General features: G+C 42.4%; 1 protein-coding gene, 2 long non-coding RNA genes, 2 other non-coding genes and 1 pseudogene across 8 annotated transcripts; 3 read left to right on the forward strand and 3 right to left on the reverse strand.

Moving 5' to 3' along the window:
- Positions 1-2,347: 2,347 nt before the first annotated feature.
- Positions 2,348-2,450, forward strand: LOC133051334 (U6 spliceosomal RNA). The gene has a single exon (XR_009691836.1). It is a non-coding gene; the product is annotated as a U6 spliceosomal RNA (small nuclear RNA).
- A 5,903-nt stretch (positions 2,451-8,353) lies between these two features.
- Positions 8,354-99,875, reverse strand: ITGA6 (integrin subunit alpha 6). 2 transcript variants are annotated; one of them, XM_061135642.1, is made up of 26 exons: positions 99,606-99,875; positions 60,554-60,678; positions 59,090-59,169; positions 57,162-57,417; positions 55,428-55,559; positions 52,087-52,297; positions 51,211-51,404; positions 50,287-50,375; positions 49,463-49,581; positions 36,776-36,874; positions 36,427-36,488; positions 31,239-31,399; positions 30,922-31,065; positions 28,406-28,521; positions 28,098-28,287; positions 27,919-28,002; positions 27,743-27,822; positions 27,511-27,588; positions 27,321-27,423; positions 25,759-25,932; positions 24,014-24,112; positions 23,805-23,915; positions 23,610-23,708; positions 15,246-15,371; positions 12,711-12,840; positions 10,384-10,521 (listed from the first exon to the last, which is right to left on the reverse strand). In XM_061135642.1, exons 1-25 carry the CDS (start codon positions 99,785-99,787, stop codon positions 12,733-12,735), a joined length of 3,222 nt encoding a protein of 1,073 aa, XP_060991625.1. In that variant the 5' UTR covers positions 99,788-99,875; the 3' UTR covers positions 10,384-10,521; positions 12,711-12,732. The 2 variants fall into 2 exon arrangements, with proteins under 2 accessions (XP_060991624.1, XP_060991625.1); XM_061135641.1 differs by lacking the exon at positions 12,711-12,840 and having other exon boundaries at positions 8,354-10,521; positions 99,606-99,874.
- Positions 99,876-100,598: 723 nt separating this feature from the next.
- LOC133051081 (uncharacterized) lies at positions 100,599-134,018 on the forward strand. Its single transcript, XR_009691772.1, has 5 exons — positions 100,599-100,706; positions 123,596-123,704; positions 126,895-127,082; positions 127,637-127,767; positions 133,407-134,018. It is a non-coding gene; the product is annotated as an uncharacterized LOC133051081 (long non-coding RNA).
- Positions 134,019-166,634: 32,616 nt separating this feature from the next.
- On the forward strand, positions 166,635-168,344 carry LOC133050891 (keratin, type II cytoskeletal 8-like; annotated as a pseudogene).
- Positions 168,345-195,226: 26,882 nt separating this feature from the next.
- On the reverse strand, positions 195,227-213,812 carry LOC133050934 (uncharacterized). Of its 3 annotated transcripts, XR_009691734.1 has the most exons (5): positions 213,642-213,783; positions 213,311-213,462; positions 202,006-206,121; positions 200,527-201,890; positions 195,227-195,582 (listed from the first exon to the last, which is right to left on the reverse strand). It is a non-coding gene; the product is annotated as an uncharacterized LOC133050934 (long non-coding RNA). The 3 variants fall into 3 exon arrangements; XR_009691733.1 differs by lacking the exon at positions 195,227-195,582 and having other exon boundaries at positions 200,397-201,890; positions 213,687-213,812; XR_009691735.1 differs by lacking the exon at positions 195,227-195,582 and having other exon boundaries at positions 200,397-201,890; positions 213,642-213,788.
- Positions 213,813-231,703: 17,891 nt separating this feature from the next.
- Positions 231,704-231,776, reverse strand: TRNAG-CCC (transfer RNA glycine (anticodon CCC)). Its single transcript has one exon. It is a non-coding gene; the product is annotated as a tRNA-Gly (tRNA).
- Between the last annotated feature and the right edge of the window lie 56,582 nt (positions 231,777-288,358).

Raw genomic sequence — 288,358 nt, forward strand, 5'->3', positions numbered from 1 at the left:
GCAGTTCTATTTCCAGCTTTTTAAGGAATCTCCACACTGTTCTCCATAGTGGCTGTACTAGTTTGCATTCCCACCAACAGTGTAAGAGAGTTCCCTTTTCTCTGCACCCTCTCCAGCATTTATTGTTTCTAGACATTTTGATAGCAGCCATTCTGACCAGCGTGAGATGGTACCTCATTGTGGTTTTGATTTGCATTTCTCTGATCATGAGTGATGTTGAGCATCTTTCCATGTGTTTGTTAGCCATCTGTATGTCTTCTTTGGAGAAATGTCTGTTTAGTTCTTTGCCCCATTTTTTGATTGGGTCATTTATTTTTCTGGAATTGAGCTGCATGAGCTGCTTGTATATTTTTGAGATTAATTCTTTGTCAGTTGCTTCGTTTGCTCTTATTTTCTCCCATTCTGAAGGCTGTCTTTTCACCTTGCTTATAGTTTCCTTTGTTGTGCAAAAGCTTTTAAGTTTAATTAGGTCCCATTTGTTTAGTTTTGCTTTTATTTCCATTACTCTAGGACATGGGTCACAGAGGATCCTGCTGTGATTTATGTCAGAGAGTGTTTTGCCTCTGTTTTCCTCTAGGAGTATTATAGTTTCTGGTCTTATATTTAGATCTTTAATCCACTTTGAGTTTATTTTTGTGTATGGTGTTAGAAAGTGTCCTAGTTTCATTCTTTTACAAGTGATTGACCAATTTTCCCAGCACCACTTGTTAAAGAGATTGTCTTTTCTCCATTGAATATTCTTGCCTCCTTTGTCAAAGACAAGGTGGCCATAGGTGCATGGATTTATCTCTGGGCTTTCTATTTTGTTCCATTGGTCTATGTTTCTGTCTTTGTGCCAGTACCATACTGTCTGGATGACTGTAGCTTTGTAGTATAGTCTGAAGTCAGGCAGGTTGATTCTTCCAGTTCCATTCTTCTTTCTCAAGATTGCTTTGGCTATTTGAGATTTTTTGTATTTCCATACAAATTGTGAAATTATTTGTTCTAGGTCTCCAAAAAATACCATTGGTAGCTTGATAGAGAGTGCATTGAATCTATAGATTGCTTTGCTTAGTATACTCATTTTCACTATATTGATTCTTCCGATCCATGAACATGGTATGTTTCTCCATCTATTTGTGTCATCTTTGATTTCTTTCATCAGTGTTTTTATAGTTTTCTATATATAGGTCTTTTGTTTCTTTAGGGAGATTTATTCCTATGTATTTTATTCTTTTCATCACAATGGTAAATGGGATTGTTTCCTTAATTTCTCTGTTTTCTCATTGTTAGTGTATAGGAATGCAAGGGATTTCTGTGTATTAATTTTATATCCTGCAACTTTACATATTCATTGATTGGCTCTAGTAATTTTCTGGTGATGTCTTTATGGTTTTCTGTGTAGAGGATCATGTCATCTGCAAACAGTGAGAGTTTTACTTCTTCCAGTCTGGATTCCTTTTATTTCTCTTCCTTCTCTGATTTCTGTGGCTAAAACTTCCAAAACTATGTTGAATAGTAGTGGTGAGAGTGGGCACCCTTGTCTTGTTCCTGACTTTAGGGAAAATGCTTTCAGTTTTTCACCATTGAGGATAATGTTTGCTGTGGGTTTATCATACATGGCTTTTATTATGTTGAGGTATGTTCCTTCTATGCCTCAAAGCAGGACTGTTGCCAACTCAAGTACAGAAAACCCAGTTCAAACTTCCTTAAGTAGAAGACCATTATTTTCTGAAGTCACTGAAAAACTTTTCAAGTGGTATACCCAAAACATCAGTGTGTCCTGCTCTCCTCTTCCTCTTTCTTCCTCGCCATGTTTCAGCTCTGCTTTTCTTGGTGTTGGGGCTTCTTGTGACACTTTATAAACTTCACAAAGCTGACTCCTTTCCTATTTCAGAAATGGACAAAGTAGCAGCAGGCTTTAGTTTCCAGTGGGGAAAATCTCTGTAATGAGCACCTCTCATTGCTTCAGAAAAACACCAGGGGATTGACCCTGATTTGCCAGGCAGGGGCCATGATTCCTGTCTGGGAAAATGGGAGTAGGTGTGGAGAGGTGGTACATACACACACCTAACATCAGGGACTGAATTAGAAGCAAGGATCCCCAAGGAAACAGCAGTTTCTTTCACCTAAAAAAGGGACGCTGGGAGGTAAAAACAACACATTATTTCCATGTTCTATAGACTGGTAGCATGTTTTCCTATTAATCACTACGATTTAATGAAGACAGTCCATGAAATATGACATTCTCTCACAGAATAATGATTCTTCACATTTTTATGTTTTTATTCCCTTCATTTCCTGATTAAGTCAGATAATGTACATACCCATTTCCACTCTCTTTTAGAGATTTAGAAAAAAGAAATAAGTGCTCACTTCGGCAGCACATATACTAAAATTGGAATGATAAAAGATTAGCATGGCACCTGGGCAAGAATGACATGCAAATTCATAAAGCGTTCCATATTTTTATGGAAGCAACCTAGGTGTTCATCAGCAGACGAATGGATAAGAAAGCTGTGGTACATATACACAGTGGAATGTTACTCAGTGGAATACATTTGAATCAGTTCTAATGAGGTGGATGAAACTGGAGCCTATTATACAGAGTGAAGTAAGTCAGAAAAACACCAATACAGTATATTAACGCATATATATGGAATTTGGAGAGATGGAAACAATGACCCTATATGCAAGACATCAAAAGAGACACAGATGTAAGTAACAGACTTTTGAACTCTGTGGGAGAAGGCAAGGGTAGGATGATTTGAGAGAATAGCATTGAAACATGTATATTACCATATGTGAAATAGATTGCCAGTCCAGATTCAATGCATGAGACAGGGCACTCAGGACCGGTGCACTGGGATGACCCTGAGGGATGGGATGGGGAGGAGGGAGGTAGGAGGGGGGTTCAGGATGGGGGACACATGTACACCCATGGCTGATTAATGTCAGTGTATGGCAAAAACCACTACAATATTGTAAAGTAATTAACCTCCAATTAAAATAAATAAATAAATTTAAAAAGAAAAAAGAAACAAGATTCACCCTAACATGACATATGTTTAATACCTTGGAGAATCAAGTTGATCTTGAAAGCAATAAAATATTCTAAATCCAGCATTAGCTAGAAGGCAGTTACAGCCCATGCCTTTTCTCTTTTAATTTCCTAGATCTTTTACCATTTTCTTTGGGTGAGTGGCCATATCAGCTGGGGTTCAGGGCATAAAGTAAAAACCACTCCAGGTATTACTGGCATGAAGGGATTTAATTCAGGAAATTACATGTATACAACACAGACTAAAGTAGGTTCTAGACAGGGCCTCTGGGGATAGTATCTAGAACAATGACTCATCTAGGGGTTTCTGGAAATTTAGGTGAAGGAAAATACTTGTGGCTACAATCCATAGTCAAAAACAGGAAACGAGGCCACCACCAGTTAACCCTTTCTAATACTCAGAAAGCTAGAAGACCCTCAACACTGAACCTTAGGTCTCCACAACCATGTTTGCTAGTAGAAACACTCACTGAGTCCACCTTGCAGATCTCAAATGAAGGCACATAATTCACAGAATCCAGTTCATGTGCAAAACCCCTAGCTGCAGGGCAATCTGGAAGAGAATTTCTAGCCTTCCAGCCCTTCTAATTAAAAGGTGGAATAGAAGTTGGCAAGCCAATCCACAGATATCTATCTCAGTGGGCGTAGGCATTATTCATCTGTTTTGCAGCAGGAGTGGCCAGGTTGTTTGCAGTGGCAACAGGCAAAGGGAAAATGAAGAATTGTTGCTGCTTAAGAAAGAAATTGTCAGATTGCAGAAGTTTAACTCTTAAAGAGTTTGGCTGACTTACTGCAGTCTTTTTGTTTTGTTACTGATTTAGAGAAGTCACTGTAACCAGACCAACATATTCTTGCTTCTGTGGGTCAGCTACTAGAACTGGCAGATTGTTCCCCAATCAGTTGTAAATGGGATTTTGCTTCTAGCAGGGCAGGTGTCTTAAAGGCATGACCCATAGAGTAGCCTAAAAGGAATGTTATCTATCCTGTCATCCTCACATATAACAAAGACTAAAATGTGCCCTGACTCTTCTTTATATGCAAGTTTGAGGATGTTAGGGATTGAAAGTTGTTAAAGGTAAGTAGACTGGTGTCTCCTTTCTAGAAGCCTAGGTTATAATCCTTCCATATACTGCTTTACAGATGCAGAAATTAAACCAGTAGGGGTAAACAAAGTGTCAGAGGAGTGACCTGAACCTTGAATGAAGATCGACTCCACAGACCCTTGCTACCCAATCTGTGGACTGCACCGTCTGGAGCTCATTAGAAAAGTTGACTCTCAGGCTCTTTTCCAAGCTCTCTGAAGCAGCACCTGCAGCTTAATGTCTGCAGGTGATTCTCAGGCATGTTAAAGTGTGAGGAGGATGGCTTTTAACCACTTTGTTGATTTAAGACTTATTAACAAAATGGCTATGGCTGTAAGCGCCCTAGAACTTGAGTTCCATCAGCAATTTGATGACACCTTGGAATCAAACAGGCCCCCAGTCTTTCTAGGGAAAGGTTCCCCTTTTATGGACTTGAGTCTTTCAGTCAATGCACTGTGACACGTGGAAAGAAGAAAAGGGAGTTATTCGGTTTTTTCTTGCACGGACAAATCTAGTCTAATATACATGATGTAACTCAAGCATGAATGGGCCTATGAGCACTTCCTCTTCTGCACAGCATTAGTAAAGGTATGTAAGCAACAAAACTACAACGTGCCTTCCCACTGCAGGAAACCAAAGAATCTATCGTGTGGGTAAAGAACTGAGGAATCATTCAAAAAAGAATCCTTTCTTTTTATACTCTTCCATTTCTGGAAAAAAAAAAAAAAAAATCAATGAGTCAGTACATAGCAGTTTCAAGATACCTACATATGGACTTTGTGTGCATGCTCTAAGGCCGCTTATGGTCATTGTATTAAGGGCTTGAAACAGTTTGATATAAGTCTTGTACAAAATGACCTATGTTGATGAGCAGTTTAAATGTAAGAGTTAGGCTCACAGTATTTTTTAGTGAAGGTTACTTGCACTTGCAGACTGTAGCTATAGCAGGTAAACCCAGGGGTATGAAAAACCTAGATGAGGAGACAGAAACAGTTAAACTATGTTTCTCCATCTGTGAAATGAGAAAGTAGAACTAGATTTCCATGTTTCCTTCCTATTTTAACATTTTATGGTTCTACATAACAAGTGTAATTATAAAAATTACATTTAGTGAACATTTTCTGATCCTCTCATTTATTCCTTTTAAGAACCCAAGAGATTGGTACTAATATCAATCTTACTTTACAAATAGAGAAACTGGGGCACAGACATGTCAGTCACTGGTGGGGGTTATATTCTAAGAGGGGAAACTGATTCACACCCTGGCAGTCTGACTGCAGCCTCACTCTTACACACCCTATGGCAATACGTATGGCAAATATGTCTCTAACTTCCAACCTCTTGTTACTGGTGCAGTGGAAACCTCACACACAGCAATAAGGCATTTCCACACAGAGGGCAGAGCCCTTGCCATAAATACTGAAGCTGTCCAGTGCTTTAGAAGCAGCTCTCAGCCTTAGCTACCCATTAAGAGTCACCAGGGAAGCCTCAAATAGCAGATGCCTGGATTCCACACTAAAGAGTTTCTGATGGAGTCAATCTGACATGAATTCTCGGCACTGGGTTTTTAAAAAAAAAAATGTTCTTTAGGAATTCATATAGGCAGCCCAGAGTGAGAATGGACTACTCCCAACTTTATAGGAATGGGGTTGGTTCTGGAGGCAAGTTCTGCCCACGTAGGACCAGGTACTGTCCTGATGTCTCAACCACTGATACCGTGACACAAGATTTTTAATTCTGCTAATTATGTAATGGAGAAGGAAATGGCAACCCACTCCAGCATTGCTGCCTGGAAAATCCCATGACAGAGGAGCCTGGTGGGCTACAGTCCACGGGGTTGCAGAGTCAGACATGACTGCCTGAGCACATTTATGTAAAGTAAACTACCTGTTTGTCAGGACCATCTGCTGTTTTGGATAAGCTTCCTGTAAAAGGGCAGAGCCAGTGTCTTATTTGTATGTGTGTCCCCAGAGCCTGGTAACATCCCTATAAATTTTATTTCCAATTGGGAAGGAAATAATGAAACCAGATCGAAGCATCTCCATATAACAAGATCTTGACAGGACATTCACTTAAATCTGCCGGTTACTGTTGAACTGAATACTTATCTGCTAGGCTTTGAGACAGGGAAAGCAGCATACTCTCTTCCCAGAGTTTGAGATTTCTTGGGGATGTTTGAGAAGGATAGTGTGTCAATAATGTGTGAGAAATTTAATCTGACCCCTGCTAATATGGATGTGTCTCTGCCCACTTTCATGACCCCAGCACAAGCAGCCTTTCAAAGAGATGCTCCAGGGTCAGGGCATTTAAGCTTTGCTGACTACCATGAAAGTCATACTTTTCCTTCACTCCAGTGTAGTCATCAACCATCGCCTGGTTAGCTTTTCCCTTTGTGGTCCACCTTGAACTGTGTTAGACCCATATTCTTGCCCTTACTTGTTTTATAGTTCACTCACCTGTCCAGAATTTAACCAGGAATCAATCCCTTTGTAACATTTCCCTCCTAAATGGGTCTATTGGTAACACCTCTGCAGACCTGACCTCAGCCACTGGCTCAGAGCATTCTCAGACTCAGACAGCTGGGCCAGAGAAAGCAAAACCTATCTTTAAGAGAAAGAAAAGTTACTTACCACTTGACCACAATCAGAACGAGTTGTGGAACAGATGCCCCCTGGCTTCACTGCAGTAGCCACTCTTTTGAAATCATCCTGAAGTTCATTTTCTCTCTGAGGCTCAATGCAAGAGCTTGGACCATGGAAGTCCAAAGGACGGACCACTCATCCTTGGAGCTCGAGGTACTGCCTTTAATCATTTACTTCAGCTTCAAGCTCATCAAATAACCCTTCCACGTTCCTGCTTTCTTAGCCCTGGGAATGTACTTATGTGGAAGCCAGTCAGCTACGACATTTCACCCTTTTCCTCCTTTAAAACGAAAGAGCCCATCAGTCCCAGCCTGTCCTCATTGTACCAGGGCTAAGTTTCTTACTAAGATGTTTTCATCCAGGGTAGAAGGCTGGAGCTAATCCTTACTTTCCTGGTCCAGACAATGTAAAGCATTTCCCACCAACATCTACCCCACATTCTAGAATATTCTCAACCACAGGGGCATGACATAAGCCATGACTCTGCATGATATGCTGCGAGGTTATAGCAAGTAATCTGCAACCAACAATTACGTATCAGTGTTCACAGATAGGTCCAAGGGTCCCCTGTATGAATACCGCTATCACACTCCAAGGCATCTCTCTTTTTTTGCAAGAAGAAAAGGAAACAGAGTCCCAGGAGTCCCATAAAGCACTACCATGACCTCTGCCAAGGGCATTTATGCCACAGCCCTAGCCAAACCAGTTACTGATGCTCCTAACCACTGACTACACATCATTGCAGTGACTTACACTGGGTATACCCATGGGACTGTGGTTAATAGTTCCAACCACTGGCCTGTCTAAAAAGTACCTATCACTCATTTCTTTAGGTGGTTAACATCACCTGTCTGGCCTTCAAAGAACTAACAAGGCTAAGACATAACGTGTAATACCAAGTACAATGGAAAACTATTCCCTAATACACTGGACATATAACACATTTTATATTGGAAAATTTATTCAGGCCAGGGCATGCTATATTGTCTGCACACTATATACATGCCTTCTGTTTATTAAATTGTGACAATCTGGCTAGAGAAGGTTCAAAAAGCTGCTTAAATTTAAATGAAATCCATTGATGAAGAAAATATTTTCTGACCTGTCAATTCTGCCTAGTCAGTGCTTGGTGATCAATATAAGGAGGCAGGTCACAGCTGGACTGCTGTCACAGCAAAAGTGTGTTCTAAGAAGAAAGCAACTTAGCCATAAGAACTTTTTTCTTTGTGCTGTGTGTCATTGCTAGCTGACACCCTATCCTTCACAGGCATAATAAGCCTTTGAAGCAGATGAATCAATGCTTACACACAACTCCCAATTTGCAGGTATCTTGAACAAACCACCTTTAAGATAATTTTCTTTTCAAAATATTCTCAACCAACAGTAAAGCCAAAAGAGGAAAAACAAATCACATTTACATTGCATTTTGTGGAGCATTGATAGCTTTGGCTGATCTGAGATTATTCTTAGTGTCCCATAAATAAAAACACCAAAACCTTTATAGTTCAGCTTGATGAAATAAAAAGAAAGGCAATTCAGGTTATTTATAATTCCACATGTACAATGCTGTGTTTCTAAGCCACAAACACTTTCATAAAAAAATTTTTATTTCACACTTTTATACAAATATCCACAGGTATTTTCTAATCATGAAATAATTTTACAATTCTAGTTAGTATAAAAATGTATCAAATGCAAACAGACCAGTGACTTGACTTGAGATGAGATTTTTAACAACTATAAACACCACTACATTCGTGTTTCTTTTGTTGGTGAACCACCCTTGCACCCCACCCCCCCTTTTAGGACATTCATTTTTATAACAAAGGTCTATAAACACTTTCAAAATATCAGCTTCTCAGCAACCTATAAGCCAGTGCACTGGGTTCCAAGTTATCTAAGCAAGAAACTGAGATTTTAAACATTGTTATGACCTGTTTTAGAGAAATTTCTGTAAACAAAATATCATCTGTAAAACTATTTTTGTTTTGAAAATTCCAAAGCACAACTAATATCTTAAGGGCATATGATTTCTGAAGAGAAAAAAAAAATGAAAATGCCAAAGTATCAATATCACATATAGCTGTATTTTGTTCTTTTAAAAGATTTTGATATGCTATTTACACTACAGCCAAACAAATTAGCACCTGTTTGTTGCTGTACCCCCTGTAACTTAACATTTTGAAGTATAGTAATTTTTTAAAATTTAGCTTTCCAGCTATTCAATCTGTATTGAATGTATATAATAATAACTTCCTCCTCCCTCCCCTTCATCTTTAAAAAACAATTTAAAGTTCTTTTCAGAGTAGTTAAAGTATTTTGGGGGATACAGACAGGGGAGGAAACAAAGCAAAAAACAGAACATTGACTCATTGATTAAATGATTCCAATAATATTTTAAAACGTCAAAGCCACGATGTTCAGACTTTTGGTATCAGGTATTCAGTAGTCTCACACTGGATCGGTTTGGGTCCACCATCGGCACTCACCGTTTCTTTCAAGTCCTGAATATACAGTATTTTCAGCAGTGACTAAACTGCGCTAAAGTCCAACAAACAATCCCATTATTTCCAAGAGTTCCTGATAGTTATAGCAGGAAAATCAGAAATATCACACAGGGCTCTAAACTAAAAAATATCTTCTGTCTTTAAGAATTAAACATCTCACAGTTAAATTCTGTTTCTTAAATGTTTTGGGTTTGGAGGGAGGGGATGAGTGCTGTCATGAAGGGAGTTAATAACTTAAACTTATCTGTAAAGTATAACAACTCTCTGCTATATTTATAAAGACTTACTATGTTCTTTAGGCAGTCAGTAATTGAGGTCCAACCAGTGACCTCTCATGTTCTGATTCTGATTGCTTAATCCAACCTGAAGGGCAAACTGGAGAATCTTTGGCCTGTTAGTCAATAACAAAATGGTTTGTAAAAAAGAAAAATAAATACCATATACAAATAAGTATAACTAGCATTCAAATCTGTTATGCCTGTGTGTTTTAGTGAAAGGGAAATGAAACCTGTGTGTATTTGGCGTGAGCAGGTATTCACACGTCTAGAAAATGGAAAAAGATGGCAGGATGGCAACATCACCTTCTATTGCACATTTAATTTATGGGAGCACTTTAGTTTGAACAAAGTTACCCTGATGGTATAGGGTTGTGATGCAGGACAGTCAACTGGCATCTTCTCCCGTCCTATGAGAAGAACGCTGGCAGAGGTGTGCCGAGGTTGGGACGGTCACTCTGTTGGCGCAGGGGTCATGGTGCCTTCTTCCAGCTACACCTTTGGAAGGATGTCATATAAGAGTAACCAGGCAGGCCCTTCCCCAGCACAAGTAAGTCAAAAACAAAAGCAACCCGGAACGTTAAATTAAGGCAGTTAAAGAAAAATCCATTCCAACAGCCTTCAATTTGGCTGTGCAAAACAGGAGCCTCGGGCTACGTAACAACATCCACAGTTAAAACTGTAGGCCCGTACTGTTGTGTAGTCTTTCTGAAATCAGTATTCAGATATTGAACAGGTTTTTCAATCCATCTGAGTGTCTGGGTTGGGGAAAAAATAAAGCAGTTTGGGTACTGTGAAGCTTTTCTGGCCTCCCTAGGAGTAGCTTTCATTTTCATTCCACTTTGTGATCCACTGTTTTTTTTCAGGGTTATCATTATATTTTTCATCTTGGATCTCTCGCTCTTCTTTCCGGATCCTTACAGCATGGTATCGGGGAACGCTATCATCGTACCTAGAGCGTTTAAAGAATCCACACTGGAGATGGGGGGAAAAGAAACAGACACAAATTAAGTAATTCCAAGAAAGGCAAGTCCACTGGATGGTAATATCTAAGCTTTCTGTTCAGCTGTGCCTAAATTTGGACTGGGACAAAGAATAAAAGACATGGTTTTCTTTTAAGAAGGAACTAATAGGTCAAAAAGAAATAGTAATAGTCGGTGAGGATAAACAGAAGAGAACAGCTGTAAAACTGGAAGAAAAGTCCCTTTTCCCATCTTGTCTGTCCATCTTATTATAGCAATGTAAGTTACCTCTAAGAGTTGAAGAGTTTATGAAATAGTGCTTCCATTTTTTTATAATCACCATACTATATGTAAAAGATCTAACTTTCAGATTACTAGAACATCATGTTAATTTCAAGAACAACTTTTTTTCAAGGCCATAAACCAAAGATTATTCCATGCCCCTCTTCCACTAACAAAATGGAAATCAGGTCACAAATATTTTACAAATTACTACTTTAAATGGGTGATTTAAGAATCTCCTCTCCTTCGAGGCTCCAGTACATCTTTCTTAATAGCTAAGATGTAATTTATACTGCCTGGATTTCCAAATGAAACTTCTAAACTAAGCTCTTTCATTAATAAATCAGGCAGTGACTGTGTCCTGCAATAAAATCATTCATGTACCACAAAGAATTTGAGGAAACTACCACTAGATTGAATTTCAGAGCATCCTCTAATTTCTTTTCTTTTTGGCAAAAATACAGCACTTACACTTAGATTATTAATGAGTATATATTTTATTAATCTTTAAAAACATATTCAATCTGATCCAAAGTAGGTTTTTATTGGGAACATACCTGGAAATTCTTAAGTCAGATTGAATTTTTTTAATGAATAAAATATATATGTATTTTTTAAAAAGATGTGTCTTTAATTTTTAAATGCAGATAAAAGATGGATGAGGAAGATACTTAGACTGGTTGATTAATGTGTTTACTATGTGACATCAATAGGCACAGAACCTTTGTTTTGAATGATGTTAAGCTATAAAAATGGCATGGGGCAAAATAAAATTATGTACAAATTTATCACTAAATCAGTGAGGGAAATGGGACAAGAATTTTTGTTCTAAGGCCTTTTCTATTTTCTGCAAAAAAGCCAAAACACCTATCTGTCACACAGTGTGACTATTGCCCCATTTAAACAAAGAAGAAATTGGGGTGATACATAAACTGCAATGGAAATGCTGGGATTCATCATGACAGGGCCATGGAAAGGGATTACAGGGGTAATTCTACCCTCTGGTGCCCAGAGAAATGGAAAAAGGAATTGCTGCCAATTCCTGTTTCCATGGAGTTACAAATAAGAGAAGCCAAACATGAACTTAAAGTCAGCTGAGACCCAGGGCTAAAAAAAATTTCTAGGAACATGGAACAAAATCAAACTCCATTACAACGTTTTGAATAAACTGTCCACAGCATTTTTATATTAAACTTTTGTAAACTGAAGGCCATGTTGGCAAAGAATCATCTTCTGAAGTTGACCACAATGTCTATCATGCCAGTAGTGAAGAGTTTGTTGTAATGGTCTTTGACTTGTAGTAGATATGCAGGGAAAGGAAGTTGCATGCTTAGCCAGCATAAAACAATTTCTGAGCAACAATAAAAGCATTCCAAGCCTTGCCCCATCATTTTATAGCACGAAAATCAAAAAGATGACAGTGAGAAAGCCTTCTCTTCAAGAGAAACACATGTTTTCAACATGCAACAGGTTAATTAGGCAGTCAACACAAGCTTCTATCTGTGGGAAATTCCAAAATGGACAAGAAATCTGGGATGATTTCTTATGCATCTTTGAAATTCCAAGTGGTATGCTACATACTAGATTAACAACACGTGGCAAACTGGTCTACAGTCGAGGTCTAACACCTCATATGTGTACGTAGATTGCAGTTTTCTTCATTGCTGTGGGTGATGTCTATTAACAACAACACAAAGTGACTCACCTGCAACGAAAGATTCTTTGTGCACTTTTTAAAAAAAAAACTAAGCTTTCAAGTGAAATAAATGAAATAAAATAAATTCAAGCAAGGTAAGCCAGTGTGGACATTTGGAAAACGTCTGTTAATGGGACACACACAGCAAGCTGTTGCTTTTAAAGTTAGCCACCACAACCATAGCAGGTTCCATAGCTAGCAATTAAAAAACATTGATCAATTACCAATTACAGAAGTAGATCAATACTACGCATCAGAAGTAAGCCTCTCTTTATCAGATGGCTGAGCATGGATCTCAGCCTTGTGATATGTGGCATCATAGTGATCTTTCTTATTTCTCTTGAAGAAACCACACTACAAGGAAGCAAGGTATTTAGTCAGTGTTACAGTGCTGTGTATAAAAGCTAAACAAAAGAAAAATCTCAGAGTTTAACCTGTTTCCTATTTACAGCTTGCTTACAAAGAGACCACTATGGATCAACCAAAAGGGAACAGACCCCATACCGTATGACACAGTGACATCAAGTGTGCTGTATACTCAGTTGTTAAGTCCTGGATGACTATAAAGACTGCATGGACTATAGCCCACCAGGTTCCTCAGTCCATGGAATTTTCCAGGCGAGAACATTGGACTGGATTGCCATTTCCTTCTCCAGGGACTCTTCCTGACCCAGGGATCTGCTTGGCAGGCAGATTCTTTACCATGGTGCCACCTGGGAAGCCAACTCTATTACCATAGGTCTCTGGTCAAATATTTATACGGATGACACTAGCAAATTGATTTTTCTATTTGTAACAAATCCTAAGGGCCAAAATCATTCTAAAAGGGAAAATATTTACATATCTGATCATAGTTTTGGGTAGTTTCTTCTTACAGGGCTTCCCAGGTAGCTCAGTGGTAAAGAATCTGCCTGCCAATGCAGGAGACACGGGTTCGATTACTGGGTCAGAAGATCCCCTGGAGGAGAAAAAAAAAAAAAATGGTAATCCACTCTAGCATTCTTGCCTGGGAAATCTCACAGACAGAGGAGCCTGATGGGCTATAGTCCATGGGGTTGCAAAAAGTTGGACACAACTGAGCACACAGTTTCTTCTTGCAGGGGATGTGGAGTCTAAAAATATGCAAAAGATTGACATCTGCAGTTTACTAATTCAAAGTGTAAAGAATAAATTCTCTAAGACTTCGCACAAATCCAAATAAAAGAGACACTGAATATTTTTCTGTCCTTTTCAGTGAATTTGATGGGATAAGTACCATCTACTTGAGGCCTTTGTGGGGTAAATCACAATATAAATTTGAACATACCATCATGAAATAACGATTGCTGTCACTTTCCCAAATTCTGAGCCACAATGTAACATTTACGTGGTAGTACTCTGTGCTCCTCAGATTAGGTCACTCTAAATGAGTATAGAGGTATAGGAAAAGACTGTCCTTGTAGGACCTCTTCTGGAGAGCAACAGAACTTCACATTCAGCTTTTGATATCAAAATAATTTCCAGAGCATCTCCTATATTGGCTGGCTGTGCTCAGACAAACCTACTATCTGAAGTAAACATCAGGTAGAGCTGGCTAACTTCCCATGGGAGGATGGGGCTTGGCATAATCAGATACCAAACTTCAATCACACAATTGGAGGACGCCCAAAAACTACCTCAAAATTATCTTGGCAAAAGGAAGTTACTTGGAAAAATAAAGCAAAAAGAGATGCCCAATATTTGAAGGTGAGAATATCTTGAGTCCTTGTGCATTATACTTGGGTCCAAAGAAAAGAAGGATAGTTTAATCCTAGAGACTAGTACTTGAGTTTCATCATCCTTTGCCTCTAGACCAGACATGTTTGGAAACCCCAAATTTCTGGCCTTTTAGAAAAGTAATACACTGCATATATAATGTCACAGTAATTAAAACATTAGTATTCCTAATGTTTTAGAATTGAGTAAAGGATAGAGACTATAAATATCCTCTCTTCACATCATGTCAAGTTGAGTTGCCAAATAAGTCATTACAAACTTTGTTTTGAGTTTTTTGGGATTGTTGACCAAAATCTGTGAATCTCCATTACTAACTGAGAATAACCCAAAATCTATAGGTGATAATTTTTGCCAAGAAAAGTATGTGACATCTCATACATTTTCTGTAATGTCGACTATTTACTGGTGGAAAGCAGAGGGAAGATACTACATTATATTTAAAGCACCAGACTCTAATGAAGTACATCATTAAACACAAATCTTCCTTATGCTTGATATAGGCTATGGTGACCATTTTGAGATTCATTAATTTCATGCTTTCCTATTTCCTAATCTAGCTGCAATTGTAATTAGCCCCCATGGCTGCCATGAACATTTCTTTTCAAAAGTTGAAATTAATAGGGATACAGATTCTGATTAGCATGATAACCAATTTGGCTTAGATTCAGAATTTGATCTTTAATAAAGAAACAGTCATAGTGGCAAAATTTTAAAAATTATTATCTGCCAAACATGCTATATTATATGTGAAAGCACTGAAATTTACACACTAAAGAAACTCCTTATAATATGTAAATACTATTCCTTTAAATATAAAATATTAGATAGGTATTCAGATATTCATTATATAATTCTCGAGTTTGCTGTATTTTTGGAAAAATTTCATAGAAAAAATGTTGGGAAAAAGAAACAATGCAAAATGTACTATCAGTGTTAATTTACTTAAAAAAAAAAACCTGAAATAAAGTTTATATCACAAAACTCAAGTGCCAGATATGACTTACCTTCCACAGTAAAAATACTAATAGACCAAGCATCAAAATCCCAGCAAGAATGGCCACTAGGATGATCCACCAAGGTACTCCTGAATGCTGAGCTACAGTCTTTGAGGGAAACACAGTCACACGAACCTATGGGGCGTAAAGGAAAGCAATACCATTACAAACTTGGGTGAGAATTAAACCCTGAGTTTGTATCACTAATTCTGCTTCCAGATATACTTGGTCAATGTAGCCTACAGATAGATGACATGTCTTCGGGTGTGAGTTCCTTTCCTTTAGTAATGGAATATTGCTTCAAGAGGCATTTCTTGGAGCTCTTTTCCCAGAATCTGGAAAATGCTGGATTATGTTTTGATGAAATAACTGCTTCTGTGCTATCTTTTATAAATTTTTATAATCAACAAAAGTAGAGAAAATTGTATAATGAACCATCATTTATTCACCAAGTTTCAACAATTACCCAGAGGGACACAACCAATCTTGTTATACCTACATTAATATAACCTGGTATCTTTGTGAGAACAATCACCCTCTCTTAATTAAGCATTCAACAATGCCAACAAAAGGGTCCATTTATGCACAATTAGCCTACATTCCTGACTCATATTTTAAAGATGTTATGAAATATAAAAGAGGGACAGAGCTCCATTACTGATACCATTCTAATTTTCCCTTAAGGTTGAAACCAAGCAGGACCCAGTGGGGCCCTCTCAGCAGACCAAAGCTTTATGGTTCAAACCTGAGAGTTACTTGGAACCACAGGATTGCGATGGTCATCTTTGAAAACAGAAGATTACCTCTTCCCCAGCACATAGCCCCTTCCTCTCTTCCCTAAGTAATCTCGGAACAAAACCTGAGGAGTTAGTTCTTGGGGACATGAGTTCACCTTCTCCCCAGGATTGCTAGCTTCCTCAATAAAGCTCTCTTTTCTTTTACCTAACACTTGTCTCTCAGTATTGGATTCTTGGGTTACGAGAAGCCAAACCTGAGTTCAGCAACAGGATTGCAAACTAAAGACCCTCGTAAAGAATAAAATTTCCTGAAATGACTCGGTGTCATTTACTATGACAATGTGTACAGACAAACGAGACTCTGGATTCATTCAGAGGCAGCTTACAGCTTTAAGCACCAGCTGATGAAAAGTTTAAGCTATAAACACTTGATAGATGGCAAATATCAATTGAATAGAAGTGTTTATTCAGAAATCTAAAAAGTTGCTTATGGTAATTTGCAACAACTTGGTTATGTGAGCTTAGAATTCAAGTGGATTTCTGTGATGCCAGAAAGTTTTTTCTCAGGAAACTAATCTTCAAAGCTTATAAAAGACCTGGTGAAAGCTACAGATATGATTTTGTAAACTATACTGATTAGTCATCTATCAGTTTGAAGTTTCTGCAATTTTAGAATTTAAAGACTATAAAGTGAAGGGTAAAGAAAACTTAAGAGGGAACAATTTAACTCCTAAGAAGTGTTTCTAGTTAAGTATTCTACATTAGTATTGAATTCTGGATGCTGCCTAAAATGCTTCCATGTCTACACTGTGATTCAGTACTACTATCCTAGAACACTTGGGGGAAAAAAAAAAAACCTCTTAAAGTATTTCTATCTAAACTAGAAAACAAGTTTTCAAACTCTTACAGAAGATACTTAAAAGCAAGAACTGCTTTTCTTTAAAGATCTTTAATAGGAACAGAATTCACATTAAGAGTTTTCTAAGCTCTAACCACATAAACACCTTTATCAGCTACTATGTTTCCTGTTATGGTCTCAATGAAGTTTCACTCAAGCTCTCAGCCCAGGGGAGAGCCTCCTGACTCACTTCCTCTTGCCTCCCTTTCCCCAACAGGTGTCCTAGCTTTAAGCTGAAACAACTCTTTCTTGAGATTACTGGTTGAAGCAGAGAGGTACCCATGAAGTAGGGAAGAGAGAATGGTGAGAGACCAGTAAGGAAATAATACAGTTGATGTGCGTGCTAAGTCAGACAATCCTAAACTAAAAAGATTACTTCAATTAGCCTATGCTTTATCTTGGCTTCCCAGGAGCACAGTGGTAAAGAATCCGCCTGCCAGTGCAGGAAACACAAGAGATGCGGGTTCAGTCCTTGGGTCCGGAAGATCCCCTGGTGAAGGGAACAGCTACCCACTCCGGTATTCTTGCCTGGAGAATTCCATGGACAGAGGAGCCTGGCGGGCTACAGTCCATGGGGTCGCATAAAGTTGGGCATGACTTGGCAGCATGCACACACATATGCTTTATCTCATTTAACTTTGCTTCCCTAGTATGTAGCATAGGCAAGCCACACAGTATCCCTGGGGCAAGGTGATGACTTGGAAGGGCCATGCTCATTTTTAACAATAAGCTCTGATGAAGCCTTTTGAAGTGGACAGCGCACACTGGTCCATAGACAGAGGAATCAGCCCTATCACCGCCATACCAGTCTTTCAAATGGATGATCCTAGAGGGAAACCACACCCCCAAATGGCTGCAATCTGACAGCCACAAGGGCTCAACAAGGTAGTTTTTTATTTTGTGGGGTTGGGGGTCGGGTGCAGTGTAGGCAGGAACTCAGCTGAGAGCTCTAAGCCCCGGGTCTGGCTACCATTCAAATCAGATCTTGGAGCTTTTTAGAAACTAAAACAAGTCACTGTGCCTCAGACTGAGGGCTAATGCTAGGCTCTGGGCCACACTTTTAAGGGTCAGATGTGCTCTGCAAATCCAGTGTGTGTGCAAGGCCACGCCACAGGAAGGCAAGAGAGGCCGGTCAGCAAGATTTTATTGTTTGTTTCCTTGAACTGTCAACTCTGTGTGGTGTGTGTGTGTGCACGTATGATAGTCATTCTCCAGCTGGGGCTGAGAATGGGGGAGGGGAGTGGAGCTGGCCTTAGAATCAGGTGGGGGCAGGCCAACTATGAGCTGAGATTCCCAGAGCTCTGGACACCTTGTCTCATCTCGTCACAGCAACTGTTACTGACAAACAATGACAGGTTCAGGCGAGTAGAAACTACTCCAACTTCAAAAACAAACAAAAAAATTGTTTTGGTTGCATTAAAATCTAGGCATTTCCACAGGGATGACCTGTGCATGTGAACCTCATCCATCATGTGTCCATAAGAGGAAAAGGGTTTAATTCTGCTGATGCATTAAATTCCATCACCAGTGAGCAGTGCTGAGACCACATGAGCTTGCCCCCAGCCAAAACTGTTTCCCTAAATCACTCTTTAATGTAATATCCTCCACTCTCATTGAACTTTAGTATAAGATATTCACTCAATGAAGGGATTTTCATATCTTTTATGAAACTATTAAGGAAACCATCCCCTTAATGAGTGTTCTTCATATTAGAAATTCATCTTATAGAAGAATCCACATCTCAAGTTCTTCTCTGAATTTAGAACCAAAAAATGAAAATCTCCTCCACCCTGAAGAATAACATGCCTACTTCCACTTATCACACTCTTTCTCATCTTTGGCAGGCAGGAAGTTTACCCACTCTCTTCCTATTCCTTAGGAATGAAGTTCAGTTCAGTTCATTCAGTCGTGTTCAACTCTTTACAACCCCATGAACCACAGTACGCCAGGCCTCCCTGTCCATCACCAACTCCCAGAGTCTACCCAAACCCATGTCCATTGAGTCAGTGATGCCACCCAACCATCTCATCCTCTGTCATCCCCTTCTCCTCCTGCCCTCAATCTTTCCTAGCATCAGGGTCTTTTCAAATGAGTCAGCTCTTTGCATCAGGTGGCCAAAGTATTGGAGTTGCAGCTTCAACATCAGTCCTTCCAATGAACACCCAGGACTGATCTCCTTTAGGATGGACTGGTTGATCTCCTTGCAGTCCAAGAGTCTTTTCCAACACCACAGTTCAAAAGCATCAATTCTTCGACACTCAGGTTTCTTTCTAGTCCAACGCTCACATCCATACATGACTACTGGAAAAACCATAGCCTTGACTAGACGGACCTTTGCTGACAAAGTAATGTCTCTGCTTTTTAATATGCTCTCTAGGTTGGTCATAACTTTCCTTCCAAGGAGTAAGGGTCTTTTAATTTCATGGCTGCAGTCACCAACTGCAGTGATTTTGGAGCCCAAAAAAATAAAGTCAGCCACTGTTCCCACTGTTTCCCCATCTACTTGCCATGAAGTGATGGGACCAGATGCCATATCTTAAGTTTTCTGAATGCTGAGCTTTAAGCCAACTTTTTCACTCTCCTCTTTCACTTTCATCAAGAGGCTCTTTAGTTATTCACTTTCTGCCATAAGGGTGGTGTCATCTGAGGTTATTGATATTTCTCCCGGCATTCTTGATTCCAGCTTGTGCTTCCTCCAGCCCAGTGTTTCTCATGATGTACTCTGCATATAAGTTAACTAAGCAGGGTGACAATAGACAGCCTTGACATACTCCTTTTCCTATTTGGAACCAGTCTGTTGTTCCATGTCCAGTTCTAACTGCTGCTTCCTGACCTGCATACAGGTTTCTCAAGAGGCAGGTCAGGTGGTCTGGTATTCCCATCTCTTTCAGAATTTTCCACAGTTTACTGTGACCCACACAGTCGAAGGCTTTGGCATAGTCAATAAAGCAGAAATAAATCTTTTTCTGGAACTCTTGCTTTTTCGATGATCCAGCAGATGTTGGCAATTTGATCTCTGGTTCCTCTGCCTTTTCTAAAACCAGCTTGAACATCTAGAAGTTCACGGTTCATATATTCCTGAAGCCCGGCTTGGAGAATTTTGAGCATTACTTTACTAGTGTGTGAGATGAGTGCAATTGTGCAGTAGCTTGAGCATTCTTCGGCACTGCCTTTCTTTGGGAAGGAATGAAGTAGGGATATGTAAGTACAACCAATAAGAAACTTCCTCCTTCCTTGGCTGAATTCAACAAATCTCTCCTGGTTCACTCTCTCCTGTGTTCATTCAGTCGGGTTTGACTCTTTGGGACCCCATGCACTATAGCCCACAGGCTCCTCTGTCCATGGAATTTTCCAGGCAAGAATACTGGAGTGGGTTGCTGTTTCTGACTCCAGGGGATCTTCCTGACCCAGGAGTTGAACCTGAAATCTTTTGTGTCTCCTACATTGGCAGGTGGATTCTTTACCACTGCACCATGTGGCAAGCTCCACTCACTGTCTCCTAGACCATGAAATTCTTAACAATTGACACTATCTTATTCAATTTTGCTTCTCTAGCACATTTGTGGGGAAGGCTTCTCTGGCATTTCTGCAGTGCGTCCGTGGCTAATTGGCTTGTTAACTGGATCAATTTAATTGATGCTAGAATTTTAGTAACCATCTTATCTGGTTCAGTTAGGTGACCAGCTCTCCCTGACTTTTGTTATAACAATATCTTAAATGTGTTTTATTAAGAAATGAACACAGGTGGGAAGGAGGTTCAAGAGGGACAGAACATACGTATACCTATGACTGATTCATATTAATGTTTGGCAGAAACCAACACAATTCCATAAAGCAATTATCCTTCATATAAAAAAATAAATATTTTAAAAAAGAATTGACACAAAACTCTTAAAAGACTGTTTGGGTTATAAGGAAACAAAGATTTTTTTATCTTTTTAAAGCCAGGATTAGAGTAAAAGCAATGGGAAAACATATCAACATTAACACCAAAGGACAAGGCTGAATTATTCAACCTCCTTTGCTTCATGTCCAAAGAAAAATAATCTAGACACTGGAAAAGACACAGAATCAAGATAAAAGTGAAATTAAAACCCTCAGCAAGTGAGGGAATAAAAAATGAGGGCATATTGACACTTGAATTAAACTTGAATCTTTAGAAACCCCCAAAACTACACTTTAAAATACTAGAGAAACATGTAGACATGACAGCTGAGCTATTGTATCTCAGAAATCAGTTAATAGAAAAGGTAACAGAAGACTATAGAGATTAAGAAGTCTCTGTTTTCAAAAGAAATGGGTTCTAGATATGAGACTAATCCATTTTCAAATCTACCAATTATTAAATAATCAAGTAGTATTATAGCAAAGATTCCAATTCCCATTAGTAGCCATGGGCTCTCAAAGCCCTGAGAACATGAAATGCCCAAGAGAACCTCGTTTGCATTTGTGACCCAGCCACTAGTCCAGACACCATGGCCTTCAGTTCCATCATCCTCAAGAAAACAAGAGCACTTGATGAGAAGTCACGAGCCCAGGGTCTGGTCTTACCTCCACCCCACATGCTGGTCCTGTGACCCTGAGGGACAGACAACCTTCCTTGGACTCAAGTTTTCTCATTTGAACTTGAGATTTGGGGACTTCATGGGGAGCAAATATTATAGAGTCAAAGAATAGGGGCCCAGAAGCCAGAATGGTATAGATTTCAATCCAGGACCCCAAATGACATCCCCTGTCTATGCCTGCTTCCTTTTTTGTAAAGTGGGTACAATGTCTACCTTGGCATTCTCCTGCAGTTTAAATGATAGTATATGGGTAAAGCATCTAGTAGATGGCAGACATTTAATTAATGCTTTATTAATATTGGTTTCTTCCCTCTAAAGTTTTCTTCTCTTTGAAGCTCAGTGATTCTCAGGATTGCTGATTAACAGCTATAGAAAGTTGTAGCAACTGCCTTTAGTCAGAGAGGGAGAGAAAGGATTCTCAGGAAGGGTGTGATTTGACGGTCTTTATGATGCCTTATTAGTAAAGGTAGAGGAAATTCCCTGGTGGTCCAGTAGTTAAGAATTTGCTTTCCAACGCATAGGATGTGGGTTCAATCCCTGATTGGGGAACTAAGATCCCACATGCCAAGGGGCAACTGAGCCCGCATGCCACAACAAGCCTGCACACAGGGAAGACTCAGTGCAGCCAAAAAACTAAATTTAATTTAAAAAATTTTTACAGATGTAGAAAGGTAGGAGTAACCTGTAAAGACAACATTAGGTCAAGATGAGGGTACATCCTGGGACAGTCCTGGTTTACACCACATGCCCCAGCATCCTGCCCAGTTTAGCACTTGCCCAGACAAACGTTTGTATTCTAGTTGAGATGATAAATTTTAATTAAGGGTTGCTATATTCAAGAAACCAAGGTCATCAGGGAGACACACTGGATTTCAGCTGGTCAAAGGATGGAAGCCTAGACATTTGCCTTAAGTACATCAGTAGATCAGCTTTACAACAGAAATTCTTCTCCATTCACTCTCTTGCAAAACACTCCCCCCTGTGACCTGCAGTCATTTACTTTGAGAGCCCAATACAAGTCCCTGTGGGGCCAGACTCCCCACCCCCAACTAGGAACCCCTTACTATACACAAGCTTCTGCTGCTAGTCCTGGTCAACAGTTTTCTTAATTACCTGGATGAGAACACCCAAGACATGCTTCTTGGTTTTAAAAAAGATAAAGCTTGCAAGGAAAGAAAGTTATCAGAGAGCAAATGATCAAGATTCAAAATTACGTTCTAGGCCCAAACAACAGACCAAAAGTAAGCCACACAAGATGTGAGGATGAACTCAAAGGTGTGCAAAAACTGCTCAAGGGTGCGATGTGGGAAATATAGTTTGACAGCACATTCAGATGAAAATACCTGGAAGTTTCAGCAGAACACAAACAGAAAAATAGTAGCTGCCAGAAAAGCAAACCATCTTCAGCAACCATTTAAAGGCCATATTTTAGGCTGAACTAACAGAAGCTGGGAGGCTGTTAAAGGGAAACTTAAGGTGAACTGGGCAGACCACACGTCAGCTCTCCTTCCTGGAGCTGGCCCAAGAAGAGACGAGATCTGGAACCTGCTCAGCTGCATCAGGCAGGACAGATAATTGAAGAGCTGGGTGGTCAGCTTTGAAGAGAGTAAGAGAGATACGTCCAAGAAAGTATGACAGTTTCCTTCAATTATTTCAAAGGCTGCTACATGGCCGAGAAGGAGGACTTATGTTGGGACTTGTTCCAGGGGGCATAATCAGGAACTGATTTTAGAAGATTTAAGTCTCAATCCCTATAATAAGAGATGGTTTCTAATAACCGCCACTGGCCATACACTCCCCCCACGAGCTCCCCGCTAGCGCAGTGAGGATACCATCAGTGGGAGTACACCAACATTGGCATTGCCATTGGCATGAGGGGCGGTACGAGATGTGGGATCTTTAAACTAAGGAGGTGCACCCCTCCTCTCCTTGAGCCAACAGCTCTCAAATCTGTCCCATCCACAGCAGAACGAGATGACCCGAGTCACTTCTTTCTTCCATGATTCTACTGAAATACAACTTGGGGTGGGTACCACCTTAAGACATGATTTGCTTTCTCTTTAAAGGGAGTATCAGTGCCTTGAGAGACATAAGTCCAGAACAGCATGTCCTCAGGCCATGGGCATGGGGTGGAGGAGAGAGATCAACTAAGTGAAGCCCATGGAATCCTAACCTGAGTGCCTGCGTTGGGCAGCTTGATATTCTCGGTGGCGGCAATGACATCAATGGAAGCCCGCACGAGAATGTCCAAGTAGTTCATCTTGGAGTATTCCTGTTTGGAGACAAAGTGAGTGAAAGCGTGAGTGAAAAGAGAAATGTTCTAGGAGGTGACAGACGGCTTCGGACACAGCCTGCGGTGGGGTCACACCTCTAGAAACGTGCTGTTCCACAACCTCGAGCGCAGAACCAGGGAGGCCTTGCTGTCCAGCCCTCGCAGCGGGCACTTGATATTCACACAGTTCACATTCACACTGCAGTTCTGGGGTGAAAAAGAAGAACAGGAGTTACAGCACAACGGTCTGGGGAAGGCCTTCCCGCCACCTCCTGGAAAACTCACAGCTCTTGAAAAATACTCACAAGGGTCTGATATTTTCTTTCAGAAAATAAAGAAAATTTTCTGCCATCATCTGTCTGTCTTTCGGCAATTTCTCGTTTCCTTCTTGAGTTGTGAGCCTCCTGAAAAAAATTACATCTGAAATACTTCCACCAAGTCTAATTTTTGGCATTACTGTACAAATTTCCAGAGTACACCCTCCCAGATTATGCCAAATTCACAACTGATAATCTTCACCTTTCTCCCAGCACCAAGGTGTGGAAACAATTTAAGTGTAAGATCCACAAAGTGTTAATTACCAACCTCACTTCAACTTTATTTTTCAAGGTAATTTTTTTCATTCCAACCTTAAAACTCAAGAGACAAAGGCTTTCTTTATTCCGCTGTCTCCTCACCAAACTGTGAGCATCCTGAGATCAGGGACCAATCTCATTCCTCTACCCCTAAGCACTCAGATCGGTACCTAACATAACTGTAAAAAGTCAGCACATCCTGAATGAGTGACACGGAATGAGGAAAACGGAAAGTAGAAAAGATTGAGCATGATTTATTCAAAGGAGAATACTGAAAACTAAGCCAAGGAAGATGCTTTAAAATTTCATTTTTCGGACTTCCCCAGTGGTACAATGGATAAAAATCCACCTTCCAATGCAGGGGACACAGGTTCAATCCCTGGTCCGGGAAGATGTCACATGCCTCAGAGCAACTAAAGCACATGTGCCACAACCACTGAGCCCACCCTCTAGAGCCTGCCAACTGCAACCAGTGAGCCCACGTGCTGCAACTATGGAAGCCCATGTGCCTATGCTCCACAATAAGAGAAGCCACTGCAAAGATAAGCCGGTGCACTGCAAGGAAGAGTAGCCCCCGCTCACCACAACTAGAAGAAGGCCCATGAGCAGCAACAAAGACCCAGCAAAACCAAAAATAAATAAATAAACTGCATTTTTCTTAAAGATTAGGAATAATGGACCATCTTGTTTCTCCAAGTTGATGAATATAAACCACCAACTATGAACACTGGTCATACCCAGTCACCTTAGGATTTAAAAGAAACAGATGTGCAATAACAAAGCAAGTCTTTATCAAACTGGAGCATAAATGATAGACCAGATAGTTACTTAAGTGTGGAGCAGTACAGAAAGAGGTTAACAGTGCAGACTTTGAAAACAAGCAGGGTTGTGCATGAATGCACTGCCCTCATAGCTACTGAGTGACTCTGAGAAAGTTAATCTCTCTGATTTTCAATGTCCTCATCTATGAAATGGTGGGTATGAGAAAAATACCTCATCAGACGATCAAGAGAATGAAATGAGAAAACGCAAATCAAATGCTTAGCATGGTGCTTGAGATATAACAAGCACTCAATAAATATTTTCTATTCTAAAAAGGATGAAAAGTCTTCAAGGTCACTTGCTAAGGTGCCAGTATGTTCTGTAATGCTTGATTCTACTGGGAACTGACATTGGCTGGCCCATCCCCAGGGCATGTCCTTATATGTCACACTGGGCCTTCAAACTTCAGAAAATGTCATTTGCTTCAACATGCACAAAATGACCGTGACTTATATGCCACAGTGGTGATTAGGATTTCTGCCTAGTCAGCAGAAATCCTCAGCCTGACTTGGTTACTCACAACAAAACAGAAACTCTGACACCAAAGGAAAAAAAATTCAACATGCCAGAATGTGTTTCCCAGGGCAAGCAATGATGTCCCCCTTCTCTAATATTAACATATATGGAGACATGAGAGAGATCAATTAACATACCGTCAGTTTCAGGAAGTTTATTTCACCTTGTGGCTCACAAGTTATTTTTTCCAATCCTTTTGATTCTACTTTCACCAAATAAAGCAACCATTTGCCGTTGCTAATTTCTTTTGGCCACTGGATATTCAAGGTTGCTGTGCCGAGGTTTTTAAGAGGTTTGCCCAAGTTAATTACCTGTTAGAAAATAATATGTATTATCTCAGTGTAATTCTCTCAACATAAAATTAGGTAAGCAGTTCCTATTGCCAAGAAAAAAAAAGCCAAAATATCTGGTATAATCCAACAATAAAAGCACAGGCTCCAAAAGTGGACTTTGGATAGGGCATTCAAAATAGAGATTTGTGTTTAAAGATTCTTGTCAATAAAAATAAGGGGGAAAAAAGATCAAAGAGAAATAATTGTTCCCTCAATTCAGGAACAACTTTTGTGTGCAACAGAATCTGCCAGGCTCTCAAAATGCCCAGGGAAAAGTCACGTGTGTTCTTGTGTCACTCTGTAACCACTCTGCCTGGCAGGTGCCAAAGCCAGTGTGGTGCCAGTGCAGCCATCGGCTGCTTCTGGGAAGCCCCACCTACTGCAAAACTGAAGCTGCCTCTGTCCTGACTACAGGGTGGGGGCTTGGGATAACAACTGAGAGACCCGAGTAGGGCCGTTCTGGCAACCATGAACCCATGAGTCCAAGCTGGGGACAGGGCAGGGAGCAACTCCGTGCAACAGACATCAAAAGAGTTTGTGTGAAAGACCACTCCAGAACCCACAGACCTCTTTGCAGCCACATCTGCATAGGTGTCATAATCACCACCACCCACTAGCTGTCTCAGTTGTATCTGTAAAGCTAACAGATTCTTTCAGAGGAGAATTCCACCTCTTCATCCTGCTAGAGTCAAGGGTGGACCCATTTTTGCTATTTCAGACTCTCACCTCAACAACGGTCACTGTGCTTTCAGGAATATGATTTGAGCCACACAGACCTGAACCTGCGTATAAGTTATGAGTCACCTCTGTACCATGCACTTATGTTCATTTGACTGGACTTAAGAGCCACTGTGACTACCTACTTTGGAATGGGTCAGAGCAATCATTAGTCTTCCTTATGGGTATACGTCAAACCCACATTCACCATCACAAAACTGCGCTTGGGAAAGGTCAGTGAACATTAACCATAAGCAATAAGAGAGATGACCTTATAACAGAGGATCATTCACACATTCTAAAGCCAAATACCATTTTGAGATTTTTGTTTTATAGACAGACTCTGGGGAGAAAAAAATCGAGTACTCCTTTGTCTCAACACCACATTTATTATTAATACATTAAAACTCCCTAAGAAGAAAAAGACCAAACTGAATTTGATTCTGAACAGAGTCCTATGTTAAATGAAGTTGTGGTTCTCCATTCTGAAAGACAACTTTTACACTAAGCCAGTATGCTGTTTAAAAACTGGCAAGCTCCCTTTATCACGCTTATTTATTGTTACTTATTAAAACTACATATTCAAGATCATATACAGCGTAGGTTAGCTTCTGATACACAGACTGGGAGGGCCAACTGCGACCACTTACCCTGAACTCGTACTCAATTAAACTTCCTACGTCCTCTTCAGATTTCATCGCTTGCTCACCAACTACTGTACCTCCAAAATACACCTGGGAAGGTTTAGCAACTCTGTTAAATTAAAAAACACCAGTTTTAGTGAGGATTGTAAATGGTTCTTTCAGACACTGATTTGTTATGCTAAACACAAACACTTACCCGGAGACCGATAAAAGCAGTTCAATAACCACTTTTGCTGTAGCTGTAATTGAAGCCAAATTATCTTGATTGCTTGTTCTGAAAAAATGAAAGGGAAACAATAGGGTTTTATTGTAACAGTCAGTTTTCTCATTAAATTACACTTCTTTTATGAGTTAGATAAAGGCCAATTCATTGACTGGCTGTGTTTTCATGAAATAATTCTGAATGGAAGGTTGAAATACTCTCTTACGTTTCCAACTTCAGATTAATATCCAGATCTGTGGTGTCAAAGGTGACCTCAGTTGTACTTAAAATCAAATAAAAAGTAACCTAAGAAACAGAAATGGCTGTTAACATAGGCTGAACATATTGACACTGCAATGGTATTTTAAAAATTAAAATACAGTATGTAAAGGCATCACCTACACTAGAATTTCTTTTAAAAGGATTCCCAAGCTCACAGTCTGCTTGCGAGCCATTCTGGTTGGCAACACAACTCAACTGCTTCTCCTGTAATAGAAAAACAGGCCAGATCACAAAACATTCACTTACCACACAATTTTTTTTTTTTTTTTTCCTCCAAACTGGTCTCTTAAAATACTTACAGGGAAAGCCCTCAGTTCTCTATACGCAGAATAAGTCAGAGTGTCTGGAAAAGTGGCAATGAGTTTAGCTTCGTGAGCGTCATCACCATCTTTGGTGGGATTCTTTGGGTTAGAAGGGCTGTTCGTCACTGTTATTTCTAAAGCAATGTCCTTCTGATCTTTTAGAACTAGTTCTGGTACACCTTTTTGACTATTACAGAAAAAAAAAAGGAAAACAACAAAGTTCTCAATAGATTTTCAATCACCCTTCACAAAAAGTCACTGCAAAGCCAGAGTCGTTTTTGCTAGTACTATAGCACAATTCTTACATTGGTAAATAAGAAAATTTGTCCTGATTTCCTTCTCGGGTACAAAATTTATACTCTAGCTTAAGGTTGCTGTTACATATGTTGTCGTCGCCACATCCCTCTTTTAAGAAGTGCACCTGTAGGAAAACAAAATTGTAATTTATACCATTTAGGACTCTAAATAAGTGACTGTTTCCATACAGTTCATTTCCCATTGTGACAGTTACCATAGCAGAATTCAAACTACAAACATACTTTGCATCGAACGCCCACTCTGTCCTTTAATGAAACTGTGTTTTCAGAACACTTTGACCAAGGCCCTGAGAGTTGTAGGGCAGTAAAGAATAAACCTGGCTCAGCTATGTGGCTTTGGGCCAGTCAGTTAATCTTTCATAGTCTAGGTTTCAACACAGGTGACGTGGGGATACCACCGCCCTGCTACATAGGGTTTACTGTGAGAGTTAACAACAGTAATGACAATACTACCCAACACAAGACTACGTATTTAAACTCACGCAATCCTCACAGGGGACTATGAGGCATATACTGTTCAGAGACCCACTGCACAGATGGGGAAACAGAGTTCAAGGTTAGGAAAGCAAAGGGCAGAGTATCTTGCACTATGCTAAGGGATGCTTGATAATCACACTAATCAATAATTAGAGAAATGGTCTTGTTTTTTATGTTTAATATGACTATGGAGCTTGTGTATATGGGAATACACAGAAGAAATATTAATGTACAATAAGTGACATTGACAATTACAACAAGGCTGTATATTGTGACCTTATTTAACTCATTTGACCTTATTTAACTTATTTGCTTATTTAACTTATATGCAGAATGCATCATGTGAAATGCTGGGCTGGATGAATTACAAGCTAGAATCAAGATTGTCAGGAGAAATATCAACAATCTCAGATATGCAAATAATACTGCTCTAATAATAGCAAGTTAAGAGGAACTAAAGAGCCTCTTGATGAGGGTGAAAGAGGACAGTGAAAAAGTTGGCTTGAAACTCAACTTTAAAAAATCTAAGATCATGGCATCTGGTCCCATTGCTTTATGGTAAATAGAAGGGGGAAAAGTGGAAGCACTGACAGATTTTATTTTCTTGGGTTCCAAAATCACTGTGGATGAAGACTGCAGCCATGAAATTAAAAGCCACTAGCTTCTTGGAAGAAAAGCTATGACAAACCTAGTCAGTGTATTAAAAAGCAGAGACATCACTCCACCAACAAAGGTACACATAATTAAAGCTATGGTTTTTCCAGTAGTCATGTACTGATGTGACAGTTGGATCATAAAGAAGGCTGAGCACTGAATAACTGATGCTTTCAAATTGTGGTGCTGGAGAAGACTCTTGAGAGTCCCTTGGACAGCAAGGAGATCAAATCCTAAAGGAAATCAACCCTGAATATTCACTGGAAGGACTGATACTGAAGCTGAAGCTCCAATACCTTGGCCACCTGATGCAAAGATGCGAAGAGCTGACTCATTAGAAAAAACCCTGATGCTGGGAAAGATTGAAGGCAACAGGAGAAGGGGGCAACAGAGGATGAGATGGCTAGATAGCATCACTAACTCAATGGACATGAATTTGAGCAAACTCTGAGAGACAGTGGCGGACACAGGAAACTGACGGGCTGCAGCCCATGGACATAACTTAGTGACTGAACAAGTGACATTGAAAGTGTACTGAAAAGTACATAAGGAACTATGCTTGATGACAATAAATACTGCAATGTGCAGGTGCAGGCATGAGCCCCTAGGCCTAACTCATTCATGAAAAGTTTCATCAGTGGGCCACCAGAACCAGTGCCTCAGAGTGGACACTCCACTACCAACTATATTGTGACAAGTACAAAACATTAAATCAAGATGTCACCAGTCCCCAGCCTAATCCTGCAGATGCAGGCATCCTAAACCCTAGCAAACAAACACCCACCACTACATAAGAGGTATACAGCAAGCCCCTCCATATAAATTTTACTTTCTAAGATTACATAGGCTACATTAGACACTAAATTTTGACTATTTCATTGCTCATATATTTCAGTTGTGTCTGACTCTTTGCAACCCCATGGACTATAGCCCATCAGGCTCCTCTGTCCATGGGGATTCTCCAGACAAGAATACCGCAGTGCGTTGCCATGCCCTTCTCCAGGGGATCTTCCCAACCCAGGGATCAAACCCAGGTCTCCCGCATTGCAGGCGGATTCTTTACCATCTCAGCCACCAGGGAAGCTCATGAAAATAATAGGTTTTGTCAATTATAGTCTCAATAAGTCTCAATGACCAAAAATTATTAAGAAAAACAACTCTCATCTCCAAACTGTATTCTGTAGGTTTCTATATCCATTGTTTACTTGGGAAGCAAATTTTCTCCAAACTATACATATATTAAAAAGCTTATTTAATATACAAAGGAATGGCCTTTAGGGCAAATCAATCACTAGTCTATTGCCTTCGGAGATGTTTGATTTAGCATAATAAAATAGTAAACAATTAGTAAAATGAAAATCAGAAACACTTACATCTGTATGAACAGACTTGGGTTCATTTGAATTCAGAATTGGGAGAACTTCCGGAAGCGAATTCACTCGCCTCCGAGTGCTCGGCTCCTGGATCTCCACTGAAGCAGTTATGGGAATGGGACGCAGTTTATCTCTGATGTTTTCCTGAAAAGAATGCAGAGACACAGTTAAAGCATGCTATAAACACTACTAGGGAACTCCAAAACAATGCTTTCCTTTGTCCTGGATAATGTGTTGCTAGTATTCATAGAAAATGTCAAATCTACACTTGTGACCAAGCACCTGCATGACAGAACTGATCTGTCTGCGGCCCTCACCTGGAGCCAGAGGGTTTCTTCCATGCATGCCTTCTGTTTCTGTCTGTTCAGAGTGAGCTCTTGCATATACTTGGGCTCAGAACCTTGGTTTCGAAACTGAACTCTTGACGACAGCCCAGATTTTCTCCTTTCCTTTTCAGCCTCCAGAGTGCCCACAATGGCTAGATGAAATCAACAAAACCACAGGAACTTAAAATGCACTCATACACAACACAGCTGTAAGTATACTGAGTTCGTTTTTGATATATTTTAATTCCTCTTAGACCATTTTTTCCCATTGCCATGGTTTTCCTTCATATTTCCTAGCAATGCACATTCTGACTTATGGTATTTCAAATCAAGCTGTCCTTTCCTGCCCATTACTGTGAACAATTTTTAAAGCTGCATTTCCTTTGGGCCACGTGGGGGAGCTCAAGAATAAGTCAAAACCTCAGAGACGCGTTAAGAATCAGTTTCACTGCATTTCAAGAACTCACAAGATGTGACAGACAACAGGAGGGCAGCCAACCCTGCTGAAGGACCTAAACTGACTCCCTCTTCAACAGTCTGGTGCTTAAATTCCAAAAAGGCCTCTAGATCAATAGCAGCTTCTCAACTGTGTGGTGTCAGGAATGCAGATCCTCAGGCCCAACCAGACTACTGAACCCAAGGCTGCATTTTAATAAGATTATCAGGTGGTTCTTACACACATTAAAGTACTCATAAAGAAAATTGTCTAAAAGAGGAAAAACATATTAGAGATGGAGATGTCTTGACAATAGGATGAGACTTTTCACTTTAAAAAGATGAAGAATTTAAAGGTAAAACATACTTCCTTTCCGTGGTCAGAGGGCCCCTCTGTCCATTAATAAAACTCCCAGAAGCAAGGTTTCCACTTCCAAAGCCCCAGAGGGCACATCCTATTTGTGATTACCTACACTGACAGAGCTCAGAGACAAGCTAGGATTTGGATGATCAAAATCTCATTTCTTAACTTCAGAATACATTCTTTGCCAATTTGCTGGATATAGCTGCTATGTTTTAGTACTTAAATGACTTACATTTATTAATCACTCACTAACCATTCTTGAACTACAAGGATATCAAACCAGTCAACATTAGAGGAAATCAACCCTGAATATCCACTGGAAGGACTGATGCCGAAGCTGAAGCTCCAATACTTTGGCCACCTGATGCCAAGAGCCAACTCACTGCAAAAAGACCCCGATGCTGGGAAAGACTGAGGGCAGTAGGAGACGGGGCAACAGATAATGAGATAGTTAAATGGCAACACTGAATCAATGGACATGAATTTGAGCAAACGCTGAGAGACAGTGGAGGACAGAGGATCCGGGCATGCTACAGTCCAGGGGGTCGGACTTGACTTGTTAACTGAACAACAACAACAAAACCATCAGAAGGGGCTTTCCAGGTGGCTCAGTGGTAAAGAATCCACCTGCAATGTAGGTGACATAGGTTCGATCCTTGTGTTGGGAAGATCCCCTGGAAATGGAAATGGCAATCCACTCTAGTATTCTTGCCTGGGAAATCCCATGGACAAAAGGACCCTGGCCTGGCGGGCTAAAGTCCATGGGGTCGCAAAAGAGAAGGTTATGACTTAGCAACTAAAAAACAAAACCATCAGAAGGGAAAGCAAACCAGTGTGTACAGGGTCAGAGAAGCCAGCCTCAGGGAAAAAAAGTCTGCTCCAGAAAATGAATCCATGTTCTAATAGTTACATTAGAGTTTAATACCCTCTACCTACAGATGAAGAACTAGAGACCCACAGAACAAGGTGACTGGCCCAGAGTCCTACAGCAAGAAACGGAGTCAGCTCCTTTTGTGTCACAAACACAAAAGGTGACTGCCTTTTAAAGCCTCTTAGACGTGCAGGGTCCCACTTCCCCTAGGCTGGACCTCCCAGCTCTTTTTCATTTTACCTCTCCTTCATTGCTGGGCTAACTCTACTCCTCCTTCAGATTTCGGTGTGGATGTTACTTCCTCCAGGAAGCTCTCCCGGCCCCTCCTGGGGGGTCCAACAGTGTTCTATTTCTCTCATCACTACACTTAAGTCTGCTGCACTGTGAATGCCTGATCACTTTCCCAGGAAAAGCCGCTCCAGAGACCACCTCCAGCTGTTCCCCATTGTATTCCCCAGCAACAGCACAACACCTGACATAAACAGGATTAGTAGAATAGATGAACAAATGCATCAACACACACCCAATGCACATTTGCATGCACACACATACACTGTCATCATCCTTACGCTGAAACAATGGCTGTTCCCATATGCAAAACCAAAATTTAGAAACAACAGTTTCAATAGTAATTTCTGTGTCCATCTGAAGAATTCTTAAATGTCATGGCTGCCAAATGGAATGCGCCTCCATTTTAGGCCCTCTGTGAGCCTTGACATCATCCATTTATCAGTGACCTGCTAACTTCACAATGAACCAGACGAAGGCTCACATGCTGAGTGCCCCTCATGGCAAAAGCAGGAGAGTGTGTGGGGGCATTAAAACCATTTATCTACCAAACCCTCTCCAACCTCTTCTGACCCTCCAGACAGTTCACATCATCTTAAAATCCTTGCCAGCCACCTTTGCTGACCTTTGCAGGGGCAAGCCAAGTAGAATAGTCATTAAGGCTCAATTATAAATATCTGTAAGTATGGAACACTATACCCGAGGACTGCCAAGTTAAAACAGCCTAGCCGAACAATAAGCTCACACACTTGGACACGGGGAACAGATTTTAGATATATTAACTCTTGCAGTTTTGTGCAAGTTCCGCTTTATTTGAGTTAGAATTTCCCAATACCGTGGAAGCAATGGCAATGAAAACAGGCTTTCTTTCAATTTCTTCAGAGGAAAAAAGTTCTTTCTATAGTGAAGTGAAAGTCGTTCAGTTGCATCCAACTCTTTGCAACCCCATGGACTAAACAGTCCATGGAATTCTCCAGGCCAGAATACTGGAGTGGGTAGCCTTTCCCTTCTCCAGGGGAATCTTCCAACCCAGGGATTGAACCCAGGTCTCCCGCATTGCGGATGGATTCTTCACCAGCTGAGCCGCAAGGGAAGCCCAATCTATAGTGGGCTATCCATAAACACTTGGTTAATATAGGAGTAGTTATATAAAATTAATATACATGGCATTAAAGACAGCGTTTAAGCTAGAAGGAAGTTTGTAATTTATTTTGTATAAATGATTGATCTGAGGGAAGACAAGAAATGTTTTGATGAGATTTCACATCTTTGGCAAACAGTGTGGTTTGAGAAGATAACCAATAGAATAAAAACATGTTTCCTTTCCCTCTCCCTTTCCTGGTCTCTCTAGGCTGCTTCCAGACACAATGGTAAAAGGCCCCACGAACCAAGCTGGCAAGTGTAAGGTACCACAGTTGGGTAAAAACAACACAAAATCTGAGAGGGTGAGAGATTGTAAGAAATCATAAAATATTTACTGAAAGCCACACAAAAAACAGTATTTTCTCTACTCAATAAAATACCGGCTACTTCAAGAGCAAAGTGAAAGGCCACAGCTCCCCTGGGGGTGGAAAGTCCTAATATATGCACGCCATACTGCAAGGTCTGCAGAGCTCATGGAGGGCCAATACGGCGGGAGGTGGCCCAGAAGAAAGGGCCTTAAAAAGTGAAGGAGACGAAGAAACCTCCCGAGGACAGCTTAAAATCTGGGAAGATGAAGGCCAAGTGGGTTTATGACAGCATGGATTGGGTGAAGGCAGACTTATTTATTTGTGAAGTTCTGAGATGTCATAAAGGGACATCTTTTTTTCGTAAAGAAAAGAAAATACTCAAGGTAACATGGAGAAGCCTTAAGAAAACTCATTCCATCTCAAAGAGGACTAAAAACTGAAAACCTTGAGAACCACCCTGTCCTTCCAGAAAGGTTTCCTTGGTGGCTCTGCTGCACTGGAACACCTAGCCGCTGGGACCACGGCTGACCCAGAAAGGAAATCACCCTCCCTCTGCACTTCCTCTTTGGGGAAAAGATGTCTTTAGATTCCTAGGCCCCCAACTTTACTCTGGCTTACTCCTGAAGAGGTACAGCTGCTACTAAAACACACCAGAGAAGGCCTCGGTGATCATCACTATTGTGAGAATATCATTAAAAATTTGTCAAACCCTGTGGCAAAACTCCTGTCATTCTTATTAAAAAAAGCAAAGTAGAATAAGACCTTATGAATGACAACCTGCTTCCACCACCCTGAAAAAGTGAAACTCAGGCGTGTCCAACTCTTTGCGACCCCATGGACTGTAGCCTGCCAGGCCCCTATGTCCATGGAATTCTCCAGGTAAGAATACTACAGTGGGTAGTGATTCCCTTCTCCAGGGGATCTTCCCAACCCAGGGAATCAAACCTGGGTCTCCTGCATTGCAGGCAGATTCTTTACTGTCTCAGTCACCAGGGAAGCCCTTTCACCAGCTTATCTCATCTGAACTCCGCCACAATCCTATGTAGTTAATTCCCATCAGAGGCATTTATTTTTAACTGATAGGAAAATAAAAATTCAAACATTATGGGATTAGCTCTGTGTTGAAGCACTGGATCCAGGAGCAGAGCCCAAGTCTCTGAGTTCAAGCCCAGTCTTCAGGTCCCCCTGGGCCCACCCTCAGGGACACGGCACGGGTGTTCTGGACCGCAGAGGCCTCTGGGAGGGGACCCAGCAGCGAAGAGACTGGAAACTGACAATTTATTCAAGTAGGACTTGGGCTCCCGCGGTCACTCTTCTACAACTACCACCCGCCACCTCACAACCACAAAACCAATTTTCCACACTGCTTTTCAAAGACAGACATGGAGGAAATGGTTGTGGCAGCAAATGAGTACTTATCCAAGGCATTCATTCTGCCCTAAACCATCTGCTCTGGAAAATTCAAATGGGGACCAAACGCATTTTTTTCCTCTTGGGCTTCACCCTTTTGATTAAAAAGAAGATGACAGACAGACTTAATTCTTTAGGTCAGAATTTATGGACCCATGTTGGCCATTACAGTTTTGTTCTTCTAGTTAATTTATTCAGAACTTTTCAACCTGGCAGACAGAAAAGATCTAATTTCAGTTGATTCACTTTGTTGTATAGCAGACAGTAACGCAACAGTGTAAAGCAATTATACTCTAATTAAAGAAAATTAAGCAAAATAAAGATGTTCAGATAAGCAAACAAAAAGTATTAGGTACTTACTTATTGAAGGATTGTAACCGGTGGGCTTAGCAGTGTATTCAAAACAGGCCTTAACCTTGAGGCTGTATAAAATCAAACACATGGTCATTAAGAAATGCCTTACTAAAAAAAAAAAAAAAAAAAAAGAAATGCCTTACTGCCCTGGAAAAAAATCTCAACACGTTTCTCTTCCTCATATCCCCCCAGTGATGACTGATAAGTAAAAATGTTATATATCCACTTGACAAGATTCCTCTTTCCTTTTCCCCATTTCTCTTAATCTTCCCTGTGGCTCCTCAGGGCAACTGGGTCATCATAAAGCAGAGATATCAAACAGTGGGGGAAGAGTGGACACGGTGCAGATGCTCACCATATCCCACTAGGCGCCCCACAGAGCGTTTTCTGACGGAGATCAATTCTGTTAGGTGTTACTGTGATGGTTTGCTGAATATTAATCACAGGCCGGGATCTGAAGACAAAGGAGAAGACAAGCTCAGCCTTTTGCTATGTGGATGTGAGATGAACTCACATACTACACAGGCATCCTCGGATGCTGCATCTTAAAAACCACAGGAAAAACTCTGTTTCCCAATGTTACTCCCGCTCCCCTGTTGCTAAAGAAAACAGCTGTTAACAGACATAATTTAAAACATGATGATGTGATATTTATAAAAATGTTTAAACATGACACATTCAAAATTATAAATTGTTTTATATTAATAATTTTAATGTTAATGGAGTTTTTAAACTGAAAGACCAATATGGGCAATATGTAAAAAGTTCCATAGTTTCCAGGTGAATATGTCTCATCCCCACCCAAACTCTCAAGGAGCTCTGCATGTCCTTCCAGATATATCAGTCTGGTTCAATTAAAAATACTATTTAAAATTAAATTTAAAACAAGCATTTCTTTTAAAGTGGGAGTTTTTCATGCTTATTGGTCTGCATGCTGCTCTTTGTCATTCACATTTCAGAGGTCTTCTCGTATCTCTACACACAAATCTAGTTATTTCTCACAGCTGGTGGTATTGCATCTACCAATGGAGCATCATTTATTCAACCAGTCCCTTAATCAGTGGACATTTAGAATTTTGTAAGGCTTTCAGCTGACAAACATCCTTACCTATACATCTATGTACATGTATGTGTCCTAAGTTCATACATCTGTTTATCTGTAGGATAAATTCTTAAGCAGAATTTTTGAGTCAAACAATATATGCATTTTTAATTCTGGGTAATCTTGCCCACCCTCCCCCAAAAAAAGCTCCAAAAAGGTTATACCAACATACATCTAACACCTGGGGTGCTCACTAGCAGGATTTCTACACATATGTGAATTTTAGTAATCTAGGCAAGACCTGAACTTAAAAGTCCCCATTTTACAGTATCTGAGCTTCCTATCCTCCCTCGGACTCTCCTATCTCCAACCTCAGGTGCTTGCCAGTACTGACCACAACTTTTCTACCCCCACAATATCTCTATGAGCAAAGCTGGAATCTTTTATCTTTTCCTATCTCTGCCTTAACCCAACCTCACGGACACACAAAAAATGGAATCCTACGCCTTCAGCCCTTCTCACCATGTAAAAACATCATCTTTCTCCCTTATATGTTCTTCCTACCCGCCACAGCCAAAGGGGTCACCAAGGGCCTATGGCTTGATCCCTGCACCACTGGCATAGAAATGCACGACTGTGGTAGTTGGGGCCAAAGGGCTGGGCAGACGGTACACTCTCGCCTCTGTCACTCCCCACATGAACTCAGAGTGGCTCCTATGGTTCCATTCCCACAGGGATTCAGTCACACCAACTTCGGTGGGTTTGTGGTAAACCCAGCCATCCTGGAGAACAGTGTTCCACAAGAAAGTGTATTCCAAATTCCAAAGAGCTAGTCTGAACCTCTGGGATCAATCTATCTGTAGGCCAGACAGAGAGTGAGTACCTTCATGGGGAAGGCAGGAGGCAATAAAAGGGCAAACGATGCTCACATTTTTTTCATTTCCCTTTATCTTAATTGTTTATCTTTCTATTGTTATTTCACATTGGAGACACTGCAGGTTTGGGTGCAGACCACAGCAATAAAGCAAAGATTGCAATAAAGGAGTCACTTGAATTTTTTGGTTTCCTAGCGCATAAAAGTTATGTTTACACTATAATGTAGTCTATTAAGTTGCAATGGAATTATGTCTAAAACACAATGTACCTGCCTTAATTAAAAAATACTTTATTGCTTAAAAAAATGCTAATCAGCATCTGGGCCTTCAGGAATTCATAGCAGTAATATCCAAGATCACCATAATTAAGTAATAATAAATGAAAAAGTTATAATAATAATAAATGAAAAACGTTACAAGAACTACCAAAATGTGACAGAGAGACATGAAGTAAACACATGTCGGGAAAATGACACCTTGCCACAAGCCTTCAATTTTTAAAAACAAAACAAAACAAAAAAATCCCACAGTATCTGTGAAGTACAGTAAAACAAAGTGCAATAAAATGAGGTATGCCTGTAGGTCTGTTTCTAAAGTTTTGAGAACATATTTAGAAGACAAAAAGTTCATAAATGTTTTAATACCAGTTGCTACAGATGCTAGAGTGTTTTACATATAATAATATTAAGGCTTTGGTGCTGTATACACTTCAAAATAAATATTTTAACACACACTTCTGCCTAAATGCTGTTTTTAAACACACAATATACACAATTTTCAGAGCATATTATATATGGAATCATAAAAATGCCTTTTAACACATAAAGCAAATTATTATTGCTCAGTTGTCTTGTGTTTAGTTGGCATTTACTCATTAAGTATCATAGTACTAGCATGATTTAGTGGAGACTGACATTGGGAAGATTTAGGTACCATGCCCTGCTCTCACAGGATCCAGGCTCAAAAGCACAAGCAAGTCCTGGGCTTCTGTTCTTCTTATTTGTAAAATAAGAAAGTTATCTTATTAGCCAAGGCTTTTGAAATTCATTTTCATACTATCGATGAGGAAAGAAGGAACATATATATAGGATTCACAGTCAACCTACTTATGGGGACAGGAAATTAAGGGTATTAAAATATCAATTACATACAGATACAAATATTTAACTGGCTAAAGACAAGTTATCTCCTGGGAAAGTCGTGGGAACCAAATTTTGTTACAGGAATTCAAGTCTTCTTGACACCAGAGGTATGTATCTCAAACTAGAACTTGAAGTTCAAATTGCTTTTGGATGGAAACTGCTAAAGTAATCGAATGTTATACTATACTCTTCTACCTTTAAGAAAATGTTGACTATTTTAAGGTTAATACCTAACACATGAACAGAGAGAAACAGGCATATAAAGGCAGTAACAGACATTCATTCAAACTTTTTTTTAAACTTCTTCCTTTGGCCTAATATTCCAGACACATTTTTCTTCACACTTTCACGTCTCCCACTTTTGCCATCTGTAAAGTCTCTTCTGGTTCTTAGCTTTCACATAAAATGCACATATATAAATGCACAGTATATTCTGTCTTTTTTTAAGTAGTATTCTCTTCAAAAGTATCCTGGTGTCATTTTATTATCACCAGGGGTTTTGGTTAGGATACCATTTTAGATATAGAGGCTACATCTGTGCTTGGCATCCTTCCAGAAGAATACAGAGCAATGACGGTACCAAGTGTACACATGACATACAGATTATTTTTCATTTAGGGTTTCGCTGTACCTCGCTGCCCATTTCTTTAACGGGATTCTTTAGATAAAAATGACTATAAAGCAAAATAGTTTTTTTAAAAAACAAACAAAACCCAAATGGTTCATTTTCACCAGTGATCAAAGAATTGCAAATTCAATCAAAAGATGAGATCAGAGGGAGGAGCCAAGATGGCGGAGGAGTAGGACGGGGAGACCACTTTCTCTCCTACAAATTCATCAAAAGAATAACTGAATGCAGAACAAACTTCACAAAACAACTTCTGATCGCTAGCTGAGGTCATCAGGCACCCAGAAAAGCAGCCCATTGTCTTCGAAAGGAGGTAGGACAAAATATAAAGATAAAAAGTGAGACAAAAGAGCTAAGGACGGAGATCCGTCCCGGGAAGGGAGTCTTAGGCGGCATTGCTTGGGGTAGGGTCTGGGCCCGAGTGCCCTGAGGACAATCGGAGGAAGCTTCTGTGAGCTGCCAACTTGAACTGTGGGAGACCAAAGGAGAGAGAGAAAATTAACCGGCCGGAACACACTGCCGGCCGTTCGCAGAACAAAGGGACCGAGAAAGTCCAGAGAAGAGCTCGCAGGCTACGGACCAGCCCAGCCCCGCCGGAGGCAGGGGGGAGGGGAAGGTCGCGGCGAGACACAGGGCACAGGCACCCAACCGGCGCGGGCGGGGACTGGGGCTGGGGACCCGGAGGGCGGAAGGCGCGCGCACCCGACTGGCGCCAGCGGAAACTGAGACTGGGTCCGCGGAAGGGAGTGGGCGCGCCACACCTGGGGAGAGTGCGCCCACCAAGCCCCTGGCTGCCTGGACCGCTCTGACGGGGAAGGCAGAGAGAGCAGGCGCAGCTTTTCGTTCCGCGCTTTTGTGGAACACCCGAGGGCTGGAACCTCGCACAGTGCGGGGCGCGCTCCATGTAGAACAGCCGGGAGCCTGAGCAGCGCAGACGGAGAAAGCAGCGTCAGCCCTTCCCGGCAGCGCCAGCCCCTCCCGGCAGCGCCAGCCCCTCCCCGCAGAGCTACGGAACTAGCTACCTAAATAAGAGTCCACCTCCGCCCGCCTGTCAGGGCGGAAATGAGGCTCTGAAGAGACCGGCAAACAGAAGCCAAATAAACAAAGGGAACCGCTTCAGAAGGGACTGGTGCAACAGATTAAAATCCCCGTAGAAAACACGGACTACACAGGAAGGGCCCTATAGATATCGAGAAGTGTAAGCTGGAACGAGGAACTATCTGAAACTGAGCCGAACCCACACTGACCGCAACAGCTCCAGAGAAATTCCTAGATGTATTTTTACTTTTTTTTCTTTTTTCCTAAGTAAGGAAGAAAAAAAAAAAAATTTTTTTTTTCTTTTATTTTTTCTTTTTTATTTTTTCTCTTTTATTTTCCTTTAAAATTCCCTATTACTCCCCCATTACTCCTTAACTTTCATTTTCATAGATTTTTATGATTTTTTTAATTAGGGAAAAAAAAATTTTTTTTCTTTTTTTTTTTTTTCTTTTTTTTTCTTTCCTTTTTCTCTTCTTTTTTCTATTTTTCTTTTTCTCTTATTTCTTTTAAAGTCCTCTAGTACTCCTCTACTACTCCTTAATTTTCATTTTCAATACACTATAACCTTACAAAAAAAAAAAGAAGAGAAGCCCTATTTTTAAACCGAAGATTATTCTCTCCCAATCTTGACTCTCTGTTTTCTACCTCAGAACACCTCTATTTCCTCCTTTCCCCTTCTCTTCCCAATCCAATTCTGTGAATCTTTGTAGGTGTCTGAGATACGGAGAACACTCTGGGAACAGACAGCTGCATAGATCTGTCTCTCTCCTCTTGAGTCCCCCTTTTTCTCCTCCTGCTCATCTCTATCTCCCTCCTCCCTTTTCTCCTCTTCATGTAACTCTGTGAACCTCTCTGGGTGTCCCTAACGGGGGAGAATCTTTTCGCCATTAACCTAGAAGTTTTATTATCAGTGCTGTATAGTTGGAGAAGTCCTGAGACTACAGGAAGAATAAAACTGAAATCCAGAGGCAGGAAACTTAAGCCCAAAACCTAAGAACACCAGAAAACTCCTGACTACATGGAACTTTAAGTAATAAGTGACCGTCCAAAAGCCTCCATACCTACACTGAAACCAACCACCACCCAAGAGCCAATAAGTTTTAGAGCACGAAATACCACGCAAATTCTCCAGCAACGCAGGAACATAGCCCTGAACATCAACATACAGGCTGCCCAAGGTCACACCTAACACATAGACCCATCTCAAAACTCATTACTGGGCACTCCATTGCTCTCCAAAGAGAAGAAATCAAGTTCCATGCACCAGAACACTGTCGCAAACTTCCCTAACCAGAAAACCTTGACAAGCCAATCGTCTAACCCCACCCACTGGGTAAATCCTCCACAATAAAAAGGAACCACAGACCTCCAGAATACAGAAAGCCCACTCCAGACACAGCAATCTAAACAAGATGAAAAGGCAAAGAAATAGCCAACAGGTAAAGGAACATGAAAAATGCCCACCAAGTCAAACAAAAGAGGAGGAGATAGGGAATCTACCTGAAAAAGAATTTAGAATAATGATAATAAAAATGATCCAAAATCTTGAAAACAAAATGGAGTTACAGATAAATAGCCTGGAGACAAAGATTGAAAAGATAACAAGAAATTTTTAATAAAGACCTAGAAGAAATAAAAAAGAGTCAATTAAAAATGAACAATGCAATGAATGAGATCAAAAACACTTTGGAGGGAACCAAGAGTAGAATAACGGAGGCAGAAGATAGGATAAGTGAGGTAGAAGATAAAATGGTGGAAATAAATGAAGCAGAGAGGAAAAAAGAAAAAAGGATCAAAAGAAATGAGGACAACCTCAGGGACCTCTGGGACAATGTGAAACGCCCCAACATTCGAATCATAGGAGTCCCAGAAGAAGAAGACAAAAAGAAAGGCCATGAGAAAATACTCGAGGAGATAATAGCTGAAAACTTCCCTAAAATGGGGAAGGAAATAGCCACCCAAGTCCAAGAAACCCAGAGAGTCCCCAACAGGATAAACCCAAGGCGAAACACTCCAAGACACATATTAATCAAATTAACAAAGATCAAACACAAAGAACAAATCTTAAAAGCAGCAAGGGAGAAACAACAAATAACACACAAAGGGATTCCCATAAGGATAACAGCTGATCTATCAATAGAAACCCTCCAGGCCAGAAGGGAATGGCAGGACGTACTGAAAGTAATGAAAGAGAATAACCTACAACCTAGATTACTGTATCCAGCAAGGATCTCATTCAGATATGAAGGAGAATTCAAAAACTTTACAGATAAGCAAAAGCTGAGAGAATTCAGCACCACCAAACCAGCTCTTCAACAAATGCTAAAGGATCTTCTCTAGACAGGAAATGCAGAAAGGTTGTATAAACGTGAACCCAAAACAACAAAGTAAATGGCAACGGGACCACACCTATCAATAATTACCTTAAATGTAAATGGGTTGAATGCCCCAACCAAAAGACAAAGATTGGCTGAATGGATACAAAAACAAGACCCCTATATATGCTGTCTACAAGAGACCCACCTCAAAACAAGAGACACATACAGACTAAAAGTGAGGGGCTGGAAAAAAATATTTCATGCAAACGGAGACCAAAAGAAAGCAGGAGTCGCAATACTCATATCAGATAAAATAGACTTTCAAATAAAGGCTGTGAAAAGAGACAAAGAAGGACACTACATAATGATCAAAGGATCAATCCAAGAAGAAGATATAACAATTATAAATATATATGCACCCAACATAGGAGCACCGCAATATATACGGCAAACACTAACGAGTATGAAAGAGGAAATTAATAGTAACACAATAATAGTGGGAGACTTTAATACCCCACTCACAACTATGGATAGATCAACTAAACAGAAAATTAACAAGGAAACACAAACCTTAAATGACACAATGGACCAGCTAGACCTAATTGATATCTATAGGACATTTCACCCCAAAACAATCAACTTCACCTTTTTCTCAAGTGCACACGGAACCTTCTCCAGAATAGATCACATCCTGGGCCATAAATCTGGTCTTGGAAAATTCAAAAAAATTGAAATCATTCCAGTCATCTTTTCTGACCACAGTGCAGTAAGATTAGATCTCAATTACAGGAAAAAAATTGTTAAAACTTCAAACATATGGAGGCTAAATAACACACTTCTGAATAACCAACAAATCATAGAAGAAATCAAAAAAGAAATCAAAATATGTATAGAAACGAATGAAAATGAAAACACAACAACCCAAAACCTATGGGACACTGTAAAAGCAGTGCTAAGGGGAAGGTTCATAGCATTACAGGCTTACATCAAGAAACAAGAAAAAAGCCAAATAAATAACCTAACTCTACACCTAAAGCAATTAGAGAAGGAAGAAATGAAGAACCCCAGGGTTAGCAGAAGGAAAGAAATCTTAAAAATTAAGGCAGAAATAAATGCAATAGAAACTAAAGAGACCATAGCAAAAATCAACAAAGCTAAAAGCTGGTTTTTTGAAAAAATAAACAAAATTGACAAACCATTAGCAAGACTCATTAAGAAACAGAGAAGAACCAAATTAGCAAAATTAGAAATGAAAATGGAGAGATCACAACAGACAACACAGAAATACAAAGGATCATAAGAGACTACTACCAGCAGCTCTATGCCAATAAAATGGACAACTTGGATGAAATGGACAAATTCTTGGAAAAGTATAACTTTCCAAAACTGAACCAGGAAGAAATAGAAGATCTTAACAGACCCATCACAGGCAAGGAAATCGAAACTGTAATCAAAAATCTTCCAGCAAACAAAAGCCCAGGACCAGATGGCTTCACAGCTGAATTCTACCAAAAATTTAGAGAAGAGCTAACACCTATCTTATTCAAACTCTTCCAGAAAATTGCAGAAGAAGGTAAACTTCCAAACTCATTCTATGAGGCCACCATCACCCTAATTCCAAAACCAGACAAAGATGCCACAAAAAAAGAAAACTACAGGCCAATATCACTGATGAATATAGATGCAAAAATCCTTAACAAAATTCTAGCAAACAGAATCCAACAACATATTAAAAAAATCATACACCATGACCAAGTGGGCTTTATCCCAGGAATGCAAGGATTCTTCAATATCCGCAAATCAATCAATGTAATACACCACATTAACAAATTGAAAGATAAAAACCATATGATTATCTCAATAGATGCAGAGAAAGCCTTTCACAAAATTCAACACTCATTTATGATTAAAACTTTCCAAAAAGCAGGAATAGAAGGAACATACCTCAACATAATAAAAGCTATATATGACAAACCCACAGCAAGCATCACCCTCAATGGTGAAAAATTGAAAGCATTTCCCCTGAAACCAGGAACAAGACAAGGGTGCCCACTCTCACCACTACTATTCAACATAGTGTTGGAAGTTTTGGCCACAGCAATCAGAGCAGAAAAAGAAGTAAAAGGAATCCAGATAGGAAAAGAAGAAGTGAAACTCTCACTGTTTGCAGATGACATGATCCTCTACATAGAAAACCCTAAAGACTCTACCAGAAAATTACTAGAGCTAATCAATGAATATAGTAAAGTTGCAGGATATAAAATTAACACACAGAAATCCCTTGCATTCCTATATACTAACAATGAAAAAACAGAAAGAGAAATTAAGGAAACAATACCATTCACCATTGCAACAAAAAGAATAAAATACTTAGGAGTATATCTACCTAAAGAAACAAAAGACCTATACATAGAAAACTATAAAACACTGATGAAAGAAATCAAAGAGGACACAAACAGATGGAGAAACATACCGTGTTCATGGATTGGAAGAATCAATATTGTCAAAATGGCTATTCTACCCAAAGCAGTCTATACATTCAATGCAATCCCTATCAAGCTACCAACGGTATTTTTCACAGAACTAGACCAAAGAATTTCACAATTTGTATGGAAATACAAAAAACCTCGAATAACCAAAGTAATCTTGAGAAAGAAGAATGGAACTGGAGGAATCAACCTGCCTGACTTCAGACTCTACTACAAAGCCACAGTCATCAAGACAGTATGGTACTGGCACAAAGACAGAAATATAGATCAATGGAACAGAATAGAAAGCCCAGAGATAAATCCACGGACCTATGGACACCTTATCTTTGACAAAGGAGGCAAGGATATACAATGGAAAAAAGACAACCTCTTTAACAAGTGGTGCTGGGAAAACTGGTCAACCACTTGTAAAAGAATGAAACTAGAACACTTTCTAACACCATACACAAAAATAAACTCAAAGTGGATTAAAGATCTAAATGTAAGACCAGAAACTATAAAACTCCTAGAGGAGAACATAGGCAAAACACTCTCCGACATAAATCACAGTAAGATCCTCTATGACCCACCTCCCAGAATATTGGAAATAAAAGCAAAAATAAACAAATGGGACCTAATGAAACTTAAAAGCTTTTGCACTACAAAGGAAACTATAAGTAAGGTGAAAAGACAGCCCTCAGATTGGGAGAAAATAATAGCAAATGAAGAAACAGACAAAGGATTAATCTCAAAAATATACAAGCAACTCCTGCAGCTCAATTCCAGAAAAATAAATGACCCAATCAAAAAATGGGCCAAAGAACTAAACAGACATTTCTCCAAAGAAGACATACAGATGGCTAACAAACACATGAAAAGATGCTCAACATCACTCATTATTAGAGAAATGCAAATCAAAACCACAATGAGGTACCATTACACGCCAGTCAGGATGGCTGCTATCCAAAAGTCTACAAGCAATAAATGCTGGAGAGGGTGTGGAGAAAAGGGAACCCTCTTACACTGTTGGTGGGAATGCAAACTAGTACAGCCGCTATGGAAAACAGTGTGGAGATTTCTTAAAAAACTGGAAATAGAACTGCCATATGACCCAGCAATCCCACTTCTGGGCATACACACTGAGGAAACCAGATCTGAAAGAGACACATGCACCCCAGTGTTCATCGCCGCACTGTTTATAATAGCCAGGACATGGAAACAACCTAGATGCCCATCAGCAGATGAATGGATAAGGAAGCTGTGGTACATATACACCATGGAATATTACTCAGCCATTAAAAAGAATTCATTTGAATCAGTCCTAATGAGATGGATGAAACTGGAGCCCATTATACAGAGTGAAGTAAGCCAGAAAGATAAAGACCATTACAGCATACTAACACATATATATGGAATTTAGAAAGATGGTAACGATAACCCTATATGCAAAACAGAAAAAGAGACACAGAAATACAGAACAGACTTTTGAACTCTGTGGGAGAAGGTGAGGGTGGGATGTTTCAAAAGAACAGCATGTATACTATCTATGGTGAAACAGATCGCCAGCCCAGGTGGGATGCATGAGTCAAGTGCTCGGGCCTGGTGCACTGGGAAGACCCAGAGGAATCGGGTGGAGAGGGAGGTGGGAGGGGGGATCAGGATGGGGAATACGTGTAAATCTATGGCTGATTCATATCAATGTATGACAAAACCCACTGAAATGTTGTGAAGTAATTAGCCTCCAACTAATAAAAAAATTAAAAAAAAATAAAAAAAAGATGAGATCACACTACAGTGGCAAAAATTAAATAGATTCATCCTGTTGGGTGTCGGTAAAGGTGTGAGAAAATGGGCCCTCTGGTAGGTTGCTGCTGTGAGCATAAATTGCTACAATTTTTCTGTGGGTATATGTATGAACAAGGGTTTCCCAGGTGGCTCAGTGGTAAAGAATCCATCTAGCTGCCAATGCATGAGATGAGGGTTCAATCCCTGGGTCAGGAAGATCCCCTGGAGAAGGAAATGACTACTCACTCCAGTATTCTTGCCTTGGAAATCCCATGGACAGGGGAGCCTGGCAGGCTGCAGTCCATGTGGTTGGAGCCGGAGACTGACAGTACACATACACATACACATGATCAATAAAAAAAATGTGCTAACCTTGATCCCAGCAATTCTATTTCTAGGAATTTTTCTTTAAAAAAATCAATTACATGGAGATATATATATATATATACATTACGCTATCTAACACACTGTTTATAATAGCTAAAAGTCACAGACTATCTAAAAATTCCATCAACCAAGGACTCATTAAATGCATATTATGGAAAAACATTGAGCTTTTAAAAAGAATAAGATTGATATATCTGTATTAACAAGGAGAGAAAATGGAAGAGGCTAATTTTTACAAACCAGAATAGAGGACAGCAGTTATAGTATGGCTGTTTGATGACACCCTAGAAGTGGAGAGAGACTCAAAACTATTAAAAGTTGTTTGATGGAAAGAAAGAATATTGGAAAACTTGCACTTAACTGCAATTCTGTATTAACTTTAAAAAAAAAAAAAAAAAAAAAAGAATGTGCTACTTTTTAAATTAAAAAAAATGTTTTGCACAATTCTTCCTGGCAATTTCCAGCAGTGATGGAATTGTTGGGATAAGGCCACTGAGACACAGCTGATGGGCAAACCGCTGCAGCCTTTCTGGAGATCATTTTGGTTGAAGGAATCACGAGTACTAAAACACACATGCCCTTCAACTTCGCAACTCACTTTTAGGAAGTTATCGTAAGGAAATAATCTAGGACACGAAGAAAAGTAAGGATGCTTACCAGCTCTGTGTATCTAGGAAGCAAACCACCAAACCTGGAAAGCAACCTAACTGTCCAATGACAGGATGACAGTATAGCAATTGTTAAATAAACTATGACCCCAAATAAACAACCCAAAAGTTGTTAAATAAACACATGACCCATGTGATGTCTCAGACAACCATTAACTTCATTTCAGAAAAGTACTCAACGACAGGGAAATAACCCACTATGCATCATACTCACTCACAGAAAAAGGCCACTATTCATTACAAACCAGCAAAAGTAGGTTACAAAACTATATGTACATTACAATCTCAATTCTGTTAAACATACATGTATATTCACACAAAAAACCTAGAAGGATATAAACCAAAATTTTGGAGTTTCTTAATGGATGGTAAAATACAGTACATTCATTTCCTTCTTTAAATTCTTTACACGGTCAAATTCTTTGTTTCAGTTTTTATAAATGTAAAGGTAAAAAATTTCCACCAGTTCTGACCTTTTTAAAAAAATTAGTTCAAAATTACACCAAGACTTTACAAAATAGGTTTTTATTACATCATTGTACTACTCTCAAGAGAAAAAAATATTCAAAACTCATATAAGACTTCACCTTTAAAGTACAGTTGTTACAAATTTCAATTCAAAAGGTAAAACAAAACAAAACTCTAGTGTAAGTAGATTTACCAAACAAGCTTAAAACAAGAGACTACATACCTGAAAATAGTTACCGAATCTGAGAGGGAACCAACAGCAACATCAGGGTAGGAATTTCTATCAAGGTCCATGTTTCCAGCAATTGAATATCCAAAAAAAGGTGATTTACCCTCAAGAACCTGAAAGGAACAGGGCATCAGAATGGACACCCAGCTACTAAAATAAGGCTTTTATTTATGCTTTGAAGATAAATCTCTTTTGAACTGAAGTTAAAGAGTTTACTTACAAATTATATTAAATCACAACTGAATTATAAATAAGTATACACATGATCAAACATTTCATGCATTTTATTTTCACAAAAGTTACCTGATTTATGTTGTATCTCAAAAGACAGAAGAGAAGCTTTGATAACCCTATGTACTATATTAAGTCAATCAGTGTATTTCAAACCAAACTTCTCTTCCTGCCCTCCAAATGTCTTATTTTCCTCTAGAGCAATTTTAAGATTTTGGTATCTGAATTCTCTATGCAATTACAATCATCTCTTATGTTTGTCCAGTTTCATCCCTTCATAATATGCTACTAAAAGAAATGTATGACATTCCACTTCTTTATGCTGTCAGAGTAGAAGAGTCTTTTCCTTTAGCTTAGTTTGATTCTTAATTTACCAAAGAAATTTTACAATTTAAAACAAGCAGCTTATTGCACTTAAATCTATTTACAAGTTATTTTCTAATACATTTTTTATAAAACCATAGTTCATACTATTGTAGACTTGTAAGTAACATATGATTAGTGTGAAAATTCACATAAATCTAAACAATCCATTGGAAAGAAAATTATTGAGACCTTAACTGTAGAAATCCAAGTTATCTGGTTACCTGTGTTGGTTTGGTATTTATTCCATTTGCAGATCCATGATAGATAAAAACCTTCCCCTTACCATCATAGGGTGCTCCAACTGCAATATCTGTTAACAACACCACATTTTAACAAACGTCACATTTTAAAAGCATTCCAATACAATATTTTAAAATACATCATGACACATGTACCCCAATGTTCATAGCAGCACTGTTTATAATAGCCAGGACATGGAAGCAACCTAGATGCCCATCAGCAGACGAATGGATAAGAAAGCTGTGGTACATATACACAATGGAATATTACTCAGTCATTATAAAGAATACATTTGAATCAGTTCTAATGAGATGGATAAAACTGGAGCCCATTATACACAGTGAAGTAAGCCAGAAAGAAAAACACCAATACAGTATACTAATGCATATATATGGAATTTAGAAAGATGGTAACGATAACCCTATATGCAAGACAGAAAAAGAGACACAGATGTATAGAACAGACTTTTGGACTATATGGGAGAAGGCAAGGGTGGGATGATCTGAGAGAACAGCATCGAAACATGTATATTATCAAGTGTGAAACAGATTGCCAGCCCAGGCTGGATGCGTGAGACAAGTGCTCAGGGCTGGTGCACTGGAAACACCCAGAGGGATGGGATGGGGAGGGAGGTGGGAGGGGGGATCGGGATGAGGAACACATGTAAATCCACGGCTGATTCATGTCAATTTGTGGCAAAAAACCACTATAATGTTGTAAAGTAATTAGCCTCCAACTAATAAAAATAAATGGAAAAAAAAATAAAAATAATAAAAATTAAAAAAAAATAAAATGCAAATACTCCCAGGAAAAAATAAAATAAAATAAAATATGTCATGAGCACTCACTATTTTAGATAATCACATAATCCATAAATCATGACCATTTCACAATCTATTGTCTACCTGGGTAGCCATCTTGATTAATATCACCAATATTTTTGACTGCAATGCCAAACATAGAATCTTTGGTTCCATTAAGACGAATCGGCTTGACGTTATTCCATCTGCCTTGCTGGTTAATGTAGACATACGCTGCACCTCCAACTTCTCCACTTCTATCAAAATACTGTGGGGCTCCAATAACTATATCTTGCCACCTGAAAACATAATGAGGGGAAGACCTGTTAACCACTGGCCAAAATATCAGCAAGCTTAGGGAGAATCCCACATGAACAGGTACTAAGGACACAAAGAGATATGATAAAAAGGACCTCAAATCTGGAATTTATATCTCATCTCCCTAGTTTTTTTTTTAAACTAGGTACCAAAGGAAAACATCAACTGTAAGAACTTGAAGCCAGTTTCCAAGTTACATCTATAGTGCAGAGAGACTCCCAGTAAAGATTCCACTCCCTTCCACCTTCAACCTTCTACCAAAGACCCAGATTGGCACCACCAACCAGAGACCTTTGTATCGACTTTGTCACCAATCCCTACTTTCAACAGGACATTCTGGCTGCTCCAATATCCCCTTAAGAAACCACAGAACAGAACCACATAGGTGTCATTTTTTTTTAGTTAAATTTTAATTCTCACGGACCCATGATCCTAGGACAGAGTAAAAACCGAAGACTGAAAATGTAATCCTACATCCTAGGGAGGGTAATGAATGTCTGCTACCAAAATATAAGTGAGGAAGACTGATGGGATGGTAAAAATTTGGCAGCAGAAATATTCTTTCCATCAACTAACCTGGAAGGGTATTTCTTCTCAAGACCTATAGAAGCCAGAGCAGCAATGAGTTCTTTGCAAATGTAAAATAACCTCAGAGGCTCTTACCCATCTTTGTTGAGGTCCACCACTGCCACGTCATAGCCAAATGAAGAAGCCAGCCCTTCCCCATCAAATATGTGCTCAGGGAGGAGGTGTGCAGACTTCAGGTCTCTTTTAAGCAAAACCACAGCTCCACTGTGATTGGCTCTAGGAGCACCAGATACAAAAGTGATGTCATCTTTGGAAACAATACCTTTCCCTGAGTCCAAAGAAAAGCCTAGAAAAACAAAACATGGTACTTATCAACTCTGTTTTTCAGGAGGTATCTAACACTGGTTACTTCATCACTACTTTTCATTTCCCACCACTCTCCCTCTGACCCTCCCCAACAGCTATCATATCTCTGATAAGAGTTACAGAACCAGGAGATCTGACTCAAGCACAAAATAGTAGGTATTTCCCTGTTTTCTACAGGCGCACATTAAATATATTAAGACATTTAAAGAAAAGTACCTGTGCTAGTTAGCACTTTTGTAACTTCAATCATGAAGCATACATGCTACTTAAGAATCAGTTCAAACTCCATTCCAATACTGAAACTGCTGTAAAAGGAGATCAAGCTAGATACTAAATTATCAAGGGAAAGTTACATCCTGTACACCAAGATGCAACCTGACTAGCATAATTGAGTGCCTATGGGTTTTGCTATAATGCAGTGATTAGTAACTTCTATATTCCTCAATCTCCTTGGTCATCAGGCAGTAAAAGAATGCTAACAACATTAATATACCACAGCCAGCATTCTACTCCTTAGGGCCAACTTAGTTCTCAGACACAAACATGCAAACAAAACCATGACTGATGAGATTTGAGAACCTAGAGTAAACAATAGAGGTGAGCAAGTTGTCATCTGTATCAATTACACACTTGTTCAGAGGGCAGAAAAACATTAGAAACCTCATTATAAAGCATCAGGTAGGATGTCAGATTACCAATACTGAAGTTAAATGGCAAGCAGACACAAATGTCCACACATCAAAATTGTCCGAATAAAGCAAATCTTCCTATGTAAAGACGAGGCAGATGCAGAATACTATAAACTCGCCCTTTTAATTGGGTTTTATTTATGAAAAGCATCACCACTACTGTTGCAGTTCTCAAATTGTGAAGCGAGTTGAAAAATAGGATGAGCTACAAGTTTAGAAAGGAGACACAGTTGAATCCAGCTCTGGAAGCCACTCTGGCTGCAGAGCCTCAACCGTGGCATGCTTTTTGTGTGTGCTTCACTTGAAATGAAATAGAAAATAAAAAGATTTATGGTCTATATGGATCAAAAAAAAAAAATTCTTAAATGACCATGACCAAGACCATTTATTTGTCATCTCAGAGGTCACAAACCTAGGTAGCTATTCATCATCACATCAGGGGATGTGTCGGGCTGCTCCCTGGGAGGCTGTGTTTTATAAACAAACTGATCGGGATCTGTATAGGAAACGGTGGTCAAAAACAGCAGGCCTGTACACATGCACGGGACGGAAGAGATTGAAGAAAAAGCAATTATGCTTGGTAAGAGGCACACTGGCTACTGCCGTGCTTGCAATGATGAGGCCACTGCTGCATCCGGCAAGCCACCCTCTTTGCCAGCTTCCAAACCTCATGCAGATCATTTTCCTCCTAAAACCTGCTGATTTTTTTGAAATGACAGATGCACAGACAGCCAAAATGTAACAGTAGAAACATGACACTATTCTCCCCACCCCAACCCAGTATCTGCTTTTGAGGAAATCCATTCTGAAAGTGGCAAATGTGTTTAATAAAAAAAGTTTAGTAGTTTCAAATGTTCCAGTAGACACTAAGATAAAATCCATAGGCATCTATCTTACAAACCAAAGTGTTGGCTTCTTGACCAGAGCCATTAAATTGAAATGGCATAAACTAATCCCTAAGTAACTCATTTGAAGAGGTTGCCTGTTAAAATTTATTCAAATAAAATATTGGTTTATTGATAGTATTAATATTTACCTTGAAAAGAATTTTACCCTGGAAAATCCTATTTAATAATTGAGACTGCAAACCACTCAGCCCTGTGTTCCCCTCCTGTCCTGCAAAGCCACTGACAGCATTCACATACCCAGCTGCTTCCCACCCTGTCCCAATCATTTTCATGAGCATTTCTTCCCTTGGCTGGGGGATTATTAATTGTGTGACCTTGGACTAGGAAATTCATTTCCCTCAGTCACAGGAATTTTTCCCATCAGCAAAAGGAAAATAATACTTATTTTATAATATAGTTGGAAAGAACAAATAAGACCTATAAAGTAGTAAGTAATAGTGTGATTTATAGTATACGGTAGGTGCTTAACAAGTGCTAAGTATAAGTTTTCTCCGTTCTATGTCTTCACACCAAGATTTTAATTTAGGGTTGGGGGAGTTTCTGAAAAGTTTTTTTTTAAATTAACAGTATTGTTCATACATATCTATATAATTAGAATAATTTTTAAAGAATATGTTTACTAATACCTTGTTTAGAATTATTTTTAGATCTACACCCATTTTTTTCCCCTTTTTAACCTTCCATTGTTCTAGTAAGATCTCCAGCATATGGTACTCCTCTATTTTTTAAAAAGAACAGGATACTATTTAGATTTAGTAGATTTTTTACATTTTTTTCCAAGAATTACACAGTAATTATTCTTTATGTCAACTCATACCAAGAATTAAAGCTTTTAAAAGCCTTTGTGTAATTACCATAATGCACATGAATAATTTAGGACACCCATTAGTAACGCAAGCAAGCGTCAGGAGTTAAAGAATTGGCACTTAGACCACAATCTGGGTGTCCTCGGAGCTGCTTTAGCAGTGCGGCTCTGGCTCAGCTGGAAAGGCCCCATGCCACCCGCCAGGGGCCTTGTGACAATCCAGAAGCAAGGCCAGCCCTTGGAGAAGGGCAGTCACAGGGGATGGACCTGGAGGTCTTGACCTGCCACTTAAGAGTAACTTCATAAATGCAGCTCTTCAAGAGTATCTCTCCAAAAAGAGGCACTGAAGGGAGAGGGAAGACAACTCGGCCTCTTGCTTACATCCATGCATTGTGTCAACGGCTGCGTGGACCGCCTACTGCGGGTTACAGAAGTGGACATTAGCTCAGGAAACAGACCTCCAGGCAAGAGGACAGAAGATTTTAGGAGATGGTAGGTTTCCTCCTGCTTTGAGGCAGCTCAGGTCAGATACCCCAAGTATCAGTCAGACTACCTCAGGGATCACCAAGCTTTAAATTCCAGTAAATGAAGCCACAGCCCCCAGCTCCAATCTGGCCTTTTCTCAGCCTCACAGTCCAGGGTCCCGTGACAGCACTGTTGCACAGAGGCATCTGAAGAGGTAGGCGTGTCATCTACTCTCGTTCCTACCTAAGTAACTGTTAGCGGGAACAGGAACTAGACTTTCGTCATGGTCAGTCTCTCCACCAACTTCATAAGGCCCATCTTCAAAGATGTTCATGTCAAAAAAAGTGTTATTCTTTTGCTCTACGCGAACAATCCCTAAAAGAATGAAATGGTAAAAAAGAAAAAAAAAATGAAGATGAAACAAAATAAAATAGATGGTCCTAATAAACATTCCTGATATTATCATTAAGTTCAGAAAGAAAAGTTTGGAGGAACAAAAGGCAGAAGATGACTTTTGAGGTTATTAAAGTTAAAAAATCCTGTTCGTGTAGGTTTTTACATCAAACAAAATTGTTTTAGCAATAAAAAAAATGCCCACGTGTTTTCATGAATTATCTTTATAATGCCATGAAAATGGAATTATAGATGGAAAATGGAATGTTTAATTAACTAAACCTACAGAAAACTTTTTAATTATATGAACCTGAAAAATTTTACATTTTCTATAATCCTAAATCAATTTCGTGAAAGCGAGATTAGTATTTTGATATTTTCTTCCAATAATTTTTAACCAGAGATTTTTAAATCTTCAAAAAATTTTCAGACCTAACCATTGAAAAGAGAAGATCTCACATAGTAAGTCCACTATATGATTTTTTTAAGTGGTAACATTTTAAGTCAGCATTTACAAAGCAGGCAAGATGTATTTCCCATAAACTAAAACATACATATTTGGTGGGTGTTTTTATTTTGTTTTACTATGTATGGCATCTCTTGCTAAAATAAAACTCTTTCTAAATTCAGTGTGTTATTAGGTCAAGATAACCCAACAAATACTGCCATGTGGAAGCTTCAGCTAAGGGTGGGTAGTCTAAGAAAATCATTCCCAAAGGTTGCTATGAATGACACACCCAGGAAGGTATTCAAGGACCATTCTTAACACAAATTAAAACTCAGAAATTTTTGAATGAACAATGGAAAATTTTCCCAAGATTTTTCTGACTATAGAAAATATTAGAACATAGGATTTATCATAATAAATTTCTCCCCAAAAAATCTTATTTCTGAATCAGATGTAATTCTCTTCACTATGAATTAGAATCAGGTAAATTGTCCTTCATAATAGAGTGGTTTTCTATACCTGCTTAATTTTGTCAGAAGTTGAACTTTTATTACAGGGGCACTGACCATGTTCCTCTAGGCAAAAATGTGATGTCGCCCTTCACCTATATCTCGAGATTATTTAAACAATATCATTCAACAACCTTTCCACCAGTTATCTGCAATCATCTCAAAATTTCCTAATTTCTCATCTGTCTTTCTAACTACCCTGCTTTATTAGCAAAACAAAGCCCGAGTAATACATGACTAAAGAAATGTCTGTATCAATACAATATTATTTGTATACATCACCACTCAATTCTCAGTTTTCAGATCCCCATGTTAAAATTAAAACTTTCAGTTTCATGACACAAGCAAATACAAAACAGCAAAAACTAATGCTAACTATATTTTTACAAAAGGAAGTTAAGTAGTTATATGAATGTAAATTGCTGGCAGAGGGAAAAACAGAACATACATTTTGACGATTGTTTTTAAAAATCAGAATTAAGATATTTTAATAATCTTACTCTACTTCTATAATATAAAAATGCCTTATAATACATTCTGTTTTAATTTAAAACATACTAAACCATGGTGCATAGGCAGAAATTATGCAGTCATTCTAATCTCCATTTCTATAAATACACAACATACCTTTCCAGTTATAAGTGCCTGGGGCTCCAAACGCAATGTAATGGAAGTCTTTAGTAAAAGTAGCTGCTACACCTTGCTGGCAAGAACCAAATTTTTCATGACCTCTCAATCTGCCATCACAAAAACTCCAGTCTCCTCCATCCATATCATCTTCAATCCTGAGATTCTGACTTAGGACGTAGCACCTTCCAAAGATGTCTCGGGATTCCTGCTTCGTATTAACATGTTGTCTTTTTTCATATCGATGTGCACACGTCTGCAAGCAAATGAATAAAGTAGCCCACATGTGTTGGCAAACCTGAAGTTCTTCATTACAAACCAATGAAATTATCAACAATCAAGAGGTTAATTCTAAATGGGATGTTAAATGTGTCCTCATCCTGAGACCAGGTCAGAAAACCAGCAAATCTTCCCCAAAGTTGCAAGAAGGAGATCATTATCTAGCACAGGACTTCTGTCTTATCGTCACCCAGAGAATAATGTTGCAGTCTAAATACTGAAGGCCAATCTATAATCCCCTGGAGAAGGAAATGGTAACCCACTCCAGTATTCTTGCCTGGGAAATGCCATGGACAGAGGAGCCTAGCAGGCAACAGCCCATGCAGTCGCAGAAGAGTTGGATATGATTTAGTGGGACTTCCCAGGTGGCACCAGTGGTAAAGAACCTGCCTGCTATGCAGGAACGTAAGAGATGCAGGTTTGACCCCTGGGTCAGGAGGATTCCCTGGAGGGCATGGCAACCCACTCTAGTATTCTTGCCTGGAGAATCCCATGGACAGAGGAGCCTGGCGGGCTACAGTCCATGGGGTCACACACGACTGAAGCAACTTAGCACACATGCACACACACGACTCAGTGTTTAAACAACAATCTGCAATTCACAGGCAATTTATTTGTCAATTTACCTGTCACATAAACAATGGGAAACACCTTATTTTATCTTCTCAATTTAATTGGCCTTTAGCAGCTACATTAAACCTTTCTATCAGTATGTTCATGGAAAGAAGGAACATGTTCCAGAGGAGACAAACAGGGACATGTTTTCGCAGGGATTGGGCTGAAACAAAGGCATTTTCCTTTTACCCATACTATTTCCTCATAATCAATCCTATCTTAACTTATCCTTTAAACTCTGAGATTAAGTTTATTTTAAAAGGCACAGAGCAGTCTTTTAAAAAGGCAGAGAAAAATCATACTGCCAGAGAGACGAAATAAACCCTAATTTTCACATATGGGTATTCATGGCCACCCTCCATATAACACAGACTGAAAATACTTTACAATGTCCAAGTCAATATCCTATAATGCATCTCCTTAGATGTAAAAATTCAATACTTGGTAAAATTCTCATTTTTCTCAAAATTCTACATAAATTTGTTACAGCAACCAGATTTTAAAAGAGACAGAAAGATCATCGTGATCCAGTCTGGCACCTCCAAGGCCACCTAAAACATTCCATCGAACAACCCTTTTTTCTCAGCTACCACTTCTATCTGAAGTAGCCCAGAAAATAAAAAGTTTAAAATGATCTGATCCTTACTTTGCATGACCATTCCCATATTTTTGTAACTCATCTATATATAATAGCTGCATAATTCCTAGGACAAAAACCATGGAAGGTTTTGCTTTGGTTTTTCAAGACCACCTAAAGTTGTAGGGACATTCAGTAAAGGTTTTTAAGTAAGTTTTTTGGATCTAAACGTTCTAAGGAAAAGCAGGTTGTAGAGCTGTTTCAAAGTAAATCAGGAATCACAGAAAAAGTAATGGTTTGATTTCCTCTTGACATCAATTCCTGCTATATAGCAGTCCGTTTTCTAGAATGTACTCTCTAGGCAGGCGGAAGCTGTCTGTTCTGTTCACTGCTAGAAGCCCAGCACCAGCACACAATAGGCACTCAGTGTGGAATGGACACATCTCTCTATACTTACCACGACTTTGCCGCCTGGACCCTGGCTTTGGACAGTGACTCCCATCCACTGATCTTCCTTGCTTTCCGATGAAGGGTCAGCTGTGGAGAAAGCAGCATAGGTCACACACACACACAGCTAGGACTTCAAAGCTACTGCAACAGGCCATGAACCAGTAAGTGAGCAAAAACGTAAGAAACAGCTTCTAAACTGCCTTGACTCCAAGTCTAACTACTTAGTAAGTGCAGTCACTCAACCCATAAAAATTACTTTCCATCTTAAGAAAACAGGTGAGTGGTTATCGGTATGAATGTTTCACCAAATTCTTTACATAAAATATGTAATTCTACCTGGTGGCCCTTCACCTTGTCTGACACCCAGAATCCCAAGTACGGAAATGACCATCCAAACTAACAAAAAGGGAGTTACTTCTCTATATACCCTCAAATTTGTTACATAATAGCATGAACTTTGCTTTTCTTTACTGGAGATGGGATAACAAGGCCTCAGATCCACTTTCTATCTTTCTATTGATGAAAAAAAGTAAATTGATATTATTTATTTTTACCTCTTCCTTCCAAAAAGGAGAGAGGGAAACCAAAAATCTCACCATGTGCTCTTCAGTATCAATGTGAGCCTACTGTATAACCCTACGTCCAAAATTTTGCCTTCCTTAATGAGAAGGCAGGCATGATTTTCAATTTTGAATCATTACAAAAACATGAAAATTAAACAATTTTAGGTGAGCAGAAGGAAAAATGCCAAAATATTAAATAAATAGGAATTATCTCTACATTATCGGTGGGTTTGGGTTTTCTTTATAGTTCAATGTCATTTACAGATTTCTCACAATTAACATATATTATTTTCCAATCAGTTAAAAAAAAGCTGTGCTAAAAAGATTTAAAAAAAAAAACTAGAGAAGAACATAAACATGAAGCTGCAAATCTGCGTCAACCAAGAATGTCAAATTAGGTTTGGCTGCAGCTTCTCAGGACACTAATTGCTCCGCCCACCACACAGTCTATACAAAACAAGCCTCCATCTGAGATAGCTGGGAAAAATTTATCCATGTTGTCCAGTTCTCATTTTAGAGAGATCTTATATATAACAGTCTTTTTCTCCCTAATATTTTAACAGCAAATGAGAACTTTTGGCTGCTGAGTACAGGATACGTGTTCAATTTTCTGAACAATTTTTCAACCATCTTCTGTAGAACCTCAAGATATCACTAGGTGGCAACATTGATACACCATACCAGTTTGGAAACCAGGGTTGGGGAGACAGCAAAACAGGGCAGGCAAAGTGACTTAAAAAGTATACCTTCTCAGGGCAAGCAAGAAACAGTCAGGGCCCATGCAATTAAGACAGGCCTTCTCCCCAAGAAGAAATGCTTTTTCCCCTCTTTCCTTACTCTTGGAAAGGGCAAGTGGGATACAGGTTGAGTTGGCCAAGGGAAGACTGAGCAAGTGCAGAAGAACGCACCATCGTTATCAAATTCAACTCGCGTGCACGGCCCCCGGGACGTGATGTCGCAGCTATACAAGCCTCCGGTTCTGTTGGCCTTCTGCAGCGGGAGGGCCACCGCGCGGGGCGCCCCCACCAGCAATCTGTGGGCGAAACAGAGAATTTGGAGATTTGAGCTGAATGTGCATTTAACATTCAGAGTCAGAGCCAAGAGATACCAGAGTTCTTCTCTGTCAAAAAGTCGCCTAAGTCTCCGCCAGTTTAGGTGGTGAGGGAGAACACAGGCAGAGCCCTGGGACACAGACAAAGATGCAAGGAAAGCACAAGAAAAGGGGTTGTTGAAACAGGTGAACGATACGCCCGTCTCTCACAGTATCAGCCGCTCTCTGCTGGGCACGCATCTGCTGTTTTAAGAAGACACTTTCCGCAGAGCTTGCCCCCTACACCTAAGCCAAGGACATCACAAGGAACTCAGACAAAACAAACACTCCCTCACTGGGCGAGAAAAACGGTCACACGAAACTGAAATGATAATACATCTGTTTCTAACACTGTGTCTTCTAAGGGTGGGGGCGTGGAGTTCAAAGGTGATTTTTTAATAACCCCCAGATTTTCAGTTTATATACTGTTTAGTTGATTAAACCAGGTGGCCACTGGACTGAGGCGGGTCTAAGGCTATGGCAGCCTAGGGAAGCAAACTGAAATCTCAGCCTGTAAATGTCTCAAGGTTACAAAACCAAACCCAAGGGCAAACAGGCACCCATACGGTAAGCCAATCGAATCATTTCCTCGCTTTGCTTCCTTACTGTCCTTACTTTCAGTCTTTCCCTGCTCCTGCTGGTTCAACACTGCCAGGTTTGCACAGATTTCTGCTCAAATAAACTTGTCAAGTTTTTAATATGCCTCAGTTTACCTTGTAACAATATAGATTTGGAACCAAATCTTTGCCCGAGACACAACTCAACCGAATTACTCTTTTGTACCCTCTTTCTGCATCAATTCTCACTTTCTGGCACTTGGTCATCTTGACAAGCTCCTCTTCTATCATCCAATCGGTCTCTACCAAGGACTCAGGGATGGTCTGAGTGTACCTTCTATGCAGTAGGCACCACAATGTTCCCTCTCCCCTCCCACCTTAGGGTTCTTGCCATCTCCAGTAAGGGAGGCTCCTAAGCTAAACCCACAATCCTTAAAAGCTCACTGCTTCTCAGCCAATGGGATCTTTAAAGACCCACTATCTTTCTGCTATGTTCTTTTGCTAATGTCTTTTTTCTTTTTTTAACTGAAGGATAATTGCTTTACAGAATTTTGTTGTTTTCTGTCAAACCTCAACATGAATCAGCCATAGGTACACATATATCCCCTCCCTTTTGAACCTCCCTCCCATCTCCCTCCCCACCCACCCCTCTAGGTTGATACAGAGCCCCTGTTTGAGTTGCCTGAGCCATACAGCAAATTCCCGTTGGCTATCTATTTTACATATGGTAATGTAAGTTTCCATGTTACTCTCCCCATACATCTCACCCTCTCCTCCCCTCTCCCCATGTCCATAAGTCTCTTCTCTATGTCTGTTTCTCCATTGCTGCCCTGTAAATAAATTCTTCCGAACCATTTTTCTAGAGTCCTTATATGTGCATTAGAATACAATATTTTTCTTCCTCGTTCTCTTTCTAACTCACTTCACTCTGTATGATAGGTTCCAGGTTCATCCACCTCATCAGAACTGACTCAAATGTGTTCCTTTTTATGGCTGACTAATATTCCATTGTGTGTATGTACCACAACTTCTTTACCCATTCATCTGTCGATGGACATCTAGGTTGCTTCCATGTTCTAGCTATTGCAAATAGTGCTACAATGAACAATGGGATACATGTGTCTTTTTCAGCCCTGGTTTCCTCAGGGTATATGCCTAGGAGTGAGAATGCTGGGTCATGTGGTGGTTTTATTCCTAGTTTTTTAAGGAATCTCCATACCATCTTCCATATGACTGTATCAATTTACATTCCCATCAACAGTGCAAGAACGGTTTCCTTTTCTCCACACCCTCTCAGCATTTATTGTTTGCAGACTTTGATGATGGCCATTCTGACCAGTGTGAGATGATATCTCATTGTGGTTTTGATTTGCATTTCTCTAGTAATGACCAATGTTGAGCATCTTTTCATGTGTTTATTAGCCATCTCTAAGTCTTCTTTGTAGAAATGTCTGTTTAGGCCTTTGGGTTGCTAATGTCTTTTAATTACCATTGGTTTTACAGTCTTTGGGGTCTGGCTAACTAACAGACAACAAGAAAAAGAAACAAAGAGAAAGGCTATACACCAGACATCGGACGGACAGAAACAGCGGAGAAGAGAAACCAGGCTAGAGCTGGGAAAACTGGCTGGGAACACAAATGTAAACCAACAGCCAACTCCCAAAGCAGAAAAGCCTATCCTGGCCTTCAAGAAACTCCTAACTCTCAGATGCAAATAACAAAAACTAAGACAAATAACACCACCACCCTCTCCCAGCCCAACAACAGGCCTTACTGCTTTTGTCTTTCCTATGACCCCAATAAAGGATTTAACTTATTTTCTTTTAAAACCAATACAGTGCAGTAGGTACAATGGAGTAAAAATGCATTGGGAAAATAGAGAGGGGTACCAGACTCTGCCAAGGAGAGCCAGTGACACAGACCCTATAGAACACTGGCAGACTCGCTCACGTGTGAACACGGAGCCTGAGCACCATCCTTCCCCCAGACCCTCGCATGACAGCACCAGCAGCCTCTACCTCCAATCCATCCAACATTTACAGGACGAAGTAGCACACTCCAAGGTACACAACTGGAACAGAGACTGGGCAGGACTTCTGGGCAGAGCAAGGCCAAGGGCTGCTATCCCACACCTATTTCGTTAACATCATCCTTGCTTGATCCCAGGGGTTCCGACCAAGAGCTGCAAGGTGAACTAGCCTAGACCCTGTGAGTGAACAAGTTCAATGACTCGGCAAGGGTGAAGATGGAACCTTGTCCAGGTCCTGGGAGGGATAAGCAAATTGCTGGGCGCAGAAGCACAGGATGTGGGCACTGGAAGCACTGGAAAATGTGTTCGGCTCTGTAACTCTGCAGAGGAGCAAACAGAGGCTTTTGGGAGGAGGGTAAGTACTCTGCCCCTAAGGTCTCATAGGTAGCTGAGAGTCAGGAAAAAAAAAAACCACTTTGGAGCCATGTTTTCTCCATTCCTTTAAATTGCTTCCTAGGAAATAAAACCCAGGATTTTTCCGGTGTTGACAGTCTAGCTGGAAGGGCAAAACCTACACAAGTGAAACATTGAAGCAAGACTGGTTTCCTTTACTGACAGATTTAAGACCAACGCAGAAAGGGTGAGGGAAGGCGGAGCATTTTTGCAGCTGGGTGGGGCGAAGGTCAGGAGGAGATTTCCTATAAAGGTAATGATGACTCCAAAGGGAAGGCTGTAAGTAAAGAGCAGGCCAGGAGTTCCAAGGTTATTACAGTGTATCTTCTCTGACCACTTCCTCTCCTCATCCCCGCCCAAGGAGCCTGGCAAGCTACCCCAAAGGCGGGTATTGGGCTTGTTATTTCCCGTTGATCGTCCTTGCTCATTCATTCATTTATTCATTCCACAAACATTTAAGAGCCTCCTAGGATGAGTAAGAATTGCCCCCTCTCCCTGCCCAACCCTGGCCCTGCGGAAGCCAGATCCATTATCTTTAAATGGCAGGGAGATGGAAGCCATGCCAGGGTGGGGCAGAGTGCTGGGCCTGGTCCAGAGGGCACTCAATCTGCCCCAAGGAAGTGCCACCTAGAGATGTCAGGAGCGGGAGGTGGCCCGGTGAGGGGGTGAGGGTCACAGCACGTGCCAAGGCTGGCAGGGAAGGAGCCAGAGTTAACAGAGGCATAAGAATCGGCGATGTAACAAGAAGGGGTTTGGGGATGGGCAACCCGGCCTGTGGAGCTCCACGTTCCGGTGCAAAGGGCCACAGAGGCGCACCTGCCGAGCAGGCTGGCTTCCGCCAACCCTTTAGCCCCACAGGTGCTTCCGGGTTTCCTGTTGTTGACAATGCTGCGGAGATTGTTCCATTTACACAGACAATCCTTCAGATCAAGCCGCTCCCTCCAGCTCCTTCCGGTCACGCCCTCCCCCCACCACACCCTCCAGCTACCTGGGAGGACTTCTGCCTCTAGGGTACCTGGAGATTTCCAGTTTCCCTGACCCTCTAACACAACATGCAGGACAGACTGGCCCTTCAACTCCAGTTTGCTGGCTGGTTATAGAAGCTGTGGCAACAAAAATTTCCCCTGTGCTATAAATGCCAAGCTCCTATAGAAGATTTTGGGGTCGGGGGACAACACAGAAGGAAAAGAGAACTTAACAAAACGAGAGAAATGTACCTCTGGAAAACACTGTTAGCTGTCACATTGCCTCCTGTGTTCCTGGCCCTGTCCTTTCTCCCAGGTCCCTGCTCTAACTACACCCCATTCCATGAAACCCACACTTACAGGAAAATCAGGAAAACAATGGCGCGGGCAGGTGGAGCTCAGTCAGATAATATCAGAGTCACAGAAAAGGAAAGGAAGCACTTTGATGGAAGAAGCCGGTACTCCCCTTTCCACCCCCCAACCCCCCGCATCAAAGTCAACAACTGACAGGTGTCTTAATCCTCAAGGTAAAGTTGCCCTCACTTGTTCAGGAACTAAGCAAGTTCTGATTTCTGCTTAGAACCAGCCTTCATCACAAAAGATCACAACCCATTCGCTAAGGCTATGCCTGGCAAGGACAAAGAAATGAAAACAGAGCTGTATGTACCCAGTCAGTGACACTGGCCTACCGCAACCCATCGACTCCCTAATTAAGTCTTTTGGGACCTGGGCACTGGCCTAAGCCATTCGGAACCAGCCAGCTCCAGGGGCAAGACGCGTGCAGCTCTAGGACAGGCAGCCTGAATCTGGGGGGAAGACTCGGGCCACATCCAAATCCACTTTCTGCTCAAATGCTACTTTTTTGCCCCCTGTGAAGCTGGTTTTGGTGGGCAGCAGGCAGTTTGGGCACTGCCTGGATGCCCACAGCAACTCCGAGGACCAAGGCAGCAGCTGCCAGGCAGTTCATTTTCCTTTGAGAAGCAGCAGCAGTGGCTGCTCTTCTTACTGACCCACCCAGGATGAGTAGAAGAATTCAGAAGTACAGTAGCAACTCACATTCAGAGTGACAGGGATCAAGGGACCTAAGTTATGGCCTTCAAAGGGAAATGGTGGAAACTAACAGAACAGGGTCCAAGAAACCTATTCCCTTACCAGGTCAAAAGAGAAACCGTAATCAAGGAAGGGCATGAGTCTGAGTTTGAACTTAGATTGTTTTAGACACCGAAATGAACAAGAAAAATTACTTCCCAAATTGCTTTCCACAGGGCCAGTGGACGATCACCTCCACTGTTTTCAAGCTGTACTGACATAAAAACTGCCTTGGGATTCTAACATATTGGAAACCTACCTATAAGATACAAAATTCAAAATGTGCAAAACCACATCATCTTTAAAGATGAGAAATAAAATTTGAAATAGTGAAATACGGTGTCAAACTACACAACTGTGGCAGTGACATAAATTCAGGTCTTTGGAGTCTAGATCAAAAGTCTTGGCACAGAGATTCGGGACCCTATCATGTTCTTTAATCACAAAGTTATTTCAAACTTCAAATAAGCCTTACTCCTGTTTCCTATAGTCAAGTTCTCTCCCAAATAGAGTCGGTATACTTCTGCACAACTATTAATACAGCAACCAAAAGTTCTAAACACTGGGTACTTTTAAAACTCTAAGGACAATAGCAGCTTTGCTTCATTGTTTTTGGCACTAATTCATTTCCTCAAGGATTAAAGATTCTGTCTCTAGCTATGCAACTTTGTCCCAGGAAATGTGAAATATTGCTTCATTAGAACAAGGACACTATTATTGCTTAACTTAAAATACAGCTTTCTTAGTTTGTCCAAATTAAGTCTTAAATTAGAAGATGACATTAATAATTCAACTGTCACCTCTACATTTAGCCCATCTTCAAGTTCAGTCCTTAATTTTTAACAGTTATAAAGACAAATGGCAAGAAATAAAAATGAAAGAATTTACAGGAGAGAGCAACAGATTCCATATTCATCCCAAGACCCCACTCTCTGAGCAAACTCCTTTTTAAAAAATTCTGGATTTACTACTCTGTAACTCTAGATATTATGCTGATATGTTTACTTCTCAACTTATCAGCTTTAGGCAATTAACTGTTGATGCCACAATAGGAAAAAGAGAGAGCTTAAACTACGAGCTACTTTCCCTCCCATGCTTACTAACTACATTATTTCTTCTATTTGCTACCCTTTATGTTTTAAGTAATATACTTTAACTGTTTTCCCTTTATCAAATTTGACAAAAATGTTTCCATTCCCCAGTTAGGAATATGATGTTATCAGCACTGCTTCCCCAACTTTCCCCTTGGTTTCTCTAAATCCTATTTTTACACTATTATCAGAACTATTACCATTTACATTTTGTGTTGTAACCACAGTTTGGTCACCTGTTCTTTTATATAACCAGGTAAATGTTACTCAGTGGTGAACCAAACAGCGTTGAAATTATTCTCTATCAGGCACCACTATTAGAAGCTCTTGGGGATGTCCCTGGTGGTCCGGTGGATAAGACTCCACAACTACTAGACCTATGCCCTAGAAACACACACAACCAGAGAAGCCTGTGCTGCTGCAACAAAGTGCCTGCACAGCCAAAATAAAATATAAATAAAATTTTAGAAAAGCTCTTGACCTCCAAGGGTATTGTTCCTAGCATCAAGGTCAAGCAGACTTGCTTTCCTTACATTCTATCAGTTGTTTGGTGTGCCTGACATTTGGACTACGACTTTTGCTTTTCTTGGCGTTCTCATTACCTTTATTTCCCCCTTCCGTTGTTTGCTTTCATTCCAACCTCTATGGTTTCTAAGCTCCCAATCATACCTTGGGTGAAGTCAGGACCTTGTCTTTGCTCAGATGTCCTCCTCAGGGCCCTGGGAGCTCCTGAGTGTTCTTCTAGAGCAAGGTCAGAGTCATCTCTGGCTGCTATACAGGGTCATCCTAGCCGTTCCTTTCACAGCCCTCTCAAGCTGGTCTCCTTTGACCTAGGATCTCATGTTTTCCTCTTATTTTCTTAAATGTCATCCTAAAGAACAGTACATGATAGGTAAACTGAGCCCCTGCATATTCAGAAACGTTATTTTGCTCTGCTCTTGACTGAAAGCTTAGGTGTAGGATATAGGTTGGACAACATGTTCTTCAGAATTGACATCACTGCTCTAATTTATTCTAGAATCCAGTGTTGTCAACGCAAATTCTGACATTAAGTCCTATTTTCATTTCTTAAAGGCAAACTTTTAGGCTCTGCATTTTATCCCAGGCATTCTGAACAGCACAACAATAGTACCTGTGTGTGGACCATTACTTATTGTGTGCTGTGCAGCTTCTTTCAATCTAGAGACCTAGGACATCATGTTCCAGAGAACTCTCATGGTGCATCCATCATGTCACTCATTCCATTTTCTATTCTTTCTGGAACCTCTGTTAGCTGGTCAGGTGTTGAACCTCCCGGATTAATCTTTACCTTTTCGTTCCCTCTTTCCAGTTCTGAGATTTGATTTAATTTTCTAGTATTTCTAATTTTTAAGTTTCAGCAATTAAATCTGTAGTATCCAAAAGCTCTTTGATGGATTGTGCCTTTCACATAACAACACACCCCATTCTTATTTTGTGGATTAACATATCCTCAAAATTCTAAACATTGTACCAGGAAGGGTTTTTCCCCCTCTGTTCTTTCTGCTTCTGGATTTTCTTCCAATTTTCCTTCTGGTTTACTTCAGGCATTCCCTTTATACTGCCAGCTCTCATCACATGTCTGATAATCCTTGTTTCCCTTGCTCTGCTCTTGTCTAAAAAAAGGTCCATTTTTGGCTCCATCTCACCTCTATCAGGAATTCTAAAAGGGAGTTCTGGGTGGGGCCTGCTGACAAAGGAGTCACCTTAGGCTGAGTGAGTACGGAACTGCTGTCATGACTGAAAACCTGTCTTCAACGCTACAGGTATGCTAAGTCGCTTAAGTTGTGCCCGACTCTTGGCAGCCCTATGGACTGTAGCCTGCTAGGCTCCTCTGTTCATGGGATTCTCCAGGCAAGGGTACTGGAGTGGGTTGCCATGCCCTCCTCCAGAGGGTCTTCCCAACCCAGGGATGGAACACGTGTCTCCTGCATTGGCAGGCAGGTTCTTTACCACTAGTGCCACCTGGGACTAGTGGCCCCAATGCCAGAGGAAGAAGGCTGATTTCCTAGGGTGCCAGCATTCACACTAAGGAAACCTAGCTTTCCCTAGCTGTTTTGCAAATACCCTAACTGCCTCCTCTACAAGAATCCATTATCATCTCTGAGATGTAATCATTTAAGCTTTGTAAAACATGCACCTGTCAACATTTCCATCCCCCTTTCCTTCTCAAAAAAAGTACTATGTTTTGTTTCGTTTTGTTTTGCCAGTGTTAACTGCCAGCATTCTATACTCAAGAGAGAGATGGGAAATGAAGGTGTTACCTGGCACCAGGTGTTACCTGGTCCAGCCTTCAGACCTTCACCCCCAGATCCACCCCTCACTCCCAGTCCCTGCCGTACCTGAGGGGTCTCAGGGTGGACACAGGGCAGTCCCTGCAGGACACACTCCTGAGTGTGGCGCCCTCCCTTGTGAAGTCATAAGTCAGATCCCAATCTGCTTTCTGCCTTTAGTAATAATCTCTCAGCCATCACGGCGCCTTGAGGAGCCTGCAGGGGAACCTGTATACCTAGTCAGCCATCTGAAACCATAAATCAAAATCCAATCATTTTTGAAGGAATCTGAAGGAATCAGATTTTTCACCCAGCCTAGATTCCTTGCAGTTAGAAGATGAATGTCCTTCTCCCAGCTGTTACCACACCATCTCAATTATAACAGCCACCCCTCGAATACCAAGGGTGCCTGATAAGACTCCATGCATGGGGGGAAAAAATCCTTTTTTAATCAATTTGTATATTTATGCCTTTATGAATGTAGATGAAACAGTCCATTGGCATTTGATCATTTATACAAAGGTTTTGAACATTTTATTTAACATTCATCTAATAGTTTTATTTCATGAAGCAATTAATTGTATTCAAACTCCAAAAGCTGCTTTGACATTACTTTCTGAAGGCAATGTCTAACCCAGTTTTTCAAAGCATTTCTAGGACATTTTCAAGTTTATAACCACATCCAAGACTTGCAATTACGGTGTCAAATCCTGAGAATTATTACTAAATGTGAGCTAAATTTCTTTGCCTTTTGAAATCAACGTATTTTACTTAAACATTAAAAAAAAATTTAACCTCTATCAGCATCCATAATTATAACTGATTGAGGTCCCTTTAGACTACTGTGTTTACAGTAAACAAAACTTTGTTGCTCAAGTAATCAAGAGGGCAGCTCTCATAAGAGAACGATTTTATGAGCGCTCAAATATAAGGTGGCATAATCTGGGGATAAAAAATAGATTTTGCCTGATATTTAAGGATACACAGAAAACAGCTCTAAAACCCCCAAGTGGGAGAGCTCTCTGCGGTGGACAGGCATCTTACAAAAGGCCCCCCAGGTCACACCTTCTCCTCCTCTGAAAGGTATAGGCCCTTCCACACACAGGCCACATTGTAGTCAGTCATTTTTAGTCAGAGTGTCCACAGAGTGGTTAAAGCTTCCTGTCCTTGGCTGGGCTGACCAAGGTGCAGGTTTCCCCAGTACACGCTTGACTCACATCTGGGGACCTGGGCCCCGTTTGATTTTCAAAAATGTCCCAGTTTGGTAGACAAATTATACAGTCCTCCCAGCCTCAGATACAAGGAGAGCAATGTAACCTGACTGATGCAACAGCCTGAATTGAATAATGCTATCCCTGACAGTCTAACTGTGTGGTTGGGTTTGGCCACAGTCTCACAGGTACCAGGGAGTTTATTTTGGCTTGAGAGGCCCTACAGTCAATTCAATCTCCACATGACCAGGCTACCCGAGAACAGCTTGTCTGGTCACCAAAGCTCCACCTGCCTTTGGAGAGCCCCTCTTCTGGCCAGGCTCAATCTCCAGGTGTCCACCAAAAGAAGCACTGTCCCTCCTCTGCCAAGGACCAGCGATAAACAGGGAATGTCCACACGCCACTCATCACGCCTGGCCACCATCATCAAACCTGGTAACCTGCCCAGATTGCTAGAGTGTTATTCTTTCCTCCCTTCCTTCCTTCTCCACCAGGTGAAGAGAACAGGAAGTGCTGAGTCTTACCCGTGTTTTAATGTCAACTGTGCCTCTGAAACAAATTCCTTCAGAGGAGAGAGGGCCTGCTTCTCTTTTGGAATCAGTCAATCAGTCTCAACTAGAGAATCAGTCAATCATCAGACTAACCCCCTTGTTAGGCTTTCCAAACAAAGTGTAAAACATATGTTATTAAAGTCACAAAACAAACTATTCTTTTTTTGATGACTGGTTATTTGGAGATCTAAAAATCTACGCGAGAACTCTGCACTCACAAGAATTGATAGCCAGCAGCAATGAGCTGTGCACTACCAAATATTATTGTATTCAACATGTACTATTAGTCCTAGAGAATCATTTCCAAACAACCTGAAAACTAAGTATAAGTATGTTGGCTAAAACTCTAGCCTTCCAAGGAGTAGTCAAATAGGAAACAAACTGGTCTTTTTCCAGGGAAGTCACTGCCATTCACAACCATGTAGTAGTGACCCTCTGCCTGGCTGAGTGTCTGGACACAAAGTCTCTGCCCTCACATAGGTCAGGGGCATAAGGCACCTAGAGTGCATCTCCATGAGGGCACAGATCTTGCTGTTTTTGACCCAGGGACCTATCCCAAGCTCCTGGAGCAGGTGCTGGCGCATGGGGATGCACAAGTATTCACTGAAGAATGACCACAGCCCAACCCCCTCCAGGTGGTTGGAGCCACTCTCCACTGCCCTGAACGGCAAAGCAAGTATCAGAGGTCAGTCATTACCACTAAGTGACCTGGGGGCAACAGCCATCTATAACAAGACCTTGAGTTGAGGTGTGTTAGTTTTCTGTGGCTGCTATAACAAGTTACCACCAACTTAAGTGGCTTGAAACAGGTTTCTTATCTTACAGTTCCCGTAGTTCAGGAGTCTAGAATGGGTCTCATCGGACTTAAAAAAAAAAAAAAAATCAAAGTGTTGACAGCTCCTTTCTGAGGATTAGGGATGAGTGCTTCCTTGCCCTGCCAGCTTCTAAGGCAGCCTGTACTCCTTGGCTCACAGCTCCTTCTTTCATCTGAGAGGTCAGCAGCAAAGCACCTTCAGATCCCTTTCTTGCCTCCCTCTTCCACATCTGTAAGGATCCCTGTGATCACACTGGGCCCGCCTGGATAATCCAGAACAATCTTGCTAATCTTAAATCAGCTGATTAGTGACTTTAATCCATCTGCAACTTTAATTCCCCTTTGCCACTTAACACAGTCACAGGTTGGGGGGCGGGTGTTGAGGACATAGACTCTGTAGGCATTATTCTGCCTATCAGAGCAGGACATTTTAACAGTCTCTTTCATACTAAATTGTATACAGACACCAAGAACTTGAATTTGGAACAGCATCCTAAAATGCTTTTGCTGAGGCTAAGTCTACGTGAAGAGCACACTCTGGGGTTACCTTCTCCCTCACTTTTGACCCTTTTACACTAGGCTTCTTACAAACCCCTCAACTACTACACTCTCCTGGCTCAGCACGCTCCTCTTCCCCCCTGGAATCCTCTTACTCACCTCTTCAGGCTCTCTGATTTAAAACCTTACTGCACCTTCCAGCCTAGGTCAGGTCCCACCTCTTGGAAGTCCTCATTTACTTGCCCTCCACAGCACGACCACATCAGTGATCCAAACGTGAGAGGCATACCAACCCCCTGCCTCGCCAGAAAGTCAGCCCCATGGGGCCAGTGGCACGTCTGCTCAGCTCACTGCTGGGCCCACCGTGTCCAGCTTAGGGCACAGCACTTAAAGGACACTCAACAAGTATTTCTAATGAACCAAGTTCATCACATTAATGTACGCAAAAGCAAAGTTCACTTTTAATAATTTCAACACAGCAGATTTAAAGTAAACTGAGAACCCCGCCACTGTTTCTAGAAGCGGCCCTGTGAAAGCAGAGGAAAATGGGGAAACAGCACTGCCTGCCATCACCACACCCCCCACCACGTGGCCTAATTCCAGCAAGTCAGACATTCCTAGAGGGCTCAAGTTGGTTTTCAAAAAAAGTCTGTATTTTGTTTTGTACGGTGATGTCTAAACTGTATGTCACAGCTAGAATTATAATGCATAATGTACCATTGTTTTAAAACAGTTTTGCCAATAAATCTGAATAAATGACAGTGAAACGCAGGCAGCCGGTTTGAGCACACAACCTTTCAATCATCTACCTGTTCATTTTCACGAAGTATCTCCACGCTCCCACTTCAGGGCCACTCTGCCTACGCATCTCCCCACCTCAGTTGGACCTACTGAGAGGCATCAGTGTTCCAATTTCCAGGATTCCTACCGATGAACACATTCCCAGGAGACTCAAAGAAAACTGGTCTCTGCTCATGAAATGCTCAGCAACACCTTACATAGACAGCACTTAGCCTCCACTGCCCACACTGCATTTGGGAACCAAAAGGGGCTGGGGGGTTTCAAAGGTAGCTTTATATCCATGCTGTTACCCATGACTTAGCTGCAACAACACACACCAAAATGAGACCATTAGGAGTGTTATGAGAGAAAGCCTTAGAAACACCACTTATCAAATGAAGCTTGAATTTTGCTCCTGGTTTTAAACACATAGAATCTATAGCCCTAATGTTTGTGAATGCCTTTATTTGACCCACTTTGGATTCTCAGCAGGGCTACTTACAGATGAGAAAATACAGAACTGCCCTTTTCTTATACAGTGAGTCACCGCGTGCCTCTAGTCCTGTGACACTGCTACTGTGTTACCACATCACTTCCCCTCCATGCCCCACCGTGACGCCAACCAGACCGACCATCGGAAATCATCCTTTCCCCCAGGCTCTTTGCTCATGCTTCCACACTGCGCACATGCTGTCCACTCCCTACAGAACATCAGCCCCGTCCCCAACTCCTCCCTACACCTCCACTCGACTCCAGCATCATCTCCACTGGTGAAGTCCAGCCCTCTCTGCCCCCTCACATGCTGGTGGCCACATGTGGACCACAGCTGAGCCCTGGTATCCCTTTGGGCAGATCCCCTGCCTACCAACTCCCACCAGGCCCCGGGTTCCTGGAGGAGCTCACAGATCCCAGCTTGATCTCATCTGAGCTCATAATTATAGGGGAACAGGAATCAAAGGTCAAAGAGGACCTGTCCAGGTCCCCTGGACAATTATGCAGCCTACATTTCAGACCTTAACAGTCAAGACAAGTAATCACCTGCAAAGAGGAACTAGAAGATCAAGGGAAACGACAAGGAAACAGACTACCTTCCTCCTCTTTCTTAATCAAATTCTGAAACCGTATTTCATTCAAATACGGTTTGAGAGGAATTCCCAGAATATCAAATTCCTCCACAATCTTAGCTCAATCTAAGATTGAGCACTAGGGGCTCCTCTTCTCTGTTAAGACTTCGTTGTTGTTCAGTTGCTCAGTCATGTCTGGCTCTTTGTGACCCCATGGAGGACAGCATGCCAGGCTTCCCTGTCCTTCACCGTCTCCCTGAGCTTGCTCAAACTCATGCCACTGAGTCGGTGATGCCATCCAACCATCTCACCCTCTGTAGCCCCCTTCTCCTCCTGCCTTCAATCTTTCTGAGCGTAAGGGTCTTAAGGAGGCGGCTCTTCGCATCAGGTGGCCAAAGTATTGGAGCTTCACTGTTAGACTTTAAGTGACAATTCTTGGGGGAGAGGGGCGATGGGCACCACATGCAGAGCTTTGAACTGTGGGCTCACTTCCCTTATGGAGGAGAGGGACCCACAAGTCTCAGAGACCCCATGTCTAATCTCATGTTGACCCTCTAGTCTTGTCTAACGAGGAACTAGACGGGGCAGCCGGAGGAAAGCGCAGGAGGCCTGGGTGAACGAGCTGATACTTGCCAGGTTTATCTTCCTGCCTTGCCGGGAGCTCCCTTTCCAACAGATCTTGGGAGTCTTTTCATGTCTCTGGCCTTACTCTTGCCCTGGGGCTAGAAACACCTTCAATTAACAGGTGACTCTAAGAACATCTCTTTTCGGTCCAGGCCTCTCCACTAAGAACCACACCCCAACACCCGGCTGTCTACACTTAGCATCTCACATTTACTGTGTTTAACACAGAATTCAGCTTCCTTCTGCCCCACTGTGCTCCCCACCAGCCTTTCCTCTCTTGATAAACAGATACTATCCACCCAAGTTTCTGCTCTGGCCAGAAACCCAGGTGTCACCCTTGACTCCTCACTTTCGCTCACCTCTCACATCCAAGGCATCAGGGCCTTCTCTCCTTTCTGACTCTATTCCACCCTGACCCACTTCTCAGTGGCTACTTTGCTATCAGGACATGAGCCTCCATCTGATTGCACCTGGACAAGAGTAGTACCCTTCTGACTGGTCCACCTGGTTCCACTCTTGTCCTACCCAAGCCCATCTCCACAAAGCAATCTCTGCTCTTTCTTAAGTCACATCACCCCTCTTCTTAGCCCTCTCTTGGTTCCCATGGCCACTGGCATGGAATTAAATCACCCGCCATGCTCCACAAGGCCCTGCAGGAACTGCCCTTTACCTGCGGCTTCAGCCTCAACCCCCAGATGAACACTCCTGCCGCGCTGGCCTGGCTCCTGTCACGTGAACACACCCACCCGGTGTCCATCTCAGGGTCCCTGCAGCTGCTTCCTTCAGCTGAGAACACTCTTGCTGAAGACCTTTGTGGATTGCACCCTTTGTATCCCTTAGGGCTCAACTGAAAAGTCACCTTCTCAGCTCACCCTCCTTACTACCAAGAGCTCTCCCCTAAGTCACTCTCTACAGATTCGCTCTGTGTAAAGATCGTCACAGCCCTCAGCGGTACCAAAAAAGATGTTCCATGCTTTGTGTCAACTGCTTGTCTTCCTCGCACTGGAATGCTACTGGCTCCAACGATGCAGGGGCTCTCCTCTCACTCCCCAAACTCGCAACCAGAGCAGTACCTCGCAGATGGATAGTGCTCACACATCCCAAGGCTTGTCTTAGCAAACAGACAGCACGTCTGAGTAGGGAGCAAACGACTCACCTTTGTAGAGTACTCTCTAATTACAAAGTCCTTAACAGAAGTCCTCAACAGGAAGTCCTCGACTTCCCTGGTGGCTCAGACGGTAAAGCATCTGCCTACAATGTGGGACACCCAGGTTCAAACCCTGGGTCAGGAAGATCTCCTGGAGAAGGAAATGGTAACCCACTCTAGTATTCTTGCCTGGAAAATCCCATAGATGGAGGAGCCTGGTAGGCTACAGTCCATGGAGTCGCAGAGAGTCGGACACGACTGAGCGACTGCACTTTCTTTCTTTCACTTTCTAACACAAGCTTTTTTTAAAATGACATATCTGTAGTTTTATTTATTTATTTTAGGTGGCACCGTGGGGCATGTGGGATCTTAACTCCCCGACCAGGGCTCAAATCCGTGCCCCCTGTACGGGGAGCACAGAGTCTTAACCCCTGGACCACCACGGAAGCTCCCTTGATTCAGCTATGTCTCAGCAATTGGGAGGTAGGTATCTGCATTGCAGAGGTGAAGAAACTGAGGCTCAGATACTACCTGACATGCGTGGGGCTTCAAGCCCAATTACCTCCTCACTGCAATGGCAGCCACCCCCTGCTGGTGGCCCCACACTAGTCACCTGTCCCAGCTGCCCCTATGCCCCTCACTTGCCCAGCACACAAAGGCCTTGGTGCCTTGGCTCACACCATCCTGCCCCCAATTCACCAAATCCTCCTCAACAACAACTTCCAATTCCAGCTTTATGCATAGAAACTGCCTCAAGTTTCACGTCTCCAAAGTAAACTTGCCTGGACAAGGATCTCTCCCAACGTCATTTAAGTAGACTATAACTCCTTGAGAGCAAGAATCTGGTACCATTAAAATAATAATAATAAACCTCAAGGGATGTTTGGCCAAGAAACACCAAAACCCTATTTAACTATACTATCTGGCTGATCCAGTAGGGCAAGCATGAGCAAAAATTCACAGTGGAATAAATTTGTTCACCTCCTAGTCTTGGGCTTTCACATTTACACAGAAAGGTGATTTAAAGTCTGAGGCTCCTTTTTCTGTATGATCTACAATCTCACTTTCAAAAGACTTAGATTTCTAATAACCATCTAAGAAATCACATGAGAAATATATACCCTACTACAAATCAGGGCAAATAAGCAATTATTAATAATACACTGGGGACTTCTCTGGTGGCTCAGTGGGTAAAGAATCCACCTGCCAATGCAGATGACATGGGTTTGATCTCTGGGTCAGGAAGATCCCCTGGAGAAGGAAATGGCAATCCAGTCCAGTATTCTTGCCTGGGAAATCCCATGGACAGAGAAGCCTGGTGGGCTACAGTCCATAGGGCCGCAAAGATTCTGACATGACTAAGCACGCACACACACACAATTATACACTGGAGCTATCATCTCTCATGCTGTTTCCAATACATTAGGCACTTTGAGTTCTTTAAGTAGACACTTGACTACCACCTATTTTACAAATGTGGACGCAGGTTCAGAGAGGACAAGTAACTTGTCCGATGCCACACAGCTGGTACATGATCAAATTGGGGTTGTGTCCAGCACTCCCTGAACTTGCTCTATACCACTACACTGAAAGTCTCCTTTCTGCTTCACTGGATAACATCACAAAAGCACTTTGGTCAATCCATCTTTTTTTTTTTTTTTTTAAAGTATTTTACAAGAGTTATAATTAAGGTCTAGAAAGTGCTGTGAGAGCCACGCCACAGGGGCCCAAAGGATACTGCAGCTATTATGTGGATCTTGGAAACCAGTCATCCTGTCCTGGCCTTCCCAACATTTCTTGAGACTTTTCTCCTGTCTCCTTGGAGAAACATGCTGGAACTAAATTCAGTCTCCAGGGACTATGAAACTCCTGCAACGCCTGAGCCTGAGGGTTCTAGTTCTTACCTGACTCAGTAGGTTTTAAACAGGTGTGTCGCTGACCAAGAACAAGAGAACTCATGCAATAAAGAAACACCCAAAGCAGAACATGTTTTTATCACCCACAACATGCAGCTCCTCTTCTGGCTCAGAAACCTCCACCATCAACCAGGGGTGAAAAATGTGAAATCCCAGCACCAATTTCAACTATTTAACTGGAATGCCAACAAGAACAGTCAGATAGCAATATGGAGGAGGGGGTGGGGAAGGAATTCTGGTTCCAGCCCTGGCATCAAGTTTTGGAATAACCTTGGTTCAACACTTGCTTCTAATCTCCCAACAACAACGATCTAAATAATCTCAAGGAAAAAGAATACAATTAGTACCCAATAAGACAAAATCATAATAGATACTAGCCTATATGGAGAATGGCCAAGAATTCCACTTCAACAGAAAATGATAAAGTATAAACATATAACCAGCCTATTTTAAAAAATTATGTCATCAGATGCAAAGGAGTTTTTTAGCTGGCCAAGCAACTCATTACCAGTAAGACATCACTCAAGGAGTTATGATAAAAATGCTTTTATCTACTGTAGTAAGAATAGGAAGAATGAAAATCTCCAAGCAATCCTGTTCTTTCAGTTTTACAAAGCAGCTGCTTGTCCAATGTGCCACTGGCTCACTTTCTGTGCTTCTGAACTATCAGATACCCGACTTTCCAGTTGCCAAATCAAATCACGTTTGTCCTTCTAGTGAATTGTCCTTTCAAGAAACCAAGTCCAAGGACCTGTCTGAACTGGAGTGTGAGAGCATCCTTCTATCCCTGACCTTCATACAGTACTCGGTACATAGGCATTTAGTGAATTTCTGGTAAATGAAACTTTATAATTATCATTGCATTTCATAATTTTAAATGCAAGTATGTTGTTACTATACAGTTTTTCTATGCCAGTAGACTAAGTGTATCATCAGTGCTAAATCAAAAAAAAAAAAAAAAAAATTCATTTCTTAAAGGCTGTTATCAAATAGCTCATTTGCGAAGGAAAAAGCGACATTTCCATTTCCACCAAGTTTCAGTCAAATACTTTTAATAAAAACCAAGAAAAGGTACATTTAAAAAGTACACACCTGGTAGGCCAGCATATCCATTTGACTATTTCAATAGCTTAGGAAATCCAGATTTTTCAATGTTTTGAAAAGGAAATTAATATGATCACATAGTTTATTTTTTAAATGAGATAACTAAAGCAACAGACTTAGTTGCTGTGCCAGAGACTGTTGGCTGGTACCCAGGGCTGGTTTTCCCCTTTTTCCACAGTAAAAGAATTTGTAGCTGGGCATAAGGCCACCCTGAAGAAAGACTATTCAGCCCAGCCTCCCTTCCCTGTTGGCCGTGCCATGTAACTCGGTACTGCTGACCAGACTCTGACCAAGTGTCAAACCACAGCTTCCAGGAACCGTCTCTAAAAGTGTGAACATATGGGCCTCAGCTCTCTTCTTTGTCCCTTTGTCCATCCTGCCTAGAGTGCAGATGCTACCATCATGGACTATGAGCTTGAGGCCTGGTGGGACGGCAAGGAGAATGAGTCCTGGGGTCCCTGACACCTCAGACCAGCCACCCAGACTTACATATCCAGGAGCAACAACAAAAACTACACAAAAGCAAAACCAAAATAAATTTTTCAGGTGAAAAAAGGATTTAGAAACAAGATGCTGGGAACCACAACAAAAACACCATTTAAAGTGTGCATATGTGCTGGTAAGTCATTCATTACAGTACAATAAAGTATGATTCCAATAGGGAACCTTGATTCTTATGCCCCATGTTCTATTCTGAAGTAATCACTTTATATTTCATTTATTTGTTTTTTCTGGTGATCTCTGAGGCAGGTTTCAGGGTTTGGCAATGCAACATGAAAGATTAGGAAAAAGTATTAAAGTGTGGGTGGAAAGCTAGTTAATCTGAAGAGTGAAATTTAAGGTAAAAGATATTTGAACTTGGAATTGAATAGGAGGCCAAAGATTAAAGCAGAAGATTAAAAAAAAAAAGCAGCAGCAGCAGATTTTTCTCAAGATATGAATAAGTTGTATATTACTGTAGTGCATTTTTTATACATAGCAGGTATTTGTAAATGACATTGAATTCTAGGTGAATCCTCAGTTCTGACAATCTGACAGATCAAGCTGCAAATATTTATGTTTTAAAATTAAATTATAAAGCTAGTTAAACCTTTCTAACAACTAGATTTAATGTTCATGAGAACATCTTATATTAAAATGCTACCTTTTCCATATTACATATGAAAATATTCATATTAAGTACAAATTGGAGACTGGGAATCAGTCAAGGTTCTTTGATACTTCAAAAGAAAAAGATCTAACTTCAGGAAAATTGGACTAATTTTCTTATCTAGATTTTAAGACTAGAATGCCAAAAACAAAAATACGAAAGAAATTAAAACTCCTTCTTATTAAAGTGATCTATGAAAACACTGTTACTGGACATTGAAAGAACTTGAGGCCTTTCCTCCAGAAAATAAGGACTTGACTGTCACGCTTCTATTAGGTTCTGAACCTTAATGCTATGTATTTGTTCCTATTAAAAAATCATTTCATTGAAAAGTGCATTAGTAATATGAGCTTCTGGTCTAGTTGGGAGTTCTTCCATTTAAAAAATGTGCTATTTGCATGGGACTATTTCCCCCCACCCCTGTTTCCCTTCCACTGGATAGGACTGAAGCTAGACTTTTCCCTTTTCATAAAGGAATAAAAAGTAAATATATTGTTTGTAAATTGATGTTTAGTATTAGAGTGAAAGTTGAAATACTTAGAATACATTATAAGCTTAACCCTAGGCAAATTTGTAAAATATATCTCTATCTTCTGAACCTATGTTCATATTGCTTTTCAAGATATTAAGTTATGTTTTTTTCCTCTTTTCGGGGCTGCTTCTTTGAGGCTTTTTAAAAAAAACTGAGGTGTAATTCATAAAGGGCTACTTTTTTTTTTTTTTTTGGTAAGGTTTCTTTTAACTATTGCCGGATGTTTTGCTCTAGTCTCCAAGAAGGGCCATTTTATTTTTCAGAGTTCACTTCTAAAATCACAGGGTCTTTAACCCTGGGGACTCTGGTGTCTGAGTGCTAACTCAGATTTAAGCTTGAGTAACCTCACTGCTTCTCACCCCATGAATGTTGATAATGGAAGAAATACTTCGCTGTAGTTCTCGACTAAAAAACTGAGGAAGAAACTCCATTTTCTTTTTGGCACAAAAAACAAGCTATTGCGCAGAGTTTTTCTTTGTTGACTTCAGTAGATGAACTGGACTAATAAGTGTTAATTTGGATTTCAGCAATTATCTGAATCTTGGTTTGAGTAGATTTGGGATCTACATGTAATATTAACTAGATCAGATAGCTTTTATATTTTCACATGTATACATAGGCTTTCTCCACCCTTGTCAACATCCATTAGTTATCAAACTTGGTAAAATGGCATTAAAACATTACAACAATGTTCTGTTGTGCCAGTTTTATAAACTTTTACAGTGCAATACACATTATTTTTCAGAGACAAACAAAAGGTTTATTTCTCAAGGTTCTTGCTTTTGTTTTAGCAGCATTTGATGGAGGATCTTTTACATACACTTTTAATAGATGGAAAACCAGACTGCAAATCCTTTTTTCTTTTAAAGCAAACCATGTACCAGGTTTTTGGTACAAATTGTGTAAGACGAGTTAAATTGCATTCTATTAACCCACACGAGTGTATTTCTGTGAGCACAGTTATGCTGAAATAAAGTTTTAAAAAGCAAAAAAAAAGTGTATATATATATATATTTATATAAATCAAGTTACATTGCTAAACATCTACATTGTTTGCCACCCTACTCCTGCATTTAAACATGACATTTAAAAATATTTAGTGTTCAGTATGGCTTGGAAACCAATTAACCAGCTCAGATGGTAGTGTAGCTCTGGAGCAACATTCCAGATTGCCCCATCATATTAGGACATTTCCCCATTAGTTGCTGAATTGTGGTGAAACATGGGAGGAGGGTGTTCTATGGGAAGACTGGCCAAGGCAGTGCCAAGGGACACTCAGGGGATGGGAGGGGGAAGCTTTTTTTTTTAACCAACCAGAAGTGTTTTGAATAGTTTAACAACTAGTCCTACTTCATGACAGCTCAGTCGGTAAAGAATCCACCTGCAATGCAGCAGATTTGGGTTTGATCCCTGGGTCGAGAAGATCCCCTGGAGAAGGAAATGGCAACCCCCTCCAATATCCCTGCCTGGAGAATCCCATGGACACAGGAGGCTAGTGGGCTACAGTCCATGGGGTTGCAAGAGTCAGAAATGACTTAACAACTTAAACCACCAGCACCACATGCACTAGCTGAACATCCGTCCTGCTTGACCTGTCATTATCAGGATAATACAGTACATGCTTATAGCAGATACCACCTCCAGCCAGCCCAGGCCTTGCCTGCCCGGTAACAGACTGCTAAGTCAAAACCACACTCAGAAGTGTGAGGGAGTTCCAAGAAGACCTAGTGGGTTCAAGTCCTGGATGTATCGCCTATTAGCTGGGTGTCATCCATGCGGGTTATCTGTTAAATGCTCTTAAGACTTCTCATAGGGTGTTGTAAGGATCAAACGAAATGTCACATAACCTTTTAAACTCTAATGCAGTGATGAAGCACTGCATGTGCTCTTATCAGTATCCGGTCAACACACATTCCAACAAGCCATTCTAATTTTAACAAGCACTTTTTAACAAGCATAGGTCCAGGTGGGGCACAAATGCTGAAGCCATCAGGAATCCAACAGCTTGGGCTTAAGATGGTCAGCTCTAGCTGTTGAAAAGATTCCAGCAAACCCACCAGCTGAGAAGCCTACAATATCAGATGATAGGATATAGTTTGTGAAACAAAGTCGTGAAGAGCAGTCAGTCACGCCTCCAGAATAAGCCATGATCACTGAAACAATGCTGGGCAAGCCACTGTAGCAGGAACTGATCCTCTACCTGGGTGAAAAGAGGAAGGTATAAAATTCTTAACAGCACACTGCTGTTAAAGAGCAAAAGATTAGAATATACTGGAATATCCCGATTGGTTCAGTGAATCATGGCTCATCCTTAAAAATGAACACCATGTAGACATTAAAAATACTGAAGAAATTATTTACTTACATCAAACAAGCTCTAAAACATGCCAAGGGAAAAAAAAGATTCAGAAGAATACATGTGTCATGCTATCACATGTAAAAAAAAATATAAATCCTTTCACAGCTGTCTGCCAATTTATAAACAAATACAAACATATACAATAAGCTAGAAAAACAATGGTTGCCTCCAAGAACAGGACGACGAAACCAGAAGTGCAAGGGTGATTGTTTTTAGTTTTTATATTTTTGTACTTTGTGCCTATATTACTATGCAAAGATAAATTTAAAATGTAATTTTAAAAATGATGTTGGTTGATGGACACTGGCTCATTAAAAGTCTTGCAGAGAAAATGACAGAGATAGATGATCATGGAAGTCAAAAATCAGTGCCCAGAAATCACGAAAAGGCAAACCTCATAATTGCATAAGACAAGCTCACACGTGCTATTTTTCTGTAGGCAGTCGCAGGCAAGCAAGAGTCAGAGACTTGACTTTCACAGCCCATTCCAAAGGGATGACAACACATGGATAAAGAAGCATACAGACCCAGACCTACTGTGTACCAGGCACCATGCTGGCCATCTGGGCATTTCAATACAATGCAAATTTATTGTAATGGACAGAGGCGGAAATATATTGAGGAGGGACACATAGTTTTTCAAGGCAGGAGCCCACAGTGTCTCCCTTTCTGCCGAGCAAAGTCATAAAGTTACCCCTTTCTACTCCTCCAAAACAAGAAAAAGAAATATACTGAAGAAAGGAAATCCAACCAGCTGAGAGGGTGGGCAAGCTTTCCACCACGGTCAAGTGAGGTGCAGAATAAAATGCAATGACATCAGAGAGGGGAACTCCCGCCTTGGCTGTAAAAGTCCAGGAAACTGACGCATTCAGGGAGACATCTCAGCTACGGAGAAACAATACAAAACGCTCACCCCTCACATCTTTCGATAGAAGGGAATGAATGTGCCCCATTCAGGGGCATCTCGATACACAAGGCTTAAGTGCCGTGAGTACCTTTGATAAACAGCTGCAGGTTTCAGTAAAAGGCTTTGTCTTAGAAGCTGTGGACACTGCCCGACCCCGCCCGCAGCAGACACCTGTCTCAGGGAGGAGCAGGAGTGAGTCACAGCCTGAATCAGCACCTCACCTAAGGGGGTGCGGATCCACTCAATCACTTCTGCATGTTCAGCCACAAGCCCAGGCCAGGTTCCTCACGGTTATCTCAGGAACTCAGGGGGGGCAACTTTTTGATAAGTACAAATTTTCAAAGAAATTTGGTAGAACTTGAACAGCTGAAGCTTCTTTCCAGGGACACTTTTATAAAAATAGACACACTGGCTAGATCGATTCCTGCTGGGCTGGGCACGGGAAGCAGAAGACAGGGGATCAAGTCAGAGAGACCTCTGGAGACAAGTCAGAAGAGGGGCGGGGGGGGGGGCAGCTCTGTTAAGAGCCAGCTGCATGACCAACAACAAATCCTAGGCCTCCACTTCTCGATCTATAAAAAAAAGACATGGGCTACCTTTCTAGATCACTCCCTGGGTTCCTCTCTAACTTCTGCAGGTGGTAAGTCATTTCAGCAGCAAAGAAATCCGCAAAAGCATTGCTGGGTCATGTGACTACTCTCCGTACAGCTAAAAACACCTATGGGTTTGCGTGTGGAGGTCAGATTTCTTTTTAAAGCACATTCTTATTTTTGACGAATGACACATGTCAGGCTCCACGTTAAAGCTCTAAGCAAACAGATAAATCAGACCCAAGCCACCTTCAGAGGGCCCACAATTCAGAACAGTCGGTAAACTCTTATTTTGACAGCTCCCAAAGAGCTTACCAGAAATTTCATAATGAAAATATCATTAAGAACAAAGAAAGCCTATTAAATTCAACAGGTTTCTTGGCAATAGAGAAATCAGTCATTAGAAAACCAAAGAGAAAAAAGATAGCTGATTCATATCAAGGTATGGCAAAAACCACGACAATATTGTAAAGTAATTAGCCTCCAACTGATATAAATAAATGAAAAAAACAAAAAAAAGATAAAGCTGTTTCCAGGTATTAGATAACAGGGCTCTAGAGGAAGTGGGTGGGGGTGGGAGGGTGGTGAAGTGAAGTGAAGTGAAGTGAAGTGGCTTAGTCGTGACAGACTCTTTGCGACCCCATGGACTGTAGCCAACAGGCTCCTCAGTACATGAAATTTTCCAGGCAAAAGTACTGGAGTGGGTTGCCATTTCCTTAAGGAAAGTGCATGACAAGCCAAAGCTGGCCTGACCTACAGGGTCACTTGTCAGTCTACTCTGACATCCTGAACACACACTTCTTCCCGAGCATCAACCACAAATGTGCCACCGACACACCAAACCTCTGCTCCATCTGAATTCAGCATGCCACTAAAACTGGTTTCATTTCAAAGCTACTAAGAGGTAGTTAGGAAAAGTAGCAAGACAAAAGGAACAGCCAGGTTTTTGGTTTTTTTTCTTTTATAATCTGCTGCAATTCTCTCATAACTCAGCAAAAGACTTTAATCACCTGGGTTTCTCAAGGAACATGTATGAGGAACCCAAGAGCTTCACAAATGGAGCCAGGGGCACAACGGTTGAAATCAATCAGGAGCCATCCTTTACCAGATTGGAAAACACATACTAAGCTAGGAGATGGAATTTTTAACACCATAAATTTGTTAAACTTTTAATTCCATTGCCACTAACCTATGTAAGAATATCACATCAGATGATATAATTAAGCACAATTCTATGGTTAAGTAAGTTTGGTTTATCAATATTTGATGGTCTCCTAACAGGGCCATCCTGATTTCTGAGCACTCTAGTAGTCTATGGGGTACTAGGATTTTGCAACCATGTGGATATATTAACATACTGAACTGGACACTTTAAAATGGTTAAGATGATAAAACTCATGGGTATTTCACCACAGTTTTTTGATTTTTTAAGTAGTAGTAGTATTAGTACTAGTACCAGGATATAAAGGATCATTCTAAAGAAACTGTCATCTTACTTCCTATTTTCCACAAGGCTTCCATGTACTTCCATGTACTTTCAAAGAGCTTAACAAACGCCTTTTGGGTGCCATTTCTGTCTATCAGATTGGAACCAGAAATGGATAAGCCATGAGCCTTGCTCATAGCTCACAAACCAGGAGGAATAACGTTCCTCCAACAGACATGAAGAGAGTATCTTCCACACGTACAGGATTTGGCCAGGCCATGAGGGCAACTAAGATGCTATGCTGTCTTATGGGCAAACACCCATACCGACATCAGCTAACTAACGCTGGCCTGGAGAATTAGGAGACCCAGCTGGAAGAAGTGCTGTGGTCCTGTGGAGGGTCCCCAGTTAGCAGGTGAAAGGGCAACAGTGGCTGTGTATTTGCTATTGCTAATCTCCCAGGCCATTATGGGAGAAGAACATTTCAAAATGTAAGAACATTTCAAACTGTTCTGTTAACAGCAAGATCAGGCAGTACAGATTTAATTCCAGGAATCGGCTACCAAGATGTTGACGGGTACGGCATAGCACTGAGTGGACTGGGCATTGAGCAGGTAGGTTTCAGGACTCACACTGCTACTACCCAGCTGTCACTCAACTTTCCCGGGGATCAGCCCTACCTCTGCAGAAAAAGGGTTGGGCCAGTCAGCATGTCAATCATTTTCACGGAAGTCCTGAATGAGGGAGGAGATGACCGGGTTTGGGAGCACAGCCCAAGGTGACCACCAAAAGCTTGAACTGTCTTTCAAGTCTTATGCTTTATATTTAAAAACTTACTCATATTTCAATCTGCACTACACTGAGACACTTTTTTAAGTAACTCACCACCACACCACCTCCAGAAGACGTTGCCTAATGAATCTGGCACACACCAGGACGAGGGTTCGAAGGTCCTGTGAGTCATATCTTGCATAACTGCAGAGATACTTTCTTTCCTTTCAGATTCAGAATTACCTCCTCACCTCTTTAGCCAACACCACTAATCTTTAAAGAAGAAGACCGAAAATTGACAGCACTTTTTTTTTTCTTTTCTTTTTCTTTTTTTCCCAATTATTTTTATTAGTTGGAAGCTAATTACTTTACAATATTGTAGTGGTTTTTGCCATACATTTGACATCACTTTAGAATCCCCAGTGCCATTCCGTTTTCTCCATCCCTGACAACCGAACAAGGCCAAATGTCATCCCTGTTCACCGCACACGGTGAAATGCTGTGCTCCTTACGGATGATCAGGAAGACCATTGATCGGGAGGGGAACAGGGAACCAGAAACCGGGCCCCACCCCCAGCGCGTCCACCTGGCCTGCAGGACACACGGACGACGTGCTGTCTGAGACGGAACTAGATGTGGGAGCTGCAGATACTCCCATATGGGAAACCTCCGTCCAATGCATAAAGTGAGTTTTGTAAGACGTTAACAAAATATCCAGTGGGCCAGAAAGTTCGCTCAGGTTTTCCTGTAACATCTGACCAAAAAACCCAAATGAACTTTTTGGCCAACCCAGTAAGAAGCTGTGGTTCTCTGTAGCTCAAATATGGCCTAGGAAACTGGAAATCGTTACAGAGTTTACCTTTGTTGTCACATTCTCTTCCTTCTTCCAAGCTCCCCTCTTTAAGGCAATATGATAGTTCCCATCCATCTGTGAACTTCCCCCCAACTCTGGGGGCAACTTAACCTTTGATCTGACCCCCAAAGGGTAAATTCCGCATCTGCCAGACTGTAGAAACAGCTATAGAACTCCCCCATGTGAGGGGATCCCGACTACTATTTTACTTGAAGGCACCTGCGACAGTAAAGGCTGGTGTTTATTGGAAGCATTGGGCACGATGCTCAGGGCTTCCTACTAACTACAATTCATCTTCACAATTCTACGAGGCAGTCTTCATTAGTGCCTCAATTTCACTGATGAGGACAAGCAACTCGCCCAAGATCAAATCAACAGAATGTGAAGCAGCTGAGATTCAAACCCCCACATTCCTTTGCCTGTAGAACAAAGTTCTTACTCCTATAAGGCAAATGTCTCTACAGGTACTGAGTAACTTATGTTTGTTGTTGAGTCACTAAGTAATCTCCAACTCTTCTGCAACTCCATGGACTGTAGCCTGCCAGGCTCCTCTGTCCATGGGATTTTCTAGGCAAGAATACTGGAGTAGGTTGCCATGCCCTCCTCCAGGGGATCTTCCCGACCCAGGAATCGCATTCATGTCTCCCACACTGCAGGTGGATCTTTAATCATTGAGCCACCATAATAATATATTATTATTTTCTGAGAAATTAGAAGCAACCAAAGAAACACTCACAGTCTCCTACCATGATAAGTACCCACCGACCTGCACGTGCGCCCCTTATTCTGTGGTTGACGAGTTACCTGTTCTCCAGTAACCAGGTTACCTTCCCCACAATGTGTCCCTCCCACCCACACACAGACATCACACCAGCAAGTCTCCCTATTCCTGTGTTCACTTCTCCCTTTCTGCTAACTCTCCTTATCAACAAACCCCCTCACTGTCACTTCCTCCCATTTAAAATAAAATTCCCTTTCGACTCCCATTTTCCCTCCAGCTCTTGCTCGGCTCCCCTCTTCAGGACCTCCAATTCCTCTTCTAGTCTCTCACCTGGTGCTGGAGAGGACTCTTGAGAGTCCCTTGGACAGCAAGGAGATCAAACCAGTATCCTAAAGGAAATCAGTACTGAATCTTCATTGGAAGGACTGATGCTGAAGCTGAAACTCCAATACTTTGGCCACCTGGTGTGAAGAACGGACTCACTGGAAAAGACCCTGATGCTGGGAAAGATTGAAGGTGGGAGGAGAAGGGGAGGACGGAGGATGAGATGGTTGGATGGCATCACCGACTTGATGGACATGAGTTTGAGTAAACTCTGGGAGTTGGTGATGGACAGGGAGGCCTGGTGAGCTGCAGTCCATGGGGTCGCAAAGAGTCAGACATGACTAAGCGACTGAACTGAACTGAGTCTCTTACCAACCCACACCAAGCAGACACTGCTCCTGCTCCACTCCACAAGACTTCTGATAAGGTCACCCATAGCCTCCATGTTGCTGTGCCAGGGATCAAATCTCAGTGTTATTTGACACAACTGATTGATCACTCCCTCTCTAAACCATCTTCATCATGTGGCTTCCAGGACAGCACGTTGCCTAGTTCCCTTTACTGGCCATTCCTCTTCATGCTTGGTGCTGGGTCCTGCATCTCCCCTCTCTATGAGAGAATACCCTGCAGGTCTGTCCTTAGTCTCTATCCTCTCCTCTTTGGTGATCTCATTCATTCAGTCCACAGCTCCAAATACAACCTACAACTATGGCTCTGCTATTTGTATCTCCAATCCAAACCTTTCCATCCAAACTTCACACTCATTCAACTGCCTACTCAACAAGTCCACTTGATATCTGGACATATCAAAACTATGATCTCCAAAATTAAACTCCTGCTCTTCTCTTCAAATCTATTTTTTATAGTCCACTCTAAACTACTGTATGACAACTTTATCCTTCTAGCTTTTCTCCCTTTAACTGGTCTATAGGAAATCCTATTCACTCTCCTTTCAAAACATATCCAGAATGCATCCACTTCTCACTATCTTCACTACTACCTCGGGTCAAACCACTATCATCTCTTACCTATTATTTAAAAGGACTTTGATCATTAAGATCACTACATCTGTACTTGAGTGTTCCCAATGATGCAGTAGCTAGAGAAGGGCAGGACAACACACTCCAGTATTCTTGCCTGGAAAATCCCATGGACAGAGGAGCCTCACGGGCTATAGTCCACGGGGTCACAGAGTCAGACAGGACTGAAGTGACTTAGCACAGTAGCTAGAGGATCCATGTAAAATCTAAGTCAGAACATGTCATACTCTTCTCAGCGTCCTCTAATGGCTTCCCATCTCATTCAAGAGTAGAAACCAGCCTTCCAATGACCTATAAGGCTCTCCACAATCTGGCTCCAAGGAGACAACAGGCTTCTTTGCTGCTCCTGAACATGCTTCTGCCCCAGGGCCTTTGCACCTGCTGTTCTCACTGCCAGAAATACTTTCCCCCTAATACTGACATGGCTTGTGCCTGCTCCATGAAGTCTTCCTGGCTGCCTAACAGCCAACCATTTCCTACCCCAGCTAAGCTGAGGGGACCCTCATGTCTCAGGGCTCATCTCTTAGGATCATCCTGTGAGCAAAGGTCCCGAGGATGCCCCTCTACACTCCCATACCCTTTCTCAACCTTGGGCCCTATTGTAGCCTCGGGCCCTTTCTGAATACAAGGCTTAGAAAGTACTTTTCTTTCTAAACTGGCTGATCTGATATGCAATCTGAAAAGATTTTACTATGTGCTTGGCAGTCAAACACTTCTCCAGCTGGCCCCCAAAGTCCTCTTTTGAGGTTTGGACCATCTAATTCAGGGGCTTCTTCGGTTCCCCCCAGGACTCTATCCTTGAGCCTCTAGAAGATCCAACAGAGTCCAGATCCACCTCCTTTTGCACTTGCAGGTTTCCATAAGACTCTTTATCACCAGATCTGAAAGCCAGCTCTCAACTTTCCTGAGTACTGTTCTAAGTTGGCCTGGGGCCTACTCTCACTAGCCACCACAAGGCCTCTGGATTCCTGAAGCCCAAACAACAGGTTTTCAACACACATTTGCTCCAGGTATTTTAAATATCTTCTCCTACCTATCTCCAATCTCTCTGGGCCTTGTAGAATTCTAAACATTTCTATTTCCTTTTGTACTCAAGGGACAGATGGTACTACATTGTCAGGAAGTGGGGTGGGAGGGAGGGGTCATATCAGTGGTAAAGGAACCCAGGAAAAAAAATTTCTTTTCACTTTCCTTAGCAAAGAGAGGGAATACAAAACTTCAAATTCCCTGTGCTACCCAGTGGGCTATTCACACTAAGGAACTACCATTCCACACATACACCACAGCTCCCGTGGATGGGATCCTCCAGGTAACTTTACATCATGTTGCTTTATCAGGACCACAGAAGACTGATCCCTTGATCGATGGCAGTATACCCTGAAGACAAGGACTCTGATTCTGCAAACAGAAGAGGTTATTTGGTCCAGGAGACGTACAGTTCAGTGACATTCTACTCTCTGGGTCTGAAACATTTATTATCATGTGTATCTCTCTCTCTCAGACATACACATATGATTAAAATAACCTCAGTACAAATGAATGTCCTTTTCAATATAAAGAAACTGGAGCAACACTGATATCAGCAAGCAGAGCAAGCACAGACCAAGGGTAAAGAGGCGTTACCCTGTGCTCTGTTTATCCTACGTATCACCAGTATGCCCCTTGCAAATTATACCAAGGTTTATTTTTATTTCTATACGCCCAAGCTTATAAAGCCTGTTTCTCTAAAAGGTTTTTCTCATATCTGAAAGCCTTTTCAAAAAAAGTAATCTTCGGATTGTATGACATGCAAAACATATCCAGCTGGTTGGCAAACAAACACGAGAACAGACAACCATGGCTTCATGCCCCTTGCTTTTGCCTTCTGCACTTTCTTTTATGGTACTTTCCCCATTCCGGCTAATTCAGAACAGTCGGCCTTACCACTTAATTGGTTTTTAAGACTTAAAAGTTTCCTACAGTCTTTTCGCCAATTTGGGATTAGATGAAGTGACAGCAGTATTCAACAGTAGAATCCAGCACATGTAGATGTGGATGTGTGGTGTGGGGAAGGGCAGCGGCTACCTTGCAGCCTAAGGAAGGCGTCATTCTGCCAACACACCAACTATGCAACAGGTGAGCTGATTCCCAACGGTCTTGCCCTGTTGATTGAAATGGAAAAGCCAGACTGCATTCATTTAGATGGTGATCATTCCACCCTCTTACGAGACTAACAGGGACCAACACTGGTGAAGTTCACAACTAATTAACAATTAGCCTCTTAATTTAGTTCCAAGAAATCTGTGTCCAATTCTAAATATCAGTTTAATAAACAAAAATTTGCTAAAACATGACTTCCACACTTTGTCCATGCATCTCTCAACTTTAGGCAGCTTCATCATTGACAAATGAGATTCAGCTTTGCACAGGCTCCTTCCTATCATACATTAATGCCAAACAAAGGGCTAAGAAAAATAAATCATCACCAGCCCAGCCCTGGGTGGAGTGTACACCACCCAGCCTGCCAGGAATGGGAGTGGAGGGGTGCGACTTTCCAAGTCACAGAGGTCTGAGAAGATCTGGAAAGCAGACATTTGGTATTCCTTATGAATAACTCCAGCCTGAACGTGCACAAGCCACCCTCTGTAGGTACGCTACGCCCAAAGTCCCTGCCCATCATTCCTGCGCCAGTCTGCCCATTCATCTCCACTGCTCGTGGAAACCCTGCTGGTGTTCATCTACTGCACCATGGCTACCAAAAGACCACAAGGTATGGTTCTCCTGAGATGTACTTTCCAAACATGGGAACTGTAGGACGGAGGCAGAGGGAGGATGGCCACTTGAACATCATCACAATCGATGCCCCAAAGAGAAAGTACACCCACACAAACCAGGCAGCATGGAAGCGGTGGACTGAGAACCAACTCGCCCAACATGTCATGGGCACTTCACCTCTCACTGTCTTGGTTTCCACATTTATTTAACATGCACAAAGTGCTTACTCTGAGTCAGGACTAGTCTAAGGTACAATTATCCTCATTTTACAGCTGAGGAAAGAGACCTAGAGGGATGAGGTGTTGTGATTTATAATAATATATGTTTGGTGTTCATCTAGTGTTCCTGGCACAGAGCTCCTAAAACCCTTGGAATTTGCCAAGTAAGAAGAGCGACAAAGGTGTCTATTGTTATGTTAATGAGGTGGCTCCGCCTGCACCTAAGGAGGGGGGCTAATTGCCAGGAGAACCAGGCACTTTATTAGGGGGCTGGAACTTTCAGTCCCACCCTCCTGACCTCCAGGGAGGAGGAAGGGCCGGAGGTTGAGTTCAATCAGCAATGGCTAATGTTTTAATCAACTGTGCCTAATGTATCAAAGCCTCCATAAAAACTCAAAAGGATGGAGTTTGGAGAAGTTTGGGGTTGGAAACCACATGGAGATTTGGGGGTGGGGGTGGCATGCTGGAAGAGAGCATGAAAACTCTAAACCCTTCCTCCATACCTTGCCCTACACATGTCTTCCACCTGGCTGTTCCTGAGTTATATCTTTTTATAATACACTGGTAATCTAGTAAAAAAAAAAAAAGAAAAAGAAGAAGAAACAGCTTCTCCAAGTTCTGTGAGCCACTACAGCAAATTAATCAAACCCAAGACAGGGATCGTGGGAAATTCCAATCTATAGCCAGTCTGTCAGAAGCCCAGGGGACAACTTGGACTTGACATGGGCATCTGAAGTGGGGGAGGCAGTCATGTAATACTGAGCCCTTAATCTGTGGGATCTGATGCTATCTCCAGGCAGACTGACAGAACCGAGTTGACTGGTATCTGAGGATGGTTTGATGGTAAAACCCCTACACACTGGCATGAGGAGCAGAATGTTAAGTATTGTGCACAATGTACAGCAGGAAATGGCAGAGAAGGACTTGATCCCATCCACTGGGATTCAGACTCCAGCTCTAGAATCTGCTCTGATGCATTATATCATATTCCTTCTGAGTAAAAATGGAAAGCTCATCTAGCTCAAACTTAGAAAATGTTATGAACAGATTCTTAGATCACATCTATAGAAACTGGTATAATAGATCTGGCCTGAGCTCAAATTTGAAGAAGGAAATGGCAACCGACTCCAGTATTCTTGCCTGGAGAATCCCATGGACAGAGGAGCCTGAAAGGCTACAGTTCATGGGGTCACAAGAGTTGGACACAACTTAGCAAGCCTCAATTTATATTTTTACAAAGAGATTCTCCAAGTTACCTTGATGACCAGCCAGGTTTGAGAACCCGGAAAGTTCCTTGTAGATAAAATCATTTGATTCTAAACTTGTACCCAAACACAGGTGGGGGCTGGCCCTGCTCCAGGGCCCATTACTAAGGGGCTCAACTTGACCACTCTCTCAAAAGGCCGTTAGAACTCTGGTTCTGACCCGTGGGCCACCTGGATCACCATTCTACATACAGCTCTCACTGGAGGGGGTGAGCTGCTACCCCACCACTGCACTTAAAGAGCTTCATGTATCCAAGACCCCCTTACTGACCATGAGTAATTAATGCTTAGCCATCAAACACACGTGCCCTTCCATTTGACCCCCACACCCTTGTCAAGTAGCTTCAGGAACTTAGTCTACAGCCACCCTTCTCTATGTAGTCTTGATTTAACAACTAGCAGATCTCCGTACCCAGTGCAGTATAGGTCAGCCTGTATTTCTGGGGTTAAGTTATAAAGTGTGCCTTTAAGGCAAAAGTCAAGTGTAATTAAAAATCACTCATAAAAATCCCTTAGCAAGGCCTTGGGCCCTTGAGAACTCAAAAAACCAAGAGTTAACCTCTTTGAGCAAAGAGTTGCATACGACTGAGCGACTGAACTGAACTGAAGCTCTTTGATGTCTCTTTGCATTACCACTTTAGCTCCCCTTTCCCTGGAGGCAGCAGAGATCAATGTCTACGGTAAGTTAGAGAAGCGAAGGCCATTAAATAAAGGGATTTCTCCCTCTCTACCCTGAGCTGGAAAAGTTGATTGCACAAGTTAAACTGAGTGTATGTTATGACTCCATTTTATTTGCAAAGCATATCAAGGTGCTATCAGGCAAAGAAATGAACATAAAACCCTTGCCCTCACATAACCTATTATCCACCTGGGCAGAATTAGCCCATACTCTGAAAATGGCAGACAACAGTTAAATATTACAGAATTAAATAATACAAAACCATCAGAGCTGTCAGGCACGTGACACGAAGGACTGCTGCTGCTGCTAAGTCACTTCAGTCGTGTCCGACTCTGTGCGACCCCATAGACGGCAGCCCACCAGGCTCCCCCATCCCTGGGATTCTCCAGGCAAGAACACTGTAGTGGGTTGCCATTTCTTTCTCCAGTGCATGAAAGTGAAAAGTGAAAGTGAAGTCACTCAGTCGTATCCGACTCTTAGCAACCTCATGGACTGCAGCCTACCAGGCTCCTCCGTCCATGGGATTTTCCAGGCAAGAGTACTGGAGTGGGGTGCCATTGCCTTCTCCAGACACGAAGGACTACAGACATTCAAAGGAAGAAGGCATGATGTAGCATGGGTTGGGCCCAAAAGGATTTCATGAAGAAAGGTAAACTGGTTTACATGATGATGTTCTTCAGGATGGACTGACTTGGAACTAACCAGTGTTCCAGGTAAAACTGACTGTGTCATCTAAGCACAGGATAGTATGTTCCATTATGTCTCCAGTATCTATCTTAAAAGTGCCAGGTCATTCACCTGTCACTCTGTCCCTATGCTGAGTCAAGGTCTAAGTGCATCCATGCATCACAGTTCCAGTACTATTTGGTGACAAGGCTTAAATCCTGATATTACTGACAGCACCACCAACTCAATGGACATGAATTTGAGCAAATTCCAATAGTTGAGAACAGAGGAGCCTGGCGTGCTGTAGTGCGTAGAGTCACAGAGTTGATAAGACTTAGAGCCACTCAACAATAACAATATTGATGTGCTAAAACAGGGAATTATACAACTAAGAACATAGTAACTCCTTCTTTAAAATAATGTAAAGCTTTTTTACATGAGCATTTCACCTGACTTTCCTGACATTAGTATTCATATCACACAAATACTGACCTTTTTTTTTTTTTTTTGTAAACCCTAAGTCATGACTTGGATGTACTCACGAGACCAGCCGGTGTTAAAATTAAACTTGTCTATTTCTGCTTTCTTGCAGAGTCCTAAGATTTCCTCTAAGTCTCCCTGCCCATTTTGGCTCTTTCTCCACTCTCGGGACTCAAGGTGACCGAGACAGTCCCTGGACGATGGCCCTGGGCCACATGGCACTCTGAATGAATGCAAGGAAGCAAGTGCTTAGGTACACATCCTGGACATAGTTCTGATCCCCAGCTGGCTCCTCACTGGGCTTTTTCAGAAGGGGAAGGAATGACAGGCAAAGAAGGAAGGACCCAGAAGCTGATCCAAGGCCAGCTGGAATAAGTGTCCATAGGAAGAGAGTCCAGGCACAGATATTTAAATAGACAGCCCTGACCCACATGGGGAGCGGTTTAATAAATCAACCTAACATAGTACATTTCCAAAACTCAATTTCTCCAGGTCTGAAGGACACATCTGACTTTTCCTTTTAGAGGTGAAATGAGCATGAGTCAGAAATGCCAAGTTCAAATCCAGATTCTGTTAACATTCTGCTTAAGCACTCATGAGACTATAGACATTTCTTTAACTTTCAGCTTTAGTTTCTTCATCTATAAAGGGAGCTAGCTGGACTAGATGATCTCTAGTTCAGTAAACATGATTTTAAGAGCAAGAGCATCACAAGTATGAGAAAAACCAAGAGCAAACACTATAGAGTCAAAACAGAAGCGACAGTAGGCCTGGTGGGCCTTAGGAAGACAGTGGAGATCAGAAAGTTCCCAGAAAGAAAATGTCAATTGGGATAAGCCCAGCATCGCAGATATAACTTAAAGATCTATTCCTTCTGGATTCTGTCCTGCAATCACACACAGACTCAGCTCCTCCCAGAAGAGTAAAGAGGGCTGACTCACAGGATGGACATACCAACAGATGCCATCCCATACTTTCTACCTAGTTGGGATGACTCAACCTTAGATCCTGACCTCAGCAACTGAGCCAAACTTCTTTACTATCTAGCCTAAAAAGCCCAGTGAAATTTTATGATCTCTATTTCAGTTTTACAGTCCCCAAAGTTTTAGGAATAGCCAGTGGCTCAGACGTAAAGAATCTGCCTGCCAAGCAGGAGACGTGGGTTTGATCCCTGGGTCAGGAAGATACCCTGGAGAAGGAAATGGCAACCCACTCTAGTATTCTTGCCTAGAAAATCTTGAGGACAGAGAAAGAGTCAGATACAACTTAGTAACTAAACTACAACAACAAACATGCTTTAAGGCTCTCATATACAATATCATTCTGTTATAAAATCTTAAGAGTTTAAGATATGAAATATTTAAATAGCATTGTAGAAAGTTTAACCCACAAAAATCTATGGTTTGTTCCCACAATGCTGCATTCATCTGATACGCTCACACATCTTTGATATTTTACTTCTTCCGCCTCAATGAAGCCCCTTGTTTGAGAAATTTACTTTTGTTGTAAATCTAAGATTGATTAAAGTTAAAATGCTTTGAAAATGGGGTTCATAAATGTGATTAAGTTTAACATACCCAATGCTAATAACCTTCGACTTCACTCTAGCAGAGTGAGACTCATAGGACGTTTAACATCTGCAGAGTCGCAGGCACACAGGAGGAATTCAGTTACTGTTTCTAAATGCATCACCATTAACAACTACCATTTAGTCAGCAAATACCCATGCCAGGCAGGAATTAGGCACTTTGCATGTTATCTCTTAATCCTTACAACAAGCCTATTGAGCAGTAATAGCTCCATTTTACAAATAAAAACACCAAGGCTCAAAGTAACAGCTGCAAAATACCAAGAAGGAATTTTGAGCTTAGGTCTCTCTCACCAGTGCCCTGAAATATCCCAATAAGTGCAGAGTTTAGGAAGCTGGCCCACAAGCTGTGGGGTCTCAACCTCACTGGCTGTTACTTTACACCCACTTCCTTTACTGACAAAGGTGATAACTAATGTGGGTATGGCCTGTGTGTACTGGTTCTCCTGGGTGAGGCCAGTGCTGCTCGATTACTTTACCAAAAGAAGGTGGGGGCGTGGCACTTGACATAAATCACAGCCCCCTAGAGTGGGCACACTCTCAGGTCCAAAGAAAGAGACAGTTTCCTTAAAGTGGGCCACTCTTCTCTGTCAGTCCCTAAGAAGAGCATTTCTAGCAGGCATCAGCCCCCAAACACGGGCTTCCTCTTATATACCTGCAGCAGGTCTAACAGCAGAGAAGCCCACCAAGAGAACAAGTTTGAGCAAGCACACCGCTAACCTTGGTGACAAAAGAGATCCTGGCTGAAACTACCTTTGCAAATCTCCACCCCCGAAGATAACTTTCCGTCCCAGTACTTCCCCTTCACAATGTTTGCTTGAACCAGTATTTCAAGGAAACCACCAGCTTCAGTAGAGGACTGGTGCAGAGCATGCCAAAGAGAATATATTCCCTCTGCTGGCCCGTGGTCATTTCTGCACTAACAAGTTCATTCTCCATATGGGTGAATGCTCATCTACACATTCAAGTACTCAGAGACACCAAACATCATCCATTAACTGAGTTAACAGACACCACTTTTCATTTCAAATTTACAGCACCACAATTATTTCTGCTGAGAGAAAACAGAATATAAGCAGCTGCTCAGGCCTACAGACCACCCCTCGGCCTTCCCACCCCCTACAAATTTCTTTGCTTCACTGGTAGGTATTATTAGGAAAATCTGACTTTAAGATTCAGGCACCTAGAACCTTCACCAATTCCGAAGTTCTTAATTACCGAAATCAAGATTTTCCCTGCGGCCCTAAAACCCCATTCCCCTCTCCTAAAGTCCTCTCCTCTGTGGGTGTACTTTGCATTCTTTGGTCTGTTGGTCCTGGAAGGACCTCAGCTCAACCGAAGGGCTGGCGGGGGGAGGTGGGTAACCTTTTGTGAGTTTATTTTTCGGTAGCCCAGATCAAGAATGCGGCCCCACAGCGATTAAGGCCACTAAGCTCCCAAATACCCTCTCCTGCCTAGATCATGTGAGAACCAAACACTGTCTAAGAAAGAAAAGGAGAAGCTACGAGTGCCGGCCTCCACTTTCTCCCCGGAGGAGCACCGCTGTGCCGCGGTGCTGGGGGGGAGGGGGGTCGGGGGTTGTCACTTCCAGACCTCGTTTGCAAAGCCCCCAACCTAGATCGGACATTTTGCTTTAACCCCTCGGCAGGGCCTCCGAGGGCTGGGGCCCGGGTCTCGGGTGGCGCCGTGCGCTTTGTGGCTGGTGCGGGGTGGGGGCGGGGGGTCGGCCACCCCGCTAACAGGGTCTTGTTTTCTCAGCTGACCTAGCTCTGCCGAACAGGTGCTTGGATGGTGCCATCTTTTTTAAAAGCGGCGGAGGCGTGTAAAAGTCTCCCTACCGGGGAACCCGCCCTTCGGGGAAAGCCTCGCAGGACGTGATGAAAGGTGGCTTTCCAACTTCTGCGAGGCGCGCGAGTCTGCCGGGGGCTGGGGGGGGCGGGGTGTTCTCTGTGAGTTTGGGAAAGGCCTGGACCTCCCTAACGACCCTCTCAGTCATCTCACCGCAGCGAAACAGCGACCCCCCTCCACCCCAAGTCACCCCCCGCTCAACACACACGTGAAGCTCAGCAAAGCGTGCCACCTGCCGGGTTCCCAGCAAATATGCCCGGAGGGAAGGATCGCCGGAAAGCACTTTGTTTAAAAAAAAAAAAAAAGTAAACTCTCCCGGGTCTGAGGACAGCCCCGCCTGGCACCGGGGCCGCGGTGTGCAGAGCTGGCCCCCGGGTTCTTTCCGGGGCTGAATTGGGGAAGGCGCCGCGCCAGGCGGGGCCGGAGGGGAGTGCGCGGGGCGCCGGGCCCCGCTCCCCCCGGAGCCTGCGGAGTGCGGGACCCGGCAGGGCCGGCCGGCGGGAACGCGGAGCGCCTTCGACCGGGTTCGCGCGCGGGCCGGGGCCCGGGTGGGGTGGGCAGAGTCGGGAACTCACAGCCGCTTGTCCTCAGGCTGCAGCTGCCAGTGCATCGCCAGCGAGAAGCCGAAGAGGCTCCCGGAGTCCCCGGTTTTCTCGATCACATTGTCCTCGCGGGTGTCCAAGTTGAAGGCGGTGCCGAGCCGCGGCAGGAGCCCCACCGACAGGTAAAGCAGCCACAGCCGCCCCGCGGCCGCCATGGGCCGGCGCACCGGGAGGGGAGCGGGAAACTGCGCGGCCGCCCTGCGCTTCGGGCCGGGTTCGGGGCTACAGCGCCGCTGCCGCCGCGGCCACCTCGGTCTCCTCTCGCCGCCGCGCCCGGCCCCACCCCCGGGACGAGTCGCGCTCTCCGCCCGGCCGCTCCCCCTCGCGGGCAGCTCCCGACCACTGAATGAGCCCGTTGTTCTCTGGAGACTCGCAGGCGTTTTATCAAGTGACGAGGACGCCGGCCCCGCCCCGGCCCTCCCCACCTCCTGGCCCCTCCTCGCGAGCCCGCCGCCGGCACCTTTGCGGCCCGCCCGGCTGCGGTGCGACCCGGCGCTGCCCTTCCGCGCCGCCCCCGCCACCCCCACACCTGGTCGGGGAGCCGCGGGGGAGACCCGGAGGCGAGCTGCGGGCCCGGCAGTCCCAGCCTGCGGGTCCTCCTGGAGTAAAGCGCTTGAATTGTGGTTGCCGTTCGGCACAGAGCCGGAAAGGCGTTTACTACCTGTTCTAAAAACAAGTGGTGGTGATGCGCCCGCCTTAATGGCCGGGAGCCCCTGGTGCTCGCCGACCCACGTGCAAAGGCTGCGTTCATTCATTCCACAAGTGTTTATGGAGCGCTTAACGCGGGCCCGGTACTTGGGGACTGGAGCTGTTTAGATTGTCCTCGGTCCTCAAGACCTAACGTCAAGAAACGATAACAGCACAGATTTTAAGAGGGCTGTGCAATTGACAACGCAGAGCTATTATCTCATTTCATGCTCGTAGCAATCCTGTGAGGTGGGTATTTTCTTTTTGCAGATGAGAAAACTGAAGCTCAGCCTTGCTCCAGTGCCTCCAGGGATCTGCGTCCAGGTGGAAAGGAGAGTTTGTGGGAAAAGTCACACTGGTGTAGGCAACTTAAAACTTGATTTCCAGGTATTCCCAGCAAGGTCCTCTTCAGTGAAGGAAGAGTTATTTAAAGTGGCACCCAGGCGCTCAGGAGCCCTTCCTTCCTGCCCCAAATTCCCAGAACTAGTTGGGAGGAGAATTTCCCTGCCTAGAGACTGCTCTGAGATCAGCGTGGGTGGCCTAAAGGCTCCAGCCTCCAGCACAAGGGGTGGGGCCTCTAGTGAGGTGTTGACCCCTGGGGTGACTTTATCCTGCAGGGGTTCTTAACACAGGAGGAGAGAGAATTCAGGTTACTCTGAATTTGGATGACAACAAAATTTACATTTTTATTTTCACTAATCCTTTAACTAATATTTAGTTATTTCCTTCCTAATATTTAGCATTGGTTTCCTTTATATTCCTATGTATTTTATTTTATGCATTTAAAAACCTTGTTCTGTAAAGGGGTCCATGGCCTTCAGCAGTCTGCCGAAAGTGCTAGCCCAAAGATTCCTGGAATGCCTTGGGGAGCCTGCCTTGATCTTACATCCCTACTTTGGAAATAGAAGCTGAGTCAGTCCCAGGGAAGAGTTGGAGTTCTGAATATGCATGTGGGGAGAAGGCGGCAGGATCACGTGCCATGTGGCCTCAAGGGGTATTTGTATCAAAGGAGCAGCCTGTACCACACAGAAAAGCCACCTGAACATGACAAGGGTCCACAGGTGGTAACAGCTGCCACAAGTGGGGTATGTCCCACTTCTCTCCCAATCAGTTGTTGTTGGGTTAAGTTGTGTCCAACTCTTTGGGACCCCATGGACTATAGCACACCAGGCTCCTCTGTCCTCCACTATCTCCCAGAATTTGCTCAGATTCATGTCCATTGAGTCAGTGATGCTATCTAACCATCTCATCCCCTTCTGCCCACTTCTCCTCCTGCCCTCAATCTTTCCCAGCATTAGGGTCTTTTCCAATGAGTCAGCTCTTTGCATCAGATGGCCAAAGCATTGGAGCTTCAGCTTCAGCAACAATCCTTCCAATGAATATTCATGGTTGATTTCCTTTAGGATCAACCGGTTTGATCTCCTTGCAGTCCAAGGGACTCTGAAGAGTCTTCTCCAGCACCACAATTCAAAAGCATCAATTCCTCTTCCAATCAATACCTTCAGTCAAATATAGTCAAATTCAGTAGACAGTCTTGAAGGTCATACTGGCTTAACCTGTACGTGGTAACCGTGATAAGATTGAGAAACTATTGCAGATTATAATCTAGCAAGCTAAGAAACACCTGCAATATGATTTTTCATGCAAATTAACCTTTCTTTTTCATTTTAAACACATACTATTCCAGAGGTCCCAGCTATTATAGCTAGAGCACAACCTTGGTGCAGGCTGGTACTCAGCAGGAGCCACTGATGGGGCTGTAATGGTTGCTGAAACACTCCTGAACTGGTAGATAAAAGCTATGCCCTGAGCTCCCCAAATTCAATTGGCCCCACCCTGGCCACTTTCCTGTGACCTGCCAACTTTCCCACAATTCAGCAACTAATAGGTTTGAGCCCTTAAGCTCTGCCTGGCACTACAAGGGCATCTTCTAATTGGGTGTGCCCATGTCATAACAGCTGTTAACTATACCAAATATCACACCCTGCTTCCAAAAGTAATCTTGCTTCCTCCCCAAGATACATTTAGTGGATGATGTTTGAATAGCCAGAGTTAGCTAGTTGATCGCAAATATCAACTGAGCTCAAATTGAAATTTTATATAATGGTAAATTTAAATATAGTGCTGTGTGCCCGGTTGCTCAATCATGTCTGATTCTGTGATCCATGGACTGCAGCCCTCCAGGCTCCTCTGTCCATGGAGTGTTCCAGGCAAGAATACTGGAGTGGGTTGCCATTCCCTTCTCCAGAGGATCTTCCCAACCTAGAGATCGAACCCACGTCTCCTGCATCTCCTGCACTGCAGGCAATTCTTTACTACTGAGCCACCTGGGAAGCCAAAAATATTGTGCTACTAATGAATAATTCTTGTGTAGGAGAAGTGAGAGATAAAGGAAAAAAAGGATGAGGGTCTTGTTCTGGAGTGTGCCACATGTCCATCACATATGACTATTGCCTTCCACCTACCTCTGGCTGTGATGCCAAACACACTTGAAGTTGAGTCAAACTTGGGCCCTTAATAATAATCCCTTCGAAGATTGTCCCCTCTTCTTGATTAACTGTAACAATCGTGTTTTGTGAATTAGTTGTCAATCCTGTGGTAAACAGAGGTAAGAGTGAAATAAGTGTCTTAGAAAAGGGAGACTTAGAAGTCCTTCAGGATCTGCTGAGGACACTGTCAGCCTATTGGGCCAAAGGAATGAAAGAATCAAGAAATCTAGAAATTATGAAGGAAAGGTCTGAGGAGGGAGGTACACAGTTATAAGGAAAAAGAAAGAATCTGAAAAAAGAAGAAACTTGTCTGGAACCAAAGGGAGAAAGATAGCTTGATAATAAAGGTATGCTGACCATCAGATGGCATGTGTGTATGTGTATGTGTGTGTGTGAGCGCACACACATACACACACACACACACACACACTTATGGATAAGAAATCCAAAGGGCACAAATCCAGTTATGACAAAATTGTGTCATAGGCCTTTTGTGATGATACCATAGAAGAAATTTTACAAACTGAAGACTTTAACTAAAAAAACAGTGAAAGCAATGAACAGAGGCATTTGCTCAGTTGATAGCTTTTGAATTCTTGTATTTTACCAATACACTTTACACAAGAAATTTTGTTGTTCTATATCCCACTTTTGGTGGAGGAGCTTGCAATAATTTTAAACTGTGGGTTACCCTTGTAGGTTCTGAGGAACTCACATCGTGCCTGATATATTTTACATTTCCTGGGACCTACTTTAATCAGTTTTGCTCTCAGGTTCCCTGTTCTATTGACTTCATCATCACCAATAGCAAGGATATCATATTTGCTGCATTTAGACAACATGGAAACTATTAAAATATTTCTTTATTCTTCTGTGGTTGTGTTCTATATCAACAGCTTCACATATTCCCTGCAGCCCTTTAATGAAAGCCATTTGTCAGAGTGATTAGCATGTGCTCTGTGGAACCCAAGTCCTTCAAATCCCATCTCTGCTCCACACCAGTCAGGTGACCTTAAACAAATCACTGAATCTCTCTCCACTTCAGCTTCCCCAGCTACAAAGTAGAGATGATGGCATCCCTCCCCCCACACAGAGTCACCTCACCTTCAGTTCAGTTCAGTCGCTCAGTCGTGTCTGACTCTTTGTGACCCCGTGGACTGCAGCACGCCAGGCTTCCATGTCCATCACCAATTCCCAGAGTTTGCTCAGACTCACGTCCATCACGTTGGTGATGCCATCCAACCGTCTCATCCTCTGTTGTCCCCTTCTCCTCCTGCCTTCAATCTTTCCCAGCATCAGGTCTTTTCCAGTGAGTCAGCTCTTCACATCAGGTGGTCAAAGTATTTGAGTTTCAGCTTTAGCATCAGTCCTTCCAATGAATATTCAGGGACTGATCTCCCTTAGGATTGAGTGGTTGGATCTCCTTGCAGGCCAAGGGACTCATAAGAGTCTTCTCCAACACCACAGTTGAAAAGCATAAATTCTTCAGTGCTCAGCTTTCTTTATAGTCCAACTCTCACATCCATACATGACTAGTGGAAAAACCATAGCTTTGACTAGACAGACTTTTGTTGGTAAAGTAATGCCTTGCCTTGGGGATGAATAAAGTTAGCATGCCACAAGATCCAGTGCAGCCAAATAAATAAATAAAAATAAATATTAGAAAAAGAGTGTTGTGTCCAAACCAGAACTTTCACCCATGTACAAGCTTTAAAAATTTGGCTTTTACAAGTTAGGCACTGACCCGTGGTATATCTTTAGCTTTGAAAACTAGTTTATATTTAATATATAATTTATATTTACATATAAATATAACAAATATGTGTTTATTGTATATTTATAAATATATAATATATATTGTACACTATATATGAAAATATGTTATATATAAATATATGATTTATATTTACTTAAAATATAAATTATAAGTATAAATATATATATTGCAAACTGTTCTGAACTTGGATTTAAGCTGTTCAGTGGTAGATTATTTTTTGTTTCAGGAAAAAAAAAAAATTTTCCTCAATTGCTTTGTCTCTATATATGTGTTCAGGGGTTTTCCTTCTACACTGAACCTTAATGCTTTTCATTTTGGCTTTTTTTTTGCTCTAAGTCACAGCACATTTTATAGGAGCCAATCTGCCTTTGGTTAGGATCAAGAGAATCCAAATTGCCCACTCTATTTTAACACCCAGATCCATTTTATTCATTTTTCCAGTTTTATTAAGATACAGTTGGCATAGAACATTGTATACATTTAAGGTATACAATATAATGATTTAGTATATGTGTATAATATGAAATGATCACAGTAAGTTTAGTTAACATGCATCACCTTACAGAGTTACAATTTTTTTTCCTTGTGAGGAGAGCTTAAAGATTTATTATTCTTAGCAACTTTCAGTATCCAATATAGTATAGTTAACTATTGTCACCATGCTGTGTATTACAACCTCACAACATATTTATCTTATGAACTGGAAGTTTGTTTCTTTTGACCACTTTCACCATTTCCCTCACCACCCACCTCTGGTAATCTTCAATCTGTTCTTTGTTTCTCTGAGGTGTTTTTTTTTTCTTCAGGTTCCACATATAAGTGACATCCTACAGTATTTGTCTTTGTCTGATTTATTTCATTTAGCACAGTGCCCTCAAAGTCCATCCATGTTGTCTCAAACAGCAGCATTTCTTTCTTTTTTATAACTGGTTAATATTCCATTGTGATATATATATATATGAAATATATATCACATTTTCTTTATCCATTCATCCATCAATAGACCCTTAAGTTCACCAGCTCTATTTTAAAGTAAATTTAAATTGAATGTTTTTCATTCCCTTATTATTAACTCATTAAATGTTGTACAATATTTCACGTTGCCACTTTAGGTGGGATTCTTTTTTCAAATTTGTTTTGAGGGAATTTTTCTAAGCCCAGAAGCCACATTTTGCTAGCCAGCCAGAAATAAACTCAGACTTTAAATGAATCAAGTTAAATTTAAAATTGAACTCCCAACACTGAGGTGAAACCCCCACTGGAAAATTTGGCTTTCTATCCCTACCATCATCAGAAACAAACATGAAGCTGTGTGTATCTCCTGCCACACAAATGCAGTCTTGACAGGCTGAACTTACAGGAGACATTTTTAAAATTTTTTCTTGCTTTCTATAAAAATATCTTCACTGGGAAGAAAAAAAAGAAGCTGATTCTGAGTTAGAACTTAACCCAGTGTTCTCTGGAGTGTATTAATTCAGGTCAAAGCAAGCACTCAAGAGAACCAGCTTAGCCTCACCCACTTCCCAGGAGAAGGCCTAGAGCAGGTCCCTCTACTTCACTAGGACTCAATTTTCTAATCTGTAAAATGGCCAGAAATCTTACTTCACCAGATTGTTGTATGAATTAAATGAGATTACATGTATGAGACATTGTGAGAGCACAATGTCTGCTATTAAATAGGGACTGAATAGAATAGTAGCTGTGAAAATGAAGAAGAAAATATACTAGAATGTAGAAAAAGAGAGGGCTTCAGGTCAGAGATACATAGGAAGAGGAGGCATGTGAATGAGGTCACCTGCACCCCACATTCACTTGATGTAAGTGGTCAGGATAAGCCATTCCTTCTTATCATAGTTTAGCAAATCATCTCTGTCATATCATAGTTTCTCAGTGCCTGAGGTTTGGATGGAAGCAAGTTTGTGCTTAACCCTGACTCTGGACCACTTCCATCTCCTTCCAGTCTTTGAAGGAGCAACAGTGGGTTCTAAACTTAATATCGTAAGTTTGAAAAAGAAAAAGTTCAGAGGACTTTCTCTAGCCAGCCGGGAATCCTGGTAGTAGAAAGAGATGAAAGCTGGACATTTCCAAACATATCCTTATCTTCTTATTTCCACAATCTGATTGACCAGGGGAAGTTAGTGCTAAGGATTATCAAAAGTTATAGCCAACATAAAAATCATTGTTATTTTGTTTTAGCTTTATCTTATCAAACATATCTTGCTGCTAATATTAAAGCAGCTTCTACCACTTAAAATGAATCATCAGACACTTCATAGGGAAATCAGATCCTGAACTTCACAATTTCTTCAAAATGTTTGAATCTGGAAAGCAAGCCATTTGCACACAAATAATTTAGTACTTACTACATTCAACAACACACTTGAAGGCAATATAATACATTCTGCCCTAAGAATAAAGAACAAATACAAAAGAAAGAAAAAGAACCACTATACAGAACAAATAAGGAAATGAGAAAAAGTATGCAGAAATTCAGACCACCTAACAGCCAAGAATGTTTCTATAACAATAGCTTTGCTGTCCCAGATCACATGATCCAAACTAAGAGGCTAACCAGTCCTGCATTATACAAACTAAGAGGCTAATCAGTCCTGCATTATATATATTTCCAGATACTCCCTGGTGAAAGACAGAAAAGTGGACTCACTGATACTTAGACCACATTTCGTTTTCAAAACCTGTGAAGATCAATGCATCTCCACAAAACAAAAGGCATTGTTCTATTTCATGTCTGGAGACATCTAAGCAGGGACTTTTTGTAAGAGAGAATGTCAGGATCTCCACCAAATTAAGACTCAGGATATCCCGACTTCTGACTTCATAACTGAGACCACACCTTCATACCTTTTTTCAGCCTTGGCTGACGAATAGTCCACTGAGACCAAATTTCCTGCCTCCCGAACAAGGAATTGTAGCAGCTCATGAAACATAATCTCAATCAAAGCTGTTCTCTGGCAGGAAAAGACTAGCAGTCACACTTTATCAGATAGGTTGGGGTGTCCATACATGAACACATGCTACTTATTCCTGCTGTTCACAGGAGGATGGAAGCATAGAAAGGCTAACCAGGGGGGTTCGTGCTCTACCAAGTGCAATGAGCCACGGTGAATTTTTCAGCCTTGGATCCTAGTGGGAAATAGAGTCTCCACCCCATTGCTCCAGAAAGAGTTTACTTTCCCCAAGTAGCCAACCCAACCCTAGTTGCTGTTGGTTACAGAAACCTTCAGGTAAATGCCACATTGGTTGAGAAGGAGGTAAGAGAGTATGGGAGACAGTCAGCTCTTTGATTTTGAAAGCCTATTAGAATTTCCTAATTTACACTCTGTAAATAACCAAAATTCGTACATCTATTTCTCTGAGACTTTCTTTATGTGTTGACCGCAGTCATCTAGCAATGTCTTTAGGGGTTATAAACAGTTTTCAATCTGTATTTTTTAAATGATTCAAATGCAGGAAAAATAGTTTCAGGGTTATGTATACTTTTAAAATATATTCCAAAGTTGAAATATTTTCAAATGTTAATTGAAAATTACATATATATATATATATATACACTCCAGTCATCAGCCACTTAGGATAAATATTCAAAGAGAACAGTAGCATTAAGTAGACAACCTATCCATCTTCCCAGGCATTCCCTTTTCAGACTCTATCAACACTCAGCATATACCTCTCTTCTATTTCATATTGAGTAATATTATGATTTATCTGCTTATACAACTATCTATTAAACTGTTAGTTCCTTCACAGTAGGTTCCATGCTTTATTCATCTTTGTATCATCAGTACCAATAACTAAGCCTGTAACATGGAAGTCATTAAAAAATGACTGACTTGTAACTCAGTTGGTAAAGAATCTGCCTACAATGCAGACCTGGGTTCAATTCCTGGGTTGGGAAGATCCCCTGGAGAAGGAAATGGCAACCCACTCCAGTATTCTTGCCTGGAGAATCCCATGGACAATGGAGCCAGGCAGGCTACAGTCCATGGGGTGGCAGGAATCAGACATGACTTAGCAACTAAGCCACAACCAGGGTACCTAAGGGTTTTTACCAATCATAACTTTTATGCCAGAAGACTTCTTTGAAGTTGGAGGGGTTTTCAAGAAAGCGTGTCATACTTGTATTAGGAACTTAAAAAGGAGCATACCCAATAATGCACATTATTCAAAGGGCATATACTCCCCACCCAGATTCCTCTAAAGATCAGTAATTCTCATGGAAATAGAAAACCCCTGCATCAAGTCAGCCACTTAACAAGGTGCCATTTTAGACTCAAGCTCTTTAATACTATAATCCTGCCAACAATTCTAAGATAGCTAGAAAAAGTGAAAGTGGTTGCCTAATCTGAAGTGGACATTCTTAGCAAAAGACTTGGGGGAGACTGGAGGGAGAGGGGAGAGGAGGAGGGTGGATTAGAGAGGAGAACGTGATGGCTGCAAATCCAGAACTCCTTTGAACAAAGAAAGCAGCCACATTCTAAAAAGGCTAGGTTCCCATAAGTGGAAACTACCTTTGTTTCACTCTTTGGTTTACTGTCCCAAAATGCTAACAATGTTATCACCTTCAGTCTAACTTGTCCCTTAGTCACCAAACAAAGGAAAGACATGGTGGCATGAAGTAGGAAAGATTCAGGTGATAGTTTTCTGTAACCTCCTCCTCCACCACCTGATCCACCCAACAGTATACAACAGTACATAACTGGGCCAGCTCTGCCCCCTGCCTCTTCCCATGACACCTGGACACGCCTACATGGGAGGATGCTTAATGCCAGCTAGGCCTTCTCAGGAAAAGGTTTCTGAGACAAGCATGCATGGAGTATCCTAGCAGAGCACAGCTGAGGTTTCTGAACTTGAAGCAGTGCTACAGATGTGATATTATTTACTGTGATGAAAATTAAAACACTGAAGGAAATGGATTCTGTTTGCATCTGTAGAGATGATATGATATGGTTTCAATGCGCAATTATAGTTTATGTAGAATTCTGGAGACATGGGCAGCGCGTGAGGGAATATGGTTATAACAATAAGATAAAAGACTACAAGGCAAACAATAGGAAAAGGCATCCAATGTGTAAGTCCCAGTTTAATACATACAGGCTATATTGTTTTATCAGTTCTCTGTGATATATTCAAGGTTGATAGTAAAATTGTCAGCCAAGTGCTATCTACTTGAAATCTGTGCAGTTACTCTCAGTCATATATTTCATTGAACAGATGTCTTAATTGTTACTGAATATTATTAAGCACTCAATGAATATGAGGGTTTACTAATACTCAGTATGTGTGTAAGAGTTTCTTAAGAATTTCCCTTTACTTTTTCCCCCTTACTGAGTAAGGGATTTGAGAAATGACTTATAATACTGAATTCTTTCTATACCATCACAAGAAAGTGTTTGAGGCAAACTTGAGATGACCATAGAAATTTTTGACATTCCTCTCATTGACAGGTGGGGTCTATTTCACTTACCCTTGAATCTGAATTGGCCTCTGTTACTTTTTTGACGAATAAAAATTGGTCAAGAAAGCAGATATGACATTCTGGGACTTTCCAGGCTAAAGCATAATGAACCATATAGCTCATTCATTCCTGGGACTCTTGAAACACTCATTCTTGGACCCTGAGCCACCATGTAAGAAGTCCACCTTCCATGATGGAACAGTCAGAAAAGAACCTGGAGCAGGGCAGAGGAGGGGTAGCTGATTGAGCTCAGCTTTTTACCCATCTGTGCCAAAGTGCCAGGTGTGGGAGTGGGCCCTACAACTATCTTTGGCCATACAAACCTATCCAGCCACCAGCTAGCTGGAAACCAAGTAATCCCTACTGAGACCATATGAAACAGAAGAATCACCCAGCCAAGCCCTACCTGAGTTCCAGACGCATAGTTCTTAATAAAGTGATGATTGTTTCAGGCCACTATGTTTCAGGGTGGTTTGTGATGAAGCAATAGATAATCTAAACAGATGTAGTATAAAGTTCCTGTGTGGGATTCCTCTGAAGGTGGGAATTAACTTCCACACAGCTGACCCGTCCTCTGCCATCTTTCTCAGTGGAAGCAAGTCCACAGTGCCAGGATGTGGTTGACTAACCTACTGAGTCATGCGCTTAGAGAAATGAGATCAGTTATACTTGCTGAAAAGGTGATTAGAAAGAATTTGGGAGTGATGATTTCATGGCTCCATGACTAATTCCCAATCACTCAATAATAGGTCCAAAGCATTTGCAAATACAGTGGGCTTTCTATGGTTCTCACAGCCTCTAGTATGGGGAGAAGGGAAGAACAAAAAGCAGCTCTGTCTGCCATTGTGTGGTTGGAGGTGGCTTCCACTGATCCACATGATGCTCCCTGACCCACTTCATCTTAAAGAGTCTTTTACAGTTCTCATCAGCATTATACATATCCATTATCACAATGAATTTGCAAATGGCAGCAGAGGCTTTCTGTTAAGCAGGAGGGCAAATTGCAGAGTGTCATTCCAACACCAGGCAGAAGAGTCTCAGCACAAAGGAGGCCTCCTAGAAACTTAAAAGCTCTCCCACCAAAGTCTCTCAGCCTCCCTCTTCATTAAAGGCTTTGTTTTTTCTCTCTCTCTCCAGCTCTAGTTTCATTTTGTGAAAAGGTTCACTGCCTTATGTGCCATGAGCAGACAAGCTTATCGAATGAACTGTAAATCTAATCAGTTTGGCATCAGGGGTTTCATGGGAGCCATGTAAACAATAGCTGGAGTTGTGTTAAGCTTCAGTGACTCCAACTGATTCCCAGTTTGGTTCATTTGTGCAGAACAGTTGGAGATGCAAAGCCAAGCCCATTAATTTCCAGAGAGCAGTTCTAACAGAGGAACGAGCTGTCAGTCCCCAGGAGGTTTTCAATCCAAGGTCTAACTACAGGATTTTATTTATGGCATAAGCTATGTCATTGACTGACTCAATTTCTTTCCATTTCCTCAATATTCTATATTTCTAAGAAGATCCTGGCAATTCTTATAGAAACTGGAATCCTGTGGAGAAATGAGCAGAGAAGGTCTCCAAGTTCCTCTGGCCCCTCAGAATAGTGATCAAAGTGGAGTCCTGAATCCCCATCCATGAGTGTTCTTAATGTGGTGGTTACCTCTGAAAAATGGACTTAATTAGTGTCAGCAACCAATTCAGTTCTATTTCTCATCTGTATACTTTTACAGCAACACATTCGTTTTGTAATGTGCATTACACTCTCACGATTGTAAAGTTTATGTAGTTACAGGGCCAAAGTCACACCAGTTTTCAATCTGCTAAATGGCATATGCTTCGTTTCCAGATGGAAAAATGAATATTCACCACAGCTCCATCAGGAATGCCAATTTCCCATCACTCCCCAGCACTGGGCAATGCAGTTTAAGCACTGTGTTAATTTAAGACATTTTCTGCTCCTCCAAGCCTTGTATTTACATACTAGCTGAAACTGCAATGGAAATGAATGGGGGGAAATTGCCTTATCCCCATTTTTCTGTGAGAAGGAGAAAAACACTTAGGCTTGAAACAAGCAGATGTGAAAACACTTCTCACTAAACAAAATGTTTACCATGAGGTTAGAAGAGGCTCCCTGTTTAGAGGCAGTGAGCCTGGTATGTGTATTTAACAAGACGAGTGTATTTACTGTGACAGAACCTTGGAGCAGAACTTGTACAGCTTAGCTCAAGATTAACACGAGCAATACAGCATTTCTTTGCTTATTAGGCTTCTCACAGTTCATGAACTTGGATTCAAGAGTGACTCGTGTCTATTTCAGTGTAGACTTTCACACCAATATACTCTCAGCTTCAAGTTACTATACCCAGAGGTAATACAAGGCGGGCGGCAGGGGGTGGGGAATGCACAGAGCAGTGTCTCTATAGGATTTAAAAGAATTAGTTTTGTAAAACACTTCATATTAAAATAAGGAAATTTAAATTGGAATAAATTACATAACTACTATTCTGGAAGGCAACAAAAAATCTGCAATTGCTCTCAATTTGATCCCAGGCATTTGAAAAGATTCGTAACAGAAAATTCATGAAATAATATGTATGAAGATGACAGATGATTCTGTAAAAAGCTTTGCATAACCAATCAGTCTAATTTCTCTCTATAATAAAATTACAGGCTCATAAACTAGTAAAAGTGATAAGAAGTCTATGTGCATTTTCTTAAGACCACCAGAGTTGTAAAATTCACAGACTCCCACCTAAAACTAGCTTAAGCTACACAGTTAGTATTCAACAAAGTTTATGGAACTAGTTGTGACAGTAATAACTAAACTTCATGGGATGTTTGCCCTGTAGTAGGTACCATTTCCAGCAAACATTTTCATTGATTCATTCATTTAATCTTTGCAAAAACCTGTATCATTAATATCCTCAGTAATCCCATTTAATACATGAGAAAAGTCATGAGCAGCAGGGTCACATAAATCCCCCAGGTTACATAAATCAGAAGTGTTGGAGCCAGATTTTAATCCCAGGTGGGCTGGCTCCAAAGCCAGCATGCATGACCCACATACTCGACCAGTAACATGACAATTTATCAATCAAGAAAAAGTGTTATCTTCTGATTTTATTTTGGTCTGAGTTAGAGTAGGTGCTTACAGATAGAACTCAGAATGTAGTAGTGTTCAGCGGAACAGTGTCCACCTGTGATGGTATAGAGAAAGTCTCACGGGGTTCATTCTTAGAATCTATTTCATTGTATATCAGTATTTGGTAGAAAAAAGTTAGAATATATGCCGTCAATTTTTATATGATAATGACTTTAGTGAAATTAATATCAGGGAAAACAATAGAAATTCAAAGTAACTCTCAGAAAATGGGGGAAGTAGTTCTATAAGAACCATTCAGTTTAGATGTGCCAGATGTGCCAAGATGTTTATCAATCACAGTGCCAAATCATCTACTCCCCACTGTGCTCCTTGAATTACCAGCTCCCATGCCCAGCACAGATGACTAGACGTGGGTGAGCACCTGATCCAGGGTGTCGGGTCACCCTTGGGTCACAGTGAGTCCACAGGCTGGAGTGAAAAGATGAGCTGGGCTTATCAGATTCCCACTCCTGGGAATTTGCTTTGGCATACAGAATGACCCAGTGGCAACAGTCACTCAAGGTGAAAAGTTGTGATGTAGGGAAAGAAAGGACTGCTGTGGCCATGTCATCAGCAAGTCAAAGCTACTTGCACATGGAAGCAGACTCAGTGAGCACGGCAAGGCAGTCAGTTTAGAGGGGAGGAGGAGGCAGAAATAAAAGGGAGAGAGGACGTATACATGGATGAACACGAGAAGCAAACAAGATAGTGGCTGTGCTTTGGGCTGCTGTACTTGCTGGTGGCTCTCAGGCTCCACTGTGGTCTGCAGGCACTTGGACACACCCCATGGACTTACATAACTCAAGATAGTCTTTGTTCCTTGCAAACAGAAAAACCTAATCTGAAAAGCATATGGGTGAAAAGTAGTTTGCTTTTAGAGAAAATCCTTCTACTTTAAACTAGGTTATGGAAGTACTGATAAGAAAAATTATGCATAATTAAGTATAATTTACCTCTGTGAAACCATTGTTTAAAAATCCAATGATTAGGTCTAAATGAAAAGGAATGTATTATATAAATTGTGATTTTTAAAGAGGTAGGTTTAAAAAAACCTTTTTGCTTTATTTTAATCAAATTTTTCTTAGTATACATGGTCATTTTAGCACCCTTTAAGAAAAGAAAGAGATACAGAGATCCTAGAAAGTGTTCCAAGAATAATTAAGATTATTAAAGTATGACTTACAAGAGAAGTAACAAGAAATTGGGGATGTTTGGCTTAGAGAAAAGAAAGCTAAGAGTGACTTTTTATTGTTTTAAGGAATGTGGAAGGTTTTCAGTCAGGTATGTCTTATAGAAACAGAAATGACCTTCAGTCAGAGCTTTTCTAATGAACACAAGAGAAGAGTCTGTTGGCCAGTTACAGAAGAAGGCCAAAGACTATCTAGTCCTAGAGATGTTCAATAAGAAATTTAGAAAATACCTGGAAGTCATGGATGGTTGACAAATAGAGCTCAGTAGCATCTTTGAATCTGAGCTGCCAACAGAAACACATAATGTCTATCCATGAGTACCATGGGAAGCTGTGAGTCAGACAAGAAGGAAGAAATAGAAAGAGTACAAAAGAAAAATAGAGGAAGAAGAAGAAATAAATATGAATGCACATCTGAGGAAGTGGTCAAGTTAGCATTCACCTATCAGATACTTCCGAAGGTCACTCTGGCCTCTGTTATTTTGTACAATATAGAGTTTAATAGGGTTGTCATCATCAAATGCCATGCTTGTTTAGAAGTGACCCAAGTTGAGCATGACAAATAGAATAGCCAAGAGTTTCAGGCACTCACACTGAATGCAGTATTCCTCCCCCACTCTCCATAAGAGCTCCTTGGGGACAGCTCAAACACCACAAGGGACAGGCCAAGACTGATTCACCAACTCACTTCAGGAACCCATCTGAGAGTGGCCCCCACCAGGGTGGGAATGCCTTGGCCAGAAGAATGTCAATTATGGTGCCACCTTGCCCTGACTGTGCTACATATATCCCTATTCTTGGAGCTTGGAAGAAAATGGGAGATATGGTCCCTATTTCTAAGAAACTGTGCCATTGAAGAGAGACTTGAAGGCAGCCTTGTCTCCAGGCTGGAGTACAGAGGGCTACATCCTAACCTCAAATCCGTGTGTGTCGCATGAGAAACCTTGAGCACACCACTGGTCTCAGTTCTGCCATTGCCACTCCTACAAAGCAGATTCGACTGGCTTTCCTCTGACTGACATGACACCCTCCATAAGACACATAACAGATATATCTGACCGAGTTGCTGTATTTGTTAAAGTTGGGTTTAGGGGCTTCCCTGGTGGTCCAGTGTTTAGGAATGCGCCTGCCAATGCAGGAGACGTGAGTTCAACTCCTAGTCCCATAAGGTCGCACATGCTATAGAGCAACTAAGCCAGTGGAGTACAATTGCTGGGCCCTCATGCCCTAGAGCCCACGAGCCACAGCTCCTGAGCCCGTTTGCCTAATGCCTGTACTCTGCAACAACAGAAACCACCGTGATGAGAATCCCTGCAACAATGAAGAGTAACCCCTTCTTGCCACAACTAGAGAAAAGCCTGCACAGCAACAAAGACCCAACACAGCCGAAAAAAAAAAAGTTGGGCTTAAAATAGAAAAGGATGAGAGAGGAACTATGTGGTATTCACTACTCAGAATTCTTGGTGTACGGACCACTATGGAGGCCATGACGTTTTTATGCAAAAATATACCTTGGGCAGCATGTAAAATTCAATCTTCTCATGTGTGTGGGGCAAAACTGAGGCCCATAAAGGATTAGGGGCAGCACAGGATGGGATCAGGAGTCCCCCAAATCTCACCAAGTATTTTTCCCAGCAGACCAGATCAGTGACATATTCTTCTTTCAAAAACAACCCAACACACTAGAATTCAGCGGGTCGTGTGGTAGAACACAACCATGGAGGTTCTATTTGCCCAGAAATCCTAAAGTGGTAGAGGCTGAGGAGGTTCTGTGACTCTGTCCTGATATCATGTTCCGCTGGGGCTGGGTCCTGTCTACTTTCAACAGGACATGGTGACCACCAGTCACTGCCACCCAGGATCCACACAAGGGCTTGCAGTCTTCTTGGTTTCATACTACTTCTAATCCCGAGGTTTAGATTAGAAAAACACCGAGTGAAAGCAACCCTCCTATTCACAGAAGAGACTCTACCCTGGGATATATCAGTTCCTCCTAAAGTCAGTCAATTCAAATCAACTTACTCCAATACACCTTGAATCATACTTGTTCCTGGCATGAGTGTGAAGCCAGTTTAATTTTTCACAACTGAATGAAGTTATGCTAAATAAAAACAATGTTTTTAAAAAGTTAAAACATGAGTCATTATTAAACAAAGACACTTAGACAATAGAAATGTAAGAAACAGAAAGTGACATTTTCCACCCTGTCCAATACCACTCCCCTGAGACAATCATTGTTAACAGTTTGGTTTACATCCTCCCTTTTAAACATGTAGGAACATGTTTATAAATATTTGTCTTTCAAACTTTGACTAACTTAAGAAGCTCCTTATTAAAGATCATAGGTCAAATCCCTCTAATTAATGTATTAAGCCTACTGTGGGATACTAAAGACAAACAAAATAATGTAATATGGAAGAGGGCAACCTGCCTTGCTGTGACAAGCTTCATAAGGATACCCCAAACATGAAAATAAGTCACATCTGATAATTTAACAATAGGACTCCAGATCTTATGAGAATTAAGAATAAGAACTGTGGAACTGAAATTATTTTCTAATACTATTCTGCTGAATTGCAGATAGGTTTCCACAGAAGAAAGCTCTATTTTATACTAAATGGTATCTTCTTTAACACTCATTGGGAATCTACTTGGCACAGTCTCTCTGATGTTCTATATCCTCTGCTGATTTCTTTTGGTGAAAAGAGTATCTATGGCTAGGGTGACTTCCTAAGTGGCGAGAATGGTAAAGAAGAACCCACCTGCCAATGCAGGAGATGTAAGAGACGTGGACTCAATCCCTGGGTCGGGAAGATCCCCTGGAGGAGGGCAACCCACTCCAGGATTCTTGCCTGGAGAATCCCATGGACAGAGGAGCCTGGCAGGCTACAGTTCATGGGGTTGCAAAGAGTCAGACATGACTGAGTGACTGAGGACACAACAATAAACATTATGGGAATCATCACCAACTTACCCTCAAATGCTTCAGAAAAAAAAATAATACGTATACAAAAATGGAGAGAGAGATTTCGAGAGAGAGAAGCAATGATAAAGCAAATGGGCAAAATTTTAGCACGCATGGCTAGGGTGATGTTACCCTGATATGTGGAGAGGTGGTTATAACTTGGCCTGATTTGAAGAAACATTCTCTCCAGTCTGACTGTAAGGCAAGTCCAAGCCCAAATACCTGAGGGTTGTGCCCATACACGCTGTGATTGAGGCAACATAACCTCAGGTACTGTTTATCTGAAGGGCTCCCAAGCCGCCGAGCTCCTGGCAGCTGCTCAAGAAGGAACGTCTGTACTTGGGAAGGACTAGTAGCTCCTGTTAAACTCGGGACCTGTAACTAGGTCTCAGACAAGCAATTAGCTTTCATTCAGTCCCTTGTAACTGAATAGGACACAAGGGCATGAGACCCAGGGAGTGTGTATTTAGCAGAAGCACTAGATGAGGCTCTGTGCACTGTGGTTTAAGATACCAATGAGTCCTTTCTAGGCAGAAGGAGATGGGTACAGCTTAAGTGACTGTCAGTGCCTGCCAAGGCTGAGCAATCTGTGTGATTACCCTTCATTTTTCCTCTCAATTGGACACAACTCTGACCTCTAATCTAAATTTCACCACGATGGTCTCTGTGGCCTTGCAGTGCTGTTCACTGCCTGACTTTGTTCATCTGCAGAAGAGGGTTCTTAGTGCCCATCTCCAAAGGAGGACAGCTGATTCAAGCCCAAGATGGGTGTTGAAAATATGGATCAATGGTCACAGAATCTTATTGCCGCAATCACAAAAGATTGCCCAATGCCTTCTGTCATCCTGGATTAAAAAAAAAAAAAATCAAATACAACTTGAAATACGTTCAGGCAATATTTCTCAAATTGAGATTCACAAGTTCTGAAAGAATTTTTTGATTTGGGGTTTTTCCTAAGATTATGATCTAAGAAAAATAATATAAGAATGTTCTGCACCATTGGGATGACCACCTTATAACCAAATACTGTCTAGAGTTCAACATCTGCATTTGTGCCTCCAAGAGACCCAGTACTAAATAGAGCTATATACAACACTGTACACACATTGTATACAAGGCAATGTACTAAACTGATTGGACAACCAATATAAGGATCAATGGATGGAATCCCAAGTGTAAAAACTAAAAAGAACATTTTTGTCAAGTTCTCCCTAAAATTTCATTGGCATTTTTCATTAGGAATGTGTTAGTAATCAAAGCTTAACTGAGAAGACTGACTTATTAATCATATTGTGTCTTTAGTGGTAGAAATCTAGAACATGTTTCTCCTTGTATTCAAATCCTCCTTTCTGTATGTCAAAAAGAAATAGATTTTTTTGCTAAATATAGGTCTAGAATATTTCGATTCTCTTGTATTATATATTTTGTGTATGTCTTATTGTGAATGGGATCTGTTTTTTATTACATTTTCCATTAATTGCCTGCATACAGAAGAGTATTGATCTGCATAATTATTTATAGCTGATCCCCCTAAATGTTTATTAGTTCTGATAACTGAGTAATCCTAAATCATTTCACCCAAATGCCCTGAATGGCAGATATCATTTTAACTGATGTTATTAACTGAAATTTTTAAAAATCTCTTATTCTATCATGACTTTCATTTGATTCCTTAATATTGTATTTGTTGTAATATACAATTTGGAGACACAATTTTATTATAAGATTTATTTTCTAGGATGACATGTCCTTCATATTTCCCAGTATGTTCATTCCAATTTGACAAACATAGGTTTTCAGTTGCTTCCCTTGCTTTTTACAGTCTTCTGAATTATTTATTTTGGCCATGTCATGCAGCTTACAGGATCTTAGTTCCCTGACCAGGGCTGAACCTGAGCCATAGAAGTGAAGTGCTGAGTCCTAACCACTGGCCCACCTGGGAACTTCTAAGATAATCTTCTAATTTTTAAATTAGAATTATTTCATCTCCTTTTAAATATGTAAGTCTCATAAGATATTTTATTGTAAACCAGCAATGTAACAGGTTCTAAATATTTATGCTACACTTTCTTTAGTCAGATGCCTTATATTAAATTTACTGATAACATTGAATAGTAACACATTGTTTCAGATTTCCAAACAGTGACAGGTCAGAAGCAAAAATCTGGTTGCTATTGGCTGCCCCTGTGCCATGTCAAACTTTGGTTTCAAGCAGCAGAATTTGGCATTTTCGTTCTGTTCACTCACTGCCTTGGCCCAAGGAAATGACTTGGATGAGTGCCCTTCTTTTTTATTCAGAGATGCCATAGATTAATTGTAAAGACTTCCTTTCATCTACATAACAGAATGGGCTCAGATAGCCTTTTAAGCCATTATCTGCAGTTTGGAACTTTGTGCTGGAAAATCAGCAGTTATACAAAAGGGGTCTGTTAGAAACACTGAACAATGAGAGTTTGACATTTTTCTCCTTCTGCCTCCAGAAAAGAACCAAAGCAACTATTTGATTACATTTATGTATTTCATAAAAGAATGTGGGGATATATTCATATGCCAGCAAACCTCATGGAAATGACAAAACTGTGCAGCTTGTTTAAGGGCTTATTAATACCTCAGTCCCACTGAGCTGGTGGAAAGAGAACAGCAGCAAATTATTCCATGTGCTCTACTAAGCACCCAAACTGTGTGCTTTCTTAAATGTAAGAAAAACAAGAAGCCATGCAGAATCCAGGATGAACTCAGCCTTCCATTGTAAGGGAGAACAGTGAGGGAGGGGGAGAATAGTAAACAGTGTGCAACACACTTAGGTTTTGGCTGAAATAAAGCAATGTGTACAAATAACTTTAAACAGAAATTAAACCAAAAAAAATTTCTTTTGCCCTTCTTTGTAAGTACTCCTTGGTTACATCAGTTGTTTTTCCTCTCTTGACTTCATTGATTTTGTGTGAGCCTGCATGCGTGCACATTCTTTGAATATAAATTGCTTTAATTAAAAACCACCTGAGCCAGAGAGCTCAGCTTAACAGGGTGAAGATTTAGCAGAAGGGCTTTCACATCCCAGTTGCCCTTCCAAAAGAGCTGAGATTTTCCAGGACAATCTCTTTGAACCTAACATGAAAACACATTAGAGCTCTTTTTGGAACAAAGAAATATACATAGGAAATAAAGACATTGTTTTTATCAAATTCTCTTCTTTTACTCTGACGTAAGCTGGCTAAGAAATAAAGTGTCTCCTTCCCGAGAGGAAAGTGGATCGAGTCTGTTTTCTCCATATCTAATCCTGCTCCCCGTGATGGGTATTATAAAAATGCAGAATCAAGCTTTCCCATCTTCTCTTCCCTGGAATTTCATCCCAGTCTTCCTTCATTTATCCAGCACAGGCTCTGAGCCCACAGCTATTGAGCCAGTGTGAATCATGGGCTGGCTAACCAGGGCTGGGTCTGAGCTCCTTTATCTGGACCCTTCTGACACATTATTTATCATATTTGTGTAAGCTAGTTCAGCCTCATTCTGGGACAAGGAAGAGTTTTTGGCTGTCAGAGACTGGACTGCTCAGAACACAGAAGAGAACAACAAACCCATCCTTCCTCCACTGCATCGTGCCCCAAAGACTGCCAGGCTAAGACCAATTCAGGGTAAACTCATCATTCCATCTATACCATGTCCTCTGACATACATGGTATGTTTGTGGTGGCCTTCAAGCTTGCTGCTGCATAAAGCCAAGAGGTCAACTTCTGGCTCTTTCAGAGCTCACCCACGGCCCCCAAACAATCCCTCTCCACCCACAGACCCAACTGTAGATTTGCAGAGACGAGGTCCTTTCTGCATTTCATTGCCTCTGAAGTCTTTCCAGTACCTCCTTTCCGGGGTCTCTCTAGCTTCTGCTCCCTTTGGATTCTCTACTTGCAAACCAGTTCTTGTTCTCCTTCTACCTACGTGGACATGATCCCACCCCACCTTCAGTTTTGGATAAAAACTCCAGTCCGTTTATATCCAGTACCAGCCTGAGGTCTTGGAATCCAGTTCAAAGACTTAAGTCCCATCTGCAAGATGCCTAATAAAGACACATTTCAGGACATGGGATACACAGAATGTCCAGACTGTGCTCACTGTCTCTCAGAGTTTGTTGTCATCATAATATCAAAAGGAACTGAAGTCTAGTCATGCTATTCAATAGTCTGGTATCTGAGAGCATCTAGTATCTAAGGTATCTAAGGAACATCCAAACCAAGTGCTGACAAAAATCACATGGTTCACTTCATATGAAACTAGCCAAGAACTTCAGAGATATAAAAACAAAAGGATGTGTAATTAACTGCCACTTTGAAACTTTTTAGAGTTTAAAATATTTTTTCTACGCTTATTTAGCACCTATTGGTGATGGACAGGGAGGCCTGGTGTGCTGCAATTCATGAGGTTGCAAAGAGTCAGACATGACTGAGCGACTGAACTGAACTGATATATGGCAGGTGGCAGACTAAGTGGCAGATAACAAATTTGAATGAAGACATAGTTGGTTAGCCCAGGAGCTTTACAATGTCTCAGGGGAAATGAGATGCATCAGCAAATAGCAGTGATGCTATAACAAGTGTGAGCCCTGAGGACAGTGGGGACCTAAGGCAGAGCTTAAGAGACCCTAAGTGGAGGGGTTGGGTCATTCTCCATAAATTTATCAAAGGGCCTGGTTTGTCCCCAACACTAGGAATAGAGTTAAAAGACGGTCCTGGTTTTCAAGTTGCTCACTATCTACCAGGAGAGCAAGATAAATAGATGAATACAGAACAGCATAATACATGATATAATAGGGGGATTGAAGATATATAACTGACCAATCTGAACTGACTCCAGTCATAAACTATTGGCTCCATAAATGGCTATACCAGCTGATGAGGAGAGAACTTTGTCCCTAGCCCAGTCTGGATGGATGGGGGCTCCCTGAAGGAAGTGATGCCTGCTTAGACACTTGAAGGACAAGTAGAAATTAGCCAGGCAAGGTCATTTCAGACAGAGATGACAGCGCGAATGCTTGGTGGAGTGAGAGCACGCTGCATATGCAGGCGGAGGGGTGTAACTTCACCACACAGTCTCGGTGAACATCCCCGGGGGCTTATCAGAACAGGCTCTGTGAAATGAGATAGAAACCATCTAGAAGACATCAGAAGTGACATTTGAAGATAATCAGGACTGGAAACAAAACACACACACACACACACACACACACACACACGGTACTGCTGTTTATAACCAGAAGCCCAAGATACACCCTGGATAATGAAGACCAACCCTGAGCTGAGGACTAAAATGGGGGAATATTGGTAAATAAAGGGAGGCAGACCAAGGATGGAGAGTGGGAAACAAGAAAACAGGCTACCTCAGGAAAGGCCTGAAAACATTTACCAAAGGGAAAAAGAAAAAGGTAAACACCAAACCTCAAAAAGGATCCAATTATAATTGAATTCACAACTTAAGATAATAAGACTGAATGCAAACATGGAAAAATAAATGGAAAATGAGTATACCTAGTGTAACAAGTATAGCAAGCATCTGTTGCTTCTGCCAGCCCAGACCCATCCCCATCGCCTCCCAGGCCATGCAGTTCACATGGACCTGATTGCCTGGCCTGCCCTTAGCCACAGGTGTGGGAATATGACCCAAGCCTGTCCATGGTAGCCCATCCCTTGGGCCCCAAGGATGGGTTCTTTGGTGAGCATGTGATCTAGAGCACATGATCTCAGCATGGCAGAGACTGCCTGGCTGGGTCTCTGCCAGCACTTTCCTGGTGGAGTTCAATGGAAGGAGCTCTTCCTCACTGGAAGTTGAAAGCAGGTTGCATGTGAACCTTGAGATGCTGAAAACCATCTTCACCAATGAGAGATGGGGTTTTAATTACATCATTTCAGACTCTGCAGCCCTGTTATTTGCACTAATTCGCGTTTTAGCTCATTTCAATGGGAGTCTGTTGCTTGCAACTGAAAAGTTTCCGATTAACTAAAAAAAATTTTCAGTTGCTAAAATAATAATCTTCAGTGACAGGCATTCTGGACAGTTCCTAAGAACATCCCTAAATGGCTAGATCCTGCATATACTGAACTCTCCCAAATGGCAATACTGAAAGTGAGAGCCAGAGAGAGCATTCACAGAAAGCCCTCAGTTCTGGTTTATTATAGAATTTCTGGAACCAAAAATTTATACAAAATTTACTCAAAAATTTCTGAGTCAGAAACATGACCTAATTTTTTTTTTTTTTCCCCAGTTCAGGATGGCAGAGTAGAAGGATGTACACTCATCTCCTGTGAGAGCACCAAAATTGCAACTAGCTGTTGAACGACCATCAACAGAACACTGGAACCCACCAAAAACAGGTACCACACATCCAAAGACAAAGAAGCTTCAGAGAGACATTAGGAGGGGCACAATCATGATAAAATCAAATCCCATACCCTCAGGTGGGTGACCTACAAACTGGAGAAGAGTAATACAAATACAGAAACACGGCCAATTGATGCCTTCACTCCACAAACACTTATTGAGCAGGTCCAGGGCCAGCACTGTGCTGGGTGCTGGGAGGAAACAGCATCCACACATAGAGAGAAGCACAATCTAGAGAGACAGACATGTGAACACGAGCAGTCAGAGCCGTCATTTAGGGAAAACAAAGTGCTGTGGGAGCTCAAAGGAAGAAGCAGACAGCTTCCTTCCCTCCAAAGTAAGGACAACCCTTCCATTTCAGTGGAGAATAGATCACAGACATGCTCAACTACCACATTCACTTGAAGCGTGTTAGTTATGGCTCAGGCTTTGAGATGCTTCCACACTCAAGTGGAAGAAGGGGAAGCTGTACTTGTCAAGTTCCCACCCTGCGCCGGGCATGGTTACGCCTCTGTGTTAACTCAGGTGACAAGGTGCTCTGTGACATGATGGAAGTACCAAGGCCTTGACATGCTCTGAGAGCCTCAAGAAGACAGTTCAACATCTAACCAGTCTGACAGTCCTGGTGATTTAAATACTACTGACTCAGTCAAAATGTAAGGAGGGTCAGGGGCAAAGAAGCCAGTAATCAAGGCAATTATAATTTTTAATGCAAAAAAAAATCCAGGATAAACAAAATATCCACATTTTAAATAAAGATGAGATCAGACCCTGCACTTGAGTGACTCAGCCTCACTCACCTCCCTCTAACTCCAGCCTTGCTCCAGAGATGGGGGTTCTGTGCATCTTGTAAGCTTTGTCATCTCCTATCTGTCTTCCTGTCCCAAATGGCAAAATTGTCCTCAAAATGGGTGTGACTCATGTGCCCATATTTGGGGACAACAGGATCATGTGAAGTCAGAAACTGCACCTACACACTGGGCCTCCTATGGAGAGAGGGAGGTTCCCTCTGCACCTATGGGGGCTGGCACCAAGGGTGGAGCCCAGTCTCACTGCTGAGATACGGAGAAGCCTTGGGTGGAGGGTGAGGAGACTGTGTGTCCTGTGAGAAGACCTCGCTCACCAGGATTATTAAAAACAACACCAGGGACTTCCCTGGTGGTCCAGTGTTTGGGAATCTGCCTTGCAATGCAGGGGACATGGGTTCCATACCTGGTCAGGAAACTGGGATCCCATGTGTGTGTGTGTGTGTGTGTGTGTGAGAGAGAGAGAGAGAGAGAGAGAGAGAGAGAGAGAGAGAGAGAGTCTCTCAGTCAGGTCCAACTCTTTGCAACCTCGTGGACTGCCAGGCTCTTCTGTCCATGGAATTCTCCAGGCAAGAGTACCGGAGTGGTTTGGTGGTTCCTTCTCCAGGGGATCTTTCTGACCCAGGGATTGAACCCAGGTCTCCTGCATTGCAGGCGGAGTCTTTACCATCTGAGCCACCAGGGACTCTCACATGCCTTGGGACAAGTAAGCCCTGGGGCCACAATGAAAGATCCCTGCATGACCCAATAAAACACTAGACCCTCTTGAGCAGTGATGACCCTCTCTAGTTCCCTGATGGGATTAGCCAAAACCTCTCAGGAGTTTTGCAGACACCAGTAAGTAATGAAATTCCCTAATTCCCTTCATTTCTCCTCTCTCCTCAGTCCTTTACTCCAGCCCCATTTTCTAGGAGCCTCTGGGGCCAAGAACTCCATGAACAGAATTGTCCTCACCAGGTTCCATGCAAAGCAAAGGGAATGAGGCAGAACAGAGGATGAGATGGTTGGATGGCATCACTGACTCAATGAACATGAATTTGAGCAAACTTTGGGATATAGTGAAGCCTGGCTTGCTACAGTTCATGGGGTCACAAAGAGTCAGATGTGACTTAGCAACTGAACCACATCAATAAGCTACCAACTCAGAGGCCCCTGGAGAGAGATTGGGACCTGAGATCTAGCCAAATTCTTCTAAACCATCCATTTTTTTTAATCTACAAATTGAAGGTAATATTTGTTGCCTTGCTATATCAAAGTGTTCCTAAAGAAAAAAGGGCTACAAAAGAGAAAGTGCTTCAGATATAAGAAATTATTCTGTATATTTAGCTACAGAATTTTCCAAAAGTTATTTTTAACTTGCTTTTAATAAAACATAAGGGTGGGGAAGTTCTTGGCATTAGCTGTGATTTGTACTAAATGGGGAAGCATGACACTTGATTATCCACAATAAAATAACCAAAATAGCTGACATTTATGTGCCACACATCATAGTAGGTTTGTGTATATTATCTCATTTAAAGGTAGGATTTTTTTTTTTTTAATAATGGAGTTCAAAGAAAATTAAAGGGAATTTGTGTATCTTCTGTTTATTAGAAGAGACTCATTCATTCATTTGACAAAAACTTATGAATGGATAAATGAAGATATAGTCTCTTTATATCTACATGTTTAAGGCCTCATGGGATTTCATGTTATCTTAAAAGATTTTGGAGTCATTTATGAAAAAAACAATTTAACCAGTAGTTGGATTATACTGACATGAAAAGTTATCTCAGGCTCTGAACTCAAGAGTCAAATGTTATTTCCCCTACTGATACCTTAAAACCCCATGCAGTTTTTTACATTTTGACTTTTGACTTTTGATGGATGGTCTCCACTCTTCCTGGAAATCATCATAATGCCCTCATGTAGTTCATGCAAAGCAGTCATTCAAAAACATTTAGTTAACACCTACTGTGTTCTAAGAACCTCGTGTTGCTAGTTGCTGAATCAATGGGAATAAATATAGCCCAGCTTTCATCTATGAAGAGATCATTGTTAAATGAAGACACACACAACAACTGGGCTTCCCAGGTGGCTCAATGGTAAAGAATCTGTCTGCCAGTGCAGAAGAAGCAGGTTGGATCCCTGAGTCAGGAAGATCCCCTGGATAAGGAAATGGCAACCCACTCCAGTATTCTTGTCTGGGAAATCCCATGGACAGAGGAGCCTGGTGGGCTACAGTCCATGGGGTGGCAAAAGAGTCAGACACATCTTAGCAACTAAACACCACCACCACAAACAATTACAGTTCCTTCTGATATGTGGCAACAGAGAGGAACACACAAAATGGGCATGAAGGATCCAAACCACAGATTCTGTATTCTTCACATTCTAGGGAAAAAAGAGTACAAAACTCACTTTGGAACAACAAATGATGTTTTCAGATGATCAAGAGAAAGATCTACAACCAAGTGAGAAAAAAACTGAAGTTGGCGCTCGGAAACCTCATCAGGAAGTGTGGATTAACACACTCTTGAGAGATGTCCCTCTCACCCCAGCATGCAAGGCTCTTGGAGTCAGATGGTGAGATCAATCACTGAAGCATCGGATTTCGGAGCCAGCTGGGAAGGACTGGCTGGACTCCAGCTATATGGAATGACCTGGGAGGGGCAGCCCTCTGGATAGGCATCCTGCACTGTTTGCTTAAAGCCCTTACAACATGTGCTGTGGGCAGCAGCTGACCCATCTAGGACATCCCCGCCCCCATGCCTTTCCCAGGTGTTCTGGTAAAAACTGGGGAAAGAAGAAGGGAGAGAGAAATAGAGCACAGAGGGAACTCTCAAATGAGTTAGAAAAATGAACTCTCTAGCTCACTAAGCCACAGAGCATCCATTTAAAACACTAAGGCAACAACCAGGGAGCTGCAAGTCCTCCCCAGTTAGCTCTTTATTTTGGCCTTGGCTCCATGAAATAAATAACTGACACCCAAACAATTCAAGTCACTTGGAAATAGCCCCTTTCCTATTCTTGCCAATAATTGTAATTATTTTCCCACACATGATTTGAGAACTGTTGACCGTCCATGCCTTATCCAATGGACATTCTGCCTAATTGTAAAAATCTTGTTGCTAGAACAGGTGGATATCCAGATGTAAGAAATCCGAGGCCCAGACCAATCAGCTGAATTGTCCCACAGGAAGTTGGTGGTAGAAGACCTAGAAGACCACGGCCTAGTGCTGGACTCCTCACCCAGGGCTTTTGTCAAAAGGTACAAAATACTGAAGGAGAAAGAATGAGAGAGTTTAATTTGTGAAAGGTTTTCTATATATTAACAGGTTTCATGTACCTTTTTTTTTTTTTCTTGGCAAGGCTGGGGTCATCCGCTCAGTCTCTGACTGCGCCTCAGATTTTTTGCTTCTGGGAGAACAGCCTTAAGGCTCAGCCTGAGAACCTTCATACACTCCCTGGCCTCCTCACCTCCATTACAGAAGGTTTGCCTGGAAGCTGCCCAGGCCAAATCCTCCCCAGGGAAGGGAGAGGATCCCACCCGAAGAGCTCAGGGATCTCCCACCACTTCCAGTGCGCATGTGCACCCCGGTTCTGGCAGAGACCATCGCTGGAATTTAGCAAGAGGCCCGCAGAATAATTACTATTGCTGTGGGGCTGACAGCTGTTAAGGGCTCATTAGGGAGTGTCAGTTTCCCACAGGCAACTGCATTTCTGAGAAAAGGATCTGAACTTAGGGGGAGAAAAAAACAACCCACAAACCGAGCAGCTCCTTCTATTTCAAGAGAACAAGCTGTTGAACCTGAAGTGGCAAGAGAGTCCGCCAACCCCTTGATCTCCCACTTCTGGCACGTTCCAGCCACTCTGGGCTAAGATGTGGGTCTGGACTATAAAATAAGCACTTCCCCTGCCCGCCTCCAACACACATGCTGAGAACATGGTGAACTGCCTTAGGAATTCTTCACAGTCAAGGAGGAAGTCAGGGAGACTTGGGTTTGAAAGATGTGGCCAGCCATTTATGGCACATGCTGGGAGATCCTTTTATCACCTTGTATTTGGGAATGTTAGCAAGTACATGTACAGTGACTGGCATTTTGAAAGAAATGAAGGAGGCACGAGATGCAACCCCTGCCCTAGAGGAGCATACAATCTGGAATGAGGGCTAACCCCTTGGATTCAAAGACCAAAACAAGACTCAGTAGTACACATAATTCAGAGATGGTATCCCATGGCACTCAGAGAGCTTAGGAAGCAGAGAGATCACCGGAGGATGAAGAGTCGTCCTAAGTCTCCCTTTCTTCAGGCCCTCTGTAGATGCTGTCCTCCCAGGAGTCTATCCCAACCCTCTTGCTCAGTCTGACTCTTCAGGTTCAGTGGTTCCTAAGAACCCAGTTTAGGACTCTCTCAGGTGCTACGGACACGTACACTACTTGAATGAGTATTAAGAGAGTGGGTCTCATAGAGAACATATTTGTGGCTGTCAAGGGGGATGTGGGGAAAGCAGAAAGACAGAGTGGGAGTTTGGGGCTAACAGATGCAAACTATTATATACAGAGTGGATAACAATGAGGTCCTACTGTACAATACAGAGAACTATACTCAATATGTGATAAACCATAATGGAAAAGAGTATATACATATGTGTGTGTGTGTGTGTGTGTGTGTACAGAGGATGAGATGGTTAGATGGCATCACCGACTCAATGGACATGAGTTTGGGTAAACTCCGGGAGCTGCTGATGGACAGCGAGGCCTGGCATGCTGTGGTTCATGGGGTCGCAAAGAGTCAGACACGACTGAGCGACTGAACTGATGTGTGTACATATATATGAAGAATCTATATGTATCACCGAATCACTGTGTTGTACAACAGAAATTAACACAATAATGTAAATCAACTATAATTTTAAAAAGTTAAAAAACAAAACAAAACACTGGATCTCCATCCTGGCAGCACATCAGAATCACTTGGGGACCTTTAGAAATGACCTTTGCCCAAGTTCCATCCCAGGTGAGGTGCCCAACATCAGATTCCAACGTGCAGCCAGCTGGAGAACCACTGGTTTAAGCAACAGAGGGTAATTTGCAGGCTCATGGAAGAAACCACAGGAAAGGCCCGGAGGAGCTGCCCGTAGGCACAGCTGGAACCAGGACACTGAACACAGATTTCTGCTCCCCTGCTCACTTTCCCACCTGTCTGCTGCATCTTCTCAGGGCACTGCCTCTGCGAGGTGGGACTTATCGTCAGTAGAATCTCCGACTCATGCTTTAGCAAATAGAGAGGATAGGGCTTCCTTTCCTTGGGTCTATATTGAATCCCCAAACTTCAATTTTTAAAAAAGGCAAAACTCTTGATTGGCTCATGTGCTACCCTTTGACCTGTGTTGAGATATTATCATTGGTCTAGCTTGGTTCATGTTCACGTGGCTCCCTCTGAGGAGGAGTTCTGGGGAGACTAAAATAAAGCCTTGCTGTTCAAAGTGTGGTCTGTGGACCAGCCATGTAGCCATCACCCATGAGCTTGTTACTCATGCAAATTCTCAGGCCCCATCTCAGACCTGCTGACTTGGAACCTGCCTTCTAGCAAGATCCCCAGGTGACTTGTATGCACGTTAAAGCTTGAGAAGGACTTCTCTATGCCCTGCTATCAGTTTCTCAGGTTAGTGAGAATATAGGTATTCCTTTCTCTTGGTTTGATATGTCAAAGCCTCAGAAAAAAGATGTCATCATTTCCCCTCTGCCGCTCCTGCCAGCAACACCTGGTCTTACCCGGTTGGTAAGAAAATCAATCAAGCTCCTGGCGCTATGTCTCTTTCTCCTTAAAAGCCGGCTCTGATCAGCAGACTGGGATCTGTGGTTTTGTTGCAGTAGCTGATATGGAAGAGGATGTGGCACTCTGGGCCAAATAGGATCCAGCAGCTGGCGCTTATCAGTCCCACCCCACGACACACACAGATGTGTCCACGCTGACCTTCCTGGGCAAGGACATGTGGGAACTCAGAGCTTCCCATGGGAATGGATGACAGAGCAAGGAAGCGAGAAGGTTGATGTAGGTGTGATGGCATCCTGCCCATCGCTTCTGAGTGCAAAGCCCCGGCTTCATCTCGGCCAGTCAGCAAGGGGGGTTTGCCTCTGAAACCCCGAAGCCCGTAGGAAGCACAAACAAACAGTTCAGGCATTTGGTCACTCTGTTTGCTCAGTGACGCGTTAAGCCCCCCTGGAGGACACCATTCTCATGTTCAGTGCACTCCAGAGGCCTCAAGCCCACCTTCTGTTACTTGAAGGTCAGCCAGATTTCCCCCCTTACCTTTCCCTCCCCCTATCCATTTCCTTTCCCGCTCCAAGAGGAAAGGGTAAAAATTAGTGGGCATTCAGTAAATATTAGTTGAAGAAATAAATAGATGAATAAATAAACAAATGAACGTTTTCATATTTTTTGAGCAAAGGGAGTTGACCTTGGCTTTCATCTGCGTTGACGGATAAATAGCTTTACTTCTGGGAAACTACATAGAATGACCATATAAAAAAATCATCACTTCATTTTTGTTAATATCTTTCCTATATCTCCACCCTCCACAAACAAGAAATCCTCTATATATTTGTATTCTAGAGCCCTGGATTTTTATTCTCCTTACAGGAAAAGCCTACCTTTGGTCTCAATGGTTTCTTACGAGCAATGCCCCTAAAGGATGAAGATAATTTCCCCACAATTATTTGAGTACTTTTATCCCAAGCAGAAATATATTTCTATCCACTTATTCCAGAGGGCACTTAGCACTAAGAGCTGGCCTAACTACTTCATCTTATAGAGGAGACAACTGAACTTCAGGGAGGGACTGGATATGTCCAAGACCCCACAGCTATTCATAGTAAGAGGCAAATTGGGAGTCTCCTGAGTTCTGATCTAGTTTTTTCTTTAATTCCACAGTGCAGCCTATTGACTGCCCTAGTATTTGCCCTTAAGTCAGGGGCAATGGTGTGGCCACTTTCCTCTGACAAGAAGCAGCCTGTGAAAGGGCACCCCATGTGTTCAGTCCAGCAGCTCCACTTCTAATGGGGGCTGGGGGAGGATGGACCACGCAGAATTCCAGTGGCCAGTTCCACATCAGCCCCAAAGTTACTGATCTGATGTTCCAAAAGCTCTTTTTTTTTCTCTCTCTCTCTCTCCCTTACCCAGCCTAAGCAGCAATGGAGAGAATTTTGCTCAAACTTTCCAAGATAACTTCCCTTTGGGCTGACACCAAGCATGTGTAGCTTCAGGCCAAAGGAATATTGGGAAGTTTATGAGCCACTAAAAATAGACAGTTGCAACAGAAACTCCCTCCGACTTCTGCCATTTTCCCTGGTGGCTGCACAAATACAGAGGCAGACTCTAACCATGAGAGGTAGAAAAAAGCATCCCTATAGCACCAAGCTCTGGTATAATCTGAGTGAAAATAAGTTTTAGAAAGAACAGTGCCATTTCAGGAATGAGAAATAACATACCTGGAGAATAGAGGACCCACTGGGTCATCATCTGGTGCTGAACCTGTCCTCCCATAGCCAAGGAAGGAATGGCAAGACAAACCCACAGCCAGAGGGGCAAACCTAGCATAGGTCACAGCTCGTTTGCAGGCTCTCATTTCTTTGGGGGATGAAAGCCAAGTTTAATCATAATATGGGTTCAAGAACATTTCAGAAGATCTCCAATAGCACAATTGGCTTCTCTGAAGTACATTGGGGCTGGTCATATGCACTGTCTTTTGCTTTCTGCCTGGTCTAGGTCTGTACCTGGCTATTTTAAAGGTTCTGTTTCATTTTAGTCACTTTATAGAGTCTGGAAAATAGCCAAGTTAAGTATGGTCTTTAGGTCCCAGTGTACCTGGTTTCCTGCCAGCCACATACCAGGAGTCCCTGAAATACACTCCAGTAAGATGAGAGCTATAATTTGGTGACTTAGGTTAACCCAGTGTCCGCGAGGCCTGCGCAGCACTCCACGCAGCATTAGGATGAAAATAGAGAATCCCACCAAAAAATGAGGATCCACTCAAGTGCTTCAGAGAAACCAGTTGTGTGTTTGCTTGGTCCTAAAGCAAATACTTTCATGGCCCTTGAAAGCAAATACTTTCAAGGCTGTATAGGTGTGAAACATCTGAAATTACTCAAAGTGAGGAAAAAAGAATAACAGAAACAGAAGAAGAGAAAGTGTCTCTTTTCAATCCACTTCGTCCAGAAGCTAACTGGGGCCCTCATGTACTTCTCCACATTCTGGTTCTCCTCCAGAGGAATACTATAAAGTTGTACATGTTCCAAGCATCACCTGGACATTCCTTGTACCTGAACTCTGCTTGGATCCTCTGCACTGACCACTGACCCAATGTAAGATGGCTGTCTTCTTTCTATTTTTAAAAACTCCCAGAGGAGAAGCAGCAGAACCTTCTTTCACTGGTCATTTTAGTATTTTAACAGCTCTTTAGAGAAAATCAAATCATCCTTATTTCTAACCTAAACCCCTCACGCTGCAATTTAAATCCATTTCTTCTTGTTTGGCCTTGGTAAATATAGGAAACACCTGGAACCCCTCCTGTGTTTACTGCACAACTGTCTCAAGTTTCCCATTTTATTCTTTTTTTGCCTTCTTAGCCACCTCTTCTGAGTCCTCTTCAAATTCTTTATCCCCCTTTTTTATTATGGAAGAGAGGTGGTTATAATAATATGTAGTCCCCATGTAGGAAAGATATATATGTGTGTGTGTGTGTGTGTGTGTGTAAGTATATATAATTATGCAATGTAAATAATATTATATATGTATATATAATGCAAATAATATTATATAATACAATTATATACATTAGCTTATTTGAACCTTTAAACCACCATTCTGTGTGATGAATGAAGCACTATTATTGTTTCTGTTTTGCAGGTTAAAAACTCCGGGAGTTGAAGTGAATTGCTCAGGGTCACAAATCTAGTTAAGCAGCTGGACATGGAGCCAGCAGACCTGTTTCCTAATGACCAGGGCAGGACTCTTTCATGATACCCTCTCATCTGTGTTTCGTGGTAAATCCTGCATCAAGTAGGACTATGTAGACCAGGCCCCTGTCAAGACCCAAGACCCACTGTTCCTCTGCACTCTGTTCACACTTGACTCAGAGCAGGTCAAACACTCTGGTTCCAATTGTTTTTTATTCCTGAAGAGTGAAGACCCAGTCCTACTCACTTTGTGTCCTTGCACCTTACTGAATAGCTTGGTGGCTATAGGTGCTCAACAAGTGTTAAGTAGAATGAATGAATAATGAATGATTTAAATAGAGTGAATAGATGAATGACAAAAGCATCACAGGAAGGCACAGAGGAGGGTGTTTATGCAATCAACTCTACTACCACAAGCAGGCTTAATAAAATAAAAGGTACAATTACACAACTACTTTAGAGCATTAAACGAAGCTTCTGACTTGATACTTTTCATGAAATAGGCTTTACTAGGCAGGGCACGTTACCCAATATTTTACCATTCAAATCACAAGCAGGTATTGTCATGGCTATAAAATATTAAAATGTATACAATACTAATGTTAAATATTAAATCAATTGTTTCAAGTAACTTCAAATACTGGAAATTGTTTTCAATTGTTAATGGATTAGTCATATTCTCCATGGTCAAATGACTTCTACTTTCTTTTCAAGAACATTTCCAAATAGTAAATGCCTAATCTATCACTAAGTACATGGCAAATATTTATTGTCCACATTGACAGGTCATATTTTTATTCCTGACTTCCCCTAGAAAGCTATATAGGATAATTCAGCTTAACATGTATGGAGCCTTGCCAATACTTTTCTTCCCATTAAAGATTACAGTATATTAGAAAGCCCAACCTCTGTTTAGAGAGTGACCTGGCTTTTAACTTCTTCATGACTTGGAAGAAGTTAAAGTTTAGATAATTAAAACTAAGTATCAGAGCTAGGGTTTACATCTAAAAGCATCATTTTAACCTAAGCACTTCATATATTTGGAAATTTATGTTCCCAATGACATACTGTAAAAATGGTCTTATTCTCTGCCTAGGGAAAATTTGCATTCAGTTGTCTAGTCATGCAGGGTTAGCAAATCAGGAGTTAGCAATGCATCCATAACAGTGTCTTCTCACAACTAATGAAAGTCTTAAAGACCAAGTACTTATAATATTTGAATTCTCTTCCTATTTTTATCCACTGTGAAAACTGAAGAGGAAGAGTGGTATTTGATGTTTTTGCTAAAGTACCATTATAGGATTAAAAGAAAAAAGGCAAAGGCTGAGTAATTGTTTATCTAATTATTTATGGCTTCTTATCTAAGATCAAATTTTTTTAGGTTCTCCTAAGGGAGAAGGGAAGTGGTTGTTTCCTGTACACAAAACTTGCTTTGTCACAATCAACAATTTGGAGACCATAATAAGCAGTGTAGGACCTGATGGTTTCTTCATTAGAAAGTGCTCCTGAAAGACTCTGAACTGAGCTCTTTGATCTTGACAAGCCCGAAGTTCCCTTACTGGCACCCATCATAATGCTCAACACTGCACAAAGGGAAGAAATTGCTGGCATTTGCAAATTCTTACCACCTGGAGATCCCCTTTGACTATGTTCGATGTGAAGAAAAGAGGATAGAACATTTCCTACAAATCAAAGACTAGACTTTAACCTAAAATGTCATAGGCTGGACTACAATTTGGTACCAAAGACATCTTAGCAAACTGGAGAGAGAGCACCATAATTTTTTTTTAAATTAATTAATTTATTTTAATTGGAGGCTAATTACTTTACAACATTGTAGTGGTTTTTGCCATACACTGACATGAATCAGTCATGGGTGTACATGTGTTCCCCATCCTGAACCCCCCTCCCACCTCCCTCCCCATCACATTCCTCAGGGTCATCCCAGTGAACTAGCCCTGAGCACCCTGTCTCATGCATCAAACCTGGACTGGTGATCTATTTCACATATGATAATATACATGTTTCAATGCTATTCTCTCAAATCATCTCACCCTAGCCTTCTCCCACAGAGTCCAAAAAACTGTTCTTTACATCTGTGTCTCTTTTGCTGTCTCACATATAGGGTCATTGTTACCATCTTTTTAAATTCCATATATATGCATTAATATACTGTATTGGTGTTTTCTTTCTGACTTACTTCACTCTGTACAATAGGCTCCAGTATCATCCACCTCATTAGAACTGATTCAAATGCATTCTTTTTAATACCTGAGTAATATTCCATTGTGTGTATGTATCACAGCTTTCTTACCTATTCATCTGCCGATGGACAGCTAGGTTACTTCCATGTCCTGGATATTGTAAACAGTGCTGTGATGAACACTGGGGTACACATGTCTCTTTCAATTCTGGTTTCCTAGGTGTTTATGCCCAGCAGTGGGATTGCTGGGTCGCATTGCAGTTCTATTTCCAGTTTTGTAAGGAATCTCCACACTGTTCTCCATAGCGGCTGTACTAGTTTGCATTCCCACCAACAGTGTAAGAGGGTTCCCTTTTCTCTGCACCCTCTCCAGCATTCATTGTTTGTAGACTTTTTGATAGCAGCCATTCTGACCAGCGTGAGATGGTACCTCATTGTGGTTTTGATTTGCATTTCTCTGATCACGAGTCATGTTGAACATCTTTTCATGTGTTTGTTAGCCATCTGTATGTCTTCTTTGGAGAAATGTCTGTTTAGTTCTTTGCCCCATTTTTTGATTGGGTCATTTATTTTTCTGGAATTGAGCTGCATGAGCTGCTTGTATATTTTTGAGATTAATCCTTTGTCCATTGCTTTGTTTGCAATTATTTTCTCCCATTCTGAAGGTTGTCTTTTCACCTTGCATATAGTTTCCTTCATTGTGCAAAAGCTTTTAAGTTTAATTAGGTCCCATTTGTTTAGTTTTGCTTTTATTTCCATTACTCTGGGAGGTGGGTCATAGAGGATCCTGTTGTGATTTATGTCAGAGAGTGTTTTGCCTATGTTTTCCTCTAGTTTTATAGTTTCTGGTCTTACATTTAGATCTTTAATCCATTTTGAGTTTATTTTTGTGTATGGTGTTAGAAAGTGTTCTAGCTTTATTCTTTTACAAGTGGTTGACCAGTTTTCCCAGCACCACTTATTAAAGAGATTGTCTTTTCTCCACTGTATATTCTTGTCTCCTTTGTCAAACATAAGGTGTCCATAGGTACGTGGATTTTTCTCTGGGCTTTCTATTTTGTTCCATTGATCTATATTTCTGTCTTTGTGCCAGTACCATACTGTCTTGATGACTGTAGCTTTGTAGTATAGTCTGAAGTCAGGCAAGTAGCTTCTTCCAGTTCCATTCTTCTTTCTCAAGATTGCTTTGGCTATTCAAGATTTTTTGTATTTCCATACAAATTGTGAAATTATTTGTTCTAGTTCTCTGAAAATTATGAATTTTGTAATTTCATTAAAATTATGAATTTTATGAAAATTCATGAAATTATGTATTATGAAAATTATGAAATTTTTGAAACTTATGAAAATTATGAATTCAAAATTATGAATTATGAATATGCATGTATTTCCATACAAATTGTGAAATTATTTGTTCTAGTTCTCCAAAAATTATGAATTTTGTAATTTCATGAAAATTATGAAATTTATGAAAAATATGAATTATGAAAATTATGAAATTTATTAAAATTATGAAGTTTATGAAAATTTTGAAATTTATGAAAATTATGAATTCAAAATTATGAATTATGAATATGTATGTATTTCCATACAAATTGTGAAATTATTTGTTCTCATTCTCCAAAAATTATGAATTTTGTAATTTCATGAAATTTATGAAATTTATGAAAATATGAATTATGAAAATTATGAAGTTTATGAAAATTATGAAGTTTATGAAAATTATGAAATTTATGAAGTTTGTGAAATTTATGAAATTTTTGAAATTTATGAAGTTTATGAAAATTATGAAATTTATGAAAATTATGAGTTCAAAATTATGAATTATAAATATGTATGTATTTCCATACAAATTGTGAAATTATTTGTTCTAGTCTCTGAAAATTGTGAATTTTGAAATTTCATGAAAATTATGAATTTTATGAAAATTTTGAAAATTATGAAGTTTATGGAATTTTTGAAATTTATGAAGTTTATGAAAATTATGAATTCAAAATTAAATTATGAATTATGAATATGTATGTATTTCCATACAAATTGTGAAATTATTTGTTCTAGTTCTCCGAAAAATACTGTTGATATTTTCTCCGAAAAATACTGTTGATAGGGATTACACTGAATCTATAGATTGCTTTCGGTAGTATACTCATTTTCACTATATTGATTCTTCTGATCTATGAACATAGTATATTTCTCCATCTATTTGTGTCATCTTTGATTTCTTTCATCAGTGTTTTATAGTTTTCTATATATAGGTCTTTTGTTTCTTTAGGTAGATTTATTCCTACATATTTTATTCTTTTTGTTGCAATGGTGAAGGGAATTGTTTCCTTAATTTCTCTTTCTGTTTTCTCATTGTTAGTGTATAGGAATTCAAGGGATTTCTGTGTGTTAATTTTATATCCTGCAACTTTACTATATTCATTGGTTAGGTCTAGTAATTTTCTGGTGGAGTTGTTAGGGTTTTCTATGTACAGGATCATGTCATCTGCAAACAGTGAGAGTTTTACTTCTTCTTTTCCAATCTGGATCCATTTTATTTCTTTTTCTTCTCTGATTGCTGTGGCTAAAACTTCCAAAACTATGTTGAATAGTAGTAGTGAGAGTGGGCACCCTTGTCTTGTTCCTGACTTTAGGGGAAATGCTTTCAATTTTTCGCCATTGAGGATAATGTTTGCTGTGGGTTTATTATATATGGCTTTTATTATGTTGAGGTATGTTCCTCCTATTCCTGCTTTCTGGAGAGGTGTTTTTTTTTTTTTAATCATAAATGGACATTGAATTTTGTCAAAGGCTTTCTCTGCATCTATTGAGATAATCATATGGTTTTTATCTTTCAATTTGCTAATGTGGTGTGTCACATTGACTGATTTGCAAATACTGAAGAATGTTTGCATCCCTGGGATAAAGCCCACTTGGTCATGATGTATGATCTTTTTAATATGTTGTTGGATTCTGTTTGCTAGAATTTTGTTAAGGATTTTTGCATCTATGTTCACCAGTGATATTGGCCTGTAGTTTTCTTTTTTTGCAGCATCTTGGTCTGGTTGTGGTACTAGGGTGATGGTGGCCTCATAGAATGAGTTTGGAAGTTTACCTTCCTCTGCAATTTTCTGGAAGAGTTTGAGTAGGATAAGTTTTAGCTCTTCTCTAAATTTTTGGTAGAATTCAGCTGTGAAGCCATCTGGTCCTGGACTTTTGTTTGCTGGAAGATTTCTGATTACAGTTTCGATTTCCATGCTTGTGATGAGTCTGTTAAGATTTTCTATTTCTTCCTGGTACAGTTTTGGAAAGTTATACTTTTCTAAGAATTTGTCCATTTCTTCCAAGTTGTCCATTTTATTGGCATATAGTTGCTGACAGTAGTCTCTTAGGATCCTTTGTATTTCTGTGTTGTCTATTGTGATTTCTCCATTTTCATTTCTAATTTTGTTGATTTGATTCTTCTCCCTTTTTTTCTTGATGAGTCTGGCTAATGGTTTATCTATTTTATTTATCTCTCAAAAAACCAGCTTTTAGCTTTGTTGATTTTTGCTATGGTCTCCTTTGTTTCTTTTTCATTTATTTCTGCCCTAATTTTTATGATTTCTTTCCTTCTACTAACCCTGGGGTTCTTCATTTCTTCTTTTTCTAGTTGCTTTAGGTGTAGAGTTAGTTTATTTATTTGATTTTTCTCTTGTTTCTTGAGGTAAGCTTGAATTGCTATGAATCTTCCCCTTAGCACTGAATCCCATAGATTTGGGATTGTTGTGTTTTCATTTTCATTTGTTTCTATGCATATTTTTATTTCTTTTTTTATTTCTTCTGTGATTTGTTGGTTATTCAGAAGCAAGCACCATAATTGTTAAGGGTTGGCTAGACTTCCCTTGTGGTTCAGCCAGTAAGGAGTCTGCCTGCAATGCAGGAGACCCAGGTTTGATCCCTGGGTTGGGAAGATCCCCTGGAGAAGGAAATGGCAACCCACTCCAGTATTCTTTCCTGGAAAATCCCATGGACAGAGGAGCCTGACAGGCTACAGTTCATGGGGTCGCGAAGAGTCAGACACAACTGAGTGACTTCACTTCACTTCACTTCTGACTGAAACCAAAAGCTATCTTCCTAAGCGGGCTGCCCCTTCTTGCTGTAAGGTGCTGAGCATTTAGAAGATCGCTGCATTAGTCCATTGCAACATTCTTGTCTAAAGACTCAACTAAGAAACCAAATGAGGGTCAGAAAACTAGGTCATGGCCAGTGGATGTTCAGCACTCAATTTAAACAACTCAAGTGCCAGCGTTCAGTAATCTGGAAAGTTGATGAGTATACACAGACTTCCAGAAAAAGCAAGTGCACAGGTGAGCTAATTGGACTCAATGTCTGGTCTTTCAAACTGAGTCAGGTCGGAAGCAGGTTCTGAGAATGTGGTTGGGTCAAAGTTCAGCAGCGCTGAGAAGACAGGCAGGGATAGTTGGTGCCCTCACAGACTTGAAGTTCAGAGTTTGGGAGGCACTTCCCAGGGCCAGAGCACTGGTTGGGGATGTGAAATTGTCAAGGAGGAGTAGGCAGGAGGCAGCCCTTCACTCTCATCTTAAACCAAATGCTCCAGTCACACTGAACACCTTGTAACTTTTCTTAAGAAGCTCAACTTTTTTTGCCTTGCTTCTGGGACTTCACATGTGTTGCTACCTCTCCCAGAAGATACATAATCACCTGACCACACCCTACACACATTCAGGAACCACTTTTCATGGAAAGCCTTCCCTGATCCATGTCATTACCTAAGATTGAATTCGGGGTCCTTCCCCATGCACCCCCATGGCCCTCTTAGAAATACCACCAGAGGATGGGGATTGTATGTCTCAAAGGGTTTCAGTCTTATTTCTAATTTCTTCAAAAGAAATCTTAACTCAGAACCTAAGGCAAACCCTCAGAGCAGGTGTCTGAGGAAGTGGAGGCAGGAGAAAGAGGGAGACCCAAGGTCTGCCTGCCTGGCCCCACTGCTTACTCAAGGAGGTCACCCTGAGAAATTTCCAAGGGAAGGCTAAAGGGACTCAGAAAATGCTTTTCAAATCCCAGAACTAATTTATACAATTGATTATACATAAAATACATGCATTATTCATTCAAAACTATCCAGTGAAGTACTTATTTATATAACACTATTAATCACTGTAATGGTTCCAATCTGTATGGCATGGACACCAGCTAATCAGAAATATACCAGCTATTAGCCAACATGTGGCTGTCCCACTGCATACTAAATGAATGTAAGTGCTGAACACCTACAAAATCCACCCACTAGAAATCCTCCATTAGTGTGTATGTTCTCCAGACTATGAGTCACGAGCACTCAGCTATACTCCCCTGAGCTAAACAATCACTTTTTAACCTGATTGTGTGACCTTCCTGCCTGCCTATCATTTTGCATGATGGTGAACACCCCTCACGGACAATAAAGTATGAAATTAAGGAGTTGGGCCTCCCAACAGGCAACGGGAATGATGCACGTAGGATCTGGAATGCAAGTTTCAGGGTGCCTCATGTCACCTCCAAAGTGGTTGTGGAAACAAGGAAGTATCCAGATGAGCAGACAGTTAGGGACTAGCACACATCATACACAATATAGTAGCCTGGGAGGAATAACCCACAGCTGTAAGAATAAGAGTTGAAACAATGAGTGTGGTTAATGAATATATATGGGATTTAGAAAGACGGTAATGATAACCCTATATGCAAAACAGAAAAAGAGACACAGATGTACAGAACAGACTTTTGGACTCTGGGGGAGAAGGCGAGGGTGGGATGTTTCGAGAGAACAGCATCGAAACATGTATATTATCTATAGTGAAACAGATCACCAGACCAGGTTGGATGCATGAGACAAGTGCTCGGGCCTGGTGCACTGGGAAGACCCAGAGGGATCAGGTGGAGAGGGAGGTGGGAGGGGGGATCGGGATGGGGAATACATGTAAATCCATGGCTGATTCATGTCAATGTATGACAAAACCCACCACAATATTGTAAAGTAATTAGCCTCCAACTAATAAAAATAAATGAAAAAAAAAAAAAAAAAAAGAATGAGTGTGTTTGCCAGTGTGCCAGGAGTGGGATGGAGCCCCGTGGGCCCTGCTAGTGTGACTGTACACTGCTTCAGCCAGAGGCCCCATGTCCAGAAGGCATCCACCATATGCTCGCCTCACCATGACACCTGGGTGTGCACGGTATCCCTGGAAGGATCTTAACTAATTGGTTGAAGTTAGTGGGGAAGGGAACTGGGGCTCTGCACTGCAGGAGTGGGCATGAAATGTTTCACTGTAAATCCTTCATATAATGTGAATTTTATATGTTCACATATAAAATCACTGGCCTTTTCATTTGTCTGCCTTGTCCATGAAATGATGAGTCCCTTGAAGGCAGTAACTATGTCTTATTCACCTCTGTATCTGTGGCACCAAATATAGCATGTGGTGTGTAGTAGGAAGGCAATAAATGGATGGATGGATGGGTAGGTGACTGTGTAGATGAGCAGATGGATAAACTCACAGTTATTATCAGACCAGCAGTTTTATTTTATTTATTTATTTATTTTAATTTTTATTATTTTTTTTTCCAGTGGGTTTTGTCATACATTGATATGAATCAGCCATGGATTTACATGTATTCCCAATCCCGATCCCCCCTCCCACCTCCCTCTCCACCCGATTCCTCTGGGTCTTCCCAGTGCACCAGGCTGGAGCACTTGTCTCATGCATCCCACCTGGGCTGGTGATCTGTTTCACCATAGATAGTATACATGCTGTTCTTTTGAAATATCCCACCCTCACATTCTCCCACAGAGTTCAAAAGTCTGTTCTGTATTTCTGTGTCTCTTTTTCTGTTCTGCATATAGGGTTATCGTTATCACCTTTCTAAATTCCATATATATGTGTTAGTATGCTGTAATGTTCTTTATCTTTCTGGCTTACTTCACTCTGTATAATGGGCTCCAGCTTCATCCATCTCATTAGGACTGGTTCAAATGAATTCTTTTTAATGGCTGAGTAATATTCCATGGTGTATATGTACCACAGCTTCCTTATCCATTCATCTGCTGATGGGCATCTAGGTTGCTTCCATGTCCTGGCTATTATAAACAGTGCTGCGATGAACATTGGGGTGCACGTGTCTCTTTCAGATCTGGTTTCCCCAGTGTGTATGCCCAGAAGTGGGATTGCTGGGTCATATGGCAGTTCTATTTCCAGTTTTTTAAGAAATCTCCACACTGTTTTCCATAGCGGCTGTACTAGTTTGCATTCCCACCAACAGTGTAAGAGGGTTCCCTTTTCTCCACACCCTCTCCAGCATTTATTGCTTGTAGACTTTTTGATAGCAGCCATTCTGACCAGCGTGAGATGGTACCTCATTGTGGTTTTGATTTGCATTTCTCTGATCACGAGTCATGTTGAGCATCTTTTCATGTGTTTGTTAGCCATCTGTATGTCTTCTTTGGAGAAATGTCTGTTTAGTTCTTTGCCCCATTTTTTGATTGGGTCATTTATTTTTCTGGAATTGAGCTGCAGGAGTTGCTTGTATATTTTTGAGATTAATCCTTTGTCTGTTTCTTCATTTGCTATTATTTTCTCCCAATCTGAGGGCTGTCTTTTCACCTTACTTATAGTTTCCTTTGTAGTGCAAAAGCTTTTAAGTTTCATTAGGTCCCATTTGTTTAGTTTTGCTTTTATTTCCAATATTCTGGGAGGTGGGTCATAGAGGATCTTGCTGTGATTTATGTCGGAGAGTGTTTTGCCTATGTTCTCCTCTAGGAGTTTTATAGTTTCTGGTCTTACATTTAGATCTTTAATCCATTTTGAGTTTATTTTTGTGTATGGTGTTAGAAAGTGTTCTAGTTTCATTCTTTTACAAGTGGTTGACCAGTTTTCCCAGCACCACTTGTTAAAGAGGTTGTCTTTTTTCCATTGTATATCCTTGCCTCCTTTGTCAAAGATAAGGTGTCCATAGGTTCCTGGATTTATCTCTGGGCTTTCTATTCTGTTCCATTGATCTATATTTCTGTCTTTGTGCCAGTACCATACTGTCTTGATGACTGTGGCTTTGTAGTAGAGTCTGAAGTCAGGCAGGTTGATTCCTCCAGTTCCATTCTTCTTTCTCAAGATTACTTTGGTTATTCAAGGTTTTTTGTATTTCCATACAAATTGTGAAATTCTTTGGTCTAGTTCTGTGAAAAATACCGTTGGTAGTTTGATAGGGATTGCATTGAATCTATAGACTGCTTTGGGTAGAATAGCCATTTTGACAATATTAATTCTTCCAATCCATGAACACGGTATGTTTCTCCATCTGTTTGTGTCCTCTTTGATTTCTTTCATCAGTGTTTTATAGTTTTCTATGTATAGGTCCTTTGTTTCTTTAGGTAGATATACTCCTAAGTATTTTATTCTTTTTGTTGCAATGGTGAATGGTATTGTTTCCTTAATTTCTCTTTCTGTTTTTTCATTGTTAGTATATAGGAATGCAAGGGATTTCTGTGTGTTAATTTTATATCCTGCAACTTTACTATATTCATTGATTAGCTCTAGTAATTTTCTGGTAGAGTCTTTAGGGTTTTCTATGTAGAGGATCATGTCATCTGCAAACAGTGAGAGTTTTACTTCTTCTTTTCCTATCTGGATTCCTTTTACTTCTTTTTCTGCTCTGATTGCTGTGGCCAGAACTTCCAACACTATGTTGAATAGTAGTGGTGAGAGTGGGCACCCTTGTCTTGTTCCTGATTTCAGGGGAAATGCCTTCAATTTTTCACCATTGAGGGTGATGCTTGCTGTGGGTTTGTCATATATAGCTTTTATTATGTTGAGGTATGTTCCTTCTATTCCTGCTTTTTAGACCAGCAGTTTTAGCACCAAAGAGGTCTGACCCAGGGACTGAGGGCAAAGAGCCAGGAAAGGAAAATCTCACAGAATCAAAAAAGTGAGGCTTAAAATCTAACTGCAGAGTGCTGGGCAGCAGCCGCAGAAGGGTATGATGGTAAGACTGACCCCTGCTAAATGCTGTCTCCCCGCCCAGCCGCAGAGCTGGATGCCATCCAGGGCACAGGCTGGGAGTAAACTGGACTCCGATGTGCACAGCAAGATTTTCAGCAAAGTCACCAGAGGGACATTCGAAGCCTGATGTTCAGGGCTTGTAAGATACTTATCTGTCTCAACTTGAGTGGCTTTCCAGCCCCTAGAAAGAAAATGAGCATTATGAAAGGCCCTTAATTGGCCTAAATAGTGCCAACAGTAACATAAGTTACCATGGTAGCAAATACATACACTTCCTTCTCAATAAACAGTACCTCCTTATCTGCTTTCTAACTGAAGAATGAATGAAAGAAGAAGAAAAGAAAGCAAAGCCACATCTTCTTCAAAAGATGCCTATTTCCTTCTACTTTTCCTTTTCAGAATTCTAGCTGTTGCCTGAGACGCTGCCCTGTGATTATTTGGATCTCAAAGAGCAAACCACTGTTACTTCATAACAGAGGGAGTAGGGCCACGTAAGGCACATTTTGCTCCATTTGGCGGCTGTTAAGGTGGAGGGCCTGTCGAGGCACCAGAGGGAGTCTGGAGCATTATTCAGAGTCCACTCACCATGACATTTGAAGTAATTGTGGAAGGAGCAATGGAAACACAAACAGCTCTTGGAAATGAATTCTCTCTTCAAAGTGGAAAGGATGATCTTACAGTATTTTAGGATGACATGATGTGTGGACGCTTTTAAAACTTCTTTGGTGAAGACAATCTGGAATCAGAACCCGACTGAAGATTAAAGGGCTTGGGGGCGGAACGGGGTATGAACTTACTTCTTTGTTTCATTGGTTCAGCTCCACTCTTTCTCCTTCATAGAAACCAGACACAGGAAAAAAAGAAAAAGGAAAAACCCTCTGAGGTCATCTTATGGATGCCCTGCAGGGTTAGTCCCAGCCTATTCTCCTAATGTCTGAGTGAAGTGCTTTATTCAGGCAATTTTGAAAGGATTTAAGTAATGCAGTTGCCACCACTTCCTTTGGCAAATTTTAGTATTCATAGCCTTGAGCAAAGGTTTGGGAGGGCGTTTTTGTTTGGTTTCTGGTTTTTTTGTTTTTTGTTTTTGCTTTTAGAAAACCAAGCTGCTTTCAGGCCAGCAACCTACAGGCTCTGCTGTTGGCAGAAATGCCAGAGATGTTCTGGGAACCTCTGCTAAGAGCACGCTCCCACAATGCCTCAGTATCAGGGGTACTTTCGGGTTGTTTTGGAATCAGAGAAGATCTCATTTTCAGCCTTTTCACATTTTGTCCTACATTCTGGAGGGAACTGTCAAGAGCTGCAAGCCAGTCTTTCACTGGGAATCCCTCACTGACATCCCCTCCCCACCCCCACCCCTCCTTGCTAAGGAACAGGCAAGTCACAGAAGGTTCATTGCGTGGCCCAGCATGAAAGCCTCTGCCCAGAGGATTGTTGGTGACACACCCAGGGCCAGTTAGAGTCTGTCTCTTGGAGCATCTTGACAATGAGACATAAGAGCACTGATTGGCAGTGGGCAGTGAGAATCCACAAGTTAAGCAAAGTTAGGGGTTAACTGACGTCACAAGTACCCCTGAATTGGGACTAGCAGAAGTCCCTAAGGTAGAAAAAAGATGTAGAGGATGGAACATGATACAGGTGGTAGGTAGATGCCGGGAAAATTCAAGGAAAGACAGGAAGAGTGCCACCACTGTGACTCCTTGTGGATTCAAAATGTCATCCTGAGGGAGCAAACAAACAGACCCCAGAGAAATCTTAGCTCTTTCCAGTTCCCGAGCTCTATTCCCTCTTCCATGAGGACCCTCTGTCCTCTAGCCTGGCTCCTGCGGGACCCCCATCTCTGCATCACTGGTGTGTCCTTGCAACATCCCCCATTACCTGGGGCAGCCTGAGAGCATCTCCAAACCAGGAAGAGAGTCTCGCCCACGTGGGGCATTCAGAGATGGACTCTGGCACAATCTGCCACACAACTCTGAATGGAAACACACTGGAATGGCAGGTGGAGTTGGGGCAGAGTCATAGATCTGCCCAGTCCTCAACACATCTTCCCCACGGACAGCAAGGCCGGGAAGACACAGACCCAGGAGCCAGGGTGAATGGGGCCCCCAGAACTGTAAAAGTTGGCCCTGCCTGGGAGCCCTTGAGGGGCCAGAAGTGGGAAAGCTGGTTCCCTCAGCATCTGCAGACCCTGAGCCCAGCCCTCCCCACCCCTGTACCTCCAACCTGCACTATCTCATTGTGCTCCCAACTTTCAAACCCCGAAGTCACCTGGCTCAGTCCCCCTTTCCCTGCTCCCATGTTGGGGTTGTTTTTCAGTCACTAAGTCATGTCTGACTCTGTGCAACCCCATGGACTGCAGCACGCCAAGCTTTCCTGTATCTCCTGGAGTTTGCTTGAACTCATATCCATTGAGTTGGTGATGCCATCCAACCATTTCATTCTCTGTCGCCCCCTTTTCCTCCTGCCCTCAATCTTAACCAGCATCAGGGTCTTTTTCAATGAGTCTGCTCCCATGACAACTCCTGTTACTGTGATGTGAGGGACCCAGACCAATAGCATGAGTTGACCATGACTTTTGACTGTTAAGAAATAGCAACTCTGCCTCCCTCTGAGTAAGGAGCCTGTGATCTTCTCAGGAGGGGGCAGAGGCACCTACTTAGGTGCTCCTCTCCTATGTGGGCACCTGGTTTGCCCTCTGATCAGAAGAAGCTGGGGTGCTAAAAGAGGAAGAACAGTGCAAAGCAAGTATATCTATCACTAAATTTCTCTGCAGCAACTCATTACCAAAATAAATTGTAAGAGAAAGAAACTCTTGTGACTGCATTTTGTGAAGCAAAAATGAACCTTATTAGTGTGTTTGATTTTGTGTAGTCACAAAGGAGGAAGAGGCAATTGGCTTATTGGGTTTTATGTTCCAAATCTAGTAAGTACTTGTAAGTGGTTGGGAAAGGGAAATGTGTTTTAGATTTTTTTCTGATTAAGATTTTTAGCATAAGTAATTCCAGAAGTTTTCTGGAATTTGTGGCCCAAAAAAGTAGGTGGGGCAAAAATCAGCTTTCCCCTCATAGCACTGTTGGTCTTTTATCTTAATACTGAATTCCTTAAATCTCTATATAATATAGTTTTTGTTCCCAACACGTAATTTTAAGTTCAGGATGGTCCATTGTCCAGATCCCACATGCTCAGACCTCTCTGTTGGCTGTGGACTCCTGTGGAGTCCTAGATCTGGCCAGCAACACCTCACAGGCCATCGTGCAAACTGGCGGGGGTGCCGGCCTGAAGGGCCACTCACAGGCGGGACACATCCATGGAAGAGACTGGGATAGAGGCAGGCACATGCAGGCCTGTTTCCTTAAGAAATGCATCCCCTGGGACTTTGTATTTAACTAACACACCCTGCTTCCCACCCTCAAATCCAGGGTGGGTCCATAAAAAACTAGGGAAATGTCTACAAGATGCAAGAGGATCCTCTGGCTCTGAAAGTTAGATCTAAAGAAAAGCTTTGAGTCCTAAGAGAATAAGTAATGGGTACCACAGACAAAGAGAAAAAGAATTCTTGCCTTCGTTCAAAATTTTTATTTTTTATTTATCTTTTAAATATTGACTTTTATTTATTTATTTGGATGCCCTAGGTCTTAGTTGTGGCTCGTGGAATCTAGTTCCCTGACTGGGGATCAAACCCCAGCACCTTGCATTGGGAGCACAGTCTTAGCTACTGGACCACCAGGGAAGTCCCACTCAAAATCTTTAAATGCTTTCACCAACTGGAATGGAGCTGGAATGACTGACAGCTGTGTGCTATTTTTTTCAGTTAAGACCTTTCCCCAGAGCGGAGCTTATTCTAGTAGGGCTTTGCAACGCATGACTTTCTGTCCAGATGGTTCCCTTCCCTGCTTCTGACTTTCTGAAATTCTTTTGCAAAACAGTATCTCAAATCTCTTGCTCATAGGTCTATCAAGATTCTATATGAGATTATCATACTAAGTGGAATAAGTCAGACAGAGAAAGACCAATATGATATGATATCACTTACATGTGGAATCTTAAAAAATAATACAAATGAACTTATTTACAAAACAGAAACACTCACTAACATAGAAAACAAATCTATGGTTCCCAAAGGAGAAAGGAGGGGGAGAGGGATAAATTCGGAATTTGAGAGTAACATACATACACTCTCATAAATAAAACAGATAATCAACAAGGACCTACAGTATAGCATATGGAACTATTCTCAATATGTTATAATAACCTATATGGGAAAAGAATCTGAAGAAGTATATACATTTTACTTACATATACTTCAGTGTACACCTGAAACTAACACAACATTGTAAATCAACTATATTTCAAAATAAGTAAATAAATAAATTGCAATGGTAAAAACAGACAAACAAAAAAAGATTCTCTGTGAGGATTTAGAACAAGGCTCAGCATTCACCAGGATGGCTCAGCCTTCTTTTCTTTCCTGCGATTGCTATGTTAATGAATCTGTTGGATGGTCAACCTCAGGATTCTAGCAGAGGGATCTGTAGAAAGGAAGAGAGGCCCTGGCCAGGCAGAGGGGGTCGGGGAGTTTAGGAAGGCTTCCAAGACTCAGACCATTGTGTGGAGATGTAAAAGATCACAGCTCTCTGGGCTGTTACCAGTGATAAATGGTTGGGCGGGCAGTTGTGCACAGGAATTGCTGAAATTGAGGAAGCCTCCTGGAATGAACAGCAATTGAGGAGGAAGCTAGAGGCCTATGGCAGAGTGACCTCAGTGGCAGAAAAGCCGTGTGTCACATTGCTGTAATAATTTACGACAAACATTTCTCTGTCTGGGCTTTGCCTTTAAATAGAAATCACAGATGATGCAAGCTCAGGGGCATCACCTCTAGGCACAAAACCCGGCAGTGGGGAAAACTGCACGGAAGGCTTTCACGGGTTTGGGGGCTGTGGCATGAAAGAGCCCAGCTGTTCGAGTTCCATCTGCTATTTTTTCAAGGCCAGTGGATGTGGGAAAGTTGTAGTTGGGAATGAGCAGCTTTTACCTCACAGACTCTTAACAGACTCAGGGTCTCTGCTCACTGTGGTGTCTGGATTCTCCTAAGCAGCTCAGCCCCCAGATATGTCTCTTACAGGCCCACCCATTTGGAGTTCATGAGCATCTCAGGACTCAGGAGAGGGGCAGTGATGTCCACTGGTCTAGACAAAGGAGCTCATAGCCATGGAGACCCTCTGGGCCCACGTCAGCCACACAGATTTCCACTGGCTCCCACCCAAGGAGCCCGTGGTCTCAGGCCCAGCTCCTTCAAACTGCAGTTCTGCCTGGCCCTCCCTAGCATTTATGGTTCACGAACTTGCCTCCTATTCCTCTTGGTCTCACTGAAAATTTCTATGCTTGCATTTTCTCACAGAGGACAGTCTCTTAGTTTGAGCCAAGGGAAGGGCTTGACTTGGTTGTCACAGCTTAAGTACTATAGTCTTCCTGTGTCCACTCCCCATTCTTCTAGTCAAACAGGGCAACTCTGATGCTTATCAGGAAGCCTCTGAGAGCAAGGCATTCCACTCTCCAGGGCTCAAAGTGAGTCAACCAGGAAACAGAATCTATTCTTAAGCAAACACTGTCTTTATGGATATTGGACCCAGACAAGTTCTGTTACATGGAACATACTGATGGAATTTAACATGTAGAATATTTAAAACTTAATGCCAAGGATTAGTGCCTCAAAATAAACATGGAGGTGAAAGATCACAGAACATAGGTCACAATTCAAACACATAATACCATGTTCTGAAAGCAGAGGTCCATAAAAATGTCTGTTAAAAGCAAAACATGGTCAGAAACGCACTGATATCAGGACTTACACATATAAACATACAAGTGTAGGTTTGTGTGTACATGTGTATTGTGTACATGCATGTGTGTTTATAGGTACACACATACATGTGAACACACACACACATACATTTATATGTATAAAGAGAGAGTGGGAAAAAAAATAAAAAAATAAAAATAAAAAAAAGAGAGAGTGGAGATGAGGAAAGATCTCTTGACCACCATTCTTTCTTCCATTTCCTATTTCTAACCAGCGAACACATGGCCTTTAGGACTAAAGTTTTAGGTTAGAGGAAATCTCTGGGACATTAGAATCAGGGCATCAGAGCAGCTAATGGGAATTGCTTTTACTATCACATGACACCATGTGATTCACATTACACGGGGCTCTGGTTACCAGACCCTTTCCGCTCCTGTGCCTTCACTCACTCCCTTCCTTTCGGTTTCATGTCCCTGATCTCAGACATAGTACGGACTATCTTAGGGAGTTATCTGCATGGAATCCTGCCAGTCTGGTTTATTGTACTGGATAGCAGGTAGATGAATTATTTTCTGGTCAACAGGCAGAAGAGAACAGCAGTGAGCCCAGATGCAAAGCTATGTTTGCCCAGGCAGCTGTTCCCACCTGTCTTTCCAGGTAAAGAGCAAAAGGTGATATAAGCCGTCACCAGCACTGAAAACCCCGTGTTGAACTGGAACCAGGACATCGGAGCAGAGGTTCTGGATAGGATTTAAGGCAGCAGAACTCTGTTTCCCTGACCGTGGGGATCCCTGTCATTTGGAGCTGAGCACTTCCTTCTTCTGGGAGCAAATAATCTTTGTCCTCAGTGCTGCATTTAGTTTATTGGATGTAGGAAAATCGTCACTGTGTCAGAGTCGGAATGTTTGACCTTTGCTGTTCTAAGACACGTACTGCTTCAGGGCTCCCAACATTCTTCCAGAAAGCTCACAGGACAATATGGAAATTTTTTAAAAAAGGAAAATCCTGGGGCTCACGGAAGCTTGAGATGAGGGAATTCATCTTTCCATTTACTCTTTATGACTGCTGTTACTAAGAATATGCTAAAATTGTTATGTATTTTTCAGGCATTTGGCCAAAGCACCAAGCCATTTTGAGTTTGACTGGAAGGAGAGTTATTCCCTCAAAATCACTACTTTGATAAATATTTTTATTTTATCCCCTGGATGGATTTAATTCAAAGTCATTTGCTTATTGCATTGAGAGATTCAATGGCAAAGATATTTAATTATGCCTAACCTTTATCCCATAAAGTAGATTAAAAGTCTAAAGCATTGGCTAGCCTCCTGTAAAGAGCTGGCCCGTTAGATATGTACGTTCAACTGCAGCTTGCAAAAAAAAGCAAGAAATTACATCAGCCTTAAAATAGTACTTATTCAGGATTTGGTTCTATTTTGAGCTGATGCTTGGCTTAATTTTACAAAGCAAGGAAATAATAGGACAGTGAAGGTACTGAATTCATAAATACATTTCTGTTAGCAAGAAAGGCCAAAAAAGTCATCCAATGTAAATTTATCCTCAACTACTGAGTGATTACTCTTTCAAGGACTTGGGAAATTGGCAAGACTTCTGGTTCTGTGCCAGCAATGTTCTTAAATGTGGCTTTATAACAGAAAAAAAAAAATGCTACACTTAAGAGAGTAGATGCAGGAATCTTATTTGGGTGAGGCCTCTCTCAATGGAGGGCTTCCCTAGTGGCTCAGATGGTAAGAATCTGCCTGCAATGAGGAAGGCCTGGGTTCAATCCCTGGGTTGGGAAGACCCCCTGGAGGAGAGCATGGCAACCCACTCCAGTATTCTTGCCTGGAGGATTCCATGGACAGAGAAGCCTGGCATGCTACAGTCCATGGGGTCACAAAGATTCAGAAATGACTGAGCTACTAAGAACAAACCTCTCAATGGAATCCCTAAAAGAGAGTTGAGGGAGAAATCTAAACACTGTGATGTCTAGTAGTTTCTCTACTTGCCTCAGTAAGCTGATAAGTGTCTTGATAAGAAACTTCAATTGTGAATGATGCATATACCACAACATCTTGATGCATGACAAGGTTTTCCTTGACACGTGATGCTGAAACATAGGAGATGTTATCCGTGCTAAAAAGCATATGAAAATCCACACTGGGGGAGGGTGTGTGTGTGTGTATGTGTGTGCACACTAGTATGCTGGTAAATGTTTAACAACCAAACCTCTGAAATAAAAATAAAAAGCCCTAATGTGTAGCATGTGCCTATTTCCATGATGCAAACACTCCCACCACAGCTGATTTCAAGCTCCCAATAAGACTTCACTGAACACGGTTGGGAAGAGCACAGTAGCACACTATTATATGATATTCCCAGCACTCAGATATCATGTGTGTGTGTGTGTGCATGCTCAGTCATATCGAACTCTTTGTGGCCCTATGGACTGTAACCTGCCAAGCTCCTCTGTCCATGGGATTTCCCTGGCAATAACACGGGGTCGGGAGATGAGAGTTTGATCCCTGGATCAGGAAGATTCCCTGGAAGAGGAAATGGCAACCCACTCTAGTATTCCTGTCTGGATAATTCCATGTGGAGATGGCTCACTCGGTAGGTCCCCAGAACTTCACTGTCACTTGATACAGATATCATAGGCATATATAATCAGGAAGTGACAGACTTTGAGTATTTATTAGCCAGAGTATGAACTGTAGATGCCCCAAGAGTTTGGGTGACATTAATGGCAAGCCAAAAATGAAAATATGGGTTCACTTTGGCTGATGTCACCTCACAGCACAGGATTTTAGTATAGTCTTTTCAATGAATTACTCAGAGAACACTGTTTATCTTCACAGTATCTGGATTTTTAGCAAAGAAAATGTATTTCTGTAAATATCCTTATTGTGTATCAAAGAGCACAGAACAAGGGCTGCTATCATTCTCATTGGCTGGTTCTTTCATGTAGTGGACTACAGTCACATATTTCTCTTTTGTTGTAAAACCTTCACACACACCCTTGTTTTGGTAACTGATTCAGTCTTCCTGACCACAGACATGGGTTTATGACCCAGGTCTGCCAAGTTAGAGTATTCCATCACTTTGGGAACAATAGTTGGTCCATGGCATCCATGTTTGACTTCCTGAATCAAGCTGAGACTAGCTTAGTCCCTGGACTTCTCAGTCCCAGCTACACAAGCTAGTCAATTCCTTTCCCCGCCTCTTCCTCATCCTTCTTACTTATGCTGGTTGGTTTCTGTCACTTGCAACCAGGAATCCTAACTAATAAAGAGACTGGAACAGGCCAAGAAACCCTCTATTTAAAATTACTGAGATTGAGGATGGATAGAAGGAAGGAAGGAAAGGAAAGAGGAAAGAAGGGGAAAAACAACAAAAAGATAAATAAGGGAGAATAAAATTTAAATAAAATATTCATGTGTGGGAGGTAGTTGGAAGATCTGCTTAACAGATTCTCAGTAGTATGTGCTGCTTGCGTTCTAAGTTATTTCAGTCATGTTCAACTCTTTTCAACCCTATGGAATGTGGTCTGCCAGGCTCCTCTGTCCATGGGATTCTCCAAGCAAGAATACTGGAGTGGGTTGCCATGCCCTCCTCCAGGGGATCTTCCCAACTCAGGGATCAAACCTGCAGCTCCTGTGGCTCCTGCATTGCAGGCGGATTCTTTACTGCTGAGTCATGAGGGAAGCCCTCTTGGTAATATATTTGTGACCAAATCTTTATGAATCCTTACCCCTCCAAAAATCATTACAAATATTCTTCTGAAACACTCAACCTTTCCAGATATTTTTTCATAAATCCTTTCTTAACACAAGTTTTGCATGTAAGGAACCAGGGGCAGAAGTGATTTGTTCACAGTGATTTTATGCAGAGACTAGATAAGAGTACCCATCTAAAAAAAAAAAAAAAAAAAGAGTACCCATCTAAATATCTCTTAATTCTGCCTTCCTCTCCTTCCCATCATTTGCCATGACCTCGAGTTGACTCCTCTTTATTTCCTGCCTGAACTGTGGTCATAGTCTTCTCTCTGTTCTTCTGGGTTCTGATGTCTTCTTTACTCATTCCCTTTTGTATTACTATAGGAACTATCATCCTAAATGGAAATCTAATCATGCAACTGCTGCTGCGACTGCTGCTGCTAAGTCACTTCAGTCGTGTCTGACTCTGTGCGACCCCATAGACCGCAGCCCACCAGGCTCCACCGTCCCTGGGATTTTCCAGGCAAACCCACTGGAGTGGGTTGCCATTTCCTTCTCCAACACATGAAAGTGAAAAGTAAAAATGAAGTTGTTCAGTCGTGTCTGACTCTTCACGACCTCATGGACTGCAGCCTACCAGGCTCCTCCATCCATGGGATTTTCCAGGCAAGAGTACTGAAGTGGGTTGCCATTGCCTTCTCCAGTCATGCAACATATAAGTCTAAATGTCTTGATATGGCCCATGACATCCTTGCCTCATTACCCACCATGTCCACCCCGTACTCTAGCCAAATTTTCTGTTGTTTTCCAAACACACCAGGCTTTTTCTCATTGATGTTCTCCTGTTCATGATGTTCAAGCTTCCCGGATAACTTTTCCTCTTTTCTCTTCTTGAAAAAAAAATACTCAGTTTAAGCATCATCATGAAACTTTCCTAAAATTTTCCATGGAAAGAGCTTCATTTCTGCACATTAATAACACTTGAGTTCATATGTTTATAATTGCAATTATTACAACAAAGAGGAATAATTTATACATTTCCCTACTAAGTTGTGTGCTCCTTCAGGAAAGGAACAGTTTTCTGTATTATCATTACATTGCACTTTATTTGGTACATTTTGGATGTTTGACATATTTGAAAGAATTATTGCATAAATGATCAAATTAATGATTAAATCAGACATTCTCTAAGCACCAATCCCATGATGTAGATGCTACTATTACAATTTAACCCTGAGGAAATGAAAACTTAGAGGATTGAGTCACCCAAGAAAGTTTACCCAAGAAAGGATGGTGAAACCAGGATTTGACCCAGGCCGTCAGACTCCTGTTCTTACTAAACCGCTCACCTAGACTGAGAATCTCCTTTTTGCTCCAGGTATTTGGCCATTCCCTTTTTTGTTATCCGGGATCAGAGATCTACACAGTCAGCTTTTATTCTGAAAGCCATTGGACATCCCACGAAAATTCTATCCACCATCCCTGTTATACTCTTACTTGAGCTTGAAAGGAAGATCTGCCTAAGTCCATCTCTGAGACATCTGGGTGTAGGGCAGAAAAGTGCTTTCCCAAAGGGCTCTGCCCTGAGGGATGAGTAATCTTTTTCTGCCCTTTCAGGGTGGGGCTTTAAGATTTAGAGAGCTAGTCTTAATTAGAGCATTTCCTGGCTGAGTAAATATTAAACTTAAATTCAGCTACGCCTTTGGTTAGCAGGTCAGGGCTTGAGACTTTGCCTCCCATGATTCCTCTCAGGTTCTTCGTTTGAGAGTGGGGGTGGGGAGGCAAGGAGTGAATGCAGCCTAGGAAACGGAGAGACTCCAGGGACACTGACGAGGCAGAGACCTAGTCAACCCGCACAGCAGATCTGTTACTAAACCTCGTACACACAGTTACCATTCCAACTGGTTAAATATTAACCTGTGCACTGTTCCTGCCGTTGGGCATTAATTAGACATTGTTTAAATAAGTAATTCTGAGAGTCACCTGCCAGGAAGGCCACCTTAGGTAAAGCAAAGGTTTCTCTATATTCTAAGAAGCCAGACACTTTACAGGCACAAATGAAGAACACAAAAATGTTTTAAGGGGCAGGGGGGATGTCACTGGACTTAGTCTCAGTTTTCTTATTTTAACTGGAACACTGGCCAGAGGACCTAAGTGAAGAGAGCTGCACCTGCAAACCACATGAGCCCATCACCCTGTGCTCACAGGACCGTGTCAGACCTTCTGATGACTGGAACAGGCTGAGAACTGAGGACAGTAGGCAGGACTGGCTGACCAGGCCCTTTAATAGAGCTGCTATTACTGCAGGAGTTACTGTGTGAACTGATTTAGATCTCTTAGGAAGCATGGGGTCTAACATAGAAAGGTAAAAAAGTAGAGAGTAAGGGACTGAGCCCAAAGGCACACCCCTGGCATGGCTGGTCAAGGAGGTTGGTATTTGGAGTATAGAGAATAAGACTCCTCACAAGTGTCCATGCATCCTTCTGGAAACAGTACCCCGTTTTTACCCTAGTGAACTACCGTCTGTCCTTGGTCAATCAAGGTTCATTGCTCACCCCCAGCCAAGGACAGCTCTCTCACTCAAGCTGGGTTATTTATATGTTTTCTCTCAGGAGTCTGACTTATGAACAAAGTGACAAAATGACTGCTGGAGTTGATTTTTCCTACTAAGATAGCATCCATCAATTCTGCTGCTTAGGACATGCTTCTGCTCAAACTTCACAATTTCTGCGTGTTCTAAGTCTACTTTTTTAACTTTCCTTTCAGTTCTGTGAGTTACTCCATAGTCATCACATAAATGCCTTTTCTGTTTCTTAGTCAAAATTTGTTTCTCTTGCTTGACAAATAAAAAACAGAGTTGATATACTATGGAAATAGGTATACCTTTAGATTCAGAGAAGAAAATGGCAATCCACTCCAGTATTCCTGCCTGGAGAATCCCATGGACAGAGGAGCCTGGCGGGCTCCATGGGGTTGCAAAAGAGTCAGACATGATTGAGCGACTGAGCACACACGTATATATCCCCAGTATGAGTGGATTACCCATGCCCCGGCCAAACTTGATTTTGGATCAGGTTAGATAAGTCTCAAATCATTCTAGTTAAACAGATATTTTAATATACAAAAAAAATACACTTTAATTACTACACAATGATCTCCAGTAGGTAAAAGAAGTTATAAGATCAGTTGTCATAAGTGAGCAAAAAACACATAAAATTTGGCCACAGGGAGATTTCTGGATCCTTTGACATTCAAATTAACATAGACTCATGTTTATGTATCACTGGAGTCTATAGCTACAGCTTTATTTTAGTCCTGGAATATTGATAATAGTCATAGGTCAATTTATGAGCTTTTTAAAGAAATTGTTTCCCAGACCAAGCAATACAGATTCCTCAGTCATAGCCCTTACTCATCAGTCATCCCTATAAAGAAGAAAACAATGGAGTCGGGACCAGGCCTGTCCAGTTAATTAAGTCCTGAATTGCCTTACAGGGTACCTTCCCAGCAGAGCTCTAGGCAATATAACCTGGGGGTAAGGAGAACAGAAATTCCATTTCCCAGAGTCACTTACCACAGCATCTTGAGTAACTTACTCAACCACCCTGGGCTCCACTTACCTGAGAGACAGAATGAGGAAGAGGAAATAAGAATACCAAGTACATACATAATTTGAAAGAATGAAGGAGACTAGTGACACTATGACAAAAGATTAAAAGAAGCCACAATAACCTCTTCTGTCAGGGTTATTCACAATCAGAAATGTAAATATGCCTCATATGAGTATTCAACCTTTCTACAAACCTTTCTCTCCACAGAGATAATTAAGATTTTCATTACTCAAATGGCAGAAGACTGAGATTTTAACAACTTCATTTTATCGGTTCAGACACCTATTCATCCACATTTTAACATTTCTGAAATCTGGATGTGTCTTACAATTCTTATTTTCACATCACTGAAGTAGGTATGCATCTTACAATTCATGGCATCTTAAATTTACTGACACACAGCATTTCTTCTTTGCTTATACACATAGATCTACATAGACTTAACTCCTTCCAGCGAATGGCTTGCTAAAGGGATTGTGGTGGCCCTGCTGGCTTTGGAATCTTGAACTTTTCTAAGAGGTTGACATTCAGAGATAACCAGAAGCACCCCTTATCCACTAGGACAGATTCACTTAGGACAGAGTTTGACTGGTGGGTGCTTTAATAAGAGGACACACAGAATTCTATGAGACCATCTAGCTGAATGTGGGTTGGAGGAAAGCTGTCAGGAAGACTTTGTGGAAGAAGTGATATCTTTGCTGAGAATGAAAGAGAGGGTTAGAGTCATCTAGAATAAAGCTACTCAAAGTATCTGCTAAGTCTATATGTTAACAGTCTTCCCTGGGTAAGTACAGAAATTGAGACGTAAACATTTAGAAACTTTTATAACATTTGGGCAAAGTAATTTTATGTCTGTTGAATCTAATAATTAAAAATTGGGGAATGTACTTTGTTCTAAAAATTTTAGTTTTCCTGGTAATTAATTTTATTGTATTTTATTTAAGATATCAGTCAGGATAGATTGGAAATTTAAAGAAACAAAGCTAAAAACCACCTGGCTTTTCCTTATAGATCTTGGAGGAACACTGTGTTCAAGGAAGTGATGAGGAAAGACTTCAGAGAGGTAAGCAGCATTTGTGAAATTCTGGATAAGAGAGAGGTTGAATAAAGAGAGCGAGGTGGGCACAAGGGATGACCATTTGTGTAAAATTTCACATGAGAGTTAAGAAATTGGAAAAAGACAGGCCAACAAAAATGTTACAAGCTGATTATCTCTATATAGTAATATTTCAAAGAATTTTCATATCCTTAATTTTAAACTTCTTTACCGCTACAGTGCATCGGGTGGCGGACCTGCTTGGATTTTACATATGCAGCATCTGTTCTCCTTCCAGGGGGTATGGGACTCAGACTAGACCAGTGGGCCTCCCTCCCTGGGACTTGCAAGAACAGAAGTATAGCAACATCAGCCCCCAAGAAGCCCACCCACTTTGTTCTGTTCCCCCAGGAGCTGCAGAACTGTCAGAGGGGAACCACCTGGTAGCACGGTCTGAAAGCTGGGTTCTGAGAATTTCTTCCAAATGCTTAGAGGATGCATTGAGAACGAGCATGTTTTTCTACCTATCTCTCTGGTTTAGCTGTCAAGCATATTATATCACGGGGGAAGCTTTACAGAAAATTCACATGAAGAGTGAACTTTTATGTAGAAAATAATGTGCTTATGTGAAGTGTGAGTGTGAAGGTTGCTCAGTCATGGACTGTTTGCGACCCCACAGACTGTAGCCCTCCAGGTTCCTCTGTCCATGGACTTCTCCAGACAAATATACTGGAGTGGGTTGCTGTTTCCTTCTCCAGGTGATCTTACCAACTCAGGGATAGAACCCAGGTCTCCCACACTGCAGGCAGATTCTTTACCATCTGAGCCACCAGGGAAGCCCAAGAATACTACAGTGGGTAACCTACCCCTTCTCCAGGGGATCCTCCTGACCCAGGAATCAAACCAGGGTCTCCTGCACTGCAGGTGGATTCTTTACCAGCTGAGCTACCAGGGAAGCCCAGAGCGCTTATAAGGAGCTTTGATTTTCCCTGTTTACTTACTTTGGCTGGCTTAGTGTACTGAAGATTGGGTAGTTTTATAAGATTTCGAGAAGATGAGTTCAGGAATCCCGAGTGAAGATCACATCTAGACTTCTTGCTGATGGTTTCAGATGTGAGACATCTGATTTATCAGACACTAAGTGAAGCAGACACATCACAACACCTGCCTGATCAGTGTAGGGTCATCTGGGACTGGATTCTGCTGACACCACATAGATTTCATCTCCCTATAAAGCTCTCTCCCCTGGAGAACACTTAAAAGGAATAAAGATCAGGAAGCCACCTAAAATAGGGACTCCAGCTTTCACTAGCCAGGCCTGGGAGAGGCAGCAAGCAGAGAGAGTCCAAAACAGAGAAAGCCCAAACTATTGGACTTACCAGGAGATGGGACTGTTTACCTGGGCAGTGGAATAAAGTGTCAGTCCATCCAGCTATTTGGGACATGATTCCCATATGAGTCCCTTTTCAACAGGGTGTAATATGTTTCTACTGTCCAAGAATTAAGGTGTTGAAAATTATAACCCCCATTTCTTAGTTTAGAGATACTCTTTCAGCATCATTTAGTTTCTGCATCACAAACAGGAGCTACAGAGCTGGGGAGCAAGATCTACAAGCTTCCCAGAGTAGAAGCACATATCCACTTTCAGGTTCCTAGGGGGAACATCAGAATGGAGAAAGTGCACACCATTAACTCTTACAAATTGTCAAACTGAAGCCTCAGTTCTAATTTTCTGTTAGAATCATCAAGAGGGCTTCCCTGGTAGCTCAGTGCTAAAGACTCTGCCGGCAGTATAGGAGACCCTGGTTTGACCCCTGGGTTGGGAAGATTCCCTGAAGAAGGGAATGACAACCCACTTCAGTATCCTTGCCAGAAGAATTCCATGGACAGAGTAAACCCTGGTGGGCTACAGTCTATAGGGTCACAAAGAGTCAGACATGACTAAGCACGATGACAGAGAATCATAAAGATCTCTCAGGACCAGAAAACAAAATCAAGTAATTGTTCAGTGAAAGAGTGCTAAATGATCAAGTGAGTCTCCTATTATCCTGTTAGTTTCATCCAGAAAATAAATATGTCTTAAAAGCATTGCCTGGGATTGTTATAAGATAAAACAAAAGTAACTTACAGGCCCTAGATGATAAACTCCTTAAAACATGCTGATGATATGAAGAAATGTCCTTCCTCCCAAGGAAAGGAGCTTAAAGGGCACATTCATTCATTCAGTCATTGTACAAATGATTATTTAGTATATACTGTGTTTCAGGCACCAATTAAGTGAAGAGAATACAGCAGTGAATAAAAAAGACAAAAACCCCTGCCCTCAAGGAGCTTATACTCTATGGGAGAAAGAGAGATAATAAACAAATAAGTAAAAGTGCAGAGAAAATTAAGGTGCCGACAAATAACAAATGTTGGTGACAATGTGGAGAAAAGGGAACCCTCATACACTGGGAAGGGGATGTTAATTGGTGCATCCACTGTGGAAAACAGTACAGAGGTTTCTCAAAAAACTAAAGACAGAACTACCATGAAAGTGAAGTAAAAGTGTTAGTCGCTCAGTCATGTCTGATTTTTTTGTAGCCCCACGGACTATAGCCCACCAGGCTCTCTGTCCATGGAATTCTCCAGGCAAGAATTCTGGAGTGGGTAGCCAATTCCTTCTCTAGGGGCTCTTCCTGACCCAGGGATTGAACCTGGGTCTCCAGAACTACCACATGACCCAATAAATCCACTCCTGGGTATATACCCACAAAACCCCTACTAACTCAAAAAGGTACATGCACCCCAATGTTCATAGTGGCATTATTTACAATAGCCAAGATACAGGAGAAATGTAATTGTCCATCAACAGATGAATGGATAAAGAATATGAGGTACATATATACAACAGAATACTATATTTAGCCATTAAAAATGCAATTTTGCCATTTGTGGCAACATAGATGGACTTGGAAGAGATTATGCTAAGTGAAACAAGTCAGAGAAAGACAAATAGATATGATGTCTCTGATAAGTAGAATCTAAAAAATATAGCAAGCTAGTGAATATAACAAAAAAGAAACAGATTCACAGATACAGAGAACAAACCAGAGCTTACCAGTGGGGAGAGGGGTGGTTGGGGCAAATAGGAGTAGAGAGAAAACAGGTTATTATGGAATTAAATGAAATCATGTGTACGAAACTGTTGAAAATTGTGAAGTACTATAGAATTTTAAGAATCATTTTTTTAAAAAATGCCACCATCTATGTGGTGCTGTTAAAATCTCTGCAACTAGAGAATATTATGCTTAGTGAAATAAGTCAGATAAAGACAAATTCTGAATAGTATCAGTTATTTGTGGAATCTAAAAAACAATACAAATGAATGTATATGCAAAACAGAAACAGAGACACAGACTCAGATATAGAAGACAAGCCTGTGGTTATCAAAGGGAGAGGGAATGGAGGAGAAGCAAAATTACGAGCATGGGATTAAGAGATACAAACTACTATGTATAAAATACATAGGCAACAAGGAAATACAGTATAGCACAAGGAATTATAGCCATTATCTTACAGTAACTTTCAATGGAGTATAATGTAAAACTACTAAATCACAATGCTGTATACCTGAAACTAATATTATAAATCAACTACAATTTTTTTTAATGGAGGTGTCAGGGAGTTAGGAAGTATGGAACTCTTTATAGCAATGACATTTGAACAAAGACCCAAGAACATGATGGAACAAATATATAGCAGCTGGGAGAGAGCGTCTCAAAGAACGAGTCTGGAAAATCAACATCAATATTTAATCAAGTCCAAGATGACCCTTTAGGTGTGAATCTCACAAATTTCCCTGGTGGTTCAGCAGTAAAGAATCCACCTGCAATGCAGAAGATGCAGGTTCGATCCCTGGGTCAGGAAGATCCCCTGGAGAAGGAAATGATAACCCACTCCAGTATTCTTGTCTGGGAAATCCCACAGACAGAAGAGCTTGGCAGGCTACAGTTTATGTGGTCACAAGAGTTGGACACGACTTAGCGACTAAACCACCACACCACCCTCACGAACTCTGTGAAAGACATTCATGTCTCTTCTCCATGCTCAGAGGCAGATAGCCCTGGAAGGGAGAGACTGGAATGTGTGGGGTGGATCTCACCCTGCTGTCTCCAGGTTCATATTGGCCACACGTGTCTTCACTAAGTTCCAAGCCCATGTGTCCCTCTCTGCCCCACTCTTGCTTCCATCTCATTCATCTTTTTTTGTTTTAAGCAGCAAGGACAGATTTTAATTATGAATATACTATCACAACAGGAAAAAGAGTCCCATGTGAACTGAGCCAATCAACTGTAGAAGTGACTGGGCTTTTTTTTTCTTTTCTGTTGAGATATAATTCCTTTTTCTTTTTAAAGAAAAGCCACAGCCAAATTTTAATTTTTGCTTTTGGGTGGAAAGGTGATACTTTGGATCAGGGAAGGAAAAAGTTTTAAACAGAATGCACAAAATTGAGAGCTTCTGAACATAACTGTCTTAAAGTAATCTCTTGAGATCTATTAACTGAATAGACAGAAAGGAAATTAAGGTTGGGAAGGTGGAGTTGGATGTAGTTTCACACGTCTTTTTATATATTCTAGATGGACTAGTTTGGCTAGTAAAAGTCAAATGCTGTAAGGTTATTGCCTTTCAAGTCAGTCCTAAGAAAACACAATCATAACTGGTGTGTTCCAGATGTGGTAGACAAGAGGAAGAAGCTGGGGAAGGGTGGCTCTATTTTTTGGATTCTGACCTGTTTGTAATCTGTTGTTACGGGTTCTTCAGATTTGAATGAGTCTCTGGGCTCAACACTCTGAATCACAGGTTTCTAGGTTCCCCTAGGGAAATAGCCTTATTTCTTGTGATGCTATTTGCCTCGTAACTTATAATTTTATTTATTCTAGTAAGCAGCTGAAGTTCAGCACGTTTTTATTCATTTTGTACAATAGGCACTAAATGACTCTGAATGCCAGGCACCTAATCAGTTTAAGAAAACCTTCATGTTGGCCAAAAATGTATGCTTTTCTGATATGCTGAATTTACCCATGATCAAATTTAAAGGAGAAAGTCAGTTTCTTCTCTAACTTATCTCAGGGAACGAGGTGAAGCAGCCCAAGGCTTTCAGCGAAGGTCCTTCCTCATATGAGGTCTTATCAGATGTCCTCACCGTCACCACTTAGTCTTTTATACCGGGGCTGAAAGTAGGGAGAAAAGGTAAAATTACAGAGGATTAAAATGAAAATCCAATTTAGAGATCAGCTGACTCATGGTCAAATTTTGTTGTTGTTGTTTAGCAGCAAAGTTATATCTTGTCAAGCCAAAGCTGGGCTCAGTTCTCAAGCAGGCTGATGCCAACTGAAGCAGAATCACCATCTATACTGACTCTACTGAGATGCTAAACCTTTAGTCACCTTCCAGAGGAAAGTCAGATTCTAACTGCAAACTATTCAATTCAGGTAACCAGATCACCTGGGACTGGCTTAAGTAGCTTCAACTCTTGCCTTGATCATACCCTGAGGTTGCACTTAGCAATTTGTCATGTCAGAAAAAACAGATCCAAGGCCACAAACATTAGTGACATCAATATTTCAATGACGATTTCACAAGAAGACAAAAAAAGATTTCCATCTTATAGCACACACTGAAACCTTCATGAAAGTCTTTTTTAAACAACTGTAATTTTTCTCAAAAATTCTCTCAGTAAGTCACCATTTCACTTTCCTCTCACTCTCTCTTTCCCAATATAGCTTCTCCAGAGGAAATCAGCTCTGATACTCTGTTTGCATATTCCACTTAGCAAAATAAACTCACGGTGATAGAGTCATATGATGAAATATTACTCAGTTATTAAAAAAAGAATGAAATACTGATACAAGCTACAACATGGATAAATCTTGAAAACATTATGCTGAGTGGAAAATAAAACAAACATGAAAGTCCATCAATGGTATGGTTCCACTTACATAAAATATACAGAATAGGGAGATCCATAGAGACAGAAAGAGGATTGGTGGTTGCCAGCAGCTGAGGGAAGAGGGCAATGATCACTTAATAAATAGGAGTCTTCATTTTAGGGTGAAAGTGTGTTGGAACTAGATAGAGGTGGTGACTGTACAACACTGTGGATGCACTAAGTACTCTTGAATTCTTCAATTTAATATGGTTAATTTTATGTTATATGAACTTCATCTCAATAAAAATAACGAAATAAAATCATGGCAGTCAGTTCCCCCAACACTTGTTCAGCAAACATCTCTAGTACTCGACCCTGTCTCTTGTCTCCCCACTCTAGAGATTTTAATTTATGAAACCATAGTCTCAACAAAACTGTTGAGCTGAGACTTCCTGGTGACTGAGAAAATAAGATTTTGCTTCTCCCATTCACCCAAGAAAGTATCGTAGACAGAGGATGTCCACACAGAGTAGGCTCTATTGAAACCCCCTTGGGCTGGACCATGAGGCTGTAAGGGATTTGCCCAGATCTAGGAAAGGAAGTAAGGAATGAGCCAGTCCACACAAGGATGAGTCCCTTCTGTGGGGAAGCCATGAATCTAGCCTCAGGACTGGAGAACTGGGCTTATCTTGAGCCATCAACTCAGCCAAGGGCTCCTGCCACGCTGGGTGAGGTAGTGAGAAAAAGGTCTGGAATGGTACAGCCACTAAGGAAAATAGCATAGAGGTTTCTCAGAAAACTAAAAATAGAACTACTATATGACCCAGTAATTCCACTCTACATTATATACCAAAAAAACCCATAAACACTAATTCAAAAAGATATATGCACCCCAACATTCATAGCAGCATTATTTACAATTGCCAAGGTATGGAAGCAACCAACCTAAGTGTCCATCAACAGATGAATGGATAAAGAAGAAATATGCAATACACACACATACACAATGGAATACTACTCAGTCATAGAAAAGAACAACATTTTGCCATCTGCAGCAACATGGATGGATTTGGAGGCTATTATGCTAAGTGAGACATTACTTTGCCAACAAAGGTCTGTCTGGTCAAGGCTATGGTTTTACCAGTGGTCATGTATGGATGTGAGAGTTGGACTGTGAAGAAAGCTGAGCGCCAAAAAATTGATGCTTTTGAACTGTGGTGTTGGAGAAGACTCTTGAGAGTCCCTTGGACTTCAAGGAGATCCAACCAGTCCATCCTGAAGGAGATAAGTCCTGGGTGTTCATTGGAAGGATTGATGCTGAAGCTGAAACTCCAATACTTTGGCCACCTCATGCGAAGAGTTGACTTGTTGGAAAAGACCCTGATGCTGGGAGGGATTGAGGGCAGGAGGAGAAGGGGACGACAGAGGATGAGATGGCTGGATGGCATCACTGACTCGATGGACATGAGTTTGAGTAAACTCCGGGAGTTTGTGATGGACAGGGAGGCCTGGCGTGCTGCGATTCATGGGGTCGCAAAGAGTCGGACACGACTGAGCGACTGAACTGAACTGAACTGATGCCAAGTGAAATAAGTCAGACAAAGACAAATACTCTATGATATCATGGATATGTAGAATCCTAAAAAATACAACAAACTAGTGAATATAACAAAAAGAAACAGATTCACAGATATAGAGAATAAACTATGATTACCAGTGGCAGGACAGGAGCAATCTAAAGGTGGGGGAGTGGAAGGTACAAACAATTAAGTTTGGCCATAAGGATGTATTATACAACACAAGGAATGTTGCCAACATTTTGTAATAACTGAGATGAAATATAACCTTTAAAAACTGTATAAAGGGAGAAGCAGCTTCTCAACTCCTCGACTCTTACTCAGCTTCAGCCTCCTCGCCTCCTCTCCAGCCTCCATCATGTCCATCAGGGTGACCCAGAAGTCCTACAAGGTGTCTACCTCCGCCCCAAGGTCCTTCAGCAGCCGCTCCTACACCAGTGGGCCCGGCTCCCGCATCAGCTCCTTGGCCTTTTCCCGAGTGGGCAGCGGCAGCAGCTTTCGGGGCGGCCTGGGCACCGACATGGGTGTGGCTGGGAGCTACGGTGGGGCCCCAGGTTTGGGGGGCATCACAGCTGTCACCGTGAACCAGAGTCTGCTGAGCCCCCTCAAGCTGGAGGTGGACCCCAACATCTAGGCCGTCCGCACCCAGGAAAAGGAGCAGATCAAGACCCTCAACAACAAATTTGCCTCCTTCATCGACAAGGTGCGGCACCTGGAGCAGCAGAACAAGGTTCTGGAGACCAAATGGAACCTCCTGCAGCAGCAGAAAACTGCCCGGAGCAACATAGACAACATGTTTGAGAGCTACATCAACAACCTCCGTCGGCAGCTGGAAACTCTGGCCCAGGAGAAGCTGAAGCTGGAAGTGGAGCTTGGCAACATGCAGGGGCTGGTGGAGGACTTCAAGACCAAGTATGAGGAAGAAATCCAAAAGCGCACAGACATGGAGAATGAATTTGTCATCATCAAGAAGGATGTGGATGAAGCTTACATGAACAAGGTCGAGCTGGAGTCCCGCCTGGAAGGGCTGACTGATGAGATCAACTTCTACAGGCAACTGTATGACGAGGAGATCCGTGAGATGCAGTCTCAGATTTCTGACACGTCCGTGGTCCTGTCCATGGACAACAACCGCAACCTGGACTTAGACGGCATCATCGCTGAGGTCAAGGCCCAGTATGAGGAGATCGCCAACTGCAGCCGGGCTGAGGCCGAGACCATGTACCAAATCAAGTATGAGGAGCTTCAGACACTGGCTGGGAAGCATGGGGATGACCTCCGTCGCACGAAGACGGAGATTTCTGAGATGAACCGGAACATCAGCCGTCTCCAGGCAGAGATCAAGGGCCTCAAAGGCCAGAGGGCTTCCCTGGAGGCTGCCATCGCTGATTCTGAGCAGCGTGGTGAGATGGCTGTTAAGGATGCTCAGGCCAAGCTGGCTGAGCTGGAGGCCGCTCTGAGGAATGCCAAGCAGGACATGGCACGGCAGCTGCGCGAGTACCAGGAGCTCATGAATGTCAAGCTGGCCCTGGACGTGGAAATTGCCACCTACAGGAAGCTGCTGGAGGGCGAGGAGAGCCGGCTGGAGTCTGGGATGCAGAACATGAGTATCCACACCAAGACCACCAGTGGCTACGCAGGTGGACTGACTTCGTCCTACGGGACCCCTGGCTTCAACTACAGCCTGAGCCTGGGCTCTGGCGGTGGCCCCAGCTCCTTCAGCCGCACCAGTTCCAAGGCTGTGGTTGTGAAGAAGATTGAGACCCGCGATGGGAAGCTGGTGTCTGAGTCCTCTGATGTCCTGTCTAAGTGAAAGGCTCCTGCGGTCCCTCCCAGCATTCCCCCGCTCACTGGCTCCTGCAGATAGAGTTGTGCGGGGGAGCATGTGCATGGGAGACCTGAGGTTTTGCCCCTGTCCTCCGCCCACACCTGGGGGGAGTCGACTGCCTGGGGTTGCCCCTTTTGCCCATGACCCCAACTAAAAGCCAACGTAAGCGTCTTTTTCAGAATAAATCCAATTCGAGTATCTTTTTTCAGAATAAAGCTTCAGTTGGCTCTGCCAACCCGCTAAAAAAAAAAAAAAAAAAAAACTTTATAAAGATATACATGGAAGAAAAACAAGTAACTTAAAAAATAGGAAACAACAACAAGAAAACATGAACTGATGAACTGTATGCTCTGTGCTTTGGGCAAGCAGGCCTCTTAGACAGTTAGATGTATACTTCAGTAAGAATTTTAGTGAACCTAGATTCTTGCATTCCCATATATATAGAAAGGAACTAAAATCATTAACTTGAGATATCTGTTCCTTGTGACTAGCAGTAATCTTTAACCATGAGGTATGCTTGACTGCACATACTCCCTAGCCAAGAAAAAAAAAAATAAAATTCACATATAAACTGGCTTCTCACCTCCCTCTTTTGAATAGTTCTCTCAGAGCTATGCAGAGGCTGTTTCCCAGATTATAGTTTCCAACATGACCCCAACTAAAACTCACAGCGAAAAATAAACCAATTACCAATGTATACATAAAAATTATTCTCATTTTAGAAATGAGGAAAATAAATTTAGATTTAGAGAAATAAAATGACCCACAGATGCTAGGTAAAATCCAGGGACACTGGGTTTGATAATGAGGTGAAACATCAAAGGGGGTGTTAGGAACTGAACCGTGTCCCCAACCAAAAAAAAGATACATGGGAGTCTTAACCTCAAGTACCTTATTTTGGGGATAGGGTCTTTACAAAGGTAATCAATTAAAGTGAGATCATTAAGGTAGCCTTAACCCAATATGACTGGTGTCCTTATGAAAAGGGAAAAACTGGTCAGAGACAAATACTCATAGAGGGTAGACATATAAGATGACAATCATCTAAAAGGCAAAGAGAGAAACCTGGAACTAATCCTTTCACAGCCCATGGGAGAAACTGACCCTGTGAACACCTTGATTTCAAATTTGAGACAATAAAATTTCTGTTGTTTAAGCCACTTAGTTTATGATACTTTGTTATGGAAGCAAGCCAACACATGTGGGAAGGAATTATGTGGAAGTGTGGATGTGGACTCCTTGCTAATGAGAACATCACTAAAGAAACTTCACAGTATACCAGTCACTCCATCCAGCTTTGGGCATTAGCTCATTGCGAGTTTGGAGTTTCCAAGTAAATGAAAGAGTCAGTGTCCTGGAAGCAGACTCCAGTATAAATGGCCCTGGAAGTCAGCTTCTATCAGCAAAGTGCTGAACATTATGGGCGCTAGACTACAAATATGAGATACAAAAAGAAGGGTACCGGTAGAGGTGGCCAGCATGAGAAGGCATCTTGCCCCCTTCCTTGTGCTTCCACCCATCCCTCACTCTATTTGGAGTCACTTTCCAAATAAGCTAGCATGAACTTAGCTACTCTTAGTTGAGCTGTGTTATACATATAAAAACAGCACCACATTTCAAAGTTTGAAAAAAGAACATAAAGTACCTTCTCATATTTGTTTCCTAGTACCACTGTAACAAATTACCACAGATTTGGTGGATTTAAACTTACTCTCTCACAGCTCTGGAGCCAGAAATCCAAAATTTAGGTATTCACAGAGCCACACTCCCTTAGAAGGTCAAGCATCCCTTGGCTTATGGCTCCACCCCGGATCTCTGCCTCTGGAGTCCACAGCTTTCTCCTCTGTGGCTGTGTCTTCTCCTCCTCTGTAGAAGGACATTTGTCATTGGATTAAGGGCCCACCCAGATAATTTAAATGATGCTATTTCAAGATCCTTGATTTAATTATATCTGCAAAGATCCTTTTTCCAGATAAGGTCACATCTGCAGGTCCCAGGGATAAGGACGTGAACCTAACTTTTGGACAAGCACCTTACAACCCACTACACACCTTCATTTTTACACTAGTGACATGGTGCATTAGTTTGCTAGGGCTGCCACAAGAAAGTATCACAGACTAGGGGGCTTAAACAATAGAGCTTTATTTTCCTATAGTTCTGGAGGCTAGAGGTCGAGGATCAAAGTGCCAACAGAGTTTGTTTCCTCTGAGGCTTATCGCCTTGGTTCACAGATGGCTGCCCTCTTGCCAACTCTACACATGGTCTTTTCTCTGTGCACATACACTCCTGACATCTCTGTTGGGTGTGCAAATCCCTTATTTTCATAAGGACAACAGTCTGGTGTCCTTGATCACCCACCTTGACGATTAGGCCCACTTTGATGACCTCATTTTACCTTGATTACCTCTGTAAAGACCCTATCTCCAAACATGGTCAATTCTGAGGTTAGGGTTTCAACATGAATTTGAGGGAACACAGTTCAGCCCATAATATATGGTGAAATAATATTTTGGTTGCTTTAAAATATAGTCCAAAAATTTAATTTAAAAGGAAGTGTGGGGAACAACTTGGACAAACTTTGACTCCTCACAGATTTGCCCAGGGTCTACCTTTGTCTCCCCACACTGAACTCTCCTCCTTCAACCCTGGCCAGAACAAGGGCTGTTAATGAAATTCTAGACTCTTGATTCTCTCAGTAGTTTGAGGAGCACATGGTGAAAGGAGACCAGGAAGAAGGTCCTAGCAGTAGTGTTACTGAGGGACTTTCAAGAACAGAAAGAAGAGATCTACTAAATCTGTTTGACTACCTGTTCCATACATGGACCACCCCCTACACACACGCGCGCGCACACACACCATCTCTGCAAGTCTTGAGCAGAATCCACCACACCTCTAAGTATCTTGTTTCTTTAAAGAAATCAAGGAAAGGACCTGGCCAGTGTGAACCTGAGAGGACAGAGCAGCCACAGGGCTGGGATGTGGGTGAACCCGAGGTCAGCAGGAGGAGGAAAGTGGAACCGCAAATGGCTATCAAAGTGCTGGGAGTCTGCAAAGATCTTTGGGAGGGCGTCCGACTTCCCACAGGATGTGTGATGAGGGCTTGAGCTAATTTTATTTCTATCTCAAAGGACGTGGTGACGTCAACTGACATCTGGGTTACACTTGTTATCAAGGAGTTGAAATGAAGACACAGGAGTTATGCTTATCAAATTTGTAGAGGACAGGAAGCTGAAAGGAACAGCAAATACATAATTAGAACCCCCAAGTCCCAACAAGCTAGATTACCAGCCTGAATTTAATAAGAGGAAACTTAATAAGAATGAAGGGAATGTCCTACACTTGAGATAATAGATAGATAGAAGATAAAAACCTATTGGTACAAAGCACTTGGAAAAGAGTCAGGGGTTTGACTTAGATGAGGGTACCCCAAAAGCAGGTATAAAAGAAGAAACTTCAAGTAGAAAAGAAGTACACAAAGAAGGGGGCAGGCTATCAGTTTCTTTTTGGTTGGACCCCTGGAATGTAAATTTCTGGTCTGCCTTCTATACATTAAGAAGGAAGCAAACTGAAAAATGCACAAAAAATGAAAACCAGTGTGATCAGAGAACCCCAAACCACATAAGGCAGGAACAGTGCTGTGTAGCTGGAGAAACTATTGAGCCCAGGTGCAGCAACTCCTGAAGACTGCATGCCCCAGAACCCCTGCTCCACAACAGAAGAGGCCACTGCAATGAGAGGCCAGCGCCCCACAGCTAGAGTGGCCTCCACTCTCTGCACCTGGGGAGAGCCCACAAGCAGCAGTGAAGACCCAGCACAGCCAAAAATAAATAAATAAATAAACATGTTATTCATTTTTAAAATAAATAAAAAAGGCCTAGAAGTAGACTGTGGTTAAAGCCTCAAGATTTTTCTCATCTCTTCTGCCACCATCTTCAGAGTTCTGGTTTCATCCTCCAACTGTTGCCTCAAGGTCCCGAGATGGCTTTGAAGCTCTAACAACACAAATCAGCATTCAAAGCAATGGAGGAGTTCGATAATAAGGGGGCAACCAATGTAGCACAGAGGATCTTTTCCTTAATGGTGCTGTCCTTTTTCAGAAAAGGAAACAATTTCTCATACATGTATCCCATTGGCCATACTGGGATATATAGTCAATTCTAACCATAAGGAAAACTGGAAAAGGAATACCTAGCTTTTCCAGCCTATATAGTGGGAGGCTGGCAAGGGGGAAGGGAATGATGTTTAGTAGCCCTCAGTAGTATCTGCCACGATAAAACTCAAGTGTAGATCAACTACCTGTAGATTGTCTCAGTGTTTTTAACGCAAATATGTCTAAATAAACACATATACTCACATAGAAAATGAAAGTGAAAGGTGAAAGTGTTAGTTGCTCAGTCATTTCCGACTCTTTGTGATCCCATGGACTGTAGCCTCTGTCCGTAGAATTATCCAGACAAGAATACTGGGGTGGGTAGCCATTCCCTTCTCCAGGGGGCCATCCTAACCCAGGGATGGAACCTGGCTCTGCTGCATTGCAGGCAGATTCTTTACCATCTAAGTCACCAAGGAAATCCCTATACTCACAGGTGTACTGCAAACAGTTTTATTTCCAGTTTATTACTTAATATTTTGAGAACTTTTCTATAATATTTTGAAATTCTTTGAAAATGTAATTTTCAGCAGTTGTATAATATCCTTATGCTAGTCCACATTCAACCATTTCTCTACTCTTGGACATGGGGGTTATTTCCTTCTTTAATACAAAAAGAAAATTTTAGCTGCCATCTCCAGACACAGAAGGGTGAGGCTTGGAAAGCAATGAGGTACCCATTTCTTGAAATATTCCATCACAGGGATGAAAGAGATAAGACACAGCCTGGGGGTGGGTGGTTGCTAGACTTTTTGCATTTCAGACTCTTTCTCAACTCCTCAAGATGCACATAATAGCATATAAAAGAGAAGCAGATGTGGTCAGGAAGAACTGCTGTGCCCTTCTCTGCTCCATCTTCCCATTCTGCTGCCTGAGACCACAGGCTATGCAACATTCCTACTCTGGATATCCCCAAGGTCAGTACCCCACACAACACCCCACCCAAGGCCATACCATCTCTCTCACTATCTCCTGTCAAGGAGAATAGCCTGAATCACTCTTTACAGGCTTTAAAATTACCGGAAGACAGCAACACCTCTGGCTCTTATCAATGGGGCCATATATGATCATTGGTGTGAGCGACCTAAGCCTGGGCCAGTGCGGCAAGGATGGAGAGAGCCTAAGTCACCAAGAGCCGATGACAGCCTTCCCGTGATGCTCCTCTGCTGCCTCTTGCGGCTTTGAAGCCTATCTGTGGCTCCCTGGCCTGCCACAGGGACAGGCAGGCGCAGGTATCTTCACGGTGACTGCTCAGCAAACACCACCAGGGTCACGTAGGTGATCTGGGTAATGCAAGGATTGAGAAGTGTCAGTTCCCCAGGGTTATGTGCAAGGGGTCACAGACATGGGAGTGGTGTTGGGGGACAGGACAGACACCTGCCTTATCAGCGAAGGGTCTGATGTCAGCCTTTGCTATATATAGTTATGCTTCAAGGGATGTGATTTGAGCTAAGACTAAATGAGTCTAAATTTACTTCCCACGGAATCATGGAAGTATTCATACTCTTCAACAGGGTCAATATGCCAAGCCTATGGTTCAAAACCAAGTATTTTAAGATGCAACCAACTTGCAAGAAGACCACTCAATCACAGACACACACACACAAATAGCCTTTAGCAACATCACCAGTTTATTCTCAATTACATAGACCTTATTAGCTCATCCCTTCAGTATCTTGCTTTTTTAAGTGGGTTTAGGGAACACATATTGAAAGGTCAAATAATTTCTGTAAATCTTAGTGATATAATATTGCTAACACCAAGCACAAAACAGCCCAGTAAGAAAAGTTGCAAGAATTTGCATTGTCTCGTTTTTTAAAACTGGAGTTCTAATTACTTGCTGGCTGTATGGAATTGGAAAGGTCACAAAATTTGCAAGGGTCAGCAGCCCTAAAGGTCATTTTCTGGCCTATGAGGGACTGTGTCTACCAGGAACACACTCACATGTCCACCACCAGCTCACTAGGGGCAGACCAAAGGCTGGAGCCAGGGATCTGAGCAGAAGAGTCTTTTTTTATCTCAGCTCTGCCAAGGACTGCCCCCAAAGCATGTCTCTTAATTATTCCAGGTCTTAATTTCTTCATGTATAAGTTCTTATTTGGGTCCATGAATCTGGCCACCAGGAGGAATCTTGAGAAGTCCTTTCTAGTAATAGCTGCCCCTTCCCACCCCCAGTTACTATCAAAGGAATCCTCTTTAGTTTATTAAATTAATAAAATAACCTTCTTAATATTATTTTACCTTTGGATTAGGGACAAGTCTCATTCTATTCATCACAAGCTTCTTAAAATTTTATTTATTCTAAGTCCTCAAACAGAGCAAAGTATACCCAAACTTGGTAAAGGAAAAGTTTGAGAAAGTGTTAAATATCCCACTTACATTCTCAATTGCAATGCTCGTAAGATGGAGGACATTGTATGAGGCAACCTGCTGATTCATAGAGCTAGGAAGACTATTTCCCTAGTCTCCAAGGCTCCAAGAACTTACAACATAGAGGAGAAACAATAACTAAAATAGATATTAAGAGAGAAAGGAAAAGGATGCATAAGTTACACACAAAATATAAGCAGCTACAGTAGACACATCTGGGACATCCTTCCAGTACACAGTGACCCAGCTTTTTCTGAGAAGGGCCTCCTCCCCCAGAAACCTCATCCACAGCCATGTTCACACACCATCACTCACCCACTATCTTGGCCATGGCTGATTGGACCAGCTGTCCATGGCTGGTGGACATGTGACCCAGCTGAACCAAATTCTCTGTCCTGGGGAGTTGAAATCGTGATTCAGAGCACCTGTAAACTCAGACATTTTAGGGTAACTATACCTCAGAAGAGGAAGGAGGACAAAAGAGAGCAGAGAGGAGCAGCCCGAGACCCTATGTGCTCCCAGCCACAGAGATTGAAAAGACAGCTGGCTGCCTTGGTTGCTAATAGCTTTGCCCTTTCTGGTCCCCGGCCCCCCATAGGGCCCCAGTGAAACTCCTATCTTCCTGAAACATGCTTATTTCCTATCAAACTTTCCTCTTTCTCCTTGAGCTGGCTGCTGTTGCTTACGTTCAAAGCCACCTTGACTAGACCTTGATCACTAACACACCCCTCCTCATATAAAAGAGACACAGATAATCCATAACTGCCAAAAGTCCAAGAGCCATTTCGGCCCTGCAGGACATTATGAAATGAGTATGTTTAAACTTCTGAAATTCATAACACCTTGAATCAAAATACAAGCACACAGCAATGCAAACCTGTTTGGCAGAGTCCAGCAAAGCCTGTCCATTTCCTTTGTCCTGCTCTGGGCTCTGCTCTCCTCTGCTTTCTGGCCCTCACAGGACGAGGCCCTTCCCTGCCCCTCCTACCCATCTGACCCACAGACCCACAGCTGCCACCATTATGACCAGCCGAGGACCTCACGTGTTGGGAGGTACCTCAAAAGGCCCTTTCTGAAAGTATCAAGCGGAACAGATAGCTGCCTGAAAAAATGGTGGAGGAGGCAAGAAAAACCACTAGATTCCTTTTAGAAAAAGTTTACCATCACACCTCAGATAATTTATGAAACAAATAATGCCTAAAAGATATGCAAAAGAAGACCCTTGTGGCTGACTTCCTGGCCAGTGAGGGTTTCCAGTGTGGTTCAGAAACTTTGATTGAAGAGCCAAGTACAAAGGAACCTGAAGAAGGATCCATAGGAACAAAAACCATTGCAGGAAGGAAGACTATTTCAGAGAGCCTGAATGTTCATTTGACCCTGGAGAACGTGCAGCACTGGGTGGGGGTGGCAGGAACACTGGCCTTGTGGTTACAAAGCCTGGTAGGCCCCATATCCCAAGAAAGAGAGTCCACCAATTGCATTAAGAGAGATTTCTTTGTTTAACCCAAGCTTTCCTCATAGCAAAATAGTCCTTTCCTCTTCCTCTTGGCAGCTCCCTGACGAGTAATATTAGGTTATAAACACTCACGTACACACTCTCTTTCACACACACACACAGCATCGCATATTCTACCACATGTTCCCAGAGTTCCCCTCATCACTACTCAATATGTACATCTTAAGTAGTTTATGGACCTATTAAATACCACAGAGACCGAGGATCATGTCTGGGACCTTAGAGACATGTCCATGAGGAACAGCTTCCAGTTTACATGGACTTGGTCACGGAGATGACTTTTCAATCACAAAACGAGGTGACCTGAACGGACCTCAGGGAGCCCCCTTCCAATACAGCTCCTTCAATTTCCAGATGATACAAAGGCTGGGTGTGGTTACAAAAAAAAAATGACCTTAGTCCAAAGACCCCCTAGACTTGGCCAGGCTATTCTTTGCTTCCCAAGTTACTAGGACAGGCCAACCTGGCCCCACTCCCAGGCCTCGCATGTGAGTTTTTGCCAACAGGCCTCATAAATGTCCAGCAGAGAGGTTGCCAAGCTCAGGCCCCACCCTAGCTCGTTATCTGCCTGCGGGTTCTCCCATGACTTTCTGGCTGGCCCCGGTGCCACCTCTCTTTGTGGGCCAACTGTACCAGCTTGGCTGCAGTGTGTTCGGTCACAGGTCCTGCCTTTGTTTGGTTGACAAGCACAGTCAAGTTCCGGATCCCACTGCTGCCACATAGACATCCCTGCCCCGACTCTGTGAAGCCTGCACTACCTTGACACGTAGTCACCCAGGGCCTAGGGTGACCCAGGCCTGAGGCTTGGGCACAAGGGAGAGGGGGAGGCTGAGTCCAGAGTCACAGCGCCAGGCTTCTCTTTCCAGAATCACCCTCTGCGTTTTCCTGCCAGTTGGCTCTTTTAAATTATTCTCTTGTGCCTCCATTATTACAGTTCTCCCATATCCTGAAAAGCTTCTTTCCTGGGAAACACTTGAACCAGCCAGTAAAATTACTGACTAGCTTAAGAAATCTAGGTCAATGTTTCTAAGAGAGGTCTGAGGCAGACACGCTGGGTGCTTGTTAAAAATGAAGGCTTGGGGCCCCAGCCTAGGCTTTCTGACTTAGAATCTCTCAGGGTAGGAGCTGGAAATCAGGTTGCTTAACCATCTCCCCGGTGAATGTGATGTGCACTTAAGTGGTAAGACCCACTTGACCCACTGGGTCTGACTCGTTACCTCTAGCAGTATTGGGTCGCTTCCTTCCCTAAGTTCTCCAGGTCTTTTCTTTCCACAGGTCTTTTCTGTGGGGAAAAAAAATAAGTATAAAGAACTTTTAAAATGTCAAATAATAACTAAGATTATCATTTCTTGGAGGCAGATGTCTATTTCTCTCTCGGACTTCACCTTATCAAGCCCCTATGGTCGGATAATTGCCCACGGAGGATACCTTAACCACCTTCCATCCCTTGTTCCACATAGAACATTTAGTCCCCACTCCCAATCCCGTGAGATCCATTTCAAAGTTTAATGGCTATTTGGGGGCACAAATCTACGGTATTTCTTTTTTGTGTAGCAAAGTTGCCTGGAGCCAGTGACTTCTATTCTACCTGTTTAGAAAACAATATAATATGACAATTCTGGGAACTCATTTCACCTTTATTTTTTAAAAAAGCCCACAGAAATACAGAAGGCACCACTCCTTACTGCTGGCTAAAATACCAAGATAACTAAATGAGATCTTATTCTTGTGCCCAAGATGTCTCTTCGTCGATTGTCAAGAGAGGTGACAATAGGAGATCTGCGGCCTTCTTACAACCAGGAGCAAAAAGCTGACAGTGCATCTACACGTATTTTGTGTTTGCATTTTGCTTCTAAAGAATCCAAAGCACTTCTGTGTGTGCTTTGTCATGGAGGAAGACAGTTATCTACCCTATTTCATAAATAATCCTTCTGTGGCCAAACGAATGTGTGATTTGTCCAAGGTAGAGCACTTAAGTAAAAGCAGAATTCTAGTAATTAATTAAGGTGACTGGTCCTTGGGTCAGGTAACTGAGCTACACTCTTCACATGAAATTATCTTTTGGAGTAATCATGACATCTTAATCTTGCTGGCATTCAGCCAGCAAATAAAGCTGAACCACAGGAAACTCCATTTCTGTACCCTTTCCCTCACCGTTCATGCCATGTTTTCTGACATTAGGGATCTCACTTCTTCATTTTATTCATCAGAGGAAAAAATAATATTAATTAATATCAGAATGTTAAGGAGTTAAGATATTATTTTTCTCCTAGAGATCTGGACTATGAAAGAGAAGCTTGGAAGAGAATTGCTTTATCCAAAGAAATGGCTGGCTAATGGTGAAATTTTAGGAATCAGTGGGTCAGAAACTTCCTACTATTCCTTTAGAAGTATACTTATTCTGCCCAAGCAGAATGGCAAAGCCTGTCTACAAGATGCAATATATTAGAATGAAGAAACTGTCAAACATAATATGAATTTAAGCAGGGCTTCCCTGGTGGTTCAGTGGCTAAGACTCTGTGCTCCCAATGGAGGGGGCCTGGGTTCCATTGCTGGTCAGGGAACTAGAGCCTACATACAACTAAGAGTTTGCATCCCTCAACTAAAGATCCCAAGTGCTGCAGCTAACATCTAGTGCAGCCAAATACATTTTTTTTTTTAAACATATGAATTTAAGCAGTCAAACTCTGTTCCAAAGCACACCTTAAGAAGGTGATGTTGGAGATCTAGAATTACAACATTAAATAAATTTGTAAACCTGGAGACTTCGACCATGGCCCTAGATGAAAAACAAAAACTGGATTTATTTCCCCACCCAAAACAACTACAAAGCCAGACAAAATATATGAAGATAGTTCTCAACACAATGGACATCAGACAATGAAAGGCAGTGAGCCCTGAAAGACAAGACATGAATGAGCTGAGCCCTAAGACTGCCCCAGCTTTTTGCATTGAGAGAATTTCCAGCACACAGCACAAGAAGGGGGAACCCAGATGGAGCCTGGTTGTCTCCCTGAAAAGAGGAAACAGGGAAGGGCGAGGTGGCTAGAATCCAGAGTGGAAAAGGAAGAGATATACAGAGAGAGGACTCCGAGACGGGGAGAGGGTCCCCCTGAGTACTCAGCTGTGTATCATTCAGTGCCTGCCTGAGAGTAAACTGGCTGGGGGCGGAGAAGAGACTACCTGAAAGGATCAGAGAGGACAAGGAGCAGAGAGCTCACAACTGGCTGGGAATAAAGCCTGTTCCCACCAGCAGGAGTGAAAAACCTTACAATTCACAGGGCGTGAGGCGGACTACTCAGAAGGGTCTTAACTTGGTAGTAGGAAAAATTAACCCTAGACTAAACACTGCCTCAGTTTAACAAAGCTTACTCAGGAAGAAACAGATAACCTGAATAGCCTATTAAAGAAATTGGATTTGTAGTTTAAAACCTTTCCACACAGTCAACACCAGGTTCAAATGCCTTCATATGGGAATTTTACCAAATATTTAAAGAAGAAATAATATCAATGGTATACAAACTCTTGCAGAAAATTAAAGGAAAAATACTTTCCAAGATTCTATACAGCCAGTATTAGTCTGATACCAAAACTCAAAGATATTATATATATATATATATATATATATATATATATATATAAACCAACTGTGGACCTGTAGTCTTTATACAAAGATGCAAGAATTCTCAACAAAATTTTAGTAAATTGATCCAACAATGTATGAGATGGATAATACATCCTGACTGAATAGGTTTTGTCCTAGGAAAGCAAACCTGGTTCCAGCATTCAAAAATCAGTCTGTGTAACTCACCGTATTAATAGACTAAGAAAGGAAAACCATGTGACCATCTCAACAGATACAGAAAAAACACTGATAAAATCCAGTTTCCGTTCCTGATAAATACTCTCAAAAACTAGGAAGCAGTGTGAAAGGGCATCTCAAAAAAACCAAAACAAACAAATAAAACCTACCACCATCATCACAGTTAACAGCAAAGACCAAGTGCTTTTCCTCTAAGATCAAGAAAAAAGCAAGGATGCCTGCTCTCTGACCATTTCAATTTAACATCATATCAGAGGTTCTAGCTAGTGCAATAAGGCAAGACAAAGAATTTAAACTTATCCATATTGGAAAGGAAGAAGTAAAACTTTATTTCCAGATGACATGATCATCTATGTAGAAAATCCTGTGGACTCTACAAAAGAGCTATTAGAACTAAAAGTAAATTTCATAAGACTGTAGGATACAAAGCCAATATACAAAAATCATTTGTACTTCCACACACTAGCAAGAAAAACTGGAAACTGAAATTTTAAAAGCATTCAAGTGCTTTTAAATTATATTATAAAATATCATTTATAATAGCTTTAAAATTAACACTTAGAGATAAGTATGACAAAATTAGTGTAAGGTATTTATTTTTAAAAGTTATAAAATGTTGCTGAAAGTAATTATGAAAGACCAAAATAAATGGAAAGATAACATGTTCATGGATCAGAAGTCTCAAAATTATTAATATGCCAGTTTTCCCCAAACTGATCTACAGATTCAATGCTGGCATCCCCATCAGAGCACCAGCAAGCTTTCTTTTCTTTTTTCCTACTTACTTTCTTTTTTTTTTGGTAGAAAATCATAAGCTGATTCTAAAATTCATATGAAAATTCAAAGGGCCTAAAACAGTCAAAACAACTTTGAAAAAGAACAACATTGGGGGATTTACACTGCCTGAGTTTTTTAGACTTATGATGAAAAGTGAAAGTGAAAATGAGATTTGCTCAGTCATGTCCAACTCGTTGTGACCCCATGGACTAGTCCATGGAATACTCCAGGCCAGAATAACAGAGTGGGTAGCCTTTCCCTTCTCCAGGGGATCTTCCCAACCCAGGGATCAAACCCAGGTCTCCCACATTGCAGGCAGATTCTTTACTAGCTGAGCCACAAGGGAAGCTCAAGAATACTGGAGTGGGTAGTCTATCCCTTCTCCAGCAGACCCAGGAATCGAACCAGAGTCTCCTGCATTGCAGGTGGATTCTTTACTAACTGAGCTATCAGAGCAAACTAACGATAAATCCATGCTAATAAAGACACTGGGACAGCCCTGATGGCTCAGTGGTAAAGAATCTGCCTGCAGTGCTGGTGTTTGATCCCTGGGTCAACAAGATTCCCTGGAGAAGGAAATGGCTACCCACTCCAGTATTCTAGCTTTGAAAATCCCATGGACAGAGGAGCCTGGAAGACTATAGTCCATGGGTTTGCAAAAGAGTCAGACATGATTTAGAGACTAAAACAACAACAGTAATCAAGACATTATCAAGTCAATTAACGAAATAGTATCAGAATCCAGAAATAAACCCAAACATATAGTTAACTGAAGCTTTAAAGGTAGAAAGGCAATTCTATAGAGAAAGGATAATTGGTGCAGGAACAATTGAATATTCATATAGGGGAAAAATAAACATTGAGCATATCTTACACCACATAAAAGGCTTAACTGAAAATGGATATAAATTTAAATATGAAACCTAAAACTATAAAACTTCCCAAAGAAAATATAAGAAACAATCTTTATGACTTTGTGTTAGGCAAAAAGATTTTAGATATAACACCAAAAGCACAATGCAAAAAAGAAAAAATAAGTAATTTGGCCTTCATCAAAATTAAGAATATCTTCTTTTCAAAAGACACAGACAAGAAAATGAAAAGACAAGCTGAATACCAGTGAGAAATATTTTCAAATTATAAGTCTGATAAAGGACTTGTATTCAGAATATATTTTTTAAAAAACACCTGTCTCTACTCAATGATAGGAAAACGAACAACTCTACTTATTTATTTATTTTTAATTATTAATTTTAATTGGAGGCTAATTATTTTACAATATTGTAGTGGTTTTTGCCAAACATCGACATGAATCAGCCACAGACACATATGTGTTCCCCACCAGAACCCCCCTCCCATCTCCCTCCCCATCCCATCCCCCAGGGTCAGCCCAGTGCATCAGCCCTGAGCACCCTGTCTCATGCATCGAACCTGAACTGGCAATCCGCTTCACATATGATAATATACACGTTTCAACGCTACCCTCTCAAATCATCCCACCCTCGCCTTCTCCCACAGAGTCCAAAAGACCGTTCTTTACATCTGTATCTCTTTTGCTGTCTCGCATATAGGGTCATCGTTACCATCTTTCTCAATTCCATATATATGCATTAGTATACTGTATTGGTGTTTTTCTTTCTGACTTTCTTCACTCTGTATAATAGGCTCCAGTATCATCCACCTCATTAGAACTGATTCAAATGCATTCTTTCTAATACCTGAGTAATATTCCAGTGTGTGTATGTATCACAGCTTTCTTATCCATTCCTCTGCTGCTGGACATCTAGGTTACTTCCATGTCCTGGATATTGTAAGCAGTGCTGTGATGAACAATGAGGTACATATGTCTGTTTCAATTCTGGTTTCCTAGGTGTGTATGCCCAGAAGTGGGATTGCTGGGTCGCATTGCAGTTCTAGTTCCAGTTTTGTAATGAATCTCCACACTGTTCTTCATAGTGGCTATACTAGTTTGCATTCCCACCAACAGTGTAAGAGGGGTCCCTTTTCTCCACACCCTCTCCAGCATTTATTGTTTGTAGACTTTTTGATAGCAGCCATTCTGACCAGCATGAAATGGTACCTCATTGTGGTTTTGGTTTGCATTTCTCTGATCACAAGTGATGTTGAGCATCTTTTCATGTGTTTGTTAGCCATCTGTATGTCTTCTTTGGAGAAATGTCTGTTCAGTTCTTTGGTCCATTTTTTGATTGGGTCATTTACTTTTCTGGAATTGAGCTGCATGAGCTGCTTGTATATTTTTGAGATTAATTCTTTGTCAGTTGCTTCATTTGCTATTATTTTCTCCCCTTCTGAAGGCTGTCTTTTTACCTTGCTTATAGTTTCCTTCATTGTGCAAAAGCTTTTAAGCTTAATTAGATCCCATTTGTTTATTTTTGCTTTTATTTCCAATATTCTGGGAGGTGGGTCATAGAGGATCCTGCTGTGGTTTATGTCAGAGAGTGTTTTGCCTATGTTTTCCTCTAGGAGTTTTATAGTTTCTGGTCTTACATTTAGATCTTTAATCCATTTTGAGTTTATTTTTGTGTATGGTGTTTGCAAGTGTTCTAGTTTCATTCTTTTACAAGTGGTTAACCAGTTTTCCCAGCACCACTTATTAAAGAGATTGTCTTTTCTCCATTGTGTATTCTTGCCTACTTTGTCAAAGATAAGGTGTCCATAGGTGCATGGATTTACCTCTGGGCTTTCTATTTTGTTCCATTGATCTATATTTCTGTCTTTGTGCCAGTACCATACTGTCTGGATGACTGTAGCTTTGTAGCATAGTCTGAAGTCAGGCAGGTTGATTCTTCCAGTTCCATTCTTCTTTCTCAAGATTACTTTGGCTATTCAAGGTTTTTTGCATTTGCATACAAATTGTGAAATTATTCTAGTTCTCTGAAAAATACCGTTGGTAGCTTGATAGGGATTACATTGAATCTATAGATTGCTTTGGTTAGTATACTCATTTTCACTATATTAATTCTCCTGATGCATGAACATAGTATATTTCTCCATCTATTTGTGTCATCTTTGATTTCTTTCATCAGTGTTTTATAGTTTTCTATATATAGGTCTTTTGTTTCTTTAGGTAGATTTATTCCTAAGTATTTTATTCTTTTCATTGCAATGGTGAATGGGATTGTTTCCTTAATTTCTCTTTCTGTTTTCTCTAAACAACTCCATTTAAAAATGGTCAAGAGATTTGAACAAACTTCACCAAAGAAAGATGGCTTAAAAAAATGAAGATTGCACAATAATATGCATATAATTAACAATACTGTTTTATACAGTTAAATATTTGTTAAGAGGGAGATCTCATGTGTTTTTTACTACAATAAATTTTTTTTCTTCAAACTGCATGAGAACACACTCAATAAAAGTGATATTAAGCAAAAGCTCAAAATCCTTCAAGCCAGGCTTCAGCAGTATGTGAACTGAGAACTTCCAGATGTACAAGTTGGATTTAGAAAAAGCAGAGGAACCAGAGACCAAATTGCCAATATTCATTGGGTCATAAAGAAAGGAAGGGAATTCCAGAAAAACATCTACTTCTGCTTCACTGACTATGCTAAAGCCTTTGTGGGGATCACAATAAACTGTGGAAAATTCTTTAAAAGATGAGAATATCAGACTATCTTACCTGTCTCCTGACAAACCTATATGCAAGTCAAGAGGCAACAGTTAGAACCAGACATGCAACAATGGGCTGGTTTAAAATTGGGAAAGGAGTACATCAAGGCTGTATTTTGTCACCCTGCTTATTTTATTTATATCCAGAGTACATCATGCAAAATGCTGGACTAGATGAATAACAAGCCAGCATCAAAATTGCCAGCAGAAATATCAACAACCTCAGATATGCAGATGATACTACTCTAATGGCAGAAAGCAAAGAAGAACTAAAGAGCCTCTGATGAGAGTGAAAGAGGAGAGTGAAAAAACCTGGCTTAAAACTCCACATTCAAAAAACTAAGATCATGGCATCTAGTCCCATCACTTCATGGCAAATACAGGGGGTGAAAAGTGGAAACAGTGACAGATTTTATTTTCTTGGGCTCCAAAATCACTGTGAATGGTGAATGCAGCCATGAAATTAAAGGATGCTTGTTCCTTGGAAGAGAAGCTTTGACAAACCTAGACAATGTATTAAAAAGCAGAGACATCAGTTTGCGGACAAAGGTCGGCATAGTCAAAGCTATGATTGTTTCAGTCGTCATGCATAGATGTGAAAGTTGGACCACAGAGAAGGCTGAGCACCAAATAATTGATGCTTTCAAATTGTGGTGTTAGAGAAGACTCTTGAGAGTCCCCTGGACTGCAAGGAGATCAAACTACTCAATACTAAAGGAAATCAACCCTGAATATTCATTAGAAGGACTGATGCTGAAGCTCCAATACTTTGGCCACCTGATGTGAACCATCAACTCACTGGAAAAGACCCTTTTGCTGGGAAAGACTGAGGGCAGGAGGAGAAAGGGGTGACAGAGGATGAGATGGTAGGATGACATCACTGATTCAATTGGTATGAATGTGAGCAAATTCCCAGAGGCAGTGAAGGACAGGGAAGCCTGACGTGCTGTTGTCCATAGGGTCCCAAAGATTCAGACCTTACTTAGGGACTAAACAACAGCAACAAAGCAAATGCAAACTAAAACTTCAATGAGATGTCACTACGCACCTATTAGAATGTCCAAAATAAAAACTACTGAACATACATACCATTTGTTGGCCAACTACTCATGAGGACATAGAGAAACTGGACCCCCTGTACACTGCTGGTGGGAATGTGAAAGGGCCCAATACTTCTGGAAAACAGTCTAACAGTTTCTTTAAAAGTTTATCATGCATCTACCTTATGATCCAGTCATTCTACTCCTAAGTATTTACCTTAGGAAGAAATCAAAGTATATGTCTATAAAAAGACATGTACTCAAATGTTCATAGCAGCTTTATTTGTAATAACTAAAAGCTAGAAACAACCTAAATGTCCATCAACATGGGAATGAATAAACAAATGATGGCATTACTATATCCATACACTAAAATGTCACTTGGTAAAAAAATGAACTTCTGATACATGCTACAACATGGATGAATCTCAAAATAATTATGCTGAAAGAAGCCAGAAAAAAAGATTCAATGTATGATGTTGTTTATATAAAATTCTAGAAAAAGCTAATTAACATACAGTGATGGAAAATAGATCACTGGTTGTCTGGAAAGTGAAAGTGAAAGCTGCTCAGTCATGTCCAACTCTTTGCAACCCCATGGACTATACAGGCCATGGAATTCTCCAGGCCAGAATACTGGAGTGTGTAATCTTTCCTTTCTCCAGGGGATCTTCCTGACCCAGGAATTGAACCGAGGTCTCCTGTATTGCAGGCAGATTCCTTACCAAACTGGTTGTCTGTGGGGCACAGGAAGTGAGGATGGGCTGAAGGGAGGGATGCCAAGGGGCATGAGGAAATTGGGGGGGCGGGGAATGTGTATTTCTCTGTCTTAATGTTGTGATGGTTTCATAGGTATATACTCTTAATGGCTAATTTTATGTGTCAACTTGACTAGGTCACAGGGTTCCTAGATTGAACATTACTTCTGGGTATCTCTGAGGGCATTTCTAGGTAAGATTAGCATTTGAATCAGGGGACTCAGTATGGTTAGTTTCCCTTGTTTTCAAGTCTTCAGACTGAATTATACCACTGGCTTTCCTCAGTCTCCAGCTTGCAGATGACAGATTGTGGGACTTCTCAGCCTCCACATCAATTTCTAAAAAGAAAGGAAGGAAGAAAGAAAAAGAAAAGGTAAAGAGAAAATATATAATTGGTTCTGTTGCTGGAGAATATGACTAATACAATACATACGGAAAACATCAAATTACACTTTACTTTTTAGTTTAGTGCATGTCATTTATACTTCAATAAAGCTTTTTTTTTTTTAAATCAAGAGAACCAGTAAAATACACACATATTATCTAGCCTGAAAAAAGATACATGGTAGAGTTACCACTATCCTCTCAACCCACGGCAGACATGGCCAATTGATTACACAGTGATTCAGACAGCCGCTAACAGAGTCAGACCTTAAGATAATATCTATCTTGCATGTCTGACCCAAGTTAGCCACCTTATTTTATAAAAAGCTGAGGCCCAAGTGCAGAACAATTAGTAGCTAAACTGAAACTAGTATTGACATCTCTGCGGTGCCAGTGCAATGTGCTTTTCACAACACAGGTTTAAGAAAACTGGAGTAGGGACAAACTGAAACCACAGTCTAATAAAGAGAGGCTTGCAGAAGACTATAAGGTAAAAAAAAAAGATTTTAATAAGATGCGACTTTTTGAAGAATGTCAATGAAGTGTTGCAGTGTTGGTTCGAAATAGATCTATTTTTCATAACACTAATAATGGTTTTCATGCAAAGGAAAGACATGCCCACAATAAAATTAATGTAATTCTTATTTTTATATTTTTAATAATGAAATGTCACAATGACTCAAACTCTTCTTGACTTAACATGAAAGTGATTCTTAAGACCTGATAACTATCCTCTTTGCAAATAAAGCCAAGAAGCAAAATGATGTAAGAGTACAGAAAATGTAAGCCAATAAAATTATATGTAAATACACAGAAACGATGTTAGTCCTGATGAGAAAATACATCACTAGTTTGGGGCACAAGTATTTCTCTTTAAAAGCAATGATTACTTAATAGCTATCTGTAAACCATGTGTTCATTTAATAATAATCACAGGTGCCTAAAAAGATAAAGACAGACTACTTGCTGATGGCCAATGCTGAACAAGTCCACAGACTTTGGGTCTGCCTTTTCAGTGTTACTCCTACTGTGAGCTCCCCACGAGCAGCAGCTAAGCTTTCTCATCTTTGTATTGTCAGAGCTAGCAGAGTCACTGACATATTATCAGTCTTCTCTTCTTGTTTCCTGGCTCTCAGCATGTGAGATAATAAATGTCCTTGTTCCAGCCAGTTAAGTTGAAGTTTCCTTACTTGAAGTCAAGGGCATCAGTATGGACACAACCACTGAGCAGAGTCTCGGTTTCCTCAGCTACAGAAGAAGAATAGTACAATCTGCCTTCTCGGGTTTTGAGGGCAGTAAATGAGATAATGCATTTACAATTTCTTGCACAGCATCTGTCTCAGGAAGTGCTAAATAACTGTGAGTTCCCTTCCTCTTCTCTTTTCCCTTTCTCTCTTATGGAATCTTCAATTTAAATATTAAAGACACAAAGTTCAACACACTTGAAGCTTACAGATGTGTCATTCTGTTATGTCACCTGCTAAACATGATACCATTTATTTTGATAGAACTCATTTTTACAATAACTTTCATTGATTTTCTCTCTAATTTGTGTTACTGTTAAACTCACCAAAGGATTTAGTCCAGGAAACAGAAGAAGATTTATGAATGAAAACCTAAATTTGCACTAGGCAAGCAACAAAGAAAACAGCTGAAAAGAGTGTTCCTCCCAGGGAAGTGGCGCGGGTAATATAAGGGAGGGAATGGGAAGTTACAAACTGTTAGTATACAATAAGCTTAAAGGATGTATTGTACAACATGGGAAACATAGGCAACATTTTATAACAACTATAAGTAGAATAAACCTTGATTGTGCCCCTGTAATTTATATAATATTATACATCAACTACACTTCAATTAGGAGGAGGAGGAGAGGAGGAGGACTCTTCCTCTCAAAAACTAAGCCATTTTGCCGGTAGTCCAGTCGCTGCAATCCATGTTCATTCCATCATAATTTTCAAAAATTTTGCATTTAGAGAATGTTAAATTTATAGGAAAGTGGTAAGCACAAAAAATAGTAATACTAAGAACACTCATATACACTTTACCCAGACTCACCTATTGTCAACATTTTGTCCATTTGCTTTATCATTGTTTCTCTCTCTCGAAATTTCTCTCCATCTTCATATACTTTTTTTTTTTTTTTTTCTGAATCATTTGAGGGTAAGTTGGTGATGATGCCTATAATGTTTGCTATTATGTGCTCATTCGCTCAGTTGGGTCCAACTCTTTGGACCCTGTGGATTATAGCCCGCCAGGCTCCTCTGTCCATGGAATCTTCCAGGCAAGAATACCAGAGCAGGTTGCCATTTCCTTCTCCAGGGGATCTTCCCAACCCAGAGATCGAACCTGCGGCTCTTGTGTCTCCTGCACTGACAGGCGGATCCTTTACAGCTGAGCCACCTGGGAAGCCCCATTCCCATTATAATACGTTTTGATTTTAAATTTTGTTTTAGAATTTAAACACTATAAAAATATATACTTGTATATGGTTCAAAAGCCAAAGTGTACAAAAGAAGATAGAGCTAAAAACAGGTCTTTCTCCCATTGCTATGCCTGAGATACCCTGTCTCAGGATTAGAACTTCAGTTCAAAAAGGAATGTATCTTGAGATTCTCTAAATTCATTTTCTTTCTCAGTTACAGGAAAACTTTCAAATATCCAAAACAATTGTGAAAATTATATCTTCCCAAAAGAAAAACTCCAAGTAACCTAATACCTATCAGAACCCCTCAGAAGCCACTGCTCTTTCTGGTGCTGCAAAAGTTTGAGACTTTTGGCTTTACTTAGCCATTTATTTATTTATACATTTATTCATTCATCTACCAATCCCTTATTGAGTCCTAGGCTCTGTGCTAGGGTGACATATTGTATTTCCAACCTTGTCCATCCCACAAGCTCTTTTCACGGTGTGATTCTGACAGTCCTTCCATAGAGAAGTGCATCTATGTTCCCTGCCTGACTTGTGACCATAGCAGAAGTGACATCATTTATTTGACTTCCCAAGGGCCAGGTCATAAAAGGTAATACAACTTCTTCCATCAGCTTCTGTTGGGATGCTCATTTTTGGAATCCAGATATCATTATGTAAGGAAACCCAAGCTGCCCTGTAAAGAAGCCCATATGGAAAGGAACTGACAGTTTTCACCAACTTGTCAGCCACATGAGTGAGCTGCATTAGAAGAGAACACTCCAGCGGAAGTCATCACTTCATTGGTGACCCAGTGGAGCCACCCTAGCTGAACTGCATGAGCAAGGACAAGCTGTCTCCTGAATCCTGTCTATGCTGTGAATGTGTGAGCAAATTAAATCTTTTCTGTTGTTTTAGCCTTCTAAGTTTTGGAGTATTTTTCACATAGTTAACCAGGAGAGCTGGGTACAGAGGATGCGAAGGAAGAGATGTATCACGTAGGGTACTTGCTTTCAAGAACCTCATACACCAGTGGAGAAGGTAAGCAAGTCAACAAAAACTAGTTAAATACAAAATAATGAGGACTTTCTATATAAATACCATTCCTATATAAAATTTTAAGAGACAGGAGACATTATCTGAATTTAATGGAGACTCAGAAGGACTTGAAGAAAACAAAAGCTGGCTTAGGTCTTGAAGGATGAGTAGGAGTTCATCAGATAGAGCAAGAGGACTCGTGCATCACTGCAGTGTCACGGAACTTGGCACTAGACTGTAAATAAGGGTGGTGAGGAAGGCAGGGATAGGATAAAATCAGAGAGAAGGAAGGACTTAAGGATGTTGGTTAGAATGAGGACAGGGAGGAAGCAGGAAATGAGGAGGCTCAGAGAGGGAGAGAGCAGGAAATACATGAGGCCACAGGATCACTCAAGTTACTGCGTAGGATGGGGTCTTCAGAAAGTGCAGAACCAAGATCCATGCCTGATTCTGCCTCTGACGTGGGAGCATTGCAAGCTTTAGGAGCCTGGGAGAACGTCTCTGTCAATGGAAGCGTTGAAATTTAGGAGTTTTAAGGCCCTGTCCAATTTTGTGTGCCTAGTGGTAAACAATCTGCCTGCCAATGCAGGAGACAAAGGTTTGATTCCTGGGTTGGGAAGATCTCCCCAAGGAAGAAATGGTAACCCACTCCATGACACTTAAAGTCACAAGTCTAAAGGTCAGGGCTTCTCAAAATGAAGTCCCATAGAGTCAGGATGCTTGGTAAGCTGTATTATACCTGTCCCCCAGGTTATCTCAATGCCAATTATGTTTAAGAAATATTATCATGTGAACTGAATGAAATTAAACTTGTCATGCTCTTGGTTTCATTGCATAAAATAAAGAACAAAGAAATGCTTGCATTCTGTAGAAAATACTGTAGAAATATAACATAAAACTGTGTAAGATTTCTTTTAAATACCACACCAGTTTACAGTTTTACATGAACTGTAAACTGATTCTTTTCCCTTTAGATAAGAAAGTAGGACCTCCCTTTCCCTTTTCTCTTAAGGAAGCAAACTTATTCCACCGGAAGGGCCAGTAAAGTGCTATCCTTGACATGGGGAACTGAGACTGTTCCTAGAAGACTTGAAAGCCCCAGTCTGGGAGGGTGGTGGGTAATTCAGGACGGACATGTTGCAACTTACTCCATAACCCTCTCTAGCTGGAAAGCCACTGAAAGCATTTGCCTTTTGTTTTTGGTATACATGGCAAAAAATACCAACAACTTCTAGAACTGTCTAAACAGTTGGTCTTATACAGATGAGGATGACTGATTTCATTGGCTGGTACAGAAGCTGAATCATAGGAGGAATCTTCTAGAAGAGAAAATCAGAGCCTGGACAAGCTGCTAGAAATCAGGCAAGAAGAAGCAGAGCAGAGGCAAGACCTGCTTTTCAAATGTTAATGAGTGCTCTTAATCAGATAACGGTGGCTCTCATCAAGCCTTCCACTCCCATACACCCTAGGTTGGGGCTGAGCTAGACTGGCATGCGCTGGATTAAACTCAGCCCAGATCTCATCCAAGGGCAGGTCTGGTGTTTCATGTTTTAAATCACCAGGAGAATTGTAAATAACCAAATTTAGGAAATATAAACTCCCCCACCTCCCTTAATCTCAACAAACTCAGAGAAGTACGCATGTGTCTACTTGGCCCAAAAGATTCAGCAGTTAGCTGAAAAATTATCAGATCCTTTAAGAAAAAGGAAATCAGAGAAAGATGGAAAGAGAATGGAAAAAGGAGAACAGTGAGTGGAGATGGGCCATTTCCAGACAGTACCTTCCTGGGGTTCACCTGTGTGGGCTCCTTTAAGCAGTAACGGGACAATGAACCTGAAGCCCCTGAAGGGCAAAGGAGACCCTGAGGGGAAGGAAGCACTGTGTCCTGGCCCAGGGCCCCTCCTGCTGCGCCACTGGGAGGTCTGTGGACTCACTGTGTATTCCTGAGGGTCACTGAGCTCTGGCAGCATCCTTCTTTCCTCCCCCAAATGGTGCCTGCTACTGCTGGTCCAACCTTACCCTCCCTCCAACAAAAGGTCCAGGGAAGTGGCCCCTTTTGTAAGGCACTTACAAAATTTGTAAGGAAAATTTGTAAGGAATTTGTGGTTTATAGGAAGAAGACACCTTAGGTGTAAGAACACAAACCCCAAAGAGATAAGGATCTACAGCATATATTTTAGTTCCTTTCTCCCCTTGATCTGTAGCACTTCTAAAAGATTTATCAAAATCAAAAAGGACAGAGCGGTAAGGGGTGTTGCCTAATCTAAATCTCTTCCCTCACCCCAACTTTTTTCAAGGTTTTATGACATACTTGACATACTTGTTCTGTGATGATTTTTGCAAACCCAAATTTATGTTCATGCCAAGAAAAAAAAGAAAAAAAAAACTCTTCCAACCTGTAGAATACCAAAACCAAGGCTGACTTTATCCCATTAGTCAACAAACCAACTCAGGAAGCCACTGAGGGTGGAGTCGCCAGGAACAACAAGGGGGACAGCCTTTCTTCACCACCTGAGTCCACTCTGGGCCTGACAAGCTCCCTAAACACCAGGAAAAGAACTTCACAAAATATTGCCAGGAAGATGAAGAACAATGTTCATGTATTTTATGTCCATGGCACAAAGCCATATTGGAAATTTCTTATTTCCTACATTATTAAGGACTGGTCTTTGAGATAAGCCTCTGTACCCAGAGAAAAAAGGAGACCCAGATCTCCTAACATTGAAGGGCTTACAAGATGGGCAGGGTTGAGTACCACTTGGAGAAAACAAAGCAACCATATCAAAGGATGAAAAAAAGGAAAGGATCTTTTTTTTCAAGGTCCTCCCATGGATTTTAGCATCTTGTGCATACAAGTAGTTTACAAAGTTTAATAACACAAGTCTTACAATGAAAAAGACAGTCTCCTGCTCCCTTCCCCCACCTGTCCTTTTCAGCTGTTTCTTATATTTTCCCCTGTATATAAGCTTATACTGCTATTGATTTATCCATTTGGGACATGACATATTGGCTTCTTGCTGTGTTAGAAGAATTACATCAGTCTCCCTATTTTGCCTTCCCCTATTCTCCCAATATAGATAAATTCTGATTTTTGGTTAAATCGACAGTTCACATCTACATAATTAGAAATTGTTGCCATTGAGGAGAGAAATGAACTGAAGTTTGATTTCCTTGGTTTTCTGGCATTGAGTATTCCTACTGAGAAGTCCTGGGCCATTGCAGTTCCTGTTCTTTTGAACAGAACCTGTTTTTATACCTCTAGGGTGTTTATCCACAGTTTCTGAGATTTCAAAGTGGTGTAACATGGCATGGATCTTTTCAAATTCACAGGGAGATTTTCTGGTATCATTTATTTGCCAATTCTTTCACCTTGTTCTTTTTATCCTCTCTTTCTGGAATTCCTATTGGATTACAGCTGGCCTTCTGAGACCAATTCCTTTATTTATTCTTATCATTTTTTCCGTCCTGGGCATTTTTGTCTTTTGATTCATCTTTCTGGGAGATCGTTCCACTGTATCTGCTAAGTCTGCCTTTTTTTTAGCTCTTCTATTTTTAATTTCTGAGAGATTGTCTTCCTTGTGCTCTGCTCATTCCTGGATTAAAGATCCTGCTTCTGATTAGTGGGTGCCACCCTACTTCTTATCTCCCCCAAAACAGTAAATAGATGTTGTGCGTGTTGGCGAAGTTTTATCCTTCTCCCTGGCATTGTTTCTTTTTCCTCCTAAATCTTTTCCCTGCTGGAATAATTCTGGACTCTTTCATCTTGGAGGCTTTCCTCCAGAATCAGGTGAATTCTCCATGTCCATCTACACTGCAGATCCAAAAATCGGATTCATGGGTTTGTGAGGAGGGCTTGTCAGATGGCAAATTTCATTGATGGAGACCAGGTGGTGGGATTCCTGAGCCCTTTTCAGGGTGGGATCCCAAATGGCATTTTTTGCAGGTCTTTTCTCTGCAGCCACTCAGTTCTCTGGGGTCTCTTTTATAAGGGTAGTAATTCCATTTATGAGGGCCCCACTCTTACAACCCAAGCACCTTCCCAAGGCCCCACCTCCAAATACCATCATTTTGGGGGTTAGCACTTAACATATGATTCTGGGGGACACAACCATTCAGTCCATGGTAGGAAGGGACATTCTAGTCCCCTTTGGGTCCTTACCCTACCTTTACTTTAGATGGTCTTTCTTAGATGATCAAGTTCTCACTTTCCACCTTAAAACAGACTTATGCTTCCTGATGCATTCTAAAGTCAATAATCACTCAAAAAAAAAGTGGAATGTTTTCCTGTAGTATTTTGCCCCTTTGTAAACTAAGTAAGATTTGATGCATATTTCACCTGCTGAACATTGACCCCCCCATGAGGGCTTAGGATCGTCTCCACTATTCTAAGGGCCACGGAAGATAACACAATGCCCAACACATCCCACACCACAACCCTTAGGAACTGCAGAAGATCTTAAGTTTATTTGGTCTAATCTTCTTTTACAGATGATCTAAATAAGCCCAAACAAGATGAAATTATTTACCCAAGATTCTGAGGGAGAGGTCAAGCAAAAACTTGACCTGTACCTTTCAACACAGAATTGGCACCCTCCACTCTTCCATGCAGCCCAGAACAGGTGTTCATAAATAGCTCATGTCTATATCACAACCTAATCATCAGTTCTCCCCATCATAGCCCAACTTTCTCTTTTCTTTTTAAATGTCATTGTTTTAACAACAATAATACTTAACATAAACTGAACAGTTAATTACATCTAAAGGAAAGAAAGCTAGGACATAAAATATTGGATGAATAACTACCTACCCAAATATAACACACAATCAATAATACTCTCCATCAATATTTCTATCATGTATACTCTCATAAAGGGTGTCACAGGTCTGCACAGTTTATGCCCCTGGAGGCCGACAGTTTTGTGCACCTAACAGAGTCTTTTTTTAACTTGACAAAACTAGCCCCAACTAACCTCTGTGCTCATTGAGTGTTGCCTTCCCTAGGGTCACCTGAGTGAATTTAGATTCGAACCCTTGACTGAAGGAGATTCTGATCATTTGCTTTGGTTTCTCACCCAAATGGACTTGCCCCATGTGACTGTTACAGGCTAGAGCCAGAACCAAACTCAGGTTCAGCCGCTTGTCTCTGAAAAATCAAAGTTTGAGAGCCAAGGGTTGGTGGAAAAAGGAAGATGTTTTATTCAGGAAGTCCCAACCTGGGCAGATGGCAGACTAGCATTCCAAAACCATCTCCCAGGTGTCAGTTAGAGGACAAAAGACTCTAATGGGGAGTTTCAGGTGGAGGCCTACATGTGGAACAGCACAGGCAGCTCCAACAATCATCTTGAAATGGGTCACGTGGTGGTCGGGTCAGCATCACCTTGGATGGATTACTTTAAGCAGTTAATCTTCAGTTCCAGGGTAGGTGTGTTCCCATTTCACTGAGGCCAGTTCTTGTGACTGCAAGATGGAGCAGCTCATGTCATAGCTACAGTTTGGTCATCAGGCAGTTAACTTTTTCTTTCTGGAGGTGATTTGAGTATCTACAAAACAATTCACAAAAGTGCCTCAGACACTGTTATCCATGTCCCTCAGGGAGGGAACTAAAGATTCTGTGGCTGCCACATGGCTGATTCACTGTTCAAACTGTCACCAGCTCTCCAGGCCTGACTGCCATCCTTGTCACATGTTCATTTCCTCTTAATCATCAATTCTTGAGTCAGGCTTTTGTGACTCAAGGGAGGCTTTTCTACAAACAAGTGGGAGGTAGTGGACACTCCAGCACTCAGCAGAAGTTCACTGCGGGCCTACCAAATGCCAGGCCCTTGGGATACAACACGTGCAAAACAAAGCCCCTGCACTTGAGGTGCTTACCTTCTAACAATGGTAAGCATTAAAAACAAAAAAAGTAAATTATCCAGTATGTTGGATTGTGAGAAGTGACATGTTGGATTGTGGGAAGTGATGTGGGGTAAAGGGGGATGGGAGTTCTGAGGCAGGTGGTCGGGCAAGGTGACATTTGCACAAAGCCTTGACGGTGGTGAGGGAATATGCCCAGGAGCTGTCTGGGGTGGGAGTGGTGGCGGGGAGAGAGAGGGGTGGCGGGGCGGGGGAGGGGGGTGATTCCCAGCAGAGGGAACAGTCAGTGTGAAGGTCCCCAGGAGAGAGTACATCCAATCCATTTGAGTCTGGGTGACATATTTGGGGACAGACTCCTAAGGAAGAAAAAGTTGTCATTCCCTGATTCCAGAGAGAAACAAGAAAAGGAAACTTCTAGAAAGAAAGGGTGAGAACCTGAGGTACAGAATCTGTAACAGTGGCGTGAGAGTGGGAAAACTGGGTAGCCAGAAAAGATAACTGAGGCAAGAAGGCAGCGCTTCAGAGTTAAGAAATTGCTGCCAGGAGATTCCCCTCGGGGCTGAACCTCACACTCCTTTGCACACGCCATCTGGTGCAGAAATGGAAAGGCAACCCGCCTGCAGATCGCAGGAATGACTGACACATGACACTTCTTGCGCTATGTGCGGTGAAGGTCTGGAACCAACCCGAGAGCTGTGCTGAGAGGTCTGCGGCAAACTTGTCCTTGAATTTACTTCTAAGAAGGGGGATGCACCTCAAAGAAAAGGTTAGCAATTTTTTTTCTATTCATTGGTTTATTCAGTCTGCTTAAAACCCAGTCAAATGAATTATGGAGTCTGAAAAATGCATGTGTGGCTAAGATATCTAGGCATGTGGGGAAGCTGTAACCTGGTGGTTGAACTGAGCGTGAGTATAGTGCATATGTGTGTGTCTTTTATCAAGATGATGTTAATGGGTTGGGAGGAATGGGTATTAATAGAGCCTACAGATTTACAAACCTTTTAAGAAGGTATTTATATACATTCCAGTGTGATATTGAATTGCATCAAGGATTTTTGGTTGAAGTAACAGAAAGCACTTCAAACACTTAAGCAATAATACAGAGTAATTTATTACAAAGCTACAGAGGTAGCTCCTGGAACTTCAGGGCAAGAAATCAGTCAGACATCCTCAAGGAGCCGAAATCCAGAACCAGCAGGTCAGCAGGAATTCAGGAGGCTCCCCGGGGTCCTGCTGTCTCCCACGCTCACGCCACACTGCCACGTGGTCTTTCAGCACTGTCTGTGTGTGTGTACCCCCTCCTCTTCTCTTGGCAGACCTCCTTCCCCATCCATCCACACGGCCTCCCCAGCATGCCTGGATTTATATGACCTCAATTTCAGCAATAAATAGAGCCGGAGACCAATCTCAATTCCAACGTTGCAGGAAAGATTGGCACTGCTCTGGCCAGTGTCTCCATCGGCTCTAAGTAACCACAACCAGCGAGACAATTACTTGTTCAAACAGCTGCCCGGGCATTTACTGTGACGTCAGTCGGTTTGTCCTAAATCACACTCATTGGGTTCTTTTCAGTAGCCAGTGGTAACCCCGACCCCGCCGGTTAGAGGTGTGTGAGTGCTAGAGTTCTCCTCTCCAACCACCTCCCTGGGCACAGGGTGTCAGAATGAAGGCAGGTCTCAGGCAGAATACCACCACAGGTACAAATATGTGTACATACCCAGAAGCAAGCACAGAACATCAGATCAGTGGTTCATGGACACTCAGAGAAGTATTGAGAGCAACAGACAACAGCTCACATGGGAATTCACCCAAGGAAGGGAGAGGGGACAGCGCTCCAACTGCAGCATCAGCCCAACTCCCAGCTGCATCAGTGGCTGAGGCCTCCGGGACACAGCAGTGCACAGAACTCCACGAAGCCCCCTTCCGAGCGCTTCTCCAAGCTGAGGGGCATCATCAGGTGGACTCACTCCAACACCACGTTAATGCCAGGGTGCAGGGGCCTTTATACTGTTTCTGGCCAACCCACTGTTCACCCATGCGAATCCTCTTGCTCATTAACAGATCCTCAAGTCAAGATCCAGGGGGTTGTCTTCTGCCACCTTTGGAGAATAGACTTCTGACCAGGACCCTCCAAATGTGCCTCCCATGCTCTGGAGTGTAGATTCCTGACTAGGGACATCAAATGTGAACCAACCAACCCCGGATTTAGACGAAAATAAATGAACACACACACACACACACTGCAGAGGTTGCAGTAAGGGCCCGTGCCAGATGAATTGGCCTCCTCTAAAGGGTTGTCTTGGAAGCTCCCCCATACCCCACTGCTGCTTACATGTCACCGGCCAGTCCTGTTAGCCAAAGATTCTGGAAATGTTCTTTATTAACTGGATATATCTCTATCTATAGGGCTTCCCAGGTGGCACTAGCAGTAAAGAGCCTGCCTGCCAATGCAGGAGGCATAAGAGGCAGACACACGTTCATTTCCTGGGTCAGGAAGATGCCCCGGAGGAAGGCATGGCAACCCACTCCAGTATTCTTGCCTGGAGAATCCCACGGACAGAGGAACCTGGGGGGTGATAGTGTCGCAAAGAATTAGACATGACTGAAGCGACTTAGCACATCCCTATCTGAACAATACAGGGGTCTCTCATTACCAAGGAAAAGGAAGGAAGACAAATTGGTTGGGCAGGCAGCCCCCTCTGCTGCACTCACTGATCTAAAGCAAATTGGAGAAGGAAATGGCAACCCACTCCTGTATTCTTGCCTAGAGAATCGCATGGACAGAGGAGCCTGATAGGCTACAGTCCACGGGGTCGCAGAGAGTCAGACACGACTTTACTTTCACTGTCTCAGTTTCCTTATCTATAAAATGGGATTATCAATATCTACCCTGCCCATTTCTCAGGGTTTGTGTGAAAACCAAATGAGAACACTTTGAAAACTTAGAAGCCTTATTCAAACGGAAGACATTATGCTGACAGTTTATATAAGAAACCACAGTGTTGTATAACCATCAAAAGGGTCATTCCTTCAAATCAAAATGTAACCACACATAAGCACTGATGCCTGATTCCGCAAAGCTTATTTGTACTTTCCAGACCAGAAACTGTCATTTTTTATTGTCAAGGATCCTTTGTGATGCTTGCTAGTCTATGCGAGGCTGACTGGACATGCGTGGAGGCTATATAAGGTTTTGTAGATTTATTGGGGCTTTCTCTGTGCCGGGCGCTGTGTTGCACATGAATTATCCCACTTAATCCTCACACAGACTCTAGGGGTGGGCAGTGCTGTTCTCCTCCCAGCCTGCAGATAAGGAAATGGAGACTGAACACCCTCAGCACCTAACACGGGTCAGCGGAGAGCCAGGATTTCAGTCTCAGCCACATCGGCAAGGCCTGAGCATCATCCTCCAAATCTAAAATGTTGTAGCTTCCAGTCACCACGTGTAGAGGTAGAACTGTGTTTCCTCCTACTCCTCACCCCATGCAAAATACATGCTGGAGTCTTAACCTCAGTACCTGTGTATGTGACCTCATTTGGAAACAAGGTCTTGGCAGATGAAATCAAGTTAAGGTGAGGTCACACTGGATTAGAGTAGGTTCTAACCCAATGACTGCTGTCCTTATAAGAAGAGAGAAGTTTGGATGAACACACAGGGTTAAAGGCCATGTGAAGGCAGAGGCAGAGACTGGAGCAATGCATCCACAAGCCAAGGAAGCCAAGGAAGCTGGCAACACCAGAAGCCATGGGAGATGCCTGGGGAGGTTTTTCCCTCACAACTCCCAGAAGGAACTAGCCCGGCCAACATCTGGATTTCAGACTTCTGGCCTCCAGAACGGTGAGAGAATCAATATCTGTCATTTTTGAGGCACCAAGAATGTGGTGATTTGTTACAGCAGCTCTGGGGAACTAATGCATCACCTGAATATGCGATGCCCTACAAGGAGCCTGGCGTGGGCTGGTGCTCTCTGCACCCCCGTGCAAATGAGATCAGGGGCACAGCCTCAGCTTCCCATGGGGGTACTGTCTTTAGAGACAGAGCAAGACCCTCCCCAGGCATGCTCCTGGGTCTGCAGAGGCCACCCTGGCTGTGTCCCAAGCAGAGGGGAATCTCTGAAGGCACCTGTTGAGACGCGGGGCTCAGCCTGAGCAGCTCAGCCACAACCATGAGGACTGGCCCACATGTTCAGGTCACAAGATCCATTAGGGCTGGGCGAGGGGAGAAGCCTCTGACTTTTCTTTCTATTCTGCTTCTATTGGGATTGCACTGAAGTCTGTGGGGAACTAGATCTATTTGTTGGGTGAGGAGTCTTGAATTTCCAAGAACCAGCATTTCCTATACTTTTGGCTCATTCTACTTTCAAAAATGTTTGCCAAATCTACATATCACTTGTGGTTTTTATTTTTTTATTTTTTTTATTTAATGAAATTTTATTTTATTTTTTTCCATTTATTTTTATTAGTTGGAAGCTAATTGCTTTACAATATTGTAGTGGTTTTTGCCATACATTGACATGAATCAGACATGGATTTACATTAAAAAGCAGTTTTATAACACTCCCTAAAATGAAAAGCCAGAATCACCTGCCAAGAATAAAAAGTAAAAGTACTAAAATGTAAATATTTACCTGTTTACTGTCTACATATCAGGGAGAAGGTGACTGGTAAATTGAAGCAGGATCAACACTATTCCGATAGATACTCAGACACTCAGATCAAAGCTACTCAGATAACTTTTGTGAATGGAACTGCTTTGAAAGCACCTGGAAAATATTAAGTAACAATAGAAAAGAAGTTTATTATTGTTAACTTTATTACTGCACTGCTGTGAGGATTCTCAGACCACCACAGAACCACCTGTTTGGCACAATATTCTGTGGACAGAAAATTCCAGAATGGGATAAATCGAACTAGCTTTTAAATACGTAAGTGCCAGTCACATTTAAAAGAACAGATGCCGGTATTTCAAGTCTGAGAAAATTAACAGTATGGACATCTGCCATCTGTATGACCTTGCTTAAGTGTCACTTTATCACCCCTGATAATAACTGGTGATGTGTCTTGTCTTGACTGGAGAAAATAAATAAGACTACTGGGCTAAGAAGAGATCTTTTCATTGTGCTGGGAAGAGGAGAAATCTGGACACCCAGCCAAAGAACACAGGCTAACCTTTGTTCAGAGACTCGCATGAAGAAGAGGGGAAAGAGCCGCTGGGATAAAGAGATACTTGTGTTTGCAGTGTGCGGGGGCAGGCAGGGAGCCGCACTCCACAGCACAGAGCAAGCCTCTACGGCGCTGAGGCTTGACGCCAACAAGTGTGTCTCTTCGGCTCTAATATTGCCTTTCCTGGAGTTGAAGGTGAAGACCCCTCCATGGATGCGATCCCAATATGGAAATGGAGGCACGAGGGCCTAGAATGCCAAGCCAGTCACCCAGCTTGGCATGAACTTTTAAGAGTGGGGCTGGCGTGAGAAACACCGTGAGAGCTGTGCGTGTTGCCTGCCACCAGCTTTTCCTCCGCATGCTGCCCTTTGCAGAGATAGCGGGCTAAGCAAAGGCAGGCTGCTCTCCACAGTAACAATCTCAGGTTAACTGAAAACAATGACTCCAGTGCACAACAACTCGGAAGAGTATAAAAAGACCGGGAATATAACATTTCTTACAAGGGAAAGGCGAGTAACACCATCACATGATAGTGAATCTATAGTGATCGTGATGTCGTGGCCAGAAATAGACGGCTCACTCAACCAGGAACTCTTGAAGAGACTTTTTAACCAAGGGATGTTGTTGCTATTTAGTCGCTTAGTCGTGTCCGACTCTGCAACCCCATGGACTGTAGCCCGCCAGGTTCCTCTGTCCATGGGATTCTCCAGGCAAGAATACTGGAGTGGGTCGCCATTTCCTTCTTCAGGGAATCTTCTGGACCCAGGGATTGAGTCAGTTTCTTCTGCATCGGCAAGCTGATTCTTTACCACTGAGCCACCGGGGAAGCCTAGTGAAGGAATATATATATATTTTTGGACATGTGAGTGGGGTTAAGGAACAAGCCACAGCAGAAAACTGTCACCACCCTGTATTCATTTGCTAGAGCTGCCAGCATAGGTTACCTCAAACTGGGTGGTTTAATCAACTGCAATTTGTCATCTCACAGCTTTGGAGTCCAGATGACTGACATCAAGGTGTTAGCAGGGTTGCTTCCTTTGAAGACTCTAGTAAAAAATCAGTTCCAGCTCCTCACCTAGATTCTGGGTGCTCCTTGATGTGTGGCAGCGGAGGTCCAGTCTTCACATGGCATTCTTCATGTGTTCATGTCTGTATCCAAATTTCCCCTTTTTATAAGGACACTGGCCATATTGGATTAGGATGACTTCATCTTAACTAATTACATTTGCCAATAATCCCCACTCCAAGTAAGGTCGCTTTCTGAGCTCCTGGGGGTTAGGATTTCAACAGAAATTTTGGAGGGACACAATTCCACCCCTAACACTGTCCTAGGCCCGGAGAGGCAAAGGAAGGAGAGATGTTGGAAACCCTAGTTGAAAACTGAAGCTCAGGAATGTTGCTGTCACTAGAGACAACAGGGCCTGAACCTACCAAAGCAGGAAGGGGGCCTGAGAAAGAAATATTCTGCCTTCTCTCTCATCCCACTCTCCAGGCATCAAAGCCAATCAGAAGGCAGAGGACGGGGGCCCAGGTGATACAGTTTGGGGAAATCAGCCATCCCCCAGGACAGAGCAGAGAAAGCGGGACAAAGAAGAAGGGATAAGCCAGCAGTTACAGGGGCGAACAGAGGGAAACCAGCAAAATGAACACCCATGTACACGACAGAATCAAGGGGTTCAAATGGGCTAGAGAAAGAAGTTGATTTATAAGAATTCTCCAAACTATAACTTAGGAATCTGTGCATTTAGAAAATCTAGAGAAAATTAAGGTGTGAGTTCTCTCCCAAGAAAGATACCCATTTGAAGTGTCTTCTCTTTAACTGAAAAGGCAGATCAGAATCAAAGGTCCACATTTCAACAGAAAAAATAAAGGCCCCCAGAGAAAACATCACCCTGGGTGCACACCCAGAAGACCTCCCTCAAAGCCTCCTCTGATTACTTTGTCACGTCCCTCTGTCCTCCTGACACCTGAGTCACCGGATGTCCCTTCATCCTGTACTCTGTCAATCCCGTATCTCCATTTCTCTTCTCATCATCTCGTTTCAGGACCTTCTTACTTCTCCCCACATCCGCCCCATCTGGTTCAGTCTTCCAGGCTTGGTCTCCCACTGTTCATCCTGCACCTCGCAGGCTGAACAGTAAAATTCAGACTTCCTTGCATGATGGTCTACGCTCTTTGCTATCTGATCCCTGTCTGCACTTCAGTCCTCATCTCCCTGTTATCCATGTCCCACCCTCCCCTATGGCTCTCCAATAAAACTAAACCACTCTGCCAGGAAAAATGCAAAAAATTTTGAAACAGGCCAAAAATAGATTACTGAATGTTCTGTCTGGTGCAGCGTATTGGGTTATCATTATCTTTTCTGGTTTTGAGCTATTTTATTTCTTTTGAGTTGTAGACTATTTTATGTTTTATTTCTGTAAGTCATATACTAGTGAAAGTGATGTAAATGATTCTTGGCCATCGAAGTGCAAATTGTATCCCTGGAGATGCAATAGATTATCACCCCATGGTATTGAACCGTTTTGCCTCTATTCTTAACATCTTTTCATCATTCCTGATCATTTATAGATGAATGTTGCTTGAATTCTCCTTTGAACCATTTATAACATCATATTGATTTTCTCATTAATGAGTTCAATAAAACCTTTGACAGGTGCTCAATTTATAAATCTATGAGTCAAATTTTATCCTTCTAAATTTTTTATCTTTTAAGAACTCCTAGGGTTCTCTGATTGGGCCACACTCTTTCCTGCCTCCCTTTGTACAAGCTGCTGACACTGTTCAGAATGCTCTCCCCCAGCTTTGTCTACCTGCTGAACTCCTAATCATCCTTCAATACTCAGCTAAAGGTTGCCTCTTCTGTGAAGTCTTCCCTGGCTACCCAATGGATACTCCTGAGTTCAGTGGTACTTTGTACCTGCCTGTATTTCCAAGTTTGGTATATGTGACAATATCTGCTTTCCACACTAGTTCTGAAACTCCTATAGATAAGGACCATATTCTACTCACCTAGAATATGAGTACTTATGCTCCACTCACCTGGAACAGAGTAGGCACTTAACAATATTTTATTGTTGTTCAGTCACTCAGTCATGTCCGACTCATTGTGACCCCACGGACTGCAGCATGCCAGGCTTCCCCATCTTTCATCATCTCTCGGAACTTGTTCAAACTCATGTCCATCAAGTTGGTAATGCCATCCAACTATCTCATCCTCTGCCGTCCCCTTCTTCTCTTGTCTTCAATCTTTCCCAGCATCAGGGTCTTTTCTAATGAGTCAGCTCTCCGCATCAGGTGGCCAAAGTATTGGAGCTTCAGCTTCAGCACCAGTTCCTCCAATGAACATTCAGGATTGATTTCCTTTAGGATTGACTAGTTTGATCTCCCTGCAGTCCAGGGGATTCTCAAGAGTCTTCTCCCACACCACAGATCAAAAGCATCAATTCTGCAGTGCTCAGCCTGCAGAATTGGTCCTGCTCAGCCTGCATTATGGTCCAATGCTCACATCCATACATGACTACTGGAAAAACCATAGCCTTGACTAGATGGACCTTTGTTGGCAAGGTAATGTTTCTGCTTTCTAATATTCTGTCTAGGTTGGTCATAACTTCTCTTCCAAGGAGTAAGCGTCTTTTAATTTCACGGTTGCAGTCACCAGCTGCAGTGATTTTGGAGCCCAAGAAAATAAAGTCTTCACTGTTTCCATTGTTTCCCATACATTTGCCAAGAAGTGACTGGGACTGGATGCCATGATCTTGGTATTTTGAACGTTGAGTTTTAAGTCAGCTTTTTCACTCTCCTCTTTCACCTTCATCAAGAGGCTCTTTAGTTCCTCTTCACTTTCTGCCATAAGGGTGGTATCACCTACATTTCTGAGATTACTGATATTTCTCCCAGCGATCTTGATTCCAGCTTACTGAATACTTATTCAGTACCTTTACCTAGGTGTCCTTTTAATCTTCACAATCACCTTATGAAGTAGGTAATATCTGTCTTCCTTTTATGGGTGAAGAAATTGAACTTAGACAGGATAACTGTGTAATTGCCTGGGATTACACAGCTTTGGGAGGATCTGACCAAGTGGCTGTGCCTCATGATTGAATATTCTTAACTATAATGTTGTACTGTTTGTTAATTCAGCAAGTCTATAGCCCTCGGGCCCTCCTGAAGTTATGCCTAAACAGAAGAGCCATGACTTAGAAAATGAAGTGCTGACTTCTGAGTATTGTTTTTTATCAAGAGATATTTTAACCAGATTGGGACAATGAAGAGCAAAATTATTTCCAATGCCTTAACTTCTCTCTCCTAATAAATTACCCAAAACATATTAACCAAGGAGAATTGGCTATCCAGATGAATTCCTGGTTATTATTACACTGCAGCTTAAATGAAAATCGCCCTTTTGGGCTCACATGAACAGCACAGCACTTGGCACACACCGGTGCCCAGCAGGGACTACCCACCTCTGGGTGCGTTGCACAGGGATGTTCACAATGCAGGGGCCAGCTGTCTGGGGAGCAGCCCAGGGAGCCCCACCCCTATTTCTCCTGGCACATCTCTGCTGGCCAGCCTGCTCCTGCCAAGGGCACTTCTACTATCAGGGCTGCCTCTGGGATTTGCAGTTGACAGAAGTCTCTGGAGCATTTTTTAAAATTTAAAATTGCTCAACTTTGCTGAGCCGGTGAAGAGTGAAATAAAGACTGCTTCATCACCTGGGTAAATGCCAAGCCTCCTTCCTCAAGGTGACCCAGGCGATCTGACCTCCACTCTCAGGGTTGAGGCAAGCAGAGTGCATTGCCATAACAAGGGAAATGACCGGAAAGGCTGTGCTGGGCTTTGATTACCTGGAGTGGTGTGATTACGGTACCTTTGATGCTGATAATCCGCCTGAGGGCCCTTCATCTCAGCGCCTGTCCTTGGAAGTTTAGGCTCAGGCAAACCAGGGTAATCACCTTCAGCTCCAGATTGTGCCGGGGGGGGCCAGACTGCATCAAGTCTTGGAGAGCTGCGAGGCCAGGCAGCTACAGCTGCATTTCCCCCCAGTGCCAGGAAAGGTTCTAATTCAAAAACAAATGTATTTATCACTCCCAACCGCTCCACAGGGCAGGGCATCCTGCCTCTGGGTGGAGTGTCAGTATGCAGTGGGAACAGTGGCAGGCGGCCAGCGGAAATTTCACATTTCACCAAGGTTCCTGCCACTCTGCAATGGTCCTGCAGACCCAGCATCACCCAGTGGAGAGAGTCCAGCCTCCCAGCCAGCCCTGGAGACACAGGCACCAGGCCAGAGCCAGGCCCTCAAACCTCAAGCCAGCCAACCCCTGCCACTGGAGGCCGGGCCCTGAGACTCAGCCATCCCCACCTGGTGACTAAGGTTCTTTCTAAGCCAGGAGTGTGGGCCAAGGGGGAAATCCATCTGGAGCAGGCAAGGGGCGGTCTGTCTGGATCCCCACGACATACGTGTGTGAGCACCCTGTGTGAGAAGCCCAAGGCTTCTTCTGCTTTAACACAAGATTGCCTTTAGCTAGGGGGCCATCAGGCCACCTGGACGTCGTCCAGAGAAAAGGAAAGGAACTGCAGACAGTTGTAGTTCTCCAACTCTCCGGCCTCCAGGCAGCTGCCCAGTCCGTACTCCTCCAATCCAGGTTTTACCACTGCTGGTGATCTTTCTACCACAGACTAGAGTTTGTCTCTCTCCAGCCGGACACTCTCCCGGAAGAAGTCCACACCTCTGGTGCCATACCTGGTTCTTCTTGTACCCACCTGTCCCATCTCAACACTCCCTCCTTCAGGCACCTCACTCCCAAGCCCCCCACTCCGTGAGCAGGCCATGTACTTTCTTAGCCCCCCAAATAGCCTTTAACTTTTGCTGCTTATGTTCAGGCCAGCTCCAATGTCATCACCAAGGTGAGGGCTCTCGTGCATTTCCTACCCACATCCACACAGAACTCAAACGCCTGCTTCCCTTCATAGTCCTTCATAGCTATGCGTACCTACCCCTAGTGTAACAGTAAACCACACTGGAGCTGATTCACTGATTACAAGTCCACCCCTCTGATTATGAGCTCAATCCAAGTAAGGGCTCCTTTTGCATTCATCTTTTCTCTGTGAGTGATTAGTACAGCCCCTGGCACATAGTAGGTGCCAGTAAGTGGAAAGAATGAATGAGCAGATGTCCAAAACCATCTCTTTTCCTTGGAGAATCTTTTTGCTTAGGAGGATATAATCCAATTCTGAGCCATCTAGGGGCCAAGGGACATTTATGTGTGCAAAACTGGACAAATTCTGCCTTTCTCCCAAGTCTAGAGAAAGCCCAAGGCAAAGAAAACAACGTGCAAACTAACCACTTCATGATAAGTGTACTCTCAGATGCTAACAATTTTACTGCCTGTTAAGAGCAAAGCAGAGGATGAGGTGGTTGGATGGCATCACCAACTCGACGGACATGAGTTTGAGCAAGTTCCTGGAGTTGGTGATGGACAGGGAAGCCTGGCGTGCTGTAGTCCATAGGGTTGCAAAGAGTCGGACACGACTGAGCAACTGAACTGAACTGAAGAGCAAAGCCAAGCCCCAGACAGAAGTGAAACTTCCTGAACATCCCCCACCAAGCATTGGTTGGCTGCCCTGCTGGAATTTTGATGACAATACTAGGCATCTGGATAAAGGTGCACTGTGCAAGAACAGAGGGATTCTGATGATGCTTTTATGTATAAATCTTCTGCCTTTCACTTCTGCAGGCATGGCATCCTGAGAGAAGGGGAAATGGTGCAGTGTCCTTGGTTTATGACCTGAGCTGTCCCATTCTTCCAAAATTCTGAACTTTCTTGTGTCAGAACTGCTAGTCTCTTCAGATTCTTTTGCTTTAAAAAGGATTATCATTATTATTATCCTTATTAAGAGAGTTGTTGAGACTCACCTCCTCTAAAAACAAAACAGGCTAAAATCTGACTTTTCCAAAGATAAAATTTATAATTTCAATATTCTGATGGTAAGATCAAGATCCAATTAAACAGAACAAACAAGCTAATGTTTGTACCGGGGCATTACACACACAAAGCCTTTTCATACACATAATCTCATTGACAAGAGTTGTTTGAACTCATCAGTTCCACACTTGGCAAAAGGGACAAAAATTTAACTACTTTCTCCTAACCGCCAAAATTGCTGAGGCTCTCCTCTCACTCCAGTGCCCACCCCAGCTGGAAAGGAAAGCAAATACCCTTTCATCTCTAACACTTCCAATCCCATTTCCAGGACAAGGAGGTCATAGCTCTACGGTGCAGAAAGAAACAGAGTGCCCCCTCCCCACATCCTGATCCACCCTCCCTCTTCAGCCTGTCTCTCTCCATTCCTCACCCCCACTCAGCTACAGCCTTGCTGAACCACTCACACTTCTAGGAATGCACCACACCCATCACCTCCCACAGCCCTCACCATCCCTTCACCTCACTCCTACTCAGCTTCTGAGTCTTAATTAGATAGCACCTCCTCCTGGAAGCCTTCTGCTAACTCCCAAGGCTGAATAAGGGCTCCTTCAGTCCGTTCCTGGCTCACCCTGTCCCTCTCCTTATCCCAACACTAATCATATTACCTATGACCATCAATTACTTGTTTTTCTTGTCCTCTAGAGAACATTGTCCAATAGTCATAATGCCAGCTATACACGTAAATAAAATTTCCTAGCAGCCTCATTAAAAAAAATAAAAATAGGTGAAAACAATTTAATAATAAATTTTATTTAACCTAATATATCAAAAATAATATGATTTCAACATGTAGCCAGTATAAAACAATAGTTAATGAGATATTTTATAGGCACTTCTTTTCCTACAAAGCTTTGCCAACTGGTGTGTATTTTACACTTACAACATATCTACATGTGGACATTTCAAGTGCTCGATAGCCACTGGAGGCTGGTGGCTACCACACGGGACAGTGGGGGTCTGACTTAAACTCCTGGGAGGCAGGGCAGAGTCTCAACCCCTAACATTCTCAATATCTTGCACTGTGGTCAGCACAAGGTCAGCAACGTGAATGTCCTCATCCATTCGGACTGCTCTAACAGAAATGCCAGACTGGTGGTTTAAACAACAAATACTTATTTCTCAGAGTTCTGGAAGCTGAGAAGTCCAAGATCAAGACACCAGCAGATTCAGTGTCTGGTGACAACCTGATTCCAGGCTCATAGCTGGCCATTCCTGATTCAAAGTTGGCCATCTTTTTACTGTATCTTCACGCGACAAAAGGGATAAAGAAATTCTCCAGGGCATCTTTTATCCAATTCATGAGGGCTCTACCCTCATCACCTAATTACCTCCCCAAAAGTCCCACCTCCTGATACCATCACATTGGGGGATAGAATTTAATATATGAATTCTGAGGGACACAAACATTCCACTGATCACAGTGAACAGTGTCTGTGAATGACTTCATCCCCCAAGAAGGGAGGCTGGGTGTACAGGTGCCTCCCTGTGGGCCAGAGTAACGGGTGTCTATAATATAAGGTGCAAGTTATCACGTGGGGGCTTAGTTAAAATTCTGTTCCTGTGAAACTCCCCTAATAAAAGTGGCCAGATTATGGGCCGATCACATCATGTTTCAAGCCTTACTCAGATGACAGAAATACCAGTTTAACAAAGCAAACTGATCAGCCCCTTGGAATTTAGGACAATGTAATTTAACCTTCCTGTAAGATTGAAACCAAATTGGAAACACAGCGCCTCCAGGAGACTTCCTTGCAATGGCTCAGCCAGAAACGTTCTCTGCCATGGGACCAGAAGACAGGAAAGAAGCCCGAGGCTGAGGAGGAAGGACAAGTGTGGAATTATCTGAGTCCTACCCACTCTTTGTTTCTAGATTCCTAGAGTTTTTATCCTAAAAGCTGATACTTTTAAAAGTGCTTTTTGGGAACAGCAAAGCACTGGTGCCAGGAAAAACAATGACATCAGCCCGAAATCCTAGAGAAGCAGCCTTCAGGAAGACCTCAAGGACGCGCGAGGAGGTGACACTGCGCAGCTGAGGATGCACGGTCTGTTTCTGCTCTGCCCAGGCAGACAGTTCTAGATTCCTGAACACACACATGCCTGGGCTTCCCAGGTGGCGAGAGTGGTAAAGAACCCGCACGCCAATGCAGGAGAATTAAGAGACGCTGGTTCAATCCCTGTATCGGGAAGACCCCCTGGAGGAGGAAATGGCAACCCACTCCAGTATTCTTGCCTGGAAAATCCCATGGACAGAGAAGCCTGGGGGACTACAGTCCACGGGGTCACAAAGAGTCAGACACGACTAGACTTAGCACAGGACCCCTGACACAACAGCTGCTAAACCCGCAGTTCTTAAGTTGGGCGGGCAGGATTAGAATCCTTTAGGGGACTGGTTAAATAAGCAGACGTGCTGGCCCTCACCCTTCAGAGAGTTTCATTCAGTTGCTTTGAGTTGGGTCCCAGGAAAAACGCATTCTTATCACGTACCTTAGGAAATTCTGATTGGGAGTTCCACACTTTGAGAAAAACAACCCTGAATAATCACTTCACTTTTCTCTCACCTCTCCTTTCTAAACACCCTGAAAGCTGTACCTTCTAAGACACAAGTATAGCCATGTGGTTCCCACACTACCTAACAGCTTCCAGCTGAGAAGGATTGAGATCCAGGTGGCTGGCATGGGGCTGTGCCCACCCAAAGGAACAAGCACTCTTTCTTTGGATAGCGTGCCAAGTCACTTCAGTTGCATCTGACTCTTTGTGACCCCATGGACCATAGCCCACCAGGCTCCTCTGTACATGGGATTCTCCAAGCAAGAATACTGGAGTGGAGTATTCCTTCTCCAGGGAATCTTCTTGACCCAGGGATCAAACCCACTTCTCACATCTCCTGCATTGGCAAGCAGGTTCTTTACCGCTAGCGCCACCTGAAAAGCCCTTCTTTGGATAGAGGCATCTCCAAATGCAAGCCCTCTGCCCTTGTGCGTAGCTGGGTCAGCCCAGAGGGGGTATCTTTTCTCCTGATTTGTGCAAAAACACAATATAGGCTAGTGGCAGCTCCAAATCTGTTGTCCAATGTCTTGGACACTGCATCTTCCTCAGACCCCCAACAGCTAACAACCTCAACCTGTCATTGCTCTTGAAGGTGGAAACCAGAAATGGGATCGATGGCTCATCATTTTCCTTGTGCTTCACTAGCCAGCCAACAGCCAGCGAGGTCCTTCCTGAGACCTGATGATGCTGCGGCAGTGTCAGGCCGGGCAGTGGGTCAGCACCTCCCTGAGCGATCCCCACCAGCGTCTCTGCATGAATGAAGAGTGCACTATTGCCTCACTGTGTCTCTTTTCTGCAAGGACTCTGCCTCTCTGATTTCATCTGCAGATGACAGATTTCTCCTGGGCTTGGTGAGTATTAAATATGAAAGATGGCTCCGTGGGTATGGCTCCTGTACACGTATCCAGGTTACCTGGCTTTCCAAGGCAGCAGACTGCTGAATGGGATGGACGCCCAAGTGACCGACTACATTTCTACAAATTCTCTTTTCACTCTTCAATTCTCCCCCAACTTTAAAATTTTTCTGAACTGGATGAAAAGTTTATGACACCCTATGCCTGTCAAGGCAGACAAAGAGCAGGTCACTGGACATGCTGTGAACCTCAGATGCAACCTGGGTGAAGTGAAAGCTGTTAGCAGCTCCAGCTGCTAACAGTGAGGAAATACAATCTGGGCTGGGCTGGGAACTCTAGCTCTGCTACAACCTGGCTAATCGCTATGGGGCAGACAGACAAAGGACAGGTAAGCATTTGCAGCCTAGAGAGAAAAGACATCTGAAAATGATTGAAGAGTTCAGTAAAGACAGCTGGAATCTGAACCTACCTCTTTTTGTTCAGGGGACAGTTATGAGGTACCTCTTCCCATCATGTCACAAGCACTGATTGTCCTAGGTCCAGGGAGACCCAGGTCCCTCAAAGAGCTCACTCACAGAAGAGCGGGTGGTGTAGGTATGAACACATACTTACAAGAAAATGTGGTAGATAGCAAGAAAGAGAGAGGCACCACCAAGCACTGTGGGCGCCCAAGAAGGAAGGCACCAGCGGGTGACAGAAGTGCCCTGTGTGGAGCGTGGGGAAGAGCCAAGAGAGGAGCAAAGGCCAAGGTGCGCTGAGCTCACATCGCCAGGTAAGACAACGCACGGCCACGCCTGCCCACTAAAGCGCAGGGTGAAGGAAGGGAGTGGCTGGGGACAAGGCGAGCAGGCCACTGCGGCTGGTTGTAACCTCTGCATTATGGGCTAAAGGATCTGGAATTTCTCCAGGAGGACTCCTTGAAGGTTTTCATTGTTGCATTTTAAGTAAGGAAGTACCTAAGATCAAACCGATGTTCTTCTTTGCTTTTCAACTTGCTCATTTAAATGAACTAGTTGTGAAAAGTAATTTGTGCACATGTCAGCAAAATTCAAACTCTTCCAAGAGCAGTACAGAAGGCAAACCTCCTTTCTACCCACTACCACCAAACTCTGAGTCTTCATAACCCATGAGCAACCTCTCTCTCTAGTTCTGTGTGTATCTTATACCAGAAATATCATACACAAGTATATTCATAAAGGATCAGAGGGTATTGCTGGGCACAAATCCACTCAGCCCAGGGGACGAGTCCACTACACACTTGCCTGCCAAATTGCTCCCTTGCATGGGCTGGATATACCAGAGGGGGCATCTATTCCGAACTTGTTTAAAGGTCTTGCATGGGCTGACCAGGACTGTTTATACATGTGATACACATACACATGCACACACACACACAGAGGCACTCACTCATTCTCACATCTTTTATTTATGTACAAAGAACCATATTCTATGTTCACTGTATAGTACCTTCATTTTGGTATTTTGGTCACCTGATGCTAACAGCTGACTCATTGGAAAAGCCCCTGATGCTGGGAAAGATTGAGGGCAGAAGGAGAAGATGGTATCAGAGGATGAGACAGCTGGATGGCAACACCAATGCAACAGACATGAACTTAGGCAAACTCCGGGAGATGGTGAGGGACAGAGAGGCCTGGCGTGCTGCAGTCCACGGGGTTGCAGAGAGTCGGACACGACTGGGCCACTGAACAACAACACCCTCATTTACAGAGCACCACAGAGAGAAATCCACCTGGACATAAATAGGCTATGAGCATTCTTTAGTGCCTAGCATCCTTACGGTTGCCTATGAACGCTTACCTCAAAGCCGCTGAAATAAGAACCAGAAGGCAAAGGGCACTCACCCAGCTTCAGGACGTCACCAGCTGGACTTCAGTAGGCTCCATTCTCCAGCCACACTCCCTTGGCTTAGCTCCTGCCTCAGGGTCTGCCTTCAGGTCTTGTGGGAGCTCCAGGCGTTCCCCCAACTGCAGCTGCTCCAAGTCTCATATTCATCCTGTTTGGATAAGATTTTATTTTCCATGAAACAGTCCTAAGGCCAGGGAAACATGATGGACTGACAGGCTTCCACCAACTGGGTCTACCCCTAGAGATGGGACAGGGATCAACACCAAGCAATCATTAGAAGGGACAAAAAGGGATGGATTCTAGAATAAACCAGCAAATGGTCCTTACCAACTCCATCATCCAGTTACCATCATTCATTTCAATAGCTCTTACCAGTGGTCCTTCAACTTGTTTCTAGTATCTTGCCATTGTAAGCAATGCCACAATTGACATCCTCACACATATATCTTTGCATGTACAAGGATATCTACAGAATAAATTCCTGGAAGAGGAACTTTGAATCAAAGGGTGTCTGTTCTTATAACTCTGATAGACATGATCATATTGCCTTTCAAAGGGGCACCCATTCACACTCACAGCATCTCTGAGATGACTCATTTCCACATATATGGCCTGTGTGTTGTCAGCTTTCTTAGCTCTGTACTTAACAAAGTTCAGTTTGACAACCGTGTGGTTAATGGATAGGAAGGGGAATAAGAGTGAGATAAGAAAAGCAGTTACATAATTACAGTAATAAAAAGGAGAGATGATAAGGACTTGAGCCATGAGAACTGCCAAAGGTGTTTGAAAGTAGGAGCAGGATTAAAGTATGCGTCTTCCAGAATAATGTGGTAGTGGAAAATGTAGCATTGTGCTGAAAATTTCACACAGAGAAGACTTTGTTTTGACAAAAAGAATATAGAAAGGAAGGAAAAAAAGAAGAATGGGAGGGAAAGAGGGAGGGAGGAGAAAGGGAAAGAATGGGAAGGGAAGGAAAGGAAAATATTCTATTACTAAGACTTTTCCAGTTGGAAATAATAAATAAGCTAAGCACCTTATGTGCTTCCCTGGTGAGTCATGGTAAAGAACTTGCCTGTTAATGCAGGAGATGTGGGTTTGATCCCTGGGTCAGGAAGATCCCCTGGAGGAGGGCATGGGAACCCATTCCAGTATTCTTGCCTAGAAAACCCATGGACAGAGGAGCCTGGCAGGCTACAGTTCATGGGGTCACAAAGAGTTTGACATGACTTAGTGACTAGCCAACAACAACCAAAAGCCTTAACACAGACTCTACATTGAGAAGTTGGGTCAAACACACTCAGATCTCGAAAACAAACAAACCTAGAGACGAAATAATGTGTCATCATAGCACACGTTAACGCTCGAAAAGCACATTTTGTAGATTCTTAACAGTCTACAGTGTGAGACAATATGACAATACTGGTCTCATTGAAGCAGAATAAAGCGCTGAATCCTAAGGACTGCTGTTCCACTCTAGAAAAATCTTTCCTCTCTGGGTCCGTCCCTTGGCGGTGGTAGACAGGAGAGCTCTCAGCTGACACCAGGTCCTTTGTGCACCGTAGGCCCTGCAGCAAACGCTGGCGGTAGTCTAAGATCAACCCCTGACATCTTTCCCTGGCTTCGGAATGACTGTTAAAAAATCCTTGATTATGTTTAAAATCTTCTCATGAATATAACTGCATATGACTGCACTTTGCAACCGAGGCCCATAAAACCCTCTGTGTTGCTCACGTTTCTCCAAATGGCTAAAATTATTTCTCCACTGGGTGCAGTGACGAGGGAAAAGAAGTATTTCTTGGTCCAAATCCCCTGACGTTGTAGTTACCCACCCAGTCCCGCTTTTCTCACTGTCTGAACCAACCATCCTGTGATCTTTCTTTCCTATGAAATTCTTGAAGGAGAAAACAAAAAGGAGAACATTTTTGAAATAGTTACAAGCGTGGGGGAGAAGAAAGCAAACATATTTTTTGGAGGTTTAACGTGCCCATGGGAAAGAGGGTCAGATAAACAAGGTAGGGTGTGGTGAGGGGTTAGTCCTGGGTAGAACAGTCCAGGTCATATAATGCTATATCTGGTGAAAGTCCCTGGAGGAGGAACCAGGAAGTTTGCGGACCTGAACATCACAGCTAGAGTGGTTCACCAGGTACTTCGAAGCCACGTGGGCACCCACTGCACCCCTCGGAGCAGGGCCACATGCTTGAGCCCTGCTCAGGCTTGTATGCTTTGCAGCCACCTGCTCTCCACTCAGTGGGAACTCTCTCCAGCAAAAAGTCTGGATCTACCTTGGTTTCCCTTATTTCCTAGTGTAAGCATATAACTGGTGCCTTTTCCAGGATGGCAAAGAGCCCAGAGTCCAGAGAATTCCCTGAGCCCTCAGTGTAGCCTGGAGCCCCGGGTACTGACTGATCAGGGGCCAGTAGCCCCTGGTAGGAAGGAGGATCTCTAGGGAGGGGAAGGCTTTTCCCTCAAAGCCCTTACTGCAGCCAGGATGAAAAGCCAGCTCTGGAATGCCATGTCCCTGGTCCCACTCCTAGTCCCATCCCCTATTTCTGTCCAGCACTTTCGCAAGGATGCAAGGATGGGAAGCCCTGCCTCCTCTGTGATGCTCCCCCTTGACCTCAACCCACAAGAGGCTCTCGCTCAATCTTCAGTCAATCCCTGCTGTCCATAATCATCACTGCAGGAACTGTCTTATCAGCAAGTGTCCCCACTGGACACCCACAGGTCTCCCCGCCGCGGGCAGTGTGGTGCAGGGACACACGGGAGACACTCAGCCATTGAATCAGGCCCTGCTATTTCATCTTCCCACAATCCATTTCTGGAAAGAATCTGATGTTTCTTGGAGCTCAGAGTCTAGAGGGCGATAAATCTTCTATTTACTTTCAATCGAGTTACCCTGCAGGCCCCACAGAGTCCTACTCTGACTGTGACTAAGTTTCACCTCGCAGGCCCACAGAGTTGCGCTCTGCCGGTGACTAAGTTCCTGCTTCCTCAGGGCCCCTCCCTCCTTCCTTCCACCCTCTGCCTCTGCCCTCCCGCCCACCTGCCCCCACCATTAGCCTCCCCAGAGCCTGGAGCTATGAAGCCTCTGGAGCCTGCCCTTCATTCTGAAAAAAAAAAAAAAAAAAGCATGAATTCTTTTTCCAAATAGAACCTTCCTTAGGCAAACTTCTCTCTTGCTACTATTAAAACCCTTGCACAGTATAAGTCTGATGTATTTTTTGCTTTCAAAACCCCTTCCACCAAGGATAGGAGTGAGGTGGAATAAAGTGAGTGAAGAGACAGGCAGTTTTGCCTTAAAAAAGCAAATTTCTTCCTCTGGGAAATCACTTCAGATGCCTGAAAGAGTTAATGACATTCCCTAATGGCACCTGGTGTACCAGGAGGCGGCCCTCCGAGAGGTGGAGCCCACGGCTGGCCCCGTCTGGGCAGGGCAGGGACGTGATGTATAGCCTGTGCCCTCCTTGGCGCTGCAGGGGGAGGCAATTTGTAGACAGCCACTTGAACTCCATCAGAGCCAGTGAGTCCCTTGCCTAAATCACGTTTTCCCTTTCCTTACAAAGCTGTTTGCTCAGCGGGTTCAGTGAGGAAACCCCTGAGTAAACAGAGAGCGAGCCGCTGGCCCCAAGGTTTCTCCAGGGACGCAGCCCCAGGCGAAGCCCACTTCCAGTCTTCCTGCCGGCCCTCAGCCCATCGCAACTGTTGTCCCATCAAGTTGCTGCTTTCAACCCCATTTGCTTCAGCGTCTGAAGGGAAAGCTTACAGGAAGGTGTCGGGGAAATCTCGAGGCAGGCGGCTGCTGAAGGCACTGAAGCCCCAGGCCCCTCCCTGCCAGAGGGCCCACCCTCACCCCACCCACAGCAGCAGAACAATGGCTCCAGTGAAGCCAGGGGACTCCACAGGCTTCCAAGTTGGCTGGTTTTCAGCATCTGTGTGGTTCGGGGGGCCTTATCTTGGGTCTAGGGCTGGAGATGAGTAAGAAATAGCCGATGTGAGACCACAGAGGCGTGGATACAGTTGTTCCCCCCATTTCAGAGGTGGAAGCCTAAGGCTCAGAGGTTGATAGCTGAGGACTGACAGGACCAGAGGTCTAGTCCAAGGCTGTCCAGTTGGAAATCCCACATCTCAACCAGTACCCTTTATCCGTCGTGGGCTGGGACTGACTGGGGCCACGACCACAAAGCAGGCTCACCCTCTGGACAGGAAAGCCCTCGATGTACTGCCAAGCTCAAAGGCTGGCTCAAGAAATACGTGGGCTGCACCTCAGGAGGGGGGCCAAGGAAAGCGGGTTTTGGCAGTAGCAGAAGACTGCCCTTGGCCAGTATTATCATTGCTATTTGGTCCAGAAACTCAAGAAACAGTAGATCATCTCCACCACTTACTTACTGGTACAATCTTGAGCCATTTATCCAATTTCTGTGTGCCTCAATTTTCTCATCTGTAAAATGGGAATATTAAGAACCCCGACCTCATATGGTGGTTGTGAGGCTCAAGAGACTTAATGTGTGCAAAGCATCTAGAACAATGCCTGGCACCTGGCAAACGCTGCATATTACTGTTAATATCATTGTCATCATCATCCTCTTCATCACCATTAGCATCACCATTATCTTGGTCTGATACCTCCCCCAACTTCTCTCCAGGCAGAATCAAGCACTCCTGCCCATTACTCCCGGTCTTTAGTGACACCTTTATGGCAGTCCTCGTCACTTTGTATCAATGCCTCTAATCTGAGCAGGAATTTTGACTTTCCATCTCTGTATCTTCAGAGCCTTCTAGTGTTTGGCACATAATGGATATGCAGTAAACATGTGTCGAATGAACGAAAAACTGTGCTTGATTCTAAAACTAACTTTCAGATAAATCACAAAGGGTATCTGATTTTTATAAGATTTTAAAATATGCCTTAGATCATGCCTTAGAAATCAGAACATCATAATAAGGTAAGAAAATTGAAAGGGCTTTCAAGGGTGGCATGTCAGACACGCGTAAGACATTTTCACTGTTACAATCGTTCTATCAAATAAAAGAAACAAATCCCATTTAAGGCACTGAGTGTCCCTGATGCCCTAAAGGCCCCCTCCCTATTCAGCATTTGAGGACTCAGAAATAGGCAATCCAAGGAGTAACTACAAGAGTCTTGCCACAAACAAAAAACATTTCCAAGGAATCAGCATTTTGTGGAATATTTTTAAATGAACTTTCAAAGAGATTCCAAAAATAGATCTGTGAAATACTGACAGCACCTCCTTTGTGCCAGATACTAGAACGACACGTATAAGAAGACATGGTGTCTAGAAGGGGGAACAAACACGTGAATAGAAATTTTATGTATAGGAGTGATATGTAGAGGCAAGCCCAGCATGTTCAGAGAGTACAGAGGAGGGGACCAATTGGAGGCACTGGGGATTTTTAAATGGCTGTAGAGACTGACCTTGGAAAATGGATGCATTTTTAGGTTCTCTCCAGGGCAGCTGTGGTTCAGAAATACCAAGGACTGCTAAACACATTGCAGTACATTCTTAGAAGGTGACACTACCACCCTTACAACCCACATTTAAGGTACCAGCAAGAAAAGGCCCTCCTCCTGGACAGGGTCCTGGAGCTGCAGGCCAGCATGGAGCCCCAGGGTGGGGCGCTCCCTCCCACCACCAGCACGTAGTCATCTTTGCTCAAACAAAGCCTACGCTGTCCTACTGCTGAGGGCTTCCCTGCAGCCCACAAGCCCTCCCCACCCGGAGTCTACAAATTATAACTGAACGTTATCCAAGTCACCTTAAAAATGCTCACCACCGCCATGGGCCTGGGGAGGAGCTCCGTCCTATCATGCTCTGATGACTCCCTTCCTCAAGCCCAGGCCCGTGCGCCCACTAGTCATCCTGGGTGTGCTCCCGGTTTTCGAGGGGTGGCTACACCTTGCACTTGGATAATTATTTTTAAGTAAGTGAGGAGCAGTGAGAAGTGAGACAATAGTGCCTGCTCATGGTAGGTGAGAACGTTTCATTCACCCAGATTGTGCAGCTGGATTCTCCAGTCCAGAAAGATGCAGGAGAGTATAGATCAAGAGAGCTCTCAGGTTTGGAACTGAGTCACCCTCCTTCTTTTTTCTATATAAATTTATTTATTTTAATTGGAGGCTAATTACTTTACAATATTGTAGTGGTTTTGCCATACATTGACATGAATCCGCCACGGGTGTACATGCCAGATCAGGCTGCGGCTAGTCAATGTGGCTGCTGGGGCACGGCCTTCTCAGAGGGGATTGCCCATCCCTACAGGCGGAACTCTGGAGGTAGATGCTGGCCGGAGGTCTCTTAAGAGGATTACAAGTCAATCATCCCAGTCAGGCTCCTCAGTGTTCAGTAATTATCTTCAAGTGACCTTCCTTTCCCCTTGGAGGCTAGGTGGTCTGTGAAAGGCCTCTCCCCCAGGCCTCCAAACACCTGGCAATGCAGGTCCCAGGAAGAAACTCAAGGAAGAGGCTGGGCTGGGAGGAGAAGAAAAAGGAGGAGGAGGAGGAAGAGAAGGAGGTGGAGGAAGTCTTGGCACTTCCTGAGCTGGCTCTGGGCTGAGGACAGTGGCTGTAGAGAGTAGTACAGTCCTTTTGCTTACTGTGAAGTGCCCCCAAAGAAATTCCACACCATGGAGTGCTTGTTGAAGTGGGAAAGGCAGAGGAAGGACCTACCAGGAGGCAATAGCTGACAGGATAGAGCCTTGTGGCAGAGTCACCAGATTTATAAAATGGAAAAAGTGAGAATATCTCTAAAATAGAATCATTTACACTTTGAAATATTTGGTCAGTTCAGGTATTGGGTGATTTTTGCAAATCACAGGACTTTGAAATAATGATAATACATTGGCTTCTCTGTTATTAAGATATATGCTTATGGCATAAGTTGCAAAAACACATAAAACATAAAGAAATTATCAAAATCATCAGGAAGCTGGCCACCCAAGAATAGCCATGGCTAACATTTAATGTACCACCTCCTTATCCTTGTGAACTATACCTGCTTATCACCTAAGATTTTTGTATAAAAGTCATATAATATTGTTGATATAGATATTTTATTCTCTCACTAATATTTATTGATGGCTTATTGTATACTAAGGAATTCAAGAATGAGCAAATAGACAAGTTCCTGATCCTCATGGAGCTGACACTTCTCATGGAAAAACAGACAATAAATAAATAAATACGAAAATATGCCAGGTACCAGGAAGCAATAAGTGCCACAGAGAAACATAAGCCAGGAGAGGGGATAGAAAGGATGGGGTGGCAACGGGTGGGCTGAAAAGTGGGTGCTATTTTATATGGAGTAGCCAGGGATGATGTGGCTGACAAGATGAGAGTCAACCAGAGGCTGAAGAAAGTGAGGAGCAGCTATACAAGTATCTCAGGCAGAGCGAAGAGCAAATGCAACGTCCTAGGGCCGCAAACACTGGACAGGCAGGGAGAACAGGCCCGGGTCGAGGTAGTGGGGCAGAGCAGGGGCAGCTGGAACAGACAGGGTCAGGACAGGAGCTGAGTCGGGGGGAGTCAGAGTATGGAAAGCCTGCAGGCCACCGTATGTCCTATTTTGTCTTACTTACTGTGATAGTGGGGCTTCCCCAGTGGCTCGTATAGTGGAGTCCACCTGCAATTCAGAAGACCTGGGTTCAATCCCTGGGTTGGGAAGATCCCCTGGAGGAGGGACGGCAACCACTCCAGTATTCTTGCCTGGAGAATTCCATGGACAGAGGAGCCTGGCGGGCTACAGTCCATGGGGTCACAAAGAGTCAGACACAACTGAGTGACAAAGCACGCACGAATTGTGATAATAGGTGAATTCCCCAACTTCATATTTCCTTCAAAAACATAACTCTGTAATGACAATAAAATGACACCATGTGGACAACCATAATGTATTCAAATGATATATTTTGTGGTTATTTTGATTATTTTTATCTGTTATTAACAGTATGATGAATAACACATAAGCCTGGGAGACCTTTGATCAAGTTCATATGATAAATTCCTGGAAGTGTAATTAGTTAGAGAATATAAATATGTAAAAGGTTTTGTGTACACATTGCCAAATTTGCCCAGAAAGGGTCTGATAAGCTATAATTTTATGTGTAAGAATTTCCATTTCACTGCTGCATATGACAATTTTTTTAAATCTTTGGCAATTTGATAAATGAAGACCTGTATGACATTGTCACTTTAATGATCGTTTACTTGATCATTATCGAAGTTTTCACATGTTTATCTCAAGTTGTCTGATCAGGTCTTTAATCCATTTTTTTACTGTTTTTTCTTATTGATTTGAAAAGTTCTTGTATATAAAGCTTCTTATTTGTTGGAGTGTTTTTCTCAGTTCTTAGTTACCTTTTACGTTTGCTTATGGTCTTTCAGGGCTTCCCAGGGGGCACTGGTGGTAAAGAACCTGCCTGCCAATGCAGGAGACAAACCTAAGAGATGCAGGTTCAGTCCCTGGGTCTGGAAGATCCCCTGGAGGAAGGCATGGTAACCTACTCCAGTATTCTTGCCTGAAGAATCCCATGGACAGAGAAACCTGGCGGGTTATAGTTCATAGGGTCACAAAGAGTTGGACACGACTGTAGCGACTTAACATGCACACATGAATGGTCTTTTTTTCTTAAATTTTAAAATTCTTAGGTAATCTAATCTATCAGTGCTTCTTTTATAATTTCATCTTTTGCTTTCTCACTGCAAGACTGGTACGTGTTTATCTATATTTTCTTTATCTTAAAAATAATTTCCTTTAAAAAACTCAATCCTATCAATCCTATTATTTATGTGATAAATACATAACTTTTTTCTGCTTAGCCAACCAATTATCATCATATGACTACGAATTGAGCAGTGTAACCTTTCCTCACAAATATAAAGCATACATTTATAATGTACAAAATTCATATATATGTGTGTGAAAAGCTTACACAAATATCAGAGTTTGTATCTTATATCCATTAATTTGTAAGTCTTCTCTTGAAATATATATCACATTGATTTACATATTGTAGCATTTTAGTAATTTTGATGTTTGGTAGGAAAAGCATGGAACTTCCCTGGTAGCTCAGCTGCTAAAGAATCCACCTGCAATGCAGGAGACCCTGGTTTGATTCCTGGGTCGGGAAGATCCCCTGGAGAAGGAATAGGCTACCAACTCCAGTATTCTTGGCTTCTGTGGTGACTCAGATGGTAAAGAATCTGCTTGCAATGCAGAAGACCTGAGTTCAATCCCTGGGTTGGGAAGATCCCCTGGAGAAGGAAATGGCTACCCACTCCAGTATCCTGGCCTGGAGAATTCCATGGCCAGAAGAGCCTGGCAGACTACAGTGCATGGGGTTGCAAAGAGTTGGACATGACTGAGCAACTTTCACTTTACTTCACACACCCAGGAAGAAGGGGAAGACAGATATGGTGGACAGCTACCAATACCAGCCATGACGTGCCCCCTCAAGAAGAAGTTGTGACAAAAGAGGCTGATTAATTAAAAGGGATGTGTCCAATTACACAATGACCAGGTCTGGTGCACTTTGTCCCCAACCTCTCCCCATCCGACACATTACTGTCACTTTTATGATTGCAATGCAGTGGCATATTTGACCACTCCCTCTCCACTCAGAAGCAGATGGAAGATTTATAATGACCAAACCAAACTCATGAGAACATGCCACTGTTCTCTGCATTTGAAGACAAGGCCACCTTTGGTGCTGTACTCACATAACTGCAGGCTATAGCTTTCAGCATCAACACTGACACATTTATTCAAGATAAATCTTTCTCTTGGTGGACAGCCAGGCTCGTCTGTCTGCCACTGTGCCTCCCATCTACGCCACACAATGTGAAAAAGGCCTGTGGCAGGAATGGCCAGTTGTTCACCACTATCTAATCTCCCTTCCTAATTATCAGATGATAATTAACCTGGTACTGGCCATCAGAACAAGACTGCACACTTCCCATCTTCCTTTGCTGCTACATGTGACCAAGGTACTAGGTTCTGGCTAAAGGGATGTGAGCAGAGGGGAATGTACAGCTTCCCAATCGTGCCCTTAAACAGAAGGAGCATGCCTTCTTTTCCTCCTCCTCCCTTCCTCCTGCTTAAAATGTGGATGTGCGGCTAAGACAGCACTCCGGGGATGGTAGAGCAAAGAGCAGAAAAACCCTCAGTCTCTGACACAGTTTGGGGAATTCATTCCCTCATTCCCTCCCAGCATCTGTGTGTAGAGCACCTGCCCTGAGCCCAGCATGGGGACGGGCTTTAGAGACATAACAATGAACGAGGTAAGGGTTCCATCCCTGAAGTAAGTTTGGAGCAGACTGGTCACATTAAGCAGTACATAAGCGTGAGCTGGTGAAGAAACTCAGAGAGAGCTAAGAAATTCTCCTCCAAGTAGTTGATATCAAGTGAGAGACCCATACCCAGCTCTCTCAGGGTCTGTAAACAGGTGCACACTATGCCAACTCCACAAGCATAGAGGTGGCTCTGGGAAAGAAGTCCTAGGATGATAACTTGTTTCTATATCCTCCTGTCTTGGCTTTCATATGAGGGTCACAAAGTTTAGAGACCCTGCCAGAATGCAGTGATACAGACTGTGCTTTAACAGTTTAAAGCTGGCTTCCCAGGTGGTGCAATGATAAAGAATCCACCGGCTAAGCAGGAGATGCCAGGGATGCGGGCTTGATCCCTCGGTCAGGAAGATCCCCTGGAGCAGGAAATGGCAACCCACTCCAGTATTCTTGCCTGGGAAATCCCATGGACCAAGGAACCTGGTGAGCTACAGTCCGTAAGGTCACAACTGAGTGACTGAGCACACACACAAAGCAAGAATGACTTTAACTGACCCCCAAGAGCACCCCCCTCCCCTCCCCCAACAGTCCCTACCCCCACACCTCTGGTGGCTGCTGTTCTTTCATTCAAACTGCTGGGCTGTGAATCAGCCTCATCTCCCACAGCCTCTCACCCGACCTTGCTCCAATCAAACTCAACCTCTGGTTGTGTCCTAAACACACCTTTTGCTTTTCAGCTTGTGGGCTTTTGTTCAAACTGTCCCTGCCCCTAGAAAGCCCTTCCCCAGGTTGTCTGATGGAATTTCAAATATCATGAGGATTTTTTGATCCCCCGAGCAGAAAGTGTTCACATACATACACCTGGACGCTTAAGAGTCTCCTTGTTCCCACCAGACTGTAAGCTCCTCAGACCAGAGGCTGTGTCTCTGTGTCTAACTCATCCTGATGCCCTTGGTGCAAAGCTTAGCATGTGGAAGGGGCTTAACACACATCCGTTGGATTTTATTATGCTGAATTATATCTCTCAGGGGCATGATAACAGAGCAAAATGGCACAAAAGGAAGAGCCGGGGCATGGAGACAATGGGCTCACCTTGACAGTGTAACACTGGTTTCCTCGTAGGTAAAAGTGGGATAATAACAAAACACCAGTCTGCTGCAGGGGAAAAGAGTGGATATCTGTAGACAGAGATTTCCTTTGAAGTGAGTGACGTCAACGTTGCATATATCCCTTCTGACACACTCCACAGCACAGCCGTCCACAGCTCTCTTGCTAGAAAAGAAAAATGCAGATGCTGGTGGACAGCTAGCCATCTCTGCCACATAAACAAACTATAAAGGAAATGAATGATAACATTTAACTACATTAACTTAAAAATTCTCTTCAACAAAGTCAACAAAAAGGTTTAAAAGGTGAGCATCAGGCAGGAGGAAAATGTTAGCAACATATATAATTGACAAAAATTAGTATCTAGAATCTATGAATTCTTTCAAATCAATAAGAAAAAGAAAAAACAACAGAAAAGTTGTAACGGAAAAGGCAAAAGATGTAAACAAGCAGTCCTCAGAAGAAACTCAAGTGACCAATACACATGTGAGAAAAATAATCAGCCTCGTGAATAATTGCTATTGTTGTTGTTTAGTCACTAAGTCCTATCCAACTCTTTAGGACCCCATCAACTGCAGCACATCAGGCTTCCCTGTCCTTCAACATCTCTTGGAGCTTGCTCTAACTCATGTCCATTGAATTGGTGATGCCATCCAACCATCTTATCCTTTGTCACCCCCTTCTCCTCCTGCCTTCATCTTTCCCAGCGTTAGGGTCTTTTCCAATGAGTCAGCTCTTCACAACAGCTGGCCAAAGTACTGGAGCTTCAGCTTCAGCATCAGTTCCTCCAATGAATATTTAGGGTTGATTTCCTTTAGGATTGACCAGTTTGATCTCCTTGCTGTCCAAGTGACTCTCAAGAGTCTTCTCCAGCACCACAATTCAAGAGCATCAGTAATTACGGAAAGGCAAATTAAAACCACAGATACCATTTCACAACCATCAGCTTTGCAGAAATTTTTAATCTGCAACACTAGAATACAGAGCAAGGGAACTCAATCACTACTGGAAGTTGTATAAATTAGTGCAGCTGTTTTAGAGAATTTGATGCTATTGAGAAAAGTCAAAGTGCACATATCACATGACCTAACCATTCCACCTTTAGACTGGTATGCTGGAAAAACTCTTGCATCTGGGCACAAGGAGACTGTGCAAGGACATTCATAACATTGTGTGCAATAGCAAAATTAAAGTATTACAAGCAACCTGAATATTCATAAACTGGAAAAAAGAATAAACAAACTGTGATGTGTTAACACAGTGGAACACTTTATAGTCACTAACAATAATTAGAGACACACAGATTAATATAGATGGACCTCACAAATATAACTCTGAACAAAAAGAGGAGGTTGCCAAAGAATCACATAGGATGATGCTACGCATAAAGCTTGAGACTATGTCCAACAACTCCATATTTTGTTTAGGGATACACAAATTTGTGGTGGAAATAGAAAAGAATGCCTGGAAGGATGAACACAAAATTCAGAATGCTAGTTTCCTAAGGGCAGTGGGAAAGGGCTTTCTTGGTGGCTCAGTGGTAAAGAATCCGCCTGCTAATGCAGGAGATGTGGGTTCAATCCCTGGGTCGGGAAGATCCCCTAGAGGAGGAAATGGCAACCCACTCCAGTATTCTGGCCTGGAAAATCCATAAACAGAGGAGCCTGGTGGGCTACAGTCCGTGAAGTTGCAAAAACTGAGTGAGGAAACAACAACAAAGGACAGTGAGACAGGGAAGGAGGAAGATACGGTCAGGGTGAGTGCTTGGGGGATGTCAACTGAATTGATTATAGTTTATTTCTTGAAAAGGGAGGGAGGTAGGTACACAGGTACATTTTAATCCTTTTTTTTACATTTAATCCATTTTTAATCCTCTTTATATGTCTAAAAATATTTCACAATAAATTTACATCCTGTTTTAAGAGAAGGGATTAGTAGCATATGGACACAAGACAGTCGCAATGACCCTGGCCTCCTGGTAGTCACATCCTTGTGCAGCGACCTCCCTTAAGTGATGATGTGTGTCTTCTGACGCTAGGTTGTAACAGACTTTGGAGCTCCTGCCTTGTTCTCTTGCACCACCTCCTCTAGGTAAGCTGTCTGCCATGCCAGAAGGTACTCATGTAGCTCTGTGCAGAGGCACACAGGGAGAGGAACTTCCCACCAGCAACTTGCACCACCTTGCCAGCCACGTGTTTGAGCCACTTGGGAGTCCGACCTTCCAGCCTCAGTCAAGGACTGCAGCCCAGGTGACATCCGACTGCAGCCATGAGAGACCTGGAGCCAGGAGCCCCCAGCCAGCTGCTCTGAACTCCATACCCACAGACACTATGGGAAGAAATAAATGATGCTTGTATTCAAGCTCTATGGTTTGGGGTGATCTGTTATGCAGCCATAGATAACTACTGCGGGGTTGTATTGAGTGAGCACCAGGTTCCTTCAGACGTAGGCTTCTTGGATTCCTCCCACCCCTAACTCCATTCATCCAATCACTCAATCACTCAACTACTGTGGAGAAGAAATTTCAAAAGCCTTAGGATCACTTCTAACTCTCTTGGGGATCCAGTCCTGAGCTAGAAACACTCCCAAGAGTTAATAATTCAGATTTAGTAATTTTTAGTTTTACCTCGAAGAGATTCAGTGCATGAAAGAGATCTCCCATCCTTAACTTAATGCCATTGTAGAAAGCACAAGAAGAGTCTCCAGAGGGAGAGGGTCTTGTGCTTTAACATGAGGTTATATGTCTCCAAGGGGGCATCCCAGGGGGCTCAGTCATAAAGAATCTGCCTGCCAATGCAGGAGACTTAAGAAATGCGGGTTCAATCCCTGGGTCAGGAGGATCTCCTGAAGAAGGAAATGGCTACCCACTCCAGTATTCTTGCCTGGAGAACCCCATGGACAGAGGAACCTGGAGGGCTACAGTCCATGGGGTCGAAAAGAGTTAGACACTACTGAAGCGACTTGGCACAGCATGGCACATGTTTCCATAAGCATAGATTCTGGGACTGTAGTTGCTATGAAGTAGTAAAGTGCTGGACTGTATGTTTTAGCATACATATCCCCCTGAAAAGACTTCTTCCACTTGCCACAAATTTACTAGCTACTACATTTTTACTTCTCCGTCTGAACCACACGAACTACTTCTGATCACTTGCCAAATCAGTGGGGTCTAGAAAACATGAAGACTGACCCATAGCCAAATACACTTAAGAATCAGCCTATCAGCAAAGACACGTCCCACAAAAATAGAACATGAACAAAATCTGAAAGAGGCTAGTTGTGGGCAAGTGCAGGTATGTGCCAGCTCTGTGACCGCAGTTAAACATGAAGTGCATCCCCATGGGTGGATCCTGACGTGACACTGTGGGGAAAGAAACACAGCCTGCTGGGCTTAGAAAAAAAGCTCAACTGCCAGCAGTGCTCCTTCTCAGTGCACTGTCTCTCCTTAAAGGTGCTTTGCAATTTTGCATTTACTTGGTATGATGAAAAGTCACTGACCTGGAGTGAGAAGACCTGGGCAGGGGGAGGCTATAATTTGGGCTTCTTTTGTAGACTCCAGCTAACATAAAGACAACTTTACTGAAAGGAACCCAAAGTAACTCACAGGATGGAAAGAAGAGCTCAACAGCCAAGCTTTGAGCCATCCTGGGATCAGGTAACAAGAAGCCACCGCCCTTCTCTTTACATGGTTTCAACAACTTCTTCCCCCAGCCCAAGAGATTCAACTGTCCAACAAAAAGAGTCCAGAAGCCCAGCTATAGCTATATGCTCAACCCTGGCAGTGAGGGATGAAAGGGATTGGAAGGATGGGGCAGTGTTGTGACTGACAGCCGCACCAGAATGCAATTATTAAGGAAAAGTCAGTTTCCTAGAGAAAGGGATGCTGGGCTGGCCAGCAAGAGCTATCCAGTCACTGTCTAGCCTTATATGCTCACAGGTCATGCACCTATGAGAGTTGCTTTTAAATCTCTGCAAATATTAAGTTCTTGCTCATCATCTCTTCTTGGATGTAGAAGCAAGAGCCTTTCCTTCTGACATCCCTGCCCCTCAGAGGCCTGGAAGGAGCTACAGCAACCCCGGGGGCACTAGATCCCGCAGGTCCAGAGCTATGAGCCCCAGTCACAGCTGTCATCAAGCAGGGAAACCAGTCAGTTGCTCCCAGAAGAGTCGTCTGAACCAATAATCTGAGGTTTAGAATGCAACTGCTTGGCCTTTATGGGTGGGGTGTCTCTATAGTGACCACTTGTGTCTCCCTCATCATCTCTGAGACCCTCTCCTGTATGGAGCACCGGCAGTGTAAGGCAGGATGATACAGTTTCCAGCCCTGCCTGCAGCTCAGGCTGTGCTGCCAAGGCAAGTTAAAAAAAAACAAAAACAAAAACAGCCAAAAGAGTTATAAAAAATCATAGCAAACCTTTCATCAGGTCACGTGGTGCAGACCGCTTTTCCCTTTCACTCCAAATGCTGTTTCCAGAGAGCTGGCAGACTGACAGACCTCTCTCTCCCACTCGCCTACCTCCCCCATCCCCTTTGAGGTCCTCAATTTGTAATTTTTTCTTTTTTCTGGTTCTCTCCTCCTCACTGGCTCCATTTCTTCTCAATCACAAATAGAATGTTGGCAAATAGAGATGAGGAGGAATCAGCATTTTGGAGACAGGGTGGGGAGAAGTGGGAGGTTGCAAAGAAAGCCAAACGCAGCCTTGAACAGCCTTGTGGAATCTTCTCTCATCCCTCATCTCAGACATGATCACTGGGGAACTGAGAACAATGAAGAACTACGAAGAGTGGTGACCAGGTGGGGTTATAGCTCCACCTAGGAGTTCCCTTTCGGACCCCCCCACCACCACCACCACCACACACAGGAACACAGGTGCACTCCAATGCTCACCCTGCTACCACAGACCTGTTCAGTGACCTTCCCTCCTCCTCTGGGTCCTGGAGGGAGAATTTTCTTTGTTCCTGATCCTTAAAATGGTAATGATTTTCCTTTTCATCCCTGAAACTTGCAATGTCGCCATGGGAGACTAATTCATCAGTGTTAGTAATCCTCAGATGAAAGGTACTTTACACGTGTGAAAGAACGAGCTTTAATTTCGTCTCTCGGGTATATGGTGAGGATTAATTAGTTAATCTTAGCAAAGTGCTATAATTGGCAGAAGGAATTACCAAAACCCTGGGGAAGGAGTAGCTTCAACTGTAGTCACTTCAAACTGCTCTGCTGCAAACAGCAGCTGAGGCAGGGGTTCTGGTCTCTCAGATGTCACAGACTGTCTCATTTTCCAGCAACGCTCTAGACTATACGTGCCTGGTCAGGGGTGAAAAGGTGAAAATAACTTTGGGAGCAGGGGTGAGGGGAGACACTGATGTACAGAGAAAAGTCAGGGCCTGAATCAGTCTCTGATTCTCTTCTCACCATTGACCCTCACCTGAGCCCGCGAGCGTATCTGTGTGAAATGGGGCAAGTGGGGCCTGACCCAGCACAGAGCTGCCCTCAGGAGGACAAGGAAGGCTCCCCGGCTCAGGACATGCAGCAGACAGATCCTGAACCCCTCCCCATGTTCTCATTTGTAAGATTAAGAGAGTGAGCCGATGTCTAGGTACTGTAGACAGCACCACATGTACACAGCAAGAGCCTGTGCCTATCCAGCACTTAGGGCGTGACAGCCATTCTCCTGTGCCTTCACTCCTTTTAACTCAGCGATCATGGCAGCCCATAAAGCTAAGAGGTTATTTTCCCCACCTTTCAGAGGTGGTAATGATTATGTTTGAAGTCAGGTGGTCAGGTCCTACAGCCCACACTTTTTTAAAAAACTTTTTTCTGTATATTGGAGTAAAGCTGACGAATGATGTTGTGTTAGTTTCAACTGTAGACAGAGTGATTCAGTTATACATACACATGTATCTATTCCTAAAGGAAATCAGTCCTGAACATTCATTGGAAGGACTGATGCTGAAGCTGAAGCTCCAATACTTTGGCCACCTGATGTGAAGAGTGGATTCGCTTGAAAAGACCCTGATGCTGGGAAAGATTAAAGGCAGGAGGAGAAGGGGATGGCAGAAGTGAGATGGTTGGATGGCTTCATCAACTCGATGGACATGAGTCTGAGCATGCTCCGGGAGTTGGTAATGGACAGGGAAGCCTGGCATGCTGCAGTCGATGGGGTCGTAAAGAGTCGGACCTGACTGAGCAACTGAACTGAACTGAAATGATTCATTTTTAAATTCTTTTTCTTCTAATATTCATTTTAAATATTCTTTAAATACAGAATATCGAGCAGAGTTCCCTGTGCTATACAGTAGGTCCTTGTTGATTATCTATCTATTTTAAATATAGCAGTGTATACATGTCAACCCCAAACTCCCTAACTATCCCTTCCCCCAACCTTTCCCCTCTGGTAACCAGAAGGTTTTTCTTTAAGACTGTAAGTTTGTTTCTATTTTGTAAATAAGTTCATTTGTATTATTTTTTTTTTAGATTCCACATTTGATATTTCTCTTTCTTTATCTGACACTTCACTCAATAATAGCATGTTGCTGCAAATGGCATTATCCCATTCTTTTTAATGACTAAGATGGCTGGATGGCATCACCGACTCGATGGACATGTGTTTGAGTAAACTCCGGCAGTTTGTGATGGACAGGGAGGCCTGGAGTGCTGCGATTCATGGGGTTGCAAAGAGTCGGACACAACTGAGCGACTGAACTGAACTGAACTGATTCCATTGTACACAGACACCACATCTTCTTTATCCATTCTTCTGTCAAAGGACATTTAGGTTACTTCTGTGTCTTGACTCTTGTAAACAGTGCTACAGTGAACACTGGGATACTTGCATCCTTTCAGACCATGTTTTTCTCCAGGTTTATGCCCAGGAGCTACAACCCACATTTTTAACTATTACATTATGCTGCCTCCTTACTTACAGATATTCATATATTTATTTGGTTGTGCTGGGTCTTAGCTGTGGCATGTGGGATCTAGTTCCCTGACTAGGGATTGAACCCAGGCTCCCTGCATTGGGAATGCAGAGTCTTAGCCACTGGACCACCAGGGAAATCCCCATGCTGCCTCCTTAAGGAAAAATCTCTTCACGAATCTCTCTGTTCACGAAGAACCCAGAATGAGGGGGAAATATTCTAAAAGTACCAAATGTGAAACTCTTGGAGGCTCTCCACAATTTAAGCCTAAACTCACAGAAAGAAACAGCACTGTTATTCTTCCAGGTGTCTGAACTACTGTAGCACATAAAAAGGAGATTGGGAGTACAACAGCTATCTCCTCTGAGCTTTTAACAGTCTTAAAGTGAGTTACATGTTGCCTTTTAAACCTAGATTGTATCCTTAAACTAAAATAACAGTTGTTTAGACGACATCGATGCTTTTGGCAGTCTCTTAGCAAAGCTGGCCAATTATGTGAACCCAAAACACTAAGCTTATCTGGTTTGCAAAAGCCATTTGGAGACTTAAGTGCACTGATATGAGTAGCTTTTCAAGGGAATCTGAAAAAGAAATCTAAGCACAAGACTTTTTATCTGCTCTTGTCTGGCTCCCCATTCTAATACATCAATCAGTCAATGAACAGTTGATATTCGCATGGTGCACTGGGTAGATATGAGGTCCATGGTTATGCCCCCAAACAGCATGTCAGTACCTGACTTTTATTTGCTCTCTTTTTCTCAGTCCAGTTTCTTCTAAAACAAGCAGCGCATTTAATAAGCAAACTCTTAGGTGAATTTCTTGCATTTATACTCACTCATGAGAAAGCCTACATTTTGGCTGTCCTAGGTCAGCGAGTCGGAAGCCAGTGAGGTGTAAGGATTCTCTGTGCTGTGCTGTGCTTAGTCACTCAGTCTCGTCCAACTCTTTGTGACCACATAGACTATAGCCCACCAGGCTCCTCTGTCCATGGGGATTCTCCAGGCAAGAATACTGGAAGGAGTCTCTGGGCTTTGTTAAATCTGATTCTGACTCTGTAGGTCTGGGGTGGGGCTGAGGTCCTGCATCTGTAATAATTCCTAGGTGACACTGATGCTGCTGGTCCCCTACTCAGATTGAGAATCTACCTCTTATACCTCAGTGAATGGACAAGAGCAGCAGCTTTGGTGACAAGCCAATCTGACTAGGAGTCATCAGAGGTGGTGCCTTTGTAGCATATTTCAAGGACTCTGCTTGGAAATGACCTTCCATTTCCAAAACAGGGGGAAAAAAGCCTGCCACCCAAAGTAAGTTCCTCCTTCAAGTTCTTAATGTAGATGAAGAGAGAGATCAATTTATTCCAGGTTTTGGTGAGGATAGGCACTGAGGGTACTATGGGGTGTTGGGGACACCATGAGGGTAGCTAAGGGATGCAGAAATGGGGAGGGACCAGGAATGATGGAGGGAAGGCTGGACCTGGGGATCAGAGGAGATGCCACAGGTGTACCGTGCCTTCCACCAGTGATGGAGGATCCTGATGAAGGGCAGGTTGGCCTTGGGCTTACAGTCCTGCCCAACTTTCCTGCACATGTAGCTTCAATAAGGGGTTTTCCTGATATAGAAAGAGAACCAAAGCTTAGAGCTGGAGACTGCATGAAGCTTCTGATAAGAAGGAGAAAGCAGCAGCCGGTGACTTCAGGGGGAGGAGGGGATCTGATAATACAGCACTTAAGAACACAGGCCCTGGATCCAGGTGAGCTGGGTTCAAATCCTGCCCCAGTCACCCACCAACTATATGTCTTGGGGCTTTGCTTCCTTGCTGGTCAAACAAGATGTGAAGAAATTAAGAATTTACTCCAATATCCACTCCCATCTTCTTCCTTAGAACTCAAATATTTACATTGCTGACTGTGAAACAGTAAGATTAGATTTCTCAGCCTCCCTTGCAGCTAGATACAAACATGTAACTAAATTCTAACCAATGAAATATAAGCAGAAGTATTGTTTGGATTTCTAAGAATAAGAAAAGGTGGTCCCTTCACTCTCCTTTCCTGCTTCTTGCTACCTGAAACAGAGATGTGATGATTGGAGCTATTGAGGTAAACATGAAACTATAAGCTCCATATGGTGGAACAGAAAGATAGATCACTCTCATGACACCATGGAGCCACCATGTCAGTAGCAGCCCAGCCTACTTCTAAGTATTTTATTTTTTTTTACATAGGAGAAAAATTAACTTCTATCTTATTTAAGCCATTATTGTTTAGGATATTTCTGCATAAGCAGCTGAACTTAATATTAACTGATACAAAGATAAGATTAGCAACTACCTCACCCTGTGTTTGTGAGAACTAAATGAGAGAATCTGCATAAAATTCTTAGCACAATTCCAAGCATGCAGTAAGTCTCAGTAATTGTTTGTTATTATTATTTAGTGATTGAGAGAGGCAGAGCTTAGAATGATAGCTCAGAGCTAACTTGACTAGGGACTCAGTCACCAACCAGGCCCCAAAATTTTAAAATGGGACGACTGAGACCCAGAGAGGCAGAGGCTGTTGAACAGCACACCCAGCCTGAAAGAGGCAGCCCAAGCTCCTCACGTCCATGTGTGCAAAGCCTTTCTTAAAGCTGAGGAGTGGCTGAGAGAGGATGAATCAAGTCACAAGGTGACCCCTAAATAATGGAAACACAAATGTCCTGAGGGGAGCTAAACATTTAATTCTGAGGCTTCCATTCAAACAAAATCACTCTACATTTGATTATTTACTTAACTACCAGGAAATAGTGGGGAGGGGGAGGAGAGGATGAATAAGGAGATCAGGTTTGGCTTCATAATGGACTGTGCAGTGTTTGTGTCTGGAAGCCTGCCAGGTCCATCAACTGCTGCTGAGGACGGAGGCCTGAGATACTGGTTATGAGGGAAGTGGGCTTCTTTGATATCTCTTCCTCGGCTGGCCCCTGCCCTGCACCCAGGAAGAAATACTCCCTCGGTGCTCTAAAGAGTCCCCTCCTGGGCTGTCTGATGCCAGAGGCCTATGACTGCTCACTCACTTATCTTCCCAACTCTGACCCACAGAATCCCTTACCTGCCTTAAACTCACAAGGCAGCCTTGGTCTGTTTGATGCTCCTCAGAGACAGGACTTGGTCTGCTTTCCTTGGGTCTGTAGCAAGACCAATAGCAATCTCCATCCAAACAGTCACACGTGCCACTAAAATGCTGGCTCCAGTAGCTCAAGGAAGTGCCACAATAAGTTACCCAGAAAGCCTCCTGGACTAGAATGACAAATGGTTGCTTTTCATGTGCCATCTGCTTACTTGCTACCAGTTTCCTGGAGAGCTGTGTTGAGAAGGATTCTGAAGCTCAGCGGGAAGAAATTCTGCAGTGTACTAGCATTGCCATGGGCCTGGCAAGAGATAAAATCATGGGTTCCTACGTTTGCCATCCTCAGCCTAGATTTCAGATGAGCAAGAGGTGTGTTAGACCATCAACCTGAAACTAGTTCACCACCCATCTGTGTCTTAGAGGCACTATGGAGCTCCCGCCTGCGGCTTGTAAACACATCCCGACTCCCTCCTCACAGACACAGCTTACATAAAGAATCATTTCAAATTGCCTTCATTTTTGCCATTTTGGCCTTTGAAAGGACTTAATCAGCAGAATTCATAGAATGGTATATGGTTGGGTGTTTACTCTGAACAACTAAAGCATAACTGGGTGCACGTTCTCTTCTCTGGAAATCCCCATTCTCCATGTTTGGGGATGGGCTCCTGGCAGGTGCTCAGCCACATCATCTCGTCCACAGCAAGAGCCAGGGAGCAGGGAAACCCCAGTTCCCTGGGGATGGTCAAAATAGAGCTGTTATCACAGCAGAGTCCAAAGAGATGAAAGGCAAGAGGGGCTGCTAGAACTTGGAAGCAGAGAATCATGCTGAGAAGGTAAACTTAAGATAACCTGTGATTGCTGGCCAAGAGACTGGCCAACCCAAGGCATTTCCCAAGTTAGGAGCCCAGGGAAGAAGCATACTGATCTCATTCTCCTTTCTTCCTCTGATTTTCTGGCAGGATACACCATGGGCCAAACCCAACTGGAAATCAAGAGAACAGGAACCCATTGATTCAGTCCCTAGAGTCCATCATAGTTCACAGAAGCAGAGAACAGAGTGGGAAGGGTAGAAAGCCGACTGGAGAGGCAAATGGGAATGACCTAGCACAGGCCTAGAACTCCTGCCCTGGTCCCCCTTCCGCCTGAGATCTGGGAAATCGGTGATTTCTGGGACTTGCTGAATTTTTCCAGTTTCCTCCCAGTATAGCATTTTTTCTGCTTAAGCTAACTAGACTTGGTTTCTGACATTTGTCACCCAAAGAATCTTCCTTATCATGCCCAGTCTGTGTGAGAACGACCATATGTAGACAGTCAAACCCCAGTGAAATCCACTAGTGCTCAGCCACACCAAGGCAGCCCCAGCTCACACTCAGAGCTGTCTCTTCATGCCAGTCACCAGCATTTTAGGATATGATTGATCTGGTATTTCCTAAATAATAATTTGTTGAAAAAAAGTGATTGTGCATAGTTATCAATAATAAAATGATAAAGCTGAGTATATCCCCCAAAACTCAAGTGTGTTATAATGAATTACATATATGATCATGTATATTCTATCCTAAGTTTAGATACTGAGTTATTACTTGATCAACAATTCCAAGGATTTTTCCCTTGAGAGAGGGGACCATTGAATCCATCCTGTCTAGCACCCACAAAATTTTGACTAAGATACTTATATGAATTTTTTTAAATAGTCTACAAGTAGGAGATAATATTAGAAAGGAAGAAAATTTGCACTAATCACTCAAAAAAAAAGAAAAAAAAACAGTCAACTTTGTATGAATAAAATTTACTCTGCAAGTGATTTTCAACAAGAACTTTGTTTAGGCACTATTGTGGGCTTGGGTATTTCAAAAAAAATTCATATGGTAAAATGAAAATTCATATGTTGAATTCCAAATCCCTAGAACCTCAGAATATGACCTTATTTGAAAATAGGGTATTTAAGGAAGCAAGTTACAATGAGGTCATTAGGGTGGGCCCAAATCCAGTATGGCTGAAGTTCTTATAAGAAAAGGAAATCTGGATACAGACACACACAGAAGAAGACCATCTGCAAACACAGAGAGAAGATGGTCATCTACAAGCCAAGGAGAGAGGCCGGGAGCAGATCCTGCCCTCAAGGCCCTTAGAAGATATCCAAATTTGATCTTGGACTTCTAGCCTCCAGAACTGTGAGAAAATAGGTTTCTATTGTTTAAGCCAACCAGTCTGTGGTATTTTGTTACGGCACCCTGACAAACAAATACAGGCACCATAACAACAACAGCAAACACTTGCACAGGGGTTGTTAAACACCAGGCACTGCTTTCAATATGACATATATTGACTCATTCAATCTTCACAGCTTCTGGAGATAAGCATCACGTTTATCATTTCTATTTTATAGATGAGGAAACTGAGGCATGAAGAGGTTCAGTAACTTGTCTAATGTCACACATGAAACAAATAGGAGAATTTGGATGAGAAAACTCACTCTAAATTCAAACTCTGGACCCAAAATCTGTGCTTGTAACCTCTATACCCTACTGCCTCTTGGGTGCAGAACTTCAAGATTCCCTCTCCTACCCCAACTCCTAAACTGCTACTAGCTAGACCACACTAAAAGTCAGATCATACAGGTGCATCCATACTCAAGTACTCAAGCCCCTTTGATGGGGACTTCCCTGCTGGTCCAGTGGCCAAGACTCTACACTCCCAATGCAGGGGGCCCCAGTTCAAACCTGGTCCCTGGGAACTTTGTTCCCTGGTCAGGGAACAAGATCTCACATGCTGCAACTAAGAGTCTGCATGTCACAACTAAGAGTTCGAATGCTGCAACTAAAAAGATGCCATGTTCTGCAACTAAAGATCCTGCATGCTGCAATTAAGAACCAGTGCAACCAAGTAAAAAAATAAATATATATTTTTGAAATTTTAAGTCCCTTTGATGAATCTGATACCCTCAGAGACATTGAAACGAAATTGTCATGGATTAAATTTTGTGTTCCCCCAAATTCATAAGTTGAAATTCTAATCCCCATGTGAGGGTATTATGAGGTGGGGCCCTGAGAGATGAAGCCCTCATGAATGGGCTTATACCATTATAAGAAGAAACACAAGAGAGATGACTTTTCTCTTGGCCATGTGAGGATATAAAAAGAAGATGCTCCTCTGCAAACCAAGAAGAGTGTCCTCATGGATACTGGATCTGCTACCACCTTATTCTTGGACTTCCCAGCCTACAGAACCATGAGAAATAAATGTTTGCGGCTTAAGCCACCAGTTTATGATACTCTGTATATAGCAGGCCAAACTGAGACACAGTCTTAAAAATTACTGGGGATAAGACATGGGAGACGGAACCAACCTTATCCCACAACTGAGGCATGCAGTTCAGTTCAACATAATCTGATGGGGGCGATATAGTATGCTTCCCCAAATGCTTATGGATCATGCTGGAACCTTTGCCCATTAAAGTCCTGTCGGATCTACTTACTTATCCAGGGATGCTCCCAGAACAATTAAAGGCATGCGGCTTAGGCACTGCCTTTGAAACCCCTTTCCTGCTGCTTGCCAGTGTCAACAGCCACCACCACCACCACCACCGCTTGGCATAACCTCCAAAGGGTTATGGTGGATGAAGCCAAATAGCATCTGCTTCATAGGGTTACTGTGAGAATTTAATTTAATCTTAGCAGATAGTGAGCTCTCAGTAAATGTTAGTCCTTTTTTCCATTGCAACCACTTGGTATAGGCTTGTGAAGGCTGAAGATGAAACTGTTGGCTATAAACTTGTGCTGTGTTTACATTTTAACTCATTTTATTAAACTGAACCTCCTCTCCTGACTTTTGCAGGGTTAATGACTTGTGTGCAGGCAGATGTGAAAGATACAGGCTGTGCCCAGGCTGTGCGGTCAGCATGAGGTTGTGAGTACTATGCTTGCTGCAGGAACTCCTTCATCTCAGTAGCTGCCTGGAAGGGAAGGGGGCTCACGACATATGAAAATTGGGAAGAGGCTTTCTCTGCCCAGAATCAGCATTCTGAAAGGATGACCCTGTTCATCCCAGTCCTGTTTTGGCCAGACTCTCCTGTCCATTAAAAGTGCTAATGTCCAGCTGCTCTAAAATACAGGAGCTGTGATTTATTCTGCAGTGCTCCATGCCAGTCCAGACCATGCTTCAAAATCCTGGTTTTCCCCTTTGCACAAAAGGGTTTGGACAAAACAAAGCTGGGATGAGCAAGGTCATGAGCTCCTATACCCTACTGGCCAAAGAATGGGAGACAAAGGCAAAACAAAGACTGGCTGTCCAAAGCTTTACAGATTGTGGGAAGTGGTGTTGCCAAGGTGATGATTTAGCACTAGACAGGAGGAGCTGGTGTTAACAAGGACAGGAGACCCAAGCCACATTTCCTGAAAGGGAAGAGAGCAACTCAGAGGGAATTTACCACCAATTGGTAGGATTTCCATGTTTTGTCTAAAATATGTATTTCTAGCCTGCCTTATGTTGGAAAATTGTATTCAGAACTCTGCACTCTGAACACAGCAGACTTATCACATCCTGACTGTCAGAGATAATTTAAAATCAGATGCAAGGGAAGGAAGGGACATTAAAAGTCATGGTTGTTGTCCAATCCAAGCCTGATAAAAAGCATTTGATAACGGCCTATTTATAGAGACATATGGGATGGTCATCAGCAGCAGAGAGCCCAGGCACTGGGCCCCAGCTCCAATGCCAGATTTTGCAAGAGACACTCACTAGTTAGGGAAATCATTTAACCTCCTGGTACTCAGATTAGATCACCAATGAAAATGAGTAAGACCCGTACAATTTCAGATTGGAGAGAAAAAGGCAGGAAAAGCCTGACTCCTCATATTTAATTTGGAATATTAACTACTCCTCTTCGTTTTTACAACCAGAACACATTGTCAGGGGACAACGTGTTTGTTTATTTATGCTTAACTCATCAACTTGCCTACCTAGGACCATTTAAGTGTTCTGATTTCTAAGCCAATTCTGTATTTGAATAAAAATGTGTTTTTTTCTAAGAGAAAGTCAACTCCAGGCAGATCTATGTTCAACTCAAAACTCACCTCTGCACCCTTCAAGTCATTTACTCAGTTCCCTTATTTTACAAACAGTGGAAGTTATTTATTAGCAAGTGAGAAAAGTAATGGAATAAAACCAGGGGACTGTGCCCACTATTAAGCCATGAGAGTTAGTTCTTTAGAAACTAGGAAGGGAATAAAGGCAGAGCCTGAGGGCACAGCCAAGGAGCATGGTTATTTCTCTGATATAAAACTGGGATCTAAGTGGTTTCTGAGTGTCTGTTACAAACACAGGACAGAATTTCACAAGCTAAATGAACAGACATCACCAAGACAGTAACATCTTTTGCATGACACATTACTGGTTAACCAAGTGCTTTGCTTTTATCTATATTCCTTCATTTGATTCTCACACCCCTTTGAAAAGTCAACAGACAAGGTATGGACTATTATCTCTATTTTATGGAAGGGGCAACAGATGCCCATAGAGTATCCAAGGCAGCTTTGTACACAGGGAATGATGTAACCTATGAGGTTTTTACAGCCACCAAACAATAGAGCCAGGATCTAAATCTAGAGCCTCAGATTGCCAACCCCGCCCTATAAAAACCTCAAGACATCACGACCACCACCCCCAACTTCCAAAATAAAACTTTCTGTTCAAACATAAAGGCCCCACAAGTAGTTATGACACCCACTTAAAAGCAAACTCCTTTCTCTGTGGAATTTCACTCAGCATTATTCTAGAGCATCACAAAATCTTAGATATGAAAATACTCCCTAGTCCAATGTTCTTGTTTTATAAACAGATGAAGAAATTGAGGCACAGAGATGTTAGGTAATTTCCCCAAATCACACAGCTGAATGACTTGTACTGGTTAAAATTTTAAAATCAATTCACTCATTCCACAGTTTATAATTAGAAAGTGTCCATTTACATAATGTGACCTTAATTAAACACCATATTTAAGGGGGCAATTAAGTGGCCTTAATCTGATTCTACTGGTTCCCAAGTGATTCAAAGTTAAAAATTCATAGTGCATGCTCCAGATACCAAAGACAGGTAGCTGGGGAAAACTGGATAGCTGCATATAAAAGAATAAAATTAGAGCATTGTCTAACACCATATACAAAAATAAAATTTTAAGTGGATCAAAGACCTAAATATAAGACTCAGTTCAGTTCAGTCGCTCAGTCATTTCCGACTCTTTGTGACCCCACGGACTGCAGCATGCCAGGCTTCCTGTCCATCACCAACTCCCTGTCAAAAACCAAAATATAAGACTGGAAACCATAAAACTGCTAGAAGAAAACATAGGTGGAAAATTCTTTGGCATAAATCATAGCAGTAATTTTTTGGACCTGTCTCCTAAGGAAATGCAAACAAAAGCAAAAATAAACAAATGAGACCTAATTAAACATAAACCCTTTTGCTTAGTAAATCAACAATTTAGTGAGTGAGAGAAACTATCTGTAAATGATATGACTGATACGGGGTTAATATCCAAAATATATAAACAGCTCACACAATTCAATATCAAAAAACAAACAACCCAATTAAAAAATGGCAGGAAGGCCCAAACAGACTTCTTCTTCAAAGAAGACACGCAGATGGCCAACAGGTACATGAAAAGATGCTTGACGTTATTAATCATCAGAAAAAATGCAAATCCAAACCACAATGAGATATCATCTCACACCTGTCAGAATGGCTATCATCAAAAAGACCACACATAAACAAGTGTTGTCAAGGATGTAGAGAAAAGGGAACCCTCCGACAGTCTTGGTGGGAATGCAAATTGGTGTGGCCACTGTGGAAAACAGTATGGAAGTTTCTCAAGAAACTAAAAAAAAAAAAAAAAAAAAAAAAACAACTACCATATGATCCAGCAATTTCACCCCTGGGTATACATCTGAATAAAATAAAAACACTAATTGGAAAAGATAAATAGGTATAGAAGCAACCTAAGTGTCCATCAATAGATGAATGGATAAAGAAGATGTGGTATATATTTATAATGGAATACTACTCAGTCGTGAAAAAGAGTGAAATTTTGCCATTTGCAACAATGTGGATGGACTTAGAAGGTATTATGCTTAGTGAAATAAATCATACAAATACTGCATGATTTGGAATCTAAAACATAAGACTAACTATTGAATACAGTTCTAAAAAAGAAACAGACTCACAGATATAAAGAACAAGCTAGTGGTTACCAGCGGGGAGAGAGAAGGGGGAAGAGCAAGACAGGGATAGGAGATTAAGAGATATAAACTATGATGTATAAAATAAATAAGCTACAAGGACATATTGTACAGCACAGAGAATACAGTCAATATTTTATAATAACTATAAATGGAATATAAACTTTAAAAATTGTGAATTACTATGTTGTACACCTGAAACTTATATAATATTGTAAAGCAACTATACCTCAATTTTAAAAAAAGAGAGAGACAGGTAAACCAGTCAATTATTTGGGACATAAATAATAGCTGCTGTTTGCTATTTAATCACTAAGTCATGTCTGACTCTCTGCACTCCTGTGGACTGTAGCCCTCCAGGTTCCTCTGTCCATGAGATTTTCCAGGCAAGAACACTCAAGTGGGTACCCATTTCCTTCTCCAGGGGATCTTCCTGAACCAGGGATCGAACCCGCATCTCTTGTTTGGCAGGTGAATTCTTTACCACTAAGCCCCACCTGGGAAGCCCACAAATAACAGAGAAGCCTCAACTAAAGCAGGCTTTTTGGATAGTTCAAACAGTAAAGAATCTGCCTGCAATGTGGGAGACCTGTGTTCGAGCCCTGGGTTGGGAAGATCCCCTGGAGAAGAGCATGGCAATGCACTCCAGTATTCTTGCCTAGAGAATTCCATGGACAGAGGAGCCTGGTGGGCTACAGTCCATGGGGTCACAAAGAGTTGGGCACAACTGAGTGACTAACGCAACTCTCCAACTATAAGAAACTTAAACAATAAGAAAAAATGTATTATCTCACATAACTAGTCCAGAAGTAGGGCAGTTCCAAAGTTGATTAATTCAGTGACTCCAAAATGTTAACCAGGAATCCAGGCTCTTCCTTTCCATCACACTCTGTAATGACCAGGTTTGGGGCTCATGTATTATAATATTGCTGTTTAACTACGGTCCTGACCCAGGTCCAGGCAGCACAGGTAGACAACTGTGTCCAGGGCAGGAAAAGAAATGCCCCTTCCCTGGCCCCTTTCTTGGAACAGAGAGAACCATCCCCAGGAGCCCCACTGAAGATGTCCTCCCTTGTCTCATTGTGACAAGAATTGTGTCACATGTCCATCTCTAAACTAATAACCCAAGGTAAAGGGGATAGAATTCAGGACTGGCTTAGAATAATCAAGATCCAGACCCACTCCTGCCTTCTCTGAGCTGTTACCTCCCTAGGCTCCCACACAGATTTCACAAAGGCTCATGTCAGCCTTGGTCATACAGAAGGTCAGAGTTAATATTTTTCAAACTAAAGGTTGTGATCCATTAGCAAAGTAAAATCAATTTAGTGAGTCACCATCAGCATCTTTTAAATGAAATAAAATAGCATTAAAATAGAGTGCCTTGCATGCAAAGGCAAGTATTATTTCAAGAAACTTTCGTTCCAATTTTTGCATAAATACTATGTTGTAAGTGTGTACTGCGTGGTGATTATTTCCTACCATGGGTCATAGTCAAAAGGCTTGAAACCCACTGCACCAGAAGCTACTTTTTATAAAGGCAGAGCTCTGCTCTATTCATTTCTGGGTCCTCAGTGCCTGGTATATAAGACACTTTAAGTATATGTTAGATGAACTGAATTGATGAAAAATTTGAAATTGACACTCTGAGTGCTAATTTTCTCTCACAAATATTGATATATCAGATGTTTTCTGGCAAACTTCAGCCAGCTGAGCAAGTAGTATTTCCCCATGGCCAAAATGGCCAAGTGCCTACCTTCGGCCATGCAGGAGATGAGCACATGGTACACCTATTTCATTTCATCTTCCCATCAATTCTACAAGGTTTGTTTACTACTGCCATTTTCTAGCTGAAGAAATGATAGTGCAAAAACAGTTAATTTGCTGAGGTCACAGAATAAGGGGCAGAGGTGGTGGCAGGATTTGAAAGTGGGCAGATCTGACTCCAAACTCCTCGACCTTAGCACATTGTGTCAACGACCCGTCGTGCCTGCCAGGAAAAGCAAGAGAGACAGCACGGGTTCTGCTCCTCAGGATGCGAACGTCTCACCCACGCATGGACGCCTCGGACTTGACTGTAGCCAGAGACCTTTCAGGCATGCCTAATCCCAAACTGTTAGAATTCAAATTCCAGCGGACTCCGTCTGCCTCCCCAGCAGCCCTGGCACAGGGACACAGTACTGACAGTTCATGGCAAGCAACCCACAGTTCAGGTAGACGGGATTCAGAGCGGAGCACAGCCTCAGACACACCTGTGACTCACGGGGGCCCCCAATGACCTTCTCAAAGGCCCCCACACTCTCCAGCCTGACAGCACGGCTGGAGGATCATTTTTAAAGGCCTGCTTCGACCCATAATTGCCGCAGCTTGTGGGCCTCCTGTCCACCACATCCTTAGTAGCCATGGCTGTTCCGGGCTTTCTGGCCCAGAGTCATCAGCCACTGAAATCCAAGAGTTATTTCATTAAACTGGTCTCAAGTTACATGCTCTTATAAACCTGAGGGGAGATGAAACCTGTCAGCCCATTGTCTGTGCTGTAAACAACCACTTCTTTCTCCCAGGTCTTGCGTTCCGCTACTGAGCGAGGGTGGAGGAGTAGCTGAAGCACTGTTTTTACCAAATGAGGTTTAAGAGGTCTATGCTTTCTGAGTTTCTCCTTCTCAGTTGCTCCGGTAGGTTGAATGTTTTTGCAAGAACCCCACACAGCCTTTCTTTTGTGTATTTTTTTCAGAGAATTAGGAGGACAGGACAGCACAGAATACCATCAATTGTCTTCAGTGTCTGTCTTTGTCTTTAGCTCTTCAGTGGGAAGCTGCCAAATGTGCCATGAAATGTGACTTCACAGGGGGAAAGGAGAAACCCATGCATACACAAACACCTTCATCTGGCCCGCGGTAAGTCTGCCCTCTTTTTCTGGATCATGGCTGAAAGTGACTCTGGGTGTTTCCCCCAAGCTAAATGCCTTAAATTCTAGCTAGTCCCGTGCAGCTGGACGATGCTTCTGGACCGCTGAGCAGGTCAATGCAGATGCTATAAAAATCCCTCTTACGTAGAATTCCTTGGTCCTCTGACAGCCAGTAAATGTACAGGCAGAAGGCATACACCCCATAAGGACAGTCTTGGAGTGTGTTGTTCCCTGGCAGATTTACAGAGTGCAGAGGGTATCCAGAGGGGGCTGAAGACCCCTGTCAACTTCCTGTGAACCCCTGCCACCACTGGGCATGGGGAAGACATCGCTATGGGAGCAGTGGGAACAGGCACCCGGGGTTCAGGTCCCATCTCTGCTGCTTACTCTAAGCAACATTGAATACATGCCTGGACCTCCCTGCACCTCGGTTTAAACACCTGTAAAGTGGGGGCAATGGTATCTGCCACGCGATATGGAAAGGTCTTTGTAAAGGACAAAGCATTATTATTCATAAAAGCAGTAACATTAAGAAGACTGTAAGGACTTTTCTCTGATTTGTCCTAAGCTGCTACCTCTACATTTAAAGGGAAATGTTTTGAAGGTAAATTTCATTATTGCTGTCATCACTGTCACCTTCCTTAGTCAAACACTGAAAGTAGACTTGATACTGGATGAAACAGTCACTAACATCACCCCTAAAATAACAGCTGGTCAGGCATTTCAGACATCAAAACAGCCCCAGCCCCGCCCGTCAGAACGCTCAGCTGTGTTCATTCCTCCACTTAGACTCCCTTCAGACCTCATAGCACCTTCGGGTAATTTTAAATTTCTACCCGCTGCCTCGCACTATCTGGGCTGCACACTCAAGCAGCCTGGTTCCTGTCTGGTGAACCACACTGAAACCAAGGGAATAAGAGCTAATGTAATTGGTTGAAGTCATTTCCAGAAATACACTGTGGGGGATGTATCAAGAAGGTATCTGGGTTCTAAACAGGAAATCATAATAATTAGAACTAATGTAGCATCCAAAGGGAAACAATTGTTACAAAATCAGATTACAGACACGCCAAGCTCCTTGTTAGAAATGGAAAGAGTCTTGCTTTTTTATTATATCCCTTTATTCCGGTAAATTTCTTGCTCATCCTAGAAGGAATCTTGATTATGCACAGTTGTTATAGTTCATGAAATAACACCGTCATAATTATACCAACTCTGAAATACAGCTTGACCCATGCTGTGGGGCAAACTGGGTGCATTAACACATAGTTGCACGTGAAACATGTAGGCAGCCTCAGAATTATGGCAAATTTAAATTGGTGCCAGAGAAAGAAAATACATACAGCTTTTAACTGACTCAGAAATGGGCTTCCCAGACCCCTGTGTCAGTCCACGCCTCCATCTTTTGTGTACAAATACCTCTGACGGGGAGAACTAGGATGCCCAAGAGCATGAACACACAATGAATAGTGGAATCCTTTTTCTTTTTGCAGAAAGTGACAAAAAGAAAGCAATTTAGAAAACGTGGGCAAAATGGAGGAAAGGAAAGAGTGAAAGAGAAGATGAAGAAGGACGTAGAAAGGAAAATAAAACACAGAGGCTTTCATTGTGTCCTGACTCTAGGCTTGAGCTCAGATTTTCTTCCATATGCCCTTCAAAAAGATGGAGAGGCAGCATCAGAGCTGATACCAGGGAAAATTCTCCTTTACTCTGCTCAAGTCAGGTGTCTTTAACACACTATAGCCATTTTTTTTCCTGTTTCTTAGCAATGGGCTTTCCTTGTGAGTGATTGGCTGGAGGTGAGTACACTATTATCGACCATTGACAAAGCAACAAGACATCTTCTGTCCCTGGGCACTCACTGGTTACCCATCAATCACTTTTTATTGACTCTATACTAAGATCCATGAATTTAAAAACTACAATTTAAAATTTTATAGGCAAATGGTATATCAACTTACACAAAGCTGATTCTTCAATAACGCACTTGAAGGGCATAGTCCCCTCCATGGATGGAGCCCTGTTTGGGCGGCTTTCGCTAAGAGGAGGAAGAAAGGAATACCAACTGAGCCCCTGGTATATGCTAGGCACTGTGTGGAATGCTTTACATGTATCACATGGAATCTAAATTGCCACCAACTGTAATATATCCCTTAGTCTATGTGCCACCAGAAAAGCAAAACCACTATTAATTAATTGAAGGATGACATCCAGGGTGTATTCACTGTGAAGCTAAGGAAACAATAAGCCTCAAGGCCCTGCACTTCCACAGATCCTCCCAAGGTTCCCAGAGGGGCCCCAGCAGTGTGTTCACATGCCCATATTTTTTGTAAAATTTGCAAAAGATATTTTAGTTGCAATCAGACCACTGTCTCTATGCACTCTGACTTCCAGTCTGTCCCACTTCCCCCTGTGTTGGGTGTCGCTGGAGTGGTCAAGGGCAATTTGGGGATCTTCTTAAAGGGGAAGCTGAGTTGGGGATACATTTAGTCTGGGTTCAGTGGGTCGCAGTCACATTTGTGCAGTCAAGTGATGGCTAGTCATTCTGGTACAGTGATGGCGTCCACCCCTTCTACTCTCCACTCCGCCAGCTCTCCTGAGGTGAGACCCTCAGGGGCAGGGCTTCAGACTACATCAAATATCAACATGTCCCATTATGCTGACCAGAGGTATACAGTGTGAGTTGTGGAAAAAAACAAAGTCTGAAGTATACAAACCCAAAAATTAGCCTGTGGAAAATTCTTCCAAATCTTATGACCCCCATATGAAAGAAACTTTGTAAAAGTTTCCTCAAATTTGACAATCCTAAAAATTTACTTGGCATTACCTAAAATAAGTAGTGAAACTTGGAAATATTTCTCTAAATTATCTGAAGTAAAAAACAATTCTCCTTCCACCAAAGAGAAGGAATACTGAATTGCCTGCCTATTCTCTCTATAGTAAATGACATAACAAAATCACTGTTATACAGCCAAAAAAAAGTAGGACAAAGAGGTATGACAGAGGTGTGTCAGACAGTTAACTAATAAATGTTATGGTGTTTTATGGATTTTATGGTGTTTCTGATTTATGCCAGCTTTTAAAAATTTATAATTTGTTGTGATTCCTTTCTCATCTAAACCAAATATTCACATTTTGACTTAATTTTGCAGTCATCATTTTACATTCTCTTTTAAATTATTTATTTATTTATGTGGCTATTCTTAGTCTTAGTTGTGGCATGCAGGATCTTTGATCTCTGTTGCCTCTTGTGGGATCTTTAGTTGCAGTATATGGGATCTAGTTCCCTGACCAGGGATCAAACCTAGGCCCTTTGCAATGGGAGCTTGGCGTCTTAGCCACTGGACCATGAGGGAAGTCCCTACTTTCTCTTTTTTTAAGTTCCCCAAATACTATAAGTTTCAGCTCCATAAAACCTGGTTCCACTCCTAGATATCATCTCAATTTCAGGGAAGTTTTTTATTTGAGAAGGGGAGAAATATGTCTTAGAATTGATGAAATAAGTGTGCATTATTTCATTTAACTCTACATAACAAAACTGTGAGGTAGGTATTATCACATTCACTTCACAAATGCGGAAACTGGGCTCACGAAGTTGAGAAATTTGCGCAGAGCTAAGCAGGGTTAATTCTGTTGTCATGGTTTCACCAGCAATGTTCAAACCTTGAAGCCACAAAGTAACACCTATGTCACTTTTTGAGGAGCCTCAAAGCTCCCCTATCATGGTTTCACCAGCAATGTTCAAACCTTGAAGCCACAAAGTGAGGTCTATGTCACTTTTTGAGGAGCCTCAAAGCTCCCCTATCCCCACTGAGTCAGTAAGAGGCAGAGGCAGGATTGGAACAAGATTTTTCACTCTAAATCCCAAAGTCTTGACACCACACTGCACCGTAGCCTCTTTGGAAAAGAACTGCTATCAGTCACTTCCTCATAGAAATTTATATTTCCTGCTACCCATCCAAAGATATATTTCATTTCACCCTTATGTGTAATTATGCAATTAAAAGTCTTTGTCTTCTGTTCAGAAGTTTTAGAAAATCAACAAAGGACCTGTCCCAATTTCCACTCCTAACCTCTGTTCCCACAACCTGACCTTCCAGAGAAGACACCGCCTTTGGGCTAAAACATTAAAATCCCCTTCCTTTCAAAATGCACATGTCTACCCAGAAGTAGAAACTCAACCAGCAAGCTATTCTCTTTAACAAGAACATATTATTCAAAACACTAACACTTCAGGATTCCTGAGAGGAAGACAGAGTGTTGATCCTGGCAGACTTTGTTTATGAAGGTGAAGTCCTGAATAGCCAGGGGCAGCAGTGCTGTGGGCATTTTTATTTCCATTCTACCTAACCTGTTGCAGTTAATAAAACTGATTGATTAGTTTCTGGTGCAAAGCGCCTCTTGGTCGTTAAGCCGCACCACCAAGCCCAGTACTTCAGAGGACAACATACAAGAAGGCCTACTGCCATTGTCACATTTGGGACTGTCCACCATCAAGGACATCATCACTGACCACCGGCCTGAGCTTCCTGTCTCCCTTCCCCATGATTTATGGGAAGAAAGCCAAGGTTTAAAGTAGGAATTTAATGTGGCGTCCTTCAGCCTCCTTGAAATCACACAGCAAGCTGCTGCAGGAGTAAGGTGAGACTACATTTCTTCAGGGAAAGAGCCCATAGCTTTCATCAGAGACTAAAGGGATCTAGGATTCCACCTGCCAAAAAATTAAGAACTGCTGTTTTAGGAGAAAAGACACTACAACAACAGTTAGTACAGGTCTCATGGAGAGTCTCCTACCAAAAACTTAGTCAAACTCTTTTTTGAACCACAATACTCTTTTTTTAAAAAAAAAAGAAGATGCATGTGTATGTTATGTGATGAGGAAAAGGTTTATTATGTTACACTGGTTTGCAAATTTTTTAAACTGTTAAATAATCAGTTAAGAACTTGTCATATTATTAAAGCATTAGAATGAAGACTTAAGATTTACATCTCTAAAAGGGTTTGCATTATAATACTAGAGGAGCTATAAGCCTTCCATTTTTAAAGTCCAACACAAATACAAATGTAGTAAAAGTGAAAGCCACTCAGACTGTTCAACTCTTTGCAACCACATGGACTATACAGTCCATGGAATTCTCCAGGCCAGAACACTGAAGTGGGTAGCCTTTCCCTTCTCCAGGAGATCTTCCCAACCCAGGGATCGAACCCAGGTCCCCCGCATTGCAGGCAGATTCTTTACCAGCTGAGCCACAAGGGAAGCCCTTTAAAGTACTGGACCACTTTATTTTGAATAATACAACTTAGCAAGGATTCTATTTTGGGCCATAAATCAGGCTACTAAACAGAAAATATCAGGTTGCATAGAAATCACCCTACTCTGGTTTCATTTTGACCTTCTTCTCTGCAGCTATCTTTTAAATATATTTGTTCCATGTTTAGAAATGCATCATTTATTACTTGAACTAAAGCAGTTATTTGTTTCTGTTAATACAAAAAAAGCTCTGCCAACTCAACCAGCTTCCTGAATCAACAAAAATCATTGTATCAATAAGGTTACTTTGAAAAAAGAAAGCTGCTTTTCTTAAGAAAGCTTCTCTTGTTCGACCTTTGAATAAGAGAACCATCCTTCTCTGACATACAAAATGCTTTCATCTCATATTTCTGTCCCTGCAGACCCTTCCAATCCTTGTCCCATCACCTCACAGGAAAACCTAGTTTTGGATTCTGAATCAGGACTTTCTAGTTTGTTACTTTGAGAGAAAAGATCTACAACTGGCTTGAGAAAAACTCTAATCTAGAATGACATACCCTTCAAACATGGATGCCTGTTCAGCGTTGGTTGCCCATACATCCAAACTCACACATTATCTTCTTTACCACCACCCCTTGAAAAAGGTTTGCTAAACTTACTGCAAGTAAAGGGACAACATTTTCAGGGAGTAGCATTTTTTTCATTTCTTAAATGTTGGTTTTGGAGTTTGGTTATTTGGGGCTTGTTTTTTCTCTTCCATTTCTGCAAAGAAGAACACTGAATCTCTCTGTCCCTCTCCAATTCTACCAACCACAGCAAAGCAAACATCTGGTGTTGTGAGAGCGTGCATACAGGTTTAGTCCCTAAGTCATGTCTTACTCTTTGTGACCCCATGGACTGTGTAGCCCACCAGGCTCCTCTCTCCACAGGATTTCCCAGGCAAGAATACTGGAGTGGGTTGCCATTTCCTCCTCCAGGGGATCTTCCTGACCTAGGGATAAACTAGCATCTCCTGCATTGGCAGGCAGATTCTTTACCACTGAGCCACCTGGAAGCCCATTGTGAGAGCAGGTAAGCCCAAAATCCTTGACATTGTTCTTATACCTGGGGAATGTCCCACCTTAGGAGTGCTCACCTCCTCTCAGAAGATACCAAAAAACTCACTTGCCTGCTTCTCTTGCAGCTAAGGCCTCATCTGCGTGATTCAAACTCTGTCAGTCAAATGTTCTTACACAAAGCTCCATTCAGAAGTGAGCCACAGGAGGAAGTCAACTGTGCCAAATCCATTTCCTAGAAAAAGGTGGTGGTAGGTGTCCAGCACTCACGGGCAACAGTGGCATGGGCTGTGCTGTGGAGTCTAGACCTAGAGGCAGCAGCAGAGGCTCTCTGCTGATTCAACCCAAGGCGTGGCTGTTCTAAGCACTGTTCTGGCTTCCTGACCTCCAAGCCTGACTCTCTGACTCACCTGTAGATTTTAAGTGTCTTAATATCCTTCAGTAAAGACCTTTTCTGCTTCACCTATGGTGAGTGGGTTCTGTTGTTGGGAACAAAGATCCTTGAGAGATATAATGCCCATGGAGCTCTACATGCTCTCCAGGCAGCCTGCTTCTCCCATTCCATCTGGCAGAGTTTCCCCTCCTCACAGGGCCTCTGTCCCTTCCTCCAGTGGGCTACATTCTTTCCTGCCTCAGGCCTCCAGGCCAGCCATTCCCTCACCTGAGAATCTGTGATTCTGATTCTCTGAATCAGAATCCCTCACTCTGCTCTGACCCTGACTCCCCCTGAAACGCAAAACACAGCTCATAAGTGACGAGGTTACGTCCCCCTCACAAATGGCCTCCCAGCATCCTTTACTTGCCCTTCATGGTACTTATCACAATTGAAATTAAGTACTTAGTTGGTTAATTAGTGTTTTTCTTCCCAAACAGACTGTATAAATTATAATAATAACTAACATTTATTGAGCTCTCTCCACATACTGGGAAGTCTTCTAAGCACTTCACATGGATTATCTCATTTAATCTTACTGCAACTCTGGGGAAGATATTATAACACCCAATTTAGAAATGGAGAATCTGAGGCCACAAAATCTGACTCCAGATAACACTCTTAATCCCATCTGTGGTCTCCACATGTGGGCATCTGTGTCCCCAGAAGTTGTACAAGGGAAGAAAATATTAGAATGTATCTATCTCTCTATATATGTATATATTTATTTCAGTTCAGTTCAGTCACTCAGTCGTGTCCGACTCTTTGCGACCCCATGAATCACAGGATGCCGGGCCTCCCTGTCCATCACCAACTCCCAGAGTTTACTCAAACTCATGTCCATTGAGTCGGTGATGCCAGCCAGCCATCTCATCCTCTGTCGTCCCCTTCTCCTCCTGCCCCCAATCCCTCCCAGCATCAGGGTCTTTTCCAATGAGTCGACTCTTCGCATGAGGTGGCCAAAGTACTGGAGTTTCAGCTTCAGCATCAGTCCTTCCAATGAACACCCAGGACTGACCTCCTTTAGGATGGACTGGTTGGATCTTGCACTCCAAGGGACTCTCAAGAGTCTTCACCAACACCACAGTTCAAAAGCATCAATTTTTCGGTGCTCAGCTTTCTTCACAGTCCAACTCTCACATCCATACATGACCACTGGAAAAACCATAGCCTTGACTAGACGGACCTTTGTTGGCAATGTAATGTCTCTGTTTTTTAATATGTATTTATTTATTTCATCCTAATTATTTTATTTTGTATGTCAATTTTATAATGCATATATTTTATTATGTACATAATAATACATTACATAATCTATAAATAAATAAAAACAGCATAGATAGGCTCAATTATTTTCCTACATGCATGTTCAGTCACTTGTCGTGTCAAACTCTTTGAGACCCTTTGGACTGCAGCCCACCAGGCTCCTCTGTCCACGGGGATTCTCCAGGCAAGAACACTGGAGTGGGTTGCCATACCCTCCTCCAGGGAATCTTCCTAACCCAGGGATCAAACCTGTGTCTCTTATGTCTCCTGCATTGGCAGGCAGGTTCTTTACCACTAGCACCACCTGGGAAGCCCTTTTTCCCTACAGGGACTTGCAATGACTGAAATTTGCAGACCACTCCTTTCAGCTCTGTGAAAGTAGGACTCTTGCTCACCACTGTATCCCTAGCAACCAGCATCATGCCTGACACATAGAAGATACCCAATAAATATGTGTTGACTGAACACTGTCCCTACAAAGTGAAAACTCCCAGCACTAACTAGGAAGAAAGCCCCGATGTCCCAACTATAAGTTCAGGTTCCCAATGGTTTTGTATCTGTGACGATTTCCTTGCTTGTTCCTCCTCAAATTCCAAATCTCAGACCAGCTGTGTTCACCCACGCTTAGGGATGGTCCATTCCCAGCAGAGACTCACTTTCTGCTGCGCCAGAGGTGTCAACAGCCCCTGGGGCAGCCTGTGGTTTCTTAGATTGTTCGCCCGACCTGCCCTTGTGGACAGTGAGGCCTGGGCGGGGTGGGGTGGGGGACTGGGGTGTGAAGTGCAGCTCAGGTCTTGCAGCATCTCCTGTGCAAAGTTTGTGCACCCCCAGTTCCTCTGTCTTCTACCTCTGCCACCCTCGCACTCAAATTTGAGTTCTTCCTTTCCCCACAGTTACAAAGGCTCCTAGGGGCTTGGGGAGTCGGAGGTGGGGATCACACCTGAGCTGGGAAGAAGGAGCAGGACAACAGGAATTCTATCAAAGAGTGAGAGGGACTGACAATGTGAGGACAGAACCCTTCCTCCTTCTCTGACAAAGGGCTGGTGAAAGTGGAATGTCACTGGACAAATTCTTGCTAAATTAAAACCGAACTAAAATCACCATCTAATGTGGGTGAAAAGATGAAACTAGCCAAGCCATGTGGGTGTGGATTTCCCACAGGGCCCTTGAAAGTCCTGCTTTGGATACAGGCTCAGACCCCGTAAATGTTATTCTTCAGTCATTTTTAGAATTCCGCACCAGTTGAGTTGTTTCTAGATACGTCTGTGGGTTGCTTCTTCTCTAAGAGATGGAAGGCTGGGTGGGGTGCAGGGGTAGCACAGAGGGGCCTGTGGAAACATCAGACCTAACCACCAAGGAACATCCGGGCTCAGAGGTCCTCAGGTCAGGGGAGGTGAGCCAGGGAAGAGGCCAACAGCTGTATTTGCAGTCACAGGTGCGGCCCTACCCAGGGCAGCCCCATGGGATCAGCTGACCTGTGAGCATCATTCCTGGAACTAGCAACACACACTAGGCTCCCACTGGCCAACTGGCCCCCGAATTTCCTTTCTTAAATCTCCACCACCTTCAGTGCTGCCCATGGGGGTGCAAACAGCAGACAATCTTCCTCTATTCAGAGAGGAAGCAGTCTCTGGGAGTCTACAAAGGCCGCAGAGCAGAGCTGGGAGTCTACAAAGGCCACTTCTGCGGCTGCACCCCTCCTGTATGTTTGGAAACAAACAGCTACTCCTTCCACTTCTGTGCAGAGATAGCTCTGAAGCCGGCCTTCCCCAAATGGCCACCTGCCAGACTCTTCCAAAGGACATTTCTCATTTATTTAAAACACATGAAATTTGATAGGAACCTTCAAGACTTTTAAAAAGATATTTTAAAGGTATCTCAAAAAATTTCATGGAATGCATTTTAAAGGTACTTTCACTACAAATATGTATTCAATATGCATAGTCATCAACTCAGTAATCATTTAGTCAGAGCTTGCTATGTGCCAGGCAATTATGCTGAGAATGTTCAGTGCAAAAGGCAAACCCACACACACACACATGTGTCTGTCTATAAACAGATAGCTACGAAATTTGAACTAAAACATTAACCATCTAACCTTGATATCAAATAAATTAATTGCTTAACAACCAAACTGATAGTAGGAAAATGTCTGTTTCAAGTGATTATTGTCTGGCTAGTGGGTCTCAATCCAGTGTATTCAACTGAATCACTTTGGGAGCTTTTTAGAAGCACGAATGTCAAGGTCACACCTCAAACCCACTAAATCAGAATTTCTGAGAATGGGCCCCAAGAATGTGTCCTTTGAAAATGCTCTCAAGAAATCTTGATGTTTCCTCCTTGTTCAGAGCCACTGATTTGGATGATCTTAACAGTAGCTGAACAACTTGAGATCCACATTATCTATTACTAGTAGCTAGCTCAAAACCAAATTTCCTTATCATTTGTAAGTAATCATCATTAACTGTAACCACACTAACTGAGTAGGGACCATATGGTGGGGTGGGGGCACTTTCAGCTAATGATACCATGACCAAAGCAAAAAAGGACAAGAAGCCCAGGCAGGACACTAGGGAAGACAGGCAGGAAAACTACATTGAGTACTTAAGTAAATGCCCCAGAAATAAAATCCATCCCAGACACCAAGAGAGTGGCTTAGGGAACCACAGACCATGTCCAAAAGTTATGAACTAGAAAGACAGTCTGTAGTCCACCACTGGTTCAAGCCCCATTTGGACAGGCCCAATTAATGGCATCCCCTAATAACTGGTAGATAGGCAAATAGGGGCCATGATTCCCCACACTAAAAATTGGGAGAAAAACAAAGGAATGTTATTAGTGTCAGGGAAACCCATTTATTTAAAGAGGTTCATTTTCACTCAAGAAAAGGGTGAGTAATAACAAATGTTTTCAAGCATTTTCTATGGAAACTGTTCTAAGTGCCTTAAGCAAATGAACCAAACACTACTATTAGATACCTACTATTATCAGAAGCCCTCAGGTCAGGTCCCAATTAAAGCAGCTTCAGAAGGGCAAGTTTAAAAATGTTGTTTCATTGATAAGACTCTCTGTGTTCCTGCTCTGGCAGCATGCCCCTGACCTTCGGTACACTGACTTTTGGACATTCCAGCCATGCCGCAGGTCAATGCAGTACGTGCTTGGGCCAGTGTGAACAAAGGAGCATCCCCATTAAACTTGATCATAGCCATGATTACTAGCAAAGCCCTCAAAAGCAACACTCCCCAACAAAAACAGAATGTAAGCCACAAGTGTAAGTCACATACATAATGTTTACATTTTCTAGTAGCCATGTTTAAAAATAAATAAGAGGTGACGTTAATGTTAATATATTTCATTTAGCCCAATACACTTAAAATATTATCACCTTAAAGTATACATATGAAAAAATTATTGATGAGTTATTTATATTCTTTTTTTCATGCTGTCTTTGTATTGTATATATATCTTAATCTGAACTACTTGCATCTTTTTGTTAAACTCCCTTGAGGAATAATTGATAAATATAAATTTCAAGTGTTTAATAGCCACATGTGTCAGGTGGCTTCCATACTGGATGTCTCTAGAGGAACATAAAGGTTAGCTGCAGGGGAGGCGCCAATACTCAAAATCACCTCTCATTGCTAACTTCAGAGGATGCAAGCTTTCTTTCGATTTTTAAATAATAGCCACTTTTCCTCATATTCTCATCTTCAGACGATGGAAATCCATCCTCCATGACTTGGATGTCTTCCATTTTCAACCGGAAAATTGTTGGGGATAATTCCTTTACATTTTAGGAGTCTCTTATGCAGAAACTATTTTTCAACAGTCCCTGGCTAAAGCTAGTCCCATGAGGGCTTCCTAGCTTGAGTCTTTGGAATTTGGCAAATAAGAGCCTGTCAACCCTTCCTGGGCCACTGGGTTATCTCTGACTCGCTCCACAGCCCTCTGATGGGGCCTTTAAGCTATTTCATGAAGAGGCCCGCTGTTTGGAGAACCGCAGGTGGTAACAGTACAGCTGCTCTGTACATCCTGAAGCCCTCGGTGTCTGCCGCTCTCTGCACCTGTCCTCAGTCTCTCTCCTGCTGGGCAGGGACCAGCGCGGCGCTCAGCCGTCCCACTGCACATGGCACATGTTTAGTGCGGAGACCACCTTTGGGGTTGGCACCTGTTTCAATCATGCCTTCCTTTTGTGTGTCCCTCTTCCTTTTTTTTTTTTAACTGTTAATACACCTTAGTAAGGAAATTACATTCCAGAAGTACCCAGAATCCTTCTCCATTGGCTTTTTTTTTTTACTTTTGAAAAACACATTCTTCAAGAAGGCAGATGAGAATTCCAAAACCTCAAGCTTCAAGAAGGAGTGGCCAGTCTGACAGTTACTACCATGTATGAACTCGTCGAACATTTTTAAAATCCTAAAACATAATTTGGGTGACTAATATCCCCTGGGATAGGCCAGACACTTGGTTTCTTCCAGCCCCACCCAAATTCCCAAGTGGGAATTCTCAAAAACATGCTGTCCAAAAGCCTGTTCTGTTTGTTTTGAACGTCCCGGTACCTTCCAAGCTGAAGTTATGTGATCAAAAAAATAACCCCCTCCTGCTGCACTAGCTGACCACGCGCAGAGGCCTTGGAAGGACGTCAGCTGTGGGACGTGATATTTCGGTGGGCCATGGGCAGCCGTGGTCCAGGAGAAAGCAAGCCTGCCCTTCTGATGCAGCACCTTAGTCAGGGAGGGTGTGACTGGCAGCATTCTGAGAGGGACTCGAAAAGAAAATAAGGGAGGATTGGTGGAAAAGAGAAACCGGAGTACCTGAGAAGGGCTCAGCTGGCTGGCAGGCAGAGAAACAACCTCTGTGGAGTGGCAGGATCTACACCACAGGAAATATGGACGGCCGGCCTTGGAGCCTTCCCTCAGGATGTGCGTGTGCTCCTTGCAGGATGCCCTTTGTCGCTGAAGCCTTTAAAATGTTAAGTATGAAAAAGACTAAGAGAAGTTGGGAGGGGGACAGGGGAAATCGGCTATTCCTCAGCAGATCTCACCTCTTAAACAATGCTCGGTGCCACCAAGGGGTCAGCAGCTGAGTGTTTTCTTCCTGCTCTCAAGGCCTGTGCTTCCTTCTCTCCCTGCCCTCCGTGAGTCTCAAGATTTTAATTATAGGGAAGGTAGAACTTTTACGACTGTCTGGAAAGCACATCAGGTTTTTTTTTTTCTGGACTTTTAAAATTCTGGGATTTTCCATATTAGCCATCAAATGAATTCCTAAGGAGTTTCTTGCTAATCCCTGTCTAGGTGATACTAGACAAACGCACATACACACACACACAAAATCACAATATAGATTCTGGCTGGAGCAACCAGCAGGCAGTACTGACAGTAAAAATTATTGACAGTAGAAATTCTGAAACCTTTTGTTCAAAGGTGAGGATGTTCCCTGGGATTTTTCTTGTGTTGAGCAGACGAGAAGCAAAGAAAGCAGCTGCTGATGGTGACTAGGGAGCTGGCCTCAACTGTGGTACTGTGGCTGCTGCATCCTTAAACCACCCTGTGAAGAACAACTGTTCTGTTCCATCTGACTCATGAACGGGGCAATTATTTGAGTAGCTTGGAGGGCCTGCAGCCTGTCATCAAGGAGGGGCTGCAATAAAAGGATTGGTAGGGAAAAAAGCAAGTACTGTGTCACAAACCTTAGGCTCTATTTCCAGTCATGAAATCCTTCTAGCTTTTACCTTTCAGAGATTATCAGCTGTTAGTTGGCTGGGACCTGATCATTTTAAAACAATTTATGTGGCATATTAAACTCAATTTGTTTGGCATATTAAACCATACAAAAAAAATTGTATGGTTTTTACAATTTTTAAAAGTCCCATGCAAGAAGGGCCTCTTCAATCCAACTTTTGCATGACATTTAAAAATTGGCCATCAATATATCTGGACAAAACTGTAATTGAAAAAGATACATGCATCCCTACATTCACAGCAGCATTATTTACAGTAATCAAGACATGAAACCAACCTAAATGTCCACTGACAGAGGAATGGATAGATTACTTTAGCCAAAGAAGATGGATAAAGTAATGTGGAATATTACTCAGTCATAAAAAAGAATGACAATACCATTTGCAACAACATGAATGGACCTAGAGATTATCACACTAAGTGAAGGAAATCAGAGAAAGACACATATCATATGATATCATTTATATGTGGAATCTAAAATATGGCATAAATGAATTTCCATGAAACAAAAACAGGCTCAGAGAACAGACTTGTGATTGGGGGATGGGGGGCAGAGATTGAGTAGGGAGGGATGGACTGGGAGTTTGGGATTAGCAGATGCAAACTGTTATATACATAGAATGGATAAACAACAAGATCCTACTGTATAGCACAGGAAACTACATTCAATATCCTATAATAAACCATCATGGAGAAAATAGGAAAAAATGTATATAACCATCATCTTTAGTGGAGGCCTTCATACCCTTGAGTTCAGCCTTGTTAAAAGTTTCCCTGAGTTAATCAACCACCAATTTTTCCCAATCAACCCCATAAGGAAACGATTTGATTAGGAAGGCCAACACCACACAGCTACGCTGCACACTGACCTTGGTCCGTCCTAGTCATCAGAATGCTGCTGTCTCAGTGCAAGCCCTCCCGCCTCCCACCCTCCCGACTCTCACACAGATGATGGAGAGCAGTATGTGGAGATCTCCTTCAAACCAGGGAAAGGCCAAGAGACTCATTTCACCCCGGCAATTTTCCTTCTCTGAAACACGAAGGTGGTTCACGAATCTGAGTCTTTGCTTGCGTGACACCTTTTGGGTAAACAAAAAGGCATCTGTAAGCATGGACATGGATCTAGCAGTGGACACATAAATGTCTTTCAGGATAGAAACAGAAACTTGTCAACAGAATCACGTTGGGGAAAAGGCCTGGGCCAGGAAAACTTCATTTGTTATTGTGTATTTTCTAAAGCCATTTAAATTCTCCAATCATGTCATTATATAACTTCTGTAACAGAAATGCATCTATATTTATATCTGCATATAAATATAGGTAACATATAAATATAATATTAAAAATACCAGCCGAGTCACTTGACTCTATAAACTGGTCTTATAAATTTAACCATTAGAAAATAGTCAGTTGAATCCAAATTTAGAGATATTCTGCAAAACAACTTACTCGAGCATTTCAAAAACGTCAGTGACATAAAGAAGCATGGGCCAGGGTAGGGGGATGTTGAGGAACTGTTCCAGATGAAAGGAAGCTAGAGAGACCTTACAACAAATGCAGTGTACGTGCTATTGACATGCCGTGTTCATTTGACCAATTACTTAACCTCTCCAAGCCTCGATTTTCCCATCTCTAAAATGGGATGATAATTATCACTATCACTCCATGCGGCTATTATGCAGAGTTAATAAGATTGTGCATGCAAGTGCCCAGCACATGAAATACTCCTTAAATGAGAGTGTAATTTCTTCTTAAAAAATCTGTTGTTTTGAAGGGTTTGGCTGTAAGATATGAAAATCAAAGATCATTTTTTAAGCAGTCACCTAAATTGTAGAAAAAGGGTTACTTAGTGAGGGGTTTAATTTTCCCTGAACAATTTACTATGAGCAAAATCATTGAAAAATGATACTTGTAAAGGGCAAACTTATTACACAATGACACTTCCAAGGTTTATTATTCCTAGTATTTAACTACTTATCCCTTCAATTTTAACACAAAGCTAATCATTAATGTTATCATATTCTAGAAGTAATTATTTTAAAAGCTTTTGCTGTAATAGCTGAAGCCAACCTGGCTATTCCCGGTACTGAAGAAAGTAAAAGTGTTTATTTTTTTTAGGACTGACATGAAAGAGATTGATTTCTGATGCCAAGAAATCACTTAGCATTCATGTGACTTCAACTTCACAGCATCTTGGAATATGTTTATCCTTGATCAAAATTCTTCCTGGGGCAAAATGCCAATACCTTCTGCCTAGTACCTTCCCTAACAAAATCTAAAGAGAAGTTAAAGGCAAGGTCATGACCCACTGCTCCTCAGCCGTGCTGGTGAACACTTTGGAATGTCATGAGCTAACATGAGCTGTAACCACTTTGAGTCCATTTGTTCTGGGCACCCCTTGTCTTGTGGATAATACTGCACCTCGCTTTTCAGTAGAGAAATTGAGATACAAAACTGGAAAGAAAAGGGTGAGATCAGGATATCCATTAGGATAAAATCACCGAAGTCCCCAAGCTTGGGCCCCAGTGCCCATCACTCCCTGTATGAAGTATGAACAGTTGCTAAGGGATATACATGCTTTCAAAACAGCCTCTTAACTTGCAGGGAGGTGGATATCCTTTACAATTAGCCCTAAGTTTAGCACAAATGAAGATAAATAATTTTTTTTATTTTTAGACTGTTATATAATAAACATTTAGAGAAATCTCTATTTCTATAAGATTGTGAGCTTAACCATAGAAAAGTGCTAGACACTATTTTCAGCACTCCACAAATATGAACTAATTCAAACCTTACAATGGCCTTATTATTGTCCCCATTTACAGAGGAGGAAACTAAGGCATTAAGAGTTAAATAACTTATCAGAAGTCATGGAATGACCCCTAAAACACATTGTTAATTAAGCACATTGCACTATAGATTCCATTTCTACAAAAAAAATTCAATATGTGCATTCGTGGGTATGTGTGATATAAATGTACAGAAAGACGCCTAACTGGACGAATACACTTGAATCACTGTTGGCTATTATTTCTGGACAGGGGGTAGTAGAGTGGGGAAGATAGTAAAACTTTCAGATTTTACTCTTTTTACTTGCGTATCATTTGCATATTTTACAAAGAGGTTATTTCAGGCATTAACATTCATAATTTTTTATCTTAAAATCAGAGAACCAGTTCTAACAAAGCAACCACAGAAATGAGCTTATCCTTCTTCTAAGGCACATAAAACTCCATGTGTGATGTATTGTTGCACTAATCTCTACCAAAATTTCTAAACAAGCATTTATTGCACACCTGCCAGGCATCATACTGGGTGCTGTTGTGTATTTTAATCCCACTCGATCTTCACAAAATCCTCTTAAGACATAGATTCAATTTTTTATTTCAAAATTTTAAAACAGCATTGGGGCACTTGGGGTTATTAGAATGGAATAATTTATGTAACATTTGATGTCGTACTTTTCTTGTTTATCTTTTACCATAACATCCTCCTAAAATATGGTGAAATAGGAAGCTCAAGAGATTATCACTCCCAGTTTATACGTGTGGAATCTAAAGCTCAAAAAGAATAAGTACGTCAGTCAAGATCACAGTGAATGATGAGTGAACACCATAAACAAGAATCTGATCTCCTGGATCTCAACCTCATATTTTTGCCACCAGAGTGTGGCCCAACTGGCCTAGTCACATTGCCATCTCAATGCCAACATTTGTACACAGAGGCTTGGATATGAGCTCTTAGTGACCATCTAACCAGTGCCCCTCAATCCTGGCTACACAACAGAATCACGTGGGGAGCTTTAAAATACATTAATGCCTGGGGATTGTCCCAGACCAGTTAAATCAGAACCCACACAGGTCGGGTTCAGACATCAGCCCTTCAGTGATTCAAAGTCAGAACCAAGAGTCAACCTCATGAAGCAAAAAGGTATCATCTGAAATGCTAACTCCAATTCATTGAAAGAGGTACAAGAGGGCCGTGTGGGGAGGACCATGAGAGAACACCTAGGTGCGGAGAGAGTGTGTGAGCAATGAGTGGAGTCTGCTGTGGATGCAGGAGGATAGGGGGCTCGGAAGATGTGTGCCAGGCAGTCCTGATCTAGGAGGAAACCGAGGATGGAACACTTAAGTGGTTTACCTTGGTAACTAGAGGAGCTAGTGGCGGAGTCTAGGCTAAGCCCAGGTCTGCTAATGTCCCGCTCACTCCTCCACTTCTATATGAAACTGAGTAGCTCCCAAACCAATTCAGGACCCCCAGGAAGACGTCAGACCAGCCCTGTGATTACCCTGACCACGGCACCCATCTTGTGAGTCTACACCCAGCATCACTCTCATTGCAATGTGCAGAGGCCCCCACAACAGGCGTGGCCCATGGCGGCCAGCGGGCGCCAGGCACTTCCAGTACCAGCTGCTTTCACTGCTGCCACCATTCAGGGTGACCTGAAAAGAGAGACCCCAAGAGGAGGAACACTGGGCCTGGGGTTGAGAGCTGCGGCCACAACCTCCATTTATTACTAAGGCACAGGACAGATCACTAAGGAATGCAGCCGGCCACCTCCTGCCTACCCCAGGCAACTTCTCTGGCAACGTCCAAATCACTGCCTGTCTTTGAGGCCTCTGGGAGAGGTGACTTGTGCATGTGTTTGTGTGTGTGAGAGAGAGTGTGAGTGTGTGTGTGTGTATGTGTGTGACTCAGGGATCTGTCATAAACACCCCGTGAGTCACCCACTTCCTGACCAACACACTGTGGAGACAGCTTCAGGATGCATAAAAGCACAGGAAAAGAGCCTTTTGGCCAGGAGCAGGTTATATGTTTTCAGGAAACTGGTTACTTGTAATATAAATACACACACACACACACACACACACAGCCCCAAGCTAAAGCTCAACAAGTTTAGGGTCCCTTAGTTGAGGCAATTCTGTTCACAGCGGCTGTTTTTTATTGTGGCAAAATATACATCACATAAAACTTATCATTCTAACCATTTTTAAGTGTACAGTTCAGTAGCATGAAGAGCATCCACGCCGTTGTACAACCATCACCACCATCCATCCCCAGAACTGTTCATCTCCCCAAAGTGGACCTCTGCACTCAAAAACAAAGCTCTCCATTCTCCCTTCCCACCCAGCACTAGTAACCACCGATTTCCCTTCTGTCTCTATGAATTTGAAGACACTATCTGCCCATTGTGCTTTACTTCATGCATCATCACTTCATCATTATCATTTTTAATGGAAAAAATGGGTAATGTTTTGAATTCTTGGTATTTATTTCTTTAAGAACTCCCTAAATATGAACAGAAATGATTCTCCTGAGTTTCTATTTCCACTGGGTAGCTATAGATGGAGAAGTAGAAAAGGCCAGAGGGGGCTCCAAATGAACACAGAAGTGAGCTTCAGAGCACCAAAGCCAACACACTCTAGCTGCTCATACAAAGAGACCCTCAAATGCCACAATCCAGTGCTTTCCCTGGGTGGGCAGCCGTGGCTTTGAAAGGCAGCCAGCTGATGTGTGAACCACATCAGCACATGAGCCACACAGGGCTCCCCACATTAGCAATTTCTCTGGGAAACCCATAAAAGAAACGCAGAGCAAGCAATGAGCATCAGTGTCTTTGGCCCACACAGTTAAATGGTTGTTAACACTCTGTCTCCTAATGTATCAGCAGACCAGCTCTGCCTCTGCATGCCTCTGCAGAAACGGGAGGCGGTGCCCACAAGGCCTACAGCTTCTTCCAGGGGAACCTCACCAAGCACGCTTCCTGCACCCCGTCACTGGTCTTGGGCCAGTGTGGACAATCCCTCAGTGTACAGGCTTGAGAGAACCAGAAAGCGGTTCACTTCTGAGATGTCCTGCGGAAGGTTTCTTCTAAGCAAAGGTTTCCAACCTGGGTTCATAAGCATCCTATCCCATGGCCCCATGATCCAGAGAAGGTCAAGAATCTCGGGATTTGTGAATACTTTCAGCTCAGACCATAAACCAACCACAACGAACATTGTAGGGAATACAAACAATTGTGAAAAGTATATTCCCTTCCTTCAAGAAGCTCGAACCTGGCGAGGAGACTGTCTCCATGGAGGTGAGTCTGCCTACTGGATGCCGAACCCTCCTTGGAGGAAAGTGCTAATAGAGCTGCGTTTTGCTGGGAAGGAAGGTTTCTGGAAAAAGTTGAGACCTCGAACTCTCAGGGGCCAGTTCTGTTAAAACATGTGGCCTTTTTGGTGTACAATCAGTCTGGTTTTTAAATTTCTGATCCTTAATTTCTTTGAAACAGGTTTTGACCATGAGCTACCAAGCCCATGAGTGGCTGGTCAGTAAGAGGAGACCCACCCTCCACCAAGCTCTCCCTGAGGGAAGCCAAGGCAGCCCAGCACTGCCCATTTCTAGAGGATCAGAGGCACCGTCAGAGACCTCGCCTGCTGATTCATTTCCACACCTTGTTGAGCTCCACCTACAGAACAATATGTAGAAACATGTCAACAGCACACACCGAGTCCCGCCCCCACTCCCAACATCCTAAGGCAGCTACAAAGGAAATTAATGGTTTCTCCCAGAGGCTTTTATTTACACAAATGTAAAACCCCTATAAATACCTTCCCAGATTTGTAGACCTCTTGTTTTGTTTGAGGATGGTACAAAAATAAACCCCTTTAGTACTACATAAGAGTGATAGTTTGGCGGCAAATTGCAGACAGTGGTTAAGTGAATCTGGGTGTGGTATTAGGACACTCGTTGCAGTCAGTCACCTTTTCAAAATTAAACACAATCCTGTCCCACACTTCCAACATCTCCCTCCCACTGCTCTCAGGACAAAGGGAAAATCTCTCAATGGGGAATATGCGGCTTGCCTGTCTATCCCTGGTGCTTCTCCAGCCTCATTGCACGTCCTTCTCCCTGCCCCACAGGTATGCCCCCGTGCTTTCAGTTCTGCCCTTGTGTCACACTCCATCTAGTCTCAGGACATTTACGTCTGCTATTCCTGTCTGGAATACAGTTCCTGCTCAACCCTTCATCTAGTTGATGCATTCTAGCCCTTGCATTCTCTAGAACTCAACACAAACTTCACTTCAGCAGTTCCTGACCCTTGCATCTCTGTGTTTTTCTCCTTCTAGCCTCACCATCACACCCTCTTTCTTCATGTGCTAAATAAATGAGACTATCACTTCTCCTGTCACTTTCAGATTTCCCGTGAATACTAAGTGAGGAGTATGGGATGGCAGATACAGAGTATTCGCATCAGCCCAGTTTTCTAGCGTGCCTTTCTATATCACAGAGGCTGGAAAGATAAATACCTAGTTTCCAGACTCCGTTCTCAAACAACTTGGATTTAGAAAGTTAAGAAGGCATGAGGTACGCATTCTGCTAGCACAGAGCAAAACTGGAACTAGAGCCAAAAGTTCTGATCTCCAACTTACAATGAATTATAATAGTCTTAGAGCCAAAATTTCTGGGACTGACTTCCTGATGGTGGCAGAAGTAGACGCTCCCTGGGTAGAGCGAGTTCTGGGATCCAGCTCTGGTAGTCATTCGTGGAAGACCAGCCTGAAGAGTGTTTCTTCTAAGCCCCCGATTCCTTATACTGAATCTCTTTCTGCCTAAACTTCCAAAGCGGTTTCTGTTACCTGCCCTGGACCCTGTTTGATATATATTGGAAAGAGCTTCTGGAACTATAAACTGCTATGGAAATGTGAGTTATGGTTACTCATCACAAAGCAGAGCTGCCTCCTGGAAAGGGGCCATGGGAATAGCCATCAGTCACAGAATGTGCAGTTCCAGGAAGACTTACACTCTTGACACAATCTCCCCTGTGTCAATAGCCATTTTAGACCAGAAACACGGAAGTGTCCCTAAGTTTCACTTTGGAATCCAGCTTCCCTTCTATAGCCTGATTTTTCCCTATCTGGAAAACAGGAACAGTGTGGAGTTGGCAGCGTGTGGCTCCTGGGGAGGTTTTACTAGAATTGAACATCTCCATTGGCGTATCCAGGAAGGGCCAACATTCCGGTATCAGGTGGAAAGCCCATGAGTCATTCTCAGGGGCTCATACTATCTCTCTCACTTTGGTAAGCCTACTCTGCACTCTTGATGCCTGCTCATCCCGCAGTCACTCCCAGCTCAGGCAGGGAGGATAGGGCTTCGGGGTGCTGGTCACTCCCCTCACATTTTTCACCACACAGGGCAGACCATCTCAGCACCTGGTCATACAAGGCCTGGCTGAGGCTACTGGGGTGTCATCCAACAGGACGGCAGCACAGAGGTCTTGCTTCTTCAGCACATAGTTTCTCCGGCCATCTACAAACCCTGGCTCAGCTACAGACAGCTCAGCTGGAATGCCCCAGGCGTGGCATTCATGAGCCTGAATGGAAAACCTGAAGCTCAGCAGGAGAGCGGGTGAAACTGAACAAACATCACCTAAAGCAGCCTTAGGGCCTCTGATTACTTGTCCGTCTCATTTTACCCCTCCTTAAGGCTTGTGGTGATCACCTGCCAGGATGAAAGCATCTCAGCTCAAGGAGCTAGCAGGGCAGAAGGGATAAGTGAGAGATTGAACACAGAACACTGGAGATGTGACTCAGGAGCTGAGGTTTGGGGGGGGGGGGGGGGGGGGCGCGCGGCACAGGGAAGAGAAAGAATAAATCACTACCAGATAAAACTGTGTTCCTGACTGACCTGTATAAAAATGACCGTGCATCCCTTCAGGGTGGGAAATGTCCTTTTTGGATGGAACAGACAGCCTGTCAGTGTTCTTGGTAATACTGGGTACTCTGGCAGCAGTGTTTTGGGAGTTCTTCCTCAGACAAAGCTTGGGGCCAAGCTGCCCTTGGGGAAGGGGCAGTTGAGCTGTAGAAACCCCCACATTCATCCTGTTTTCATCCAGAGAAGGTCCAGCCATATTTGTTTCACATGTTGCACTTCTTGAACAATTTCATTTGAAAAAAAGAGATATTTGGAGTTTAAAAAGAGAGAGAGAGCTGGAAGGCCACTTATCTGAGAAAGAAGCACTAGGCTAAGAAACAGGGAGCCTGGTTCTACCACTACTTTTCTGGGCAACCTTAGCAAGTTATTTCACCCCTCTGGGCTTTAACTTCACCCAGACACAGGGAAAGTACTAGCTTCCAAAGGTGATTGTCACAGAGAACTAACTATATTCAATATCCACAATAAACCATAATGGAGAATGATATAGAAAAGAATGTATATATGTGTATGACTGAGTCACTTTCTGTACAGCAGAAATTAACACAATATTGTAAATCAACTATATTTCAATTAAAAAGTAAATTTTTTTAAAAAGGGGTAAAAGGTCATTGCAAGGGTTCTATGGAGGAATGAGGCAAAGCCTGTATCCAGCAGCTGTCCGTGGTCTCCTGGAAAACCCTCTCCAAGAGAAAGACAGAAGCAAATACACTTTAGACCAGGGGTGGGACCCTAGAATCAGAAAGCACAGTCCCCACGGACTCCCAGCTGAATTCTAGGAAAAAGGGACAGCAAATAAAAGGAAAGGGCTATTGAGCTTAAAATTCGTGAGCCACTGGGAGCAAAGCCCCACTGCTCTAGATCCACGCAGCGAAGAACAGCTTGGAGGTGAGATCAAGGGCATCCTTGAACTCATTTGGGAGGCCGGTTCAGGTCGGTCACTGAGAGGCCTCCACGTGTGAAGAGACGCACAGCAGCATCTGGGGCAATGGGGCTTTAGCGGGCAGCAGCAGCAAGTTCTTGGAGCTCTGTGAGATCAGGGCCCCAGCAGGAGCCCTCACCACTGGCCAGAGTCAGTGCATGAGGGAGGGGATTCAGACCATACATGGACCACCCTGGGGACCCTCAGAAAAAAAGGTGACCTCAAGGAAGGCTGAAAGACCTGTCTCAGCAGGTGAGGACAGAGCCTGAGACACACAATACTGATGGCTACCTTCCCATAAAAGTCCCAAATGGCTGTGGCCTGGCAAACGCAGATGACAAACACACCATGCAGGTACTGGTTTAATATGAGAAAATATGAGATACCACCCACGCAGTCCACAGCTAATGTTTCGCTGACTTCCATAGATTTAAGCTTGGTTCATACAGAATAAGAGAAGAATCCCTTTTAGCAAGCTGGCCAGGGAAGCTGCTTCGAGGAGGTGAGCTCTGGCTGGGCCATGCAGGGTGGGAAGAACCAGAAAGCTTCCAGGCAAAGCCGGCAGCATGAGAGGAAAGCACCAAGGCAGAAAGATGGGAGGCACTTCCAGGAAAGTTAGAGGCCTGGCCAGCACATAGTCACACAACCAAGGAGCTGCAAGAGAGAGATGAGGGATCTAGCAAAGGACTTCCTCCAAAGCAGCTTCAGAGCCTGCCCAGGCATCAGGACTCCTGGGGCTGAGTCAGCTTAACCTTGGCACTTCCGTTCCCTGCCAAGCAAAATGAGGACAATGACAACTTCCATTTACCTCTAACTGTAAATTGTTCGAGAAAATTCATGGGCTGATGTCTGGGAAAATGTCCTCAGAGGGCAGATGAAAGGTTCATAACTGGTTTTCTTAAGCAGAACTAAACATTTGCAGGGGTAAAGTCATAGACAGACCCTTTCGAGAGTCTGCAGGAAACTTAGGACCCTGATAATGAAAAAATAACTCTGCATATTCACATATCTCAAAAATGTTCATACAACTTGCAGTGATTCTTGGAACCCTGAAACTCATCATAGAACCTTCATGATGCATGATGCCCAAGTGGAGAAACTGCTGTCTCAGGGAAACTATCAATACGTTACAATACTTTTTCACCATTTTATATGGAAATACCCTGAACTGAGTAATTAGAAGTATGCTGGGTCATTTCTGTTATCAGGTGGTAAGATGAGGTGGCTAAGGACACACATTTGAAAGTCAAGCAGGCTGAAATTTCAATTCTGCCACATGCTGTGCAGCTTCAAGAAAGTGATGTAAAATGATCCACAACAATCTGGCCATTCAACCCAACATCGCCCTGAGTACCAGTGGTTCTACTCCTACAGATGGGTGGGAGCTTTATGTTTCCTCCCACAATAACCTGCTATTCAGGTTATGCTTCAATGAAAGCAACTCTCAGACAGACACACAGACATTCCCAGCAAACTGGACAGACACAGTCACATAGTGTTTCTAAAGGTGGATGGTGTCCCTAGGTGCACCTGTAAGATTTTTGCATCAAGGCAAACTCAACCACGTTCTGAAGTCAGGATCAGCCAGTCTTCTTGTGGACCCAGGGACAGAACCTTCCGTTAATATGAGGGTCCCAGAAGTAAGTGTTGGACCACTGGCTTTGCCAAGTCAGCTCTATACTTGGTTTCTACAAGGGCAGAAATGACTAAGCAGTCTTCCTATCCTGCTGCTGCTGCTGCTAAGTCACTTCAGTCGTGTCCGACTCTGTGTGACCCCATAGACGGCAGCCCACCAGGCTCCCCCGTCCCTTGGATTCTCCAAGCAAGAACACTGGAGTGGGTTGCCATTTCCTTCTCTAATGCATGAAAGTGAAAAATGAAAGTGAAGTCGCTCAGTTGTGTCCGACTCTGAGCGACCCCATGGACTGCAGCCTACCAGGCTCCTCTGTCCATGGGATTTTCCAGGCAAGAGTACTGGAGTGGGGTGTCATTGCCTTCTCTGAATCTTCCTATCCTACGTATCTCTTGATGCCACTCATTTCATCAATGAAAACCTATTTCTAAATCTCTTACATTAATCAACAGATACTCTAATGAGAATATAGCTAATGATATTTAAAGTCCATTTTCAGGGAGTGGGTTTCTGAGGGAGAGCTTCAGATGTTAACTAACCAGCACTGGGGGTGATTAAGTGTATCTCACATGCACAGATGCATCACACTGTCTATAATGAAGTTATAAAAATAAATTATAAACAATATAACAGCAAGTTACTTAACTTTCTGAGTTTGTTTCCTCATGTCCATAATAAGGACAAAAGTACGTATCTCACTGTATTCTTTTGAGAAATAAATGAGATACTAACAATAACAGCAAACACTTATGAAGCATCACGTGCTGCCAGGCACATTGCTAAGTACTATGCATGGATTACCTCATTTCATTCTAACGGCCACCTTGTGTAGGAGGTAGGCACTCTTTCTGTCTTCTGCTTACAGATGAAGCAACCAAAGACAAAAGTTTAAGTGATAACTAAATCAAGAAAAAGTATATTTAAGGACCTGGTGTTGTTTGACATACAGCAGGCACGTGACAGTAGTCGCTCTTATGCTTGTTGTCAAAGTGATGAGCAGTTATATCTGCTCCTAGAAATTTGGCTTTGGAGTTTGATGAACAATACTACATATTTCAAACTCTGATATTTGAAATTCAGATCTGTAAACAACCTCTTGGGAGAGGTTTCATTGCTCAATTTTAGGATGGCTCCATGGTAATATTGATACTTTAACCACCTTCTCATAGTAAAATCACCCTTTATTTTCCCCAAATAAATCTCAGGTTATAGTGAAAAATCATGTCAGCAAGATATTGGGAGACCCAGATATGTTGTATTGTGATGTGGTGTGTTGTGTTATGCTGTGGTGTGCTGTGGTGTGGCCCACCCCACTCATGTTCACATTGAGCAGTTTCCTCATATGCCTAATAAGGAGATTAAAGCTAGAGGGGTTTTACAGGTCTCTCCATTTTAACATTATATAATCTAAAATAATCTCTTTTTCCCTTATGCCCTGGTTTTGGGGATTTTTAAACTCAATAGGGCTTCAGCATACACACACACACACACACACACACACACACACATATGTATGTATCAAAGGGCTTCTCCGGTGGTTCAGTGATAAAGGATTTGCCTGTCAATGCAGGAGACACATGAGCTGCAGGCTTGATCACTGGGTCAGGAAGATCCCCTAGAGGAGGGCAGGGCAGCCCACTCTAGTATTCTTTCCTGGAGAATCCCGTGCACAGAGGAGCTACTAGCTACTTAGGCCGCCAGGCTTCTCTGTCCATGGGGTCGCAAAGAGTCAGACACAACTGAAGCAAGTGAGCATGCACACACCTCTCTAAAAACCCCCTCTCTACATGCAGTCAGATTTCATATGTCTGGGGGTCAGGACTGCAACTTGCGGATCTTGAGGGAACACAGTTCAGCCAATACCACCACCAAGAGAAAGCCGGTTAAACAAGTGATGGCACATTTATACAATAGAATAAATGCCATAGAGCCATTAAAAAATAAGGCAGCACCTAAATCCTGAAATTCTATGTCCTGGAATCATCCCCAAGATATATACGATGGTTGTTGTCTAGTTGGTAAGTCATGTCTGACTCTTTTCTGACCCCATAGACTGTAGCCTGCCAGGCTCCTCCATCCATGGAATTCTCCAGGCAAGAACACTAGAGTGGCTTGCCCTTCCCTTCTCCAGGGGATCTTCCTGACCAAGGGATAGAACCCAAATCTACTGTATTGGCAGGTGAATTCTTCATCACTGAGCCACCAGGGAAGCCCCAAGATACATACTAAGTAATGAAAAATTCAAGTATAAAATAGCGTGCATAGTTTACTGTCATTTGCATTTAAAAGGAGAAGAAAATGATATATATCCTGTGCTGGTTGATACATGGACTGTCTTGAAAGTCACTTTAAAGTCATTTAAAAAATTTGAAAGTCTTTTAAGTCATTTAAAAAAAAAAAGTATCTCCAAAGAAAGATCCTGTTAGACTGGGGCACAGGAAAGGGAAAGATATTTGAATTTCATTATAAATTTTCATGCAAATATTAAATATTCTGCATGAATGTACTGTCTAGTTTCTAAGGCCAATGAAATATTAAACATTAATTTAAAATGCTAGAAAAGTTTGGGTTTAGAAGGGTGTATAAACCACATTTAGGTTTGTTCTACAAAGCTCGAGCATGGTAAAGGGTTTTGCTTTATCTTGAAAGATTTCCCCAAACCTTGGACTGTTTCTGCACAAATACCTCTTCACAGATGTCTGTCTCCATGGCAGCTGGCCAGTGCTGCCTGTTCTCTTTTTGTAGTTCTCTCTCTCTCTCTCTCTCTCTTTCTCTCTCTCTCTCTCTCTCTCTCTCTCTCACACACACACACACACACACACATATTAACATGATTGAAAGAGGAACTTTCCTGAATTTGGGGGAACTTGAGAGAGTTCCTGAAAGCACCGTGTCAGGTTATTTCCCACTGCCAGGATGAAGGAAAGGGGGAGGCATGGGAAAAGAGAAACCATCACTCCAAAAAGAATGGAAATGGAAGCACTGCAAAGTAAATAGCTGAAAATTTCACAAGTGTCATTCACCATTCACAAAGATTGTCTTTAGACAACATAATAATCCACTACGACATTTATTCTGTCTATGGGATTATTACAGCACAATTTTACCTTTCCATCTTCCACAGCGTGGTATGATTTCTTTAATAGTCATTTTTTGTCTTTCCCAAGTTTTCGGGGTCAGACTAATTCAAATGATGACTTGGGGAAATTGAAGTGAGGGCTGTTGGCAGCATGAAAAACCATGTGAGGACTCTCACGCCTTCAGCATCCCCACACAATTAGAAGTCACTGCTTTCTAGCCAGCCCTTTCCTTGGCATGACCTGGATGATTTACTGTGCCTCTCAGGCCTGGAATATCACTCCCTCTACCCTTCTCCAACAAAAGTCCTTGTTCCTCCAGGAAGCTTTACTTGACCACAGCAACTTACATGCTCTTTCTCTTTTTTAAATTCATATGGTATAATTCAATAAGTGTTAATCAGGTCCCTGCTGTTAAGGTGGAAAGAATAGAGAACTATTCAACTTAATTCACTGGGCTGGGGGGAAGGGGGACACTAAGAAGAAATAAGAGATAAGGATGTCACAGGATCTGATACTGAGCCATGGTACAGCCAGTTTATGTGTGACCTTTAACTTCTAGAGATGGTTATTTCTGGTAGCAGTTGTAGGCTAGTGTCTACATGAGTCCTCTTCATTTGGAAACCACAGTGGGAGTAACCTAGAAGCCCCATTTCTAGCAAGTAGATGGGAGAAGACTTATGCCATTACCATTTGGGTATGACACACATTACATGAATTTCGGGAATAGTCACAGGCTAATGAAGCCTGAAACTTACAGGCATGGGTTACACATAGATGACCAAGACTTCACCTTTGATGTCATGGAGCCTGTGTTAGTCAGGGTTATACAGGGAGACGGAACCAATAGGATATATATGGATACAAATGTATATAAGGGGAGATTTAGGGGAATTGGTTCACAGGATTATGGAGGCCAAGAAGTCCCATGAACTGGCATCTGCAAGCCGGAGAACCAGGAAAGCTTGTGATGTAACTCCATCCTACTACAAAAAGCCTGAGAACTAGGGGAGCCAAGGGAGTAAGGCCTAATCTGAATCTAAAGGCCCAAGAAGCAGGAGCGCCAATGTCCCAGGGCAGGAGAAGAGCAGTGCCCCAGTTCAAACAGAGTAGACTTTCCCTTTTCTGCTTTTTTGTTACATCAGGCCTTCAATGGACTGGACGATGTCCACCCACACTGGTGACGGTGATTGTCATTACCAGTTTGCTGACTCAAATGCTAATGCTAATCTCTTCTGAAAATACCTTCCAAAAATGATACCTATCCAAAAAATGATATTTTACAAGCTAAGTGGACATCCCTTAGCCCAGTCAAGGTGACATAAAATTAACCATCATAGAGACTGCAGCCATGAAATTAAAAAATGCTTGCTCCTTGGAAGAGAAGCTGTGACAAACCTAGGCAGCATATTAAAAAGCAGAGACATCACTTTGCCGACAAAGGTCCATATAGTCAAAGCTATGGTTTTTCCAGTAGTCATGCATGGATGTGAGAGTTGGAACATAAAGAAGGCTGAGAGTAGAAGAATTGATGTTTTTGAACTGTGATGCTGGAGAAGACTCTTAAGAGTCCCCTGGACAGCAAGAAGATCAAAGCAGTGAATCCCAAAGGAAATCAACACTGAATATTCTTTGGCAGGATTGATGATGAAGCTGAAGCTCCAATACTTTGGCCACCTGATGCAAAGAGCTGATTCACTGAAAAAGACCTTGATGCTGGGAAAGATTGAGGGCAGGAGAAGGGGGTGACAGAGACTGAGACAGTTGGATGGCTCCATCATTTCAATGGACATGAATCTGAGAAAATACCAGGAGATAGTAAAGGACACGGAAACCTGGCCTGCACCAGTCCATGAAGTCGCAGAGTCAGACACGACTTAGTGACTGAATAACAAGAGCCCCATCTCGCAGGAAAGACTGACATGTAAAAAAATAGGTTCTAAAACAGTACAAGACATTGAGTAGTACAAAAGAAAGGATGGGGAATTCTCTAAGAGAAAGCTTCCTGGTAGAAGCAAAGTTGTGAATAACAAGTTTAACTGGTAGACAAGGAAGGCAAGACATCGCAGGCAGAGGAATCCTCAAGAAGAAAGGCATGAAGAGGTGAAATGATGCTCTAGGTCAGAGCTGCTATAAAGTATAAAGACAGCAGAAGTAGAAATTAAGAATGGAGAGAGGTATACAGAGATCAGATCATGGAGATCTTATATCTCAAAAAAGAACCAGTAGAGTTTCAAGGAAGAGAGAGGTAAGAAAGAATTTTCTTTTAAGAAGATTACTGTGGCAAAATGTAGAGGACATAGTGGGCTTCCCTGGTGGCCAGACAGTAAAGAATCTGCTTGCATAGTAAACTGAGGAGAGGTTGGAAGCACGCAGATCAGTTATGATGCTCTTAGACTTGAACCGAGGCATTGGCAGTGGAAATAAAGAGAAGAACGTGGATTTGCAAGGTCAATAATGTAGAACAAGTTTACGGTAGGGGGAGATGATGAATACAGCTTGGTACATATTGAGTTTAAGATGCAGCAGGGCTACCCAGGTAGATATCTCCAATATAAGTTTTTGGAATTGGTGATGGGTTAGTCACTCAGTCATGCCTAACTCTTTCCAACCCTATGGACAGTACTCTGCCAGGCTCCTCTGTCCATGGAATTCTCCAGGCAAGAATACTGGAGTGGGTTGCCATGCCCTCCTCTAAGGGATCTTTCCAACCCAGGGGTGGAACCCCTGTCTTCTGCATTGCAAGCGGATTCTTTACCACTGAGCCACCAGGGAAGTTTTTGGACAGATGATCCTAAAGTTAAAGTGGGAAGTCAGAGCCAGAGATAGGAATTTGGGAGTCTTGTGCATCTACATGGATGGTAAAGCCATGGGCTTGGGGAAAATCAATGAGGATAGAAGGTAGAGAGCAGAGCACAAGAAACAGGAAAATGGAATCCTGGCAGGAATGGCACAATAGATTATATGGTATCTTGTAATATTTTCTGAATATTTCTCTTCCCAACTCGATTAAATTCTCCATGTTATCTTCTTTCTCTACTGTTAACCGCTCCCTCTCCTTTTATTGGGAGGTGGGGGAATGCCTTGTGGCATGTGGAATCTTAGTTCCCCAACCAGGGTTCACACCTGTGCCCCTGGTTTGTGGAAGTGTGGAGTCTTAACCACTGGACCCCAGGGAAGTCCCACCCTCTCTCTTCTCAGCCTCCCCCACATCCTTTCCCAGGCCACTATGAACCTATTCAGTGTCTTTGTGCAAGTCAGAAAAGTGCACACCCTCTGAGCACATGGCTTGGCAAGCAGCTTTGGGTAAGTTAGAAAAAAGTACCCTTCCTTTGGTGAAGACAGCTTCGTACCAGTACAGAGCTCAATAAGTAGAGCCAAGATTGATTCACCACCGTAACCTGGGTCTTTGTGCAGTACTCTGACATTGCTCAAGCTTAGGGGGGGCAGCCCTGGCCCCCATTCAGCAAGATCTTCATAGTAAGATTCCTAACAAGGCCCATAAGAGATACTTACAGATGACTCTTCAACTTCTTTGTGATTTAAAGTACTTTAAAGCAGCATTTTATTTCTTCCCTTTGTACCAGATTGCAATCTGACAAATTTTGCTGTTAATGGCCCTTCAAAACTGGACCCCAGCTCTTAACAGCTGAGAAATAAAAACATCATGTTCATACACATGCAGTTCTTGATCCTTGTCCCTGATTCTAGTGGAAAAAGGCCACAGAATCCTCCCTTTCAAAGGATGGCAGCTCTGAGATGCCAGTAACTTCATACTCTGTGGCTGTAACCTGGCCAACTCCCAGCCACACGCCATGCCCAACCCTTGTCTCTCTCAAGCCCTTCTTCAAAGCAGCTTCCTTCCTGCCCTTTTCCTCTGTTCTTTGGGAATAGTCTCTTTAGGAACAATTGATTCATATTATTATTGAACAGAATTGAGAATTCTCTATCCTTGAGATCCAATAGTCATCTTATCTAAGCAGATTTATTCATGCCACATACAGACATGCAGTGTGCACAGTATAACCTTTCAGGCAAGGTCCATTCCTCTCCAAGTGCTCCTCCATGTTTAAAATTATGGTATAAATAATTACAGGATTCATTTCACTGATATTATTAATAATAAATTTCTGTGAATTTTATCTATTACACTCTCAAATGCCTGGGGTGGTTTTGAATGAAAAAGAGATTAGAGAGAACTTCAAAGAAGAGAGAACATTGGAATTAGTAAGCTTTGAAATAAGAAAAAAAGAGAGGAAAAATAAGACTGTTTTCAGCTGCATTGAAACGAGCATTGAAGTTATCTAAACCAGTTAATTTATTAAATTGTCATCCTCACATCTCACACAAATAGAAGAAACTCACCCATAATCCTACCAGCCATCAAATTAAATTATTCTTATTTTTCCGAGTTCCCCTCTAATCTTTGTCACATGTATATAAAATGGGTTCATAGTTTTAGTCACAGATCCTGCCTAGTTTCATCAGATTTCAAATATGAGATGAAATTCAAGTCAATAAGTATGAATTGAGCATTTATTATTACTTAAATCTCAGCCATGGGAAGACTACTAGGCTACTGTTGCCCTATAGAGTTTAGAATCTCTGACATAGGTGTACCAGAGACAAAAGCAAGACAGGCTAAGGAGGAGACAGCTACTAGGAAAGAATGCCAGCATGAGGAGCCAGGAGCTGTGGGTTCTGATTATTTCAACCAGCTATGATCTTAGGCAAGTCTACCTCTCTGGTTGCTTCATTTTCCTCACCTGCAAAATGAAGGGATTGTACTGGATCAATAGTTTTAAGCTCTATCCCTCAAAAGGCTGCAAGAATATGCTAGGGCAGGAGGTGTGATGTCTGCCCACCTTCCTGCAATCAGAGCAGCTCCATCTTTGTCTACTTTTTATGCTGACGTGTCAGACAACAAGACAGATCATGTGCATTCAGGGTTCTCTCAGAAAAGCAAGAACATAGAGTCACTCTGATTATCAACAGTATAAGCAGCCAGGGTTCAGAGAAGGGGGAGCTCAAGGAGGGCAGGAGAATGGGAAAGGGTCATGGAGGAGCCAGGGTTTGGATGGTCCTTGAAGGAAGATGGTACAGAGGGTTTCCAGCCTACAACAGTTCAGCTTACAATATTTTGGCTTTACAGTGGTGCAAAAGTGCTGTGCATTCAGTAGAACTCGTACTTCAAATTTTGAATTTTGATCTTTCCCTGGATAGCAATTTGTGGCAGCAAGCTACAGCTCCCAGTCAGCCATGCAATCACAAGGGTAAACAACCAATATATGTATGGTCACTCTGTACCCAGACAACCATTCTATTTTTCACCTTTAATACAGTACTCAGTAAGTTACATGAGATATTTAACACTTTACTATAAAATAGGCTTTGTGTTAGGTGATTTTGCCCAGTTGTAGGCTAATGTGTGTGTTCTGAGCACGTTTAACGTAGGCTGGGCTAAGTTATGATGCTTGGTAGGTTAGGTATATTAAATGCATTTTCAACTAACAATATTTTCAACATCCTATGGGTTGATCAGGGCATGATCCCATCAAAAGTCAAGGAAGACCTGTACTTGGAAAGACAGAGGCAAGAGGTGAACAAAGAGCGCATTTCAGGGAAGGCATAGTGGTATGTTCAAGTCCCCAGAAGACAGGCGCACTTGGGCTGGAGCTGGGCCTAGGAGCAGAGGGAAAGGCTGTGAAGTAGGATGGAAAGAAGGGCACGCATGCTTGAAGGGAAGCAGTAAACACAAGGCTGACAAAGTAAACTTTGGATTACTTTGTAAGATCTCCTGAAGATTGCTGAGCAAGGGAATGACATGCTGAAACTGGTGCGTAAGGAAGATTAGTCTGTCAGGTTTTCAAAGAGCAAGCATTTCTTGATGCTTATGAGGTGTCTGCAGGCACTGAGAATACAAAGGTGGAGAAGACAGCGGCTGCCCTTGAGGAGCCTGCAGAGGGGAATACAGAATGGGTCGAATAGCGGAGAGCAAGAGTTGGGGCTGGATTAAGGAAGAAAAATTAAGGCAGCAAAAGGGGGAAAGAGGAAGAGACGAGAGACGTCGCAAAGTAAACATAAACAGGACTTGATGGCTGGCTGAATAATGTAACTGGAAGAAAATGAAAGTGTTAGTCGCTCGGTTGTGTCCAACTCTGCGATCCCATGGACTGCAGCCTGCCAGGCTCCTCTGTCCATGGAATTCTTCAGGCCAGAATACCAGAGTGGGTTACCATTTCCTTCTCCAGGGGACCTTCCCGACCCAAGGATTGAACCCAGGTCTCCTGCAATGCAGGCAGATCCTTTACCATCAGAGCCACTAGGGAAGGCCTAATGTAACTCAAAGAGAAGAATAAATACTAACCACACTTTTTAATCCTGAAGCTTGAGAATAGCTTCTTCTTTTGGAGCCACCAGTAGACCCTCTTTCCCAGCCTCCCTTGCAGCTGAGTATACCACAGAGGAAAGACTGTGAACAGAAGTAATGTGTCCCCGGGCCATTCTGGTCCATAAAAATCTCCCACCTGTGTTTCTCCACTCTCCTTCCCATCCTCCTGGTAAATGGAGAGGGCTCTGAGGCTGAAGGGGAGGTCAGATCCACAAGACTGAAGGACACCTACATGAAAGTCCGCCTGCCAAACAGAAGCACCACCTGGGCTTCACATGGCTCACTGTGGTAAGCCACTGACATGCTGGCATCATCTGTTACCCCTGTTAACTTATCCTGAGACCAAAACAACAGTCATGCCATTTTAACAACAAATACAGGAAGTTGAGATGGGCTTAGAGGATGAGATAATAAATTAAGTGTTTCATTTAGGGTTCTTTTGCTTTGAGATACTATTAAACCTGAGCTAAACTAACTTTTAAAGGGAGATAAAGGAGTTATTGATAACACTTCCAACTTTCAGTATAGCTTAGAAGGAAGCCTTTTCCACAAGGTTATGAGCCTCACTTTGATTGGTCCAACTTAAGTCAATAACAGCAGCGAATAATAACAATAATAATAATAACAATATAAGAACCAATAATAACAGCCCTCCTTGTCTTGAGCAGAGTGGCCCTGTATTGGAAAACAATCAACTCTACCCAGAGCTAGGGTGAGGGAGATTCCCCAGAGGGGAAAGCAGGATACCACTACTACAGAAGGGGAAATGGATGTCTGATGTTAAAAGTAGTAGAAGTGCTTTACTTTCTGTTACAGACATGCCTAATTATTTGGAATGTCCAAAAAGAAAGGATATGAAGTATGAAATTAAATCCTAGATAGAACTGATATAAAGTTTAGTCCAGGCTGTGTGAATAAGAGATTTCCTTCCTTTTTCCTGACTCCCTAAATCAGAGAACATTAAAGGTAGAAAAAACAAAAAATTCCTTTTGGGGATCTCATTTGATAACAGGGGCTTCTCCGTGTCCCTTGCCTGTCTCTTCTACTGAGCCTTTATCTGAGAAGTTAGGAAAGTAACATTTTTAGGGACACAGGTGAGGAATACAAAAAGAGATAATATATAATACTGAAAAGTATTTTGCAAACCTCACACTCCCATAGCCTTTTTTAAAATGATGACTTTTAGACTCAGTTGATGCTGCTGAGGGCTGCTGAGTTGGGTTGCACAACCCTAGGACCAACTTTCATTGAGAATTCAGATAACATGAAAACAGTGCCCCCTGGAGTTGTACATTAAACCAGCACTGGATTCAGGAATTTTCTTTACATTAAAAAAGTCTTTACCTGGACACAGAGACTATGACTATGATCTGAACCCGGCTTCTACAGCTCGGGAACATTCTAAAGCCTTCCCCATACTTTTATAAAATGCTTGATCTTACTTCAGACATTTACAGAGTGTATCCTACTTACTTCTGGATCTTACTACGTCCCCTGGATATTTCATGCCCCTCAACTCCTCTCCTGCATCTGAGTCTGCCATCTTGGTTCCACCCTCTGTGGATCACTACAAAAATTTGCCTTAAACCAAGCATCTTATGAGCTTAAGAACTTAAGATTTAAGGTTGTCACGGAGGAAGAATTATATCATATGTCAGACAGTAAAAATAAAATCCCCATTTGATTTTTCTGTTCTCTGCACCAACTCCTCTTTATAAGCCTCTCCTTATGAACTCAAAACCGCAAATTTATTTTGACCCTTTCCCATAAAGCTTTTCCTAAATCTTTCCCTGCTCCAGTCAGTATTTCAAAATCTATCCAGACTCCCTTTATAAGAGAATCATGCCATCCTAATTATTGTAACTTTAAAATAAGTCCTGAAATTAAGTCATGTAAAGCTTCCAACTTTGTTTTTCTTTTCAGTATTGCTTTGACTATTCTAGATACTTTAGATTTCCATTTTCAGTTTGTTAGTTCCTACCAAAAAAAATCTGGGGAGAAATGACATCTTAACAAAATCATGTTTCTAATTCATGCACAAAGGATATTTCTCTCCATTTACTTAGGTCTTTTAAAGTTTCAGCAGTATTTTGTTATTTTCAATGCTCAGGCCATATGCTAAATTTAACCCTAAGAATTTCATACTTTATGCTGTTATTTACATTTTAAAGTTTCATTCTAATTGTATATAGCTATCATATAGAAATACAGTTGTTTTTTATATGTTGAGCTTGTACCCTGCAACCTTGCTAAATAGGATGCAAAATGATATAGTCATGTTGGAAACAGTTTGGCAGTTTCTTATAGAATTAAATATATACTTACCATATGACCTAGAAGTTTCACTTTAAGGAAATGGAAACAAGTCCTCACAAAGATGGGTATGCAAATATCCATAACAAACAAAACTAGAAACAACCCAAATATCCATCAATTGATGTGCGTAGATAAACAAATTGTGATATATCCCTACAAAAGAACACTACTAAGTGATAAAAAGGAATCAACTAGTAATACACGCAGCAACACGGATGAATCTCATGGATGAATTTGAAAATTGTCCACAAAAAGAGGCAGACAAAAGAATATTATATGATTCCATTTATGTAAAACTCTGGGAACTACAGACTTAATATATGACAGGAAGTAGATCAGTGTTTGCCTAAACCAAGGGTTAACAGTAAGAATAACTGGGAAGGGGCACAAGGGAATATTTTGGAAAGATATAAAAGTTCTGTGTCTCCATGGTGATGACTACAATGCTACTTCCCCTTCGTGGATCACAGCTTTGTCATGGTGAAGGGGCTTGTGTAACTCAATAAAGCTATGAGCCATGCCATGCAGGGCCACACAAGATGGAGGGGTCATAGTGGAAAGTTCTGACAAATTGCGGCCGGCTGGAGGAGGGAATGAGACCACTCCAGTATTCTTGCTGCAAGAATCCCATGAACAGTATGAAAAGATAAAAAGATATGACTTCAAAAGATGAGCCCCCCAGGTTGGAAGGTGTCCAATATGCTACTGGGGAAGACAAGAGGGCATTTACTAATAGCTCCAGAACTGCTGGGCCAAAGCAGAAATGATGCTCAGTTGTGGCTGGTGCTGAAAGTAAAGTCCGATGCTGTAAAGAACAGTACTGCATGGGAACCTGGAATGTTAGGTCCAAGGAGAAGTAACAGATTTTATTCTCTTGGGCTCCAAGATCACTGTGGACGGTGACTGCAGCCACGAAATTAAAAGACATTTGCTCCGTGGAAGGAAAGCTATGACAAACTTAGAAAGCATATTAAAAAGCAGAGACATCATTTTGCTGACAAAGATTCATATACTCAAAGCTATGGTTTTTCCAGTAGTCATGTGTTGATGTGAGAGTCAAACCATAAAGAAGGCTGAGCACTGAAGAGTTGATGCTTTCGAACTGTAATGCTGGAGAAGACTCTTGAGAGTCCCTTGGACAGCAAGGAGATCAAACCAGTCAATCCTATAGGACATCAACCCTGAATATTCATTGGAAGGATTGATGCTGAAGTTGATGCTCCAATACTTTAGCCACCTGATATATAGAGCCAACTCATTGGAAAAGACCCTGATGCTGGGAAGGATTGAAGGCAAAAGAAGAAGAGGGTAGCAGAAGATGAGATGGCTAGATAGCATAACCAACTCAGTGGACAAGGATTTGAGCAAGCTCTGGGAGATAGTGAAGGACAGGGAAGCCTAAAGTAATGCAATCCATGGGGTCACAAAGAGTCGAAGATGACTTAGAGAAGGAACAACAACAACACAATGCTATTTACATTAATCAAAACTCAATAAATTGAACATCAAAATGAACGCATCTCTTGTATGTACATTTTACCTCTTTATTGAGAAACTGAAACTGCTCAGGCTTTTAGAAAGCAAGAAGCATATATGCACCAAGAAACAACTGAACTTCAAGGACATAGCAAATAGGACAGAAAAAAGGAATTCTTTCCTAAACTGATTGTTACCTCTACATACAGCGTTGACCAGGAGAACTTTCTGCTCTGTCTGATACAGTAACCATTAGGTATATATGGCTATTAAGCTCTTTAAGTGGGGTGGTACAAATGAGGAACTGAATTTTACAATTTAATTTTAATTAATTGGGATATAAATTTTAACAGCCACCTGTGGTTAGTGGCACATACTGGACATCCAGGGTAAGAGTGAATTGCCTATTTCTCTGTGTGCCTGTTAACTCATCTCAGACCTGGTAGTAGCTCTTCAATAGAGATAGAAAAAGGAAAAAATGAAATTAAACAGGATCCAAATAACCAAATGTTTGCTGTAGCTGTGCCAAATGGCAGAGTGGACAGAACACCAGACATGGTCCTTAGGGTTCCTCTTCCGAGTAAAATTCGGCTTTTACTCAATGTAGACCTCACACTGTCCTTGAAGCTAAAATGAGAAATGCAACTAGGAAGACTACCCTTAAGCTGCAGAGCAGTGTGCAAACGGAAGGTGCTAGATACGTTAACAATACGGTGGCCGCATCTGGGGCCACCAAGGGATGTTCAGCTGCCGGATCAAGAGGGTAACGCTCAGGCCTTCCTGGAGCCACAGGAAGAGACTGCGTGTATACCTTGGTTCCAGCCTAGCTTTGACATGCTAATACTGCAATTTCCGAGGAATGCAAACCACCTGCGCCTCAATAACCTTTCGATTTACATACACACGCGTGACCTTCCCTATCCTAGGGCCACTCTACCAGTATTGATCTCTGGTTTGCAGGGGAGCGTGCTCTGCATAGGAAATAACGGCGGCGCGGCGACGGCGGCGGCCGGTGGCGATAAAAGCTCTGGCGCTCACGACCGGCAAAGGAAAGCGAGCCCCACCGTGAATGACATGCCCGCCGGACGCGGGAACAGAACCTGGAGTCCTCGTTTGCACTCTCCGTGGTTCAAAAGTTGCCCTGGAATCTCCAGGAACTGTTCGCTCCTCCCTCCGTGGCTGTCTTTTGTCTTTGAAAGCCCCGAGACCGACAGTTGGATTATTATCTGTGCGTGCAGGTGTTGTTGAAGAGACCAATTTGTGAACAATGGCCCTTCCCACGTTGTCCAAACAGAAAGACTGCGCCGCAGCTGTTATTTGCGGAACCTGTCACTGTTCGCCGCGCTGCCGCGGAGCCGCCAGCTGTCCCGGAGCGCGCTGCGCCCCGCGCCGCCCACCGCTGACAGCACCCCCGGCCCTCCCCGCGCCCCGCCCGCCGCCCGCCGCCCGCCGCCCGCCGCCGCCGCCGCCGCCGCCGCGAGGGGCCCGGAGGCCGGGCGCGCGGAGCCGGTCCACCCGCCCGGCAGTGCGCGCCCGGCAGCCTGGCCGTGGTCTCGGCCTTCCTCCGGGCTGGCCCGGTTTCCAAAGTTCGCTCCTGGGGATCCTCCCTTCCCATTCCGTACTCATCATCGGGCACGAAAACCAAATCCACGGGTGGAGCTGTTCAGCCAGCCTGATAGAACACGAGTTTAAAGAACAACCCTTTATTTGGGCATTGATTTTAAAGATGTGACCCAAAGTTAGGTTCAGGTCTCCTGGCCCTGTAACGTCTGGACCACATTGTCTTGAACCCACCAATTCTACGGTCCAGGATAGTCCAAAGACCTCTCCCCTAAAGTCCTGCTAATTGCCCTGGAGTCTGAGGTCCTCCTGCTGCCGGAATCTGCCGCCTTTCTTTAGTTCCTCCACCTACCCCAAAGCCAAATGCCCTTCCACTGGTTCCCAAAATAAATCTGCTGGCCTGAAGCAGTTCCTGAGAGGTTTCGCTGAAAACAAGGAGGCGGGTTTCCACAAGAAGAAGGGTCACTTCTCCAAGGACACTCAACCATTCTCCCCACGCCCTTCCCACAGCGAGATCCCTTATGTGTCCACCCTGAGAGCTCCAAGCTCCTCTCTCCCTACTGTGTGCACAGTCACTCTCCATCCCCAGGCCCTTCCCCCAGACTTCACTACCCACTTTCTACCAGGGGCCAGCCAGTGTCAGGGCTCCCTCTCCTTCAGGGAAGAAGCCCTGTTTTCTTCCTGGTACAAAGACCTTCAGTTCCCGCTGGTGTCCTGCTGGCGTCAGCATGTCTGCTGGGCTGCCAGTTTCTCAAAAAAAGTTCACTGGCCTCCAGCACTCTGCTTTCTCATGACAGGACAATTCACATGGACTGGATGGCTGGCTCTACAAGGAGCAGGATTTCGTAAATAGCTTTCAGTCCTGAAATTCCAACAACAATCTTAAAACCATCAATTGCTGATTCTTGCAGGATGCAGCTGCCATGCTTGCTAGGCAATATATACTTAGATTGACATATTTTACAAGCTAAGCTAAATTCAAACTGACTAGCCTTTTCCAAGTCCCTGACAGGTGACTCCAGTGTTCCAAAAGCCTGTCCATACATCTGTGTACCCATTTCAAGATTACAGCCATGAGCATATAGTATTTCTTAGGTTATGGTACTATAGATATCTTATTTTTTTTTTCTTCTATAGATATCTTATAGTAACGAATATTTTGAGTCCGAGCTGAAAATATTTCCTAAATTTCTTCAGATATCAATTTCTAAGACCTCTGCCATTCTCAAGAATAGAGCTATAAAATAAGTTGAATAGTCCAGGACCTCTTCTTCACCACATTTTATGCTAATGGAAATGCACTCTAAAATGACCAGTCATGTCCTTTACAGAGTAACCTTAAGCCCAGTTTCCCAATTTGTAGTTAAATTTTTTAAATGTATGTTAGACGCATAAAATATAATTCCTTCTCCCTTCACCCAAGAGACAAAGACCAATCAAAAAGCATTTTTTTAATCCTGATCTTAGATAACATATCCTGGTTGGTTCTGGATTTTTAAGGGTCTGAAGGAAAAGGAAATTTTTTGAAAGAAAGTTGAAATCAGCTTCCCAGAGAGAACATTAAAATTCAAGAGGTTTCCATTTCGAAAGGCTCTAGAATTTTGTCTACTGCGCTTGAATTCCATAACCCAGAGGCAACAAAGTAGATTCACAAAGGGGAGGGAGTGGGGCTTGCTAAACACAAGGTGAAATTCATGTGATTCAGAGTGGTCCAGTCCTCGCTGAGCAGTGGTGGTTGCTTCAAACAGCGGCAAGCCTGCGCCTGCACCAATGTTCTAGGTTGGATAAGTGGCTGGCACCCAGACACTGTCTCCAGGGCAGGGCTAAGATGTCACAGCCGCCTGGGGAGGAGAGCAGTTCTGTGCATGTTAACAAGCTCTGTGGAAGAAGGCAATCTACTTGGCTCAGCACCAAATTAAGACTGGGGAAATACGAACTGGGCAAATATTTATCTTTGGGGACCTCCAAGAGACCTCTGGGGGGAGGAAAATAAATCTCTACACATGTTTACTCATAATGATTTCCAACAGGCCCATCTACATACAAGTACAACATTTCATTAAACAGACTTCTTCAATGGCTGCCGCACTGGGTAAATACATTATAAATAAAGGCACAGATCCTCTTTTCAGGGTGCACGGAGGCGTAATGTTTGAGTACATGATACCCATCTCCCAAACCAATCCCTTCTCTGGGGGCCCAGGAAGCAAAGAGTTTGCTGAAGGACTTAATTTCCTTTTTTTTTTATAGAGTTGTTTATGGAGCGACTTCCATTTGAAGGAGCATATGCTCATTTTCACAGTTTTGGAAAAACAGAAATTTGAAAGAAGGGGAGATTAAAAAAAAAACAGTGTAAGGGTTGCTCACACTTGATCTATCCTAGGAAACTCAAGAACATTCATTGAACATGATTTTAAAAATGAGTTCCACAGGGCCTATTTCCTCATCTGGCGGGAATAACAAAGCTAATGTTGGACTCCAAGTTTGAGTGCAAGAAGAAAAGGAGCTTGACATCAGACCACCTTCCCACAGCAAGGCCCCAGGTGATGCTGAGAAGGCACTTGCTTCTGGACAAGGCTCCGGCATGTCCACACACACACACACACACACACACACACATGCATGTGCGCGCGCACACGCACACACACACACATGCATGCGCGCGTACACACACACACATATGCATGTGCGCGCGCACACACACACACACACACACACACACACACACGCTCCTTTCACACAATGGCTTGATGTAAAGAAAGCAGGGAAATCACTCTCCAGGCTACAGATTCTCCTATGTTATTAGTCACCCTTCCCTCCTCCTGCCAACTCTCACTGGCAGCTGGGCTGGGCAATGACTCAGGAAGCCAGGCAGTGGAGAGAAGCTGGCTCACCACCATGGCTTAAGAAATACTGAGGCCTTTTCAAGTATGTGTATTAGTGGCACTCAGTCACATCAGATTCTTTGTAACCCCATGGACAATAGTCCGCCAGGCTCCTCTGTCCATAGGATTCTCCAGGCAAGAATACTGGAGTGGGTTACAGTTTCCTTCTCCAGGGGATCTTCCTGACCCAGGGATTGAACCTGGGTCTCCTGAATTGCAGGTATATTCTTTACCATTTGAGCCACCAGGGAAGCCCTTTTCAAGTATAATTAACTCATAAACTTACTAGTGATCAGAAGAGGGAAGAAGGGGGCCAATGAAGGGTACAGGTGTGTTTTGGGACAAGGTGGGAGATGAAAGGCATGTGAACAATAGTAAGTGGAAAAGTGATAGCCCCTATTTTCATAAACATGACTCATAAACTAGCAAATAACATTGTAATAACTTGTGCACACTTCTTCATGAACATTCTGCCATGGGGAGGTCAGAGTTCAGCAAAGCACCACCCTCCCCCCACCCACCCCGAACTCACTGATGAAGCCAAGTCCCATGAGCACTGCATATTACTTACTGGGAGCAGCTTTGCGGAGTATAACAGGGTCTCTGGAAGGGATGGTTGAGAGCAACAGCATGAAACTCAGACCTGAGCCAAAGTGAGAGCTGAGTACCAAGACACACCACAGCCAGACGGAGGAAAAACAGTGCCAAACCACAGTATCTTCAGCCCTAAAAGCATTTCCATTGAACATGGTGGTTCCTTTCTCTGTGTATGGTA

The sequence above is a fragment of the Dama dama genome, chromosome 33, assembly GCF_033118175.1.
Source record: "Dama dama isolate Ldn47 chromosome 33, ASM3311817v1, whole genome shotgun sequence".
NCBI classification, from domain to species: domain Eukaryota; kingdom Metazoa; phylum Chordata; class Mammalia; order Artiodactyla; family Cervidae; genus Dama; species Dama dama.

Coding starts and splice junctions, on each gene's coding strand:
- ITGA6 (XM_061135641.1), bottom strand. CDS start 99,787: ATGGCGGCCGCGGGGCGGCTGTGGCTGCTTTACCTGTCGGTGGGGCTC. Junction 31,066..31,238: donor AAGAAACCCTCTGGCTCCAG/GTGAGGGCCGCA, acceptor CATTCTTTTCAG/GAAAACATCAGAGATAAACT. Junction 10,522..15,245: donor TAGTATTTTTACTGTGGAAG/GTAAGTCATATC, acceptor CCCCATCTCCAG/TGTGGATTCTTTAAACGCTC.